This window comes from Esox lucius, chromosome 24 (genome assembly GCF_011004845.1).
Source record: "Esox lucius isolate fEsoLuc1 chromosome 24, fEsoLuc1.pri, whole genome shotgun sequence".
In the NCBI taxonomy this organism is placed as follows: domain Eukaryota; kingdom Metazoa; phylum Chordata; class Actinopteri; order Esociformes; family Esocidae; genus Esox; species Esox lucius.
Window position 1 is genome coordinate 23,435,801 of NC_047592.1, and position 288,358 is coordinate 23,724,158.

The window sequence follows — 288,358 nt, forward strand, 5'->3', positions numbered from 1 at the left end:
AATGCTATCGTATTATTTAGCTTTTTATAATTCAGGGATTTAAAGTTAATATTTAAATATATAAAAAGGATAATTAAGTAAAACATAGTGAACTCCAAAAGTATGGGCAGCCAGTCTGCTTTAATTTGAAGGTATGTTCATCTATATTGTATCAACTATTTAGAAATTACAGCACGTTAAGAACCGTCCTCCCATTTTATGGTAATAATAATATTTGGTCAGATTAGCATTACATACAATAAAGTAGTAAGATTTTGTACTTGGTTGTATATCCTTTACCTGCAATAATTGCCTGAAATGTGCGACCAATATACATCACAAGAGCTTCCCTGATGAGGCTCTGCCCGGTTTGTACTGCATATGTCTTCAGTTCTTGTTTCTGGTCATTTTTGCCTTCAGATTGGGTGACTGACTAGGCCAATCAATAACTTTTCACTCTTTGGTCCTGAAAAACTCCTTCGTAGCTTCGGCATTTGTGTATCATGTCCTTGTTCTGCTGCCTGAAAAAGCACAGTTTAAAGAGTTTAGAGGCATTAGGTTGTATGTGAGCACACAATACGTTTCCACACTACCATCCAGCTGCGGTCTAGTTCCAGTGGCAACCTTACATGCTCAAAACACAACAATCTGTCTTGCATATTTCACAGATGTTTTTATTATAAATGTTATAAAACATATTATAAAACATTTTAGTCTTTGTCTCATCCCTTCGCAATAGCTTATTCAGGAACGCCACAGGCTTTTTTTTAGGCCATCCTGTTTATGAGGTTAACTAATGTTTTTGCACTTTGTAGTCCAATTTTTTCTTCTGTGGTGGGTAGTGGCTGACACATCCACACCTACATCCTAGGAAATGGCCTTGAACTGTCAGACAGTTGTTTTGTTCTTCTTCATGATGGTGAGCATTACTTTGTCATCCACTGTAGAGGTCTACTAGGTCACTGCTGAACTTACAAGTGGATTTCTTTCTTCTTCTTAATGTACCAAACAGTTTGTTTTGTATTGTAAGTTGTGTATTGTTTCTGATCTATGTATTCTGATGTGTCTGCCTCATATTAGCAGCTGGTCTTGCATTGACAGTTCTTTTGTCCTGATGTTATCAGATATCAGCAACAGACTCCAAATGCAAATGCAAAGTCTAGAATCAAGAGTAAACATTGACAGATGTCTTGTGAAAGTAATAATGCTGCAAACACACCTGCCTAATAAGAATCAGCTGTGAAACCAACTGTCCAAATTGTGTTAGACTACGTCCAAAACGTGTCTGCATTTGTAGTCTGTTGTCAACATGGATGAAAATACAGTCAAATGAAATGAGTCTGCACTTTAACCCCATAGCCATTGTAATATTTCAAGGCCATAAAACAGTGTCACCGTCAAAATACCTCTGGAGTTTACTGTATTTCACATACTTACATGCATGCATGCATCCAGACAAGCAGGATGTGTAAACACGGGGACCTGCAGTAGGGAGTTGTGTGAATGTGCGCATGTTCACTCCCTCTCCATGTCTCTCAACAGTTCCTGTCAAAGAAGCCACCCTTCATTGCCAGGCCCAGATCTCTGCTGATAGCGGGTTTGCGTGTTTGAGAGAATGTGTGTTTGAGAGTGTGTGTGTTTTTGATAGTTTGTGTCTGTCTGAGACATTGTATGTGTCTGAGTGTGTATTTGAGAGAGAAAGAGAATGTGTGTGTGTGTGTGTTTCAGGCCTATCTGCAAGCCTACCGCAAATGGTGTTTATTGCTGGTTGTTTAGCAGCACTTTAGCTAATTTGTAGAACTCATGAACGATAATGCAAGACTATACGTCTGGCTCCGACTTGTATTGAAACTTCTCCAGCAGCACCATCGGAACTTCAAATGGCTTCACACTCATAGCCAAGAAGAATGAGATGAATGATTAGCCACCCGCAAACATCTTTTTGTTTTGCATGTAAATATAAAACCGTAGATATGAACGTGACGAAATCTGGTAGCAACCACCATGCAAAAAACCCACCTGTTATGTGTGTGGTTTGAGATATCGCTTGGAATCAAACAAAACACACAAATACCAACTGAATCACCAAATCATGTTTGATTTTTTATTTGACTCATTCATCTTATGTATGTTTTGATAGTCAGATGTTTTTCAGTGTTTGCAAACACCCTGCCATGATGTGGGGTCCTATTAACCTTAAGACAACAGGAGAGGTGTTCAGTCACACAAAGGTAATTCAGATTTTTGTCAGAACTGGAGGTGAAGTGATAAGATTACACATCGGATACCTGACTCTGACCCAGAAAACCATGTTCCCTATCCTTAATCATTACCTTGACGTCATAACTTATATGCCTAAACTTAACCTAACCCTAACCCTAACCTAACCCTAACCAAAACTTAACCTAACCTAACTTCAATGTCGAACTTCATTTAACTTGTAATGACTGAAACTACAAGTAACGCCAATTTTTTCTTTTTTTCGGTAACCCCAATTCTAACACTATAATCGGGACCAGCCCCCCAAATATGTGGGGCCTATATGTCTGTTTTTAATACCTATGTGGGGTCCTCAGGTCCCATGATGTTCACATAGACCTGGCTCACGCACATGCATAAAGACCAAGCCAGCTGTGCAGCTATGACAGATGGGCGATATTAGACTACACAATAATGCCGCTAATAGAGGAACTATTTGCCAACCTCTGAGTGAGGGAGTGACAGGTAGCCCTAATGAGCAAGCAGAGACACACCCTGAGCTAGACAAGCGAGGGAGAGAAAATGAGAGTGAACGAGAGAAATGAGGGAAAGAATGACTGTCTTAGATGAGTGTGTGTTCTTTGTGTGTAGGTGAACTAGTTTTTCCTCACAAGTATAGAAAAAAACTGTAAAATCTAGCAAATTGAAGACATATGGCCCGTTACAGCTTACAAAGTTGAGGTTATGGTTAGGTTAAGGGTTTTAGGATAGGGAACGGGTTCGTTTTAAGGTTACTTTTCTCATGGTACTCAATTGGTGGTCCTCACGAAGATAGTAAAACAATCCTCATTGTGTGTGGGAATATTAAACACTTGTAACAGAACCACTGGAGGAGATGGGCTGTCACCCTTGTCAGGCAGCTGAGACATTCATTAAAACACCCCCGCTGAGGTGGGGCAATGGCATTTTCCGCCAGGTTATGAAAGAGCAGGGGTGTTCCACAGATGGACCAGATAGGGGGAGATAGGAAATGCAGGCCTAGTGATCAGCAGGTAGATAAGCATTGGCACCCACACATTAAAAAGATTAAGAGAGCATGTTTTGGCTGATTAAAGGAGCGATGTGAGTGTTTGTGTTTGGTATATGTGTGTGTGGCATGTGTGCGCGTGTGCGTGTGAATTGCAGACAAGTCTCAAGCGCAGTGGAACGAAACTGGCCATTTCAAGCACAGTCAGACCTCCCAAGATGAATGTATCTCACAGGTGATCGCCTGCTCCGCCATTCGGTTGCACAGTCCCCATCAGATACGCAGCCCGGGGCCCTCTTGTCTTTCAATGAAAGATAACTTTTTTTTCCTCCAAACTCTCAGTCTTAACCGCCTCTGTCGATCACCCTCCAGGATCTGCTATACACCTCTTCCTTCTCTGACCAGCATCTTTCTCTCCGTTTCCCGAAGAAGAAAAAAATATTCTCGGCTCTCGGGTTCCCTCTTATGTGGTTAGCCCCCCCCCCTTCATTCCTGTCATAGAAAGACAGAACAAAGGTCAGAGAGTTAGTGACTGAGTGATACACAAAGCATGAGGCAAACTGATAAGACAAAACTGAACGAAAACAGCGAGGCAGCGATGTCTGAAAAGTATTTGGATCGTGGAACTTGTTTTGCACTGCTACAATTCCCATGAAGTTAAAGTTCAGACCGTCAGCTTTAATGGTATTTCCATCCAAATAAATTTTGGTTCCCTAAAATGGATCCCCATTCTAGGGAATCAAAAGAATTTAGACTAATTCACGTGTATTAAATAATTCTTAGTAGTAATTTTCATGTATACAAAAGTTTAGTATTTTGTCCCATAGTTATGTCCCAGATCATGTTGTATCGGATAGAATAATGCAAATAATGTAGTCATCTTATAACTCAGTCATTATTCAAGACATGATTACACATAATTGTGGTGGCATCCAGAAAGCATCTCGAAACACATTCAGTATTCATTTGCAATTAAAGCGACTCCAAAATGACAGAATGCACAATTTACCATTAATTCCAATTGGACAAAAAAAATAAAAAATAACGCATGTATCTCCAGCACAACATTTCTGTCAAGTTGAATATACTTTCAGAGTTTGGAGCTAACATTTTGTTTTAAGTTGTGATTAAAAAAAAAACATTTGATTTACTAAATTCACTTGGAGTTCTGGGACATTCTTGGTCGCCGGGGGTGTTGATGATGTCAGCGAGATGCAGTGGCAGGGTGCCGTTGAAACGACACACACACGGGGGGGTGAAAACAAAAGAGTGAAAACAAAAGAAATCAACGATTGATGGACAGACGTAGTAAAAAATAATGTTATGTAAAACAGGGCGTGAGAGTAAGGATGACATCTCAAAGGAGGGTAAAATTAAATAATTACTAAGCCAATTCCACAAACGTTACTGGAGGATAAAAGCAGAGTCTAAAATGATATATTACACAGTGATTACATAGTGGAAAACTAAGCAGGGGCTTAGAGAAGTTATTTATTACAGATAGAGTATACCTCCGCTTAGAACTGAAAACGTGTGATTACAACAGACTGGAAGATTGTCTCCCTCTGGTGGCCTGAAAGTGAAGCACACACCTCATCTCAATGAGGTTGTAACGCTGAAGCTCTCCAGATCCAGTTAGCTGACAAGTGATTAAGCTATTCTAGCTCTGGAATACATCAAATAGTTCCTGGAATGGCGGGGTTTGAGAACCACTGACCTAACTGTGAGCTATTTGTGTTTGCAGATCTAGCTAATCAGACTAAACAGCGCTCTAAACCAGGTCTGTGATTATAGCTCAAGTATAAAAACTACTAAACTCTCCAAATGATGGCAATGAGTGACAATGAAAGAACCTTGAGGGCAGCCCAATGAAATCAAAACATTTTATTTCCATTTTCAGATTTTGAATAAAAATAACCATCTTCCCATTACCCCACAGCCACGCCCTCCACAGAGCAACAGGAACAAAAACAACAGACACATTCTGTTTTATCATCACTAATATAACTGACCCCACATTCATGTGGCCACCTTTCATCTGAAATATTGAGAACAAACTCATTTTAACAAAAATAATACCATGGAAAAATGGGCAACTTCAGGTTGGATCAACACTAACAGTTAGGTTAATTTACCTAGGGGTGAGGTTTCCTCTGGGTACAGGTCCGGGATCAGTTTCCCCTCCCCAATCCTAACCTTAGCCATTAGTAGGTAAATGCTAAACTGACCCCAAATCAGCATCTAGGGACAATTTCACTGTACCTATAGTTTAGAAAGTTCCGTTATCAAACTTGAAAGAAAATTAAACATTTACCTTAAACATACAGACAGAATTTACATTTAACTACTTGATTACTCTTCATTACAGCCAGAAAACAATTTCCTGGTTGTGTTCAAAATGTTTATCATTCTAAATCATGTTCCGGGAACCACTGATATTATATAACAGGAACAATCCAATGTGTTGTTGGGGAGGTATAATGATTTCAGAGAATGATTAAACAGCAGGTTGCAGTGTGTTAGCACTTTCTAGTAGAATTGGTGTCTTAGGTCAAGATTCAGCTGAAACGCAACGACTTAGAAGCTTGGCCTTCCCTGAGCTCAAACATGGATACATAACCAAACATTTCTCTGTGAACTGCTCAAACTGGAAAAGGGCCACATTATTACTAAATAGCGGAAGCTCGCTAGCGTAGCTCCGAGAGTAGACTGTCAATTTGGTCCGGGGCAAGGCAAGGCAACAGCAGAGGATTGTGGGAATGTTTGTATGAGGTACATCTCAAACGTCGCCCTGTGGTCCCTTGGGGAATGCGGCATATCTGTTCAGAACCGAGCCCCGGGTCTGAATTTAGCCCGCGGCCCTCAACTCTTTTTCTACCCCCAATATTTCATCTCTTCAATAAAACCAGTGAAAATAAACACCTAAAGACAGCCTGAAACACCTTTCAATGCTTGGGGAAAAAAGTGGCACCCTGTTACTCAATAAAGTGCACTAAAAGAGTACTGGGGCAAAGGGGGAATGAGGTGCTGCGGTTCCCCCGAGGGAATGCCTCTGGTCAAAAGTAGTGCGTTACACATTAATAGGCTACTAAATTAGACAGACGTCATATTACCTCCATCACTGTCTGTCTCAAATTACAGTCTATTAAGTCTATTTTAGGTCTTCCAACTAGCTCAATGTCCACCAGTCTGTCTTTCTATTCACCTGTCTACCTTTCTCTCTGTCTGTCTGTCTGTCTGTCTCCGGGTCCGCTGGTCAGTCCGCCTACTCCGTCTTCTTTTTGAGCGCCGGGCGGCAGTTCCAATAGTAGATGAGCTGGGCGGCGATGAGGCCGTTACACGACGAGGATATGACGTAGGTCAGGGCCATCAGGGAGTCACCAGTTTCCTGTCCGACAGCGAGAAAGAAGCAAAGGCCGCGGTGAGGGGACGATCGGAAAAACACGGCTCTAAACACGCCGGCTCTGGCTCACACCCGTCTTTACCTGTATGGAGGTGAATATCCGGGCCAGGGACCCGGCGAACAGCATCAGCACAGTGATGGCAGACAGCTGACCCGTGTGTCCGTTGTGGTAGTTTGTCAACACCTGGATCAGCTGCAACGGCAGAAAGGGATACGATTAGCCACCGGGATTCAAAGCCATGTCACCACACAACGCAACACACCGCTCAGGATGGGTTACTCTTGCATTTAGAATCTGAGGTAATAACTCTAGGTAAGATTGTATGTTTGGACTCTCTTGGACTGTCAGTCTCTCCCTCAGCCCACGAGGGTCATTAAATACAGGTTTAAGGGTCCCTGCGTTGAGATCCTCTAAAGGAGACAGTACACATGCAAGCAATTTAACCAAATGCTAAGGTGAATTTACACGCGCTCTTATCCAGCTTGACCGACAGGAGCAAGTAGGTCAAACTGTTTCGCTCAGGGACCGAAAGAGAGATGTTCCATCATGTCAGCCCGGGCTGGGTTATACAAAGAAAATATATAATCAAGATAACTTGCCTGAAATTCCTCAAAACAGACTGTAGGCCACTGAACTCACTTGGTACGACTGATAATATTATCGCTCATCTCATCGCTCATTTTTCCTTACTATTCAACGGATATGGCGAACGACCCACACATTGGCAGAATAACTTAAGGAGAGCAATGTGAAGGGGCACTGTAACAAGAGAGGCTCCGATTGGCTGCTGCATTAAGGATGGAAAGACGCATTTAAATCTGATCGCTTATATGCCCTTGCTTAGTTCCTAAATAGATGTGAAGGAATGTATTAACAATGTCATTACCAAAATCACCAACGTTTACCAAATAGCCAGGACATGACTGAAAGAACGGCGTCTGTGCTGATTTCAGGTGCCTTTCGGTTACCAGCCCGAGGCTCTAAACTGCCGCCTAAACATCAGATTCCACTGGTTGCAATGAGATACGTACATATTCATGTTCCACGTACCCTGCCGATGATGATGGCAGGCATGTTGAAGGCCTGCATGGCCATGACTACAGCCATGGGAGTGACTGGGGAAAGCAGAAGAGCCACCAGACCAGAGTAGACCCCCAGGAACAGCACACCTGTGGGGCGAAGGGGGCAGACAGAAGTTAACCTCCCGTGGACAGACTACATAAACCGTACTGGAAACGGGGTTAACACACATGGAGCGCCAATTCAGGTAGAGCGTGAGACCAACCGCGCAGGAATATAGTCCTGGTTTAACCCGGCCTGGACGCCTGTCGGCTTGCGAACGCGTCTAATCGTTCGCCAACTCTAATGCCGTACATTGTGGCGTTCAGTGTTACGCATCGATCACTGCGTCAATGTACAAAATGGCGTCCATCATCTGGGTGCGTGCGGGACACAGCATTCGCCACCTTGCTATGATTTTCATTGTAAACACAGGTTGCACACATACGCCACTGAGGATATTCTCCAACTGCCTCAGCAACGACTACGGCCCGTATATTGGCGTCAGCTGGGTGTTTGCGTGTCTCTTGCCTTTGGCGGTGCTGCCTCCATAATGCATAATGAGGAACCCGATGGTCACCGTCTGCAGCATGAGGAACAGGGCTTCACCCCAGGAACTGAGGAGGAGACACACAGCAAGTCTTTACCAGTACCTGGATGTCATTGGACGGTGGTGGTGAGTGCAAAAAAAAAAAGCATCTGCTAAACAATATATATAAATGTCATAACATCCCAATACTGTCGCTCGATCTCCAGGGAGTGTGTGTGTTGTTAGTACCTGAAGGGAAAGCTGTTAGCGATACTATAGGCCATGGTTCCTGTGATAGCCAGTAGCTCCAGCAGGACCGAGTTGAAGCTGAGACCCTCTGCACTCTTAGCCCCCATCAGCTTCAGAATCTGGGGCAGCTTCACTGTAAGTGTGTGTGGGGGGGGGGGGGGTTATTCTACGCATTATCTATATGTTTTCAAACTATATTGAATGTCCCACCATCCACAGTTATGTGACAGACATAGGGGGAGTTGCTTAGCATAGGCACAAATGGTGTGAGAAAAGAAGACAGTCAGAAAAGCAATGGAGATGGGAGAGAGAGAAGGAATGGAGGAAAGGAGGGATAGAGAGAAGGAATGGAGGGAGAGAGAGACCTACAGTAAGGTAATCTTAGACTTACCCATCACAGACCCTAGGATGATTCCAATGCCCAGTCCTTTGCTGAGCACAATCTTCAGACACGGAACTACGAACACAAACAACCAATCATTGAACTAGTCCTGTCAATGAGAATGGGCAATGTCCTCCTACACTTAACATAATTATAAACTCAACACTTTTGTTTTTGCCCCCATTTATCATGAGCAGAACTCAAAGACCTAACACTTTCTCTATGTACACAAAAGGCCTATTTCTCTAAAGTATTGTTCACCAATCTGTCTAAATTTGTGTTAGTGAGCACTTCTTTGCCGAGATAATCTATCCACCTCACAAGTGTGGCATATCAAGATGCTGATTAAACAGCATGATTATTGTACAGGTGTGCCTTAGGCTGGCCACAATAAAAGGCCACTAAAATTTGCAGTTCTATCACACAGCACAATGCCACAGATGTCTCAAGTTTTGAGGGAGTGTGCAATTGGCATGCTGACTGCAGGAATTTCCACCAGAGCTGTTGCCTGTGAATTGAATGTTAATTTCTCTACCTTAAGCCGTCTCCAAAGGCATTTCAGAGAATTTGGCAGTACATCCTACCGGCCTCACAACTGCAGACCACGTGTAACCACACCAGCCCAGGACCTCCACATCCAGCATCTTCACCTCCAAGATTGTCTGAGACCAGCCACCTGGACAGCTGCTGCAACAATCGGTTTGCATAACCAAAGAATTTCTACACAAACTGTCAGAAACTGTCTCAGGGAAGCTCATCTGCATGCTCGTCATCCTCATCGGGGTCTCGACCTGACTGCAGTTCGTCGTCGTAACCGACTTGAGTGGGCAAATTCTCACATTCGATGGCGTCTGGCACTTTGGAGAGGTGTTCTCTTCACGGATGAATCCCAGGTTTCACTGTAAGAGATACCGTGACGAGATCCTGAGGCCCATTGTTGTGCCATTCATCCTTGACCATCACCTCATGTTGCAGCATGATAATGCATGGCCCCATGTTGCAAGGATCTGTACACAATTCCTGGAAGCTGAAAACTTCCCAGTTCTTGCATGGTCATCATGCTCTGGATCGGCGTATACAACCGTGTTCCAGGTCCTGCCAATATCCAGCAACTTCACACAGCCATTTAAGAGGAGTGGATTCCACAGACCACAATCTACAACCTGATCAACTCTATGCAAATGAGTTGTGTTGCATTGCGTAAGGCAAATGGTGGTCACACCAGATACTGACTGGTTTTCAGATCCCCCCAATACAGTGAAACTGCACATTTTAGAGTTGCCTTTTATTGTGGCCAGCCCAAGGCACACCTGTGCAATAATCATGCTGTCTAATCAGCATCTTGATATGCCGCACCTGTGAGGTGGATGGATTATCTCGGCAAAGGAAAAGTGCTCACTAACACAGATTTAGACTGATTTGTGAACAATATTTGAGAGAAATAGGCCTTTTGTGTACATAGAGAAAGTATTAGATCTTTGAGTTCAGCTCATGATAAATGGGGACAAAAAAAAAAAGTGTTGCGTTTATTTTGTTCAGTGATTTTGAAGTTATTGAGGAACAAATACTGATTGATGAGCAGTGGCGATAACCAACGAGGAACTTCAATCAGAGAGGAATTTGATACAACCAATCATGTGATGCCCTGTGGATAGCGCACACCTCTAAACTAGTTCCTGTTGTCTTTTTAGCGGGTTAGATTCCTAAATGTGATCGGTGTAAAATATTTAATTACATACTGTCCTCAAAAATAATACGACTTCTTAATTGCAAGATAACAAGAAAATAACTACAATCGTCTTGAAAAGCTAGCTAGCTCTTCATTCAACGATAAATTCCCGTTAGCAAAAACATTACACTTACCGTCCAAAAAATTAAAATTAAGAAAAAACTCATCGTAACATGATTCTGGCATGAAATAGGTCAAAAGGAGCCCTTTCAGGGGGTCCAACACAGAAGTCTTTGGACCTTCCATCATCACAGGGGTCGCCATTGTGGAGTTGTGGCGTGACGTAGAAGTGTGCCCTTAATACCGCTTCCCCCACGCTAAACAGAAACATAAAGCAATGCCAATGGTTCCGGTTCCTTATCGACGTAGTCGCTGTTGCTGTCACTTTTGAAGTTGCTATATTTTATATTTTATCCTTATGGTCAAATGTATGTGGCTTACAGTACAAAAAAGAAACAGTACGTTTTACTTTTCTCTTTATTAAGTTTCAGTATTCTTTCACAAAAGGGTAATTGGAAAAAGAAAACTGCTTATCAGTCATTTGATACAATACATTTTGTATTTGCATTGTCTGTCTGATAAAAACACATCAATCATCACACAGCAGCTTTGTCTAACAACAATGGGGGTAACAACATCATCTAATACCGGATGCTGATCTTTGTGTCCCCATCATGACACCCGAATACAGGAACCACTCTCCCCTTAAACTTGTCAGAGAACGTATAGATGTGAACCCTGTTTTCTACATCATAGAAGGAAACCTGTCCCTCCTCAAAGTCCAGATACACCCCGACAATGCGTAGAAGGGCACGGACAGTAATCTTGGTCTGGGGTTTTCCGCAGGCCCAAATAATATTCTGGGTGCCTTTCCACAAGGTCCAGAAGCCGTTTGCTGGGGTCATGGAGAACAATCCTTTTCGTGGTGCGTTCACATCCGTCACCCCCAGTCTCCAGCCGCCTTCGGCTGATAACTCCACCTCCCAATAATGCCTTCCTGTGCTGATGGTCTGGTAGAGCCATAAATAGTTCAACACAGTTATTTTGAGGCTTGCTAGGGCAATATTAGATAATATTATTACATTATATAATATATACAATAATAGATATTTTTTGTTTTTTCTACCAAATGTAGTAAGATAAGTGCATGCTGGAAATATACTTAAGGTGGGGAAGAAAAGCTGCAGATAAGGATAAGCAATGCTAAGTGTCATTTTTTACTTAAACTGTCTGGTAAGGAAAGAACATTTCTTCCTTGGTTTTATTTCTGAAATACTGACGGTTTCAATAACGGATTCATCACCCATCCCTACCGGACTTCCTAGAACACAGGACCATCTGTCGAAGCGTTGGGGATGGTTTACGGTGTCTGTCCTCTGGGGACCCTCCCAAACCTGGCGGTTGTCATCTGAGATGGCCAGCCAGGGGTGGCTGCTGAAAGGGTCCAGGCTCACTGAATCTGTGGACATGGAGGGAGGGATGGATGGGGAGCAGTGACTGGCATGAGAGGTTACCAGTGACCTGGGGTTTTCTTTCCCCCTTTCAAAATCATTATGTCTGTTGATTCAATCATCTGACACTGATTGAAAAATGAAAATCAGAAGTAGTTGTGCATGCATGAACTTGGTGTAATTATGAAACATTGTCAATTCTTTCTTCTTACCCGAAGCACTGCAAATCCAATTCCATACTGAAATAGGAATGTATTTTGGCTTTCCTATGAGCAATCAGAAGAAGGGAGAGAATTAGAGAGAGACAACGAAACCAGCAAGGGCAATTCAACATCTGAGCACTTACTCAATGCTCTCTGTTTGGTCGACAACCACAGCTTCAAAACGTCCTCCTGACATGAAAGACAGATTTTTAAATGTCTAAGAACCAGACTGAGAGTGAAACATACTGACAGAGTGAAATTGAGAAACATACTGAGAGAGAAAGACAATTCTCTTGCACCTCATTGTCCTGCGACAGGAGGGACCAGGCAAAGAACTCCAGCAATGGCAGAACACTGGCCAGCCTGGGCTCCTTAATCGCCCCAGGACAAAGCAGCCGGTTGATGTCCTTATCTGAGAGCCCACTAATCTGAGAACCAACACATACGAATAAAGGGATTTGACATTTCCATTTCAGCCTATCCAGATGGACTGACAGTTAGGGCAGCGATTTTAAGACAGCTAGGTGAGACAGCCACATTACCCTGCCTTAGCCAGGACACATTACTCACAGTGTAAGGGGGTGGGGCTAACAGGCTACACCAGTGGGGTGACAGAAGAGAGAACAGCTATAATGTAACCACTTCCTTTTGTGGTCATGATTATATTGTTTTAGTGTGGTGTTCTTTTTTTGATACCCACACACTTATTCTACAGACACACACACCTATTCTACACACACACACACACACACACACACCCACAACTATTCTACACACACACACAACTATTCTACACACAACTATTCTACAGACACACACATCTATTCTACAGACACACACAACTATTCTACACACACACACACACAACTATTCTACAGACACACACAACTATTCTACAGACACACACACAACTATTCTACAGACACACACACACCTATTCTACACACACACACACACACACACACACAACTATTCTACACACACACACACAACTATTCTACAGACACACACATCTATTCTACAGACACACACAACTATTCTACACACACACACACAACTATTCTACAGACACACACATCTATTCTACAGACACACACAACTATTCTACACACACACACACACACAACTATTCTACAGACACACACAACTATTATACAGACACACACATCTATTCTACAGATGCACACAACTATTCTACACACACACACACACACAACTATTCTACAGACACACACAACTATTATACAGACACACACACAACTATTCTACAGACACACACACCTATTCTACACACACACACACACACACACACACACACACAACTATTCTACAGACACACACAACTATTCTACAGACACACACACCTATTCTACAGACACACACAACTATTCTACACACACACAACTATTCTACAGACACATACACCTATTCTACACACACACACAAGTATTCGACAGATACACACACCTATTCACACACACACACACACACACACACAACTATTCTACAGACACACACATTTATTCTACAGACACACACAACTATTCTACAGACACACACAACTATTCTACAGACACACACAACTATTCTACAGACACACACAACTATTCGACAGACACACACAACTATTTGACAGACACACACACCTCTGAGACACTTTTCAGCTCCTTTGCCCATTCTATAACCAACTGATTCTCTCTCTCCAAACTTCTGTTTTTCCTTTCTCTGTCTTTCCCTCCATCCAGATCCCTCCTAACTCTCATGCTTTGAACATGGGTTGCTGATGCGGAGGTCTTCTGGAGCTGTGACAATACAGTTTGATAAAAAAAAAAAGATTATCTGTGATATACTATACCAGGACATCCATATGGTCAAGAAATGTAATTTACATCCCAATAAATCACAGATTGGTTCGAAAACTAGAGGGGAAATAGTATTCTGGTAGCCTGCTCACAGGTGCTAGCTGATTGAGCTCCTCCGCCCACACGAAAATGAGACTCTTGCTGCTCTCCAGGCTCAGAGGCGCAATGGGACCTCCACCATCCATCACCCCCCTTCTTCTGGCAAGCTGCAAGCAATAAGGAAAATGATGCGCAGGTTAGGTCTTGATCGTTGTGTTGAAATTTGAGTTTGGACAGATTGTGTGATTGAATGTTTTGTGAAAACCATGCATTGATGTTGTTGGGAGGTCTGCGTGACAGAGGTCTGAGTTTCGGAGGTTGGAGCTACAAATGGTGATGATCACACCTGACTGATGTTCTTGACATCCTCAGCTAGCTGCCTGATGAGCTTCAGGCACTCCTGGTACGTCTGCATCTGTTCTAGGCCATGCTGTTAGAAAACACACACACAAACCAAGTAGTCTACCGTTGTTCTCAGTGACATCTGCCCTAAGCGCACACAAGGTGTGGTGGAACTCTGAGCCACATTGGTCCAATCAATAGCCAATAAGGAAGTTGTGAGAAATTTCTGGTATTATATGCAATGCCTAACTGGCTTTGTTTACCCAACCAGTCATCTGGCTTTACCTTTCCTAAGCATCCAAGTGCCAAATGCTACATGGTAACAGCTGAGCTTATTTCAGCTGCCTCAAAGCAGCATGCCCTGACTGTAGGCAGAAAAAAATAAATGTACTACAATATCAAGCTAATTTAAGAAACATTGCTTTTAGCATAGAATGAAGTATTGAAGGATGATAACTGCAATGCCTCTCTGGATGTAATATATTTACAAGACAACATTTCTGAAATACTGTTCTGTTCTTTTAGTGGTTGTCATTCCAGGCTGTGCACAAAAGGGGACACGGTTACTATAACACGGAATTCACATGTAGCTGTACCTTAGAGCTGCTCAGTGGTTTGGTCCATGGTCCTGAATGGGCCCATGTTTCCGATTGGCCCTCCTGAACCGCAATGAAACATGGATAATGTAATGCACTGATCAATAAGGTTTCACAGAGACATCATAAAAATCTTGTGTACAATAAAGACCATTATATTCCTGATTAAAACCCACATTGTTGTTGCTCAAAGTGGGTTTATTCCATGGTTCTGAGTGTGTCACCTCCACTGTCTCCAGACGCTTGTCCTGCATGGGTACAGACAGATTAACAAAATGTTAGAAACGACAAAAAAAGGGTCATAGGGTGTCATTTGATACTAATTCACCTGTTTTTTACGGAGGGTGTTAAAGTGTTTGACACCAGTGTCCACCATCATCCACTGGCAAGGCTCTCTCTCATTCACTTGAGAGGACTAGTTAGACCCAGTGAGGTTGTTAGGTTGCTGTCTGGACAACGACACAGACAGACAGACAGATGGACAGACAGATAGACAGACAGATGGACAGTCAGACAGATAAATGGACAGTCAGACAGATAAATGGACAGTCAGACAGACAAAGGTATTCTATTTTACAAGTAAGACAACAGTAGAACGATGCAAGACTACATAGCCAGCCTTGACAAAATAGCCAGCCTTGTAAAGCTATAATACCATTGGAATAATGCAGTAACGCCGTAGCACTTTAATACTCTTTCATGTTTTGTTTTGACACAATTTTGTCTTTCACACAATATTGCTCAATATCTGAAATGTATGTGTAAGGGCAATTTATTAAATGAAGAAATATCTTTGGATTTCAAATTGTTCAACATGTTGGTTTTAGACGATGTTTGACACGTAGGTCAGCTTGATTCTTTATCATATTAATAAAAATCTATATTATAGCGTGTATATATGACAACACAACTGTATCTCTTAAAAAGTGAAAATGTACTTACCTGTATGTGAACAATAGCCTTCCCTTGCTTTTGTGTAACTCTTCAAAAGTGTTGTTTAGTATTGTTTGGACTTTGACCAAAGAATGTCGTCAAACATTTAACTGGAAGCTAAGTTTATAACCCCCAATTGGGATATACAGTACTGTAATATAGTCCAGACAGATACTAAAACATGGTGCAAAGTTTGAAAACATTTGTTTGGCAAATACAAAGAACACTTTCCTCTGGCAGATGTCGCCAACGAACAATCTCCGACTCCCTCCAACCCCAGTCTATTTGTCCATTCTTCCCATGGCAGATCCTACTCCCAGTCCACATACTGAGGTAAAGTTGGTTTTATATTCAGAGATTCAACAGAGATTCAACAGAGATTCAACAGACATTCGAAGGAAACATTTAAATGTTAAAAACTACTGCATTCTTCACTGATAACTCTAACTGACTCGTCAAAACATTCTATATTATGTTGGATAACATTCACAAGCCTTTATTTGATCAAACAATCAAACACAGATTTTATGCACATTCTCTGACATTGAAAAACGCTATTATATCGCAATAACTTTTTCAAAAAGAATCACAGAAACTTAATTCCAAGTTCAAAACATTCTGCAGTAGGCTGGACAACTTTTACAACCCTTTAATTTATCAAAATGATGTAAATACATTTTATATAAAAATAAAAAAAGTTTAAAAGGACTGATATATCGCAATCACTTTTTAAAATGTCATCATATAAACTTCATTACAAGATCAAAATATTCTACCCTAGGGTGGACAACTTGTACAACCTTTGATTTGATCCAGAATTCACAACTAGAATCTTTGAAATTTAGCAAATTCGGAACACAGTTTTATTGCAACTTTTTCAAAAAGATTCATAGAAACTTTATTCCAAGTAATTGTTTACAACCTGATTAAATTGATTGAAATAGTACACTTACATTTTATACACGCCTCCTCAACATTGTGTGGGAGTCGGGGAAAGTGCCTAAGGAGTGGCGGACCGGGGTGGTGGTTCCCCTGTTCATAAAGGGGCACCAGAGGGTGGGTACCAATTACAGGGGTATCACACTTCTCAGCCTCCCTGGGAAAGTCTAAAAGGTACTGGAAAGGAGGGTTCGGCAGATAGTCGAACCTCAGATTGAAGAGGAACAATGCGGATTCCGTCCTGCTCTTTACTCTTGCAAGGATCCTGGAGGGGGCCTGGGAATATGCCCATCCAGTCTACATGTGTTTTGTGGATCTGGAGAAGGTGTATGACCGGGTCCCCTGGGCGATACTGTGGGAGGTGCTGCGGGAGTATGGGGTGAGGAGGTCCCTTCTGAGGGCTATCCAATCCCTGTACGTCCAAAGTGAGAGCTGTGTTCGGGTTCTTGGTAGTAAGTCGGACTCGTTCCAGGTGGGGGTTGGCCTCCGCCAGGGCTGCGTTTTGTCACCAATCCTGTTTGTAACTTTTATGGACAGGATATCGAGGCGTAGTCGGGGTGGGGAGGGGAGGGGTTGCAGTTCGGTGGGCTGGGGATCTCATCGCTGCTTTTTGCGGATGATGTGGTCCTGATGGCATCAACAGTCTGTGACTCAGCCCTCACTGGACCGGTTCGCAGAGTGCGAAGTGGTTGGGATGAGGATTAGCACCTCTAAATCTGAGGCTATGCTTCTCAGCAGGAAACCGATGGAGTGCCTCCTCCAGGTAGGGAATGAGGCGTTACCCCAAGAAAGGAGTTCAAGTATCTCAGGGTCTTGTTCGCGAGTGAGGGGACAATGGAGCGGGAGATTGGCCGGAGAATCGGAGCAGCGGGGGAGGTATTGCATTCGCTTTACCGCCCCGTTGTGACGAAAAGAGAGCTGAGCCGGAAGGCAAAGCTCTCGATATACCGGTCAATTTTCGTTCCTACCCTCACCTCTGGTCATGAAGGCTGGGTCTTGACCGAAAGAAGGGTGGCTGGCTTCTCCCTTAGGGATAAGGTGAGAAGCTCCGCCATCCGTGAGGAACTTGGAGTAGAGCCGCTGCTCCTTTGCGTCGAAAGGAGCCAGTTGAGGTGGTTCGGGCATCTGGTAAGGATGCCCCCAGGACGTCTCCCTAGAGAGGTGTTCCAGGCACGTCCAGCTGGGAGGAGACCTCGGGGTAGGCCCAGGACTAGGTGGAGAGATTATATTTCGACACTGGCCTGGGAACACCTCGGGATCCTCCAATCAGAGCTGGCAAATGTGGCTCGGGAAAGGGAAGTTTGGGGTCCCCTGCTGGAGCTGCTGCCCCGCGACCCGATACCAGATAAGCGGATGAAGATGAGATGAGACATTTGATACACATTTTCAAACATTGCAAATTACAATTATATCGCCATAACTTTTTCAAAAAGATTCATAGAAACTTAATTCCAAGTTTGTAATTGTGATTGCGTAAAAGTTGTCCACCCTAGTGTAGAATATTGTGAACTTGGAATTAAGTTTATATGATACTTTTTGAAGACGTTATTGCGATATAACAGTAATTTTCAATGTTTGAATATGTGTTGAAAATCTTAGTGGACTTTTTCGATCAATTTAAAGGTTGTAAAAGTTGTCTAGGGTAGAATATTTTGAACATGGAATGAAGTTTCTATGAAAATTATTCGAAAGGTTATTACAATATAATAGAGTTTTTCAATGTTAGAGAATGTGCAAGAAATCCATGTTTGATTGTTTGATCAAATAAAGGCTTGTGAAAGTTATCCAACCTAATATAGAATATTTTGATAAATCAGTCTTAGTTATCAGTGAGGAATGCAATTAGTTTTTAACGTTTAAATGTGTGCTTCAAATGTCTGTTGAATCTCTGTTGAATGCCTTTTGAATGTCTGTTGAATCTCTGAATATAAAACCAACTTTACCTCGGTTCCACCGATCCCCATCACACACACTTGACAGTGACAGGAAAGTTGATGTAAGCAATGAGCAGTATGGAGTAGAATTGTTTAGCACAAAAAAGGTGGGTCTGAGAATTAGAGTTGAATCATAGAGTTGGATATAAAGACACATTTAAACAAACCGACTTATTCTGTAGTGGTGTCACTGCCCCAGCTCCTAGGTCAGTACGGAGACCAGGATGCCACGACACCTGGCCCGGGTCAAACACTAGCATAAGGTCACAGCAGAACCGAGCCAGCTAATGAACTGGTAGCTAGCTACCATAGTGCCTGCCAGCCAGTTAATGAAGCTAGAGTATGCATCAGCTAGTCATAGTAATTTCAAGCGCTATTCCTAAACTTTTAGATTGTTTAACTTGTGTTCTCAAAAGATATTACATCGCCACAATTTGTTTGAGATCTTTCTTGAGTTGTGTAGCATTACGTTGTTTATGGCCCTTGTGATAAATTAATTTTTGAGTTTGTTAATGCAAATGATCATTTTCCTGCTCTGCTAAAAATCTTTCCATGCTAGCTGCATATTTGCTCCGTACATAAATACAACGTAATTTACCAAACAGCACATCATCATTTGCTATTATTGTAAGTTTGGAAATAAGCGATCTGAGAAGAAGCAGTGAAGATTTCAACAACAAGTCACAGGCTATGTTGGTAATTTGACAAACTGTATAAACTGCTTTGTGCTCTGTAACCAAATTATGCAAACTCCACTCCAGGTCCACTCCAGCTCCACAGTGCCTTGTGGGTAATTGACATGCTGCAGCATTTTTTCATTCCAATATGTCAACATGCATATGTTACTTTAATTTGGGAAAACTATTTTCTATTGTGAGAGGAAAGTATGTGGACAATATTTTCTATTAGCCAAAAGTATCTGGAAACACATTCAAATTAGTGGAGTTGGCTATTTCATCCACACCCATTGCTGTAATGTGAATTAAATCACAGTCATGCAATCGCCATAGACAAACATTGGCAGTAGAATGGCACGTACTGAAGATCTTTCAACTTTGGACTGTCATAGCATGCTGCCTTTCCACAATGTCAGGGTGTCAAATGTAGCTGATGCCACGAGAACAATAACTTCCCAAATACATAGTGCCAACTGTTAAGTTTGGTGCAGGAGGAATCACTTTTCTTGGGCTGTTTCTCAGGATTCAGCCTTAGCCCTTATGTTCAAGTGTAAGGAAATCTTAATGCTGAGAAATGATGATTCTTCCAACTTTGTAGGAGCAGTTTAAGGAAGGCCATTTCCTCTTTCAGTGTGACAATGCCCCTGTACAGAAAGTAAATTCCATACAGGAATAGTTTTACAACACTGGTGCAGAAGACTTGACTGGCCTGCCCAGAGTCCTGACCTCATTAAACACCCTTGGGATAAATTGGAACGTGCCTAGGACAGGGATTGACCTTGTGTGGTGTTGTGTGATGGGAGGATTGTAAGTAAGAACAAAGGAAAATGAATATGTATAACGTTATTACCACACGCATTCCATTCAGCAAGTGTTTCGAGGAGCGATTCCGGCTTCAGCAAAAGGTGTTTTTAACATACTTATTTGACAAGTATGATTGAAAAAAAAAAAACATCTTAATGATACTTCCGGATAATTTTTTATTGAACTCAAGTGACACGGCTGTGCATACCCTGTAAATGTTTTAGAAATACAGTATTAGATTAGAAAATTAAATAGAATATAGAAGTTGTGAACGCTCCCACACAGTAGGTGGCGGTGTAGGCACCTTTAGGTTTGCTGCTAAATCGTCACGTTTGTCCATCTGGACGTAAAACCATAAACAAGAGCATGTGTTGTTAACTTCTTTTGGCTAGTTTGGGCAAGGTTAATAAGTAAATACTGTCAACGTACATTTGTGATAGTGTACTAATAAAAATAAAACAATGTGCTTTTTGTGACACTGTACTAATCACATTTTTGAGCGAGAAGAGATGGAATGTAAAGGGAAATCAGACGCATGTAAAGTCAAAAGAAGCGAGTTTTCGGACAAGGAACTCGATATTGAGGGGCAACCGTACAGACTGTCGGTGCTCAAAGTAGGCTACTGTATTCCCCAACCTGACGGGTCTTTTCGAGCCGACGGAACTATTTCTCTTCTAACTGGACCTAAAACTATTCTAGTAGACACCGGAGGACCGTGGGACAGGGACTTCCTGGTGAAAAGTCTCAGGGACAAAGGTTTGGAACCTGGCGATGTCAGCGTGGTTGTGGGCACCCACGGACACTCTGATCATGTGGGAAATCTAGGGCTGTTTCCAGGGGCAACTGTAGTTGTGGGATGTGACATCAGTGTGGGGGATAGGTACCTTCCAAACAGGCTGGCTGAGGGGCGACCATATCCCATTGATGAACATGTAAGTCCAAAACGTTATTTTGGTCAACCCAACGTATTCCACTTAAACCCCAACTTCCACTTAAGGCTCAAGCCGTTCCATTAACCCAATTCGGCCGTTTCTTGACAACTTTAACTAAAACCAGGCTTGAACAAGTTTACATTGTGCACGCGCACGGAGTACATAAGCAGCCCAGAACAAGCGATCATCGAAATGAAGATATGTCGCAAAAAAAAGCAGTGCGGTGGTCTTCTCAACAACAAACCCTGCTGATGGGACTTTATCAAGAATTTAAATGAGTTATCACTAAAAAGGGCAATACTGCCGCAATTGACAAGGCGAAGGAGATAGCTTTGCAAAAAATGACTGACAGATTGAATGCGTAAGTCATAATTGATTATTGTATAATTTTTTTTATTAATGAACATTCAGAGCACTAGCCTGGCCATATTATTAGGCTAGATTATATCAGATTTATGATCAATCAAAATTATTAGGCTAACTTACAGCTCAAAAAAGTTGAAAAGGAATGTTTTGTTTGAGGAAAAGAAGCGTTCAATTTGCCGAGGTCTCTTAATTTTAACCCTTCTGTTCCTCACTCAAATGTCGAACGTTGTTGTGCCCTGAAATGAAATTGCTTTGGCAGTGTAAGGTTCGGCTTCAGGTTCGGCTGTCGTCTAAGCCCCGAATGTACTGTGATCCTATGACGCCTCTGGTGTCAAGCAAAATACTCAAACTTAGCGTGATGTTAATGCGCGACAAAATGTAGCCTAATGTTAAGACACCATATTTGTGGAGACACCATAATTCAACAAATGTTTAGACACCATAATTCATGCTTGGTCACAACACGGACAGGACAAAAGTGATGCGAGCGAGAAATACACGGGATGTTTTTTGGCGATTCTGTTTCCGCCTGTTGGACATTCTTTGAAACATAGCTAAATTAAGCTTGACATGTAGCCTGCGAGGAAGCAGCTTAATTCAGATATAAATTACCTTAGTTACTGAGCAGGGTCTCCTATAAAACAGATTAATGGAACGGAAATCCCACTTAAATTAACCAGATTTATCAAAATAAACCTGGATTTTCCTTTATCTTCCTTGATGGAGTACCCCCCAGACGTCCAATTATGTACAGGTTAGTGTTTGTTTACCTACAACCAATATGCTTGACTAAAATCTTTCAAACATTATGTCTATTTAGCCAATTATCTAGTTATATTCTGATATTAGAAAGTAGCTTGACTGACTCACGTTTGCTTTTATTATTTCTTTTTGGTAAAATTCACCATTTGAATAAGTCTGAATCCTAGACATATAAATAACCTCTAATTATAATGTAGCCCAAATAAATCGCAGTTCATACGTCAGTTGATTTTAATATTCAGCCTAAAACACTAGCCTATATTTAAAATAACGTTTACGGGGAGTGGGGAGAATCCTATTGCATGGGGAATTTCTCAAAAAAGAAAATCTCAAATCGACTATAATCTCTACACCATCTGAATACAAACGCTCTGAAAACCATGCACATTTAATAATGGCAGTTAAACAATCCACGCTAAATACATAAATATATTTCAATGCACAAACCTACTGCTCATTTAAATACCGTTTGCCGCGTAATTCGTGAGAAAAACGGACTTGTAATCCAAAGTCAATGTCACCCTCAGGGCGGGTTTTTCCTTCATAAGCGAGTATTTTAGATCCAGCAAGAGAACATGCCTGTGTGCGAGTACTAGAGTCCCGGGTTCAGCCTTTAGAATATTATATCATTCGTTGTTTAACTGTGTCTGTGTGTTACACTCCGATTCAACTGTTTCCTATCCATATCTCAAGCAATGAAATGAGCATCAATTGGAGACTGCGCTCTAAACATTTCTGCAATACCTCCATCTCTCCACCAGGTGTCAGTAGTACCCACTCCTGGCCACACAGGACGAGACGTGAGCGTTCTGGTGAAGGGAACTACAATGGGCACGGTGCTGGTTGCCGGAGACCTATTTGAGCGATGCGCCGACGACGACAGCTGGAGGGATCTAAGTGAGAACCCTGTTGTGCAGGAGGCCAGCCGGCAGCTGGCGCTACGTACCTCTGATGTCATCATTCCAGGACATGGATTGCCATTCCGAGTCCACCGGGAAGAGGTGCATTGGCGTTCTGAGCCGACTGATACCGTGGACATCTGATCAGCATCTGCATGCCTTGTGTATTGGGACATATTGTCTAGCTGTGGCAACAGACCCAAATGAAAGGGTGTGGCAGATAGAGAAAGAACCAGTCTCTTCTGGGTTGCAGTGGACTGTCCGGGACAGATGGAACAGTTGTTCGTTTTTTGGGGATAATATTCTGTATCACCCGTCACCTGTCTTTTTCTGGATACAGACACGCAGCACGGACACCCACACACACACACACACACACAACCACACACACAAGAGGCATGTCTGTGTTTCAGTGACTGACCCCTGATCACGCTGAATCACTTCTGACCCTCAAAATCATCCTGCAAGAAAAACAACTGTGTGGATCCATGTCTACCATGTAATTACATGACATTCAGGATGATGGAAAAATAATATGTTGCTACATTTTCATGTTCAAGAGGAAAGTGTCAGAATGCTGATGGCTATATTTGCTGGTTGTATTCATGAATGTTTATCATGATATACCTTTTGCTTTGTTCAAGCGTTTGTGTGTTTCGTTTCACAGATCCAATTAGGATCAGAAGTTTTCACAAGTATAGTAAAACATGAAAAATCTGCCATTGTTTAGACCTTTTGCCTGTATCAACAAGGTCAATTTCCATTTCAAGGCCAAAATAAAAATTGCAGTTAGTGTTAAAATTGGTGTTTACGGTTAGGATTCAAGTTAATGTTGGGTGTAGTGTTGTGTTTCGGTTACATTGATTTTTGGATTTCTAGACTCGATAAGTATAGAAATACAAGGCTTTGTGTGAGAAAGCAGAATGATCCAGGTTGTTTTACTGTGGTGAGTGTGTGCGTGCGTGCGTGGGTGCGTGCATGCACGGCAGGACCTGTACCAGGCACAGGCTGGTTGATATGGAGAAACTCAGTTTATGCAACAGCAGCCATAAAACCTTATTGGCATCCTTGTCATACTGAAACCTGTTTTATTGGTTCTTTTACAACACCCTGTTCCCCTTATAGTGCACTACTTTTCACCAGGGCCGATAGGGGATTGGCTGTCATTTTCAGACACAGGGTTATGCTGTGTCTATCTGTCCTTCAGTCAACACTCAATAATAAACGTAATTTTTTTTTTGTCTTTCTCTGTATCTACTTAATGCATCATTATGAGGAAATGCCACTTCTGCAAATTAGTTTAGTGTGCAGAAGTAGATGGTAAACCAACATGACGCCATGTCATGTTTCTCTCTTGCCGAAGATTTTTGTGATGTAATGGATTCAGACGTTGGATTGTAATCTTACCATACTAAGTCTTGTGTAGAATGTCTGTCTAATCTAATTTGTACATAGAATGTAAGCTGGTTCAAAACATTATGACCTCCTGCCTAATATGCTGTTGGTCCTCTGTTTGCTGCCAAAACAGTGTTCACCTTCCAAGGCGTGGACTCCTGAAGACCCCTGAAGGTGTGCTGTGGTATCTGTATATATGTATCTGTGTGTGTGTGTGAGAGTGTTTTTGTGTGTGTGTGTGTATGTATGTATGTATGTATGTATATATATATATATATATATATATACACACTCATCTAAAGGATTATTAGGAACACCTGTTCAATTTCTCATTAATGCAATTATCTAATCAACCAATCACATGGCAGTTGCTTCAATGCATTTAGGGGTGTGGTCCTGGTCAAGACAATCTCCTGAACTCCAAACTGAATGTCAGAATGGGAAAGAAAGGTGATTTAAGCAATTTTGAGCGTGGCATGGTTGTTGGTGCCAGACGGGCCGGTCTGAGTATTTCACAATCTGCTCAGTTACTGTGATTTTCACACACAACCATTTCTAGGGTTTACAAAGAATGGTGTGAAAATGGAAAAACATCCAGTGTATATATACACTCACCTAAAGGATTATTAGGAACACCATACTAATACTGTGTTTGACCCCCTTTCGCCTTCAGACCTGCCTTAATTCTACGTGGTATTGATTCTACACGGTGCTGAAAGCATTCTTTAGAAATGTTGGCCCATATTGATAGGATAGCATCTGGCAGTTGATGGAGATTTGTGGGATGCACCTCTAGGACACGAAGCTCCTGTTCCACCACATCCCAAAGATGCTCTATTGGGTTGAGATCTGGTGACTGTGGGGGCCATTTTAGTACAGTGAACTCATTGTCATGTTCAAGAAACCAATTTGAAATGATTCGAGCTTTGTGACATGGTGCATTATTCTGCTGGAAGTAGCCATCAGAGGATGGGTACATGGTGGTCATAGAGGGATGGACATGGTCAGAAACAATGCTCAGGTAGGCCGTGGCATTTAAACCATGCCCAATTGGCACTAAGGGGCCTGAAGTGTGCCAAGAAAACATCACCCACACCATTACACCACCACCACCAGCCTGCACAGTGGTAACAAGGCATGATGGATCCATGTTCTCATTCTGTTTCTCAACAGAAATCGAGACTCATCAGACCAGGCAACATGCTTCCAGTCTTCAACTGTCCAATTTTGGTGAGCTCGTGCAAATTGTAGCCTCTTTTCCCTATTTGTAGTGGAGATGAGTGGTACCCGGTAGGGTCTTCTGCTGTTGTAGCCCATCCACCTCAAGGTTGTGCGTGTTGTGGGTTCACAAATTCTTTGCTGAATACCTCGGTTGTAACGAGTAGTTATTTCAGTCAAAGTTGCTCTTCTATCAGCTTGAATCAGTCGGCCCATTCTCCTCTGACCTCTAGCATCAACGAGGCATTTTTGCCCACAGGACTGCTGCATACTGGATGTTTTCCCTTTTCACACCATTCTTTGTAAACCCTAGACATGGTTGTGCGTGAAAATCCCAGTAACTGAGCAGATTGTCACCAACAACCATGCCACCCTCAAAATTGCTTAAATCACCTTTCTTTCCCATTCTGACATTCAGTTTGGAGTTCATGAGATTGTCTTGACCAGGACCACACCTCTAAATGCATTGAAGCAACTGCCATGTGATTGGTTGATTAGATAATTGCATTAATGAGAAATTGAACAGGTGTTCCTAATAATCCTTTAGGTGAGTGTATATATAATGTATATATATACACATACACATTATCTCACAAAAGTGAGTACACCCCTCACATTTTTGCAAATATTTGATTGTCTTTTCATGTGACAACACTGAAGAAATGACACTTTGCTACAATGTAAAGTAGTGAGTGTACAGCTTGTAGAACTCACTTTTGTGAGTACACCCCTAAGTGAGTTATTTTGAGGGGACAGCAAATTTACACTGTTATACAAGCTGTACACTCACTACTTTACATTGTATCAAAGTGTCACATGAAAATATATAATCAAATATTTACAAAAATGTGAGGGGTGTACTCACTTTTGTGAGATACTGTATATATACACAGGTGCTGGTCATAAAATTTGAAAATCATCAAAAAGTTGAATTATGTAAGTAATTCCATTCAAAAAGTGAAACTTGTATAATGTATACATTCATTCCACACAGACTGATATATTTAGAGTGTTTATTTCTTTTAATTTCGATGATTATAACTGACAACTAATGAAAACCCCAAATTCAGTATCTCAAAAAATTAGAATATTACTTAAGACCAAAACAAAAAAAATATTTTTAGAAATGTTGGCCAACTGAGTATGAAAGTATGAAAATATGAAAAGTATGAAAATGAAAAGTATGAGCATTTACAGCACTCAATACTTAGTTGGGGCTCCTTTTATAATTATTTTAATCTGTTATGGAGAAACACTTTAATGAGCCCCCTTTCCGTTGGGTGTGGGATAGCAGGGAGGCTGGTATCTTGCCTGGGGGAGTCCCTAAGTGAGAGATAAGTCTTCCACTGCCATCAGCCCATTGGCCGGCTGGGTCATGCCTCACAATCACACCAAGATCATCAAAGCTGAGATTGAAATCTGGAGCTGTGAGGCATAATTCTTCAATCCACAACTTTTTGTATTTCACTAAACCTAATCCAGAAGTTGCAATTTACCTAGAAGTTACGACCAAAATGTTGTGTGGACCTATTTTTCAGGTTTTACATTTGTGGGGACATCACGTCACATGTACTCATATAGCGGTGGCTCATACTCGTATGTGAACTACTAACGTGGTTTCATCATGTTTTACCTTAGATAGGCTACTCAGCGGCCTGTTACATCCAAATAAAGACCTGCCATTTTACAGTGCCACAGGAATAAAACGAATTATTAAATAAAGACGTTTTCCTCCTGGTTTTTTCACCCACATGATTCAAGACGCTATTCTTAGAAGTGAAATGGAAAAAAACGATATGGTCCGTGCTATTATAGGATGCAATGGGCCTTGGTTTTATGGCCCTCATTTGCTTGTGTGTGTTTGTCTGATATGGTTGTCTCAGAGATTTATGGTCACCTTGCCTGGAGAACAGCCGTGCAGTGGGAGTTAGAGTCCAGGGTTCACCTGGGATGTTTCATCCCAACTGGCACCCTAATTCTACTGTAGGGCACCTCGTTTGACCGGGGCCTGTAGAGTTCTAGCGCATGTAGTGTGCTGTTTTGGCTACACCTACATCCATTATGCACACCCTGTGTTTAATTTCATTAAAACCCATTTTGGTACATCAACAGGTCAACAAAAAAAAATAACTAGAAAAAACTCCTTTTAGGTGCCAAATACAGTGGCAGGGTTGGGTGGACTACAACAGGGTTAATGGTTTCCTTTGGCATCAGTTATCAAATACTGTGTGACTGGGGAATAGACAACAAGGAATAATGAAAAATGTGAATTAGTAAAACATTTCTAGCAAGTCAGTGTATGAATAACATTGTTAGCATGTTATCTAACAGCTCACCTGCCTTTACACTACAGTTTGTCCATTACATGTTGAATGTTCTTTTTAGAAACATTGGCAAAAATACTTACTAAAATAATTTTGATTCTAAAAGACAGTGAGCTAAATGTTAGGGTTATATTTATGTACCTCAGCTGAAAAAAGCTGATGTTAATGAAACAATGGGACTTTGGTGCCATGCTTTAAAAAGCATCCCCAAATCCTTTACAGGTAATTTTATGTGCTGTAAAATATCAGGCTTTAAAAACATCTCAATTTGCAGAACAACCTGCATGCGGGCGTAACCAAATTGATTCCCCGAACTGTGTCACTAGATTATCTCTTATCGGTAGCCATGGTGATCCACCATAGTGTTCTGATGAAAACACAGATAATGCATTAGCTAACCTGGAGATAAAGTTTGAACATTAAGCCAATGGAATACATCTTAAAGTATAAGTGACCCATTCATTAGCCAAATGTATGTCCTATTAGGTCAGATAAACTAAGTATGTTTATGAGTTTTTGAGTGTATGTTACAAAATACTGAATTGCTAACAGTGATGTGTCACTCTAGAGACAAGTAAAAATTGAATATTAGGAGCATTACATTGACAAGGTAGAAATAAAGCTAGTTGGACAGATTTTGTTCAAAGTGATTTTGATGGGTGCTTCAAAATTTACTTTAATTAGATGTATTATAACCTTGGAACAGTTTACACCTTAATCACAAATCTTCAAGCATTAAACAACAACAGACGTTTTCATTGTCATGCCTTGTTTCATTGTCATGCCTTGTTGTGTATAGGTTCCTCAGAGCCATAGATATCAACAATATCTTTCTCATCTACGATCAGTAGAACAAAGGGCCTTTGACTATTAGCAAGTAAATTTTTATCAGGCATATACAACCGTATCCACCCCAACCACTTTTATCAGGGGCTCTATCGTCATTTATGACCGTGAACGTGTCAAGCGCCAACCCAAGAAGTATGGAAAGAAGGACGTTGTCGAACTCTGCCTGAGATAAGCCTACATCCAATTGAGGGACTCTCCCAACCCAAAGATACTGACTACAGGTGGTACAGCGATGCAGTCAATAGGTTGTGGAGTCCATGAGGGGGCGGTGCATCGTTTAGTCATATCATCAAACCAAACCCTCCCCTGGCGTAACAAGCTGACCTCCACCCTTGAAACTACATAAGGATTTAAGTAGCTTCACATCAGCGTCCAGAGTCATAGTGAATCAAGTTGGTCAGTGCAGGAGTAGACCCTGGCATTTTCTTCTCATTGAGGGGCGGGGTGCTGTAGAGAGAACGCAAAGGTCAACCGTATCCCCTTTCACTGGGAAACCCAATAGGGTCATTTGTTCTCCATTGACGTTGAAGGGACCGGTAAGATGTGTACTGGAAAGTGCTCCAAGGTCATCGCGATCTCGCTCTACGTCCTAGCGGGAGTCTCAATCATCTGTAACATCATGGCGTTCTTCCCCGGCTGGAGTACGGAGTACACCAAAACGGATGGAGAAGGAAACGGAGCCCGGATCACTGATGAGGTCAAATACATGGGTGGCCTCATCGGCGGAGGACTTATGGTGAATAGAATTTTTTGGACGTTTTCTGATTTGAAGACTAGCATAGAGTTCAGTTCCATATCAAACCAGCCCAATGAAAATATATTTTTTATTTATTGAAATGTGTCCAATTTGAAAGAGAAATAGCACATTGCTTCACTAAATTAAATTCACCCCAATCAGTCAGACAGATTCTATGGAAAACGACAGATACAACTTTGCTGTGATCGACAGTTTATGCTTCGCTAAATGAAATTCACCTGATTTTGCTGTTACAGTATATAACCTGTCTGCAATATTCCACACCAAAACAGTTGCGAGGAAATTATTTTGATGTGTTTTATTTATACAACTCTCCTCTCCTGCGCCCCCTCACTCACACTATCCTCCCTCGCTTTTTACCTGTTGCTTTCTCTCTCTTCCTCCCTCTCCTTCTCCAGTGCCTTGTTCCAGCCATCCATATCCACTTGACCAGCAGTAACGGTTGCTGTGCCAACCGCTGTGGGGTAAGTCAACGGGTCCGGTTCAGACCACTCCTCCCCCAACCCAGAACTCAACCATTAGAAGACCAGTTCTTCTGACTCTATTTATATCTGCTGTTTAATACAATTTCCACCTACTTTAAGCCCATACAGTATATACAACACAAGAGTGGGGGGATTTGACAGTTTGACAGGAATTTATTCGCCGGGTGCCTGTGGTCAATGGCAAACATTTATATTATGGTTTGTCTAAACTGACAACGGTTTGAAAAATTATTTTGTCAAAAGCATTAAATTACAAGATAAACATGCTACTGGCTCTTAAGCTCTGATTTGCATCTTTTAATTATTCACTCTGTATTTAAACCAAGTTTGCAGAAACCTAGAGATTTTTTAAAAATTATTTACTACAGAATAATGCAGCCCTGGTTTGTATTGATCATATATGGCTTGTCCAGTCTGACTGTAATTTAAGTAGTAAATACACAAGCAAGACCAAATGAACCATATACTCATTTCCCTTCTGACCTGTGATATTACTTCCCTTTAGATGTTCCTGTCAATTGGGTTCGCTGCGGCAGGTGTGGTTGGAGCTCTTTATAGCCTGGCTACTTCGGCCCTGGGCCTGGCCAATGGACCTGTGTGCCTTTATGCAGATACAACTTCTGTTCTAGTGTGGGGGAGACCCTTCCTAAACAAGTATGCTTATTTTACTTACTTTTATTTGGTTCATTTGTGTCTATAAGTGCTTTTTTTTTTAAGTTAGTGCCTTTCAGGTCAAACATGACTTTAACAAGGACAATGTATACTATTACGACTATTCTGACAAAAGATCTACAGAAATTAAGTTATTCTCTTTTATTGCAGCAACGGGAGTTACCTGGGTAACTCAGATCTGTGGAAGACATGTCTGGAGCCTGAAGATGTTGTTCAGTTTAATTTAGGATTGTTCGCCACATTGGTGGTGGCTGCAAGTCTGGAGCTGGTGCTTTGCGCAATACAGATGGTCAATGGACTGTTTGGGTGCCTTTGTGGTACATGTGGAGGCAAGGAGGTGAGATAGCAGGGCAGGGGGTTGTTCAAACAAGGGGATCAGGAAAGACAAAGATGTTGGATTGGTGTTCACCTAACCTTTGAACTTTATTTCCTGCCTCTAGGAAGCATGATGATACATGATGACTGTAGACTGTGACCATTTTTCTACCAGGACCACTTGATGATGACAAGAAAAGAAATTGTCAAGAGGAATGAATGGTTATTCAAGAACGGTTATTCAAGAACGGTTATTCATAAAATGGCTTAGCTAGTAGACTGTTTAAAATACCCAAGTGAGTTTAATAATATACTCAGCAGTTATCTTTATTGATATGACATTATGCATTTTTTGTAAATGTTATATTTGTATTATTTTAATTAAATTATATAGATATGTTGTTGTTTTATTTTTTTAATACATGATGGAAAAATATAGTAATCATGTTTTTTCTTTATTTTCTGACATTTCTGGTAAATTTTCTAATAAAGGTACTTTATTTGTAAATACGCTCACAGATTGAACAAAAACACATGATTTATTACAATGTTACAGTAATACACTTAAGTAAATCGACATAGAAAAACGTTTGCACCAGAAAGCACTGACCCCGACGTGATTTGAACACGCAACCTTCTGATCTGGAGTCAGACGCGCTACCGTTGCGCCACGAGGTCTACTGTAGAAATGCGATCTTTTAGAATGATCTCGTCCTCTCTTAAAATAACGGATTTTAATTCCGTTTTAATATTTAAAATGTACACTAAATAATTACACGTTCAAACAAAAGAAAACATGTAATACAGATAGCATATTCTTAATTACACATTACGGTATTCAAGGGATTATAACGATTTATTGATTCTGAATGCCAAATCTGTCGATCAGCAGCGTACATTTTCAAGTGAATTAACGTCAAAGATCTCCTTCACTTTCAAGTCACGTAAAAGTTAGTTGCTTTTTCTGACAGTGGTCAGGCCTTTATTGAAACTGTAACAGTGAGGCTGTGTGTGTATTTGTGAAAGCAATGAGTGTTTTCTCCTTATATACTTAGAAAAGGAACACTGTCAGTAAACTCGGAGAGGCCTGCCAAGTAAAACAGATATGGATATAGTGACACGAAATACGACAGACAGAGAGATGGATAGAGAAAACGAGAAGAGAGGCTGAGAAAGTGGGCTGCTTTGCGGATGGATGATTCGTATTTCCTGAAAAGAACAGAGAACAAGACACAGGCCTTTTATGTGGTTCAGGGAGGTGAGAAGAGAACAACCAAGGGATCTCTTTACTCCTTAGCATTCAAAATCTACTCAGAATCAACAATCAGGTGAGTTCCACTCCGTGCAATTCAGTTTAGGAACGTAGTGCACTAACGTAATATTCACACCACAGTGTGTGCTTGCGATCATCAATTATTCTTTAGAACAACTTAAATAATTAAAAATGTATCTATGCTTGTTTTTGTGCTAATATGCTGCTGTCCTGTGTCTGCCTTTGTTACATACGATTTCAAAGCAGATGTATCAAACACTGAATTTTGATGTCATGAAAACAAAATCATGAAAACATACGTACTAGGTCCATATCATGCATATCAACAGGGTTACTCAACATTTCTCAACAGTTCAGTAATTTACATAGCAGTATAGCTGCAGATGCATTTACTGCAGAGGAAATTCACCCATGATTCTCTGAAAAAGCAATTGAGCTTTGACTTTAGAAAGAATTTAAACAAACAAAAAGATAAATTCTCAAGGTTCCTCTTTAGTGAAGACAAGAACTATAACTGTCAGGTGGATTCTGTGGGGGGGTTAACTTCCTTCTGCATTGTTGCTGTTCCAGCGTCCTTATTTCATCATCATGGCTTAATATACTACATGATAGGGTAAAGGTGAGGTTGCTGACAACAGAAACATTTAGGCCTTTAGACTAAAACCCCAGTGAATATTCACTATTGAAATACTTGATTTGTATACAAGACAACAACAGTGAAAGCAGGTTTGTCCCAAATGGCATTCTTTTCCTTATAATTCATACATTTTGTTCCAGATAATGCACTACGAAGGGAATAGAATGCCATTTGGAACAAGGTCTTTGTCTAGTGTGGCCTGGGGATACAACGGAGACAGGCTAAATTTACACTGGCTCTTTCACAACTTTTGGTGAAAGGCTGACATATTCCGCTTATAAAACAGAAAGATGAAGATAGAGATGTGATAACGGAGAGAAAAACATTGAGACAGAAAAGGAAGAGAGATAGCACGGCAGACTTCTCTGTGGGGTGAAAGCGCAGCTTTTCTTGGTTGTGACCTCTTCCTCCTCACGCACATTCAACCAACACACCAACACATCTTTACATTTTAGAAATCTTGAACTTATTGAGAGACATAAGCGTTGGTGTCATTCATCCTACGATAGCCAATGCTGGACAACAACACAAGCCAGTAATAAATAGAGAGTAAACTTTACTCAATTAAGTAGTTGGTCAATGTTAAAGGACAGGGCATAACACAGGTAGAGGTACTTTGGATAAATCTATTTAATCTCCCTCTTTCTATTTCACCTAATTTTCCAATTGTCAGTGAGTGAACACAACGAACCAACCAGCCATGACCATTAACATCCAACATGTTTGCCGTTCTGTTTTTCCCAGTCTACTTTTCCCTCTCTGGAACAGACGAGGTGGACGGGACCATGAACACCACCAGTAACTGCACTCAACATGACCTGATTTTCGTGGGGGTCTATGCCACCGTCTTCACTGTTGGACTCCTCCTTAACACCACGGGTACAATACTGAAAATCTGTGCTGAATCTGTTATTGCCGAGGTTGAAATATGTGTGTTTCTGTACCCTGGGGTGTACTGTTTCTGTACCCTGGGGTGTACTGTTTCTGTACCCTGGGGTGTACTGTTTCTGTACCCTGGGATGTACTGTTTCTGTACCCTGGGGTGTACTGTTTCTATACCCTGGGGTGTACTGTTTCTGTACCCTGGGGTGTACTGTTTCTGTACCCTGGGGTGTACTGTTTCTGTACCCTGGGATGTACTGTTTCTGTACCATGGGGTGTACTGTTTCTATACCCTGGGGTGTACTGTTTCTGTACCCTGGGGTGTACTGTTTCTATACCCTGGGGTGTACTGTTTCTGTACCCTGGTGTGTACTGTTTCTGTACCCTGGGGTGTACTGTTTCTGTACCCTGGGGTGTACTGTTTCTGGACCCTGGGGTGTACTGTTTCTGTACTCTGAGAGATTTCACTAGCCCACGTCCATCGTTTTTTCATTAGAGGAGAGATAGCCACGCATCGTAGTAACATAGATGGAAGAGAGGGAGGGTGCAGGTTATTTCCTGGCCAACAGAAGCCTTCAACAGAAATTCTACATTTCAGGATTACTTTTTTTGCACCCAAAATAATTTCTGGCGAGTGAAAACATTCTGCTATTACTGCAGATACAGTGAGGGAAAAAAGTATTTGATCCCCTGGTGATTTTCTACATTTGCCCACTGACAAATATATTATAAGTCTATAATTTTAATGGTTGGTTTATTTGAACAGTGGGAGACAGAATAATAACAAAGAAATCCAGAAAAATTTTACAAATTGATTTGCGTTTTAATGAGTGAAATAAGTATTCAACCCCTATTTAAAACATAATTTAGTACTTGGTGGCAAAACCCTTGTTGGCAATCACAGAGGTCAGACGTTTCTTCTAGTTGGCCACCAGGTTTGCACACATCTCAGGAGGGATTTTGTCCCACTCCTCTTTGCAGATTTTCTCCAAGTCATTAAGGTTTCGAGGCTGATGTTTGGCAACTAGAACCTTCAGCTCCCTCCACAGATTTTCTATGGTATTAAGGTCTGGAGACTGGCTAGGCCACTCCAGGATCTTAATGTGCTTCTTCTAGTGCCACTCCTTTGTTGCCTTGGCTGTGTGTTTTGGGTCATTGTCATGCTGGAATACCCATCCACGACCCATTTTCAATGCCCTGGCTGAGGGAAGGAGGTTCTCACCCAAGATTTGAAGGTACATGGCTCATCCATCATCCCTTTGATGCGGTGAAGTTGTCCTGTCCCCTTATCAGAAAAACAGCACCAAAGCATAATGTTTCCACCTCCATGTTTGACGGTGGGGATGGTATTCTGGGGGTCATAGGCAGCATTGAGTTGATGCCAAAGAGCTTGATTTTGGTCTCATCTGACCACAACTCTTTCACTCAGTTCTCCTCCCAATCATTTAAATGTTCATTGGCAAACTTCAGACGGGCCTGTACATGTGCTTTCTTGAGCAGGGGGACCTTGTGGGTGCTGCATGATTTCAGTCCTTCACAGCATAGTGAGTTTCCAATTGTTTTCTTGGTGACTATGGTCCCAGCTGCCTTGAGATCATTGACAAGATCCTCCCATGTAGTTCTGGTCTGATTCCTCACCGTTCTCATGATCATTGCAAATCCACATGGTGAGATCTAGCATGGAGCCCCAGACCGAGGGAGATTGACAGTTCTTTTGTGTTTCTTCCATTTGCGAATAATTGCACAAACTGTTGTCACCTTCTCACCAAGCTGCTTGGCGATCGTCTTGTAGCCCATTCCAGCCTTGTGTTGGTCTACAATCTTGTCCCTGACATCCTTGTACAGCTCTTTGGTCTTGGCCATGGTGGAGAGTTTGGAATCTGATTGATTGATTGATTCTGTGGACAGCTAACAAGCTGAGATTAGGAGCACTCCATTTAGAGTGTGCTCCTAATTTCAGCTTGTTACCTGTATAAAATACACCTGGGAGCCAGAAATCTTTATGATTGAGTGGGGATCAAATACTTATTTGACTTATTAAAATGCAAATAAATGTATAACATTTGTGAAATGCGTTATTCTGGATTTTTGTTGTTGTTATTCAGTCTCTCACTGTTCACTTAAAGCTACCATTAAAAGTATAGACTCATTTCTTTGTCTGTGGGCAAACGTACAAAATCAGCAGGTGGTCAAATACTTTTTTCCCTTGTGGTATATTATGGACATTTTCTTGAATTACAATGCAATAGTTCTTCATAATGCCCTTTAAGTTTTGGTTAAATCTACAAATTATAGGCTGTTTGAAGGCAACATTTTGCAGTAGTAATGGGAGTGACTGCAAAAATGCATTGGCAATATACAATTGTGCTCATAAGTTTGCATACCCTGGCATAAATTGTGAAATTTGGGCATTGATTTTGAAAATATGACTGATCATGCAAAACAAAATAGTTTTTTATTTAATGATAGGGATCATATGAAGCCATTTATTATCACATAGTTGTTTGGCTCCTTTTTAAATCATAATGATAACAGAAATCAGCCAAATGGCCCCGATCAAAAGTTTACATATCCTTGAATGTTTGGCCTTGTTACAGACACACAAGGTGACACACACAGGTGGAAATGGCAATTAAAGGTGAATTTCCAACATCTGTGGCTTTTTAAATTGCAATTAGTGTCTGTATATAAATAATCAATGACTTTGTTAGCTCTCACATGGATGCACTGAGCAGGCTAGATAATAAAAAAATAAATAACTGTCAAAAGACATGCATAGCAAGGTAATGGAACTTTATAAAGATGGAAAAGTATTGAAAAAGATATCCAAAGCCTTGCAAAAGCAGTCAGTACTGTTCAATCACTTATTAACAAGTGGAAAATTCAGGGATCTCTTGATACCAAGCCAAGGTCAGGTAGACCATGAAAGATTTCTGCCAAAACTCCCAGAAGAATTGTTCGGGATGCAAAGAAAAACCCACAGGAAACCTCAGGATAAATATAGGGTGCTCTGGTAAAAGACAGTGTGGTTGTTTCAAGGAGCACAATACGAAGATACTTGAAGAAAAAGTTGCCAGAAAGAAGCCTTTACTGCGCTCATGCCACAAAAAAGCCTGGTTACAATATGCCCGACAACACCTTGACACGGCTCACAGCTTCTGGCACACTGTAATTTGGAGTGACAAGACCAAAATAGAGCTTTATGGTCACAACCGTAGGCGGTATGTTTGGAGAGGGGTCCACACGGCCTATAGTGAACAGAATACCATCCCCACTGTGAAGCATGGTGTTGACTCACTGAAGTTATGGGGGTGTGTGAGCCCTTAAGGCACAGGGAATCTTGTGAAAATTGATGGTGAAAATTGATGGCAAGAAGAATTTGTGCAGATGAATGGAAATTGTCTGCCAGCATTTTCTGAAAACATACTGCATTCATCTGCACATAAGCGGTGCATGGGACGCTCTTGGACTTTCCAGCACGACAATGACCCTAAGCACAAGGCCAAGTTGACCCTCCAGTGGTTACAGCACAAAAAGGAGAAGATTCTGGAGTGGCCATCACAGTCTCCTGACCTTAATATCATCAAGCCACTCTGGAGATATCAAACGTGTGGTTCATTTAAGACGAATTTTGCCAAGACGAATGGGCAGCTATACCACCTGCAAGAATTCAGGGCCTCATAGACAACTATTACAAAAGACTACACGCTGTCATTGATGCTAAAGGGGGAAATACACAGTATTAAGAACTAAGGGTACGCAGACTTTTGAACTGGGGTCAGTTAGTTTTTCTCTTTGTTGTCATGTTTTGTTTTAAGATTGTGCCATTCTGTTATGACCTAATGTGAATCCCATAAGAAATAAAATGTGTTTTGCCTGCTCACTCATGTTTTCTTTACAAATGGTACATATATTACCTATTTTCCAAGGGAATGCAGACTTTTGAGCACATCTGTATGCAGCCTACAATAAAACAGTACTATTGTTTTAACATTTGTAACTCTGCAAAGAAAAGAAAATCTCTCTATTCAGTTGTGGTTGATCTGAGGAGTGTTTCTTTTAAACCTGCATCCAGTCCCTTATGTTACTGGACCAATGATATGACTCAGTGAGCCACAGTTCATGGTGCTGTGGCAGTTTGTCCATGTATGTACCTGAAGTGAATTGTTAGTCACTTAATTAAAATGAATGAGTTAGACAATTAAGTCTACCTACACTACTGTTCAAAAGTTAGGGGTTACTTTGAAATGTCCTTGTTTTTCATGAAAACTTACATGATATATGTTTGAATAGGAAATATAACCAAATTATTAGGAAATAGAGTCATTGACAAGGTAAGAAATAATTATTTTAAATTGAAATAATAACTGTGTCTTTCAAACTTGGTTTTCACTGAGGAATCCTCCATCTGCAGCAATTACAGCCTTGTTGACCTTTCACAATTCTAGTTTTCAATTTGTTGAGGTAATCTGAAGAGATTTGACCCCATGCTTTGTGAAGCACCTCCCACAAGTTGGATTGGCTTGATGGGCACTTCTTACATACCATACTGTTAAGCTGATCCCATAACAGCTCAATTCGGTTGAGATCCGATGACTGTGCTGGCCGCTTCATTATAGTTTCTTCCCTAAATAGTTCTTGCATAGTTTGGAGCTGTGCTTTGGGTCATTGTCCTGCTGTAGGAGGAAACTGGTTCCAATCAAGCGCCATCCACAGGGTGTGGCATGGCCCTTTTACCCTGTACAAATCTCCCACTTTTCCAACACCAAAGCACCCCCAGACCATCACATTGCCTCCACCATGCTTGACAGATGGCGTCAAGCACTCCTCCAGCATCTTTTCATTTGGTCTGTGTCTCATTAATTTTCTTCTTTCTAAACCGAACTCCTCAAACTTAGATTTGTCTGTCCATAACACATTTTTCTAATCTTCCGCTGCCCAGTGTCCGTATTATCTTAATCTTTTCTTTTTATTGGCCATTCTGAGATATGGCTTTTTCTTTGCAACACCCTTCATTTCTCAGAACAAGAATAGAGTGATGAGTTTCAGAAGAAAGTTCTTGGTTTCTGGCCCTTTTAAACTTGTAATTGAGCCCACAAACGCTGATGTTCCAGATCCTGAACTAGTCTAAAGAAAGACAGTTTTATTGCTTCTTTAATCAGCACAACAGTTTTCACCTGTGCTAACATAATTGCAAAAGTGTTTTCTAATGATCAATTAGCCTTTTAAAATGATAGACTTGAGCTAAGGTCAGAATAGAGAATACCATGTTGATATAGGTAACCATTACTAGACTGTTGAATCATTCCGAGGCCCGATCATTAAGTATTTATGTAAAATTTTACATTTCCCAGCTGCAGATGCATGGTATAGCTGATAATGTGTTTCTGTACGCTTATCTAGATATTCCATTAAAAATCACATTTCCAGTACAATAGTCATTTACATAATTAACAGTGTCTACACTGTTTTTCTGATCAATTTGATGTTATTTTTTTTTTTTTATCAACAAAGCATTTTCTTTTCTTTTGAAAACAAGTACATTTCTAAGTAACCCCAAACTTTTAAATGGTAGCGTAAATTACCTTAATATAGCACATGTAGCTTAGAGCAAACCGTGAGTGATTAGAATAGTACACATTTAATAAATGTACTGTGTTCCTTAACCTGGAGATCCAATGCATTGAAAACAAATTAATTATTAAAATGAAATTATTAAAATGCCTTTAATATTATTGTGCATAAAAGCAGAAATGTGTTATGCACTGTTTACTTACCTTACTTTGTTTGTGGCTATTTTAGCATAATTTTCCATTTTTCAAAAGCTTACTTTGCTCACCTTTATTTTTCTAGATTGGCATGTGGGCATTGTGGAGCAAAATAATTTCCACATATCAGTGTGTTCCTGATGTGAATTGGGTAACTTAAAGTTTGTAGCTCCAAACGTTTGTTCATGGCAATTGTTTATATGACAAGACAACCGCCATTGATGCATTCAGCGATATAGACAAATGAATCTGGAGGTCCACCTGTGAACATATGTCTACCAGCATGTTGCCCTGGCTCTTTCCTTTTAATTGATTTACACCACTCATTTGTAGCACTCATTTGTCTCTTCTGATACTCTACCTCAGCAAAAAGACAACAAATGACCATTTTCTGGCTTACAAAATGGCACAGTTAGCCCAAACACAAAGGGAACTAAGGGTAATTAAATGACATGACCTAACTCTGCCACACCGGCAAGTCATTGGACCTCAGCAACCAACCTCTCTTGCATGAAGTGATTATTACATCAAAAGAAACATGTGGTGTTATGTATCAAGGCCCTAGAGTATAAGGACTGATCTAGGGAACTTTGGAATTTATGCTTTCCTTTTGACCTCATAGCCCTGGTAATCTTCTGCTGCTCCAAGTCTCGGTCTCACACTACAGTCTACATGACCCACCTGGCCATCGCAGACCTCCTCCTGGTCCTCACTCTACCTCTGAGGATCTACCATCATCTGGGCTTCAAAGATCTACCGCAGATCCTGTGTGACGGTAAAGGCTGGCTATGTGCTGCTATCTTCGTTGGGCAGTTTCATTTCAATGAATCAAGTCAGTACTATTTTGTTGTTCTTCATCTTTCATCTTCTTCATCATTGTTCCCAGGCGTGGCACAGTTTTTGCTGATCAACATGTATGGCAGCATCTTTCTCCTCACCTGCATATGTTTTGACCGCTGCATGGCTGTGTGTTTCCCCATGTCATCCCGGGTCCGAGAGGGACGTAAGAAAGCCCCGCTGGTCTGCCTTGGAGTTTGGGTGCTCACTATCGGCGCTAGCCTCCCAGGTTACCTTTTAAGAAAAAAGTATGTAGAAAATAAGTAGGGCTCTGAGTTTTTCCTGATCATGTTTACTTGAGGTTTGAACTTACGGCTGAACAATACCATATCAGCCCTAATCTTGTTTCAGTTTCTATGGCCCTTTCTTTCTCTTGCTCTTTGTTTCTTTCTTTAGAAATGCACAATTGGAGGGAAACTGTTTTGGGAAATTTCCACTTTATGCCAAACAGCCCTTGGTGGTCGCCTCGATTTTAATCGTGGGCTTCGGAGTCCCCTTGGTGGTTATGTTTGCCTGTTCCTGGGCATTGAACCGGGCCATCACCAGGAGCTCTGTGGCCCAGACGGACCTCATCGACTCAGGGAAGATCCAGAGGATGATTGCAATAAGCCTGTTGATATTCCTCACCTGTTTCCTGCCCTACCATGTGACTCTGACAGTCCTCTATGTCCACGGAGAGGCAGAGTCTTGCCCCCTGCTATTGACATTCCGCTATAGGTAGGTTTATCTACTAGTATGTCTTTAGTACATTTATTGTCCTTGTGTTTAGATTTTTATCATTTTTATATGCTCTTTTCTTTATATACGTTACATTTTCTTTTTAATTAACTTCTATTATCGTAATTAATGTTGTAATTGTTGTACTTGAAGCCTGATGGTGGCGTGTCTTAATGCCATGTTGGACCCACTGGCTTATTACTTCACCAAGGAGACGTTCAGAAATAAGGTTGATTTGGATGTGTTCAGGAGGATGTTCCCACTCAACAGTCAGACCAGCTCTACGGGAAACAACCGAGGATCCAAGGCTGCAGTCAACACTTAAAGATTATATTTTACTTTCTTTTTCTTTTTCAGCTGGAATCAAATGTTTTATTATTTGCATAATCTATAAGTAGAATCACTGTCATAACTTATATAGCCATGAAATTTCAAGTTTCAGAACAAATGGTTTTGATGACATGTGGTACATATAAGGAACATATACACTGCATGAACAATTATTAGACAAGTGAGTATTCTGATTATATTATAATTTCTATGCACATTTTCAAATTCCAAACCATATTAACTTAAATACTCATTGGACTGAATCATTTTCAGGTGATATGTATTTGTGTAATGAGGGAGGGTGTGGCAACAGTGAATAACACCTTATATCAAGGTGTGCAGAATTATTAGGCAGCTTCATGACCTCAGGTGTAATGGGCCAAAAAAGAGATTTAACTGAAAAGTCATAAATTGTCAAATGCCTTTCAGATGGATCCAAAACTCTTGAAATAGCTAAACTATCGAGGCGTGACCACCAGACACTCAAACGTTTTGTTGCAAATAGTCAACCGGGGTGCAAAAAACGCATGGAGAAGAAAAGACCCAAATTAACTCCAAAAGACTTGAGAAGGTCAATTAAACGTCAAGCTACCAGGAAATGGTGTCAAGTGCTCAGAGACATGGCCACGGTCAAGAAGGCCATGTCTAATTTAGTTGCCTAATAATTGTACACACTTATGTATTCCCCTGAGAAAGATGAAAACACATTTTTCCTTTGCTAAACATTCAGGTTTGAGGTTCAATTATATTTTGGATTGACTGAGAGCATTGTGTTTGTTCAACAGTAAAATAAATCTTGATTTGCCTAATAATTGTGCATGCAGTGTACATGACACAATGTTTGGTTCCTGTTTTGGCTCAGCAGCTCCACTTGTATGTGTTGTAAATTGGTTATTAAATGCAGCTAAAATGTATACTTTGAACGATAGTGACGTATTCATTTAACTGACATACCATTCAGCTTGTTCAAATACTGTAATCCGAAGACACCTCATCTGCAGGATCTCATTACTAACAGTAAAGACCTTTCCAGGAACACTTGAGACTAAATGATGCAGCATTAGGTTTCCCCAAATGGTGTCTGGGGATATATTAATTCCTGCTGGATCATTGCCTTTTGTAAACCAATTTTGGTAACTTCTTGACATTTCCTTTATATATGTTGTGGGTTGATGTGCAAGGTGAGAAATGACACTGGTAGTGATGGTGTAAGATGTGTAGGCCACCAAACAGTCATTGTTAGCTAGTATGAGCCTAAGCAATGGAAACCACATTTCTGTGCAAGTTAGTGACAGGAAATACAAGATGATGAGATGGGTTCTGTACTAGGTGTGAAAAAAAATATTTCACTTGAGACCACGAGTGACAGCGATTCTTCTAGTGGCCTTGAAAAACTAGAGAAGGTTTTGCTAATACATTGTCAAATGCGGTTGAAGATGAGATGAGATGTCAAACCAAATTTCGCTAAAGCTAATTTCTTGCAATGTGTTTTAGATTAGCAACAGAATGGCAGCTAAAAGATATATTGATATAAGGACATTCTTCACCAAATCCAGAGCGTAAGTAGCCACAGCACTGTACAGTTGTAGAATTGTCACAAATGTACCTAAACCACACTGCAGTGTGCCATGTCCATTGTGGAACAACTGGACCTCATTGATCTCAAAGGGATTTGCCAACAATTTGTTTCAGTCAGTGACAGACATAGACATGTGTCTGGGTCTTTCATAGATCAAGAGGTAGAAGGTTGCAATGTAATGACAAAATGAGGAGAAAAAATCCAGAAAATCACATTGTAGGATTTTTAATGAATTCATTGGTAAATTCCTCATAAAATAAGTATTTGGTCACCTACAAACAAGCAAGATTTCTGGGAAGACTGAATCTGCAATAGGTAAGCAGCTTGGTGTGAAGAAATCAACTGTGGGAGCCCCAAAACATCACTGCTCTAGAGGAGATCTGCATGGAAGAATGGGCCAAAATACCAGCAACAGTGTGTGAAAACCTTGTGAAAACTTTGACCTCTGTCATTGCCAACAAAGGGTATATAACAAAGTATTGAGATTAACTTTTGTTATTGACCAAATACTTATTTTCCACCATAATTTACCAATAAATCTATTACAAATCCTACAATGTGATTTTCTGGATATTTTTTTCTCATTTTGTCTCTTATAGTTGAAGTGTACCTATGATGAAAATTATAGGCCTCTCTCATCTTTTTAAGTTGGAGAACTTGCACAATTGGTGGCTGACTAAATACTTTTTTGCACCACTGTATATATACACTCACCCAAAGGATTATTAGGAACACCATACTAATACTGTGTTTGACCCCCTTTCGCCTTCAAAACTGCCTTAATTCTACGTGGCATTGATTCAACAAGGTACTGAAAGTATTCTTTAGAAATGTTGGCCCATATTGATAGGATAGCATCTTGCAGTTGATGGAGATTTGTGGGATGCACATCCAGGGCACGAAGCTCCAGTTCCACCACATCCCAAAGATGCTCGATTGGGTTGAGATCTGGTGAATGTGGGGGCCATTTTAGTACAGTGAACTCATTGTCATGTTCAAGAAACCAATTTGAAATGATTCGAGCTTTGTGACATGGTGCATTATCCTGCTGGAAGTAGCCATCAGAAGATGGGTACAAGGTGGTCATAAAGGGATGGACATGGTCAGAAACAATGCTCAGGTAGGCCGTGGCATTTAAACCATGCCCAATTGGCACTAAGGGGCCTAAAGTGTGCCAAGAAAACATCCCCCACACCATTACGCCACCATCACCAGCCTGCACAGTGGTAACAAGGCATGATGGATCCATGTTCTCATTCTGTTTACGCCAAATTCTGACTCTACCATCTGAATGTCACAACAGAAATCGAGACTCATCAGACCAGGCAACATTCTTCCAGTCTTCAACTGTCCAATTTTGGTGAGCTTGTGCAAATTGTAGCCTCTTTTTCCTATTTGTAGTGGAGATGAGTGGTACCCGGTACTCTGCTGTTGTAGCCCATCCGCCTCAAGGTTGTGCGTGTTGTGGCTTCACAAATGCTTTGCTGCATACCTCGGTTATAACGAGTGGTTATTTCAGTCAAAGTTGCTCTTCTATCAGCTTTAATCAGTCGGCCCATTCTCCTCTGACCTCTAGCATCAACAAGGCATTTTCGCCCACAGGACTGCCGCATACTGGATGTTTTTCCCTTTTCACACCATTCTTTGTAAACCCTAGAAATGGTTGTGCGTGAAAATCCCAGTAACTGAGCAGATTGTGAAATACTCAGACCGGCTCGTCTGGCACCAACAACCATGCCACGCTCAAAATTGCTTAAATCACCTTTCTTTCCCATTCTGACATTCAGTTTGAAGTTCAGGAGATTGTCTTGACCAGGACCACACCCCTAAATGCATTGAAGCAACTGCCATGTGATTGGTTGATTAGATAATTGCTTTAATGAGAAATTGAACAGGTGTTCCTAATAATCCTTTAGGTGAGTGTATATGCTGAATCAACCATAACATTATGACCACCTGAGTAATATTGTGTAGGTCCCACTTTGGCCACCAAAACAGCCCTGACCCATCGAGGCATGGACTCCACTAGACCTCTGAAGGTGTGCTGTGGTATCTGGCACCAAGACGTTAGGAGCATATTCTTTAAGTCCTGTAAGATGCGAGGTGGAGCTGCCATGGATAGGACCTGTTTGTCCAGCACATCCCACAGATGCTCAATTGGATTGAGATCTGGGGAATTTGTAGGCCATATTAATTGTTGTGTTCCTCAAACCATTCCTGAACCATTTTTGCTTTGTGGCAGGGAGTATTATCCTCCTGAAAGAGACCAATGCCATCAGGGAATTCCATGGACTGCAACAATGCTCAGGTAGGTGGTATGTGTCAACATAACATCCACATAAATGGCAGGACCCAAGGTTTCCCAGCAGAACATTGCCCAAAGCATCACACTGCCTCCACCGGATTGCCTTCTTCCCATAGTGCATCCTGGTGCCATGTGTTCTCCAGGAAGCGTCGCACACGCACCCAGCCATCCACGTAATGTAAAAGAAAACGTGATTCATCAGACCAGGCCACCTTCTTCCACTGCTCTGTGGTCCAGTTCTGATGCTCACATGCCCATTGTAAGCGCTTTCGGCAGTGGACAGGGGTCAGCATGGGCACCCTGACTGGTCTTTGGCTATGCAGCCCCATACGCAACAAAATGCAATGCATTGTGTGTTCTGACACCTTTCTATCAGTACCAGCATTCACTTTTTCAGCAATTTGAGCTACAATAGCTCGTCTCTTGGATGGGATTACACGGGCAAGCCTTCACTCCCCACGTGCATCAATGACCCTGTTTCTAACACATCAACTTTGAGGACAGAATGTTCACTTGCTGCCTAATCTATCCCACCCACTGACAGGTGCCATGATAACGAGATAATCAGTTTTATTAACTTCACCAGTTAGTGGTCATAATGTTATCACTGATCGGTGTATATATTTTAACACTAACAGTAAACCAAGTTTTTGGTTGTGTGTAGATTGTATGTGTTTGACTGTTCTTTTTTGTTTCTCTTTGAAATGTCTTCTCTCTTAAATTGCAATATATATGCAGTATATACAGCTCTGGAAAAAAGTATATATAGACCACTGCAAGATTATCAGTTTTTCTGGTTTTACTATTCATAGGTATGTGTTTGAGTAAAATGAACATATTTGTTTTATTCTATGAACTACTGACAACATTACTCCCAAATAAAATATTGTCATTTAGAGTATTTATTTGTAGCAACAGGTCAAAATAACCCAAAAAATATGCATTGTTTTAAGACTTCAAATAATGCAAAGAAAACAAATTCATTGTAATTTTTCAACCACAAAATACTGATGTTTTAAATTAGGAAGAGTTCAGAAATCAATATTTGGTGGAATAACCCTGATTTTTAATCTCAGCTTTCATGCGTCTTGACATACTCTCCACCAGTCTGTCACGTTGCTGTTGGGTGACTTTATGCCACTCCTGGCACAAAAATTCAAGTAGCTTGGATTTGTTTAATGGCTTGTGACCATCCATTTTCCTCTTGATCAAATCCAGAGGTTTTCAATGGGGTTCAGGTCTGGATATTGGGTTGGCCATGACACGGTCTTGATCTGGTAGTCCCCCATCCACACCTTGATTGACCTGGCTGTGTGGCATGTAGCATTGTCCTGCTGGAGAAACCAATTCTCAATTGAGGAACATTGTCAGAGCAGAAGGAAGCAGGTGTTCTTCCAGGATAACCTTGTACTTGGCTTGATTCATGTGTCTTTCACAAAGACAAATCTGCCCGATTCTAGCTTTGCTGAAGCATCCCCAGATCATCACCGATCCTCCACCAAATTTCACAGTGGGTGCGAGACACTGTGGCTTGTAGGCCTCTCCAGGTCTCCGTCTAACCATTAGACGACCAGGTGTTGGGCAACGCTGAAAATCTGACTTGTCAGAGATTACCTTATTCCATTCCTCTACGGTCCAATCCTTATGTTCTTTTGCAAACTTCTGCCTGGCTCTTCTTTGCTTCTCATTGATGAAGGGCTTTTTTCTAGCTTTGCACAACTTCAGCCCTGCCCCTAGGAGCCTGTTTCGAACCGTCCTCGCCATGCACTTCACCCCAGCTGTTGTTTGCCATTCTTTTTGTAGGTCACTTGATGTCATCCTACGGTTGTTGAGTGACATTCAAATGAGTTGACGGTCATCTCGGTCAGTGGACAGTTGTTTTTGCCCTCTACCAGTAGCTTTGTTTTCCCCAATGTCATTTGCTTGACCTTGTTCTTATGAACCCCCGTCTTTGAAATGTTTAGGATGGAAGCAACCAGACACTCACTGTATCCCTCTGCCAGTAAAGCCAGAATTGAAGCGTTCTTTTCCTCACTCAAAGCTTTTCTTTTCAAATCTTTTGTCATGCAGAATAGTTATTTTTTTATTCAAATTTCCTTTGAGGTACTACTTGCACTGTTTTTGCCATCCAGCTGGTCCTATTGCAAGAGGATAGTGATGACTACAGCAGTGGTTTTTATACTTTTCCTCGTTAAATTAGATTTGGTTAAAGTAATCACCTAGTCAGTACCTCATTAAGTAAAATGAGGTGTGCCTGTGTTGGAACTTCACAGACACTGGAATGGAATGGCACACATATACAGGTGCTGGTCATAAAATTAGAATATCATCAAAAAGTTGTTTTATTTCAGTAATTCCATTCAAAAAGTTAAACTTGTATATTATATTCATTCATTACACACAGACTGATATATTTCAAATGTTTATTTCTTTTAATTGTGATGATTATAACTGACAACTAATGAAAATCCCAAATTTAGTATCTCTGAAAATTAGAATCTTATTTAGGAATATTAGAATTTATTTTTAGAAATGTTGGCCAACTGAAAAGTTTGAACTTGAAAAGTATGAGCATGTACAGCACTCAATACTTTGTCGGAGCTCCTTTTGCCTGAATTACTGCAACAATGCGGCGTGGCATGGAGTCGATCAGTCTGTGGCACTGCTCAGGTGTTATGAGAGCCCAGGTTGCTCTGATAGTGGCCTTCAGCTTTTCTGCATTGTTGGGTCTGGCGTATCGCATCTTCCTTTTCACAATACCCCATAGATGTTCTATAGGGTTAAGGTCAGGCAAGTTTGCTGGCCAATTAAGAACAGGGATACCATGGTCCTTAAACCAGGTACTGGTAGCTTTGGCACTGTGTGCAGATGCCAAGTCCTGTTGGAAAATGAAATCTGCATCTCCATAAAGTTGGTCAGCAGCAGGAAGCATGAAGTGCTCTAAAACTGCGTTGACCTTGGACCTCAGAAAACACAGTGGACCAACACCAGCAGATGACATGGCACCCCGAACCATCCCTGACTGTGGAAACTTTACACTGGACTTTAAGCAACGTGGATTCTGTGCATCTCCTCTCTTCCTCCAGACTCTGGGACCTTGATTTCCAAAGGAAATGCAAAATTTACTTTCATCAGAGAACATAACTCAGCAGCAGTCCAGTCTTTTTTGTCCTTAGCCCGGCGAGACGCTTCTGACGCTGTGTCTTGTTCAAGAGTGGCTTGACACAAGGAATGCGACAGCTGAAACCCATGTCTTGTATACGTTTGTGCGTGGTGGTTCTTGAAGCACTGACTCCAGCTGCAGTCCACTGTTTGTGAATCTCCCCCACATTTTTGAATGGGTTTTGTTTCACAATCCTCCCCAGGGTGTGGTTATCCCTATTGCTTGTACACTTTTTTCCACCAAATCTTTTCCTACCCTTCGCCTTTCTATTTAATGTGCTTGGACACAGAGCTCTGTGAACAGCCAGCCTCTTTAGCTATGACCTTTTGTGTCTTGCCCTCCTTGTGCAAGGTGTCAATGGTCGTTTTTTGGACAGCTGTCAAGTCAGCAGTCTTCCCCATGATTGTGTTGCCTACAGAACTAGACTGAGAGACCATTTAAAGGCCTTTGAAGGTGTTTTGGGTTAATTAGCTGATTAGAGTGTGGCACCAGGTGTCTTCAATATTGAACCTTTTCACAATGTTCAAATTTTCTGAGATACTGAATTTGGGGTTTTCATTAGTCAGTTATAATCATCAAAATATAAAAAAATAAACACTTGAAATATATCAGTCTGTGTGGAATGAATGTATACATTATACAAGTTTCCCTTTTTGAATGGAATTACTGAAATAAATCAACTTTTTGTTGATATTCTAATAGTATGACCAGCACTTGTATGTAGAGATGCTGATTTAAGTAAAATTAAGAGTGGTCTCTTAATTTTTTCCAGAGCTGTACATTGAAATATCATGAAATTCAGTAATTTTTGGTTTGTAAATCTTTAACAAGCTGGCGAATGTGGCTCGGGAAAGGGACGTTTGGGGTCCCCTGCTGGAGCTGCTGCCCCCACGACCCGATACCGATAAGCAGATGAAGATGAGAAGATGAGACTCTAAAATGTTTTATAATTTGGTAGGTTATCACTATAGGCCATTTGTAATTTGTCCTGATAGAATGGTAGAGATTGGTTGATGGGTGGCACAGTAATGTGTTTGAAGCAGGCAAATCGGCTTGCTAGCTAGATTTGGCTCAAAGAACTTAGTTTGCTCATTCCTAATCTGGACATGTAACATGTAACAGTCCAGCATCTTTGGGTCTACTAGGCTATCAAACAAACTGTCCTAGGGACAATTCACACAGCTTGCTGTTCTTGTTTCATAAAGTTGCAAATATACTGTAGTAAATTTGGATATCAGACAGGAAGTAACAGCCTATTCGTTGCTAGGTTACATCAATAGCTGGCTAGCTTTTGGTGGAAGGTGTTATATTTGCTCGACTTGTTACCTTCATATCTTTTTCATTTGATATGAAAGTTCACTGGCCAATTCAGTCTTGCATAGCTGATGTCAAGGCCATAATTATAATATATATCTGGGGGGTACATCGCCCCGAATATTCAAATATGCTCAAAATGCCTCCCCCCAATATATTTATTTATATAAAAAATATTAATAAAATAAAAATGTGCAATGCTATAGGCAACCACGCATCCCCATCCAAAAATAATAATTAGCAAATGTAATCATAATCATAACTAAACTCAACAAATTGCCATTATTGGGGGTATTTCAGAAAGTAGGGTTAACATTCAAACCTCTACTCTGGGTTGACTGACTCGGAGCTGTCCAACTCAGAGTTGATGGTTTGAGACCAGGTGGTGATAATTAATTCAGTCAACTCTGAGTTAAGTAAACCCTGAGTAAAGTACGTGCACGAGGAGATAAAAAGCCCTCATCAATGAGACGCAGAGAACGTGATTCATCCTGGCAACAGGAAAAAAAGGCCTCGGACCCAGTACTTCTCTCCAGTGGAGTTAGATATATTAATGAATGCACATGCAGAATATGAGTATATTCAAGGAAATAAGCAATACATTAGCAGCAGCAAAAGAGTGAGCTGGCGTGGCAGAAAATGCAGAGTCAATTCATGAAAAAAAGAAAGATTACATCTCGAGTGTTCCACTCAATAAGCATTTATATAATGTATGTGTGTGTGTGTGTGTGTGTGGGGGGGGGGGGTGTGTATGTGTGTGTGTGGGTGTAATATTTATGCAAGTGCAACCCAACAGGCACAAAACATACTTAGCAGCAACTGAAGATGAAATAAAAAAAAATTCAAACAGGAAAATTATCATTTCAGTACAAGCAATTATGATGTTGTTTAGTCTCCCCTACCAAACATTCTTCAGTGGCTACATTCAACATGTGATATATTTAAATAGTAAGTTACATTTTCTAAGCAAAAAACATTTCAGCCATTTCACTGCCAGTATTTAATATTGTCTATTCAAAAGTAATACCTAAATGCCTTTATGCATTCAAGTCTCCAAATGTGTGTTTACTGGACATATTGAAATTGGACCAACAGAGGCTGTAGAGATGCCTTCAGTAAAAACAGGTGGGGGTCAACCACCACCACTCACAGAGGCTTTAGAGATGAACTCAGGCAAAAAAGTGGGCAAATTATTGCTGAAAGCATCTCTGGGGGAAGCCCATCAGACCCAACCACCCCCCAGGAAACAAGTGCCTACATAAGGTTAGTCATTCAAAATAATGATACATGTACATTCATCCTTTTGCCAATGTAGTGTCAGCTCAGTGACACCAACCCATTCATCATAGACACCAACTTTCACACTGATTTTCTTGTAGCGGTACAATTCTTTGTTGGCCTATCTGCACATTAAAGCTGTGGAAAGACTTCCTGTTCACATAATCTCCATTTACTGAAGGAGCTGTGATAGGCGTATGAGTGCCATCTATGCAGCCAATCACCCCTGGAAACCCTAAAATATTAACTGATTAGTGCTCAAAGTTTCATACTAAATAGACTGATGCCTTCAATATCAAACTTATCTTTAGCCAACAGTGTATCAGGAAGGCCCTCAAGCAGCATGAAATCAACAACTGGCAAAGAGACCATCTGCAATAGAGGCATAGATCTGTCTACACGATGAACACCCCGCTGGGGTAGGGCAGCCCAATAGAATGGAACACACCAAACATGCAATGTGGGCTAGAATTCAGAACCATATTTCATGGTAATCCAATCATTCACGCCCAGCACAGTTTCCAGCCAGGGGCCAGCATCCTCCAGGTTAACCTGATCTGACTTCGCTGTTGAAATGTGGGGTATCCTATCAGTAAAGTTAAACAATGATTGGTTGGCTTGTTAACTGGACCACTAATACACGGTGATCTGGTCCTATATACACATTCCTGCATATCACAGTCTCAGACCCTGGTTTGACTAGCCATTTCTTCTCATAGTTTAAGTCCCTAACCACTGGGGAGAAATGAGAAGTACAATGCAATCCCGCTTCAGGCATGACCGAACCATTTTATTCCCAGAAAGAGCGCACAATGGAGTAGATTTCACCAAGGCATGTAAGGTCTACATCTGGTCATAAATCCCATGCATAATGCCAATATGGACCTGCCTGAATGTCAGACAGCATCAATCTCTGACAGTCCTCCTGTGGCTGTGTAATCACAAGACCATCCAGTCCACAGTTAACTTTCATGCCCCATTTACACATGAGGTCTCTGCCAACCAAATTGGAGGGACAAAATGTAAATAAAATGAATTGGTGCCGATTTGGAATACTATCTACAGATAAAGGCATAGTTAAAGACTCAATCACCTCTACACCAGAAGCACCTACAATGTGCACAGTTTAATTTGACATGGGAAAATGATAACATGCAATGACTGTATTACCTCGCATCTCAAAATGGGACTCCTAAACGTTAGACCCCTTGCTCTAAAGGCAGTTGCAGTAAATTAATTAATCTCTGATCATAAACTACATGTTATTGGCTTGTGTGAAACGTGGCTAAAGCTTGATGATTTCATTGCCCTAAATGAGGCCTCTCCTCCTGGTTATACTAGTAATCATATCCCTCGTGCGTCCCGAAAAGGAGGGGGTGTTGCTAATATTTATGACAGTAAATATTAATTTACTCTCAAACACATCACTGGTTTTGATTCTTTTGAAGTTTTACTCATGAAAGTTAACCAGGCTGATAAATCGTTTTACATAGCTACCGTTAAAATAAGAAATCCACTTGCTTCGCAAACAATGAGTTTCAAAAGCTGTACTATAAATTCTCAATCTACAAATAGATCAATGACAGAGTAAATAAATCCACAAACGATCAAATCGAGGATCTAAACTCAACACTGTGAAATACTTTAGATATAGTTGCACCACTAAAAACAAAAGAAATACGCAACAAGAAACTTGCTCCCTGGTACACAGACAATACTAGAGCACTTAAGCAAGCCTCCAGAAAATTGGCGCTCCACCAAGTTGGAAGTATTTAGACTAGCCTGGATAGACAGTACACTACAATACCGAAAAGCACTCTGCTCGATCAGCTTATTTCTCCAACCTGATTGAGGTGAACAAAAACAATCAAAAATGTCCCTTCGATACAGTTGCAAAGTTTACATAAAAGCAACGCTCAACAAGTGAAGTGGGTCTTCATTTTAGCTGTAATGAATACATGAACTACTTTGATGAAAAGATCATCACCATTAAAAAACGAATAACTGACTCCTCCTTAAATAGTAATAGTCCCCAAAATCTCAGTTGTCCTGAGAATGTCCTGAACCTCCCTGACCAAGTGTCAATGGGGATGCTTTGTAATAAGTTCTAAACCCACAAATTGTCAGCTAGACCCGATTCCAACAAAATTACTTAAGGAGCGACTTCTTGTGCTAGGTCAGCCAATGTTGAGCATAATAAATTGCTCCCTTTCCTCCGGGTGTGTACCAAACTCACAAAAAATGGCTTAGAGAGACTGGAAACCCACGTTGGGTTATGTGGAAATGTTCTGGCCTTATTTATCTGAAAGATATTAGTTTGTATGTGTGGATGGCATATCCTCTGACAAATCAAAGGTATGTTTTGGTGATCCTCAAAGCTTAGTTCTGGGCCCATTATTGTTCTCACTATATATGCTGCCTCTGGGTGTTTTAATCTGGAGACATTTTCACTGTTATGCTGATGACACAGTTCTATATTTAAATGAAGCATGGAGAAGCCCAAAAATTTGCTACTTTGGAAGCATGCGTTTAAGATATTAGGAAGTGGATGACAGAGAACTTCTTGCTTTTAAACTCAAGAAAAACAGAAATGCTCATTTTAGGATTAAAGAGACAAAGAGCGTTGTTAGCAGATCTGCATGGTCGTATCCCAAAAAACTGTAAGAAACCTCTGCGTTACCCTTGACCCTGACCTATCCTTTGATGAACATATAAAATATTTATCAAGACCTGCTTATTTTCATCTTCGAAACATTGCAAAAATCAGAAACTTTCTATTAAAAACTGATGCATAAAAACGAATCCATGCTTTTGTTACTTCTAGATTAGATTACTGCAATGCTCTTCTTTCCGGTTACCCTGACAAATCAATAAATAAACTTCAATTAGTGCTGCACACGGCTGCTAGAATCCTAACTAGAACAAAAAAAATGTAACACTTTACTCCAGTACTATAGCCTCTTTACGCTGGCTGCCTGTTAGGGTTAGGGCTGATTTTAAGATTTTATTGTTAACCTATAAATCAATACATGGACTTGCTACTACATACCTCGCTGAAATGATCCAGCCATACATACCTACACGTAACCTTAAATCGCAAGATGCAGGCCTTTTAAATGTACCTAGAATTTCTAAACAAACAGCCGGAGGCAGGGCCTTTTCTCTTAGAGCTCCACTACTGTGGAATGATTGGCCAATTAAGGTTAGAAATGCAAACTCAGTGCAAACTTTCAAGTGTCAGCTAAAGACTCATCTCTAGAGCACAGTCTATGATTAAGTGTAGTCTGGCCCAGGGGTGTGAAGGTGACCAGAAAGGCTTGATACTGTCCACCCTTGCTGTCTTGCCAGGTGGGCTCTCATCGCCACTGGGATGCCCTCTTTCCAGGCTTGTTGTTGTCTCTCTATTGTGCACTTGTGCAATTGGGCTGTACTCTGCTGGAAATAGGCTCTGTGCACAAGTGTATGGACGAACTTCCGCTTTAGCCAGATGTCGGCATATCATTTTCCGGTTTACTTAAGGTGATCACCCGCGTCGCCCACTATTTCAGTTTTTAGTAGATGTCTCCAAGACCTGCCTAAAATAAACATTAGTGATGTCCATTGAATTGTTGATGCCTTGTCCCCTGCTCCAACAAGCAAGCGGAAAAAGGGATTCAAACTCTACGTATCGAGGTATCTGCACAACTACGAGGGTAAGTAGTTTACTGTGGTGTGCCGGCCGGCTATCGGCTAAGCTAGTTAGCGACGTGTTCCTTTTTAGTGTAGTATTAGGCAGGACAATAGAACGCATTAAAAATTCACCCTAGCCTCAAAAACGGCAAAAGAACGCTGGCTGAGCTGGAACGCTAGCGTATCCCCAAAGCAAGTGAATTGAAACAAACCTTCTTTCAGCCTCTTCTAACCTGAATGAAGCTTAAAATTCCATAGCCTCAAAAAAGCACCAAAACAGGTCTCCTCTTTTATTTTACTACTGTAACCTCATTTCACAACAAAACTGAAAAATAACAACTGGCATAGGAAGTAAACATCTGGTCCTATATGGTATTAATTGTGCTTAAAACTGCGTTACGTGGAAGTATATAAAAAATTGCCTTTTCTGACTATTTCTAGTCTAGCGTTTGTAGTCATTGAATGGCGCAGGCCATATTTTATTACAAAGAGGACATTCTCCTGATTAAAATGATGCCCCACTTGTACCTTGAAACTTAAATGAGTCACGTACTTATATATATTTTTTCTTCTGTAAAACAGCATCACTCATCTTGTTGGGAGTTTAGGTGTTTACTAATGAGGATGAGTATTAGTAAGTAAACCGGAAACTGCAATACCGACTTCTAGACAAAAGTGGAAGTTCGTCACTACGCTGGTGCACAGAGTCTATACTCTGCCCTCATTCAGGGCAACCTGGTCTCAGGAACCTACATAGACTATTTTACGAAAATCCATGGCACCCGATTACGTATGATATGTGACGTTACGTTAGGTTACATTACAATGCGCCACCAAAACGTATGATACATTAAGAAATTATTTAAACGTAACATATCTTACGAACGCTATTACAACGTATGAAATGTTACGACCACTATTAAAACATAAAATAGAATATGAACGCCAGACAAACGTATGATATTTTACGAATGCTATGAAAGACGATTTTTGGACAAAATGTAAGGTGTGTTTCAAACCGGCAACATTTGAATTACAAGGCAGTCACCACTGCCCCACATTAGACATGGGTATGTAGTATGAGTAACAGCAGTAGCAAGGTCACTAGTATATGTTATAAAAGCATTTTATCGTCAATGTTACGTTGACGTTAGGCATCACAGCTCTGGGGTTAGGTTTAAGGTTAGATCTCACAGCACCAGGGTTAAGGTTAGGGTTATGGTTTGGGTTAAGATTACAAAGAAAATCACTTCAAACACTTCAAACATATGTTGTGACAACACCACTCGCCAGGACTGGTTACTGGATCCCCAGTGGAGCAGTGGGTAGCATGCCTGTGTATGATGTGGAAGGTTGCTGGTTTGAACCACAGTTTCTCATTTTTTTGTTTCATTCCGACTCTAACGTTATTTTACTGCACATAATATATCTTACGAAATCCCCAGTCTAAAATTTCTGTAAAATAGTCTACGTAATCATTCTGAGACCAGGTTGTTCAGGGAGGTTGCTGTAGATGGGTGTCCCTTTGGTTGATGCTTGGCAATGTGGGTGGATTGATTTCCTACCTGTTGGGCCCTGTCTGAGGCCTCCCCCAGATAGGGCCACAGTGTCGCCGGACCCCCCTGTCTCAGCCCCAAGGTCTTACGCTGCTATATTATTGTGCTGGGGGAGTAGAGTCAGTTCTCCTTCTCCATTATAAATCCCTGTAGATCTAAGGAATGCATTTTCAAAACAATGAATGTTTTAAACTTAGGAGGACCTGAGGTCCTGGCCCACACCTGAGGAGTACCAGACACATGCATTTATTAATTATTACAATTTGTACGCTTAATACATTCACCCGGCACAGCCAGAAGAGGTATGGTCACCCCTCTGAGCCTGGGTCCTTTTTAGGTTTCTTCTTAAATCTTGGCCTTCTTAGGGAGTTTTTCCTAGCCACTGAAATTCAACACTACTGTTGTTTGCTCCTTGGGGTTTAAGGCCGGGTGTTTTGTAAAAGCACTTTGTGACATCTGCTGATGTAAAAAAGGCTTTATAAATACATTTGATTGATCGAACAGCATCAGTATCTACTAGAAAGCTTAGGTACTTAACTTCGATCAGAAGGGTAACACAAAGGGTCTCTTTGGACTTGGTAAATCTCTTAAGGAAATGCTTCCATGAAGATTTGTCAGCTGTCTCTGCTACACTTCAGTCATCCTTAGGTTTATTGAGTGTGACATTGTGTGGTAGTCCCGTCTGCCATCCGCCACCCACAACTTCCTGTCTCTCCGGTTTAGGGCACCTTCTATAAAAGTGATCATATATACCTCAATACTCTTTTGATTTCTTCCTCTCTTCTGAAAACCACCAGTTCCTCCCCCCTTTCTGCCGAATTGCTGACCTTGTCCCTGATAATACATGAGCTGAGTAGCCTGGAGCTTGGTGTTTTCCCTGTCACTTATCTGATGTTCCACGCACAGCAAATTGGTTTTCCGTTATCGATTTAGCTAACGTATTTGTCAGTATTCCTGTTGCAAAGGAATCTCCATTTTGGTTTGCTTTTAACTTCCCAGGGAAGCAATGGACCTGGTCCGTCCTCCCTCAAGGGTACGCAGAATCTCTGGCTGTCTTCTTTGCAGTGCTTGCTCATAATTTGCAAGGGTTCGTACCTCCAGCTGGCAGTAAGCTCATACAATATGTTGATGATTTATTCTTGTGCTCTGAGACTCAGAAGGATTGCGAAACTGATACCCGAGCATTGTTGGAATTCTTAGCTGAGAATGGCCACAAAATTTGCAAAACAAAATTGCAACTTGTCCAACAATCTGTTAGGTACCTAGGCCATGACATCACGCCTAACGGTAGATCTTTGGGTCCAGAACGTGTTAAAGCAGTGCTGGAACTCCCCAAACCAATATCCAAAGTCCAAATGATGAGCCTTTCGGGTGTGGCCGGCTACTGCAGAGCCTGGCTTCCAGACTTTGCTGAAATCAAACCGCCTTTGTCTGATCTAATCCACAAAATGGCCATGAAGGACAAAACTGTTTGGACCACTGATGGACTGATTTCCCTGGATCATCTCAAACACTCTCTGTCTACCTCTCCCTGTTTAGGTTTACCAGGTGATGCTAAGCTGTTTAACCTCTTTGTCTGTGAAAAAAATGGGTTCATGTCTTCTGTTTTGACCCAGGACAGCGGTGGGAAGCAGCGGCCGGTGGCGTACTACTCCAAGCGATTGGATCTAGTCTCTCTGGCTCTGGTCTGCTGCCTACGGGCAATTGCCGCAACTACTGAGGCTGTACTGCAGACATTGTTGCCATGTGCCCTCTCACTTTTCATGTTCCACGTGTTGTTCATTCTCTCATTTCACAGGCTAAGACAGCACATTTTCACCCTGCTAGGTTACTGCACTACCAAAACATTCTCCTGACAATGTTACGCTAAAGAGATGCACTGTTCTGAATCCTGCTACTCTTATGCCTACAGATGATGACGGTGACCCTCACGACTGTGCTGCCATAGTGGAAGAAGACAGTAAGCCACGACCTGACCTCTCAGACACACACACTGATAATGCTTTTTTATGGATACCCTCAAACCTGCTCAAGCAGCTGAACTGTTTGTGCTCACTAGAGCCTATATTCTAGCCCAACATCAGTCTGTTAATATCTACACAGACAGCAGATATGCTGCAGATATGCAGATATGCTGATAACCCATTTATGGAAAAGGCTAATGGATGTACACCTTTAAAAGCTGAAGATGGAAAAGCTTTAAATCACGTAAATAACGTTGTAAAGGATTGCATATTCTGTAATGGAGCTCATGCCTTGAAAAATTGCTAAAGGATTAGGGTAACACCCAATACAGACAGAGTTATGTTTCTGAAGGCCAAGGGACTTGGTTTTGGATGTCTTTGTAAAGGGCATATGAGTTGTACATGTAACAAATGTATGATTTGTGAAACCTGCAAATTAAAACATCCAAGTATTTCGCACAATGATAAGGATGGCTCCAATGATGCCTGCAGCACCCCACCTTTAAGTACAGCTTTGGTGTCGTTGAGCCCACATAAGACAACTGGGGCTGGTCACATGGAGTGTGCTCTGGCCGTAGTTCCAGTTAAGGTGAAGATGCAAAATGGCCAAAAAACAGTAACTACTTATGTCTATGGATAGACCCATCACCAAGCTGTGTCTCATCCTTGAGGCAGATGAAGAGGACGCAGCAGACATCATGCCTGCTCTGTTAGGGAGCTCTGCCAGCAACCTGCCATCTTACACTGAGAGACAGTTATTGACTGAATTGCAGATCGTTACAAACTTCCACCCAGAGCATCAAGTTTGCACGAGAAGACATTGAAGATGGCTAAATGTGTTTTTATCTAGAATTGTTATGTAGGCAGTTAATTTGTAATTAATTTGTAATTTCTCATTATTGACTTTCACAATTAGGGGCTGGTATGTTGGAGCCATTTATAGTTTTCATTGTAGTTTGGTTGTTTGGATTGTTTTGTGTTGTTTTTCTACTCATTTTTATGACTACTAAAATATTATACAATTGTGTTTAAATGTATTGTTATTTTTGTTTTGATAAATAATTTGTGTAACTGACTGTCATGTGATCACTTTGGATACATGGTAATTTAAGGTGTGTCAGGGAATGAGAGGGAGAAGAGGTAAGAAAGCACACAGTTTTTCCACCATAGGACCACTGGACCATAGGATTACTTGACCATAGGATTACTGGACCATAGGATTACTGGACCATAGGACCACTGGACCATAGGATTAATGAAAGAACACAGGACACATTGGAATATTGGAGTTGTGACTAAAATGTTTTATTTTCGATTTTTCTCTGTTAAATAAATTAAAAACCTTTTGCATACAACACAATCGTTTGGGAACACAATTATGTGGAACAACCTATGTGTCTGAACTAGTCTTACCTCTTCCTGGAAGTGGCTTGAGTTAATTGAATGGGACAAAAAATGACAGGGAATCAATGAGGCCAAATTTTACTCAGCCACCATTCAGGCCTTTCTTTTATCTTGAAACTCCATTCCACCCATTGACTGTTCAAGCATTTTAATGTTTTTTCTTTGATTCAATGCATACCTTTGGCTGCAGAATGGCAGAAAATAAATGAATGGCCATCAATGGAGGAATGAGTGTTTAATGAAGGAAACCCGCTCTTTACCATGCAGCCAGAGACCCAATCAGAGGCAGGTGTATAGGGCCGGAGCTGGCCCCTGGAAAATTCCAGCTTTCTCACTTGGGGGCGTTGGTGTAACACTGATTCAAAGGGTGTGGGCACATTCGCACCACACATTAAATTCCTCTGGCTATAAATCTTCATTAAAAGACATATCAACACATTGTACTTTTGGAATCCAGACCCATACCATAAATTGCTAACATAACTGCGGCTAAATATATGACTGTGAGTCTATTAGAGGGATTTCAGTTAGTCAGCGTTCTACACTTGACCATGGTCAGCATAGTTCCAGCCATTTTGACCTTTTTCACTATGTAAACTGTTTATTCAATCTTTTATTCAAGCATTTAAACATTTTGCTTTTAGAGAGCGCACACATTTTCTTTAAAACATTCAACCTTTGTTTTCATTTGTTGGGGTGGAGTTCCACTATCTGCTAAGTTCTCGTCCATGTCATGGTGTGTGTTGTGACTATTGCCAAGCAATGTCAGCCGGGTACGTTTATGTTGCGAATGCGAATAGAAAGGTGTATCTACATATTATGTTATGTAGGCAGCAGAGGAATGTCGTCCTGGTAATTCTCGATAATGTAAATAGACACTTAGGTCTACTTCTACTGTACTATGATGAAGGCCTATATGTTCGCAATACTCAACTCCATTTTAAAACATACTCAGGACCCCCATGAGAAAAGGTCATAAATAAACATAGAACAGTTAAAGATTTATCAGATGAGCAAAGTTTAATTATTTCTGAACCAAATATGTGACAGTAACAATACATAATTGTCAATAGCCTACTGTACACCTACATTCCTGGGTGTTCACATCTCTGCGGACCTCTCCGGGACCCTCAACACCTCCAAGGTGGAGCAGTGCCTGAAGAAGGCCTGTCCTCCAAGATCCTTTTCACCGCTGCACAATCGAGAGCATTCTGACTAACTGTGCCAAAGTGTGGTTTAGCAGTTGCTCTGTAGTCGACCAGAAGTCCCTGCAACGGGTGGTGAAACCACCCAGCACATCACTGGTGCCCAGCTTCCTGCCATTGCAGACTTCCAGAGGAAGTGGTGTCTTCTCAGGGCGCGTGGCATCATCAGAGACCCTTTACACACACACCACACACTATTTGCCCTCCTACCATCAGGCAGGTGGTACAGGTCTCATCGTTCCCACACCAATTGGCTCAGGAACAGTTTCTTCCCATCTACTGTAACCCTGCTGAACTAACCATACTAACCATAGTAACCATAGTAACCATAGTAACTTTACTAACCATACTTACCATACTAACCATAGTAACCTTACTAACCATAGTAACCATAGTAACCATACTGAGCATACTAACCATAGTAACCTTACTAACCATAGTAACCATAGTAACCATACTGAGCATACTAACCATAGTCTGATATTAGGTTTTCAGTTGTTACAAGTACGTTTCTACATCTGGAACCTCACTGCTGCTATCCATGCATTTCAGTTTCAGATGTCACCTCGCACCTTCAACTTATCTTCAATGCACACTCAGAAATGCCATCATGCTTGCATTTTTCAGTTGTTACGTATGCATGTCTACCCTGAGAACCTCATTGCTGCTATCTCTGCATCCTGTTGCACATGCTACCTTACTCCTTCAATATGCCTCGATTGTACATCCAGAAAGCCATATAGAATTTGTACCCACACAACTATTCATCCCACTTGTAACATACACTATAATTAATACTTGTACATGTTCTGCCCTCCTCTGTTTGCCTCAATTGCACATTTAGTATTGCCATTTGTACTGCATTAGCCTTTTTTGCACATCCATACATTCCACTTGTAATATACATATTCTATTTGCACTTCTGGTTAGATGCTAACTGCGTTTCATTGTACTGTGCTTGTACTTGTTCACTGACAATATAGTGGAATCTAATCGCCTAAACCTAAATTACAGACGTCACGCCATTCTCTCCCCCAGCACATAAAAAAGATCAGGTGAAGTACTATAAGGTGTGTGTGGGGTGGGGGTGGGGGGGGTGTGTAAGGTCTTAAGAAAGCCATTAAAGCTATTGCGCCCGGACCATTCTTCTTCTAACTGGGGGTCATTACGGCCGGACTATACGGTGGAAAAGAAAGAGGGAAACTAACGCGCTCCACTGGAGTGTGTCGGAGAGAGGCTGGTAAAGAAGTGCAAGAGGAGGGGAGGGGGGAGATTAGAAAATAGTGGTGACAGGGAGGAGGGATGGAGATAATGGGTTGAGGATTCCTCCTTTGTGATACTGAAAAGAAAGGTTGCGGGGAGATCTATTTTAGCTGCTGCTATTGTTGTGCTACTTTTTCCACCCCGTTCGACTTCCTTTTGTGTTCCTGAGAAGTCTGAAGGGGTGCTGTGGAGACTTTCATCCGTGCCGTTTTTTATTAGGCCTTAATGTTATTCATGTTGAATTAACGCTACATTTTCTCAACGGTCTATTTTCTTGTTAAAAACACATTTTAATTATTGGATTCAATTATCTAAGTAGTAATTATGGTGAAATGTTCGGGGGATTCATTTAACAACTGCGACTGTCATCATGTAAATCGTATTAAGATAACAAAGTGTAAGTAGCACCCAACGAGTAATGTTATGTAGCCACCATTTAGACTAATTTCTAAACACCGTCCGATTAATAACGTTCTACTCCAGTCATCTATTTATTTGACCATCACCTTTTTGAACTCCGGATCCTGTCCGTACTCTTCAAGTCTCCCCGGCACTCAGCGCGCCCTGCTCCTCCCCTCCCCATTCTCCCGCTTGACAACAGCGGAGAGAATCGGACCTTGTGCCATGAAACGTGCCCACGGCAGGGCTGTGGGAAAGTTCGGGGGAGAGAGCACCCACACATTGTCATGGTAATACTAGTGGGTGGAGGTATGGGGGTCGCGAAGCTGTGGTGCGTAAAGGCCATATATAGATCTGAGTAGTGGACTTTACAGCTTCTACTAGGACCCTTTCTCGCTCATAATCAATTCGTATAGTAGACACCACAACAGTGCAAACAAAATATTTTGAGGGAGTGTAGCTCTAGAAAAGAAGACGGTTGATCTGATAGCTGGTGCTTGCACATTGCAGCTAAAAGAACACAACCTCCAAGATGGGACACGGAGGCAATAGGCCGGAGAGGAATTTCAACGCAAAAGAAGAACGGAAGGTAGGCGTGCAAATATTGTCGCAGATTGGCAAAACATCTATTTGAGTAAATTGTGTCGGCATACAGTATGCCTCGTTTATTAAACTGTGAAAAACATGAAGCAAATGCTGTTCTCGGAAAGGGTTGTAAAGGTATTGAGCATTCGTGTTTTATTGCGTTTACGCATGGTGTAAACAACCCGTGATCTGAACTACTACAGAGGATCAGATGCATGCATTGATTGATTCAGTGTGCAGAGAGTTGGTTGAGTTTGCAGGCTCTGGATCAACAGGTGGGGGGTGGGGTGGCTTATGTTGTTGTATCAAGTCTAAATGGTCTGTGGCACACTTTGTAAAATCAGACGTTTCCCCTCATGCTTCATGATATCACAACGACAATTTACATCCATTAAAGTAATTTCCAATCGCAGCTGAACAGAATTTTGATCCACTGCGAAACTATGTTTAAACACCCATCAAGGCATCAGTTCTTTAATATAACAACAAATGCATTGATTGGACTCTTGATTTGATTGAAAGCTGCGGAAGCCTCTCATTGAGAAGAGGAGGCGAGAGCGCATCAACTGTAGTCTGGAACAACTGAAAGGGATCATGGTAGATGCTTACAACCTTGATGTAAGTATGCACACGCACCCACACACACCCACACATTACAACTTTTGTTCTTCTAATGTTCTTCAGATCAGGCATTTCCTTTTTTCTGATGCCTCTCTCTCTCTGCTCCCATAGCAATCTAAACTGGAGAAGGCTGATGTCCTGGAAGTTACAGTCCAACATATGGAGGGTCTGCAGAAGAGTCACGGGTCAGGTAAGTGCCTGGTAAACACACACACAACTGCTGTCACCTTGGAAGATCGTAGTCCACTTGCCAGTTCATGAAGAAAGGGTTCCAAGTTCTACCAGAACACAAAGTTATTTCAGAGCCTGTTTTAAATTCAAACAGCAATGAATTTGGAAGCCTCTGGGACCTCCCGTAATGGGCGGGATTATCGTGCGTTCTTCAATCATTGACTAATGTTGCCCAGTAGGGGTCCTTCCCTCTACATATCAATGAACTCATGTTGGGTCAAATCAGTCAAATGATTGACAGCTCATGACAAACTAGGATTCAAAGAAAGTCAGTGAATTGGGATGAAAAACTACTTCTCTACCCAGGTCATGCCTTTCAAGAGTTTATCTAATTTATTTTATATCTTGTATATGATAATCTTATTGAGAAATATAACTTGTGTTCACTCAGCTTACTGCTTAATAATTAGTGCATGATAACATAAGTATTTGACAGCCTGTGTCAAGTAACTTCAGTAAATATAAATATTTACAATATTTTTCCAATAACTAACCTAGTTGTTTAACTACAGATAATATTTTCAAAACATGTTGTTGGTCCCATAGTTGTAAGCATGCAGCCTGAACTGAAGGGAGTTTCTGCTGTCAATGTGTGTGCAGAAAGAAAAAAATCAAACATGAATTTAGAACGTTTTCATCAGACAATACACTAATTATGCATGGTTGGCCTGCAACGCTAGTGAGATATCATTGCAACCTGACTCTCTGCATCCCCCTTGTGTTTTGGGTATCTTTTTAGGTTCCCCTCCTGGTTCTAATTCAGGGTTCGAGTCCCGGCAACGTTACAGCAGCGGTTACATCCAGTGTATGCACGAGGTCCACAATCTGCTGCTGAGCTGCCCAGGCATGGACAAACCCCTGGGGGCTCGCCTTCTCAATCACCTTCTCAAATCTCTCCCCCACATCAGCCCCGAGGGGGGTGCTGGGAGCCCTGGTGGCAGTGTCATCGATGGGACCCCGGCTAGGGCCATGGGTGTTAGCAACGGCAACAGCGGGAGTGTTGGTGGTGGCAGTAGCAACGGGGGTAGTCCAATGTCTGGATCCGGAACTTTCTCCCCTCCCCAGTCCCCGCCTTCTCTGCCATCCGGAGGTGGAGCCACCTCGTTCCGGCCTCGGCGTTTACAAATGCATCACCCCTCAAAGCCATCGCCCCCGCACGCAGGAAGTCCCCAACTCAGCGCTCCCCACGGCCAGGTGCATTCTGGTAGAGATGGTAGAGCACGGCAACAGGCTTTGGGCTTCCCCTCTCCTCCTACTTCCCCCACTACCCCCTCCAATCTCACCCAGCCAGGGGTGTCGTACCCTGGATCCCAGCCCCCTGTCTTCCCTCCTGGGGCTGACCCTTCAATGTGGAGGCCTTGGTGAAGACCTCAGGGAATAGACACAACCACTCACTATCGCCGACTCTTCAACCAACACACACACACACACTCCGACATACTCACTACAGTGCACACAATCCTTTTTGCCTGACACCCAGGGATGACAAGAAAAAAGTCTGGGGTTGTTTCCATCCAGGTGAATGCTGAGGTAAATACCTTAATGCTGTTTTATGCTTCATTAATCCCAGTTCATGTGATCGCCGAATTATGTTGTTTTTAAGAGAAGCAGAGGAGGTGCATATGTATCTGCAATTTCACTCATGTTAAGTTAAAAACGTTATAGTGCGACTGGGGGCCACCCCATATTCTTAGGAACATGGCTCAAGAGTACTCAGAATTTTCCATAGCTCCAAAAATAAATGGCCCAATTTTCTTTTTTAAATATTTGATCATTCAAACCTTTTAGCTAGACATAAGGATTTCTATGAGGTTGGGCAATAGTTAGCTTTGACAGCAACTACTGTAGCTATTCTGTCCAATCTTTAGTTGTGAAAGGTGTGATAGCAGAAAAGTTAATTACATTGAATGTTGTTTCTCATCAACAAAAAAAATCGAGCTAGGAACATATACAAACCCACGGAGGGTGTAGGGTCCATAGAGGTTATACACATGCCTTTTTTGAAGAGAAACCTGTTTTGTAGAGAAACTATCCAATCTTTCCCAACTACCAATAAGATAGAATAGCAACTGTATTTGCGTTTGAAGCTAGGCAATAGTAAGCAGAATAGGTACTTCACAGTTTTTTAAACATTTTTATAGTATTTTCTTCCTATGTTGTTAACTACACAAATAGTTAACATTTTGTTGAATTTGTCACGGATCATTCATTAAATAGTTCGGCCAAATGATACAACATATTTGGTATTGATTCTGACCTATGTTTATTAATTAAAACTCAACTGTTTTGGGAATGTCTTCATCCTTGTATATTAAAATAAGTTGCTATGTTATTTCATATTGAAACAGCTAAATAAAAATTATGTTGACGGTCAGACAGTTGAAGCGTTGTATTGTATCAAAAAGTAATAAAACATTTAAAGCAGTTATAGCCTAAATGTGTTTCTTTATAATCCCCTGCAAACAGCGAAAATTAAGTGTGATCTTGTTTGAATAACAAATCATATAAAGCAAAGTACGTTCCTAAAATAAATTATCAGTTTAAAAAAGGACGATAGTACACGTAGTCTAGAAGTTCGCAGTTCAGCAATTAGACGAATCTCAGCAGATCGCACTTTCAGACGATAGCGTGGCCGAGCGGTCTAAGGCGCTGGATTAAGGCTCCAGTCTCTTCGGGGGCGTGGGTTCGAATCCCACCGCTGTCAGGAACTGTTTTGACTTACTTGTTCGTCAATGGACAAGTAGCTCTTGTTGACTAGTCGCCATTGTAAACTTTAACCAAATTCACGTAGTTGAAATCATAGTGGCTATCATGAATTATTTATTTTTTTACCCAGTAGTGCCTATTGAGAAGCCATTTAAGACCACTAGATGGCACTGTTACATTGCAAATTGCATTTTCGGCAACCCAGGTGGTCTGTTTTTCAATGCAATTTCCACCATGTTTGATATTTGCTAAAAGGTTAGAGATTCTTCTCTGGCTAAAAGAAGCTCGCTTTTTTAAAACTTTTTTTTTTCAACGCATAGATAGATCTCTGATCTAAATAAAATAGAACGTCTACAAAATTCTATAAATTACAACTAAATAGCAACAATAGTGTGTGTTGCTGCAAATTCCTTTTAGACTTGGGGACTGTGAAAGGACCTCTAGTGATATTTCTTGTAGGGTATGTTCTGATATCTGAAGGGATCTCTAGTGATATTTCTTGCAGGGTATATTCTGTTACCCGAAGTGTGTGATTTGATTGTCAACAATTTGTACTTTTTATTACAGAAATATTTAATATAAAAACTGAAAGCAATCTCTTGTGAACCCTCAACCATGAAAAATGAGTATGCATGTCGCTGATTGTTGTTACAGTATGAGCATGAAGTTGATGGCAATACAGGTTGTTCTGTTTAGGTGACCCAGCAAGTTCTTTCTTTCCACACAAGACTACACAACCAGAGACGATATAACACAGGTCTGTGAATGACTTGTACCATTTACTGTTGTGGTGAAAAAACAGAAGTAAAGCAATTCTCCCCTTTTTCAAAACAAACTTGTCAATTTGACATGACTATGACAATTGTACATACAATGTTAGGCCTAGCAATCCTTTGAAACAATGTATTCAAGGTCATATTTTCGGGGTTCATCTCAAATTCTGACACTGACTGTAACTCCCTGTTTAGAATCTTGGTGAGCTCACTAGCATTTGGTGCTAACAGATGGAGTCTGGAATTATACGTGCGCAAGGGAATTTTTGCCTTTCTTGTTAGACTTAGTAATAAATCACTTTTAAATTACAAATGCAAAGGAGTACACATTTACGGATACCTTTACAAATCTCTTACATCTCCTGTAACAAACTACCATTGTGGGTGGATGTGTATCTGCATATTTACGGACCCCACAAGTGTGAATTGTACAGGACATGTACAGAGATTTTTGGACCTGTGCTCTGTAGTATTTGACCCGTAAATGTAGCTTTTTCATGCATCGTTGATATCACAGGGACACAAGTTAGCTGGCCTGCGGCGCACTGCATCGCACACTGACATTTGAAAGCTTCCCTTAGAGTACAGTAGGTTAGTACGTGCAAAGAAATACTATGCTAGGGAGAGGGTGGAGAAGGAAAGATTCGACTGAGAGAGGCAGGGAGAGAGAGAGGGAGGCACAGAGAGAGAGGGAGGCACAGAGAGAGAGGGAGGCACAGAGAGAGACGGAGGCGCAGAGAGAGAGGGAGGCACAGAGAGAGAGGGAGGCACAGAGAGAGAGGGAGGCGCAGAGAGAGAGGGAGGCACAGAGAGAGAGGGAGGCGCAGAGAGAGAGGGAGGCGCAGAGAGAGAGGGAGGCGCAGAGAGAGAGGGAGGCACAGAGAGAGAGCAATGGAACCAGATACAGAAGAAGAGGGAGGTGGACAGGGCGGAGTGGGGAGGGGTGAATGAGAATCGTATGTGAAATGCTGCTGCTGTTTAGCTGGGTTTAGCTAGGGAGGCCCCTGCCTGACTCAGTAATGGTCTACAAACTCAGAGGGCCACTTTCAGCTGTCACACACAGACCTACACACGTGCACACATGCACACACAGCCCCACACATGTGCACGCACACACACACACAAGCCCTACACACAGGCATTATGATGATGATCACAATCATCGTATGACCGTGAAAAAGAGGCACTTAGCAAATTCTTTGCAACAATAACAATAGCAGCAGTGGGAGAATACATTTCTTGTTAATTCTGAGTAAACCAATCGATTACACATGAAAATTAGAAGTGACTCAAAGAACCCTTCAATTTAACATGCAACTTCTATTAGTTGAAGGGTTGTTGAAGTTACTTGATCAATTTTAGTCTGTTCAATCTGTTCTTTTTTTGTCATCACATGTTAAGGTTGAACACAGACATTTTTAAAGCATCAATAAGACTGATAGAGGGGTATCAAGAGTTTATACAAATCCAAGAGTTGAAATAGTTACCAGTTTATTACTAAAGGAAATCAGAAACATGAATATCAATAGTACTATATTCAGGAAAATGTAATGCATTAATATTTACAAATATGTTAATATATGAAAGCCATGCTTCCAGTCTGATCAGCTGCCATCTGTACAATATATTATTAAAATGGTTCCATATGTTCCACCTCTGATCACAACATGGTTCTGCTTTTAAGTGTAAACAAGTGATCCCTCAAGCAACTTTTGGAATGGTTCTGCTGGTGTAACAACCCAAAGGCTTCTTTCAGACATCTTTACTTAGTAAAGTTGCCTGAATTACATAAGCTCTTAAAAAATGGTGAAACCTTAAACCACTCTCTTTCACCAACAGACTGGTCAGCTGTCTAAACTACTCCGTTTTATCCGTCACAACACACCAGAAAGTCTTTTTTCTCGTGAAGGGCTTGTGATCACTGGATCCCACCAAAATGCTCCAGATACATTCTCCTCTGCCGGCTGCGCGAGAAGAGAGTGTAATGTATGAATGGAACGTTTGTTTTCTGCGGGAATATTGTTATGCTTGTGAACAGATGGGGGTTGGAGAGAAAAAGGAAAAGGGACAGACTAGAACACCAGACAAGCTTCTATGGTGTTAAGTTTAATTATTTTGTCTAATAACGTGATTTAAAAAACTTTTTTATCAGGCTTTATAAAAACGATTGCCAAAACACGAGCATATTAGAATAAAACGTATATAATTAATGATTATATTTATTTTATTTAATCACTGTGATTATCTATAGATAACAGCGTCTGCTAAATGACCTCAGTGTAAATATTTGTTTACACTACTGAATTGTAAATAAAAATGTATAACTTATTCCAAAAGTTGTAGATGAGTAAAAAGTCCCACATTCACCTCCTCCACCTTCTCTTAAATAATTTGCCTCTTGAAAAACCACCACGCGAGTTTGCGATTACACCCCCCCCCCCAACACAAACACACACACACACACACACACACACACACACACACACACACACACACACACACACACACACACACACACACACACACACACACACACACACACACACACACACACACACACACACGCAGCGTTATGTGGGTGCTGTTGAAGTAGATAGGAGCTAGCTTTTAAAGGTAGGCACGAGAGGCAGACTGGTCTGGGATATTGTGAGGGAGGGACTGGATAAGAGGAGAATAGCGGAAAGAATTGATTGTTCGAGCAAGTAGGCTGTAGGTGATTGAGGACTTCAGGATTCAACAAGAGGATGCTGGCGGGTTAACATCTATTGGAATGGATTTTCAGATAGGCTACATGATTAGCGAACTTTAGCATGTGACTGAGTACATTTGAAACTATTTTTTGCAGCTTGGAAGTGCTGAGCTCGAACTCGCTGGACTGGAGATGAGTTAGCGTTAGGCTACTCTCCGTTAGCTAGTTTGTCCAGGAAGATTTCTTAAGTAGAAACGGTTGGCTGTATAGAAGAAACCCCTCGTATTCCACGTATCAGGTGAGACATACATTTTTTTATTTGGAACAATCTTGATTAAACCCCTTACACATATTTGTAGACTAACATCTTAAGGCTAAAGCAATAGGAAAAGAAAAAACATACTGAAGTTATGGGATTTTTAGTTAGTTAGTTCAGCAAAATGACATTGAAGTCGAAAATAGGTAGAACATCGCATAGATTGTAAAGCTACGTAGACTACCAGCTGCTGAAGGATTGTGAGTCTGTTTAACATTCGACATAATTGAGCCTCATAGCTACATTCTTTGTAACGTTCACTGTTTACAGTTTTAGATTCAGTGAGTGAACATGCAATTTAGCTTAAGAATGTATTATACTTCATGCATATTTTCCAGTGTAAATTATAGTGTTAATTACTATATGCCTTCATTACATGTATAATAATTTATTTGCAGCCATACACCCGAAAACATTGGTCTGAAACTCCTGGTTTACCTGCCACATCTAGTCTGAAAACATATCTAGGCATGCAAAGTGATGAGTAATTCCTCACTTTGAGACCGTGAGAATATTCATCAATCGCTGGCAACCTCCATTCAGAATTACTTCCAGTGTAGGGATTAATGAGATCATATAAACTGGAACAGCTCAGTAATGGGGTACAAAAATATCTAACAGATAGGATCTGTTTAGAAAATGTATGTTTGTTCTATAGCATTACATTCATCAACCAATCCAAGTGTATATAAAACAGGTCCTGAAAAAAATGATTCAGACAATCCACTTTCAATAAAGCATTCTGGGATATATGATAATAATGTGTGTGGTTTTGAGTAAACCTACCTCTCACTAATGCTACTCAACAATAAACTCTGCTCATTTCGAGCAAAGTTGATTGAGTATTCAAATCTGAACAAATGAGCTAAAATGTCGGTCCATTTGAGGTCCACTAACTGCTAATGAAACAATCAGTTAAGTGTTCTTATTTACAATGTAGCCATTAGCTAGTTGATCTGACCTTTTAGCTACAAGAGCAACATGTAAAATCACCTTCTAATAATACTTTTTGGGATGAAAAGTTTACATAACCACAACCTTTAGAGGGTGAGCTACTTTGCGCACAAATAACCTAGTTGTGATAAATAAACAACATCAATCTTCCTATTTGCTGACATGGTCCTAGCTTTTCTGCCTCCCTAGATGAGGCAAAGAAAATGGTCTGCCCTCATCCTATCGCCACAACACCTGAACAGGCTGATGTTTAGGGTTTGCCAACGGAGCAAAACTCACTGAAATACTTCATATTGTCAGTTTTATTCAGACCGTTCCAGTTTTTACGAAACTGTTTCTCGTGTGTTTCTCATGACCCTTTTCACATTTTGTCTGTAGGCCAAAAGAGATTAGACTAAATAAAACTACAATTTACTACATGATTAGTTTGATTTGTGTTACGGGATGTGGTTAGAGGGCCACAGCACTGCATCTCTTCAACAACACTCTGGAAAAGGCACAGGCAAGCTAAATATTAAGCACCTCTGCCCTTTGGAAAATGGGCATTGCTCTCCTAAATAGCCTATATGCCCCTGAGTGAGAGACATTTTCATTGTTTTTTTCATTGAGTTATGTGGGATTTTATTTGTGGCTGGGGTTTTCAGTTTAGCTTAGAAAATGCCACCCTGGTCAGCCATCTAATCCTGCCTAACTGGTGAGCTGGCCTTCTTGTCCTGTGTTGTCGGATTTACTCATGATCAATATGGTTCTTTAGGCTCATACTGTCTCTCATGAGTCTGCTGATTAAAACACATTAGATGAACAATGAACACTTGTGAATCGATCAGTCATTGGTTAGGCTACCCCATAAGGGGCCTGTGGGTCTTGATAAACTCCTGGGCATTTGACTGCCTATGGATGGGCATTTTGTCAGCTGGGGATAATCTAGTTTAGGCTGATCCTATGGGCTCAGTGTAACTAGGTATGCGTGTTGTTGTGGTTGCTGGTGAAGGCCTCAGTCACATTCCTAAGTGAGAATTTTTGTGCATGTTTACATTCAGCCTTCCTGGGATAGGATTGAAAGATTAAAATACAACTCAGTTCTTCCTCCGTGTCCTGGCAGACAAGGATGGATAAAACATTATCTGGGATCCTTCCTCTTGGAGTACTGATTTAATTTTTGCCGTTTAAACAAAATAACTGCCTTTCAGTGCATAGGCCAGCATAGGCCTGTATGGAACTAAGTTGAAGTGTGAACTGTCTTAATGGAAATTGCAGTCCTTTCACAATAGCAATGTTTTTACTAGTTTATTAAACCTTGATAAACACACAGAAGAAGGCTATTGCGCCAAAAATATAAACTCGTCTATAAACTTGTCAAATGATCACGTTGAGGCTGCACGCCACAGTGTTGACATTTGCTAACAGGAAAAAGCATCAATATCTTTGTGAGGTATCTGACTGCATTTGATTAGCTCACGAGGGACTATGTCATGTGCTTTGCATTACGTAATGTTCATATTGGGGTGTGGGCCCACTACACAGTCTAATCAATGGCTGTGGCACAGCCCACCAGCGGCTTTCAACAGCGCTCTGATGTTACTCCTGTTACGGCCATAGACATATAATGACATTCAAGTCAATGAGTGGATGAATATTATTTCTATAGCCATAAATATCAATATTATGGACCAGATATAAGCGTGTACTTCCTAGAATAAACATCTCCATTAAGTGTCCGTGAGTGGGTGTGCTGCTATGCTTTGCCTGGATCAACATAGAGAATGAAAAGACTAAAAGCACTGTATATATACAATATGGTGCCCTCTGGGATGTCACTTTAGTGTTTAGCTGTATGTACAATATTATACCCATGACCATCTCTCCACTACGACTCCCCTGGTTCCAGTGCAGACTACTTCAGCTCTGTGGTAGGAAAGATATGGAGACTTCAGCACTGACACATGGGTTTTGGATCCGAACACATCATAGCCCCTGCTGCCCCTAGACTAATACAACACATTAAAGTCATCAAGAGCTTTCTGATGATAAGGTGATGAGGGGCTGTACTTTAATCCTTAGTGCTTAAGTTCGCTGTTGCAGCGTGATTGAAATTTAAAGGCTACATTCCGACATTTAGCCCTTCAGCGGGGAACACTGTGCATGTCGGGGTGTGAATCCCTGAAACGCTTAGATTGGGTCACCTGTGACAGCTCCGCATCGGTTTACTGTTGGAGATGGAACGACAGCTTGGGTTTAGAATGTATTTCGACGGGAAGGTTGTCTTTTGGTCTCTCTCTGTCTCTCTTCCAAACCCTCTGTAACGCTTCGGCGTATTCCTTTTACATGGAACTAGAACGCTTGTTTAAAATAGAATGACAGAAGTCTCTCTCTCTTTTGGTCTCTTTTTCTCATTCTGTCTCTCTCTCTATCATCCTCCCCTCCTACTGGACTGCTCCTCGGAGTCTCGTCTTAGCCCGCAGACTACACTCCAGTCAACACAAACACAGCTGAATAATAGAAAGTCCTAGGCCCCCAAACAGTGAAATATTCATGCGTATAGAAAACTGGGCCATGGGATAATGACATGTTTGTCATTTAGCAGCAACAGATCTACTCGTTGTCAGTGTATTTGCCTTAAGATAGCCAGGTGGGACAATTGCAGTGTGTCCCCCTCCTGAAACAACCTGTTGCACGGTGGAACCTCATTTTGATTGGGATTCGGATTAGTGCTGATATGTCCAAGGCAGGTTGAGGTCACTTCTAGACAAAGGCTGATAGATTTTGTTTAACAGTGTGAAGGACCTTGGCAATTTCAATGTGTGATCATGTGATCTGAGTGCAGCATTGTAAAGGACGACAAGTTCCTGAGGACTGTTGCCACCTTTAGAAAGCTTAAGAACTCTAATCAAGGAACAATGGACTATATACTTATCTTACAGCACCCATTCAAGCCTGTCCAACAACAGGTCTCATGACTCTTATCACAAAGACAATCAATGACAGATAGGGAGAGATCCTAAACAATGCAGACAGCAGGAAAGGAGGAGGGAGGGATGTCTTGGTTGCATCCCAAATGGAACCCTATTGGTGTGCTCCTTTTCACCAGAGCTCTACAGCCCCTAGTCAGGGGTAGTGTACTATTTTGGGAATAGGGTGCTGTTTGTGAAGCATTGTTGAGCAGCTGGTGTGCTAGGGCTTAAAGCCTGAGGACCATGCCCCGCCAAGGACCGGCTGCAGTTAAACGATTAGTGGCTTTAAAGCTAAATATATCTCCAGCCTCAGGACCGAGCGTCTTCCTTCCCTAAGTCCCATCAGATGGGTTCATGTACTGTTTGAAAGACTGAAGAAATCTGCACTTGTTTGAGCTTGCCTGGCCCAAATGGAACTAACGGAATTTTTCATAAATGTTAAATAATGCAAAGATTCTGGTTGATTTCACACCCCAGGTATAGATCAGAATAACTTTTGAAGTCATTTGAAAGGTTTTGGAATCCGAATCAGAAAGAGTTTAATTGCCAAGTAAGTTTCACAGCAATTGGTCTCAAACCTGTACAAGCATTTTTTGGAACTGTTGTTCAAAGTACATATAGCAGAATAACAATAATGAATTTCTTAAAGGGTTTGTGCAGTGAAAATTGTGATATATATATATATATATATATATATATATATATATATATATATAGAATGTCATTAACATTTGAGCTACAGCAGATGTAGTTAGTATCATATAAGTAAAAAAAAAATCTAAATTATTGGTCTATACATTGAATAGGATTAGAAAATTTAATCACATGACTTGAATCTGAATCACTGATACATTTTTCATCATCCACAATTACATATGGCTTTCCTCATCATTAATGTGTCCATAAATCTGATTTGTTTAAACTTCCTTTTACATTTTCAGTTATTTAGCTGACACCCTTTTCCAGAGCAACTTACAGTAGTGACTGCATGCTATTCTAATCTGGTCCGCCGTGGGAATCAAACCCATGACCTGTGGAATTCCAAGTGCCCTGCTCCACCAACTGAGCTCCCGTGTACTTTATTTGTCCTCATCTGTTTACCACCCATGTCAGTTGCTGCACCATCTTTGGAAATCAGCAACAGGCAGCTAGCTGGCTAGTTACCAGTAAATGGCTTGTCGTTATTGTTGTAGACTGTAAAAGCAATTTACATTAGTTTATCTTAGACCTTAGTCCAAACATACTTTTTGAAACAGGTTTTTGTCTCTTTCATTCTTAAAAAAAAATTGCATCCATACAAACAATGTTTAAAAAAATCTCTGTCCACATGAAAACACGCTTTCAAACACAGTCAAGAGCATGCCATACCAACAGGTGACGATAAACCTAACCTTAAACCATGTTGGCCAATCAGAATCCTGAAAAAAGTTACTACCGGTTCCGGTAGGCTAACAACAATGTTGGATGTAGCAATGATCTCTGTAGCGCATTCTGACACCCTGGTTCCTCTATATAGTGGGAGAGTAACTGTACATTTGTGTCAACATGTAAAAAGTCCTGTAAGCAAGATTAAAACCAGCACTATTTTGGCTACGTTCACCATTGTACAAAATCGCCTCATGGAAACAAAGGAGATAACGGTGCAAACTCAGATGTTACAAGCCAACAACCCAGTTTTCCCTGTTTACATGTCAACACTGAAGACAGAGTTTCTGAATATAGTCACCCTGGATGGTGTTTTTCAAAAGGTCAGTTTTCTTTGACCTAAAACGCAGTTTGCGTGTGGACGAAGGGTCAAAACCCATAGAAAAACCTGTTTTAAAAGGTACACGTGTATGTGTGTCATAGTGGGTGCAGAAGGAACCGACTCAAGACACAGTCTCAGGTCTAGGTGGTGTATTGATCACACAGGCTGAACAAAAGGCTACAGAGGGCAGGGGCCAAAACAACAACCTAGCCAAAAGAAATGGCAAAACAGGATGAGGCTAAAGCACCCTAACAACACTGAATGTTACAAACAAAAAAGGCTGGAAAACAGAACTCACCTAATACACTATTAGGGAATAAGTAACAGACACCACCTAATACATAATCAGGCTAGAAGACTAAGAACTAACTAACTAACTAACTAACTAACTAACTAACTAGACTGTAGTGCTTACGTTGACCTGAAGCACACAGCTGACTGCAAAACAATACTGCTCGATGAACCAAAGAAATGCAAGGACAGAAATAACAATCATACTTACCAAAACACAAACACCTGTGAGAACTGGCACACCTGTGTGCAGGGTTCGTGGGCTGTGGGGAACTGTCCAAATAGGGGACACTAGGGTGATAGAGCATCACAGGACTGTTGGTGAACCTAGTAACTGGGAGTACTACGGGAGGTGACAGTGTGGACTAGGCCTTAATTACTACTTGATGGTGAAAAGAATTTGGGTGTTGCATGATATAGCTTTTTTGGCATGTAGACGTACTATTGTGTTTGTGTCTCAAATATCTCCTGAGTTTTCACTGGCGGATTTCCTCGGTTTCAGGGACAAGGGTAGTTCATGAGAGGCTGTACGCACATTATTGAAAGATTCACATTACAATTGGCTGATACCCTTTGATCACAGTTTATTGGTTGTTTATTGGAATTAAAACGTCTGGACTGGTTCTTTAAATACATTTTAAAAGCTGCAATTGTTTTTGCCTTTGTGCTTTGCTTATTGTAGACCCACTGTATTAAACGTTTAATACAATTGTCACCAATTTATACAAAATTAAAATGCTGTGTTGGTGTTTTTACAGAACAACAGCTCATTGTTTCCATCCTTAGAGAATACTTGGCCAAGTCTTCACTGCTGAAGCATTATGTTTTGAACCACTCACACCCTCCCTTACATCTACAAGCCTTGGAGCAGACCAGCCTTTGTATTCCGTAGCAGGAATTGGATTTATACTGAATTCTGCCCAATTCTGATTTGAACATTAAAAAAACCTAGTGACTTGGTGACTACAAAGAAAGTCTGTTGATCTATGGGACTAACTTTCTGTCTTGTCTGCTTGGACAAAGTTTTACTTTGCGATAGTTTGTAATGTATTTCTAGTGTGCCTTTTATAATATAATTTTGTATTTGTATTGAATTTCTTTTGAAAACATTTACTGTCATGCGAACACAGTTATGTGTCTTGAATACACAGTTTTGAAAATAAACATAATTGTTTCAAGGAATGCTCCTGTATAAAAGGAAAACATTTAAATACTGCTTGAACCCCTAAGCTTCCACTGATGCCCTATTAGAGGATGGCTCAGACACTGTCCATCGACCTTAACTAGTAAGTCGCTGTGAGTAAAACCTGTTGACAGTGTGAACTAGTTCATTACACATACGCAAGCAAAGATGCAGACTCAGCCGAGACTTGTTCATGTCTCTGCTATCACTCATTCAGTCTATGAGACATCCAGGGTCAATGGTGAGTCAATGCATTTGGGTTGTTTGAAATGTGCCTTGGGCTGTTGATTCATTGTAAGTCTACAACTGCTATTTTTCCATTTAACTATAAAAATGCTATTACACTGTCAGGTCCAATATTGTACTATTATTATATTATAGTATTTTCCACTATTGGCTTTTCATAACAGAGTGCAGGCCTGAGGAATCACAAGGATCTGGGCTGTGGTCTAAATAATGGCTCCAAATGAACTCTATGAAACAAATGAACCCTGTATGACAGTACCTTGTCCAACTGAACCCTAGTACCCTGTCTCACAGGCATGCCAATGGATCACTTGAGGAAATAGTGTAATGCTATCACAAAGTGGCAGGGAGTCAATGTATGCTCTGAAATGGAGAGAGGTTGTGTTATTGTAGTGGACCAAACACACACATATAACAGTTTTCTCTCTTTCCAAAAATGCCCATGTTTTCTGTAACTTGGGAGGATTCTGGAATTCTCTTCTTATTTCTTCCTGACATTGCTTCTAATTTGCTTCTGGTTTTATATTTGTTGTTAAGTCTCTCTCTCAGATAAAATGTGCTTACTAAGATATTCCCCTGTAGTAAGTGAGAACCCATCCCTACAGCCCTGTATTTGTAAATTACAAGATGAAAAGACTAATGGTCTGGGCAGCAGCTAGTGCAGATACAGAAGGGAATGGGTACATGTTGCTGACATAGCACCAGTATACGATTACTGAACAGCACCAGAAGGAAATCAGACCCCAGGTCGGCCTTCCTGCTGATTGAAATGCATCTTATTAAAGTTAACCTTTTAGATGGCCTCGCTATCCATTTGATTCACCCTGAAATGTATCCTTTAATCCGTATCTAATCAGTAACACAAGAGCCCTTTCATCAGGTTGCAACTGTTACACAATGTGTAGAGTGAAATGTACGCTGAAAAACAAATAAGATTGCCTGTCGTGTGAAGAAGGGAATTGGGCCTGCTCTATTCATTGCAAATTCAATAATCTTTTGCAGTGTGTGCATGTGTTTGTGGGAGGGGAGGGGTGTGTGTTTGTTAATAGGAGAAAGCGAGAGACAGAGACTGTGTGGGAGAGGGAGAAGGACAGTGTTTCTGTTTCTATCTGCTAGTTTGTCTATGTATGTGGTAACTAAGGAGTAAAGGTTTCAGGCCAATCATTAGGCATGTACTGTCAGTGCTCGATTTGGGTGGTAACTGGCTGCAGTGCTGTACTGGCATCTCTTTCTATGAGAAAGTTCCACAAATGATGCATTGTAACCACTGCATGAATAACCGGAACCATGGCCAGAAAGCATTACACAACGTTATGGTTACAGCGAAAATATTGGCTCCAAACTGTAAGTGAATATGGAATTAGTAGAAGTAGGCTTAGAAGAATGGATGTGTCCCAGGTTTTCACTTCAGAAATTTAATCTGGTCACATTATCTTCATTTTGTGGAGGGGAGGGGCTCCCTTGAAGATCAGGTGTTCACAAGTTGATACTATAAAATAAGATATTGGCATATCAGTTCTTTGATACATTTCAGAAAATATGTAATCATGTAAAAAGGCCTGTAGCCACTTTATTTTTTCAATGTAATGTTGCAGTTCACCAGGGAAGCTACTGGGTGTGCAGGCCTCTGACCTAGCTTCACTCTAACCTCTCAGGGTTAAGGCAAAAGTCAATTTCCGCCTAAAATGGTATACCCAAATCTAAATGCTTGTAACTCATGACCTGAATATAGTAGAAACATATATAAAACAAACCAAAAACAGGCGTTTTTTGTATAATAAACTAAATTCCTCCTCATGTTTGAATTGCAGTGAGGAAGGCCAAACATGGATTATGAACCTGGAGGAACTTTCCACTTCATTCAATAGATGTCGGCAGGATCTGGGTAAAGTTTCATGGCCATTTTATATAAAATTCAGTGATCTACTTACTCATGTGTAAAGCAAGGCCAAAGTATCCTTTACAGATTGGCCACTTTGGGCCAAATTGGACACTTTGGACACATTATGAATTTTCAAGTTCATACTTACCCAGAACAAACAACAGTGCAAATGTGATTAAAATAAGGGTTACACACTCCCAGGAATGTTATACATGATGGAAAATTTGCTTCCCTTCCTAAAGGTACTAACAGGAGGCGTGACAAGCAAGCAGATCCAATGATCTAACATGTGTGGTGTTTGCATCATATGTGGTGATCTTACATATGTGGTTTTTGCATCATATGTTAGATCACCACATATGATGTTAGATCATATCTGGTATCTATTCCTCCTTACACACATAGATAGTAAGCAAACAGTTGGCAGGAATAGAAAGGAAAAGAGTAGAAGGGAATAGGAGAAAGAAGGGGGAGACTTATCGACTTCTGGGAAATCTCTGAAATGGCCAGTCAGATGATGGCGTCACAGTGGGAGTCAAAAGCCAGAGGGACCTCCTGAATCACTGTTGGTTATTCAGGGAGATATTTGGGGATGAATAGGCCATAAGAAACAGCCAAAACATGTCATAGCCAAATTACATATACAATTAGTTACATATTAGGACATTATGAACTGAAATCTACTATAATGACGTGACCCAATTGTTAGTAAGACGCTCAGAAACTATATGACATAGCCTAACATAGCATAACATAGCCTAACATAGACTAATATGCTAATGCTTATATACTCTATGTCGGGGGTAATCTATCTTATTGTACTCACCAAGTTGCTTGACTCACCGTCCATGATTTCTTCAAAAGATCTAGTCCAAATTGGTCTCCTATGTTGCTTTTCCACTTAGGAGTAGCCATTTAAACTTTAAATGCAGAGTATAGTTTCGAGAGCAGTGACAGCTATGCGTCTTACGCAATAGTCAAGTTTGGTTGAAGATTTGTGGGGGTGGAGCGCACGGTTGGTGTGTCCTGTGTGTGCGTCTGACGGTGATCGTTCAACAATTGCCGTAAAGTGTGGCTCTTGTGCTCTCAACCTAGTGAGTTTCAAATCCATTGTTAGTCGTTTGAGGTGGATCGTTTTCGATTATAAAAACGGATTTTATCATACAAAACAATGCTTTGCTATATCTCTGGGACCATCAAGATAAAAAATCAGAAGAAGATGGCTCATTCTAATTACAAAATGTACCATCAGATCCAAAACCAGTGTTAGAAATCAGCCGTTTCATATAGTGGTTGTAATAATTAGCATACCTGTTTGTCAAGGGAGAGAGAAATCATATTATTTATTGCAGCATTAGAAAGTCTTGTTCATGAGGTTACGGACCTGGTCTTCCTTACACAACCTCAATCTCATCTCACTCAATCACTTCTCACTAATGTTGGTTCCAATCTGATATATACATTGAAGGGTGTGTCTACCTAGCAAAGATCAGGTTTCCAAGACAGTAACCCCCATGCCAAATAGTCAATGTAAGCATTCCTGGGGTTAGTAGAGCGCAACCTACAGAGAGATAATCTAAACAGAGAGGTTTCTGTTGTTCTCATTATCAAGGTACATTCACCTACAATGAAACGCACATTCACATTGTAACTGTTAATGCTCAGATTCCACACCAGCGACCCTGGTGCCTGTTGTGTGGATGTTGACTATACTCAAACACTTGCATAGGAGTTAGTCGCTGTAATAGGTACGTTAAATTGTATACTGCAGTTAGATTAACGAGATTCTAAGCTTTCTGCACATATATAAAATGCCTATAACAAAAAAAAAAAAATTCAACACTTCGCACACTTTGTGGCATAAAGGTTTTGGTGTCCCGGCTGCGGTACGCCTATTGAGAACAGGTTCTAACCATGTTGTAGTCTAAACATCAGCTATTGGACTATACCTTGAAAAGTTATAAATGTCTGCCCACCTAATAGATCAATCAAGATGTGTGTTATACTGTAGCTTAACAGTGGACAAGGAGAGGAGGGGGTCTATGACAATACTTGGAAAAATACCTTTTTCATCCCATGTCAACGTCTGTGTATTCTGTATAATCCTTTCTCCCATTACTACAGATGCATTAAAGGTCAGTCTTTGCAAATCAGCTATTCTATATCCATCAAACGTTTACACTATCCGTCAAAAGTTTGAGAACACCTCAATTTTGAAATTTTTTATTGAAATTCACACACTTTAATGTCTTAATGTACTCTGACATTAAAGCATTGAACAAATAAACAATTGTAGAAGAAAGGATATCATGGAATCATTTTAACACAGTTTTATCTAAATGTTTGACTCGTCAAAGTAGCCACCTTTTGCAAATATAACAGTTCATGGCATTCTTTCTGCAATTGAAATCAAATATTGTTCAGACAAATATTGTTGTGGGATGAACCCCTGATCAACTAAGCATGCAATAGAGGGTATTGCTGTGATAGCCGTTTTGGTTCGGGATGCCACCCTATGCAAGTCACCTACTCTAGATCAAGCAAACGAGCCCCAGACCATTACACTTCCTCCATGTTTGACAGTCACACACTAAAGAATCATCCTTTCACCTACTTGACGGCATACAAAAACCCTGCGTGATGAACTGATGAACCAAATATTTTAAGATTTTGATGAATCGGTCCTTTAGACCTTCCAGTCTTCAGTAGTCCACCAGGAGTGCTTCATGGCACTGGCATGCATCTTTTTCTTATTTTGCAATCTGAGCTATAGCTTTCTTACTGCCACTCGATCTGTCAAACATGCAGCTTGATGTCTGCTCTTCACAGTTTAATCTGAAACTTGATTACTTCGACCAGTGTTTAGCTGTGCTTGAAGCTGTAGTCCTGTTAGCCACCTATCACACAAGCTGTTGACTTTTCTTCTGAATATTTTATGGCTTTGGGTCGGCCATACCTCTTTCTGTCAAGAGTTTCCTCTAGTTTACAAATGCTTTTTGATAGTGTAGGAAACTGTAGTCACTGACTCCTTGGCTTTCTTTGCAATATCTCTAAATGAAAGACCTACACTTTTGTGGGTTTTAATGGTCTGTCTGTCTTTCTTAATTGCCTTTTTCTTGCCATTATGATAGCAATATACTGCTTCCAACAGTACAATACTGTCCTAATAAGGCTTAATAGGGTGTATTAACACAGACTGTTCCAACACTGCTTTTATACAGACAGAGGATTTGTAAGTAATCAACTAAAGTGGGGCCACCTTTAAGAATTGTTAGCAACAACTTTCAAAGTATAATTACTTCCATTGCTGCTTTACTTTACTCATGCATGTGATTTCCCTGAAAAATGCCTTTTTATAATCTGAAATGTACACAATTATTTTAAATATAGTTTTTGGTATCTGTCAAGCTGTCAAGCTTCTGTTCATCATGGTACATGAAACATACGTGCATTTTTGGGAGAATAGTATTACATATATTATCTGCCTGTCTTTTAGTTGGGAAATCAGGTGGCAAGACTCAGGTGGCGATGAGGTGGTGGAGGTGGTGGTGGGGGCCCTCCATGGCTTATGTTTGCACCCATTGTAAAGAAAGCTAAGCACTGCCACTGGGTTAACCTACATAGTGTGGACGGTTCTGAACAACCTATATAGTTTCTGTTGGTATACAGTGGACCAAAAAAGTCTACACACTGCTGTTAAAATGCCAGGTTTTTGTGATGTAAAAGAATGAGAAAAGGATAAATCATGTCAGAACTTTTTCCACTTTTAACGTGACCTATAATGTGAATAACTCAATTGAAATTAAACATTGTTGAAAGATATCAGTCCAGAGAAGGGTACAAAATAATTTCCAAAGCATAGATATACCATGGAACACAGTGAAGACAGTCATCATCAAGTGGAGAAAATATGGCACAACAGAGACATTACCAAGAACTGGACGTCCCTCCAAAATTGATGAAAAGACAAGAAGAAAACTGGTCTCTGAGGCTTCCAAGAGGCCTACAGCAACATTAAAGGAACCACTGGCTGTGTGCTACATGTGACAACAATCTCCTGTATTCTTCATATAAATGGGGTATGGGGTAGGGTGGCAAGACTGATGCCTTTTCTTAGAAAGAAAAACATCCAAACATTTTGCAAAAACAAACATCAAGTCCCCCAAAAGCACGTGGGAAAATGTGTTATGGTCTGATGAAACCAAGGTTGAAATGTTTGGCCATAATTCCAAAAGGTATGTTTGGCGCAAAAACAACACTGCACATCACCCAAAGAACCCCATACTCACAGCAACATGCTTTAGGGCAGTTTTTCTTCAGCTGGAACCTGGGCCTTAGTCAGGGTGGAGGGAATTATGAACAGTTCCAAATACCAGGCAATTTTAGCACAAAACCTTCAGGTGTCCATTAGAAAGCTGAAGCTGAAGAGGAAGTTCACCTTTCAGCACGACAATGACACAAAGCACACATCCAAATCCACAAAAGCGTGGCTTCACCAGAAGAAGATTAATGTTTTTGAAATGGCCCAGCCAGAGCCCAGACCTGAATCCAATTGAACATCTGTGGGGTGATCTGAAGAGTGGGCAAATATTGCAAAGAAGAGTGGGCAAATATTGTCACGTCAAGATGTTCCATGACTCCTACCCAAAAGGACTGTGCTGTAAGAGTGCTGTTATAAAATCTAAAGGTCCTTCAACAAAGTATTAGTTTAATGGTGTGCACACTTATGCAACCAGGTTATTGTGAGTTTTTATTTTTCCCCCTCAAAGATTTCAGTTTGTTTTTCAATTGAATTGTTCATGTTATAGGTCACATTGAAGGTGGAAAAAGTTCTGACATGATTCATCTTTGTCTCATTCTTTTACACCACAAGAACCAGGCATTTTAACAGTGTAGACTTTTTATATCCACTGTATCTAGATTCAGAGAGATGATGAGTTTTGATTGCAGCTAATTAGTTTAGAGCTAAAAGAGGCATGAGCATAATTATATGACTCTGCGGGGCATATGTAAGCTTAACGGTGTTGTAGGATAGCGTTGATCCAATGATGGATCTTTAGTGGAGGAGCATGATCTTCTGACTGACTCCATTGACTCTCAGTCAGCACAGTAAGTGCAAGCACAGAATTCACTCTCTGCAACTGCACTGCTGTGTACAATAGCTCTTAACATTACACCCCAGGTCAGCCGGGACAGGTACAGCCTTTACTAAAAATGTCTTCTCTATTCAGTATATACTAGCATGTGCATCGCTCTGAAGGATTCACCCTAGGCCTTGTTAGACAGACGCCTGCCACAGTGAGAGAATAAACAGGCTTCACGGAGGGCGATAACGTCCTGCTCTAGCCTTCTCATCCATTATCACACTCCACTGCGTCCTGTTGAACTCAGCAGTTGCTAATTAGAGGCTAGTTCACGCTCTACTGCTAATGCTTGCTGGGAGTCCCAAATGCGCCTGTACTTCTTGTGTAGTGCACTACTTCTGGCCCATAGGGCTCTAGTCAACATAGTGCACTACTTCTGGCCCATAGGGCTCTAGTCAACGTAGTGCACTACTTCTGGCCCATAGGGCTCTAGTCAACATAGTGCACTACTTCTGGCCCATAGGGCTCTAGTCAACGTAGTGCACTACTTCTGGCCCATAGGGCTCTAGTCAACGTAGTCCACGGTGCAGGATGGGCTGGTCTCAGGGGGTTATTGAAGAAAGTATACGTAAATCTTTCACAGACAAATTAGTAAAATATGTTAGGGTACAGACCGGCTGCTGGAGGCAGTGGTAAGGACATTTAGAGTAAAAGTGCAAACACCAAGAACCTTCCTTTCAATGGTTGCAGTTTTAATCTACGGAGAGGCAATTTTACTTGATATTGTTGTTTCTAATCTTATCAGTGCCTGATAACTAACCATAACCCTAACCAAACCTTTTTTGTTTTGGAGCCTTAACCCAAATCTTAATCCCAGTACTGTGATGCCTAACCCTAACCTTACATTTGTAATATATCATACATTTTTGTGAATGTGTAGTAACATGATACATTTTTGCAAATTCATGACATACTGTGTTTTTACAGTGCATTGTAATGTACACAAACATAACATTGCATATTATATGAATTCAACTGTTGCATATTTACATATACTAAGTTATGACCAGGTTGTGCAGGGCGTAATTTGGTTGTTTAGTGTTCAAATTTAGTAACAGAGACCTCTTGACTTCAATGTCATGTGCATAAAAGATCCAATGTGCATATTAAAAGATATTTGTACATTGTACTGAATGGATTGAAGGACTAAATATGATTCAGCGTCTGAATAATGTAATTATTATGCTGTGCATTTTGTGCACTTACTAATGCATACGATTTCTTTGTCTAACATAACACAGAATGCACTGAATGCAGCATATGGTTATCTGGTTATGGGTTACTGTACCACCGCTTGCGTTTGGCTCAGTACAGTGTACCCCTGTACTACCCTCTCATGTTCATTTTACCTGTAAGCCTGTGCTCTCACGGTTCTTCCCAAGTACCCCCTTGTGGATTGGTCTTGGTTGGTAACCGCTGCAGTAATAGATGATTTATTAATAATGGATGATAAATACTGTCGACGGTGGCGGTCTGGCGCAGCCTCCAGGGCATGGGTACTGCAGCAGCATGGATGCCCACCACTCTTTCAGCAAGGAACACTTCCTCTGTGTTTCTCCACTTTCCTATACAATAAAGAATGAACAATGTCTGTGGAAACTAAATTGACATATAGTTCCAGTAAAATGTTTCTTTAGACTTATTATTTTCCATATTGTAGAATAATAGGGAAGACATCAAAACTTTGAAATAACAAATACGGAGTTATGTACTAACCAAAAAAGTGTTAAGCAGATAAAAATACTTTTTGTATTGTAGATTGTTCCAACTAGCCACTGTAGAGGTTAATGTTAAGACGAGAACAGCTAAAATAAGCTAAGAGAATTGGCAGACATTAATGTCAGTCAGTCTGGAAAATGTCAATAGCTTGAAAGTTTCTTCAAGTGGAGTCTCATAAACCATCAAGGGCTGATGATGAAACCGGCTCTCATGAGGACCGCTGGAGGACAGGAAAATCGTTCTGCTGCAGAGGAAAAGTCCATTGGAGTCACCAGCCTCAGAAGAGGCAACTCCGGGATGCTGGCCTTCTAGGCAGAGTTGCAAAGAAAAAGCCATATCTCAGACTGGCCAGTAAAAACAAACAAGATTAAGACGAGTAAGAGAACACAGACACTGGACAGAAGATTGGAAAAAAGTGTTATGGACAGACTTTTTACGGATCACAAAGAAGAACATTTGTGAGACACAGACCAAATGAAAAGATGTTGGAGGATGTTCTAGAGGTGCTACGGTGGTGGTGAAGTGGGAGATTTGTACAGGGTAAAAGGGATCTTGAGGAAAGAAGGCTATCACTCCATTTTTGCGTTTATGGCGCTTGATTGGAGCCATTTTCCTCCTACAACAGGACAATGACACAAAGCACAGCTCCAAACTATGCATGAACTATTTAGGGAAGAAGCAGTCAGCTGGTATTCTGTCTATAATGGAGTGGCCAGCACATTCACTGGATCTCATCCCAACTGAGCTGTTGTGGGAGCAGCTTGATCGTATGGTAAGTAAGAAGTGCCCATCAAGCCAATCCAACTTGTGGGAGGTGCTTCAGGATGCATGGGGTGAAATCTCTTCAGATTACCCAAAAAACAACAAGAATGCCAAAGGTCTGCAAGGCTGTAATTGCTGCTAATGGAGGATTATTTGATGAAAGCAAAGTTTGAAGGACACATTACTTCAGTTACAAATATTTGTAACCTTGTCAGTGCCTATATTTCCTATACATTTGCTATATTTCCTATTCAAATTAATTTATTGTATGTTGTCATGGAAAACAAAGAAATGACTATGTGGCCCCAAACTTTTAAACGTTAATGTAAACAAATGTATTTCATTTGTTTAACACTTTTTCAGTTACTATATGATTACATATGTGTTATTTCATAGTTTTGTGGTCTTCAGTATTATTCTACAATGTTGAAAATAGCAAACCTAAAGATATGCCCTGGTATGAGTAGTCTCTGTGTTTACAAACTTTTGACTGGTACTGTATATAGATGACATAGGTAGATGATAGATTTTATAGTATATATGTGCATATTATTCATGAACCATGTATGTTCTGAAACAGACTTTTCGTATACTGCTTCTATTTGGCGGGTGTGGTGAAGTTTATGTTGACGAATGCATGAGTTTGCTGTACAAGGGGACGGTGCCCCGGGTTGGTGGAGATTTCATGTATCGACAGATGCGCACATTAGCCATGTACAACGAATCCGCCCATGTAGTGACGTTTTAGTAGGGAGGGGTCGTGCTGAAAGCCTTACTTAACCCACAACCCCTCCCCGTTTTTCAACGTCTACTGATCTTTCGGTGCAGGTTTTAGTTCAAGATCCATATCGCCAAAATATTGAACGCAGCCATGTCCCAAGAAGAGTCTCCGGAAATTGAATATTGTTTAGTTTTTTTTTTATTTATCCGATATATTAATTGGATGAGGGATCTAATTTGTGCAAATGTATTTTCCACAGAGTATCATGGCACCTCTGATTCCAAAAAGCGTCCCGTTCCCCCCAAAAACAGACACTATAGTAAGCTGTTTGGGTTATATTACCGGTATTCTAATGCAGTTGAGTATCCGTTTGAGTATCAGGTGGTGGTAGTGTTTATCCTGTCACCTCAAGTGAAGTTCAGACAGGGTCAGCCCCGCGTTCTGTCGGGTCTCTGCTCTGCGCCTGGATGCATTCTGTCAGCATCATCAGAGCAACGAACCGAGCCTAGATTCATGACGTCAGAGCGCGACCGACTCTCAAGACACAGCAGTCTGTGTTTGTGTCTCCTCTCATCTCGTACTGACTCCCCCTGCAGTGCACAGAGGCTACACACACAAAACCAACCCCTCCTTCTGTCCAAATATGTTGTATTCTGTCCGGATCCCTGAAGGAGCAGCCAGCAAACAAGGAGACGGGATAAATAATAAAAACGAATGCCGCTTGACCAGCAACACAAAGAGGGCGTCACTTATCAACCTACAATCGTGAAGCAAATCTCCGCTTTATATAGAAGACAGTAGTACTCGTCCGACTATCTCGCAGTGGCTTGATTATAGTCACCTTCGTCGTTGGATTTTTCGGTAAAGGTACGGTCAAGGCTCGAGCCTCCGAGATGCACGGTGGCTGCTGCTGTCGCCAAGCGCTGCACCACACCACGGACACCGATACCAGCCCGGTTCTATCATGGTTTTCAAACGGAGAGCAAGGTAAGAACAGTCGGGACCAGGACGTGTTGCGTTTGAATCAGCGCCGGGGACTGGGTCTTTCTGATATAAGCAGAAGCTGAGATTGATAGCGACAGACAACGGTTGTTTTGACACTCTGCATAGCTCTTAAAAGGGGCGACCTAACAAAGGCCTCATCGTTCGGTCGATTATGTCTTTTTCTACGGCCTGGTTTTAATTGAACATTACCTTATGGAATTTGTATGCTTGCTTCTCCCAAACTTTACGTAGGAATTCTCTTGCCTTCCTTTCGCTACTTATTATCTTGGGTTGTGTGAGAATTGCTTTGTCTCTGCCTGTGAATGCTATGTTCTGGATAGTAAGATACATTTTCAGTCAGCGCTGTTTTGATCTTATTGGTGTTATTGCGTCTTCGCAACATATACGCCCGAACATTTAATCAGCCTTTGCTTGATTAAACATCTGAGAACATTTCCGTAAAGTAGGTTACACGCCCCCAAATCTTCGTTTTATTATTGTTGTATTATAGCGATAAATCAATGCAGAGCAGAAAAGGTGCGGTTGGTTATTTGGCTACTTTGCCTAAACATTGTAGGCTACAATTGTATCATGCTATCTCGCAGGACAATGCAAATTATTTTGGTAACAGGAAGAGTATTTAATTTGTTTAAATTCTCCATGCAAAACGTATGCGAACCAACGATTCTGTCCATGACGACATTGTTCGTGCAGTGAAATCATTACAGTAACACTCAAGCAAGGCGGTAGCCAAGGAGTCAACATTGGGGGCGACCAAATCAGCCTGGGGTCTGTGGTCCCCCAAGAAAAACATTCAAACATGTTTTAAATGTTTATACAATATTCAGACAATCTGATATGACTGTGTTGGTATTGTTCCAAAAACATCATAATTAATGTTTCTCCAGGACCATCATTGCAACTGACCTATAGTTAGTTGGTTACCCCAGTCCAAAGACAGAATATTCCCCCACCCCCCTTCCTTTGATCTAACCCCTAATCTCAGAGACACCTGTGCCTAAACCTAACCTTAGTGGTACCTGTGCCTAAACCTAACCTTAGTGGTACCTGTGCCTAAACCTAACCTTAGTGGTACCTGTGCCAACATTAACATGGCAATATCAGGTCGGTCATCAATATTCGCTCCTTTTCTCACTCACCTCCATGTCACCTGCTCTCCCTGCCCTGTTGGCATCCTCATAACATCTCTCCCTCTCTTTCTTTACTCTGAACGCACCAGAGTGAACAAGAAAGAAATATCAGTAAACAAGTTTCTTGCCATGATGTTCAGGAATGGATTACTAACAATTAAAATTATCACAATCGACAGGAAGATATACATAACATTCATATTACATTTTAGTTTTCCACTTTATAATACATTTGAAAGTAATAAGAGAATACAGTGTTTCTCATAGATTGTACCTACAAACAGCAATCGACCGAAGGCTTCTGCTGTGGTACGGCAACAACACTTGAACAAACTACACGCAGAACTGCAGTAAACCGCAAAACTAGAACCAGTAGTAATAACATTATTATTTTTGCCTGTCGTAGCATAGCACATTTTTATTTTATTTATAATTTATACATCAATATATTGGGGGGGACATTTTGAGCATATCTGAATATTGGGGGGGATGTATTGTAATTATGGCCTTGCACTCAAGCAGTTCCTGCTAATGTTGATGGGTGATACTTTAAGACGTCTGACACATGATACCCTGATTTTAAACGTAGTTAGCCTACTTTTGCAATAGTGGGAGAACTGTTCTCGTGTCAAATAGAGTAGAGTTGTGGTATGTAATAAATGAATCTGTAGACTTGTGGTATGTAATATATGAATCTGTAGACTTGTGGTATGTAATATATGAATCTGTAGACTTGTGGTATGTAATTCCTTGCTCTGTTTACACACTGTGCTTGCTGACCTCAGAGGACGACCCATCCTGTGTGTCTTCTGTACATGCTGACTGACACTGGTGCTTTTCACTGGTCATCATAACCCTAAGGTCTTCTCTTTGTGCCCCATGTAGCTCAGCCTCCCTTGCTTTATACCTCGCTCTGTCTCTGTCTGTCTGTCTCTCTTTCACTTCTCCCTGTTTTCCCTCCCTTGCTCTTTCTCTCGTCTTCTCTTTCTCCCTCCCCAATTTAGGAGGATGTGACAGGGCCCTAAGTTGCTCTGAGCCTAACCCTCATATTAATTTGATGTGATATATTTACGCGGTGACTCATTCTCTCACACACACACAGGAGATGTCAACCACAATAATAACGCCCCCCCTTTTCCTTTCAGGAGGATGCGGTTGGGGTGCTTTCGGGTGGGGCCCATGTGGCTCTGGAAGGCCCTGCTGGTGTTTGTGGCTATTGCATTTGCTGGACAGCTGCTTGGGGTCATCTTCAACAAAAGGTCTGGTTCTACACCTTAACCTACCCTGAGCCCAGATTAGTCAAGTCTGTAGTTTGCCAGCTTCTGGTTGACATTGAGCATTGGAGCAAGATAGCACAAACAAATGTGAGATCAGTATGTGTTTGTTTAGTGATGCTTCATTTTCCCTATGTGGGCGCGTACAAGCTACTGGTTAATCTAGATTACTATTGTCTTGCAGGCTTATAAGGCTTACATTTAAAATGCTTGATTACAATGGATTCACTTTCAGCTGTACTTATTGCAGAATGACTTTACTTTTTTAGTGTTTTCTCTCACTAAAGCTTAATCACACTGATGTGTTTCAAATCACGTCTACTCTAGAATTCGATCACTTCTAAAAAGTGTTTTTATGGTGAACATGAATATATGCATTTGATTATTTGCCATCTTAACCCCGTTTGCCGCCAGTGTTGAGCACATTGCTCAATCTTTTTGTCTCTACCAAAGTTGTAAATCTAGGATTTAACATCATTTTGCCTGAAGGTTTCAAAATGTATTTTCTGTGATTCATTACAACTCCTGGAACAACCAGCAGCTTAATACTAATATAGAAGTGTACTTTTCTGTGTAAAATAATTGAAATGTCTGAACATTTTAAATAATCCACAAAACAGAGATAGGAGTTGTCAAGATAGGAGGTGCAAAAAATACTTCCAAAGACTTAATGAATTTTTTGTTTTTTACAGTGGATATAAAAAGTCTACACACCCCTGATAAAATGCCAGGTTTTTGTGATGTAAAAGAGTGAGACAAATATAAATCAAAGATAAGTGAGAACCTTTCCACCTTTAATGTGACCTATAACGTGAAAAATTCAATTGAAAAACAAACTGAAATCTTTGATTTCACAATAACCTGGTTGCATAAAATAGCTACATTTTAGTTTCATCGGACTAGGAATGCAAGATTTGGATAAAATATTGAATCACAATTTCTTGACAAACATTGCAATTACAGTAATGATTTGCGATTTTCAAAAGTGTTTAAACAGTGTAGATAATCTCACTTAAAAATAGAGATAATAGCCTAAGTAGTGCTGTTAAACTGAATAAAACCTGAGTTTAAGTTCAGTGTTCTCTATTTTACACTTAGTACCAATTTGAAGGTGCATCCTGTGTCGATCTATTCGTTTAACTGCTCATTTAATGGCGTTTGCAATGCACATTTCTTCCATATTTTCTTCCATATTAAGTTTGTAGGCACTGACATTGAAGCCGATACTTTTAATAATGCTGTTGTGTATGTGGGACAATATGGTGCCACTCGCTAACTTGAAGTAGACGCCTTCGCTAGCAGTTGCTGTGTTACCTCAAACTAACATAGTATTTAAACAAATTTAGTCTAGGTATTTAAGTAATCTACAAAAATACCTACAGCACCCGCAAGAAAAACAATTAAGGACGTACGATGCATGCCCGTTGACTCGCGTGAAACGCGTATCATTCATCTTTTTTGGAGCTGAAAATCGCGTCAGTGTTTTTGAAATTGCACACGAGTATCGCAATACTTTTCAGCCAATTCTGTTCCAGCCAATTGCCTTCTGTGAAGTGGGCTTTCGTCCCGAGGCGCATTTTACCTGGAACATGCATTTTACCTGGATGATATATATAGCATAAGTACGCCATAGGGAGCTTACTGTAATAAACTATAATGGCAGCTATAGACTAGGATGACAAACTGTCAGTTCCTCCCTTGTCTACTACAGCATACACTACAAAAACGGTGAAAGTACACTACGAAAAAGTGAAAGAAGACTTAGACTAGCTCAAAAATAGCTAGCAGCCAAGAACCCCAAGATAACGTTATCAAGAATAACTATAACATTTAACTCTGAGTTAGCTCTTTTTCTGTAACAGGTAATTCTATTTTTCATATTATTTGGCACTTCGTTCTCTATCGGGCATTGTTGCAGAACCGCTTTCTGATAGGTGAGTAATTGTAAAATGCTGTAGTTGTTTTTTTAACTGAAAAACATCCTGCCTAGTGCAGCTTTGAATTCAGTGGCAATGGGCAAAGTTTATAACTTCATGATAAATTAAAAGCAATGTTATGTTTTGCGTGTCTTTTTTCCCTGTACCGAAATCGTACCGAACCGTGACATATAATTTTCAGTACGTACCGAACCATGACTTTTGCATATCGTAACACCCCTAGCAGCTATGCAGCCCCATATGCACCTGGATGCGATGCACTGTGTGTTGTGACACATCCCTCCCATAACCATCATTAACATTTTCTGTGACTTGTGCCTCAGTAGTCTTGTCGATTTGGACCAGACAGGACAGCCTTTGTTGCCCTTGTGCATCGATGAGCCTTGGGCGCCTAACACCTTGTCGCTGAATTGTGGTTTGCCCCTCCTCAAACCACTGTCTTTAGGTATTCACCACTGTAGACCAGGACCACCTCACAAGCCTTGCCATTTTAGAGATGCTCTGACCCAGTCGTCTGGCCAAAACAAGTCTTTACTCCTGCCCATTTCTCCTGCATCCAACACATTGACTATGAGAACTGATTCTTCACTTACCATCTGATCTACCCAGATCTTGACATGTGCTCTTGTTTGGAGGTGATCAACGTTATTTGCTTCACCCGTGAGTGGTCATAATGTTTTGGCTCATCAGTGTATATTTCTTTTAAACTATGGGAAAACTACATTCTTTTATGCCAATATATTTTGCTTAGAGAAACCTGTTTATTTTTTATGCTTATGTCAATGGAATTGAACTGAGATGGCCACTGCAGGTTCTGTTTGGATTTCGATGAATGTATTAAAACTTATAGGGTGTGTCTTTTTTATCAAGAAAGGAAATTGATGATTTACATTAGTACTGGTTGAGAGATGCATGGAATCTCAGTTGATAAAAACAAATCTTAGTTGAGGACAGTCCTAATGTCTTTTTACTAAATCGTTATCTTTTTAAACTAACTAATAGAAGCAAAGAAGCAGCATGTAAATTCCCAGTCTTTTGTACAATCCTTTGCAAATATAAAGTATATTTCGTGATTTGGAGAAATATGTGATTTTATTGATTCCCTTGAATCAGTAATGCGGTAAATATATTAACTAATTATAACTACTTTAAAATGACCAATTGTGTTTTTTAAGATACCATTTTTTGGGGTTGCTAATACATACTAAAATAAAAAGGCAGTGTTTTTTCCATTAATGGTGGCAGGGTTATCGTGGTTATGGACATTTCAAAGGCCTGCCTCTTGAACGCAAAGACAATATTTAGCTGTTTCAATGGGTCTTTCTTGTAATCATCACAGTACATCATACGTTTTTCATTGGAGCTGAGTGGCAGCCACCATTTCCCAGCAGAGACCTGGTGTTGCTAAATCAACATAGGGAAACACTAAACGATTCATCAGTTTCTTTAGAAAGGCTTGTGATTCTATGTGACTAGATAACACTGAGCAAACCTATTTAGCCATTCAATGATTCATTACTGTTAAGAAAATAGTTGTTTGGATTAATTATTGGTTCATTAGATTATTGTATGTTTGCTCACTGCTCTTTGTGTGAGTGACTGTCATTCCAGTTTAAATGTTGTGTTACACCATATGACTGGACAGTGATGGATTCCAGTCAATGAATTGTACAAATTAAGAATGGTTAAATAATTCATCCATTCTGTCATCCGCAAACCATACCTGACTAAACCTGTCAATTAACACAACACACAAGGATTTCAAGGAATTGTAATCTTGAACCCTCTTGGGTTAAATGGAGTACTTTCTGTTAAAAGCATACCACATGGGACATTTTATCACTTACATTTTTTTGTGTTCAATATGGGTCCTAGTCACAGCTACTCAAAGCGGGCTTATAAGACATGTGGATATGTCTTTCAAACATCTTACTATGCTCTGTTTGTCTTCACACTGCTTGTTAAAACACGAAATAGGTCTTAACCGACACACTTGGGATAGAGCACTCCTTAGGCTAATAGCCATAGTCAAGCTTGCAGCCAGCTGACTTACCACAAGGAGTTGCAAAAGCCTGATAAGACAAAGAAAACTTGTCAGACAATGCTGCCAATCTGGATGTTGCAGAGCCAATTTTTCACCTCTATTTGTTTGAATCCCAGACACAGTCAGTAATGCCGTGACCTGGATAAGAACATAAGCTGCAAGGACGCAGTTCAAAGACTGCAGTTGAGTGCCTGAGACCACTGTGCCCCTTTCAAGCCCTTCTTCACAGTTCTTTATTGAACCTTTGAAAAAAACTTTACCAGCCAAATAAACGTTGTTGTCAAACCTCTTGATAAAACATGTTTGTTTTGTGTGTGTAGGGCCCTGAGCCAAGTAGAATACATTGTGCATTTCGGCTTTGATAATAGGAATATAATTTTCTCATACCATGAAAAAAAATGTGAATAGACGAATTGGGATACACCTTAAAGGAAAAGAAGCTGCTGCTTTAGTAGGAACTAATGGGGATCCAAATAAACAAAAGTTTAAGGGGCCTTGGTGCTGGATACTGGGACTCTAATGTTGGCTACACACTAACACACAACTTCAGGGAGTACTTTTTCTCTGTGCTGTTACATTCTTTGTCTTGCTCTCTTATCCATATCTACAGATTGTCCATTGCTGCTAAAAGGAAAACTTGTTTAATGTCTTGCTGTTTGTTAAGCACTTGTGTAGGCCTTTACTGAAACATTTTATAAATCTAAAGCTTTCATTAAATTACGGACTGCCATTCCAAATGGAAAGCTTCTGCTACATGACTTCCCAGCAAACCAAAATTGATTTTCGTTTGGTTGTGGCGAATGCTGTCATTACACAGAAACTGTCCAGTGCTGATAATTCACCATGTTTGTAGAAAAGATTTGCCTGATCTTACACAGAATATTACAAGGATATTTAAATACAAATAAAAATCCCTATCAATAGCGTTATTCAGGGATGCACTGTTGATACCGTTTCTAAACTGCCAGTATCTGCTGATACCTTGTACCAATCTGATATTGACATTATTTTGTAGATGTGCCAATGATTGCCATAATTTGTCCTACAATGTTTTATTAACAACTTTCTCAATATTTAAGATTATAAAACTTACACCATTTTAACAATATCAAAACTTATTACAATATTTTCAAACACACTACAAATTTGTGGAAGCTTGTTAATGTAGAATGGGAAAGTGGATATGTATAGGACAAATAAGTAATTGCAATTAAAACTACTGGCCTAGGCCTTTTATACAGTTTATACAAGCATTTTCTTATTGGTATATGGTTAAAATCATAAAATGCCATGTGAATTGGCTCGTTTAACTTGTTGACATCCAATCACAGCTTGATCAAAGTGGTACTTTGAAAAATAAAATAAAAGGCAAGGCTTTACAACACCAAACAGGTAGGCTTGATACAGTGGGGAGAACAAGTATTTGATATACTGCCGATTTTGCAGGTTTTCCTACTTACAAAGCATGTAGAGGTCTGTAATTTTTTATCATAGGTACACTTCAACTGAGAAGTTGAAGTGTGTTGAAGTGTGTTGAAGTGTTGAAGTTGAAATCAAGAAAATCACATTGTATGATTTTTAAATAATTAATTAGCATTTTATTGCATGACATAAGTATTTGATCACCTACCAACCAGTAAGAATTCCGGCTCTCACAGACCTGTTAGTTTTTCTTGTTACCTATATAAAAGACACCTGTCCACACACTCAATCAAACAGACTCCAACCACTCCACAATGGCCAAGACCAGAGAGCTGTGTAAGGACATCAGGGATAAAATTGTAAACCTGCACAAGACTGGGGTGGGCTACAGGACAATAGGCAAGCAGCTTGGTGAGAAGGCAACAACTGTTGGCGCAATTATTCGAAAATGGAAGAAGTTAAAGATGACAGTCAATCTCCCTTGGTCTGGGGCTCCATGCAAGATATCACCTCGTGTGGCATCAATGATCATAAGGAAAGTGAGGGATCAGCCCAGAACTACACGGCAGGACCTGGTCAATGACCTGAAGAGAGCTGGGACCACAGTCTCAAAGAAAACCATTAGTAACACATTACGCCGTAATGGATTCAAATCCTGCAGCGCACGCTAGGTCCCCCTGCTCAAGCCAGCGCATGTCCAGGCCCGTCTGAAGTTTGCCAATGACCATCTGGATGATCCAGAGGAGGAATGGGAGAAGGTCATGTGGTCTGATGAGACAAAAATAGAGCTTTTTGGTCTAAACTCCACTCGCCGTGTTTGGAGGAAGAAGAAGGAGGAGGAGTACAACCCCAAGAACACCATCCCAACCGTGAAGCATGGAGGTGGAAACATAATTCTTTGGGGATGCTTTTCTGCAAAGGGGACAGGACGACTGCACCGTATTGAGGGGAGGATGGATGGGGCCATGTATCGCGAGATCTTGGCCAACAACCTCCTCCCCTTAGTAAGAGCATTGAAGATGGGTCGTGGCTGGGTCTTCCAGCATGACAACGACCCGAAACACACAGCCAGGGCAACTAATGAGTGGCTCCGTAAGAAGAATCTCAAGGTCCCAGAGTGGCCTAGCCAGTCTCCAGACCTGAGGGAGCTTAAAGTCCGTATTGCCCAGTGACAGCCCTGAAACCTGAAGGATCTGGATGGAGGAGTGCGCCAAAATCCCTGCTGCAGTGTGTGCAAACCTGGTCAAGAACTACAGGAAACGTATGATTTCTGTAATTGCAAACAAAGGTTTCTGTACCAAATATTAAGTTCTGCTTTTCTGATGTACCTATGTCATGCAATAAAATGCAAATTAATTACTTAAAAATCATACAATGTGATTTACTGGATTTTTGTTTTAGATTCCGTCTCTCACAGTTGAAGAGTACCTATGATAAGAATTACAGACTTCTACATGCTTTGTAAGTGGGAAAACCGGCAAAATCGGCAGTGTATCAAATACTTGTTCTCCCCACTATTAATAAGAACAGATGTATTTTCAGTTAGCCTGGTGTAAACTAGCTGGAGTTAGCTATCATCAGTCATCGTTAGCCAAATTAGCTAGTTTTAGCTGGCAATACTAAGCTTCTCCACTGTCATTCCTTGAAACACTTGCTTTCCAACATTTGCAACTACTAGTTTTACTACTAGTGGCTGTTTTAAGTTTTAAGCAATTCCAAACTGCGGACATAATTGTTTCCGCCATGTATCCACTCGGCCCATCAGCAACTTACGATGTGTTTTCTGTGAAAATCGTATAAGCACCTGAAAGTGAAAGCCATTTATTTGGTTAGTGTTTATTTGTGTATGAAAAGAAAAAGAGAAATCTCTTTAAAGTGGTCCAATGATTTTAGTATCGATACCATGTTGATTTTATTCATATTTAAATTAACCTGGTGGTTTGAATCCTGAATGCTGACTGGTTAAAAGCTGCGGTATATGAGTTATACCAAAGGTATTACATCACATTAATTTACTGCTTTACTGCTCATATTGCAAGGGCTGTATCCAGGCACTTCACAACATGTTGTGCCCAAGGACACCTCATAGCCATGGTATATTGGCCATAAACCACAACCCCCATACTTCATTCCCTAATTTTATCATCCTTTGTCTTGTACAGCCTCCAGCAGGACAGGTCGCGGTCACTGTTTTCGCCCGACGGCCAGGGCCCTTCTTTGGGCTCCTGTCGGCCCCATACCCATGTCATGTTCCTAAAGACCCACAAAACAGCCAGCAGCACAGTCCTTAACATGCTGTACCGATATGGAGAGGTAAGCTCGTCTCGGCTTCCAGAGACATTTCCATACTGTTAAAGAGCATTGATCTGTGACCAAAAGGAAAATACAGTAAACCTTATGTAGAGGTTTTGTTTCTTTGTCTAGGAGAGTGATCTGCACTTTGCCCTGCCTATGGGTTACCAGTTCGGCTACCCACTCCCCTTCAATGCTCACAGGGTCAAAGGTTACAGGGGCCCCCACGTGATAGAGTACGGCATCATGGGAAACCACATGAGGTTCTACAAACCAGAGGTATGTCACAATGTCCCCATTGGTCAAGTTGGATTACGTTTAAAGGATTTGTGTTAGTAAAGAAGTCAACACACACAGGACAGGACATGAGGTGAATTTGATTGTTGACTCCAACCCCAAATGTATGTGTTTAAATGTTTTTGAATGTGTTTGTGTTCAATATTTACATGTTGGACTATTATTTATAGCAGATTCCAAACAGTAGAGAACCAACTAAAGCAGAACAGAACTCAAGGGAGGAGAATCAAAGGGGATTCCTTTTAATGTTCTTGTGCATTAACATAACATTGATTCATTATTTGCATGGAACTGATGCTTTTGTAGGTTTGGAAGGTTTCCATATGTTTTGTTGACTCATTTCTGTTGTTTAATATGACAGAGAGTGAGTTTTAGGTGAGCTTTTCAAACAGATTGAGGAATTTCCCTGCATCTTTTTGGTTCTTAGCTGACAGTGATTTGTGGGCACGGTTGAATGAATTGACAGACAACAGGAGCAGCCAGAAGTCAAAGACTGAAACATTGAATGGCCAGAGGCTATAACTCAGTAGTGTAGATTGGTTTCATTTTTGTTTTCTCTGTTACTGTTGACAAGATTCAGTAAAATCTAAACAGTTTGACAACGGCGTCAATCGTTCTCTATACATTCCAACACTGACCTATTGTCCACCGTCCTCCAGGTTGAGAAGGTAATGCCGGCGGACACATTCTACTTCTCTATCGTGCGTGACCCCGTAGCGCTGGCTGAGTCGTCCTATGCCTACTACAAATCTGTCGCCCCTGCTTTTAAAAAGGCTAAAGGTAAATCCTGAAGCCAATCTATCAGCTCTGATTCTTTGTGGGCTGAAATCCTAGACACACTTTAAGTCTAGTCCAAGTCTTAAAAGAAACTTCTTGAGTATACATTTAGTTTAGGAGTTTAATGTGTCTCCTGAAAATCTGTACTTTATATACATCGACGCTGTTTCCAAAAATGAATTGCCTCATTTAGGACAATAATGTTTTCTTGGTGTTATTTCATATAATCTTAAACAAATTTAAAAGTAACTGTAATCTAATCTTATAGGCCTGGGTGACTTTGCGGACAACCCCAGGAAATACTACGACCCTCGTCTCCGTAACAACCACTATGCACGCAACCTGCTCTGGTTTGACTTCGGCCTCGACCACAATGCCAACTTTTCGACCCAGCTGGCCCGGCGCGGCGAGGAGTCCATTCGACACGCATTCAAACTCATCCTAGTCTCTGAGTACTTTGACCAGTCAATGGTATATACTATGATAACAATAATAACATCTTTTAGACAAAGTTTATACATTTTAGTTTAGTTTGGATCTGATCCTAGTTTAGTACTCTCACTTTGAAACCCCTTCCTAAAAACAGGCTCTGGGGACATTCAAAACAAGTATGTAATATAAAGTAATTTCTGTTCAGAAGGACTTACTGAGGGCATATATTTTTATACTTTCTTGCACTGGTAGGTTTCCTATCTCAGAGCAGGGTGCTGATCTAGGATCAGTTGTTCCTTTAACATACCAGGAATATGATTAAGCCCAGACCTGGTCTGGCCTGGTTCTAGGATAATTTCTAACATAGTGATTAGATTACCAGATCCTATATCAGCATTCTGACACATTATGAAGTTTTGCCTTTTCAGTACAACGAATATGATTTCTTTGACAAGGTGACCCTGTTTCTAGACCAGCCCACTTATCCACACTTTATGAACACAGGTCTTGCTTCGACACGCCCTCTGCTGGCCTCTGGACGCCGTCGTCTCCTTCAGCCTCAACGCTCGTCAGCAAAAGCCCAGCGGTGGCAGCTCCTGGGTGGGCAAAGCGGCAGCTCCCCAGCCCCCCACCCTGTCTCTCACGGACGCCCAGCGTCTAAAGCTCCGCGACTGGAACGCCTTGGACTGGCACCTCTACCAGGCCTTCAACCGCTCCTTCTGGGAAGAAGTGGACCGCTTTGGGAGAACCAGGATGGAACAGGAGGTGACCCTCCTTCGGACCCGACGAGAGGTAATGGCCCGGGTCTGCCTGAGGGACGGTGGGAGACCCGTTGAGGCTGCCCGCATTCGGGACAAGACCATCCGTCCCTTCCAGAGCGGCTTGGTGAAGATCCTGGGGTATGAGCTCCAGCCTGGGCTGGGAAACGCCACCCGCCAGGCCTGTCTACGGATGATCCGGCCGGAGATCCAGTATAAAGACCTGCTGGATAACAAGCAGTTCCCCAGGTCTGCACCCCAGGCAGCGGCTAACCCAGCTGGGGGGGGGCATGTGAGGAAAGACTCCTCGCAACTCAGGACAGGGGAGCTGGCGGTGGGGGGGAGGGGGGGAGTAGGGAGGACAGGGGAGGAGGAGAGGGACTGGGACGGAAGTCTGTTGTCTCGTAGTACTAGTAATAACCAAACATTGCTAGGAGGAGGTGGCAGAGGAGGAATAAGAAGAGGAGGAGGAGTTATGAGAGGAGGAGGAGGAGTGAGATAGTTTTCCATCTTGCATACTCTGATTAGAGAAGTTGTTGAGGATTTCTGACTCATCCACTAGTGAGTATAACTGACAAGACTAAAGAAGTGAAAAGACTCATTCCCCGTCCAGCCCGGCTGCACTTCCACTTTATTGTACATTCTTGTTCTTCTGGCTCTTATGAGCTTCATGACTAGATTAGGGACTGCTTATGTCATGTTCCTCTGGACGTTTTCAAATGCCACTTGACGCAGAGCTTCATTTCATTCAGTGCCACCAACTGTTGTACAAAATTGAGCTTTTCTGATTGAGAAGGTTACAGTGGGTGGTCCTGCATTCTAAATATTCTCCTGCACGATCACTTACTTATTTTATTTTCTTTTACTTTTCTTGAATGCTAAAAGGTGAATGAAATGACAGTAGCCAGAGAGGCAGCCAGCCGAAGCTACAAACTGACAATTTTTCCCACCCAATGTAAGTTACACGTTTTGAATGCAGCCTACGGTACCTAGACCAGGAATGAGACATTACCCTGTGACTGCAGTGTCCAAGTATAGAAACTGTAGCCCACATGAGGAGGTGATTGTGGGGAATAGTGTCTGGAATGCCCGGAAAGCAGTGATGTAAAACACGATCCGTTCCATTCACTCAAATCCAGCTATTAAAATGAGCCAGTCCTCCAATTTAGAGCAACACCACTCTCCAGTGATATGAGGCCAGCCATGGAGAGCTGCAAATCTCACAACAGGCCTAACTGTGATTTTTCCCAGATGGTTGTTAGGAGAGCGATAGACTAAACTCTTCAGTTCAAACACATGGTACTTTGATAAGGATCAAAGCGTACAGCAGAAATTTGTTATATCCGAGCTGAAACACTGTGGGGAAACGGATAGCATGTCTCGGAATCGTTTAGTGTTGCTTTTTCAGTCCGGCTTCCCACAGGTCCAGTAATACTGCTTACACAGTATTTTCCAATGTGAGCATTCGACTTGAGCCATGAATTCTGCAGCTTGTCTTGTCATGCACACATTACACGCATCGCCATCACACTTGTATGTGGGCATTTAACATGCAACTAACATGCTATACTTTATCATAGAAGCTAACTTGAAATTTAACTCTCGCACGTCTCGGCCTGCCAGTGCTAGTGGTGTCGGGTGACCATTTAGCCCAATCTAGAAAGAGACATTGCCTACTGCTCTGTAGGTGTAACACTAGCATGGGATCGTATGTGTGAAGGTGTTTTACCTTTTAAACCTTCCTAGGTCTGGGGATCTTAGGTCAAATTAAAGATTTTGGTGGCTCAACGTTATGTAGAACATTTGTCAGTTTGTTCAGATTGGGGGGGAAAGTTTCGGAAAAAATACAACATTTCGACTAACACACTTAAAAACACTCTTAAACAGAACTCATCCAGTCGTGTCTTAATGAAAAAATTATAAGTGGCTGAAAGAAGAATATGTCGATGCATGTGTTTTGACCAACACTAAGCTGATTGTTTGCAAAGAACATATTTAAACAGTAAACTCAACCGCTTCTATGTCTTATTGCAGAGTGTATGCAAAGTAAATGTTTTCTCTTTTGCAAAACATTTCACAACTAAAATGATTTGTTTGGTGGAATAAATATACCCCAGCACTCAAACTCAATAGACACTTAAGTAAAGCACCACCTGATCTGGGAACAGGCTAGAGCAATGCCACTGAATAAAAAGCTGCTAGCTGTAAAGAATCAGTATAAAACACACAAAGGTATTTGTGATCTTTTTTGTGATCTTTTTTTCTTTTGGTTTATTGTCCCAGTTCTTAACAAAATTACTGAAAGAAAATTGAAAAAGGAGAGGTACTGCTGGAATTTGTCCAATTAAAAACAGTGATTTCTGTTTGATATAGGGTTCTATTTTCATACCTACTGAACATGACCCAGAACTCGGCTGCAACTTTTAGAGGGAACAATTGGGTTGGTTTGTGAGCATGTTTAACATAGTCGGTGAATTCATTGTTCATAAACCTGAAACTATTGTTTTTCCCAGTCACAATGACACATACATACAATGACACTATACTCTTAGAGTTGTTTTTAAAAGGTGAATTTTGTTATGCCTTTCTGTTGTGAGGGGTGGCAGTCATTGAATTATTGCTTCTTAATTACACTACACTGTTGGTTTGATGTCATATTGCGAGTTGTAAAGATTTATTCAAGACATTCACTTAAAACATCCATAACTGAAAGGTAATTTTCTCATTTTTATCAAGTGTTTTGAAAATGCTTAGGGAACTTGGTAGTTACAATTGATTTGGCTGCATCTATCTGCCTTTATGTCTTACATTGAAATGAATTATGATTATGGCAGATGTCTTAACATTGAGCCCATTTTGCGACTGTATTTAAATTGTTCATCCTTCTATTCATTTTTTTTTTTACTTCTTGGTTTATGATGGTTTTAGGAGAAAAGGGAGACGTTGAATGTTCAAGAAAACGCTATTACAAATCATGCTATAAAATCTGATGCAAACATTCGATTCACTGTAAAATCCAGGAATGACAACCATTTCGATTAAAATATTTGTTTGCCTTAGAAAATAAAACACACAAATGTAATGGTACAAGACCTAAGTTACCATGCGCTTGTGAAGTATTAACACATGAAAAGAACGTCTGGAATTCACCAACACACACTCAGCACAAGAAAAGCAGTGGTGTAGCCCAGTGTACAAATGTACCTATTGAGAATACTGTAGGAAAGTTAAATTTTGTTCCTCAAAAAGTCTGACTGATATTTAACCGACTGTGGATGGATTTGATTCATTATAATTTTTGAAGGCTGCCTCAAAGGCTGGTTTCAAGGCATTCCTGTCACTTGTCTGGATTGCTATGGTACTGTGACAGTGGTACCTTTCTGAGGACCTCTCCACTATTGACTTGTTACACTATTCTCACCTGATGGGAACCATGTTATATATATTATGTCAATGTGAGAATGAATGGTACCACGCACTGCTAAAATAAATTATTCTCGTCTCATGTTGAGTCAAAGCACACTCACCTGGAATCATGAAACATTTTCTTTTCCTTTTTTTTCTCATTGCCATAAAAAATAAATGTGGATCATTCTTGAAAGTGGGTAATATGGTCTTTAAGCAATGAAATGGAACTTAAATTGTCCCTCCACCAAAGAGTATTAGAAATAGAATGGATAACATGATTGAATGAAATTGTTTGGATAAACAACAGAAATATGTCCTAGGGTAAAATGAGGGAATAGAGACTTGGGGGAAATTATAGACTTATATTATACTTGGGAGCTGTGCTTGTGCAGACACCGTAAGTAATATTTATTGTATCACTATCTCTTTGTTACTTGAAGTTGTTTATACTTGGTTTGAAACTTGTAATTGGTGTGCATTCATTCATTGGTTTCAGTTTGTTTTCAATTGTATGAAATAAAAGTAAATCTTTACTGCCAAAAACATGTGTATCCTAGTGGCTTTGAGTGTCTTATCTATTGAAATAAAAATTGCAATCTCTTGCAATTGTTGCAAATTGATCACATTATTATGTTTTACAATAGGATTAAAGGGGGTTTCAACTGATACGGTGTTACTTCATTTATTGCAGCTACAACACGTAGGGTTAAACAATTAGATCATTACATTTGGGCGTACCTGAATGATAAGAGATATGGGCCTCTTAACAGAATTTATCGGCAGTTGAATGCTCATGCCTAGTTTAAATCTTAAGCGCTTTGTCTCTGTGGTCAACTAGTTGTACTGGAGTGCACAGACAGCATCCCCCGCAGGTTCACCGTCTGGTGATGGACGCAATTAATCAATTTTAAATGTTCATTACTGAGCATTTCTTTTTTTAATAGGTCGGCTACTGACACTGGTCACACACGGATATTCTTCACTCCGTGAGGGTTGAATAGCTAGAATATTTGCTTTCTTGCCTGTATTAAGCTAAGCTAGCTGTTGTAGCTAGCCATGGTTCTGATAGAATCGCAGTGCGAGTATTTTATGTATTTTCCTGCGGTTCCCATCGCGGACCTGTCCGATCCGTCAAAATACCGAACTCTCCCCCGACGCAGTCACCTCTACCTCGGCGAAACGGTACAGTTCTTGCTGGTCCTGCGGTCCAGAGATGGAGCAACGGGCTCAGGCGGGACAAAGAGAAGCGAGTCCAGTGACAGTAGTACCCGGACTTGGAAGGAGCTGGTAAGGTCCCTCTCCGCTGTAGCAAGTGTCTGTCCTGGCGAGAGTCGACATCGTTCCCAACTTCACCCTCACGAGTTCCAGAGAAGCTACAGCGACGACGGTGTGGACGAGGATCCGGACGAGGTTGACTTTGCTGCGGGTACAGCCCACACTGTCAGGAAGGAATCTAAGAACCGAGGTTTCAGAGAATGCAAACCGCTTCTCATACATAATAACACGGGGAGTGATGGGAGGCAGTATCGGCGCGCACCGGTACAGGTAATATTTCATATTTTGAGGGAAATTTGTAACAATGTTCGGACTAACGAAACTGACAACGTGTTGTGAGACTACGTGTACACCTGCTGTGTTAAAAAGGAAGTGCAGACATATTAGCAGTAAAGTGCAGCGCTCAAGCAGCTATAAGTAACCTACTTCAAAACCACAAAAAACAGACCTTTTTTCGACTTCCGAAAACAGTTGCAACAAGCCAAAATGCTGACAGCATCCACTTTTTTCAAATAAGCTACTGTTTGAATAATTCCAAATAGCCAAGCATGTTTCATTTGTTTTGCAATGGAAGTTTTAAAAACTCCAGTCAGCCTTAACCTAAACTCCATGCACACTAAACCAAACGCTGGGAATTATGTGAGTGATGTCAAGTACTATTTGAACCCAGTTCAGTCTAACAGACAGCCTGTTATTGTGGAAAGGAACACAGATGTGGTCTAACTATGGTCAATGTGATGATATAAGTAGATGCCTCAGGTTTTTTCATGTCCTCTAACGCTTTTTTCCATTTCGTCCAATGTTGACATGGAGGCAGAGAAATAGAGAGCAAGAGAAAGAAACCTTGTGTAGGAATATCTGCTCACACATCTGTTATCCAGTCCAGGAGAAAATACACGTATTACCCAGTAATTTAGTCAGACTATTTGGCATAGAATACAAGAATACCTGCCACTTCAACCTCAGGCCATCTAATGAACTTGAGGTGCTGTCCATTCAAGGTAACACCCTACCACTATTGTCATCATTGAGCAAATAGAGATTCAATTTGGTTGTACTTGCACTCCTATTTGTCTTATCCTTGGTTACAGATCTGTCTTCTATTACATCTGACCATACTAGTGTCATAGAAAGTGGAATTACTCCCATGTGGATAATCTTCTGTGCAAATATGCATATAACTTAATGTTGTTAGTCCATCCATGCTTCTCTGTTGTTTACATAAACCTTTCTTTCTCTTTTTCTCTCTCACTCTTACAGCTCTCTTGCTCTCTCTTTAGTTCTCCACATCTCACTGGCACACTTTCATTGTAACTTTTACTGTCAACTAAACTCCTAAGCCTAAAATAACCCTTTTCCCTCATGTAAACTGGCTAAATGTCTCCACAAGGTCAAATTATCCTTGTTTTACAAACCATGCAGGCATCTTTAGTAGTCATAAACACATACACACACACAAACACAGACACCCTCTACTTTCCTTTTTATTTTTCATTGTTCAAGTATATCTGTCTCTCTTAGTCTCCCATGGATGAACCAGTGGTACTGAGCGATGAGGTAATCTTCCCTCTGACCGTCTCACTGGACAAACTCCCCGTGAACACACTCAAGGTCAAGGTGAGTTCAACACGCTCATGGCTTTCCTGTGTGCACGGGCATGTATGTGTGTGCATGTGAAAGATAGAGAAAAGGGAGACCATTGTTCTTCATAACCATTTATTCTGTACTATTACCACTCTGTTCCTGCTTGTGTCAGATCGTAGTGACAGTGTGGAAGCAGGAGGAGGAGAAAGCAGAGATCAAGGAACATGGCTACCTAACCATTTTACAGTTGAGGAGTCCCACACACACGTTCAGACAAGACCTCAACTCCTTCAAAGCCCAAGGTACACATACTCGCATAATTACATGTCGCCCGCCTACCCACCCACAAGCAAGCACAATTGAAAACATGAATAAAAACACGAATGATAGTTCTAACTAATGAACTGAAGAGGAAAACATAAATGAAAAACACATGATAATTCTAACTAATGATCTGAAATGCATAACCCAAATGAAAAACATGAATGATAATTCTAATTAGTTAACTGGAGGGAAACACAAAACCATCTATTTAATCAAATCTTTGATAAAAATGATATGCCAGTTATGCCATTTCCAATAGGCTTTTTAGTTTGTTTTGTCAAAGATGGCTATAACAGTATTTTTCTGAATATATACATTTTTTGGTAATTAAAACCAAAAGGTTTTCACCTTAGTGGTAGTGATAAGCGTACATTCTTAAAACACATTACTAAGGTGATTTGTGGAAAAACAAAATAATTGGAATTATTTGCACTAAAGGCAATTCATGTAATTTAATTCTTCCTTTTATTCAAATTATACTTCCTGTGTAGTGTGGCCAATTCAACTACTGAATTACCTGCAGCAATTAAAATTTTTATTTAGAATATAACCCAACACATGAGGTCTCTGTGTGTAAAGATTGCATCTACCTAATACACACAAAAAGTTTGACCATGGAATCAGAAATCCTTATTTTGTCAGTCTGTAGAGATTATTTCCATCATGTTTTAGCACAGAGCTGTTGCAATCACTTTTTCTCCTGGCAAGCAGTTGGGCACACACCAACACAAACACACAGAAACTGGGTGGGGATTGACAAGGACAATGGTTGTTTTAGATTGAAAAATACAAAATTAATCTCAATTCATTCTGAGGAATACAGATGAGTATATGCTGAGCAAAAACAATGCGTAATACATGATGATAAACAAAATACACAACAGTAAATATAATTGCTGTTTGTATCGTCTCTCTCCCCTGGTCCAGTCAGCACCACGTTAAGTGTACTCCCTCCCCCGGCGGTGAAATGTCAGCAGATGACCGTCTCCGGGAAGCACCTAACTTTCCTCAAAGGTGAGTGAAAACTTCTACTTTTACACACTGTTATTTTGTAGGTATGAGCCTGACATTTTAACAACCACTCTAAGGTGTGGGGAAAAGGAGGGGCTTAACTGTGTTATATTTAGTGAACTTTGTTTATTTACACTGATGCAGAAGAGTTACCCATATCCATGTGCAATTACAGTTTCCCTTATTTAATTATAAACCAGGTGGCACAAATCCTGAATGCTGATTGGCTGAAAGCTTTGTTATAAGTGAGCAATAAGGCACAGGGGTGTCTGGTATATGGACAATATATCAGGGCTAATTGTTTTATGAACGACACATTGCAATGTATCACAAATCACAGAGATTCCTTGTTGATCTTGTAAATCAACAAGGATTCAGATTCTTCTTTTTCTTTGTAGCTTTGCTTGTGTATTTTAGATCACTATCCTGTTGTAAAATCCATGTTTGGTTCAGCTTTTTGACAGTTGGCCTCACATTCTCAAATGTAGTGCAAATGTAGTTTTCGTGTTTGCCAAACATGGCATCTGGCATTGTAGTAAAACAACTCCACCTTTGATAAACTTGTCCAGAGCACATTCTTCCAGCTTTTTTCATCAAGTGTTGTCTGGCAAATGTCAGTTGTGTCTTGATAGGTTTCTTCCTTCCTGACCTTCTATGGAGGCAATGTTTGTGCAGTCTCTTTTTGAGTTTACTCTTTCATTTCAACATTGATTGTGGCAAGAGAGCCCTGTAAATCCCTTGACGTTACCCCAGATTTGTGTCATTCGGTCAGCTCTTGGGCTGAATTTGGTGGGATGAAATTTCCTATGAAGGTTGCCAGTGGTCAGAAATTTTCTAGATGACACATCAGACATTGGAATGATGTAATTCGAATTGCTTGGAAATGTTTCTGAAACCCCTCCAATACTCATGGGCATCAATAATCTTTCTTCTGAGCGGCCTCCAATATGTATCTTGTCATTTTGTGTTACCACCAGCCATTTGGTTAAGACCAAACCAGACCATGCTTCAAATTTTTAAAGAAGACAGTTCAAAGTTAGGATTTTCTAATAATTTGTACCTGTTCCGGTGGACTTTACTATCAAAGGTGCACCAATTGAAAGTTACAGTAGGGGTGTACTAACTTTCCACATAAGGAAATTGCATTTCTGTTGATTTTAATTGCATGAATGGTTTCAAAGTAGATTTATTTATTTTGTAATTTGATACATATGGTACATATCTTTATGTGGTTGGAACTTCAGATATCCATGAGTTCAAATATGTAAAAAAAATGTTCCAGTGGGTGTACTTTCTTTTTTACATGACTGCAACTTTTTACTTTACTTATTGTGTTGGTAACCCGTTTATAATATCATTAAGGCATCTCTGGTGTTTTAGGGTATATTGCATATATATATATATATATATGGCTGGGGGCTGTCCAGGCACTTGGCAATGTCATGCCTAAGAACCTCTTAGCTGTGATATATTGCCCATACACCACACATCCTCTTATTGCTTAAATACAACCTATATAACCTATCTACACCTGCTCATGGCCAGGAACAGGAGTATTTCCTAATCACCTGACATGGAACGTCTTTGGTCCCCGTAACTGTGGTAAGCGGTAGGGGCTAAGAATGTACGCGTCGGATGAAGCTACTTTGAAGTAGAGTCAATAGCTCCTCAGCCTCGGTGTGCAAAGTAAAGATTGAAACCAGGATTAGCCGTTTTAATGAAGAGCCTTAGCCTTTTAAGAAAGGGGTTTAGCCACAGAAGTCCACTTCCTTGTTTGTCCATACAGGGCTAAGCGCAGTAAAAACCCTGTGTAAAAAAACCCTAGTAACTCAGAAGGATAATTAGTGACTTTCCAGTAGTACAGTGTCTGACCTAGTGATAGTGGCAGCAGTGGCTTCTGGGTAATGCCCCAATGGAGCGATGCCAGGTGCAGGTTGAATCCTTTCAAAAACAAAGTCTGTCAGCTAGCAGTTACAATCCCATAGACCCAATCTATGTAGGTATTACGTTCTTAGATCTTATTTCCATGAAGTAGATTGACTCTAGATCAGCATTCCACCTTTCAGATGCTTTATAAATAAGGCCTCTGGACAGTAACAGCACTCCACCCATGGTTCAAAGAGCACAGGGAAATAACATAATGACAAATATCCTAGACTCGCCTTAATAGATAGCCAGGAAATACAGTTAGGTCCGGAATCATTGGGACACTGACACTGAACAACCAAGATGCAATTGAAGTGCAGACTTTCAGTTTTAATTCAAGGGATTTAACAAAATATTGTATGAAATGTTTAGGAATTGCAACCATTTTCATACACAGTCCCCTAGGGGCTCAAATGTAATTGGACAAATTAACGCAATCATAAATACAATTCTAATTTATAATACTTTGTCGAGAATCCTTTGCAGGCAATGACTTCTTGAGGTCTGGAAGGCAGGGACATCACCAAACATTGGGTTTCCCCCTTTGTGATGCTTTGCCAGGCCTTTATTGCAGTTGTTGTTTACTCAGTTGTTGTTTGTTCATGGGTCTTTCTGCGTTAAGTTTTGTCTTCAGCAAATGAAATGCATGGGTTGCTTTCGCAGTATGTTTTGGGTCATTGTTTATCTGTAATGTGAGGCGCCGTCCAATCATCTTCGCAGAATTTGGCTGAATCTGAGCAGACAATATCCCTATACACTTCAGAATTCATCCGGCTGCTTCTGTCTTCTGTCACATCATCAATAAACCCTAGTGACCCAGTGCCATTGGAAGCCATGCATGCCCATGCCATCACACTACAGATGATGTGGTATGCTTTAGACCATAAGCCGTTCCAAGCCTTCTCCATACATTTTCCTTCCCATCATTCAGGTACAGGTTGATCTTAGTTTCACCTGTCCAAAGAATGCTGTTCCAGAACTGGCCTGGCTTTTTTATAGGTTTTTTTGATAAAGTCTAATCTGGCCTTTCTATTCTTAAGGCTTATGAATGGTTTGCACCTTGTGGTGAATCCTCTATATTTGCTGTTGTGAAGTCTTCTCTTTATGGTAGACTTGGATAATGATATGCCTACCTTCTGGAGAGTGTTCTTCACTTGGCTGGATGTTGTGAAGGGGCTTTGTCTTTACCATGGAATGGATCCTATGATCATCCACCACTGTTGTCTTCCATGGATGTCTAGGACTTTTTGTGTTCACCAGTGTGTTCTCATTTTATCAGAATGTACCAAACTGTTGATTTGGCCACTCCTAATGTTCCTGCTATCTCTCAAGATGGCCTGTTTCACCTGCATTGAGAGCTCCTTTGACCACATGTTGTGGGTTCACAGCAACAGCTTCCAAATGTGAAAGCCACACCTGGAATCAACTCCAGACCTTTTACCTGCTTAATAGATAAAGAAATAATGAAGGAATAGCACACACCTGTCCATGAAACAGCTTTTGAGTCAATTGTCCAATTACTTTTGGTCCCTTGAAAAAGAGGGGGCTACATATTAAAGAGCTGTAAATCCTGAACCCTTCCTCCAGTTTAGATGTGAACACCCTCAAATTTAACCTGAGAGACTGTACTTGAACCCATATTCATTATTTAACTGTAACTTGAATATATTTTGGTAAACAGACAAAATAACAGATTCTTATGTCAGTATCCAATTATTTCCAGACCTAACTGTGTGTCCAAGTACTCCATTACACGGTCAACAGTCATCACATGCTTGTGAAATAACATGCCCACTCCTCCGCTTGATTCACGCCTAAATATCTTCATTCACAACTTCCACCTTTTTTAGTATGATGTCCTTTTTTCATATTATTTAACCTTCATTCATCTACTCTATTATTTCAATTGCTGCTGCACTGTCATAAGGGAACCGGCAAGTAAACATTTAGTTGGTCTGTACTTTATGGGTCCTTATGAGAAATACAACTTAAAAACTATATTAATAGTTAATTTATTGGCTCAAATAACTGGATGTACTGTATAGTTTATGACATATTCTGTACATGTTTATGACATTAGTTGACATTCCTTTGTTTATGTAACCGTAGTGGTGTACAATAGCCTCTGAATGGAAGTGACTATTGTTTTTAAGACAATGGTGACATGACATCACCATCAAACGTCTACAACTCATAATCTTTTCATGTCTCTGTCTTCCTTCCTCCCCTCTCCCTGCAGTATTAAACTCCAGTTCCCAAGAAGAGGTTTGTGTTAGGGACGTCAGGATCCTTCCCAACTTCAACGCATCCTACCTTCCCATGATGCCTGATGGCTCGGTGCTCCTAGTGGACAATGTCTGGTTAGTACAGGTCCAGAAATCAGATATATAGATCCCCAGTCCTACCTGTAACCATAAAAGGTGAAGCAGAAACTGACTTAGAATCAGTGCCGGGTGGCTTTTCCCTCTGGTGGACAATGTCTATTACGCCCCATTAACGTGACTGAGCAGAGTTTCCAGATTCTTTCCTAGTGTTTCTATGAGATATGACCTATGATTACATAACGTCAGCGTGAAATTATTTTCCTTCCAAATGTTTATCAACAAACATTTGAAAAAGCAGCTTTTCTGTGTAGGAAGTGTGTGGGCATACCCCAGCCACAGAATGGACTAGACTGCTGATTGGCTAGCTCATCCTTCTCTAGTTTGACAGAAGTTTGAGCTGTGTTTTTTGTTTTCTCCAACAGAAGATTGGGGTGTATTTTTTTTCTTGCTTTGGCAAGTCAGCAACCTTAATGGGTATGATTTAACAGTATATCAGTTACTTTTTATTCTCAGTGGACAGTTACTTTAACCATAGATTAAAGATCAGATTAGCCTACAGCTTAATACCAACAACTACCAACTAATACCAATTATAAGTGTTAAAACATTCTATATTTTATTCCAAAATGTTATACGATGGTGGTCTAGTGGTCTAAACTGCTGCATTTGGAACAAATGGTGTGAGCACTGGTTTGGAAAATTAAAAGGCCCACTTCTAATAATTTAAAATATGTATTGTTTGTTTTCAGTGTTTTTTTTAAAATAAATGTTGCCCAGAATATAAAAAGTTGTTCATTACTTCCTGTCTTCAGCCACCAATCAGCGGAGGTTGCCATGACATCCTTCAACAGAATGAACAGTAGCTCCTCCCACCTTCCCAGCATGCTGTCTGCCCTGGAGGAGCAGAACTTCCTGTTTCAGTTGCAGCTCAGAGACCAGCCAGAGGATGAAAGCAATGAGGTGAGAGCAGAGGAGAGAGGAATGGAATGGAGGGAGAGAGAGAAAACAGAGGTCAAATGAGAGGAAAAACGGTACCTAATTACAGTGTCTCTGTGGAGTCTGCCGCTAACAGTCATCTCAGGCACCATGACATCCAACGTTTGAGATCACCTCATTTCTCTTAGATGTTCACAAACCATCTGCTGAATGTTTCCTTATGTACATGGGGCGTGGGATCATTGGAGGAATGTAAATGTGTTTGGTTTTCTGCTTCAGGGTCTAGAGGTCCCCTTGGTAGCTGTTCTGCAGTGGTCCACCCCTAAACTTCCCTTTACCAGGTACGTAATCACTTATAGTAATCACTACTATATCTACTGGCCTCATCTTCCGAAGGCTTTCCAGTCCACTTTAGTCTGACTTTTCCCTAATATCTAACAGTTTTTCCTTCTCCTTTTACATTCATTTCACCTGTTCCTTAATAATTGTCTTATGTCCTTTTACACTATTTTACATTAAACTGATTGTTTATTTAAAAACCAGGATAACTCTAGAGATCTAACACTATTGATTTCTACAACTGTTTATAGTGTTATGTTGATGCAGCTCTAATTATGCAACAGATACTCTACAAGTTCACTGTTAGGTTGGTCCTAGTTTGGTCCAGTATGAAAACATCAGAATGGAGAAATTCCTTCCAAATCACTGAAAATGTTGCAATTCCAGTGTCAGTTACTTATTTTGTTACTTTATTACTAAAACATTTTATTACACAGAATGATCCGGAGAGGGCACTCCCACATTCAGACTGACGATGAGTGATGGAGAGATGAGATAGAAGGAACGAGGAAACTGCCCAGTGTTCTACTGACAGGCCACTGATTGGAGCTTGTTAACTTTCCACCGCCCCAGGTACATCTCCACCCACTATCAGCTGCCCAGCGTGAGACTGGACCGCCCCCGGCTGGTGATGACAGCTTCCTGTCCCAGCGCTGTGCGTCCTCAGGAGAACTTCCGGGTCAAATACACCCTCCTGAACAACCTGCAAGACTTCCTGGCTGTACGACTAGTCTGGACGCCTGAAGGTGAAATGGGATGAGAGAGGAACAGGAAAGAGAAGAGGGGAGATAATTATAATAATAGTAATAATTATGGCCGGAAATGGGGAGAGCTGAAGCAGGAGATGAATGATATACAAAGAGCTGGGTTAAGCAAACATAGTGATTTATTTACACTGCGTTTTAAACAAGCCTGTAATATATAGTATATACTCTGCAGGCCAAAGGTTGGGAATAATGTACAGATTTTGCGCTTATGGAAAGAAATTGGTACTTTTATTCACCAAAGTGGCATTCAACTGATCACAATGTATAGTCAGAACATTTATAACTTGAAAAATTACTATTACAATTTGAAAAAACAAACAAAGAGTTCCACGTGCAGCAATGACAGCTTAGCAGATCCTTGGCGTTCTAGTGGTCAGTTTGTCCAGAAACTCAGGTGACATTTCACCCCACTCTTCCTGCAGCACTTGCCATAGATGTGGTTGGCTTGTCAGGCACTTCTCACGCGCCTTACAGTCTAGCTGGTCCCACAAAACCTCAGTGGGGTTAAGATCAGGCGACCGGGCCAGCCAGTCCATCACCATCAGTACTCCTGAGGACTGCTTCATCCCAAACAGTTCACATAAATTAGGAGTGTGTTTAGAATCACTATCCTACTGCATCATGATATTTGCCCTTATTCATATCTGACCACGGGGGATGGCAAGGCGTTGGAGAATGGAATGATATCCTTCCTTGTTTAGGGTTCCTTAAACTCTGTATAAATCTCTATAAACTTTTCCAGCACCAAAGCACTGCCATACCATTACATTTCCTCCACCATGCTTGACTGATGGTGTTAAGCATTCCTTATCTCAACATCTTTTCATTCATCTTTCGTCTCAGACGACACTGTCCTGTTTGAGCCAACCACTTCAAACTTCGATTCAGTGGTCCATTACGCTCTTTTCCAATTATCTGTTGTCCATTGTCTGTGTTTCATTGCCCACTCTAACTTTTCTTTTAGTTTTTCTGTTTCAAAAGTGGCTTTTTCTTTGCAATTCTTCCCATAGGGCCTGTTCCTCTGAGTCTTCTCTTCACTGTGGTTTATAAACTGATGTTGAGCGGGTAGAGTTCAATGAAGCTGTCAGCTGAGGACATGTGAGGCATCTATTTCTCAAACTAGAGACTCTGATGTACTTATCCTCTTGTTTAGTTGTACATCTGGGCCTTCCACATCTCTTTCTGACCTTGTTTGGGTCAGTTGTCCTTTGTCTTTGAAGACTGTAATGTACACCTTTGGATGAAATCTTTAGTTTTTTACAGGCATTGTACAACTTTCATTCCTCAAAACAATGATTGACTGACAGGTTTTAGAGAAAGCTGTTTCTTTTTTCCCATTCTTGACCTAAGACATGCACAACAAACAAAAAGAAAATGTTAATCTTCATTTAATAAACCAAATAGCTTTCAGCTGTGTTTTATTTGGGAAGTGACTTTCAAGTACCAAATTAGAAATTCAGCATGATTACTCAAGGATAAGGTATTGGAGTGATGGTTGCTGGAAATGGGGCCTGTCTAGATTTGATCAAAAAAAAAAAATGTCCAATAGTGATGGGGCTGTTTCTTTACATCCATAATGTCTCGACTATACTTTGTTCAGTTGAATTCCACTTTGGTGAATAAAAGTACCAATTTCATTCCGAAATAGCAAAATCTGTACATTATTCCAATCGTTTGGCCCCCAGTGTACATGCTTATGTAATCTCATCTTACATGCATATGTATTAGGAAAATACATAAAGGACGTTTTGTGAGCCAAAAGCGATGATGGGTCCAGTGACAGCCGAAGAGGAGAGTGGATTCATCCCAGAGTGTGTTGACTCGGTCATATGCAGAAACAGAGGAGGCCGAACTGGAAATGTAGGGCCAGTTAATGTGACCATTAGGGAGGGATATGTTGTCAGACACAGCCCAGAGGGAAATTGGAGACTGCCAGATTGGGTGTGGTAGATGATAATGAAGTCAGATAGGATTGTTTGCATGAAGTCCACCCAGTCCGGAGAGTTTGGACTACGTTGCAAGATTTCAACACCACCTTGTGCTGTACTTGCTAAATTCTTTTGTCATTATTTTAGAGTTAAGTAGAAGTTGGCCAGACAACACTCTGGGTGAAAGTAAGGGAGTGAAATCAACTAAGCTGTTGGAGTGATATAAGATCCCAATTGTATGTCATGGAAGGGACCTGGGTGTGTGGAAGACATAGCTGATCCATGGGATTGCAAAACACCTCAGCGAGAGCAAGGAAGAGACTGAAAGAGAGAGGGAGAGTGAACAATGACCTAATATGTGATTGTAATTAAAACTCTGAAAGAGAGGCGAAGAGAGACTATCAGGGGGAAGGGCATTCACAAGGAACTTAATATGTCTTTGTTAAAAGAAAAAGGCTTTCGAATATAAGGAGAAAATGAGAGGGAGGGACGGATAAATGAGAGAGAGAGAAGAGTGTTGACTGAAGAGGTTTGGGAATCCTGTTTACAGTCCGGGATGATTCTTAAAAACACAAGCCACTACAAACCAGAAAGATAGAATCAATTTAGCCTGTTTATATTCAGCCCTGTCAGGATTTTGCAATTTCTGAGTGCATATCACCAATTCCTTGCGTATTTGAACTGTCACCACACTATTCACACACATACAACCGTTAAATCATTGCTTAGAAATGTACTTATAACTGCATTACAAAAGGAGTTCTTGCAAATTCAACCATTCACGGTCCATTTACCACATAATATTGTTCAATCAGTCCAGCTGTCTTTTTTTTCTTTTGCCAGCAGATTTTTATATAGAAAAACTGATGCTTATTGTTGCACGGAAGGACATAATAGCAGCAGAATAAAACAGCATTTTAGCCCACAGATAACGCGTCCAGTTTCTAGGGAGGGAATGTATATTGGTTTCGGGTTAAATGAAACGTAATGCCCGGTAACGTCCCCCCCAGGCCGTGGTCGTCAGGAGGACCCCTCAGTGACTTCCATAGTGTGCCACACCCCCCTCAACAACCTGGGCCAGTGCCGGAAAGGATCCACCCTCTCCTTCACCGTCGCCTTCCAGATTCTGAAAGCAGGACTCTTCGAGGTACCAGCACGGCAGAGTTTGCGCGCTGATCGTATCGGAGCAATGTAGAGCCAAAGAAAGATCAATAGGGTGTTTGGATTATTATATGAGTTAAAAGGTTTCAAAACTAAAAACAGCTTCTTCTCCGTTCCTCTTTAGTTAAGCCAGCACATGAAGCTGAAGCTCCAGTTCACGGCATCCTGTTCCACCGCCCCGGCTGAAGCTCTTTCCATGTCCCTCTCCCTGTCCAGGAAGAACTCCCCCTCCAGCCCGGCTGTCAGAGACCTGCTGGACAGACAAAGTCTGGGACGCTCACAGTCTTTCTCCCACCAACAGCCCTCCAGGTCCCATCTTATGAGGTGCATTTACCCCCAGACACACACACACTAGAGATGCAGCGGTACAGTGGGCCCACGGGTCGGGACTGATCACGGTTTTTGGGTCACGGTAACGGTACTGTTTCGGTATGAATGACATCATCATGTTAGAAGTTTTTCCACTTGAGTAGCCAACACTGGCAAAGCAATGGTTGCAGACTGTACATTGCTTATGGTCTTCTTACCCTCAACATCTTTTTGAAATCTGAATCCTAAATGTTCCCAACCAGTGTATTTGAAAAGATGGCGGTGCCTCTTCAAATTTGCTTCTCTCGGTCTTGCTAGCACTCGACATTGAGAGAATACAGTGAGGGAAAACATTTATTTGATCCCCTGCTGATTTTGTACGTTTGCCCACTGTCAAAAAATTCAGTCTATAATTTTTATGGTAGGGTTATTTGAACAGTAGGAGACAGAATAAGAACAAAGAAATCCAGATAAACACATTTTATAAATTGATTTGAATTTTAATGAGTGAAATAGGTGTTTGACCCCCTCTCAATCTGAAAGATTTCTGGATCCCAGGTGTCTTTTATACAGGTAACGAGTTGAGATTAGGAGCACACTCTTAAAGGGAGTGCTCCTAATCTAAGCTTGTTATCTTGTATAAAACACACCTGTCCACAGAAGCAATCAATCAGTCAGATTCCAAACTCTCCAAGACCAAAGAGCTGTCCAAGGATGTCAGCGACAAGATTGTACACCTACACAAGGCTGGAATGGGCTACAAGACCATCACCAAGCAGCTTGGTGAGAAGGTGAAAACGGTGCGATTATTTGCAAATGGAAGAAACACAAAAGAACTGTCAATCTCCCTCGGTCTGGGGCTCCATGCTAGATCTCACCTCGTGGAGTTGCACTGATCATGAGAACGGTGAGGAATCAGCCCAGAACTACACCAGAGTCTCTTGTCAATGATCTCAAGGCAGCTGAGACTATAGTCACCAATACAAAATTTGTAACACACTACGCCGCGAAGGACTGAAATCCTGCAGTACCCGCAAGGTCCCCTTGCTCAAGGAAGCACATGTACAGGCCCATCGGAAGTTTGCCAATGAACATCTGAATGATTCAGAGGAGAACTGGGTGGAAGTGTTGTGTTCAGAATCAACCACTCACATTCAAACTCATGTTAAATAGAAGTCATTACACACCTGCCATCATTTAAAGTGACTGATTAATCACAAATAAAGTTCAGCTGTTCTAGTTGGATTTTCTCAGAGCAAAAGCCATGGTCTGCAGAGAGCTTCCAAAGCATCAGAGGGATCTCATTGTTGAAAGATGTCAGTCAGGAGAAGGGTACAAAATAATTTCCAAAGCATTAGATATACCATGGAACACAGTGAAGACCGTCATCATCAAGTGGAGAAAATATGGCACAACAGAGACATTACCAAGAACTGGTCCCTCCAAAATGTATGAAAAGACTAGAAGAAAACTAGTCAGGTAGGCTTCCAAAAGGCCTACAGCAACATTAAAGGAACTGCAGCAATTTCTGGCAAGTACTGGCTGTGTGCTACATGTGACAACAATCTCCCGTATTCTTCATATGAATGGGCTATGGGGTAGGGTGGCAAGACTGAACCCTTTTCTTACAAAGAAAAACATCCAAGCCTGGCTGAAGTTTGTAAAAACAAACATCAAGTCCCCCAAAAGCATGTGGGAAAATGTGTTATGGTCTGATGAAACCAAGGTTGAACTTTTTGGCCATAATTCCGAAAGGTATGTTTGGCACAAAAACAACACTGCACATCACGCAAAGAACACCCATACCCACAGTTAAGCATGGTGGTGGCAGCATCATGCTTTGGGGCAGTTTTTCTTCAGCTGGAACAGGGGCCTTAGTCAGGGTGGAAGGAATTATGAACAGTTCCAAATACCAGGCAATCTTGGCACAGAACCTTCAGGCATCCGTTGGAAAGCTGATGAAGAGGAAGTTCACCATTCAGCATGACAATGACCCAAAGCACACATCCAAATCCACAAAAGCATGGCTTCAGCAGAAGAAGATTAACGTTTTGGAATGGCCCAGCCAGAGCCCAGACCTGAATCCAATTGAACATCTGTGGGGTGGTCTGAATAGGGCTGTGCACAGGAGATGTCCTCGCAATCTGACAGATTTGGAGCACTTTTGCAAAGAAGTGTGGGCAAATATTGTCACGTCAAGATGTGCCATGCTAATAGACTCCTACCCAAAAAGAGTGTTGTACTAAAATCAAAAGGTGCTTCAACAAAGTGTTAGTTTAAGGGTGTTCACACTTATGCAACCAGGTTATTGAGAGTTTATTTTTTATTTCCCCCCCCCCAAAGATTTCAGTTTGTTTTTTAATTGAATTGTTCACGTTATATGTCACTTTAAGGGTGGAAAAAGTTCTGACATGATTTATCTTTGTCTCTTTCTTTTACATCACAAGAACCTGGCATTTTAACAGGGGTGTGTATACTTTTTATACCCACTGTATAACATTTTTGACATGCGTTTTTCTGGATTTTTATTGTTGTTATTCTGTCTCTCACTGTTCAAATAAACGTACCATTATATACTGATAATTTCTTTGTCAGTGGGCAAACATACAAAATCAGCAGGGGATCAAATAATATTTTCCCTCACTGTATTTGTTTTTAGTTTCCCCTCTCTTCATGGGGCCAGGATGTTTGCAGGTCCTTAAAAAGTTGATAAAAAAACGTATTCCATATTTTTGAAGGTCTTAAAAAAAACGTATTCCATATTTTTGAAGGTCTTAAAAAAGTCTATCAAGTTCTGTTAGCTCTGGTCGCTCAGGGTGAGAGACCACGATTTCAGTCAGATTGTTAGCAAGACACATGACGATTCGCTGCTTACCTCCTAACACGGTTGTTCATGAGGTAGATAGCTAGCTAGTACCAAGCTAGGTAATTTAACTAGCTACGTAGTGGACATCGGCTTTTAAACTTCCCGCAGGTACCATGGGAAAGTGCAAATTAAATCAGAAGTTGTTGGACAACAGCAACTTTGCTTAATGGTTGAAATCTGTTGAAGGGAAAGGAAACGAAACCCACTGTGTTTTTTGCAAGAAATCTTTCAAACTTGGCACATTTATTACATTTGTGTAATCCCATATAACAAAATATATAAATAAATAACAAAAGCGCTGCAAAAAGCCTCCAAAAAAGCATTTCTCAGTATTGTTTGGTCATATCACTGACGACAGTCCTGCAAAGTACAGTCAGTAACGTTATTGTTAGCAGTAGGCATACTGCTTTAACAACAGTGTGTACTTCAGTCGAATTGGTGTCCTTATGTATTTTTTGCATGGGGTGTTATGAAATTTGTCTTAAATTGAATTTGTAGTGGCATTAAATAAAGTCATACATTTAACTTGGTGAAACCTGTAGATACTGTCTGGGCACATGTACTGTAGGGAGGTTTCATACTGAGTCATTGCAAATCATCCATTGCTGTTTTAAGGGGGAGGGATTTGTGGTCACTGCTGTTGCCACATTTTGAGACAGTGTTGTGGAGTGCAGTTTGTCAGCCCTCAGGAGCCCCCTAACAGCCTGGGGCCCCAAGCAGTTCCCTGCCTTATCTGTTCACAAGCTACGCCTCTTGTTCTGTGGGTCTGAATCTACAATGTGCGATTAATCTACAGCGCAATAAGCATGTTATGGAAACTATAGGAAAATGACCGGCATATGGTAACTCCACGATTCCTGTGTGTGTTGAACGGTAGGGGGCGTACCGAACGGCTCGATAACATACCGGGTACCGCTGAATCCCTAACACACACATGTAAAAAGTTGTCTCAGTCACAAACTGACGTCTTTCTGACCCTCTGACCTTTCTCTTAACCATTCCCATCTGGGTTTCTCTGCGCTTGTGTGTTCCAGGACAGGCAGCGTGATGGAGCGCCGGGCCATCACCCCTCCCGTGGGATCGCCAGTGGGTCGACCTCTCTACCTCCCCCCCGAGCGGCCCGTACTCTCACTGGACAAGATCGCCAAGAGAGAGTGTAAGGTGCTGGTTCTGGAAAGCGGAAGGGATCAGGAGACATGATGGACACAGAGAGATGGAGGAGGGAAATGTGGGATGCATGGAGGGACAGATGGTAGGAGAATGACGTCCCTCGCGTTAAATATTTCCAGCATCCCACAAAAAAAGCATGCATGAACAACAGCCTGTGACTGACAAACAGACCAGACTGACACCAGACTGACACCAGACTGACACCAGACTGACACCAGACTGACACCAGACTGACACCAGACTGACACCAGACTGACACCAGACTGACACCAGACTGACACCAGACTGACACCAGACTGACACCAGACTGACACCAGACTGACCTGCTGCATGTGAACCGTATCATTTCAAGACAAGTTGCTTTCGGCAACATCGTTTCATGTGTTTATCTGAGCATTTTTATTTGACTTTAAATAGTACTTTTTATGTACTATTGAAAGTGGGTTTAGTCCTTGTGTAATGCTGTAATTAAACATGTAAATAATCGGTTTTAAACCGGCTGAGGTCAGGCAGACTATTTATTGTGCTTACTTCAGTAAATACTGGCACTAAGGCACAAGCTGGTTTGGTTCATGGCCAGTAAACCTTGGCTAAGATCCAGCCCTTACCTGTGGTATGTTGACCATATACCACAAAGCCCTGAGGTGCCATACTGATAATATGAATTGCTTATCAGAATAGGGAAACATGTATTTTCACATACCTGTGACGCATGGTCTTCTATTCAAGGCTCAGTCCAACCAGTTTCTAAACTTTTGTGACACGTGATATATGTAAAACGTGTATTAATTATGTTTCTCCAGTTTGGTCTCAGATCTGTTCGTGCCAAGTAACTACTATTGTGAAAGCACCCACAGTATTCAACTTAGCCTGGTCTAAGATCTGATTGTGCTGTCTCGACCGGTCAGATGGCCATTGCCACAGCAACTGTCAAGACAGCGCTGACATATCTGATAAGAGGTTGAAGTTATTCTGCTTACGCTTACCAAGTGTCATCACTCAATGTTTGAGAGTGTTGTATTTTATTGGAGACACACAGTCTTTACACTGTATTTTTTTCGTTAAGTGGTCTACCAGAGAGGTTTTTGGTTCAGGCTAAATGTATTTATTGTCATAAGTTTATCCTTGTCTTTTTATTTACTATCTGCGTTTTCTGCAGCTTTAATGTCTTAAAGTGCTCATACACTTATTAATACACTCCTGAGTAAATAGACTGTATGTAGATGTATGCTGTTATATTCCACACTCCATGACAGGAAAAAAATGATTGTCTTCATAAGGTTGTTCACCCCATTCCCTGCTAATAGTCATCGTTTCAAAGTAGAGCACTAAATAGTGTTTAGTGTGCCATTTTGGATGGAGCTTTACATGGCTGTTGACCGATGTCAACAGCTGTGTTGATCATATGCTATTCATTCACAATTCAAACTTTGTAGGGATTTAGTATTTGGCAACAATCCAGAATAGTAGATTATTTAGAAGGAATGTCAGTCACGGGAGCTAGTTTTTTTTGTTTTGAACTGTTTACATTTCCATGAAGAACATTGAACAATGGTGCTTGTGTTTGTATGTGCGTGCACTTTTCCTTTCCTGATTTGTTGTATGTTTCTGAATGAGTCTTTAATAGTATGTTTTATTCATCAGTGTAGACGGCTTGTGGGTCTGAAGACCTGGTGTGACATGACAATGTGAAGCTGAGGACATTCCAAATAGTTGGACAAAATGTGTCTGATTTGAATATTTTAGACACTCTCTTAGACAGTTAGTACTTAGACAGTTTTTCCCTATGCCCATGTTTTACCCTATCATGTGTCTAGACACAACTACACCAGGCATTCTGCGTGACCAATTTGTACTATTGTTTATGTTAATGATATGTTCATATCACTTTCTGAAAGAGGTATTCTGGGATCGAGCATTCGAAACATTTCCATCCCTTTCCTCTTTCATTTTAAAATATTATTACTACTTGGACCAAAGTAGCTCACAATAAGATTGTTTATGTACATTTGGGACTTATTTTTAACAGTCATTGCTTTTTGCACTTTATTTGCTTTTCTTTTTTAATCTTCCTGTGTCTTTGGAGACATAAATACATGTACAGCTGTTGATTGTTTCACAATTGTATTATCCCACATACTGTGCCAGTGAGGGTCACTGGCCTGTGTGTTTCTGTCGGACCGTTAAGACAAACATGTTTGTAGACTGTACATGAAACCCACATGACAAGTGATGTTATGCTTGCAGCAGCATCATTTAATTAATTAAATTCAACGAATTACACCTCAGGTCCCTGGATCATTCATAACGACAGCTCATACATTCTCAAATTAAAACAATGATAGCATGAATAAGTTAACGCAGCTAGATAATATTGACTATAAAGATATTCAGATATTCAGAAATTCAACAAAAACAAACGAGACAACTGTTCACATTACAGACTGTGATCTATTCTGTGTGTATTTGTGACTGTGTGGTGTGTGTATGTACATCCATCCTCCAGTAAACTTGAAACTGTTGAATTCTCTCTTTTTCCCCTGTCTACATGGGAGTGGCATTGTGGCTTGTTTTCATATCCAGGTTGTCGTATTTGTGGTCGCCTTGGAGATGCATGTGATACTGGATACCTGGTTGAAATTAAACAAACAAAATTAGAAACAAGGGAGGGAAAGTAGGATAAAGACGGAGTGATGAGGTACGAGAAGAAAGTGAAGGGAGCCCAGTTTTATTATTCATTTGTTGTTTGACCAGTACTGTTAGGCCCAGGAGTTTCTGCTTGTCAGGACACCAAGGGGATCAAAGGTTTTGTTTTAGAAAAGATATCATGCTCTGAGTGGAAGAACGCCTTCATGAGAATCTGAACTTATGCCACGACTTAAAAGTGCAAGGATTGATTTGACAAACCCCGCCATCGCATAGTAGAATATTTAAACATTACACAGGGAGAATAAAAATGTATGTATAGGCATATGGGTTTAAATTAATTGCGTTTTTGGGCTTGGATCCATTCAATCCCACCAAAGGAATGTTTACACAGTTTCTTTATTTATGAGATTAATCCTGTGCCCAGACTCTGTTCGCTCGACCATTGAAAAAACTTTACTTCTTAAATACTGCAATGCAGGTTTGATTGAACTGAGCTCTTAGTTAAGGTTGAGAAACAAGGGTTAAGGTGATAACAGTTAGTGAAGTATCGTTGCGATTAGAGATAAATGGCACAGCAACTGAAGGTTCACTTGCCTCCGTAATATATCAGCTGAACTGGTGGGGCAGTTGTTTTCCCATATTCTGTGTCAAAATAATCAACTAGAAATAATTTGATGCTTCCATATTCTCTCCACTCAACCCATTACGGTATCACTGACCTGTTTGGGGAAACCTCAAAACAGACGTCCTACTCATTCAATCTGTTTAGTAAATCCTGCCCATCTGAACGCTTTGGTCTAATGTTTTGAGCGATGATATAATAGCCCGGTCGACACTCTTTTTGACTCATGTTCTGCTCCCTGTACTCAATGCAATGTGCCTATGAGTGTAATGGTAGCTAATGAGATTGGCACTTGAATAATGTTGGCTAAGAAGGTTAGAAATCTATGTAAATAGGTTAAGTGAGACCAAAACATTCACTTACTTGAATTTGAGCTGTCGGAGTCGTATGACTTTCTTCTCCTATAAAACAGTTTTTAGAGTTACTATTTGTTCACACTGTAGAATTACAGATCCTGTTAAGTTTTTCAAACTTTTTTTTTTGATCAGATAGTAAACAGTCATAATCAAGATTATTTAAAAAACAATGTTGTGTCATTGTCAATTTTATCTAGGATTGAGATGGTTTTCTGTTTCTGGGGTTGTGGTGGACTACTTACGATTTGCAGTATTTGTAGCACAGTACACAGATCAGTATAATGACGATGACGCCCAAAGGCACCAGGACGGCGATGAGAATGATCGTTGTCTCATCTATGGGACGACAGAGAAGACAGTGACGATGACACTGGTGTAACTGCATTGTCTCAACAAGGATTAACAGGCTACATTACAGTCCAGTACACTACAGGGTTGGGGACGTTCCAGGTGAACCAAACTACAGTTCACGTTTGCCCACTGAAACCGATTTCACTGAATTGAAATTTGAATTAGAATGTTTGTGGTATGTTGGTATAAAACACCTGCCTGGAAATACTTTTCATACACCACACAGTATTTTGGCCATATACCATATGTTTGGGCCATATTACTGAAGTAACTCAGTAGTTGTAGTGGAGATATGACAGTACAGAGAAGTATAATACAGTTGAGTGTAGCACTGGAAAGTAGAATAAGTTGCGTCTCGGGCATGAATCCCATACCAAGGCCACTGCTGGTCTCTGTTTTCTCCAGCTCACACCATGGTCCCTCAAAGCCCTCTTTACACTGGCAGGTGACTGAGTCTCCCTCTTCAGAACATATTCCTCCATTTTGACAAGGATCAGACAGACAGGGGCTCCCTGAGGAAGTGGAAGATGGAGGGGTGACTCTTATTAAAGACTTGCCCTCTATTTTGCTGTTTCAGAATTGTTCATACTGGAGTACAATTGCGTGGTCACACGAACCTCGCATTCACGGACACACACACACACACACACACACTCACTTCGGTAGCAGTCCCGTTTAAATTCGAAGACGGTGCAGACGTGTGTGTCGGGGCAGGCTTTGGGTTGACACACGGCCCCCAAGGGTGTACACACGCAGGACAGCGTGCAGTCCTCTGTCACAAAGTTCTCATTAAGCTGCATGGGGAAGGAAGGAAGTGGCAGAGTTACACTTGCCACGCTGTGCCATCCAGTGCAGTCGGTTGTATTAACAACCGGCTGCACTACATTGACCTTATAGTATGTGAAGTAACTTGTGATTAGACACATACTATACTATACTATACACTTACTATATATTATACACACATGTTATTGTATTTGACAGATTCCCACAGAATCTTTCCACATTCTACTGTATTTCTGTTCAATATTACATTGTATTCTTAAGTATTTTACTGTATTATACTGGATTTACAAAATTATCCAAAATGTACAATATTATATTCACATATTCTGCAGTATTTAATGACATTATAATTTTTTATATTCTGCTGTATTTATTTCACTGTATTTCGATTCTACTGTACTGTATTTAACCCACCAGGTAGTATCTATTCAAGTAGGTGCAGCCACACTCGGGGTAGGGCACACAGCTGCTGGTGCTCATGGCGAATCCGGGCGCACACTGGCATCCCTCAACACAGCTGGTGAGGTCACAGTTGGAGGGCGCGGCCAGGTTCCCACAGGACGCGGGGCAAGGGGACATGCATTCTGAATAGGTACTGTTGGCCATGCAGGTCAGGGCTAAAGGGAGGAGAGGAGGGGTGAAGAGAGGGCGAGGACGGAAAGAAAGGACGAGCAAGAGGGAATAGATGAGGGGAAGTGGGAATTAGCAACAAATACGTAAGAGAGTGTCGAGAGCAGGGCAGATAAGTATTGCCACCAAACTGACTTGGAAGAACAAGTTCAGGCAGTTTCCTAGTGATAACAAGAGGGGGTGGAAGCTCTTTATCAAGAACACAGCTGTGAGTGAGTTTATTATGTCTTCCATGGTCGTTGCATGTGCGCGTGTCCGTTTGTGTCAAAGTAGTGTCTCTATAGTAGTGTGGGCGTATAACATCACTACTGTAGACTGTGTGTATATAATGACATCTATAATAGTGTGTCTGTTTGTATAAAACGACATCTGTATAGTAGTGTGTGGGCGTATAACATTATAGACTGTGTGTATATAATGACATCTTTAGAGTAGTATGTTAGTGTGTGTCTTACCACAGTTGAGCTGTTGCCTCCACTTGCCCAACCTGACTCCGGCTTCCTGGCATGCCAGGGCATATACCTCATAGCTGGAACAACGCAGCGAGGCGGTCTCCCGGTCAGCACACAGGTCAAAAACACAGTCCCTATATCGCACACACAACCGACAGTGAGCGCAGGACCCCAAGCATATATACAGTGAGCGCAGGACCCCAAGCCTATATACAGTGAGGGCAGGACCCCAAGCATATATACAGTGAGCGCAGGACCCCAAGCCTATATACAGTGAGGGCAGGACCCCAAGCATATATACAGTGAGGGCAGGACCCCAAGCATATATACAGTGAGGGCAGGACCCCAAGCATATATACAGTGAGGGCAGGACCCCAAGCATATATACAGTGAGGGCAGGACCCCAAGCCTATATACAGTGACAATAGACTTCCACTGGCACACAGAAACACTCTGTACTCACTCCTGGAAGCTGACGGGTGACAGTAGCCCGTGACACGCGGCAAAGGGCCCCGACGGGTCGGAGAGCGCCCCGCACTGTTTGGTACTTTGGAACTCGGCCAGTTCAGCGTCAGTACAACCGGTCGTATCGAAGCCTGTATTTGGGTCGTTCTCCACTTCACGTCTGAGGAAAAGGAAACGGGAGGGAGAGAGGTTAAACAGGTAGAGCACAGGACAAGGACAACTATTTTCTGTTGGTTGTGTTTGTAAATACTACTGCAATTAATAATTTAAACATGAATTAAAAGCCTACTCTCAAACTGTTCTTTTTAGTTGTCGGGCATGGGCACAGGAATGAATGATAACATCCTGGTCTAAATGAAAAGTTTACAAGTCAACTTCTGGGATTTCCAAATAAATGACTGGTCTAAATGAATTTGTTTATGAGTCAATTTGTATAAAAACCAAATAAACGCCTGTTTTAATTAAAACCTTGGTCTAAATGAATTGTTTATGAGTCACCGTAAGTGAATACAAATTAAATGCCTATTTCAAATAAAAGCCTGTTCTAAATGAGTTGTTTATTAGTCAAGGCTGTCTGCATGAAGGAAATAAAAGCCTTTTGTTTGGGAATGAAGAACATACACATCAGGAAGAATAGAAATCAACTTGAAATAACTACATTAACAAAAGAACGGATGAGATCAGGGGGAATATTTTGCCTGTAAATAATGAAGCCGTTCTCTCTCACCTGTACCGTTGCACAGCGCTGGGGATGTCTGAGGTGGCTAGCTCCACCCCCTGCCTGTCATTCACCCGCCAGCTGTCTCCGAACTCGTCCAGTTTCTGGGTCACCGCCCCGTCAGGTTTCGTGTACTCATTCCTGGAGTTCCCGTCGTAGTTTCCACACAGACCCCTCACCCTGTCCTTGTAGGTGCTGGGTAGGATCACCTCTGTTGGGGAGGGGGTGGCGTTGGGAGTAAGGAGAAAGACAGAATGAGGAAAAGATTCCCTGAGTACTTGCACTATGTTCATGGTTTTGGTTGAGAGGTGGACCGTAATGCACAAGTCAGGTGTGTGCCTATGTGCGTGTGTCAGCGTGTGTGTTTCATACCTCCATGGATTTTGCCGTCAAAGCGGACGGTCATGCCAAAGTCAGTGACCAGCTGGACGCTCTTAGAGTTCATAGTGATGCTCAAGCCGTCTTTAGGACTGAAAGGAGGCGCAACGCGCTCACCATTCACCTGAGAAAGAGGACGCAAGAGGTTATAACCCTTCATAGAGATTGCATTTCATCTTACGAGACTGACAGATGAAATACAACGATTCAAAGTGATGACAAATGGCTCAGCACTCGACAGATGACATTATAGCGACGTGGTAAACACACAGGTGTTCCCCAGGACTTGACTCACACACACAGGTGTTCCCCAGGACTGGACTCACACACACAGGTGTTCCCCAGGACTGGACTCACACACACAGGTGTTCCCCAGGACTGGACTCACACACACAGGTGTTCCCCAGGACTGGACTCACACACACAGGTGTTCCCCAGGACTGGACTCACACACACAGGTGTTCCCCAGGACTGGACTCACACACACAGTTGTTCCCCAGGACTGGACTCACACACACACAGTTGTTCCCCAGGACTGGACTCACACACACAGGTGTTCCCCACGACTGGACTCACCAGCACCACGTTCTTCTGCAGGAAACGGACGCTGACCCCATAGACGTCCACGTACACCTCGTCCAGGTAGGAGATCTTTTTGAGGCCACCACGACGGACGTTCTTCCCCCTGACCTGCAGGGAGGCCTGGGTGCTGGGCAGGGAGTGGCTCTGGGTCAGGACGTAGGTGAACGGGCCCTGGTAGTGGTGGGACATCCCGTCGAACGTACGGTAGTGGGGGTCGCCCTGGATGATGCACTTGTCAAACTCTGGAGAGGGGGGAACACCGAGGGCAGGGGAGAGGAGAAAGGGTTTGAGGGAGTTGGGGGTGTAGACAAATGTTAACCATCGCCTATTCATATTTTTACACAGAAATTTTTTGGGGGGTGGGGGGATATTTAGAGAGTTTGTTTTGGGAAATGTACCCTCAGGTCTGCAGTAGAGCTCTCCGTATTTGTCCAGAGCGCAGACCGACTTGTCATCGCATTTGAAGTCCAAACAAGAAATGGAGCCTCCCAGGTTACAGGTACACTTCTGTATACAGTGGTCTGTCAACCAAGAGTCTCCCACCTGCAACGGACGCCGAAACACACGTTAACACACGTTACGTTATGAAACATGCCTATGGCTGGGCTTCTTTAACGTTTTGAAGACCCAAATGAGAAATTGTTCATCCACCAGAAGTTGTCCTCTAACAACTCAGATTTAGAAGAACAAGTTAGGGCTTGCATATTATGTGTTCATATGACTGGCAACCCACCTCTCAGGGTGTATTGTGTGTGCTGGCCCATAGTTTAAGAAACCCTGGTTTGGATGGTATTATTGAGCATGGGTTGTAGTTAATGGGCTGGGGTAGTTTTGTATTCAATTTGCTTTCTCTAAATATTTAGAAGCTTTAACAATCTTTATTACCCACTGTTTGAACAGTTACAACCTGACTACGCTCCATATTAACAGTTATAATCTAGCAGCAACCCCGTAATATCCACTTAATGAGCCCGTGAACACTTACAATCCCCAAATCCTCTCTTAGCCCAGTGATTATAACCCCTGATGTCCTCTCTATGAACAGTGACTATAACCCCTGATGTCCTCTCCATGAACAGTGACTATAACCCCTTATGTTCTCTCTATGAACAGCCAGTACTCACGTCATGGTACTCGTCCGTCAAGTCCACACAGCCACAATTGGCCAGAGGAACGCATTTCCCGTCACTGAGGACAAAGCCAGGGTCGCACTGGCACCCCTCAATACAGGCAGTGGAAGGCAAGTGGCAGAGGATGGGGAAGAGGTCCGAGCAGGTGGGGGGGCAGGGGGGTGTGCAGTCAGAGTAGTGGCTGTTGGGGGGGCACGGCAGGGCTGGGGGGCGGGGGAAAGAGAAAGGGTTATTAAACACTGTGATACTGTACAATGTTCTTACAACATCCTTTGTATATCTATGCATCCAGCTGTAAAAGACTGTCACCTCTCTCTTAAACCGCTGCCGCTAGAACATGGGATTAGATTGAATTTGTAATGTAAAGCTATTTTTCAAAATAAACCGTGTCATTATGCAGTAACAGAAGTGCTGACTCTGCTTCACTCTTTCCTCTGGTGTTCAGTGTGTAAATGGTGGACAGTAATCGCTTACGACAGAATGTGTTGTTCCTCCATTTGATGGTAACCCCGGCTGACTTGCAGGCCTGGGCGTAGGCGTCCACGTTGTCGCAGAGAGTGGCCTGCATGCCGTCGTATTCGCACATGTCGTACACGCAGTTCCCCAGGAAGGCCTCGGGGGGCAGCAGAGAGTGGCAGGGCTTGAACTTGTCTCCAAGGACGATGGAAGAACACAAGGACTCGAACTGCTTCTCTTCCTCCGCCGTGCAGTTAGGGTGGACGTCGGGACGCGTGTCGGGGGAGCAACTGGAGGGTTGGGTGGGAGAGGTGAAGAGTGGGATAAATAGGAGCGATTTACTCTAGTGAAACAAGATGGTTTATTTGAGCACAGGCTTGCTTCATGGTTTTATACATTATTAAAGATCCATGTACCTAAAATATTAACGACACAGACAGATGGCCGTGTTTCAGTACCACCCGTGGGTTTGGCAACACACGACCTGACTCACTATGAGATTTAGTTGGAAGCCAAAAGTGTGAGGTCAACAGTGAGGGGTTAAATGTAAGAGGGACTGACCCTGGGTCAGAGTCTCCTTCCGACTTCCAGCTGTTGCCCAGTTCGATCGCGTCCTTGGCGGGCTGACCGTCCGGCTTCAGTTTGTCGTCAGAGCTGTTCATGTTGAAGTTACCGCACATTCCACACACCTGAACAAAACCAAAGAGGTTTGAGTCGAAACTGGCTGTACAATCATTATTCAATCCTTCAACAGCATTGCTGCAGTCACACTTGGTCCTACCTTGTTAAAGTATTCTCCAGGAATGGTGATCTCCAAATGGTGGACTCCATCGAACTTGACCTTCAGGCCAAAGTCAGTGTCCAGAAGAATGTAGACACCACTACTCAGCACCTTGGCCTTGGCCACGGGGATGGACAGAGGAGTTCGCACCCTGCGTCCATCCAGCTAGGAGAGGAGGAGAGGGTGGACAGCCAAAGAGAGAAGGAGGAAAGGAGACGAGACAGCAAGAGAAAGAGAGTAAAGGTATTAGGGGAGATCTGTAACCAAAATACGGGTTATCCAACACACCTGGCCATTAAAGGTTTCAAGGTGGGACAAACCGAGGCCCAAGAATCAGGCCCAATGATTGTTTTACCAGCACACCACAGACTGGACCATATATGCCTTCACTACTACCAAGCCCTACCAACTTGGTTGGTGATTGGAAGATGAATACTGATCAATACTTACCATAACTGTAACTCTACCATTCGACTAAACACAACAAGAAAGCAGGGAATACTGTGCTCAAGATGGCACTCCGACAAATGTCATTTGCAGCGCACTTACCGAGGGGACCCCCCCCACCACACACACACACACACTTTCTTTTCTGTCAAAGCTGTGATATGGCCGTGACACGGCTGACCCCCAACAAAATGCTGATAAAGCTTTGAACTTTAACTCACCAGGACCCTGTGGCTCTTCTCAAGTGTGACATTAGCATTGGGGAGGTATACTGTGACGGAGCGCACATACGAAGCCTCCGGTTGGCCGCGCTCCTCGTTCTTCGCCACGATGGTGAACGGAGTGACCATGGTGGAGTTACACACCTGAGACGTCAACGGACGGAGAGAGGGACGGGCGAGAGGCAGGGAGAATAGACACATCAGTGGGAACGAGAGAGAGAGAGTGAACAGGAAGAGTGATGTGTTATTGACAGACGGAGATACTGTAGACAGAGGAAGAGAAATAGGACGGATATTCACCTCCACCAGGGTGTAGGTACAAGTGCCCATAAAGGTGTGCATGAGGCCATCAAATGTGTAGTAGTGAGGGTCTCCAGCCACGTGACAGACACCCAAACCTGGAATGAGACCAACAAGTTTTGGAATTAGTCATGTGCAGTAGGGATGCTTCTGTCTCTAAGAAACCAAAACATTTTCTGTCTTGGTGACAGTACTAAAATGGACAACAGAAACCGAAAAACTCCTTTAAGGGGGAGTGATCTTACCTGTGGAGACACACCCCAACTCTCCCTCCTCCACTTCACACTTTTGGGCGGGGCTACAAAGCCACGGTTCGCAGGTGATGTTGTTTCCAGTGTTACATTTACAGCGCTCTGAACAGTCCAGCTGTGTGAACCAACTATCTCCCACCTAGGACATGCAGAGACAGAGGCATAAAACAAAGCCATAAATCAGTGCCGGCTCAAGCCTTTTAGGGGCCCTAGGCAAAATTGGATTTGTGGCTAGGGGTTTAGGGCTCAATAGTGGCCTCGGGCACACAGTGGTCAGGGGCCCTAAGTGACTGCTTATGTCTAGAACCAGCACTGGCCATAATAATAATAAAATGTTAAAAAACAAAGGAGAATTTTACTTCTTTCTTTACTTAATGTTCTATGAACCAATATTTCAGATTTCCTAATATTTCAGATTTCCTAAAATTCCCTTAAAAATTGCAGCGAACACCGTTACCCTTAAAAATTCTAGCCAACACCTTTAAGTAACATAAAACCAAATACGTTGCTACTTGGCATATCTTTAACTAGATGTGTCGAAAATTTGTTGCAGTTTGTTTTGTTAAGACAAATTAAAAGGTAACTATTTTGTCCACTGAATTGAATCATTAAGTCAAACAGCCACAGTATTGAGTCATTAAGTCAGACATCCACAGTAACAAAATGTGCTAGCCTTAATGACATTTAATCAAAAACTATGTTTAGTTTAATTTCATTTCTTTTACCGATTCTCAAACCTGATTTTAGATCTGTTAACATGATTCTTAGGTCATAATTGTTGACAAAACTCTGTTTCTTACCGGTCTGTAATTGTTATCCTTGTCGGTGCAGCCACACTGGTTGGGTGGGACACACTTGTCCCCACTGAGAATGAGACCTGTGTCACACACACAGCCCTCCACACAAGGTTGGTTACAGGTGGAGTTGAAGTTAGGGTTCTGGCAACTGGATGGACAGGCGCTACCACAAGAATCGTAGTGGCTGCCTGGGGGGCACTTCAGAGCTGGAAAAAAGAGAGTAAATGTGGACTCCTTCAAGGTTACTGTGACTGAGAGAAATCAAATCATAGAATTGGCATTGACTACACACTGGAAGATGTGTGTGTGTGTCTTACGACAGAAGGTGTTGTTCCTCCAAGTGATATGTACTCCAGCTGAGGCACACAGGTCAGCGTAGCTCTCTATAGCTTGACACAGAGCCACAGTCTCTCCTCCTGTAGCACATTGATCATACACACAGTTCTCCTGGTAGATGTTGGGGGGAACCACTGCATAGCACGGCTTGAAGATACCTGAGAGTGAATGCAGAAAGGTTGATGAAGTTTTTAATTAATAAAATATTTAGTTTGTATAAAAGAGGATGTCTCTCTGTGTGTTTGTTTGTCTTTGCGTACATACATATATTTGTTTCTCTCTGTGTTACTCTCTGTGTGTTTGTCTGTGTGTGTGTCTCACCGTTGGGGTCACTAATCATGCCACAGCTGGTGGGTTTCTGAGCTTCTGCCTCCACCTTAGGATCACAATCCTCCTCTCCTCCACCGTGAGTACAGCTAAAAGAAGAGATGGAGGGATGAAGGGAATAATGAAGGAAAGAGAAGAAGTATATGTAAAGGAAACACAAATGTTTATAGATGTGTGTGTCATATGTGTCAGGTGTGTGACTCACTCCGGGCGGTTGTCAGGGACCTGCCAGCTCTCTCCCAGTTCATTGGTGTTGCCGGCTGGTTTACCGTCTGGTTTGATGTTGTCGTCACCGGGCTGGCCGTTAAAGTTTCCTACAACAACATAGGATAATTGAATTAGTTGATGCTGTATAACATGTTTTTATCAAAGATAATCAAGTTCCTATCACATTGAGTAATAATAGTAACATTGATAATGTCTTACCACAAAGTCCACAGAGCAGTCCGTTGTAGGAAGAGGGCAGAGTGACGTCAGCATGGTGATTACCATCATACCTCACCCTCAGGCCAAAGGTCGTCTCCAAGACAACAAACTTCCCGCTCAGGTAGATCTTCACCTCGTTGGCGAGAGTCACGGATGGGGTCACCCTTGTTCCGTTCACCTGGGAAGAAAACAGTGTGAAGTAAAACATTTTAGATTACGTATTATTTTCCACATCTTCTGGTGATTTATGTATTAACTGAGGTAGGAAGGGAAAACAGGAAATACTGAAAATATTTGGAGTAGGTCGGACATGAACTCCAATATTTGTGCTTGACTGGACCACATAGGCCATTTTAAGTTGGACTCCAGGACTGCAGTATAATTTTCACCAGAAGTGGTACTCATGAGTCAAAAGCGGTACAGTTTATTATTTACAATTTCATCAAATTTGTTGGCATGTCACTCATTTCATACGGGAATCTATTGAAGCCCTGAAGCCAAAGCAGTAAAAGAAATGTAGGGCCCAGAGAATAAGTTTATCTTGTTTGAACGACTTAGCATCTCATTTGAATGACCTATTATCTTGTTTGAACGACTTAGTAAAAAAAGGTATGGAGAAAGAAGATAATCCTTAGTATGTCTAATTAGGCCAAAGTAATTATGCAGCAGCATTACAAGGCCATGTAATGGTTGATACAGCCCATTGTTCTTTGGACTCAATTGGAAACCACAAAGTACAATTTATGATACATCAAAAATCCCATTTGTACAATATCATGAATATCACACTAATAAAGACCCCAGAGTCAATCTTTAAATGAATAGACTGTGTTGAGTATTGGTAAACAATTTTTACAAAATAATCTAAAAATGTGTTATTAGTTAGTTCTCATCTCATACCATAACATTAAACCATCCTGTATTAGATCTACCATATTGTTATGTCTAAACTTATCTTGAAGAAACTACCTGAAGGTGTGGTGTAGCTAACCTCTAACGCTCCTCACCTGTATTTTGCGTCCTTTTCCCAGGATGACGGTGATTCCGTACACCTTAACCACAACGGCTCGGACGTAAGACACAACTTTGTTAGCGCCTCGGTGCTCGTTCTGGGTGTCCACGGTGAAGTACGGCATCCCGGAGGTTTCATTGCAGGGCTTGGTGAGGGTGTAGGAGCAGGAACCCATGAAGTGATGAACTCTCTTATCAAAAGAGGTGTAGTGAGGGTCTCCCTGGACTGTGCAAATTCCCCTTTCTGTTGGTAAGTGAAGCAGGGATGGAAGACAGTGTTGTTCATGTTTACTTTTTACTGTAAAGGATACACTGAACATGTTGTTGAAGTGTATGAATGTATGCTTGTTATGTTTAAATAACAAAAGAATATCCGTACAAATGAAGTCACACTCATTCAAAGCGCAACAGTAAATGGCCAATGGGCTTACAGTACTGGGATGCGTATTCTGGTTAGGATGTCTATAGGTAGAGGAACGACTGGAATTTTCTTTGCGTTTCAGTGAGATGAGCTTGTGTTTGTAAGACAGAGTACCGAGTATGTAACATCATGAACAATAGACTATCAAATAATTTGTGTATCATCCCTAGTGGGTAACATCCTAACTCTCCACCCTGTTTGTGTGTGTGTGTGTGTGTTTGTATTGTGTATCATACCTAGTGGGTAACATCCTAACTCTCCACCCTGTTTGTGTGTGTGTGTGTGTGTGTGTGTGTTTGTATTGTGTATCATACCTAGTGGGTAACATCCTAACTCTCCTCCCTGCAGGCCACATTCTTCTGTTATGGAACAAGAGGTGTTGTGACACTGTATCACACCTCCACCCAGACACACACACTTCTCTTTACAGCCCTCCAGGTACCAGTTATGGCCCACCTGAAACAAAAAGATTAAGAAAGACGAAGACTTACTAACACTTTCAAGTGCTCTTTTTTTTCTGTATTTATCCGTATTCACAATATACTCAAAGTATATTACACCAACAGCATGAAGCTTGATATACATATCAATGTTTATATTGAGAAAAATAATAAAAATGTCTTTCAATGATTGACCACAAACAAGGTACTCACAGGGTATTGGGTAAATCACTGACAACAGCAAAATTAGTCTAACTAGTCAAAGGCAGGAAAAATAATTACCGGTCTGTAATTGTTATCTTTGTCGGTGCAGCCACACTGGTTGGGTGGGACACACTTGTCCCCACTGAGAATGAGACCTGTGTCACACACACAGCCCTCCACACAAGGTTGGTTACAGGTGGAGTTGGAACTTAGGTTTGAACAGGTGGATGGACAGGCGCTACCACAAGAATTGTAGTGGCTGCCTGGGGGGCACTTCAGTGCTGGAGGGGAACAGAGGTAATGGATTGGTTAGAAAAGGAATCATTATTGCCCAACAGTTTTATGATACTGAGGAGTGGACATGCAGAAGCAGACATGACAGAGTATGAAGACTGTTCCTTGTGGCACACCACTTTAGTTATACTGATTCTTCCCAAGAGAAGTTGCACTGTCTAAGCAGTCATTTAGCCAACTGTATAATACAATATTGGAACGCTGGATGTCACTGATGGATCTCAGGCAATGTATTCAACCATCAACACTATGTAATGAAAAGTGGACAGTTATGTTGGCCTGGGATTTCTGAGGAATTTGAGGGAAATCCATATTTGGGCTGTGCGTTTCAGTACATATTAATGACTTACGACAGAAGGTGTTGTTCCTCCAGGTGATATGTACTCCAGCTGAGGCACACAGGTCAGCGTAGCTCTCTATAGCTTGACACAGAGCCACAGTCCCTCCTGTAGCACATTGATCATACACACAGTTCTCCTGGTAGATGTTGGGGGGAACCACTGCATGGCACGGCTTGAAGATACCTGAGAGTGAATGCAGAAAGGTTGATGAAGTTTTTGATTAATAAAATATTTAGTTTGTATAAAAGAGGATGTCTTAGCATAGAATTTGCATGTAAATCACTGTGAGCATATGTATGTTTCTGTGTATCTCTGTGTGTTTGTTTGTCTTTGTGTACATACATATATTTGTTTCTCTCTGTGTGTTTGTCTGTGTGTGTGTCTCACCTTTGGGGTCACTAATCATGCCACAGCTGGTGGGTTTCTGAGCTTCTGCCTCCACCTTAGGATCACAATCCTCCTCTCCTCCACCGTGAGTACAGCTAAAAGAAGAGATGGAGGGATGAAGGGAATAATGAAGGAAAGAAAAGAATGAAGGGATGAACCTCAAAGATGTCTCAGTTGAGGACTGAAATTATATCTCCTTACTCCAGTCTGATGTATGGGTCATAATAAATGTAACATAGTCTGTGATCAAAATGAGGTTTCTAGTACCAATGGACAAGACTGGATAAATAAACACATTTCAGAGAAAGTGTGTTTGTGTGTCAGGTGTTTCAGGTGTGTGACTCACTCCGGGCGGTTGTCAGGGACCTGCCAGCTCTCTCCCAGTTCATTGGTGTTGCTGGCTGGTTTACCGTCTGGTTTGATGTTGTCGTCACCGGGCTGGCCGTTAAAGTTTCCTACAAGAACAGCCGTTAGAGTAACTCAGTTGATTTTGATTCCGTACATGTCAACAGTTATTGTCAGGGCCGGCCCTAGGTATAAGCAACATAGCTGGTTGCTTAAGGGTCCTGACAACTAGGGGGCCCCAAACCAATAGTGAGCACTGGACCACTAGGGGAGAGGGGGCCCCCAAATCCAGTTACAAGGCTAGGGCCGACACTGCATACAAACACACAACTGGGTTGACGAACCCAAAGATTCTAATTCAGTTAAATCAAGATGAATTTACATACTACATAACTACTCTCCCCAAGAGTGGATATGATAAATGTGAACTGAGGATGAGGACTTGCTTGCTGTGCCAGGTTACTTTCAATCAACTGATTACTGATCAATACTTTTCTATCATGTTGTGTAATAATAGTGACGTTGATTATGTCTTACCACAAAGTCCACAGAGCAGTCCGTTATAGGAAGAGGGCAGAGTGACGTCAGCGTGGTGGTCACCATCAAACCTCACCCTCAGGCCAAAGGTCGTCTCCAACACAACAAACTTGCCACTCAAAAAGACCTTCACTCCATTGGTCAGAGTCACAGGAGGTGTCAGAAGTGTTCCGTTCACCTGGGAAATGGGAAGAAGTGGTGATTAGGTGGGTTTCACATTAGCCATAGAATCACACAACAGCATTTGAAAATATATATTTTAGAAATGTCATGTTTTATTAATCTTTAAACCGTGTTGCAGCAGCAGACAAACAATAGTGTCCCAGACTGTTGCACAGGCGTGTCAACCAAGATAGCCCCACAACATCCAGAGACTTCAGGTACTCAGGGTGGATCTCATCCACCCCCGATGCCTTGCCACCGAGGAGTTTCTTGACTACCTCTGTGACTTCAGCCCGGGTGATGGATGAGTCCACCTCCGAGCCCTCATCCTCTGCTTCCTCAATGGAAGATGTGATGGCGGGATTGAGAAGATCCTCGAAGTATTCCTTCCACCACCCGACGACATCCCCAGTTGAGGTCAACAGCTTCCCACCTCTACTGTAAACAGCGTTGGTAGGGCACTGTTTCCCTCTCCTGAGGCGCCGGACGGTTTGCCAGAATCTCTTCGAGGCCAGAATCTCTTAAATCATATTTAATTAAAATATCTGTAAGTTTAACGTGTAAATTATACTCTTATCTTGAGATGAACATCAACGTTTTAAATCAACATTTAAACGTTTTTAACTGAAATTGTAACACTGTAGAGAACTCGTGGTTAAGAGAATCCAAAACGCTCCTCACCAGTATTTTGCGTCCCTGACCCAGGACGACGGTGATTCCGTACACCTTAACCACAACGGCTCGGACGTAAGACACAACTTTGTTAGCGCCTCGGTGCTCGTTCTGGGTGTCCACGGTGAAGTACGGCATCCCGGAGGTTTCATTGCAGGGCTTGGTGAGGGTGTAGGAGCAGGAACCCATGAAGTGATGAACTCTCTTATCAAAAGAGGTGTAGTGAGGGTCTCCCTGGACTGTGCAAATTCCTGTTTCTGTTGGTAGGGCAACGTAGTGTTTAGTTTTGGTTCATATTGTTTCATTTTCAATTAAGTTTGAATTGTTGAGGGAACACTAATAACCAATAGCAATATTCCTGAGAAAAAATACATCCACAATAGAAAAGTGCACAGACTGGAGTGTTCAAAATGGTGAAGTCTATTCGACATCCAAAAATGTTGTTTCCCAAATGGCCAGTAGAAAAATACACACACAATGAAATAAATGTTACTCTATCATACCCAGTGGATAGCATCCATAGTCTCCACCCTGCAGGCCACATCCTTCTGTTATGGAACAGGTGGTGTTTTGACACTGTATCACACCTTCACCCAGACACACACACTTCTCTTTACAGCCCTCCAGGTACCAGTTATCACCCACCTGAAACAAACAGATCATGGTGATGGATTATTAACTTTATTTTTTTTTTTACAGGGAAATCAACATGCATGACGTTGGCCCCCCAACCAACGCAAAAGCTTTATTGTTTTTGCTCCGTTTGTGCCATTACATTCTTTATTTGTGCTGCTGTCATTTTTAAGATATTAAATAATGTGCGAGGTGAAGGCCAATGACAAGTCTTATTTGGGTACACTGAGTGCTCCAAGGATGAAGATAATTCTAAAGCAAAGCGAGAATCAGACAAAGCATGGAGTAAAACGAGGATATATCTGGATTTTGAATTTATTTCATGGCCGACTGCTTAAGCTTGAAAAATGAATCAACAGTAATGCAGAGTTGTCTACCTTTCTACTGGACAGGTATGGTAACATTACATACCTCATTTAGCTAATTAGCTAGATAGATAAGGTAAACTATGTTTAAGTTACTGCTAGATTGATGATTACTGGGAAACAATACTTCAACAGAAAATAATTTGGTGTTCTTGTTTCTTATATTTCTAGAAGTGCAGATACATTTTAGGAATGTTTTTGGTCGAGACGATAAGCTAACGCTAGCTAGTTAAGTTACGTGTCTGGGCAGACACTCCTTGATTTCATCTCCTGCTTGAAAATAGTTTTAAAACCTAGCAAATATTTGTTGTGTTCTCTGCAAACGATAAAGAGAAAATGAAATGTATTGTGGGTTGTTTGATCAAACCTAACGCATAAACGATTACTGCTTGGAATAGGCTCTGTGCACAAGCGTATTGATGAACTTCCACTTTAGCCAGATGTCGGCATATCATTTTCCGGTTTACTTAAGGCGATCACCCGCATCGCCCAAAATGTCAGTTTTTAGTAGATGTCTCCAAGACCTGCCTAAAATATGCATTAGTGATGTCCATCGAATTGTTGATGCCTGGTCCCCTGCTCCAACAAGCAAGCTGAACAAGGGATTCAAACTCTACGTATCGAGGTATCTGCACAACTACGAGGGTAAGTAGTTTACTGTGGTGTGCCGGCCGGCTATCGGCTAAGCTAGTTAGCGACGTGTTCCTTTCCTTTTGAAGTCATTGAATGGCGCAAGTATATAAGTATATAAAAAAATCGCCTTTTCTGACTATTTCTAGTCTAGCGTTTGAAGTCATTGAATGGCGCAAGCCATATTTTATTAAAAAGAGGACATTCTCCTGATTAAAATGATGCCCCACTTGTACCTTGAAACTTAAATGAGTCACGTACAATATATATATATTTTTTTTCGTACAACAGCATCACTCATCTTGTTGTGAGTTTAAGTGTTTACTAATGTGGATGAGTATTAGTAAGTAAACCGGAAACTGCAATACCGACTTCTAGACAAAAGCAGAAGTTCCTCACTACGCTGGTGCAGAGTCTATTAGCAATTACATTGACTTTAAGCCCTGTACCAACTGGTCAGAACCGGCATATTATTGTTTCCTCAACAATGGTTTTATGGTCAGCTAGCAATGGCTCGATTATGCTTTCAAGTTTGCAGAATACGGCAATGCATCTAAGGCCATAGATAGCCCAGGTGACGTTTTGATTGGTATAGTTGTTTACAATCTGTGTTCTGTAGTTATGAGCTCATTAACATTGACACTAATTAAAAAACACATGTCAGTGTTTATTGCTCCAGCATTGATGACTGGAGGTGACACTGCTTCGGACCAGTCAGTACGCTCATAGTTAGTAGTGATCATGTCAGATCCTAATGGAGCTAAAGGAATGTCAACTGGTATATTTTACAAACGAGCCCTACTTACAATCCAAAACCTCTTAACACATACAAGAAACAGTACATGTAAACATTGAACTTGAAGATGTGAACAGTGTTTACAGTATCACGTTTTGAAGGTGTTTATTAATGTGCTAGTGCACTGATATTTTAGATATGCATTTTTTAATGAACAGTATCAGGCAAAAGTCAATTGAATGGGTTAGTGTCCAAACCTTTGACATGTACAGTATATTGTATTCAGGTGATATAATACTAAACCTTTACAACACCTTGGTGCTCCATGTCATATTCTTTGTGAACTCATGAGCAGTACTTACAGCGTGGTAATCTCCCGAGGTGTCAACACAGCCACAGTCTTTAACCGGAACACACTTGTCATCACTGAGGATGAAGCCGGGGTTACACTTACACCCCTCCACACACCCCTCGGAGCAGCCAGGGGGTCCGCTGACACCCAGACAGGTCTCTGGACAGGAGCTCACACACATGGAGTAGGAACTGTTGGGAGGGCAGGTCAGAGCTGGGGAGAGGGAAAGGTGACGGTCAGTATAATGAGATCTTCATGAATCAGAACTATGGAAGGAATAAATGACCTATTGGCTCAGACTAACACAAATATATTGTATTTGTTAGTATGTGATGTGTGACACACAGCTGTAACTTGGACAAATGCTTTCCAGACAAGAAAATGGATTTGAAGACTTTTTTCTCAAACATCAGTGTCTGACGTATGAAAATCAACTATTACCAAGTTGTGTGGTTGTCCCACCTTGTTGTGTTAAAGAGTCCCTTTTTTGTTTCTGTCACATTTCGAAGTGTAACCAAACAACAAAGCAGTGAGCGCCAAAGTTACCAACACGTATCTATAGGGAATCTGGCATCAGAGGTCTAGCTCCTTGTTGACAGAAACCTTGGCACCTTATCCCAGGCAGGCGCCTCAGAAAAGAATCACAGTGCATTCGGTTTCACACTATTTCAAAACACTTTTTGCAAACAAATTGCCCTACGTTTTATAGCATTTCTGTTGGTGTTTATCATGTCTGATGTTTATCTGTGCCTGAGACTCACGGCAGAAGTCTGGCTTCCTCCAGGGATGGACCTTGGCACCTGCTCCCAGGCAGGCATCAGTGTAGGCCTGAAGCTGGTCACACAGCATCTGCTGCTGGCCGTCAAAACGACACATGTCGTACACACAGCTCTGGAAGAAGGGTGTGGGGTCCACCAGCGCAATGCACTCCCTTTGTAGGCAGGATGGATGACAGAGAGAGAAAATGATAAGTGAAATGTGTGAGGAAGACAGGAAAAAGAGAAAGAAGGAGGCAAATTAAGTGCAAAAGCTCATGCATAACTTTCTCTTTCATTAAGCAATTTTAAGAATGTTGTGGTAAGTTATGATGATGTCAGGGCTTGTGCACTTCTCTAAGCCTGCCATTAGGACAAGACATGATGCAACATTCCTATCCCTATACCTCAATAGTCTGATTTAATCCTGGAATAGATCCCAAGATCCTTTATGTAAGCCTTATAAACGTGTAGGTTCACACATTTGGACAAATTGTTGGTTAGGGCTGTTTAGTCTGTTTGGATCCCCTTTAGAAAATGCTCCCACAAGCTATTAAGCTCTTATGGAAGTGCATTCCACATTATATTGTTGAATATACACAGTTTATGGAAAATGGGGAATATGCATTGTGAATGTAGGTATGTTTTGTATCTTGATGTTCCTGTTACTCTGTCCCTCACCTAAAAGGTCCTTTGGTGTCAGTTAATTTCCCACACTTCTCTGGTTTGGATACTTCCGCCTCCAGTGAAGGGTCACAGTCTGGGTCAGGGTTGATGTCGGGTTTACAACTGTGAAGACACATTAGTAGAAATGTAAGAGAAATAATGACCATGTTTATAAAGTCAGTTTAAGTGAACCTTGGATAAATCTCAAACTGTTGTCTACCACCAGTAAGAATAAATGTTTTACTTGCTCTTAATTGTGGCGTTTACCATACTATGGCATTGCATCAGTAGATTATAAGTGAACTTGTCTTCACTGGCCTACACACATGCATTATACCGGGATTAAACATTTGGTTTCTAAAACAAGATTCCCACATAATTCCCACTCACTTGGCATCCTCATCATCTTTGGTCTGCCAGCTGTTTGCAAAGTCCTTGGCGCTGGTGACCTGGGAACCGTCCGGCTTGGTGAAGTCGTTGTTAGGGTTACCGTCATAACCACCACACAGGCCACACATCTGGTCAGAGTAGGAGCTGAGGAAGACAACCAGTAGATTAGATTCACACCAAAACACAGTGGAAGGTCAAGATCCAAAAGCATTCAACCAGTGGATTACTAAATAGAACATACTACAAAAGTCCTAATACCAAGAGAAAAAACTGGATTAGGTACTGATATAAACAACAACCAATAAATGTATTCTGAGGATCACACAAAATATCCAGGAGTTTACTCCAGATGCTAAAATAACCATGAAAATGTAATGGGTTATAGAAAGAAAATGTTCCTCATGTTGTTCCACACTGCATCTAGGAGCCTGGGATATCAAAGATTCAAAGCGGGTCTTAGTGTAAAATAACATTCATTTGTATTACTTTCTGTATCAGTAGTACACACCTTGGCACTGAGATCTGGGCGTAGTGGTTTCCGTCCCAGCGCACCTTGAGGCCGAACGAAGTCTGCAGGGTGATGTACTCTCCCGCCAACGATAGAGAGATGAGAGGAGACGGGGAGTTGGGGAGGGACACGCGCTTTCCATTCACCTGTGGAAGCAGAATGAGAAAGAAAGAGGGTTTGACAGTTTTGTTTCTTTGTTTCAAACTACTTGCCTGCAGATCTCATTGCGTTTTAATGCTATAGAAATGTGGGTTGTACTGTTAGAGTTGTGTAACTTTTGTCCAGATCCACACGTAACTTACAAATAGTATTTAGTAGTTAAGTACATGTTCTTACTTCTGGGAGGGGAATCAAACCCACAACCCTATGACTACAACCATTAAGGTCTGTTAAGTGAACCACACCAGATCTGGGCGGATTCTGAAAGGCTTTGGCCATATTATTATTTGAGTGAAAAACTATGGAAGATATCATTGAAGAGATGCAAGCTACCCTGGAGTCTTTATACAGTGGGGCAAAAAAGTATTTAGTCAGCCACCAATTGTGCAAGTTCTCCCACTTAAAAATGAGAAAAAAATATCCAGAAAATCACACTGTAGGATTTCTAATGAATTTATTGGTAAATTCATTATTGATAAGTATTTGGTCAATAAAAAAGTGAATCTCAATACTTTGTTATATACCCTTTATTGTCAATGACTTCACAAGGTTTTCACACACTGTTGCTGGTATTTTGGCCCATTCCTCCATGCAGATCTCCTCTAGAGCAGTGATGTTTTGGGGCTGTCGCTGGGCAACACAGACTTTCAACTCCCTCCAAAGATTTTCTATGGGGTTGAGATCTGGTGACTGGCTAGGCCACTCCAGGACCTTGAAATGCTTCTTACGAAGCCACTCCTTCGTTGTCCGGGCGGTGTGTTTGGGATCATTGTCATGCTGAAAGACCCAGCCACATTTCATCTTCAATGCCCTTGCTGATGGAAGGAGGTTTTCACTCAAAATCTCACGATACATGGCCCCATTCATTCTTTCCTTTACAAAGGGACCAGTCGTCCTGGTCCCTTTGCAGAAAAAAAGCCCCAAAGCATGATGTTTCCACCCCATGCTTCACAGTAGGTATGGTGTTCTTTGGATGCAACTCAGTAGTTCTATTTTGGTTTCATCTGACCTTATGAAATTCTCCCAATCCTCTTCTGGATCATCCAAATGCTCTCTAGCAAACCTCAGACGGGCCTGGACATGTACTGGCTTAAGCATGGGGACACGTCTGGCACTGCAGGATTTGAGTCCCTGGTGGCGTAGTGTGTTACTGATGGTAGCCTTTGTTACTTTGGTCCCAGCTCTCTGCAGGTCATTCACTAGGTCCCCCCGTGTGGTTCTGGGATTTTTGCTCACCATTCTTGTGATCATTTTGACCCCACAGGGTGAGATCTTGCGTGGAGCCCCCGGATTGAGGGAGATTATCAGTGGTCTTGTATGTCTTCCATTTTCTTATAATTGCTCCCACAGTTGATTTCTTCACACCAAGCTGCTTATCTATTGCAGATTCAGTCTTCCCAGCCTGGTGCAGGTCTTTTGTTTCTGGTGTCCTTTGACAGCTCTTTGGACTTGGCCATAGTGAAGTTTGGAGTGTGACTGTTTGAGGTTGTGGACAGGTGTCTTTTATACTGATAACAAGTTCAAACAGGTGCCATTAATACAGATAACGAGTGGAGGACAGAGGAGCCTCTTAAAGAAGAAGTTACAGGCCTGTGAGAGCCAGAAATCTTGCTTGTTTGTAGGTGACCAAATATTTTACTGAGGAATTTACCAATACATTTACTAAAAACCCTACAATGTGATTTTCTGGATATTTTTCTCATTTTGGCTCTCATAGTTGAAGTGTACCTATGATGAAAATTACAGGCCTCTCTCATCTTTTTAAGTGGGAGAACTTGCACAATTGGTGGCTGACTAAATACTTTTTTGCCCCACTGTAAGTTCACTTGCTGTTCTACATGGAAGAACATATCGGTTAACCCAGCAACAATTTTGTTAGTTAACCAAGGGAAATTCTGTAGACAGATAATATATTGGCAATTTACTTTAAGGGATATTCACTGTCTTTTGAATACATTGCTAGAGGCATGTGGGTTAAATTAAAGCCTTGGTATAAAATGAATAATCAACTCTAGGGTCCATGCATTCCCTAAAAACATATGAAACTCCATGGAATGGTAATGCTGCTCTTTAGGGTCACCTCATTAATTAATGAACTCAGAATGAATTGATGGTTTAAGAATAACGTACCAAAGTCTTCCTGCTCTTCATCAGTGTGACGGTGATTCCGTCGACAGTAACATAAAGTTTCTTCAGATAGGACACTCCAGCCAGACCTCGCTCCTCGTTCTTACCCTCCACAGAGAACCACGGACCTAAAACACAACAAATCCAGTGCTAGAACTTCAGAACCCATAGCCCAGTTAGAACCCATAGCCCAGTTAGAACTCCAGAAGCCATAGCCCAGTTAGAACTCCAGAACAGCATCATCTTGAGTTTACCGGTGTGGTTCTTGCAGGCCCTGGCCAGGGTATAAGTGCAGGTCCCCATGAAGGTGTAGAACTTATCATCAAAGGTGTTATAGTGGGGGTCTCCAGAGATCACACAGTCTTCAGAACCTGGGGTAGACAGGACAGATGTGGTCAACCCCCCCAAACTTTCCTGACCTGAAGGGACCGTTTTGACTCTAGAAGACTCTTACCGATTGGGTAGCAGTCCAGCTCTCCTCCCTGCACCTTACACTCGTGCATGGGGGGGCAGTCAGATGGATTACAGCTGATGAAAGGAGCGTTACAGACACACTTCATTTGACAGTTCTCCACGTACCACTCTTCACCAGGCTAGAGGAAGGAGGGGAGGGTTGTGTCAGTGTGGAGTCAACAGTCATATCAGACATGTCAAAGTCACCAGAATATTGGCATCCTGATGATATAGCAGTGTCCAGTACCTCATAGTATTGTCCATCGGAGTGTTTGCAGCCACAGGAGCTTTCTTTGACACACTTCCCGGCGCTGAGGATGTACCCAGAGTCGCACACACATCCCTCTGAACAGGGCCTGTCACATCCCGTGGGAGGTTTGGAACAGGTGGGTTGGCACGGGGCGGCGCATGGTACATAGTGACTGTTGGCAGGGCATTTCAGAGCTGGAGAAATGGAGAGAATAGATGTTAGGACATCAGTCTTACAAAACATATCTACTTTTATTTAAATAGGATATTTTCTAGATGTTCATTTTTATATTAGGGATGCACTAGTACTAATATAAAACTGGTCAAAAATGTTGAAAACTAAAATATCAACCAAAGAGGGATCCTGGGCCATTTCTCCGACTACACGTTCTTCAACTATGCCAGGATGTGAAAGGTGTGGTCAATAAAAGTGAATCAATAAAAGCATCTATATCAGTAAGGGAGCATTTGGCTTGATAACTTCACTGTAAAGGGATAGTCAGAACTATTCTTCAAGTTAGTAACTGGTTTCCAAATTTTAGTTTGAGGCATTATAATGGCCTTATAAACCTTTGAGAGAAAAAACACTTCAGATTCTGGAATAGCTGAAGTATATTATTTCTCAGTAATAACTAGGTGTTATTGAACAGAATGATGCTAATAATAACAGTCTTTGGTGTTTAATCTTACATTATGGTCATTATCGTCATCTGTAACACATATTTCCACTCACGGCAGAAGGTGCTGTTCCTCCATGGTCCTAAGGAGACTCCTCGGTCCTGACATTCATTGACATACGACTCAATGGCTTCACACAGAATGGGCTTGGCACCTCCCAGTTCACACAGGTCAAACACACAGTCCTTGAAGAATTTCTGACACAGATCAAAACACAAGCATTTCAGACATGTTTCAAAAACATACGTTTAAGTACTGTATTCTTGTTCACAGCATATCCCTGCATTAGCGTAAATACTCACATTGGGGTTGACCTTGGGGTGACAGACAGCAAAAGGTCCATTCTTGTCCAGTAGCATGCCACAGTATCCAGAGCTCTCATACCGGTCCTGTTCTGCATAACTACAGTCTGGTGTGGTGACGTTGGGCGGCTTGTTACAACTGGAGGGAGATGAAGAGTGTATCAGTTGTGTTTGTGAGCGTGTGTGAATGTCTATGTGAATGACTGTGGTAGAATGACTCTTTACTTGGGATCTGTGACCCAGCTGTGTCCAAAGTCATTGGGGTTGGTGGTCAGAGAACCATCCGGTTTCCTAAAGTCATCGTTGGAGTTTCCATTGTAGTCTCCACACAGTCCACAAAGCTTGTCCTTGTAGCTGAAAACAGAAACACAGATTTTGTAATTTTTCTGTTTGTTTGGTGAGGTATTCTTCTGGATATTTTTTAGGGCATATGCTGTTGTGAACTTCTGTAAGGTCTCTGTGGTTTGGGAAGCTCTGACTCACTCTTTAATGACTTTGATGTCCATGTAGTGATTTCCATCGTATCTTACGGTGACACCAAAGTTCATGGCTACAGTATATAGAGTACCAGACAGTAGTACAGACACTCCTGGAGCTGGGGTCAGGGGGATGTTCACGTTGGTACTGTTCAACTAGAAGGAGAACATTGATATAGATTAGTGATTAGACATTTTAAACAAACAATAGACTTCCTAAAGATGTCAGAGGGGACAATGAAAACCTCCTGAAGTTTTGGGGAGGTCCTCAAAACACTTGTTTCTTTGTTCAGTTTATATCTGTGTTTTGAACGTACATTGTGTAATTTATGCGGCAAGATGCTCTGAATTAAAAGAGAATATTGTCATGTGTATTTTTATTCAAAAATGTCATCCTCATCTATTTCAGTCTCTCTGTCTGTCCACCAATCACTGTCGTTTACCTGCACGACGCCTCCCTTGAGAATGGAGATTTTCACCCCGCGCACGTACACGTGCACGGCCTTCAGGTAAGAGATGGTCGGCTGGTTGTAGCGGTTCTCGTTGTCGGCTTGCACCTCAAAGTGAGGCACTGACGTGTCATTACAAGGTTCAGATATCAGATAGCTGCAGTTCCCCATGAAGTTGTAGTTCTTTCTGTCGAAGGTGGTGTAGTGAGGGTCACCAGACACTATACAGGTGGAAGTGTCTGAGGGGAAAGAAATGAATGAACTAATATAGCAAATGAACAGTTGATTAAAATCAGATAGCTAGGAATCAATTGCAGTTGATTAAACTGTTTAATGTCTTAAGGCTGTGGAGAAAATTCAACGAGGTGGATAAGATTTGTAAGGTCTTAAAATGTTATACCTAGCTGCTTATGTTATTTAACTATTATAATACTGACTGATTGAGACCATCCTTAAGGGTTTCCCAAGCATTCTCATAATAATCAGTAATACTGATTCTGATAACCTTTCAGGGTTTCTACCAGCGTGATAACTAAACCGCACCTTTAGGATAACAGGCTCCACTGCGGCATTCCTCTGTGGGAGAGCAGGAGTTGTCCACACAGTCAAGGGTGTAGTTACCAGCACAACGACACAGTTTGGAGCAGCCATCACCAAAGATGACCTCTCCTGGCTACAACAACAGAGATGGGAAATAAAGGAAAAATTAACACTTACTAAGATGTATAACATGGTTTATTTGGGATTTCATCCAAGTGTTGTTTGCATTGTTGGTGATTGTCATGTATATTTCTGAATAGAGCATTGACAATTTCCCTGTCATTGGATATTAGATTAATGTTTCATATAACTAAAAAATACATGAATGTATTATATAATGTATCATACTGTATATCATTTTGTAGTGTTCTATCCGTTTGAACATCCACAGACTAATAAAGCCAGATCATGTCATACCTCATAGTAGTCGCCTCCTTCCAGACAACCACAAGTTTCAGTACGGACGCAGCGTCTCCCTTTGAACACAAAGCCTGGCTTACAGAAACAAGCGCTGATACAGGAACCACTGCAGTTAGTAGAGGGTTCCTTACAGCTGGGAATGCAGGCTGGGCCACACTCTATGTACTCAGCATTGGGAGGGCACTTCACTACAAGGGGAAGAGAAGGAGAGAATTATGAAAGACAGGAAAAATGAAAGAGTTAGGGGAAGAGTTTTACATGTACAGATAGGGACGGTAAATGGAAAGGAAAGAGGGGACGATAAGGCTGGTTTGCGGTACTTGGTAGGGATACAAAGCGTTAACATCAGGACTGATTAGGTAAATAACACTATTATTAACATGAACATAGAACATGCTTTCTGACTCCAACTGTGAGAATAAGAATGCATTTGTGTTCTGACCTGGTGGTTCTGGGGTCGTGGGTTTGGGAGTTGGGGGTTTAGGTGTAGTTGGTCCTGGAGTTGGGGGTGTAGATGTTCCTAGAGGTGAGAGTTTAGGTGGTGAGGTTGTGTTGTATTTGTTTCCCGGGGGAAAGTGTAGATACATGTAGCTCATAATGGTTTCTTCTCAAATAATATAGGGAGCCTCATTTACAGTAGTTCTTTTACAATAATATACATTTTCACATTTCACAACTTGTTGCACATTTAGTTATGAAACTGAGATCATACAATTGTAAAGCACTTCTCAACCAAAAATGCTTTAAGATCTTAACCCACAATAAATGCCCAGCAAAATAAATAGCATCCACTACAATTTTGTTATAACGGTACTGTAACCAGTGGTTGGCATTCTCATTAACCACCCTGTTTGTGTGTGTGTGTTTGTATTGTGTATCATACCTAGTGGGTAACATCCTAACTCTCCACCCTGTTTGTGTGTGTGTGTGTGTGTGTGTGTGTGTTTGTATTGTGTATCATACCTAGTGGGTAACATCCTAACTCTCCACCCTGTTTGTGTGTGTGTGTGTTTGTATTGTGTATCATACCTAGTGGGTAACATCCTAACTCTCCTCCCTGTGTGTGTGTGTGTGTGTGTGTGTGTGTGTGTTTGTATTGTGTATCATACCTAGTGGGTAACATCCTAACTCTCCTCCCTGTTTGTGTGTGTGTGTTTGTATTGTGTATCATACCTAGTGGGTAACATCCTAACTCTCCTCCCTGTTTGTGTGTGTGTGTTTGTATTGTGTATCATACCTAGTGGGTAACATCCTAACTCTCCTCCCTGTGTGTGTGTGTGTGTGTGTGTGTGTGTGTGTGTGTGTGTGTGTGTGTGTTTGTATTGTGTATCATACCTAGTGGGTAACATCCTAACTCTCCTCCCTGTTTGTGTGTGTGTGTGTGTGTGTTTGTATTGTGTATCATACCTTGTGGGTAACATCCTAACTCTCCTCCCTGTTTGTGTGTGTGTGTGTGTTTGTATTGTGTATCATACCTAGTGGGTAACATCCTAACTCTCCTCCCTGATTGTGTGTGTGTGTGTGTGTGTTTGTACTGTGTATCATACCTAGTGGGTAACATCCTAACTCTCCTCCCTGTGTGTGTGTGTGTGTGTGTGTGTGTGTGTGTGTGTGTGTGTGTGTTTGTATTGTGTATCATACCTAGTGGGTAACATCCTAACTCTCCTCCCTGCAGACCACATTCTTCTGTCATGGAACAAGAGGTGTTGTGACACTGTATCACACCTCCACCCAGACACACACACTTCTCTTTACAGCCCTCCAGGTACCAGTTATGGCCCACCTGAAACAAAAAGATTAAGAAAGACAAAGACTTACTAACACTTTCAAGTGCTCTTTTCTTTCTGTATTTATCCGTATTCACAATATACTCAAAGTATATTACACCAACAGCATGAAGCTTGATATACATATCAATGTTTATATTGAGAAAAATAATAAAAATGTCTTTCAATGATTGACCACAAACAAGGTACTCACAGGGTATTGGGTAAATCACTAATAACAGCAAAATTAGTCTAACTAGTCAAAGGCAGGAAAAATAATTACCGGTCTGTAATTGTTATCCTTGTCGGTGCAGCCACACTGGTTGGGTGGGACACACTTGTCCCCACTGAGAATGAGACCTGTGTCACACACACAGCCCTCCACACAAGGTTGGTTACAGGTGGAGTTGGAACTTAGGTTTGAACAGGTGGATGGACAGGCGCTACCACAAGAATTGTAGTGGCTGCCTGGGGGGCACTTCAGTGCTGGAGGGGAACAGAGGTAATGGATTGGTTAGAAAAGGAATCATTATTGCCCAACAGTTTTATGATACTGAGGAGTGGACATGCAGAAGCAGACATGACAGAGTATGAAGACTGTTCCTTGTGGCACACCACTTTAGTTATACTGATTCTTCCCAAGAGAAGTTGCACTGTCTAAGCAGTCATTTAGCCAACTGTATTATACAATAATGGATGAGACTGATGGATCTCAGGCAATGTATTCAACCATCAACACTATATAATGAAAGGTGGACAGTTATGTTGGTCTGGGATTTCTGAGGAATTTGAGGGAAATCCATATTTGGGCTGTGCGTTTCAGTACATATTAATGACTTACGACAGAAGGTGTTGTTCCTCCAGGTGATATGTACTCCAGCTGAGGCACACAGGTCAGCGTAGCTCTCTATAGCTTGACACAGAGCCACAGTCCCTCCTGTAGCACATTGATCATACACACAGTTCTCCTGGTAGATGTTGGGGGGAACCACTGCATGGCACGGCTTGAAGATACCTGAGAGTGAATGCAGAAAGGTTGATGAAGTTTTTAATTAATAAAATATTTAGTTTGTATAAAAGAGGACGTCTTAGCATAGAATTTGCATGTAAATCACTGTGAGCATATGTATGTTTCTGTGTATGTCTGTGTTTGTTTGTCTTTGCGTACATACATATATTTGTTTCTCTCTGTGTGTTTGTCTGTGTGTGTGTCTCACCTTTGGGGTCACTAATCATGCCACAGCTGGTGGGTTTCTGAGCTTCTGCCTCCACCTTAGGATCACAATCCTCCTCTCCTCCACCGTGAGTACAGCTAAAAGAAGAGATGGAGGGATGAAGGGAATAATGAAGGAAAGAAAAGAATGAAGGGATGAACCTCAAAGATGTCTCAGTTGAGGACTGAAATTATATCTCCTTACTCCAGTCAGACGTATGGGTCATAAGAAATGTAACATAGTCTGTGATCGAAATGAGGTTTCTAGTACCAATGGACAAGACTGGATAAATAAACACATTTCAGAGAAAATGTGTGTTTGTGTGTCAGGTGTTTCAGGTGTGTGACTCACTCCGGGCGGTTGTCAGGGACCTGCCAGCTCTCTCCCAGTTCATTGGTGTTGCCGGCTGGTTTACCGTCTGGTTTGATGTTGTCGTCACCGGGCTGGCCGTTAAAGTTTCCTACAAGAACAGTCGTTAGAGTAACTCAGTTGATTTTGATTCTGTACATTTCAACATTTATTGTCAGGGCCGGCCCTAGGTATAAGCAACATAGCTGGTTGCTTAAGGGTCCCGACCACTAGGGGGCCCCAAACCAATAGTGAGCCCTGGACCACTAGGGGAGAGGGGGCCCCCAAATCCAGTTACAAGGCTAGGGCCGGCACTGCATACAAACACACAACTGGGTTGACGAACCCAAAGATTCTAATTCAGTTAAATCAAGATAAATATACATACTACATAACTACTCTCCCCAAGAGTGGATATAATAAATGTGAACTGAGGATGAGGACTTGCTTGCTGTGCCTGGTTACTTTCAATCAACTGATTACTGATCAATACTTTTCTATCATGTTGTGTAATAATAGTGACGTTGATTATGTCTTACCACAAAGTCCACAGAGCAGTCCGTTGTAGGAAGAGGGCAGAGTGACGTCAGCGTGGTGGTCACCATCAAACCTCACCCTAAGGCCAAAGGTCGTCTCCAACACAACAAACTTGCCACTCAAAAAGACCTTCACCCCATTGGTCAGAGTCACAGGAGGTGTCAGAAGTGTTCCGTTCACCTGGGAAATGGGAAGAAGTGATGATTAGGTGGGTTTCACATTAGCCATAGAATCACACAACAGCATTTGAAATATCTTTGAACTGTGTTGCAGTAATAGACAAACAATTGTGTCCCAGACTGCTGTACCACCCCAGACACTCTTAAATGTTACTTTTTTTTAATATCTGATAGTTTACCGTGTCAAGTATACTCTTATCTTGGGAACATCAATGTTAACGTTTTTAACTGAAATTGTAACACTGTAGAGAACTCGTGGTTAAGAGAATCCAAAACGCTCCTCACCAGTATTTTGCGTCCCTGACCCAGGACGACGGTGATTCCGTACACCTTAACCACAACGGCTCGGACGTAAGACACAACTTTGTTAGCGCCTCGGTGCTCGTTCTGGGTGTCCACGGTGAAGTACGGCATCCCGGAGGTTTCATTGCAGGGCTTGGTGAGGGTGTAGGAGCAGGAACCCATGAAGTGATGAACTCTCTTATCAAAAGAGGTGTAGTGAGGGTCTCCCTGGACTGTGCAAATTCCTGTTTCTGTTGGTAGGGCAACGTAGTGTTTAGTTTTGGTTCATATTGTTTCATTTTCAATTAAGTTTGAATTGTTGAGGGAACACTAATAACCAATAGCAATATTCCTGAGAAAAAATATATCCACAATATAAAAGTGCACAAACTTGAGTGTTCAGAACGGTGAAGCCCCTTTCAATTCGATGCTTTGATATTTTGTCACAAAAATGTTGGTTCCCAAATGGCCAGTAGAAAAATACACACACAATGAAATAAATGTTACTCTATCATACCCAGTGGATAGCATCCGTAGTCTCCACCCTGCAGGCCACATCCTTCTGTTATGGAACAGGTGGTGCTGTGACACTGTATCACACCTTCACCCAGACACACACACTTCTCTTTACAGCCCTCCAGGTACCAGTTATCACCCACCTGAAACAAACAGATCATGGTGAAGGATTATTAACTTTTTTTTACAGGGAAATCAACAAAATGCGTGAGGTTGGCCCCCCACCCAAAACAAAACTTTGGCAAAATAGGCTTCATTATTTTTGCTCCATTTGTGCTGGTTTGTGCCATTACATTTTTCATTTATGCTGCTGTCATTTTTTAGATATTAAATAGTGTGCGAGGTGAAGGCCAAAGTCCAGTGACAAGCCTTATATGGATTCCTGTACACTGAGCGCTCCAAGTATGAAGATTATTTTTGGCAAAACGAGCATCAGACAAAGCATGGAATAAAACGAGGATTTTGAATTTATTTCATGGTCGACTGCTGAAGCTTGAAAAATGAATGAACAGTAATGCAGAGTTGTCTACCTTTCTACCCGACAGGTAAGGTAACATTACATACCTAATTTAGCTAATTAGCTAGATAGATAAGGTAAACTATGTTTAAGTTACTGGTAGATTGATGATTACTGGGAAACAATACTTCAACAGAAAATAATTTGGTGTTCTTGTTTCTTATATTTCTAGAAGTGCAGATACATTTTAGGAATGTTTTTGGTCGAGACGATAAGCTAACGCTAGCTAGTTAAGTTACGTGTCTGAGCAGACACTCCTTGATTTCATCTCCTGCTTGAAAATAGTTTTAAAACCTAGCAAATATTTGTTGTGTTCTCTGCAAACGATAAAGAGAAAATGAAATGTATTGTGGGTTGTTTGATCAAACCTAACGCATAAACGATTACTGCTTGGAATAGGCTCTGTGCACAAGCGTATTGATGAACTTCCACTTTAGCCAGATGTCGGCATATCATTTTCCGGTTTACTTAAGGCGATCACCCGCATCGCCCAAAATGTCAGTTTTTAGTAGATGTCTCCAAGACCTGCCTAAAATATGCATTAGTGATGTCCATCGAATTGTTGATGCCTGGTCCCCTGCTCCAACAAGCAAGCTGAACAAGGGATTCAAACTCTACGTATCGAGGTATCTGCACAACTACGAGGGTAAGTAGTTTACTGTGGTGTGCCGGCCGGCTATCGGCTAAGCTAGTTAGCGACGTGTTCCTTTCCTTTTGAAGTCATTGAATGGCGCAAGTATTTAAGTATATAAAAAATCACCTTTTCTGACTATTTCTAGTCTAGCGTTTGAAGTCATTGAATGGCGCAAGCCATATTTTATTAAAAAGAGGACATTCTCCTGATTAAAATGATGCCCCACTTGTACCTTGAAACTTAAATGAGTCACGTACAATATATATATTTTTTTTTCGTACAACAGCATCTCTCATCTTGTTGTGAGTTTAAGTGTTTACTAATGTGGATGAGTATTAGTAAGTAAACCGGAAACTGCAATACCGACTTCTAGACAAAAGCAGAAGTTCCTCACTACGCTGGTGCAGAGTCTATTAGCAATTACATTGACTTTAAGCCCTGTACCAACTGGTCAGAACCGGCATATTATTGTTTCCTCAACAATGGTTTTATGGTCAGCTAGCAATGGCTCGATTATGCTTTCAAGTTTGCAGAATACGGCAATGCATCGAAGGCCATAGATAGCCCAGGTGACGTTTTGATTGGTATAGTTGTTTACAATCTGTGTTCTGTAGTTATGAGCTCATTAACATTGACACTAATTAAAAAACACATGTCAGTGTTTATTGCTCCAGCATTGATGACTGGAGGTGACACTGCTTCGGACCAGTCAGTACGCTCATAGTTAGTAGTGATCATGTCAGATCCTAATGGAGCTAAAGGAATGTCAACTGGTATATTTTACAAACGAGCCCTACTTACAATCCAAAACCTCTTAACACATACAAGAAACAGTACATGTAAACATTGAACTTGAAGATGTGAACAGTGTTTACAGTATCACGTTTTGAAGGTGTTTATTAATGTGCTAGTGCACTGATATTTTAGATGTGCATTTTTTAATGAACAGTACCAGTCAAAAGTCAATTGAATGGGTTAGTGTCCAAACCTTTGAAATGTACAGTATATTGTATTAAGGTGATATAATACTAAACCTTTACAACACCTTGGTGCTCCATGTCATATTCTTTGTGAACTCATGAACAGTACTTACAGCGTGGTAATCTCCCGAGGTGTCAACACAGCCACAGTCTTTAACCGGAACACACTTGTCATCACTGAGGATGAAGCCGGGGTTACACTTACACCCCTCCACACACCCCTCGGAGCAGCCAGGGGGTCCGCTGACACCCAGACAGGTCTCTGGACAGGAGCTCACACACATGGAGTAGGAACTGTTGGGAGGGCAGGTCAGAGCTGGGGAGAGGGAAAGGTGACGGTCAGTATAATGAGATCTTCATGAATCAGAACTATGGAAGGAATAAATGACCTATTGGCTCAGACTAACACAAATATATTGTATTTGTTAGTATGTGATGTGTGACACACAGCTGTAACTTGGACAAATGCTTTCCAGACAAGAAGATGGATTTGAAGACTTTTTTCTCAAACATCAGTGTCTGATGTATGAAAATCAACTATTACCAAGTTGTGTGGTTGTCCCACCTTGTTGTGTTAAAGAGTCCCTTTTTTGTTTCTGTCACATTTCGAAGTGTAACTAAACAACAAAGCAGACTGAACCTGTCTCACTGAGTGACAAAGTTACCAACACGTTTCTATAGGGAATCTGGCATCAGAGGTCTAGCTCCTTGTTGACAGAAACCTTGGCACCTTATCCCAGGCAGGCGCCTCAGAAAAGAATCACAGTGCATTCGGTTTCACACTATTTCAAAACACTTTTTGCAAAAAAATTGCCCCACGTTTTATAGCATTTCTGTTGGTGTTTATCATGTCTGATGTTTATCTGTGCCTGAGACTCACGGCAGAAGTCTGGCTTCCTCCAGGGATGGACCTTGGCACCTGCTCCCAGGCAGGCATCAGTGTAGGCCTGAAGCTGGTCACACAGCATCTGCTGCTGGCCGTCAAAACGACACATGTCGTACACACAGCTCTGGAAGAAGGGTGTGGGGTCCACCAGCGCAATGCACTCCCTTTGTAGGCAGGATGGATGACAGAGAGAGAAAATGATGAGTGAAATGTGTGAGGAAGACAGGAAAAAGAGAGAGAAGGAGGCAAATTAAGTGCAAAAGCTACATGCATAACTTTCATTAAGCAATTTTAAGAATGTTGTGGTAAAAGTTATGATGATGTCAGGGCTTGTGCACTTCTCTAAGCCTGCCATTAGGACAAGACATGATGCAACATTCCTATCCCTATACCTCAATAGTCTGATTTAATCCTGGAATAGATCCCAAGATCCTTTATGTAAGCCTTATAAACGTGTAGGTTCACACATTTGGACAAATTGTTGGTTAGGGCTGTTTAGTCTGTTTGGATCCCCTTTAGAAAATGCTCCCACAAGCTATTAAGCTCTTATGGAAGTGCATTCCACATTATATTGTTGAATATACACAGTTTATGGAAAATGGGGAATATGCATTGTGAATGTAGGTATGTTTTGTATCTTGATGTTCCTGTTACTCTGTCCCTCACCTAAAAGGTCCTTTGGTGTCAGTTAATTTCCCACACTTCTCTGGTTTGGATACTTCCGCCTCCAGTGAAGGGTCACAGTCTGGGTCAGGGTTGATGTCGGGTTTACAACTGTGAAGACACATTAGTAGAAATGTAAGAGAAATAATGACCATGTTTATAAAGTCAGTTTAAGTGAACCTTGGATAAATCTCAAACTGTTGTCTACCACCAGTAAGAATAAATGTTTTACTTGCTCTTAATTGTGGCATTTACCATACTATGGCATTGCATCAGTAGATTATAAGTGAACTTGTCTTCACTGGCCTACACACATGCATTATACCGGGATTAAACATTTGGTTTCTAAAACAAGATTCCCACATAATTCCCACTCACTTGGCATCCTCATCATCTTTGGTCTGCCAGCTGTTTGCAAAGTCCTTGGCGCTGGTGACCTGGGAACCGTCCGGCTTGGTGAAGTCGTTGTTAGGGTTACCGTCATAACCACCACACAGGCCACACATCTGGTCAGAGTAGGAGCTGAGGAAGACAACCAGTAGATTAGATTCACACCAAAACACAGTGGAAGATCAAGATCCAAAAGCATTCAACCAGTGGATTACTAAATAGAACATACTACAAAAGTCCTAATACCAAAAGAAAAAACTGGATTAGGTACTGATATAAACAACAACCAATACATTTATTCTGAGGATCACACAAAATATCCAGGGGTTTACTTGAGACGCTAAAATAACCATGAAAATGTAATGGGTTATAGAAAGAAAATGTTCCTCATGTTGTTCCACACTGCATCTAGGAGCCTGGGATATCAAAGATTCAAAGCGGGTCTTAGTGTAAAATAACATTCATTTGTATTACTTTCTGTATCAGTAGTACACACCTTGGCACTGAGATCTGGGCGTAGTGGTTTCCGTCCCAGCGCACCTTGAGGCCGAACGAAGTCTGCAGGGTGATGTACTCTCCCGCCAGCGATAGAGAGATGAGAGGAGACGGGGAGTTGGGGAGGGACACGCGCTTTCCATTCACCTGTGGAAGCAGAATGAGAAAGAAAGAGGGTTTGACAGTTTTGTTTCTTTGTTTCAAACTACTTGCCTGCAGATCTCATTGCGTTTTAATGCTATAGAAATGTGGGTTGTACTGTTAGAGTTGTGTAACTTTTGTCCAGATCCACACGTAACTTACAAATAGTATTTAGTAGTTAAGTACATGTTCTTACTTCTGGGAGGGGAATCAAACCCACAACCCTATGACTACAACCATTAAGGTCTGTTAAGTGAACCACACCAGATCTGGGCGGATTCTGAAAGGCTTTGGCCATATTATTATTTGAGTGAAAAACTATGGAAGATATCATTGAAGAGATGCAAGCTACCCTGGAGTCTTTATACAGTGGGGCAAAAAAGTATTTAGTCAGCCACCAATTGTGCAAGTTCTCCCACTTAAAAATGTGAAAAAAATATCCAGAAAATCACACTGTAGGATTTCTAATGAATTTATTGGTAAATTCATTATTGATAAGTATTTGGTCAATAAAAAAGTGAATCTCAATACTTTGTTATATACCCTTTATTGTCAATGACTTCACAAGGTTTTCACACACTGTTGCTGGTATTTTGGCCCATTCCTCCATGCAGATCTCCTCTAGAGCAGTGATGTTTTGGGGCTGTCGCTGGGCAACATGGACTTTCAACTCCCTCCAAAGATTTTCGATGGGGTTGAGATCAGGTGACTGGCTAGGCCACTCCAGGACCTTGAAATGCTTCTTACGAAGCCACTCCTTTGTTGTCCGGGCGGTGTGTTTGGGATCATTGTCATGCTGAAAGACCCAGCCACATTTCATCTTCAATGCCCTTGCTGATGGAAGGAGGTTTTCACTTAAAATCTCACGATACATGGCCCCATTCATTCTTTCCTTTACACGGATCAGTCGTCCTGGTCCCTTTGCAGAAAAACAGCCCCAAAGCATGATGTTTCCACCCCATGCTTCACAGTAGGTATGGTGTTCTTTGGATGCAACTCAGCAGTTCTATTTTGGTTTCATCTGACCTTATGGAATTCTCCCAATCCCCTTCTGGATCATCCAAATGTTCTCTAGCAAACCTCAGACGGGCCTGGACATGTACTGGCTTAAGCATGGGGACACGTCTGGCACTGCAGGATTTGAGTCCCTGGTGGCGTAGTGTGTTACTGATGGTAGCCTTTGTTACTTTGGTCCCAGCTCTCTGCAGGTCATTCACTAGGTCCCCCCGTGTGGTTCTGGGATTTTTGCTCACCGTTCTTGTGATCATTTTGACCCCACAGGGTGAGATCTTGCGTGGATCCCCCGGATTGAGGGAGATTATCAGTGGTCTTGTATGTCTTCCATTTTCTTATAATTGCTCCCACAGTTGATTTCTTCACACCAAGCTGCTTATCTATTGCAGATTCAGTCTTCCCAGCCTGGTGCAGGTCTTTTGTTTCTGGTGTACTTTGACAGCTCTTGGCCATAGTGGAGTTTGGAGTGTGACTGTTTGAGGTTGTGGACAGGTGTCTTTTATACTGATAACAAGTTCAAACAGGTGCCATTAATACAGGTAACAAGTGGAGGACAGAGAAACCTCTTAAAGAAGAAGTTACAGGTCTGTGAGAGCCGGAAATCTTGCTTGTTTGTAGGTGACCAAATATTTTACTGAGGAATTTACCAATAAATTCATTAAAAACCCTACAATGTGATTTTCTGGATATTGTTTTTCTCATTTTGTCTCTCATATTTGAAGTGTACCTATGATGAAAATTACAGGCCTTTCTCATCTTTTTAAGTGGGAGAACTTGCACAATTGGTGGCTGACTAAATACTTTTTTGCCCCACTGTAAGTTCACTTGCTGTTCTATATGGAAGAACATATTGGTTAACCCAGCTAGCAATTTTGTTAGTTAACCAAGGGAAATTCTGTAGACAGATAATATATTGGCAATTTACTTTAAGGGATATTCACTGTCTTTTGAATACATTGCTAGAGGCATGTGGGTTAAATTAAAGCCTTGGTATAAAATGAATAATCAACTCTAGGGTCCATGCATTCCCTGAAAACATATGAAACTCCATGGAATGTAAATGCTGCTCTTTAGGGTCAACTCATTATTTAATGAACTCAGAATGAATTGATGGTTTAAGAATAACATACCAAAGTCTTCCTGCTCTTCATCAGTGTGACGGTGATTCCGTCGACAGTAACATAAAGTTTCTTCAGATAGGACACTCCAGCTAGACCTCGCTCCTCGTTCTTACCCTCCACAGAGAACCACGGACCTAAAACACAACAAATGTAGTGCTAGAACTTCAGAACCCATAGCCCAGCTAGAACCCATAGCCCAGTTAGAACTCCAGAACAGCATCATCTTGAGTTTACCGGTGTGGTTCTTGCAGGCCCTGGCCAGGGTATAAGTGCAGGTCCCCATGAAGGTGTAGAACTTATCATCAAAGGTGTTATAGTGGGGGTCTCCAGAGATCACACAGTCTTCAGAACCTGGGGTAGACAGGACAGATGTGGTCAACCCCCCCAAACTTTCCTGACCTGAAGGGACCGTTTTGACTTATTTCTAGAAGACTCTTACCGATTGGGTAGCAGTCCAGCTCTCCTCCCTGCACCTTACACTCGTGCATGGGGGGGCAGTCAGATGGATTACAGCTGATGAAAGGAGCGTTACAGACACACTTCATTTGACAGTTCTCCACGTACCACTCTTCACCAGGCTAGAGGAAGGAGGGGAGGGTTGTGTCAGTGTGGAGTCAACAGTCATATCAGACATGTCAAAGTCACCAGAATATTGGCATCCTGATGATATAGCAGTGTCCAGTACCTCATAGTATTGTCCATCGGAGTGTTTGCAGCCACAGGAGCTTTCTTTGACACACTTCCCGGCGCTGAGGATGTACCCAGAGTCGCACACACATCCCTCTGAACAGGGCCTGTCACATCCCGTGGGAGGTTTGGAACAGGTGGGTTGGCACGGGGCGGCGCATGGTACATAGTGACTGTTGGCAGGGCATTTCAGAGCTGGAGAAATGGAGAGAATAGATGTTAGGACATCAGTCTTAAAAAACATATCTACTTTTATTTTAATAGGATCTTTTATATTAGGGATGCACTAGTACTAATATAAAACTGGTCAAAAATGTTGAAAACTAAAATATCAACCAAAGAGGGATCCTGGGCCATTTCTCCGACTACACGTTCTTCAACTATGCCAGGATGTGAAAGGTGTGGTCTTTAAGTGAATCAATAAAAGCATCTATATCAGTAAGGGAGCATTTGGCTTGATAACTTCACTGTAAAGGGATAGTCAGAACTATTCTTCAAGTAAGTAACTGGTTTCCAAATTTTTGCAGGATTCCCTTTACAATTAAACAGCTTGCTTCATAGATGTCTGACCTGGCTTTTCTAATTCATGATGTACATAGATTCCTAGGTTGGCTAAATGACTGACCATCAACATCTGAGTTTGAGGCATTATAATGGCTTTATAAACCTTTGAGAAAAAAAACACTTCAGATTCTGAAATAGCTGAAGTATATTATTTCTCAGTAGTAACTAGGTTTTATTGAACAGAATGATGCTAATAATAACAGTCTTTGGTGTTTAATCTTACATTATGGTCATTATCGTCATCTGTAACACATTTTTCCACTCACGGCAGAAGGTGCTGTTCCTCCATGGTCCTAAGGAGACTCCTCGGTCCTGACATTCATTGACATACGACTCAATGGCTTCACACAGAATGGGCTTGGCACCTCCCAGTTCACACAGGTCAAACACACAGTCCTTGAAGAATTTCTGACACAGAACAAAAAACAAGCATTTCAGACGTTTCAAAAACATACGTTTAAGTACTGTAGTCTTGTTCACAGCATATCCCTGCATTAGCGTAAATACTCACATTGGGGTTGACCTTGGGGTGACAGACAGCAAAAGGTCCATTCTTGTCCAGTAGCATGCCACAGTATCCAGAGCTCTCATACCGGTCCTGTTCTGCATAACTACAGTCTGGTGTGGTGACGTTGGGCGGCTTGTTACAACTGGAGGGAGATGAAGAGTGTATCAGTTGTGTTTGTGAGCGTGTGTGAATGTCTATGTGAATGACTGTGGTAGAATGACTCTTTACTTGGGATCTGTGACCCAGCTGTGTCCAAAGTCATTGGGGTTGGTGGTCAGAGAACCATCCGGTTTCCTAAAGTCATCGTTGGAGTTTCCATTGTAGTCTCCACACAGTCCACAAAGCTTGTCCTTGTAGCTGAAAACAGAAACACAGATTTTGTAATTTTTCTGTTTGTTTGGTGAGGTATTCTTCTGGATATTTTTTAGGGCATATGCTGTTGTGAACTTCTGTAAGGTCTCTGTGGTTTGGGAAGCTCTGACTCACTCTTTAATGACTTTGATGTCCATGTAGTGATTTCCATCGTATCTTACGGTGACACCAAAGTTCATGGCTACAGTATACAGAGTACCAGACAGTAGTACAGACACTCCTGGAGCTGGGGTCAGGGGGATGTTCACGTTGGTACTGTTCAACTAGAAGGAGAACATTGATATAGATTAGTGATTAGTCATTTTAAACAAACAATAGACTTCCTAAAGATGTCAGAGGGGACAATGAAAACCTCCTGAAGTTTTGGGGAGGTCCTCAAAACACTTGTTTCTTTGTTCAGTTTATATCTGTGTTTTGAACGTACATTGTGTCATTTATGCGGCAAGATGCACTGAATTAAAAGAGAATATTTTCATGTGTATTCATATTCAAAAATGTCATCCTCATCTATTTCAGTCTATTACTGTCTGTCCACTAATCACTGTCTTTTACCTGCACGACGCCTCCCTTGAGAATGGAGATTTTCACCCCGTGCACGTACACGTGCACGGCCTTCAGGTAAGAGATGGTCGGCTGGTTGTAGCGGTTCTCGTTGTCGGCGTGCACCTCAAAGTGAGGCACTGACGTGTCATTACAAGGTTCAGATATCAGATAGCTGCAGTTCCCCATGAAGTTGTAGTTCTTTCTGTCGAAGGTGGTGTAGTGAGGGTCACCAGACACTATACAGGTGGAAGTGTCTGAGGGGAAAGAAATGAATAAACTAATAAAGCAAATGAACATTTGATTAAAATCAGATAGCTAGGAATCAATTGCAGTTGATAAAACTGTTTAATGTCTTAAGGCTGTGGAGAAAATTCAACTAGGTGGATAAGATTTGAAAGGTCCTAGCTGCTTATGGGTGAATAGTAATTTAACTATTATAATACAGACTGATTATCAGTATTCAAATGTATTCCTTGAGGCATTTGATTTTTCCAGGGCGATACCAGAACTAATGTAAATAGTGTTTACACATACATTTAGACACAATATGCTTTCTATTTTACAGCTAGTAATCAAACTAGAGACCATCCTTAAGGGTTTCCCAAGCATTCTCATCATAATAACCAGTAATACTGATTCAGATAACCTTTCAGTGTTTCTACCAGCGTGATAACTAAACCGCACCTTTAGGATAACAGGCTCCACTGCGGCATTCCTCTGTGGGAGAGCAGGAGTTGTCCACACAGTCAAGGGTGTAGTTACCAGCACAACGACACAGTTTGGAGCAGCCATCACCAAAGATGACCTCTCCTGGCTACAACAACAGAGATGGGAAATAAAGGAAAAATTAACACTTACTAAGATGTATAACATGGTTTATTTGGGATTTCATCCAAGTGTTGTTTGCATTGTTGGTGATTGTCATGTATATTTCTGAATAGAGCATTGACAATTTCCCTGTCATTGGATATTCAAACTTTGCAATATTTCATATATCTAAAAAATACATTATTGATGAACATGACAAAAAATTTACTGATCCATTAGAGATTAATAATAGGTTTAGGGAGTATTATTCGCAATTATATACATCTGAATCCAGTAGAAATGAAGCACTGTTTGACTCATTTTTTAGCAAATTCACTCTGCCCACTTTTGATGAACACTATGCCTCAGATTTGGAAAAAACATTTTCAAAGGCTGAAATATTGAAAGCAATTGCCACCATGCAAAGTGGAAAATCGCCGGGTCCGGATGGCTTCCCGAGCGACTTTTTTAAAGAATTCTCTTTAGAACTTCCCCTATCTTACTCGCTGTATACGATGAGTCTTTCATCTCAGGGTCATTACCAGAAACCATGAGACAAGCCGTTATTTCTTTAATTCATAAAAAGGGTAAAAGTAAATTAGATTGTAGCTCATATCGACCCATTTCATTATTAAACGTTGACAGTAAAATATTTGCCAAACTTTAAGCATGTCGATTAGAAACTGTTATACCTTCAATAATGTCTGATGATCAGACTGGCTTCATCAAAAATTGATATTCATTCTATAATATACGCAGACTTTTGAATATCCTTCATCATCCTGCTCCACCCGATATACCTGAGTTGCTTCTGTCACTTGATGCTGAAAAAGCATTTGATCGGGTGGAGTGGGACTACCTCCTCTATAGCTTGAAGAAATTTGGCTTTGTTGCCAAATTCATTTCATGGATTAATGTTTTCTATTCTTCTCCTGTGGCAGCAATTCGGACAAACAATAACATATCATCTTTTTTCCAATTAGGCTGCGGGACTAGGCAGGGTTGCCCATTGTCCCCCTCCTTATTTGCACTGATGATTGAACCACTGGCAGTGGCAATACGGTCCGATAATGCTATTACAGGCATACTGAGGGGTGTATCCGAACATAAAGTATCCCTCTATGCGGACGATACCCTCCTGTATGTGTCTGAACCGCTTAAGACCCTGCCTCGTCTACTGTCATTACTTAGTAGCTTTGGGAAAATATCAGGATATAAAGTAAACATGCAAAAAAGTGAACTTATGCTGATTAACGCTGCAGCCTGACCTATCACATTTAACTCCTTACCATTTAAATTGAGTAAAGATACATTTATGTACTTAGGTATATGGATTACTAATAATTACAAGAACCTCTATAAAACAAATTTTGTTCCATTGATAGATACTATAAAACAAGATTTTGAGCGTTGGGGTACACTACCGCTATCACTGGGAGGCAGGATAAACACTGTCAAGATGAATATCCTACCTAGATTTCTATATCTGTTCCAGTGTATCCCGATATTTTTAACCAAATAGTTTTTTCCTACTGATAGACAAGCTGATATCAGCTTTTATATGGAATGGGGAAAATGCATGCATCTGTAAAAGTGTTCTGCAGCGGCACCGAGAGCATGGAGGACTATCATTACCCAATTTTCGGCACTATTATTGGGCAGCCAATGCTCGTTCTGTGTTATATTGGTTTAATTCGCATGCTGGTGGGCCTATGTGGCTATCCCTTGAGAATTTGTCATGCCATTCTGCTACTTTACATGCATTGCTCTGCTTAACATTGCCATCACCTCATCCAATATACAAATACTCTTTGAATCCAGTGGTTAAGCACTCCTTTAAAATATGGTGACAGTTTAGAAGACATTTTTCACTTAATGATCTATCATCTGTATATGATCTATGCTCCCATAGTAAGAAATCACATGTTTACTCCTTCTGTTATAGATGATTCTTTTGGTGCCTGGTCTGTAAATGGCCTTAGGGCACTAAAGGATATGTACATTGATGGCACTTTTGCAACCTTTCAGCAAGTGAAAACTAAATTCCAAATTCCCAACGCTCACTTCTTTAAATATCTTCAAGTTCGCAGTTTTGTTGCATCTTCTGTTAGTCACTTTCCCTCACTACTGCCTGAGTCACTTCTTGAGTCTGTTCTAAAAGTGAATCCATACTCTAAGGGGGCCGTTGGTGAAATCTATAATGCATTGAATACTCATAATATGGAACCTCTGGCTCACGTGAAAAGATTATGGGAAGAGGAACTGGTTATAGGAATCTCTGAGGATTTATGGGAATTTATATTGAGAAACATTCATTCATCTTCAATATGTCAAAGACACAGAGTGGTTCAATTTAAAGCTGTTCATAGATTGCATTGGTCTAAAGTAAAGCTGGCAACATTTAAATCAGACATAGATCCTCACTGTGATAGATGTGAAGCCGAACCAGGCACTCTGTCTCACATGGTTCTGTCCAAAACTTGAAGATTTTTGGAAGTCTATATTTCAGTTAATTTCCGACACATTGGGGACAGACATAGAGCCTGATGCCATGATCTCTGTATTCGGCGTTATGCCACAGCATTTTTACTTAAATCAAAACAACAAAAGCCTCATAGCTCGACTCTTAACTCTTTTAGCTCGACGGCAGATACTGCTTAAATGGAAAGACAAGTCCCTTCCAACTTTTAAAATGTGGCTCATTGATCTTTTGTATAATCTATCCATGGAAAAAATAAGGTATGCTACAGCAGGCTGTGCCTATACATTTTTTGTTATCTGGCAACTGGTTTTGGATCAAATTAGAAAGGTGGATCAATTTCAGAGGAGTGGTATACTATACTTGTGTTTTCTTTTCTAAAACATGTTAAAGATTGTTTTTATTTTATTTTTATTGATGTGTATTGGTGCAAATGGTGGGGATTGTTCCTGGATTGGTGGGTTAATATAAAAAGAAAATGTATTTTAAAGTGTATATCTTATGTTTGATGAGATGTTGAGAAAAAAATAATAATACATGAATGTATTGTATAATGTATCATACTGTATATCATTTTGTAGTGTTCTATCCGTTTGAACATCCACAGACTAATAAAGCCAGATCATGTCATACCTCATAGTAGTCGCCTCCTTCCAGACAACCACAAGTTTCAGTACGGACGCAGCGTCTCCCTTTGAACACAAAGCCTGGCTTACAGAAACAAGCGCTGATACAGGAACCACTGCAGTTAGTAGAGGGTTCCTTACAGCTGGGAATGCAGGCTGGGCCACACTCTATGTACTCAGCATTGGGAGGGCACTTCACTACAAGGGGAAGAGAAGGAGAGAATTATGAAAGACAGGAAAAATGAGAGAGTTAGGGGAAGAGTTTTACATGTACAGATAAGGACGGTAAATGGAAAGGACGATAAGGCTGGTTTGCGGTACTTGGTAGGGATACAAAGCGTTAACATCAGGACTGATTAGGTAAATAACACTATTATTAAAATGAACATAGAACATGCTTTCTGACTCCAACTGTGAGAATAAGAATGCATTTGTGTTCTGACCTGGTGGTTCTGGGGTCGTGGGTTTGGGAGTTGGGGGTTTAGGTGTAGTTGGTCCTGGAGTTGGGGGTTTAGGTGTAGTTGGTCCTGGAGTTGGGGGTTTAGGTGTAGTTGGTCCTGGAGTTGGGGGTTTAGGTGTAGTTGGTCCTGGAGTTGGGGGTTTAGGTGTAGTTGGTCCTGGAGTTGGAGGTGTAGATGTTCCTAGAGGTGAGAGTTTAGGTGGTGAGGTTGTGTTGTATTTGTTTCCCGGGGGAAAGTGTGGATATATGTAGCTCATAATGGTTTCTTCTCAAATGATATAGGGAGCCTCATTTACAGTAGTTCTTTTACAATAATATACATTTTCACATTTAAAACTTTTTGCACATTTAGGCATGAAACTGAGATCATACAATTGTAAAGCACTTCTCAACCAAAAATGCTTTAAGATCTTAACCCACAATAAATGCCCAGCAAAATAAATAGCATCCACTACAATTTTGTTATAACGGTACTGTAACCAGTGGTTGGCATTCTCATTAACCACCCTGTTTGTGTGTGTGTGTTTGTATTGTGTATCATACCTAGTGGGTAACATCCTAACTCTCCTCCCTGTTTGTGTGTGTGTGTGTGTGTGTGTGTGTGTGTTTGTATTGTGTATCATACCTAGTGGGTAACATCCTAACTCTCCTCCCTGTTTGTGTGTGTGTGTGTGTGTGTGTGTTTGTATTGTGTATCATACCTTGTGGGTAACATCCTAACTCTCCTCCCTGTTTGTGTGTGTGTGTGTTTGTATTGTGTATCATACCTAGTGGGTAACATCCTAACTCTCCTCCCTGTTTGTGTGTGTGTGTGTGTTTGTATTGTGTATCATACCTAGTGGGTAACATCCTAACTCTCCACCCTGTTTGTGTGTGTGTGTGTGTGTTTGTATTGTGTATCATACCTAGTGGGTAACATCCTAACTCTCCACCCTGTTTGTGTGTGTGTGTGTTTGTATTGTGTATCATACCTAGTGGGTAACATCCTAACTCTCCTCCCTGATTGTGTGTGTGTGTGTGTGTGTTTGTATTGTGTATCATACCTAGTGGGTAACATCCTAACTCTCCACCCTGTTTGTGTGTGTGTGTGTTTGTATTGTGTATCATACCTAGTGGGTAACATCCTAACTCTCCTCCCTGTTTGTGTGTGTGTGTGTGTGTGTGTGTGTTTGTATTGTGTATCATACCTAGTGGGTAACATCCTAACTCTCCTCCCTGTTTGTGTGTGTGTGTGTGTGTGTGTGTGTGTGTGTGTGTGTGTTTGTATTGTGTATCATACCTAGTGGGTAACATCCTAACTCTCCTCCCTGTTTGTGTGTGTGTGTGTGTGTGTGTGTGTGTTTGTATTGTGTATCATACCTAGTGGGTAACATCCTAACTCTCCTCCCTGTTTGTGTGTGTGTGTGTGTGTGTGTGTGTTTGTATTGTGTATCATACCTAGTGGGTAACATCCTAACTCTCCTCCCTGTTTGTGTGTGTGTGTGTGTGTGTTTGTATTGTGTATCATACCTAGTGGGTAACATCCTAACTCTCCTCCCTGATTGTGTGTGTGTGTGTGTGTGTGTTTGTATTGTGTATCATACCTAGTGGGTAACATCCTAACTCTCCTCCCTGTTTGTGTGTGTGTGTGTGTGTGTGTGTGTGTGTGTTTGTATTGTGTATCATTCCTAGTGGGTAACATCCTAACTCTCCTCCCTGTTTGTGTGTGTGTGTGTGTGTGTGTGTGTTTGTATTGTGTATCATACCTAGTGGGTAACATCCTAACTCTCCTCCCTGTTTGTGTGTGTGTGTGTGTGTGTGTGTGTTTGTATTGTGTATCATACCTAGTGGGTAACATCCTAACTCTCCTCCCTGTTTGTGTGTGTGTGTGTGTGTGTGTTTGTATTGTGTATCATACCTAGTGGGTAACATCCTAACTCTCCTCCCTGCAGGCCACATTCTTCTGTTATGGAACAAGAGGTGTTGTGACACTGTATCACACCTCCACCCAGACACACACACTTCTCTTTACAGCCCTCCAGGTACCAGTTATGGCCCACCTGAAACAAAAAGATTAAGAAAGACGAAGACTTACTAACACTTTCAAGTGCTCTTTTCTTTCTGTATTTATCCGTATTCACAATATACTCAAAGTATATTACACCAACAGCATGAAGCTTGATATACATATCAATGTTTATATTGAGAAAAATAATAAAAATGTCTTTCAATGATTGAACACAAACAAGGTACTCACAAGGTATTGGGTAAATCACTGACGACAGCAAAATTAGTCTAACTAGTCAAAGGCAGGAAAAAGAATTACCGGTCTGTAATTGTTATCCTTGTCGGTGCAGCCACACTGGTTGGGTGGGACACACTTGTCCCCACTGAGAATGAGACCTGTGTCACACACACAGCCCTCCACACAAGGTTGGTTACAGGTGGAGTTGGAACTTAGGTTTGAACAGGTGGATGGACAGGCGCTACCACAAGAATTGTAGTGGCTGCCTGGGGGGCACTTCAGTGCTGGAGGGGAACAGAGGTAATGGATTGGTTAGAAAAGGAATCATTATTGCCCAACAGTTTTATGATACTGAGGAGTGGACATGCAGAGGCAGACATGACAGTATGAAGACTGTTCCTTGTGGCACACCACTTTAGTTATACTGATTCTTCCCAAGAGAAGTTGCACTGTCTAAGCAGTCATTTAGCCAAATGTATTATACAATATTGGAACGCTGGATGTCACTGATGGATCTCAGGCAATGTATTCAACCATCAACACTATGTAATGAAAAGTGGACAGTTATGTTGGCCTGGGATTTCTGAGGAATTTGAGGGAAATCCATATTTGGGCTGTGCGTTTCAGTACATATTAATGACTTACGACAGAAGGTGTTGTTCCTCCAGGTGATATGTACTCCAGCTGAGGCACACAGGTCAGCGTAGCTCTCTATAGCTTGACACAGAGCCACAGTCCCTCCTGTAGCACATTGATCATACACACAGTTCTCCTGGTAGATGTTGGGGGGAACCACTGCATGGCATGGCTTGAAGATACCTGAGAGTGAATGCAGAAAGGTTGATGACATTTTTAATTAAATAAAATATTTAGTTTGTATAAAAGAGGATGTCTTAGCATAGAATTTGCATGTAAATCACTGTGAGCATATGTATGTTTCTGTGTATGTCTGTGTGTTTGTTTGTCTTTGCGTACATACATATATTTGTTTCTCTCTGTGTGTTTGTCTGTGTGTGTGTCTCACCTTTGGGGTCACTAATCATGCCACAGCTGGTGGGTTTCTGAGCTTCTGCCTCCACCTTAGGATCACAATCCTCCTCTCCTCCACCGTGAGTACAGCTAAAAGAAGAGATGGAGGGATGAAGGGAATAATATAGGAAAGAAAAGAATGAAGGGATGAACCTCAAAGATGTCTCAGTTGAGGACTGAAATTATATCTCCTTACTCCAGTCTGATGTATGGGTCATAATAAATGTAACATAGTCTGTGATCGAAATTAGGTTTCTAGTACCAATGGACAAGACTGGATAAATAAACACATTTCAGAGAAAATGTGTGTTTGTGTGTCAGGTTTTTCAGGTGTGTGACTCACTCCGGGCGGTTGTCAGGGACCTGCCAGCTCTCTCCCAGTTCATTGGTGTTGCCGGCTGGTTTACCGTCTGGTTTGATGTTGTCGTCACCAGGCTGGCCGTTAAAGTTTCCTACAAGAACAGTCGTTAGACTAACTCAGTTGATTTTGATTCTGTACATATCAACAGTTATTGTCAGGGCCGGCCCTAAGTATAAGCAACATAGCTGGTTGCTTAAGGGTCCTGACAACTAGGCTGCCCCAAACCAATAGTGAGCCCTGGACCACTAGGGGAGAGGGGGCCCCCAAATCCAGTTACAAGGCTAGGGCCGACACTGCATACAAACACACAACTGGGTTGACGAACCCAAAGATTCTAATTCAGTTAAATCAAGATGAATTTACATATTACATAACTACTCTCCCCAAGAGTGGATATGATAAATGTGAACTGAGGATGAGGACTTGCTTGCTGTGCCTGGTTACTTTCAATCAACTGATTACTGATCAATACTTTTCTATCATGTTGTGTAATAATAGTGACGTTGATTATGTCTTACCACAAAGTCCACAGAGCAGTCCGTTGTAGGAAGAGGGCAGAGTGACGTCAGCGTGGTGGTCACCATCAAACCTCACCCTCAGGCCAAAGGTCGTCTCCAACACAACAAACTTGCCACTCAAAAAGACCTTCACCCCATTGGTCAGAGTCACAGGAGGTGTCAGAAGTGTTCCGTTCACCTGGGAAATGGGAAGAAGTGGTGATTAGGTGGGTTTCACATTAGCCATAGAATCAGACAACAGCATTTGAAAATATATATTTTAGAAATGTCATGTTTTATTAATCTTTAAACCATGTTGCAGCAGCAGACAAACAATAGTGTCCCAGACTGTTGCACAGGCGTGTCAACCAAGATAGCCCCACAACATCCAGAGACTTCAGGTACTCAGGGTGGATCTCATCCACCCCCGATGCCTTGCCACCGAGGAGTTTCTTGACTACCTCTGTGACTTCAGCCCGGGTGATGGATGAGTCCACCTCCGAGCCCTCATCCTCTGCTTCCTCAATGGAAGATGTGATGGCGGGATTGAGAAGATCCTCGAAGTATTCCTTCCACCGCCCGACGACATCCCCAGTTGAGGTCAACAGCTTCCCACCTCTACTGTAAACAGCGTTGGTAGGGCACTGTTTCCCTCTCCTGAGGCGCCGGACGGTTTGCCAGAATCTCTTCGAGGCCAGAATCTCTTAAATCATATTTAATTAAAATATCTGTAAGTTTAACGTGTAAATTATACTCTTATCTTGAGATGAACATCAACGTTTTAAATCAACATTTAAAAGTTTTTAACTGAAATTGTAACACTGTAGAGAACTCGTGGTTAAGAGAATCCAAAACGCTCCTCACCAGTATTTTGCGTCCCTGACCCAGGACGACGGTGATTCCGTACACCTTAACCACAACGGCTCGGACGTAAGACACAACTTTGTTAGCGCCTCGGTGCTCGTTCTGGGTGTCCACGGTGAAGTACGGCATCCCGGAGGTTTCATTGCAGGGCTTGGTGAGGGTGTAGGAGCAGGAACCCATGAAGTGATGAACTCTCTTATCAAAAGAGGTGTAGTGAGGGTCTCCCTGGACTGTGCAAATTCCTGTTTCTGTTGGTAGGGCAACGTAGTGTTTAGTTTTGGTTCATATTGTTTCATTTTCAATTAAGTTTGAATTGTTGAGGGAACACTAATAACCAATAGCAATATTCCTGAGAAAAAATACATCCACAATAGAAAAGTGCACAGACTGGAGTGTTCAAAATGGTGAAGTCTATTCGACATCCAAAAATGTTGTTTCCCAAATGGCCAGTAGAAAAATACACACACAATAAAAATAAATGTTACTCTATCATACCCAGTGGATAGCATCCATAGTCTCCACCCTGCAGGCCACATCCTTCTGTTATGGAACAGGTGGTGTTTTGACACTGTATCACACCTTCACCCAGACACACACACTTCTCTTTACAGCCCTCCAGGTACCAGTTATCACCCACCTGAAACAAACAGATCATGGTGATGGATTATTAACTTTATTTTTTTTTTTACAGGGAAATCAACATGCATGACGTTGGCCCCCCAACCAACGCAAAAGCTTTATTGTTTTTGCTCCGTTTGTGCCATTACATTCTTTATTTGTGCTGCTGTCATTTTTAAGATATTAAATAATGTGCGAGGTGAAGGCCAATGACAAGTCTTATTTGGGTACACTGAGTGCTCCAAGGATGAAGATAATTCTAAAGCAAAGCGAGAATCAGACAAAGCATGGAGTAAAACGAGGATATATCTGGATTTTGAATTTATTTCATGGCCGACTGCTTAAGCTTGAAAAATGAATCAACAGTAATGCAGAGTTGTCTACCTTTCTACTGGACAGGTATGGTAACATTACATACCTCATTTAGCTAATTAGCTAGATAGATAAGGTAAACTATGTTTAAGTTACTGCTAGATTGATGATTACTGGGAAACAATACTTCAACAGAAAATAATTTGGTGTTCTTGTTTCTTATATTTCTAGAAGTGCAGATACATTTTAGGAATGTTTTTGGTCGAGACGATAAGCTAACGCTAGCTAGTTAAGTTACGTGTCTGGGCAGACACTCCTTGATTTCATCTCCTGCTTGAAAATAGTTTTAAAACCTGGCAAATATTTGTTGTGTTCTCTGCAAACGATAAAGAGAAAATGAAATGTATTGTGGGTTGTTTGATCAAACCTAACGCATAAACGATTACTGCTTGGAATAGGCTCTGTGCACAAGCGTATTGATGAACTTCCACTTTAGCCAGATGTCGGCATATCATTTTCCGGTTTACTTAAGGCGATCACCCGCATCGCCCAAAATGTCAGTTTTTAGTAGATGTCTCCAAGACCTGCCTAAAATATGCATTAGTGATGTCCATCGAATTGTTGATGCCTGGTCCCCTGCTCCAACAAGCAAGCGGAACAAGGGATTCAAACTCTACGTATCGAGGTATCTGCACAACTACGAGGGTAAGTAGTTTACTGTGGTGTGCCGGCCGACTATCGGCTAAGCTAGTTAGCGACGTGTTCCTTTCCTTTTGAAGTCATTGAATGGCGCAAGTATATAAGTATATAAAAAAATCGCCTTTTCTGACTATTTCTAGTCTAGCGTTTGAAGTCATTGAATGGCGCAAGCCATATTTTATTAAAAAGAGGACATTCTCCTGATTAAAATGATGCCCCACTTGTACCTTGAAACTTAAATGAGTCACGTACAATATATATATATATTTTTTTCGTACAACAGCATCACTCATCTTGTTGTGAGTTTAAGTGTTTACTAATGTGGATGAGTATTAGTAAGTAAACCGGAAACTGCAATACCGACTTCTAGACAAAAGCAGAAGTTCCTCACTACGCTGGTGCAGAGTCTATTAGCAATTACATTGACTTTAAGCCCTGTACCAACTGGTCAGAACCGGCATATTATTGTTTCCTCAACAATGGTTTTATGGTCAGCTAGCAATGGCTCGATTATGCTTTCAAGTTTGCAGAATACGGCAATGCATCTAAGGCCATAGATAGCCCAGGTGACGTTTTGATTGGTATAGTTGTTTACAATCTGTGTTCTGTAGTTATGAGCTCATTAACATTGACACTAATTAAAAAACACATGTCAGTGTTTATTGCTCCAGCATTGATGACTGGAGGTGACACTGCTTCGGACCAGTCAGTACGCTCATAGTTAGTAGTGATCATGTCAGATCCTAATGGAGCTAAAGGAATGTCAACTGGTATATTTTACAAACGAGCCCTACTTACAATCCAAAACCTCTTAACACATACAAGAAACAGTACATGTAAACATTGAACTTGAAGATGTGAACAGTGTTTACAGTATCACGTTTTGAAGGTGTTTATTAATGTGCTAGTGCACTGATATTTTAGATATGCATTTTTTAATGAACAGTATCAGTCAAAAGTCAATTGAATGGGTTAGTGTCCAAACCTTTGACATGTACAGTATATTGTATTCAGGTGATATAATACTAAACCTTTACAACACCTTGGTGCTCCATGTCATATTCTTTGTGAACTCATGAGCAGTACTTACAGCGTGGTAATCTCCCGAGGTGTCAACACAGCCACAGTCTTTAACCGGAACACACTTGTCATCACTGAGGATGAAGCCGGGGTTACACTTACACCCCTCCACACACCCCTCGGAGCAGCCAGGGGGTCCGCTGACACCCAGACAGGTCTCTGGACAGGAGCTCACACACATGGAGTAGGAACTGTTGGGAGGGCAGGTCAGAGCTGGGGAGAGGGAAAGGTGACGGTCAGTATAATGAGATCTTCATGAATCAGAACTATGGAAGGAATAAATGACCTATTGGCTCAGACTAACACAAATATATTGTATTTGTTAGTATGTGATGTGTGACACACAGCTGTAACTTGGACAAATGCTTTCCAGACAAGAAGATGGATTTGAAGACTTTTTTCTCAAACATCAGTGTCTGACGTATGAAAATCAACTATTACCAAGTTGTGTGGTTGTCCCACCTTGTTGTGTTAAAGAGTCCCTTTTTTGTTTCTGTCACATTTCGAAGTGTAACCAAACAACAAAGCAGTGAGCGCCAAAGTTACCAACACGTTTCTATAGGGAATCTGGCATCAGAGGTCTAGCTCCTTGTTGACAGAAACCTTGGCACCTTATCCCAGGCAGGCGCCTCAGAAAAGAATCACAGTGCATTCGGTTTCACACTATTTCAAAACACTTTTTGCAAACAAATTGCCCTACGTTTTATAGCATTTCTGTTGGTGTTTATCATGTCTGATGTTTATCTGTGCCTGAGACTCACGGCAGAAGTCTGGCTTCCTCCAGGGATGGACCTTGGCACCTGCTCCCAGGCAGGCATCAGTGTAGGCCTGAAGCTGGTCACACAGCATCTGCTGCTGGCCGTCAAAACGACACATGTCGTACACACAGCTCTGGAAGAAGGGTGTGGGGTCCACCAGCGCAATGCACTCCCTTTGTAGGCAGGATGGATGACAGAGAGAGAAAATGATGAGTGAAATGTGTGAGGAAGACAGGAAAAAGAGAGAGAAGGAGGCAAATTAAGTGCAAAAGTTACATGCATAACTTTCTCTTTCATTAAGCAATTTTAAGAATGTTGTGGTAAAAGTTATGATGATGTCAGGGCTTGTGCACTTCTCTAAGCCTGCCATTAGGACAAAACATGATGCAACATTCCTATCCCTATACCTTAATAGTCTGATTTAATCCTGGAATAGATCCCAAGATCCTTTATGTAAGCCTTATAAACGTGTAGGTTCACACATTTGGACAAATTGTTGGTTAGGGCTGTTTAGTCTGTTTGGATCCCCTTTAGAAAATGCTCCCACAAGCTATTAAGCTCTTATGGAAGTGCATTCCACATTATATTGTTGAATATACACAGTTTATGGAAAATGGGGAATATGCATTGTGAATGTAGGTATGTTTTGTATCTTGATGTTCCTGTTACTCTGTCCCTCACCTAAAAGGTCCTTTGGTGTCAGTTAATTTCCCACACTTCTCTGGTTTGGATACTTCCGCCTCCAGTGAAGGGTCACAGTCTGGGTCAGGGTTGATGTCGGGTTTACAACTGTGAAGACACATTAGTAGAAATGTAAGAGAAATAATGACCATGTTTATAAAGTCAGTTTAAGTGAACCTTGGATAAATCTCAAACTGTTGTCTACCACCAGTAAGAATAAATGTTTACTTGCTCTTAATTGTGGCGTTTACCATACTATGGCATTGCATCAGTAGATTATAAGTGAACTTGTCTTCACTGGCCTACACACATGCATTATACAGGGATTAAACATTTGGTTTCTAAAACAAGATTCCCACATAATTCCCACTCACTTGGCATCCTCATCATCTTTGGTCTGCCAGCTGTTTGCAAAGTCCTTGGCGCTGGTGACCTGGGATCCGTCCGGCTTGGTGAAGTCGTTGTTAGGGTTACCGTCATAACCACCACACAGGCCACACATCTGGTCAGAGTAGGAGCTGAGGAAGACAACCAGTAGATTAGATTCACACCAAAACACAGTGGAAGATCAAGATCCAAAAGCATTCAACCAGTGGATTACTAAATAGAACATACTACAAAAGTCCTAATACCAAGAGAAAAAACTGGATTAGGTACTGATATAAACAACAACCAATACATTTATTCTGAGGATCACACAAAATATCCAGGAGTTTACTTGAGACGCTAAAATAACCATGAAAATGTAATGGGTTTTAGAAAGAAAATGTTCCTCATGTTGTTCCACACTGCATCTAGGAGCCTGGGATATCAAAGATTCAAAGCGGGTCTTAGTGTAAAATAACATTCATTTGTATTACTTTCTGTATCAGTAGTACACACCTTGGCACTGAGATCTGGGCGTAGTGGTTTCCGTCCCAGCGCACCTTGAGGCCGAACGAAGTCTGCAGGGTGATGTACTCTCCCGCCAGCGATAGAGAGATGAGAGGAGACGGGGAGTTGGGGAGGGACACGCGCTTTCCATTCACCTGTGGAAGCAGAATGAGAAAGAAAGAGGGTTTGACAGTTTTGTTTCTTTGTTTCAAACTACTTGCCTGCAGATCTCATTGTGTTTTCATGCTATAGAAATGTGGGTTGTACTGTTAGAGTTGTGTAGCTTTTGTCCAGATCCACACGTTACTTACAAATAGTATTTAGTAGTTAAGTACATGCTCTTACTTTTGGGAGGGGAATCAAACCCACAACCCTATGACTACAACCATTAAGGTCTGTTAAGTGAACCACACCAGATCTGGGCGGATCCTGAAGGGATTTGGCCATATTATTATTTGAGTGAAAAACTATGGAAGATATCATTGAAGAGATGCAAGCTACCCTGGAGTCTTTATACAGTGGGGCAAAAAAGTATTTTGTCAGCCACCAATTGTGCAAGTTCTCCCACTTAAAAAGATGAGAGAGGCCTGTAATTTTCATCATAGGTACACTTCAACTATGAGAGACAAAATAAGAAAAGAATATCCAGAAAATCACACTGTAGGATTTCTAATGAATTTTTTGGTAAATTATGGTGGAAAATAAGTATTTGGTCAATAAAAAAGTGAATCTCAATACTTTGTTATATACCCTTTATTGTCAATGACTTCACAAGGTTTTCACACACTGTTGCTGGTATTTTGGCCCATTCCTCCATGCAGATCTCCTCTAGAGCAGTGATGTTTTGGGGCTGTCGCTGGGCAACACAGACTTTCAACTCCCTCCAAAGATTTTCTATGGGGTTGAGATCTGGTGACTGGCTAGGCCACTCCAGGACCTTGAAATGCTTCTTACGAAGCCACTCCTTCGTTGTCCGGGCGGTGTGTTTGGGATCATTGTCATGGTGAAAGACCCAGCCACATTTCATCTTCAATGCCCTTGCTGATGGAAAGAGGTTTTCACTCAAAATCTCACGATACATGGCCCCATTCATTCTTTCCTTTACACGGATCAGTCGTCCTGGTCCCTTTGCAGAAAAAAAGCCCCAAAGCATGATGTTTCCACCCCATGCTTCACAGTAGGTATGGTGTTCTTTGGATGCAACTCAGTAGTTCTATTTTGGTTTCATCTGACCTTATGAAATTCTCCCAATCCTCTTCTGGATCATCCAAATGCTCTCTAGCAAACCTCAGACGGGCCTGGACATGTACTGGCTTAAGCAGGGGGACACGTCTGGCACTGCAGGATTTGAGTCCCTGGTGGCGTAGTGTGTTACTGATGGTAGCCTTTGTTACTTTGGTCCCAGCTCTCTGCAGGTCATTCACTAGGTCCCCCCGTGTGGTTCTGGGATTTTTGCTCACCGTTTTTTGTTTCTGGTGTCCTTTGACAGCTCTTTGGACTTGGCCATAGTGGAGTTTGGAGTGTGACTGTTTGAGGTTGTGGACAGGTGTCTTTTATACTGATAACAAGTTCAAACAGGTGCCATTAATACAGGTAAAGGGTGGAGGACAGAGGAGCCTCTTAAAAAAGAAGTTACAGGCCTGTGAGAGCCAGAAATCTTGCTTGTTTGTAGGTGACCAAATATTTTACTGAGGAATTTACCAATACATTTATTAAAAACCCTACAATGTGATTTTCTGGATATTTTTCTCATTTTGGCTCTCATAGTTGAAGTGTACCTATGATGAAAATTACAGGCCTCTCTCATCTTTTTAAGTGGGAGAACTTGCACAATTGGTGGCTGACTAAATACTTTTTTGCCCCACTGTAAGTTCACTTGCTGTTCTACATGGAAGAACATATCGGTTAGCCCAGCAACAATTTTGTTAGTTAACCAAGGGAAATTCTGTAGACAGATAATATATTGGCAATTTACTTTAAGGGATATTCACTGTCTTTTGAATACATTGCTAGAGGCATGTGGGTTAAATTAAAGCCTTGGTATAAAATGAATAATCAACTCTAGGGTCCATGCATTCCCTAAAAACATAAGAAACTCCATGGAATGTAAATGCTGCTCTTTAGGGTCAACTCATTATTTAATGAACTCAGAATGAATTGATGGTTTAAGAATAACGTACCAAAGTCTTCCTGCTCTTCATCAGTGTGACGGTGATTCCGTCGACAGTAACATAAAGTTTCTTCAGATAGGACACTCCAGCCAGACCTCGCTCCTCGTTCTTACCCTCCACAGAGAACCACGGACCTAAAACACAACAAATCCAGTGCTAGAACTTCAGAACCCATAGCCCAGTTAGAACCCATAGCCCAGTTAGAACTCCAGAAGCCATAGCCCAGTTAGAACTCCAGAACAGCATCATCTTGAGTTTACCGGTGTGGTTCTTGCAGGCCCTGGCCAGGGTATAAGTGCAGGTCCCCATGAAGGTGTAGAACTTATCATCAAAGGTGTTATAGTGGGGGTCTCCAGAGATCACACAGTCTTCAGAACCTGGGGTAGACAGGACAGATGTGGTCAACCCCCCCAAACTTTCCTGACCTGAAGGGACCGTTTTGACTTATTTCTAGAAGACTCTTACCGATTGGGTAGCAGTCCAGCTCTCCTCCCTGCACCTTACACTCGTGCATGGGGGGGCAGTCAGATGGATTACAGCTGATGAAAGGAGCGTTACAGACACACTTCATTTGACAGTTCTCCACGTACCACTCTTCACCAGGCTAGAGGAAGGAGGGGAGGGTTGTGTCAGTGTGGAGTCAACAGTCATATCAGACATGTCAAAGTCACCAGAATATTGGCATCCTGATGATATAGCAGTGTCCAGTACCTCATAGTATTGTCCATTGGAGTGTTTGCAGCCACAGGAGCTTTCTTTGACACACTTCCCAGCGCTGAGGATGTACCCAGAGTCGCACACGCATCCCTCTGAACAGGGCCTGTCACATCCCGTGGGAGGTTTGGTACAGGTGGGTTGGCACGGGGCGGCGCATGGTACATAGTGACTGTTGGCAGGGCATTTCAGAGCTGGAGAAATGGAGAGAATAGATGTTAGGACATCAGTTGCAAAAAACATATCTACTTTTATTTTAATAGGATCTTTTATATTAGGGATGCACTAGTACTAATATAAAACTGGTCAAAAATGTTGAAAACTAAAATATCAACCAAAGAGGGATCCTGGGCCATTTCTCCGACTACACGTTCTTCAACTATGCCAGGATGTGAAAGGTGTGGTCTTTAAGTGAATCAATAAAAGCATCTATATCAGTAAGGGAGCATTTGGCTTGATAACTTCACTGTAAAGGGATAGTCAGAACTATTCTTCAAGTAAGTAACTGGTTTCCAAATTTTTGCAGGATTCCCTTTACAATTAAACAGCTTGCTTCATAGATGTCTGACCTGGCTTTTCTAATTCATGATGTACATAGATTCCTAGGTTGGCTAAATGACTGACCATCAACATCTGAGTTTGAGGCATTATAATGGCCTTATAAACCTTTGAGAAAAAAACCACTTCAGATTCTGAAATAGCTGAAGTATATTATTTCTCAGTAGTAACTAGGTTTTATTGAACAGAATGATGCTAATAATAACAGTCTTTGGTGTTTAATCTTACATTATGGTCATTATCGTCATCTGTAACACATATTTCCACTCACGGCAGAAGGTGCTGTTCCTCCATGGTCCTAAGGAGACTCCTCGGTCCTGACATTCATTGACATACGACTCAATGGCTTCACACAGAATGGGCTTGGCACCTCCCAGTTCACACAGGTCAAACACACAGTCCTTGAAGAATTTCTGACACAGAACAAAACACAAACATTTCAGACATGTTTCAAAAACATACGTTTAAGTACTGTATTCTTGTTCACAGCATATCCCTGCATTAGCGTAAATACTCACATTGGGGTTGACCTTGGGGTGACAGACAGCAAAAGGTCCATTCTTGTCCAGTAGCATACCACAGTATCCAGAGCTCTCATACCGGTCCTGTTCTGCATAACTACAGTCTGGTGTGGTGACGTTGGGCGGCTTGTTACAACTGGAGGGAGATGAAGAGTGTATCAGTTGTGTTTGTGAGCGTGTGTGAATGTCTATGTGAATGACTGTAGTAGAATGACTCTTTACTTGGGATCTGTGACCCAGCTGTGTCCAAAGTCATTGGGGTTGGTGGTCAGAGAACCATCCGGTTTCCTAAAGTCATCGTTGGAGTTTCCATTGTAGTCTCCACACAGTCCACAAAGCTTGTCCTTGTAGCTGAAAACAGAAACACAGATTTTGTAATTTTTCTGTTTGTTTGGTGAGGTATTCTTCTGGATATTTTTTAGGGCATATGCTGTTGTGAACTTCTGTAAGGTCTCTGTGGTTTGGGAAGCTCTGACTCACTCTTTAATGACTTTGATGTCCATGTAGTGATTTCCATCGTATCTTACGGTGACACCAAAGTTCATGGCTACAGTATACAGAGTACCAGACAGTAGTACAGACACTCCTGGAGCTGGGGTCAGGGGGATGTTCACGTTGGTACTGTTCAACTAGAAGGAGAACATTGATATAGATTAGTGATTAGTCATTTTAAACAAACAATAGACTTCCTAAAGATGTCAGAGGGGACAATGAAAACCTCCTGAAGTTTTGGGGAGGTCCTCAAAACACTTGTTTCTTTGTTCAGTTTATATCTGTGTTTTGAACGTACATTGTGTAATTTATGCGGCAAGATGCACTGAATTAAAAGAGAATATTTTCATGTGTATTTTTATTCAAAAATGTCATCCTCATCTATTTCAGTCTCTCTGTCTGTCCACCAATCACTGTATTTTACCTGCACGACGCCTCCCTTGAGAATGGAGATTTTCACCCCGCGCACGTACACGTGCACGGCCTTCAGGTAAGAGATGGTCGGCTGGTTGTAGCGGTTCTCGTTGTCGGCGTGCACCTCAAAGTGAGGCACTGACGTGTCATTACAAGGTTCAGATATCAGATAGCTGCAGTTCCCCATGAAGTTGTAGTTCTTTCTGTCGAAGGTGGTGTAGTGAGGGTCACCAGACACTATACAGGTGGAAGTGTCTGAGGGGAAAGAAATGAATAAACTAATAAAGCAAATGAACATTTGATTAAAATCAGATAGCTAGGAATCAATTGCAGTTGATAAAACTGTTTAATGTCTTAAGGCTGTGGAGAAATTCAACGAGGTGGATAAGATTTGTAAGGTCCTAAAAAGTTATACCTAGCTGCTTATGGGTGAATAGTTATTTAACTATTATAATACTGACTGATTGAGACCATCCTTAAGGGTTTCCCAAGCATTCTCATAATAATAACCAGTAATACTGATTCTGATAACCTTTCAGTGTTTCTACCAGCGTGATAACTAAACCGCACCTTTAGGATAACAGGCTCCACTGCGGCATTCCTCTGTGGGAGAGCAGGAGTTGTCCACACAGTCAAGGGTGTAGTTACCAGCACAACGACACAGTTTGGAGCAGCCATCACCAAAGATGACCTCTCCTGGCTACAACAACAGAGATGGGAAATAAAGGAATAATTAACACTTACTAAGATGTATAACATGGTTTATTTGGGTAACGGTGTTTATGTAGTTTGTGCCAGTAATAGTTTTTTGTACATATATGTGACTAATGCAATGTCATTTTCCCTGTAATTGGATATTCTATTATCGCAGTGTGTCATTTATCACTTCAATTATCATAGTGTGTTGCATCTTGTATCGTACTAGCTATATTCAATTGGATATGCTGTATGTTTTAATAGGGAGAGACAGGGAACGGAAACAGGGGGTCTTTAGGGCCCTGGTGGGCATTTTATTAACAGTGATGAGGGGAGGTGGTGAGGGACAATTCCAACTCTAAAGCCCCTGTCATGGGAAGGCAGCTCCAGCACCCGTCATCTCCAGGCCATCTTCTTTCCTCCTTCTCCATCCTGCTACCTTCTCCAGCTCTTCTGTTCTTTTGGCCTTCGCCCCGAGCTGCTCCCTGGGAGCCCTTGAGTATTTCACCTGATGAGATCCTAAGGGGAGGCAGGTTGTAGGTGCGGGGCTGGCCCAGCTGGTAGCTTCTGGGAGCTACCAGCATTTTCTCTTGGGGGCGTTGGTGTGACTCTGATTTGTGGGGTGGGGGCGCATTTGTGCCAAAATAAGAACTGTATAATTCTGTATGTTTCATATGGTGTTTTATCATCACAAACATTCTAAACCGTACACTAATATAGCCAGATCATGTCATACCTCATAGTAGTCGCCTCCTTCCAGACAACCACAAGTTTCAGTACGGACGCAGCGTCTCCCTTTGAACACAAAGCCTGGCTTACAGAAACAAGCGCTGATACAGGAACCACTGCAGTTAGTAGAGGGTTCCTTACAGCTGGGAATGCAGGCTGGGCCACACTCTATGTACTCAGCATTGGGAGGGCACTTCACTGGAAGGGGACAAGAAGGGGAGAAAAATGAATGACAGGAAACATTTACGAATTAGGTTTCGTGAAAAAGAAGGGGAATGGAAAGCAGCAAGAGGAAGATGAGGGAGATTCAGGACAAATGTCCGAAGGTGGTTACTGATTCCAGTTGGGAGAACACAACCCTTAATTAGTGTTCTCACCTGGTGGTTCTGGGGTCGTGGGTTTGGGGGTTGGGGGTTTGGGTGTAGTTGGTCTTGATGTTGTCGGTTTGGGTGTAGTTGGGATTGGAGCTGAAATAACCAACGAAAGCATGGGCAAAATGTAATTCCAATTCCAGCCGTTCAGATAAACTCTTGAGCCTGTCGGTTTCCTCCAAATCACAGGATTTCAATGATTAAATCACGCGCTGCGTTAGCCCAGAGGACAGCATGTTCCTTACCAGTGCAGGCTTTGATGCAGACAGCATCTATAGCAATGTCCGTCGCAGGGGTCTCACCATAAAAGCCCACAATCACAAACTGAAACACAGACACACACACAAGAAACACACGCTCACCTAAACAACGAAAACATTAGCTCGTCATGTGTGTTTGTTGGAAGAGGAATACCTGCTACCTGTATGTTAGATGAACCAAGGTAGCGGATCTCTGCAGGCTTCCAGCCCTGTCCCTGGTTCCCTGTCAGGGAGAAGATGGGGGCTCCGAGACTTCCTCCTGGGGGCAGAAGTGATGTTAAGAGTTAGACCGGAGACAGGCTGGTTAACGCGTAAAGATACCCCCCCCCCCCACCCCACACTTAGCTCTTGTGTTTTACCTGCCGTCACAGCGTGAACTTCAAGCTTCATTCTGGTGGCTGTTCCCCACATGTAGTAATGGAAGCTGAGCTCCAGACATCCGGTCGAGGCAACGGAGGGGCTCCACAGCTGAACATTCTCTTCAGGGACAGTGTACTCAGAGTCCATCAGCAGATAGGAGCCCACTGTAGAGAGAAGGAACCGGAAATGACATGGTCGGCCAACATCTACAGTGGATTCACAACCAGACCTGACACCGCCCAGTAGTACTCACGCCCTGGTGTGGAGAAATCATCATTAGGACCAGTGTCAGGGGTGTTAGTTGGTCCATTGTTTTGCTCCCAGCCAAAAAGATCAGGATTCGCAGGTACTTTGGCATCCCACCCACATAGGTTGCCAATGGTGTCAAAGTCGCAACCAGTTAGACAGGCTGTAGAAAGACATGAGATTCATCAATTAAAATGTATTGACAGAGAAAGACTGGGAGGAGAGAGGTTTTCCAAAGTGTTTACTAAAATCAGGCAAGTCAATTCATGAGAACAGTTACTTATGACTAGAGAGATGGAAAGGGGGAGAGACAAATGGGGGGGTGGGGGGGGGCAACCTGGAAAACTGAGTGAAGACATTCGTACCTGGACAAGCTCCGTCACTGATGACAATGTTATCCAGGGCTGTGTCACATGACCCGCTGGTTCCTCGCTGTGCCTCAAATACAATCTGTTGACAGAGTTAACGTGTCAGCAACATAATTCCAATTGAGAATACAGAACTAAACCCCAGTGTTGTAGCCGACCGATGAAACGCTCAGCAGAGAGGGGAAGAACAACAAAACCAAGGCCAGTACGGATTAGATGCACTGGCTGATCTTGTTGGTCTTTTTTCAATAACACACTCACGGTTAGGGTCTGTTCCGTGGGTTTGGCCACAGTGATGGAGGCTCCAAGCCAGGAAGGGCTCTGTATTCCCCTTTTCTCCCAGACTTTCTCTTCAGAGCTGGGCCGCTTGGCTAGCACACGCAAGTAGTTGTTGCTGTCATAGCCGTACATGTAGTAGCGGAACTGGACACAGATCTGGGATGAGGTGGATGTGAGGGCGGGGCTGAGGAGACGAGCCTTCTGCCCGTTGGATACGTTGTCACCTTCATGGTAGATGTAGTAACCCTCTGGGGGAAGAGAGAGTCAGACGCAGTCGGAGACAGAGAGAGATGGAGAGACAGAGTAGAGACAGTGAGAGAGAGAAAGAGAGACAGAGAGCGTGACAGAGAAAATGAGAGTATTAAATATATATTGACAGAGCAAGGAGCAAGAAAGAGAGAATAAAGAGAGTTAAAGAGAGAGAGGCAAAGACTGAGAGGTTACGCAAATCAGAATCAGATAAGAAGTGCGGGGTGTGGAGAATTGATGTACATTGCGGTGGCGTCCCAAAACTCACCCTATTCCCTAAATAGGAGGAAACGCTACTCACTTCCATTGGGGTAGTCACCATCGGGCCCCGTTCCTTCTGAAGGGGTGGCGCCTTTATTTCTCGTCCAATCACTGTAATCCGTGCTGCTATCCTGCTTGAACTGACAGAATGGCGAGCTGTCCTGGTTGAAGTCACAGGAGGTCAGTACAGCTGTGAGACGGAGAGGAACGAAAGAGGGGCAGGAAAGGAAGAGTGTGTGAGGACACGAAAGACGATCTCTGACACCTTCGAACACAAAATAACAAAGGCGTAATCTCAACTGCGCATAAAATGTGAATACGTGTAGAATGTATGTTGAAGTATGTTGACATAACCAATAAGGCATTTAGAATATGTTGATGCTCGCTTAGTGATTCCTATTATTGCACTTATATAACCCTTTAATCAGTCACTATATGGCCGGCCATGTTTTTATAGGAAGGGTGTGGGTTCATGTATGTGTGTGTAGAATTTATGGTGATGTGTAAGTGGTTTGTGTGGTGACTGTTTTGAGTTGTACAGGGAAGGCGATGTACAGGTGTAGGATGATAAGACTAAATGGCGGAAAGTCCTTCACCTTAAGGACATCGTAAAAACTGGCGTCGGTCTCAAATAGCACCCTTTTACCTCATAGTGCACTTCTTCTGACTAGGGTTCATTTGCTGTTGTTGAAAGTAGTGCATAACATGGGCTAGCGGAGTGTGCCACTTTGGGACTGGATCACATGGCTGGGTGGTACTGACTGAGCCTTTTGACCGACTGAGCTGCTGATAAAGTAACCTCTGTGTTGTTGATAATATCAGCGTTGTGTACGACATTAGGATTGTCTATTAATATGGAAAGCTTACCAGCATCATTCACTTCTCTTTTGTAGCTGTGTAAAAAAAAAAAAAATTAAAAGTGAATACAGTTAACGATGAATCAAGATCTGTCTGCTATAATAATCTTTTGTTCTATTTAAACAGTAGCACTTCACATAGTATTAGATTATTCGTTTATTTCCTAAATGCTACATACAAATTGTTTTACAAAATTACAAAATTTGGAGTTAATCCTCCATAATTCTCCCTGAATTTATATCAAATTAAAGATTTCAAAGAAATCCCTGAACAAAACCATGCCACGATGAAACTGTGTCAAAATACAAAAAGTTTTTCTAAACAATGAAAATGTATTTACCAAAATAGTGGAAATAAATAAACAGTGTTTTTTAAAAAAAAACATTTGATTCTATATGAAAAATAAAACAATAACTTCATATAAGCCATAGATACCAGAATACAAACCATTGACAGAAACTTGAAATTCTGTTAAAAATTCAACTATTCACAAACCCTATCCTCAATCCCCAAGAAAATTACACACACGTAAAGTATACAGTGAAGTTCCTACTTTGTTGGTCAAATATTAAAAGCACTGTCTGAGTGATACCTAATGATTTATCAGTGAAAAATATAACATGATGAAAAAGTAAAATTCAAAGCCAAAAATCCATTGATTAACAAACATAATACTAGGATTTTTCAATTAAACCTTAGCACTTGTTTCTGGACCAATATTCACGTCTGTGTTTAACTCACCCTTCTGTGCTATCCACTGCACTGTACCCACATATCCACAGGAGCAGACCTATACTTTTTAATTTCCCCATGGCTAACTCAAGTTAGCAGGCTAACGCACAGCGTTAGCAGGGAACAAGAACAAACCAAGGGATAACAGCCCTTTTATAGACCTGCCAATGGAATGGGGGGTTAAAGAGGGTGAAAAGGGAAGGAGAATGTACAGGTGGGGAGGAGATAGGCATGTGAGGAGTGTTGGAGGGTGGAGGAAAGGTAACCCAGCTGTATTGGAAATCACCAGGCCATGTCTCATGGTACGGAGGATCTTGCATTGTACATTGCAAAACAACCAACCAAGGCAGTGAATGAGTAACAGCCAATGATATGGCATGGGTGCGTTTGGTAGTTTGCCATTTTTGGAGAAAAGTAGTATATACACGGATAGATTTTGCCAAGAGGACAATTCAGATAAGCAGATACTGTAGACAACAACCTGTTATTGTAGACCTGACGATTAATCTTCCATGAATTTGTTGTGTTCAACTAAAATGCAGGAGAATAATAACAAGTAATCGGATAACAACAGAACAAATCTGTTCTGTCTACCACAACGTTTTTCATTGGTTCACAAATCTGTTCTGTCAACAATGCAGTTTTTCACTGGTCTACTTCATTACTGGCGTGTAATGCTTTGTAAAACATTCAGATTTTCTTCTTCGTGTTTCATTTCCACAGTAGATACCTAAAACTAAATTTAAATCCTGTAGACATCCTAAACCCTTATTTTTTGTGGTAGGCATGTAATGATTTTTTTAATGCCAGCCAGAGGGGTTCCAGGCCTACCCCTCCTCCTGAGGGGTAGGCCTGCTTTTTTGGGAACTTCATTCTGAGTTCAGACTGGGAATCACTGCTCCGTCACTACAGAACAGTTTCACCCAGAAGGCCGCTGATAAGAGGTTTTACAAGAGGTCATAAAGAGGTGCTGCCGAATGTCAAGATCAGTAAGACATTTATGTCATGTTCCATCTCTGTCCATTTGTCTATGTTTTTACATTGCTTCCTGGCTGCGTTAACACAGGCAGCCCAATTCTGATTGGTTTTCAGATCAGTTACATCAGATTTGTTTCAGGACTTGTTTGATTGGCAAAAAGATCTGAATAAATGTAGATAAATTATTTTTGTCTTTGGGATCTGCCAAGCGATTAGTTACATCTCCAATTGCTTCTCCTTATTTTTATCTTTTAATATCCTGTCTCCCTCTCTTTCTCAGGAAGCACATTACCCACTATGCCAATAGTCTCGTTTATGCTCTTGTCATTTTCTCAATTTCTCTCTCTGTGCGACTCCATCATAATGCCAGTCGGCTACTCGTCTCTCAATATTGTTTTTATCTCTCTTTAAATCTTAGTTTCTCTCCATGCTGTCTGTAATCTACTGAACTGCTACCCACCTTAAAGTATCTGTTGTTCAAACACCGCTTCGAAGCTCTCTGGCTGCCTTTAAAACACCATGTCCATCATCACCCCCTTTTAAAAAAAGTTTAATCTACCACACTATTCATCTAGAAAAGCCTGATCTTTTAGGCCTTCATACATTTTATTTATGCTCTAAAGGAAACGTCAGCTATCATTTTGACTCTAGGTCCATATAAATTCAGCTAATTTATTGTTTTTTTAAACAGTTTCTTTCTCCAAACACTGAAATATGTAAGTTTCCTTTAATTAGCCATTTTAGAAAATTTCAGCAAGATGTACCCACTGCTAACTAGGTATCACGGCATTTATTTTAAATGCTTGTGACATTAAGACTACAAGACACAAGTGACAACCCATACACGGTAAGTTATGCATTTTTACAATGATATACTTTGTGTAAAAACATTCATATCTTAACTTGTATCTAAGCTATTCAAAAAGGTAGCGTAGGAGTATCCTGACAAACTATTAATACATAATCTAATGGGCATCCACACCCTGTCTATCTCTTGTACATACATATACACCTATAACTAAAACTGTCTAAAGCAAGCATGTGCTATGGCATGCACTCATGCAAGGTAGATAAGGGATTTAAACAAAATAAAGTAACACATTCTATTTTCTTTTGCTCTTTTTTGTTGTTGTTGATGGTTTTGTATAATTATTGGCCACATTTCTAACTTTGGTCAAGGACGTACATTCAGTAATAATTAATAAAAGGGTACATCTTGAATATCTGCTGAGTTTCAAAATTTAGATAGTATTTACTTAATGCTCAATTGCCTCTTCAAATATTGTTTAATCTTTAATGGCTAAGTGCTTAGCCATTGATGGTTTTTCATCAGAATGGCTGAATACTGTATGTCAGCCACTATAGCTGGCATGTGTGTTACCATAGCAATATCAAACTGAAATGGTTTTATGTCAATCTTTATAGCCAGTTATAAACGCCTTGTATATCCTCATGTTTACATCATTGACCAGCATCTCAATCATACCTGGGTTCAAAAACTATATGAAATCTTTTAAATTCACTTACTGTTATTAGCTCCGGCCTTGGGGAAAGCTGGATGGGATAGTTAGTTGTTTTTATATATTTTGGCTGACTTTTGTATTTCTCACCGCACACTAAGTTCCCTCCCAGGATATCAAGTCTATTTGAATTGAATAAAGCCAAGGAAGCTCAATCGCAGATTGCATATTTCATATTTCAAATAGCATTTAAGCCCAGGTCTGAATTATGTACTATAAGAATGGTATCTTAGCAACACAAAGGAAAAGATTTGTGTCAAAGGTCATTCTCAGTTTGGAACAGTGATCTTTGTACATCAAGATATCCTAGATTGGAGAGGGACTGGGTGTGGTTCAGTTTGGACATAACAATGTCATGGCAAAGAGCACACCATCATTAACCATTTTTAGGTGAAAATGCAGTCTGAATATCATGAATGCCCAGACACACACAGTGCACGTATCTTAATCAACTTGTGTACCCCCCCACCCCCACCACCCGAAAAGAAAATGCACTTCACTTTGATTTCTCTGGCACTGACTTTGCCATCTAATGGCTTCGGTGAAGGAAAGGGTATTTATTATGATTGTCAGATGTTGTTTTTCCAAGACAACTTAAGAAGCTGAGGCCATGGTCCTCAGTCGGAAAAGGGTGGCTTGCCCACTTCAGGTTGGTGGAGAGTGCCTGCCTCAAGTGGAGGAGTTTAAGTATCTAGGGGTCTTGTTCACGAGTGAGGGAAGGATGGAACGGGAGATTGACAGACGGATCGGTGCAGCTTCTGCAGTAATGCAGTCGATGTATCGGTCTGTCGTGGTGAAGAAAGAGCTGAGCCGCAAGGCGAAGCTCTCGATTTACCAGTCAATCTACGTTCCTACTCTCACCTATGGTCATGAGCTTTGGGTCATGACCGAAAGGACAAGATCCCGGATACAGGCGGCCGAAATGAGCTTTCTCCGCAGGGTGGCCGGGCGATCCCTTAGAGATAGGGTGAGAAGCTCGGTCACCCGGGAGGAGCTCAGAGTAGAGCCGCTGCTCCTCCACATCGAGAGGGGTCAGCTGAGGTGGCTTGGGCATCTTTTTCGGATGCCTCCGGAACGCCTTCCTGGGAAGGTGTTCCGGTCCCGTCCCACCGGGAAGAGACCCCGGGGAAGACCTAGGACACGCTGGAGGGACTATGTCTCCCGGCTGGCCTGGGAACGCCTCGGTGTCCCCCCGGAAGAGCTAGAGGAAGTGTCTGGGGAGAGGGAAGTCTGGGCATCCCTGCTTAGACTGCTGCCCCCGCGACCCGGCCCCGGATAAAGCGGGAGAAGATGGATGGATGGATGGAACTTAAGAAGAATGCACTTATTTTAAGTCCCTCTGGATAAGAGCGTCTGCTGAATTACAAAAATGGAAATGTAACTTCCTGAATTGATTGACTGATATATTGAATGATGTTGGAAATTGTTTGGACATCAGAATGTGTGTTTGATTTTGCCAAGCCCTTTGTCATAATCGGCTGTGTTTGTGTGTTGATGATTTCAGAAGCATTTAACCACACAGTTAAAGAGGCAGTGGGTGGAATTCTGCCGTTACTGAATTTGAACAATAGCACGACTTGATGTCCTCTACCAAATGAGGTACACGTCAGTACCAACTTATAGATGGACTGTCAGGAACATTTCACTGGTGAATATATCAGGTACTACAAACCATTTTGTAGGACAAAAATATTTTTAACATTTGCTTAAAACAATAACTGTAGATATCTTCTGGTCAATTATGCTTGAACGTATGCTAGTAGTACAGTACAAATTGTACATATGCCCCCTTTAATTCATTTTATTCTTCCAGTAGAATTCAAATGTAATAATTCTATAGTTTTCCTCCAGACTGAATTAATCACAGTTGTTTCATCGAGTTGACCTCAATCTTGCCACCTTGATATATGATATAAGTAGATATAGTGGACGTAGATGATTGGGAACTCCATTGCTTTACATTGACTGTAGTGAATCGATACCTTTCCTAATTCAATGGTATATACTATAAAGCTGTGTTTTTTATATATATATATATATATATATATTTTTTTTTATTTTTTATTTTTTTTATATATATTAAGACTATATGTTGCTTTGGGTATCAGAGTCTGCTAAATGGCACACAGTATGTCAATGTAACTGATATGGAATGAACACTGTATGGCAGTGATGAAATAGAAATACTATTCTATACCATTAATGTGCAATTACCGATAAAGGAAGGGACATTGATGAGATTGATGTTGAAGAGAAAGGACAAGGGTAGCAACAAATAAAAAAAAGAATTGAATGTGAGTCACTTTATGGACTGTTTAGAAATGGGTCTGTTAGGATTTCTTCATAGTTCTAATCAGGTTTGGATTCATAAACAGGTCTATAAAAAGTGTGCTTATTTTGGGCTCTAGCCAATACTGTTCCTTAGTTCAGATGCCATACAAGATAACAGCGCAATTCCAGAAGGCGGAATTAGAATCACAATTGCATTGATTCGCAAATGAAATGTACATATACTCAGACATTTCCTTGGTTTAATGGTACTGCATGAAAGTGGAGCTTTTAGTTTATAAATCTCTGAATGGTTTAGGACCCGAATACATTTCTAATATTTTTGAAGAATATAAACCGAGCCGGGCTCTTAGATCCATGAACACAGGACAGCTAGTAGAGCCCAGAGTCCAAACTAAACATGGAGAAGCTGCGTTTAGCAGTTATGCTGCACACAACTGGAATAAACTACCAAAAGATCTTAGACGTGCCCCAAACGTATACATTTTTAAATCCAGGTTAAAAACACTTCTCTTTTCACATGCCTATGACTGAGCACTTAAACTTAACCACACTGTTTAGCCTTATAGCTTCCTATGTTTGTATCCCGATTTTATTCATTTTATATTTTCTTATTCTATTTTTCTGATGTTTTCATTTGAGTATTTGTTTTTATGTTATTGTATTGTAATATTTTTTCTTTTTCTTTGTAAAGCACATTGAATTGCTTCGATGTATGAATTGTGCTATATAAATAAACTTGCTTGCTTGCTTACAGATCCGTTGCCCTGACCTCTGTGGTTATGAAGTCATTTGAGTGCTGTCCCACCTCAAGACCTTCACTGACCCTCTACTAGACCCACTGCAGTTTGCCTACAGTTCCAACAGGTCTGTGGACGACGTGGTCAACATTGCTCTTCACTTCATCCTCCAGCATCTGGTTTCCCCTGGAATCTATGCCAGAATCCTGTTTGTGGACTTCAGTTCTGCATTCAGCACCATAATTCCCGCTTTGCTCCAGGATAAGCTATTTCAAATGGGAGTGCCCGAGTCCACATGCAGGTGAATAAACAGCCTTCCTGTCCAACAGGAGGCAGCATGTGAGGCTGGGGAAGCACCGATCCGACCCCCTGACAATCAGCACCGGCTCCCCTCCAAGGCTGTGTCCTGTCCCCCCTATTCTTCTCACTATATACCAACAGCTGCACCTCCAGTCACCCCTCTGTCAAACTCATCAAGTTTGCGGATGTCACCACCCTCATCTGACTTATTTCAGATGGAGACGAGTTCACCTACAGGCAAGAGATCCTGGTATCCTGGTGCAGTCAGAACATTTTGGAGCTCAAAACCCTAAAGACAGTGGAGATGACAGTGGACTTTAGGAGGAACCCAGCTGTCCTTCCCCCCCATTGCCCTGGATGGCTCCCCAATCGTTTGGATGGCTCCTTTTGCTTGAACATGAACATGCACCCGGAGGCAAACTGAGTATAGCCTGCTCCCCACATACACACACAACCATCAAATAGACAAATCTATGATCCCTCCCCACATACACAGACACACACACACACATACACACACAACCATCAAATAGACAAATCTATGACCCCTCCCCACATACACACACAACCATAAAATAGACATATCTATAACCCCTCCCACAAACACACACAACCCTCAACTGGACAAATGTATAACCCCTCCCACATACACACACAACCCTCAACTGGACAAATGTATAACCCCTCCCACATACACACACAACCCTCAACTGGGCAATTCTTGCACCTTACGTATTTCTTTTAGTATATTTTTGGTAATTTATTAATTAATAAATTTAAACTATAAAAATAAACAGACCATAACAAATTCCTAGTTTGTTGTGAAACTTACTTGGCAATAAAACTCTTCCTGATTCCCATTCTGACTACACAAGTGCAGTGAGGGTGGATTTTATGCATTCATTTACAGTGACTTGCATTTTTGTACACATTTACAGCTCAACAGTTCAATATAGATTCAACATAGGCTCGAGAAGCTGGTCAGGAAGGCTAGTGTCGTTACTGGAGCATGACTTGACAGTATGGAGGCAGTGCTAGAGACGAGGATGAGGGGAAAGATTAACTCCATCTTAGACAACCCATCCCATCCCTCACTACGATGAGCTGAGGAGCGCCTTCTGCCACTAGCTGACCACCCCCAGGTGCAGAAAGGAGCGCATTATGACTTCCAGAAGGAGTGTATTGACATTATTGAATTTAAAGTTTACAGTGAGTAGTGGTCTTGACATGGCTAGTCTTGTTGGTCTTTGTGGGGTACGATGCTGGGTTGAAGAGGGTCACAGTATGGGGACGGAAAATGTCTGGTGGCTGTGTTTACTGGTCCTAAAGGTTGCAGTTAACCTCTTCAATGGGCAGCTGCAGACTCGAACCTGATGGTGATGCAGGAGGTAAGAATTCTATCTGGTAGTGTGTCATGTGAGATATTGTCCACTTCTGATCCGTGGACAAAATCATGAAACTGCAAAGATGCTACTTTCTGTACATTTTACTGCTTTCTCAATGGGAAAATGGTTAACACAGTCTTTTGTGGTAAGCTTCAGAGGAGGCGGGCAAGAAAATGATTAACAGCCTACCATTGGTCTTCCCAACCCAAAACAGTCTGTACATCTTCCAATCAAATGTGTGTATTCTATATTTTATCCTTTTATGGTGCTGTATAGTGTCCACTCAGTCTAACCATGGGTCTTATGACAGTCACATGCAGGTTTAGAGTTCTTAACTCTGCACACACACACACACACACACACACACACACACATACCGTACAAATGAGACTTTTAGTGGGCCCCATCAGTGATGGCAACCAGATGTTGTACCTCTTTTCCCTTGAGCAGTTTCAGTCAATACTCTTATGCATTGTATAAAGATTTCTTTCATTACTTTTCATTACCATAATATGACAGGCATAAGGAGATGAGCACATTTGTTGAAGTTAGACATACATATTTCTCTTCTAGCATTGTATACCCCCCCACGACTGGTGTGTAATGTGTGAAAAGAAACCGCAACAGAACCTAGAGGCACTACTGAAATAATGTACAGCTTGACCTCTAGTTACTGTTTTAGTAATGTACCTAAATACATGTTACAGGCACCCAAAATAAGCACTGGCACCTTTAGTCCAACTCTAGCACTGAACCAGATATATGTCAAACTTTGATGAATAAGGTAAACCTTTAACTTTGGTTTATTTAAAGGGACACTGTAGAATCCTGCTCCTAATGTTTACAAGTCTGAACTTTAACAGTAACTTGACTTGTCTCTTCTTCCAATACCGAACGAGACTTGAATAGTATTACCTAGTTCTGGGTGGTTTAGGGTGGGGGATAGTACTGAGAGTGTTTAAAGTGACTACGAGGAGACCACAGGTCAATGCAAACTGATAGGCTTACCAGTGAGGAAATATAACTGGGGAATATCACAAGCACAAGAAAAACATTTTTGAAAGATTAACTTAAAACATGAACATTCTTCCGGTAATTTATGTTTGTATGCTCATAGTAGTACAGTAAAAATCTTACATATGACCTCTGACTATGGGGATATCAAACGCCACTGTATCACCAAAGAACACTAGTTTGCATCATAGACTGTATATAAAAGGTTTGCATGCATAATTCAGCTCAGCAGTGCCATCTAGAGACATGAAGAGGTCTTACCGGAAGTTTCACTCTAGTTTTAGTTGTTCAAAAATGACAAACCGTTTTATTCAGTGAATAAAAGTAAGTTGATATTTTAATCACATATGCCAGTTTAGGGTTCAAACAACAATTTGAAATGTACTGAGAAGGCCCAAATAAAGTTTTGGGAAACCCTGAAATAAATTTGATGAAAGGAATTTTGACAAGCAATTACAACTAGTAGCCTACTGTACATCGGAAACACGTTTAAGTATACATTGTCGAAGTATTCCTTTATACATTATTATTAGGCACGTTTTAAATGCTATTGTAATCAGCTATCGAAAATGATAGCAAACGATCATAATAACGACAATTACACAAATTAACTAGATCACACGGATCATACATTTCAATTTATAAATATACTGATATACATAATGTGATATATCAGTACATCATGGGTAATATCACAGCTGCGATGGCCGAGTGGTTAAGGCGTTGGACTTGAAATCCAATGGGATCTTCCCGCGCAGGTTCGAACCCTGCTCGCAGCGTGTGCTTGGATGCTTTTTGCGGAAGACAAAATACTTCATGAATGTTGTTTCTATCCACCACATTCTACGTACGCTTCGTTATATACTGAATAACCTTGAGTGGAAGTCAGTAATCTCAGTTTATGTGATCTATTTTCACCAAAACTACGTGATAGAGAATAATGAGACCATTGTCTCCAAAATCGAAGAGGAATCCCGCTGGATACCATGACATAACTCACGTTGCGCAATTTTACAAGAAAGTAAAGACGTTTCTATTTAGGGTATAGAATAGCAGCATATATGGAGCCAATTGCAAAAGGCACCGCTGGGATTCGAACCCAGGATCTCCTGTTTACTAGACAGGCGCTTTAACCAACTAAGCCACGGCGCCTCAGCGTGGCGCGAATAGTGTACGACAATAAAAGCGTAAATTACACATTCATTTTCTTTGCAATGTAATCAATACATATTAGTAATTAAATACGATAAAAAAATTTTTTTTTAAAGTAATCAGTGCTTTTTCTAAAGAAGCTTTCAGGTCTGTCGCACCTGCCTCGATTCTTCGTTCCCCACTGCCTCGACCTAATTACTATCTTGTAAATTAAATCAAATTTCTTCCAGATGGGGGCAGTGTAGTAATTTAAAACGTTCATTCTACTCGTGAGTTGTAACTATCCCTGTCTCCGTAATTTATATCTGACTCTATCTGTCTCACACAGACCAACACACGCATACGTTTGTTTTTCTATCCTTGCAGGGACAAGAATATCAGAAATTCCCTTCCCCTTAACTCTGAACCAAACCATAATCCCTAAACCCTAAATTCAGCTGATCAAGCGTTAGGGATGCTGGAGTCAGATTTAAAAATTCGACAGATCTCTTTTACAGTTTAAACTTGCAAAGAATGCAAAGAAAACAAATGTTATGTTTTTTTTCTAGTTAGAAACACATTTGTACTCACTAGCTTGGATGATACGGAAATATCAAACAGGCCGCTGCATACAAATACACCTATGCTTAGATGATAGGCTTTCTTTTAAAAAACATGTTACTAAACTGGGGAAAAAGCTAGGGTTCCTTTATAGAAATTGGGCTGTTCAGTACTCTGTTAATAGAAAAAAAATTGTTCAGGCTACTTTTATGTCCTTCTTCGATTATGCTGATATTGTCTACAGTTGTTCTCAAAAGTTTGCATACCCTAGGAGAATTGTTGAAATATGTACCATTTGTAAAGAAACCACGAGTGAGCAGGCAAAACACATGTCTTTTATTTCTTATGGGATTCACATTCAACTGTAGGTCATAACAAAATGGCACAATCATAAAACAAAACATGGCAACAAAGAAAATAATGAACTGACCCGTGTTCAAAAGTCTGCATACCCTTAGTTCTTAATACTGTGTATTTCCCCCTTCAGCATCAATGATAGTGTGCAGTCTTTTGTAATAGTTTACATTTTCTGCTGTAACCACTGGAGGGTCAACTTGGCCTTGTGCTTAGGGTCACTGTCGTGCTGGAAAGTCCAAGAGCTTCCCATGCGCACCTTTTGTGCAGAATAATTCAAATTGTCTACCAGTATTTACTGATAACATGCTGCATTCTTCTTGCCATCAATTTTCACAAGATTCCTTGTGCCTTCAGAGCTCACACACCCCCAAAACATCATTGAGCCATCTCCATGCTTCACAGTGGGGATGGTATTCTGTTCACTATAGGCCTTGTTGACCCCTCTACCATCATAGTGCTTATGATTGTGACCGTAAAGCTCTGTTTTGGTCTCGTCACTCCAAATTACAGTGTGCCAGAAGCTTTTTCTTTGTATCCCGAACAATTCGTCTGGCAGTTTAGGCTGAAATCTTTCTTGGTCTTCCTGACCATGGCTTGGTATCAATAGATCCCTGAATCTTCCACTGGTTCATAAGTGATTGAACAGTACTGACTGGTATTTGCAAGGCTTTTGGATAGTTTTATTTTATATTCTCCATTTTTATAAAGTTCCATTACCTTGCTTTGCAGGTCTTTTGACAGTTATTTTCTGCTCGCCATGGCTCAGCATCTAGCCTGCTCAGTGCATCCACGTGAGAACTAACAAACTCAGTGTCTGTGTATAAATAGACAATAATAGCAATTAAAAAAGACACAGGTTTGGGAAATTCACCTTTAATTGCCATTTTCACCTGTGTGTGTGTAACAAGGTCAAGCATTCAAGGGCATGTAAACTTTTGATCAGGGCCATTTGGGTGATTTCTGTTAGAATTATGATTTAAAAAGGAGCCAAAGAACTACACTCACCAAAAGGATTATTAGGAACACCTGTTCAATTTCTCATTTATGCAATTATCTAATCAACAAATCACATGGCAGTTGCGTCAATGCATTTAGGGGTGTGGTCCTGGTCAAGACAATCTCCTGAACTCCAAACTGAATGTCAGAATGGGAAAGAAAGGTGATTTAAGCAATTTTGAGCGTGACATAGTTGTTGGTGCCAGACGGGCCGGTCTGAGTATTTCACAATCTGCTCAGTTACTGGGATTTTCACGCACAACCATTTCTAGGGTTTACAAAGAATGGTGTGAAAAGGGAAAAACATCCAGTATGCGGCAGTCCTGTGGGCGAAAATGCCTTGTTGATGCTAGAGGTCAGAGGAGAATTGGCTGACTGATTCAAGCTGATAGAAGAGCAACTTTGACTGAAATAACCACTCGTTACAACCGAGGTATGCAGCAAAGCATTTGTGAAGCCACAACACGCACAACCTTGAGGCGGATGGGCTACAACAGCAGAAGACCCCACCGGGTACCACTCATCTCCACTACAAATAGGAAAAAGAGGCTAGAATTTGCACGAGCTCACCAAAATTGGACAGTTGAAGACTGGAAGAATGTTGCCTGGTCTTATGAGTCTCGATTTCTGTTGAGACATTCAGAAGGTAGAGTCAGAATTTGGCGTAAACAGAATGAGAACATGGATCCATCATGCCTTGTTACCACTGTGCAGGCTGGTTGTGGTGGTGTAATGGTGTGGGGGAAGTTTTCTTGGCACACTTTAGGCCCCTTGGGCATCGTTTAAATGCCACGGCCTACCTGAGCATTGTTTCTGACCATGTCCATCCCTTTATGACCATCATGTACCCATCCTCTGATGGCTACTTCCAGCAGGATAATGCACCATGTCACAAAGCTCGAATCATTTCAAATTGGTTTCTTGAACATGACAATGAGTTCACTGTACTGAAATGGCCCCCACAGTCACCAGATCCCAACCCAATAGAGCATCTTTGGGATGTGGTGGAACGGGAGCTTCGTGCCCTGGATGTGCATCCCACAAATCTCCATCAACTGCAAGATGCTATCCTATCAATATAGGCCAACATTTCTAAAGAATGCTTTCATCACCTTGTTGAATCAATGCCACGTAGAATTAAGGCAGTTCTGAAGGCGAAAGGGGGTCAAACACAGTATTAGTATGGTGCTCCTAATAATCCTTTAGGTGAGTGTATGTGATAACTATCCTTAAATTAAAGTTGTTTTGCACGATCAGTCATATTTTCAAAATCAATGCCATCATTTCACAATTTTTCTGCCAGGGTATGCAAACTTATAAGCATGCTTTGGCAACCCAACTACAACCCCTGGATGCTATTTACCATTGTGCACTCAGGTTTATCACTGGTGAAATAAACACTGTACACTGTATTCACTATCAACATCTGGGTTGGCATGACAAAATATGCTCTCGTTTATTTACCGAGCACTTCTTTTAAAATTACCTCCATATGAATCATCTTTTCCACTAGACTAATACATTTCAAAACCAGATCAGAGATGTGGATTACATTAAGGACTCCGGCGATCTCCACAGAGTTGGATACCACTGCTTTCAGTTCCTTCACTCTTTATCTATGGAACAAACTCCAGATAAACTTAAAAGCTCTGGTGTCCCTTGCTCATTTTCTAAATCAAATGTAGGATCAAGATGTTGCCTGTGATTTTTTATTTTTTAATGTATGTGTCTGTTTTGTATGTTTTAATTTTTTATTTTGTTTGTGTACCTAACAATACATGCAAACGTCTTCACAGGGCACAGCCTCAAAGGAGATCCAGGTCTCTGTTTTTCCTGTCAAAATAAAGCTAAAAATAAACAAATAAATAAATAGATACATTTAAGATTAATAATCTAACCTTTATGCCTAAACTTAACCTAGCCCTAATGCGTAACCTGGGAGTTGATCATTTCCAATGTTTTCCTTGTTTAACTGTCCTTGTTGGGACATTTGGTCTTCACCAGTGTAGTGAATTGTGAACGTGCACAAATGCAAACACACACATCCTAAAATAGTTTTGCAAAACCACAGATCATGCCCTATGCCAGCTGGCCGCATATTTCGACACATTTCCACGCATTCCAATTCTTTCCAAACACTTTCCCTTGAGGTCTCTTACTAATCCAGATCAAATTTTGCTACTAGAAATCCCCCTTCCACACGACCACCACAGTCTGTAGAAGCAGAATCACTTTTATTGAAGCATTAACATTAGTCATTCTGGATTTTCCACTATGTTCATGTTGCATACTAGCAAAACCTAAAATAGGAACCTAGCCCATATAATCACCCTGACAATACGGTAAATTACTGTTCCTATTCTCATTCCATTTGAAGAACATCAGATATCTCTGTCCGTGTTGTAATAAAGATTAGGGATAAAGTTAATTTTAGGGTTGTCACATTCCAGAAACTTTCATTTTTTGGTTCCTTGAAATCCTGGTTGGAGGATTTTACACAGTCCCTGATTTTGTGAATTGTTTCTATATTTTAGTGGGGCAGTCCACTCCTTGTTATTTTATATTTGATTTAAAGCCATGCCTTTTCTCATAAGAATTTTCCCAACAGAATGGAACAGTGTTGGGGAGGGAGTAAAACAGCAGTGGGACGTATTTGAACCCATTCCAACCCACCAACTTGTGCCGGGCTCAGCAGTTACGCCTGGTAACTTATTTTTTGTATATCCCACAGAAAAAAAATAAAACACATTCTCCCCTTTTATGTACAGCCATCGCTAATGGCAATTCCACACGGCTGTTCCCCTGGGAAGCCAAATCATGGGTTTCTTACCGAAACTTCCCAGAATTGAACAAACCTAGCCTTGTGCATTTGTGTAACTAAAGACTAATTCAGTGCATGCTTTACAGTCACAGTTAGATTATTGTAAATGCACACATTTTTCAACAGAGGTAGTCTATTACACTATTTAGAGGCCTTGGAGAAAAAACACATTATTTCCATGTGTCACATCCATGTACAATCTATGATCGTGTGGTTCTGTATTGTTCCGTTTTGTCATTTCCTTTGTTCTTGAATGTAGCCTGTCCTTTTTGTTCTTCACAGGTTTGTTTTTAACCTTTCTTAGCTCCCTATTTAATTTGCCCAGTTCTGTCAGTCCTTTGTTGAGTTATTGTGTGTGTCTTGCCTGCCATTCTCTGTTTCTGCTTGCCTGTGTTCTTACCTGTCTCAGTTTAATTATTAAACACTTCTGTTGTCTTTTAACTCGGCGCCTGGTGTCCTGCTTGGCCAAAACGTTACAATGATGTTGTTCCAAAAATGATTGTAATGAGTATGGAATCAATGAAATCTCCAACAAATGACAATTCCAATTGCACATTACTTAAAACAATGATCTTTGTGGTATGCTTTTGGTTACTCTAACTATTGCTGTGTATTAGTCTTTTAGACTCATACTGTGTTTTGATAAAACCAAAAACAGTATCTTCAACTGTAACAGCAGAGAAGTCTTATTGGTTTTTACAGATTATGTATGTGTGAACATTTTGGGTAGCCCACATTTCATATAGAATGAATACTTATATATATATATAAAAATATATATAAAAATATAAATAACAAATTATTTGTCACATGATTTAATGACAATCAATCAATTAAATGTATTTATAAATCCCTTTTTACATCAGCAGTTGTCACAAAGTGCTTTTACAAAACACCCAGCCTTAAACCCCAAGGAGAATACCACATTAGGGTTGAATTTCAGTAGCTAGGAAAAACTACCTAAGAAGGCTGAAATTTAGGAAGAAACCTAGAGAGGACCCAGGCTCAGAGGGGTGACCAGTCCTCTTCTGGTTGTGCCGGGTGAACAGGAGACAGGGACAATTTAGAAAATGCATTCCTTAGATCTACAAGGATTTATAGTGGAGAAGGAGAACTTAGTGGGGAAGGAGAACTGACCCTACTCCCCCAGCACAATAATATAGCAGCATAAGACCTTGGGGCTGAGACAGGGGGGTCCAGTGACAGCAGGTTGAAATGCATAATTGAGTGTTCTTTTATAAAAAATGCTACAAAATTAAACACAAAAAACATGTGTGTATGATAGCATCACCAGGAATAGACCTCTAACATTATTGGCACCCTTGATAAAGAAAACACTTCATAAAATATACAATAATGGATTCTATAATATGCTCAGACATATGGAAAAACATTACTCGATAATACTACTAAAATCCAGAGGTCACTGCATACATATACAAAGTTATACAAATAACCATAAAATGAAGAAAATACAAAATAATATGCTTAACAGTAGTGGATATTTGGAAGGAGTACCAATACTGTTTTGATGTCCTGGGATTTAGGCATTCTGTGAAACTATGTATAATTGACTGGGATCAATCCAGACATATTGCTAGGAACAGTGTTGAAATTCCAGATCTGTGTGTCTTTCTACTTGCATACATGAAGATGCTTTTGGTCTGGTTTCAGGACTTGTGGTTCTTATCTGTTGTATCCATGCTCTTCTCATTCCAGAACCGTTGTGAGATCATTTCCTGTGTGTTTTGTCTTTCTGACCCTAGGAGAATCCCAAAGATAGGACATGCGTGGGTGATTGTGTCCATGCTCATGCGTGTGTTTGTCACTGTCATATGATTACAGACTCCATGTACAATTATATTTGGGATACCCCATGCTTTTCTTTTGGTCTATATTTAGCACCATGACTCATGAATAAACAATAAAATCCCTTTGGAATTAAAATTATAAATAAAATGTGTCCATGGGAAATACACTAATCCCTTGGTCGCTGAGTCAATAGACCTGAATAACCTTGACCAAAAACCCCCAATTTTTTTTCTTTGACTCCATTTTATAACGCTTCAGCCTACATAACAAGCATCTGTGGATGTCTTTAGTCACTATAGGTCACCACAACTCTTTATCTGCTTAAATAAAAACTAACACACAAAATCACTTCTATAGCAGTAGGGTGACTAGCCTGGATTCAGTCTAATATTAGGCCCCCTTGGACTATTAGCAGTTTTGTTGGGTTTCGGATTTAGAGTTAAATGGATTTGTGATTTTACTAACAAAATAATCTATAAGGTCAAAGTTAAAATACAAATATTACAAGTCAACAAAAATGTATAACTAAATCACAGTTGTGGCAGCAGTGTTCTTGGTTTTGGCAAGCCTAATTTGTTCCAGAATCCCATTATCAAGTCACAAAATAAATAACATGTATTTGTGTTGCGTGAAGTAATATGGATTTACATGTTTACTATTCTTAAATTACTACTCCTTCCTCTAGCTCCCAAACATGCAACACCCATAATGCCCCTCAGTCAAGTATTGAATGTAAAGAACAGATTTCATTATGGAGGCAAGGAAGCTTTTTTTATTACTATCCTTATTCTTGTGCTTTACTAACATTGATCATAAGCAACAACATAAATGGCTTTACAAATTAGGGGTAACCAAATGATGAGACCATGCTAGTTATGGAACTGAAACAGGCAAATTTTTTTTTGTGGTCCCTCCTCCTCCAAGAAAGTTGAGACAGTGTAAAATGTAAAGAAAACAGAATATAATGATGTGCAAATTATTTAAACCCTATATTTAATAGAAAATAGTACAAAGACAACATATCAAATGTTGAAACTGAGAAATATTATTGTTTCTTGAAAAATGTATGTCCACTTTGAATTTGAGGTCAGCTACAAATTTTAAAATGCTGGGAGAGAGGCAACAAAAGACTGGAAAAGTTGTATAATGCTAAAAATAAAAACCTGACAGAATATCTCACAACCAATTATTGGCAACAAGTCAGTAACATGATTAGGTATAAAAAGAGCATCCCAGAAAGGATGAGTAAAGATGGGGAGGGGTTCACTCTGTGAAAGACTGCACAGCCAAACAGTGCAACAACATGAGAATGATGTTTCTCAATGTAAAATTGCAAAGAGTTTGGGATCTCATCATCTACAGTACATAAAACCTTATGAATAATAATTGTGACAGACTGTGAACAGTTAAATACTATTCAAGTAGTCTTGGTTTCCTAAGTTGACATCATCATTTTAAAGTTACAATTCCAAGCTGGAAATACTTATCCCATTTGTGCTTTTGCTTTAGAAATTATGAAAGGCGTGTGCTTGTTCATGTGTGAGTCAGCGAGTGTCTTTATTTGTGTGTTTACAGAGGAAACAATCATATAATTTCATTTTATTTCAAAATTACATTTTGAATTTAACTCACAAAATATCATCATACATAACCCTCATTTGAAATGATACAGAACTGTTCATGATAATATGATGGAGAAATACAGAAAGAGTGGAGAGAGAAATTGTAGGGAGCAAGAAAGAGGGGAGAGGCCGAAAGAGAGACAAAGTGTAAACAATAGTGCTCATAAGTAACAGAAATTGTGAAATTATGGCATTGATTTAGAAAATATGACTGATCATTGAAAATATGACTGATCACTATACTTTTATTTAAGGATAGTGATCATATGAAGCCATTTATTATTACATAGTTGTTTGGCTCCTTTTTAAATCATAATTATAACAGAAATCACCCAAATGGCCCTGATCAAAAGTTTACATACCCTTGAATGTTTGGCCTTGTTACAGACACACAAGGTGACACACACATGTGAAGATGGCAATCAAAGGTGAATTTCCCACACCTGTGTCTTTTTAAATTGCAATTAGTGTCTCTGTATAAATAGTCAATGGGTTTGTTAGCGGTCATGTGGATGCACTGAGCAGGCTAGACACTGAGCCATGGGGAGCAGAAAAGAACTGTCAAAAGACCAGTGTAACAAGGTAATGGAACTTTATAAAGATGGAGAAGGATATAAAAAGTCAGGTAGACCAAGAAACATTTCAGCCAAAACTTCAGGATACAAAGAAAGACCCACAGGTAACCTCAGGAGAAATACAGGCTGCTCTGGAAAAAGACAGTGTGGTTGTTTCAAGGAGAACAATACGACGATACTTAAATAAAAATTAGTTACATGGTCGAGTTGCCAGGAAGAAGCCTTTACTGCACCAATGCCACAAAAAAGCCTGGTTATAATATGCCTGACAACAACTTGACACGCCTCACAGCTTCTGGCGCACTGTAATTTGGAGTGACGAGACCAAAATAGAGCTTTATGGTCGCGACCATAAGCGCTATGTTTGGAGAGGGGTCAACAAGGCCTATAGTGAAAAGAATACCATCCCCACTGTGAAGCATGGTGGTGGCTCACTGATGTTTTAGGAGTGTGTGAGCTCTAAAGGCATGGGGAATCTTGTGAAAATTGATGGTAAGATGAATGCAGCATATTATCAGGAAGTAATGGCAGACAATTTGCATTCTTCCCCACGAAAGCTGTGCACGGGACACTCTTGGACTTTCCAGCACGACAATGACCCTAAGGTTCTGGAGTGGCTATCACAGTCTCCAGACCTTAATATCATTGAGCCACTCAGATCTCAAACATGCAGGACGACCAAAGACTTTGCATGACCTGGAGGCATTTTGCCAAGACGAATTGGCAGCTATACCACCTGCAAGAATTTGGGGCCTTATTGACAACTACAAAAAACTGCACGCTGTCATTGATGCTAAATGGAGCAATACACAGTATTAAGAACTAAGGGTATGCAGACTTTTGAACAGGGATCAGTTCATTTTGTTTTATGATTGGGCCATTCTGCTTTAACCTACAGTTGAATATGGTTCCCATAAGAAATAAACTACATTTTCTTTACAAATGGCACACACATTTATGGAAAAAATTTAGACTGCAAAATTCTCAGTTTCTCTGGTTTTACTATTCATTGGTATGTATTTAAGTAAAATTAACAGTTTTGTTTTATTCTATAAACACTTCTCTCAAATTCCAAATAAGAATATAGTCATTGATAGTATTTATTTGAAGAAAATAATAACTGGTCAAACTAACCAAAAAAATATCCATTGTTTTAAGACATCAAATAAAGCAGAGAAAACAAATTAATTTATATTTTTCAACAAAAAAATACAAATGTTTTAAGTTAATTTGAATTCAGAAATCAATATTTTGTGGATTTACCCTGATTTTTTATCACAGCTTTCCTGCGACTTGGCATGCTCTCCATCAGTCTGTCACATTGCTGTTGGGTGACCTTATGCCACTCTAGGCACAAAAATTAAAGTAGCTTTGTTTGATGGCTTGTGACCATCCATCTTCCTCTTGATCAAATTCCAGAGGTTTTCAATGGGGTTCAGGTCTGGAGATTGGGCTGGCCATGACAGGATCTTGATCTGGTGGTCCTCCATCCACACCTTGATTGACCTGGCTGTGTGGCATGGAGCATTGCCCTGCTGGAAAAACCAATTCTCAGTTGGGGAACACTGTCAGAGCAGAAGGAAGCAGGTGTTCTTCCAGGATAACCTTATTTTTGGCTTGATTCACGCCCCCTTCACAATGACAAATCTGCCCGATTCTAGGTTTGCTGAAGCATATCCAGATCATCACAGATCCTCCACCATATTTTACAGTGGGTATGAGACACTGTGGCTTGTAAGCCTCTCCAGGTCTCTGTCTAACCATTAGATGACCAGGTGTTGGGCAAAGCTGAAAATTTGACTCGTCAGAGAAGATGACCTTACTCCATTCCTCTACAGTCCCATCCTTATGGTCTTTTGCTAACTTCAGCCTGGCTCTTCTTTGCTTCTCATTGATGAAGGGCTTTTTTCTAGCTTTGTACAACTTCAGCCCTGCCTTAAGGGAGCTGGTTTGGAACCGTCCTCGCCGTGCACTTCACCCCAGCTGTTGTTTGCGATTCTTTTTGTAGGTCACTTGATGTCATCCTACGGTTGTTGAGTGACATTCGAATGAGTTGATGGTTATCTTGGTCAGTGGACCGTCGTTTTCACCATGTGCCAATCTGTAGCTTTGTTGTCCCTAATGTCTGTTGCTTGACCTTATGAACCGCTGTTTTTGAAATTTTCAGGATGGAAGCAACCTCACTGTATCCCTCTGCCAGTTAAGCCAGAATTGGACCTTTCTTTTCCTCACTCAAAGCTTTTCTTTTTAACTCTTTTGACATGCTAAATAGTTGTTTTTTTAAAATTCAAATTACCTTTGAGATACTACTTGCACTGTTTTTGCCATCCAGCTGGTCCTATTGCAAGAGGATAATAATGACCACAGCAGTGGTTTTTATACTTTTCCTTGTTCAATTAGATTTGGTTCAAGTAATCACCTAATCAGTACCTACTGCAGAAAAAAGTGATTAACATTATTAGATTCTGAAAATTTGGTTGCAACTTTCAAGCACACACAAATACAACACCCATACGCACAAAGTGAGTAATCGTGTACCAATTCCAGAACTACTCACTTTCCTTTGAACATATGACTTGACAAAACGGCTAAAATATAAGTCTGTTCATAAAAGTGTATGTGCGTAAGTGAGTATGTGCGTAAGTAAGGGTAACTTCTAGGTCATCTACAGTATGTCCTCATTCCAGTGGTTGGTGAACACACACACGCACGCACACGCACGCACGCACATGCATGCACGCACACAAGCTAAGACACTTTAAGGCACTTTCTGACAGTCGTACACTAAACTATGTTACACAAGTGCTAAACAAAATAATAATATTTATATAAATACCTCAGAACTCAGGTTTACAAAATTGACACGCGTACACACACACACAATTGTTTCAATTTAAAATGTAATTCCTTTCCAAACCCTATCATTTTAATGTTCCCTATCCCCTAACCCTAAAACAAACCCCTCATCCTCACAATTATCCTAAAAACATTATCATAATCCAAAATCTACACCTATTGTATTGTATCTTTAACTCTGAATCCTGAACCTTACCCCAAGCCTAGTTTTAACCCTAAACTAGCCTTTATATTGCTAAAGGAAAGTGTCTTCGCTTTGCCAGATATTGTCCCCCAATGCTACCACCACTGTGCACAGATGGAATCCTCTTTGGACTATGAAATAGGCAGAAGAGTTGGAGATACGGTTATAAAGCAGACTTAGTCATGTGTTTGTTATTGACTCAGAAAACAAATGTACTAAGGATTTTTGAAATTCTTTACAAAGAAAAAGAACCAGGCAATAGAGGTAGAAAGTGTAAAAAATGGGAGAGATAAAGAGGGTGAGAGAGAAGAAAGACAGAGAGAAAAAGAAAGAGAAATAGAAGTGAGGGGGAAGTGGGATATACTGTACAGTCAAGCCCTTAGTGAGAGTTTGAATCAGGTCCAGAGAATCTGTGTACTCTGAGGTTAAAGGTGAACGGTTTCACCAGCATATTAGGTTACTCCCAAGGCCTGTTCTGATACACACCCAAACCCACACTAAACTGAATCATGCCCACACGCATACACATGCACAAGGGATCACAAGGTCTTCCCCTGGGAGCCCTCAGAAAGTATGTAAAATACAGATGCAGCACTTCAGATTAAATGAACAATGGAGGTCTCCTTTAAGTAAAAGCATTAGTACAATCATTTTCCCCGACTGATCTAATAGGACTGGAATTATCTGTCACAGTTGAATTGCAGTTTGGTAGGGTGGGATAGTGTGGTGTTTTCACAGCACAATAACATGCAGTGTGAAAAAAAAGATGCGTTGTCTAGGCTGAAGCTGGGATCGTTATTTGTTTTGTCCAGTTCAACCTCAAATGTTTACAGAGTTTGTTTTGTCTAGATCAACCTCAAATGGTTACAGAGATATTTTGGGACCAAATTTTCCAGCTGGTCCTATTGCAAGAGGATAATAATGACCACAGCAGGGGTTTTTATACTTTTCCTTGTTAAATTAGATTTGGTTCAAGTAATCACCTAATCAGTACCTACTGCAGAAAAAAGTGATAAACATTATTAGATTCTGAAAATTTGGTTGCAACTTTCAAGCACACACAAATACAACACCCATACGCACAAAGTGAGTAATCGTGTACCAATTCCAGAACTACTCACTTTCCTTTGAACATATGACTTGACAAAATGGCTAAAATATAAGTCCGTTCATAAAAGTGTATGTGCGTAAGTGAGTATGTGCGTAAGTAAGGGTAACTTCTAGGTCATCTACAGTATGTCCTCATTCCAGTGGTTGGTGAACACACACGCACATGCACGCACACGCACACACAAAATCTAAGACACTTTAAGGCCCTTTCTGACAGTCGTACACTAAACTACATTACACAAGTGCTAAACAAAATAATAATATTTATATAAATATCTCAGAACTCAGGTTTACAAAATTGACACGCGTACGCGTACGCGTACGCGTACACACACACACACACACACACAATTGTTTCAATTTAAAATGTAATTCCTTTCCAAACCCTATCCTTTCAATGTTCCCTATCCCCTAACCCTAAAACAAACCCCTCATCCTCACCATTATCCTAAAAACATGATCATAATCCAAAATCTACACCTATTGTATTGTATCTTTAACTCTGAATCCTGAACCTTACCCCAAGCCTCGTTTTAACCCTAAACTAGCCTTTATATTGCTAAAGGAAAGTGTCTTCGCTTTGCCAGATATTGTCCCCCAATGCTACCACCACTGTGCACAGATGGAATCCTCTTTGGACTATGAAATAGGCAGAAGAGTTGGAGATACGGTTATAAAGCAGACTTAGTCATGCGTTTGTTATTGACTCAGAAAACAAATGTACTAAGGATTTTTGAAATTCTTTACAAAGAAAAAGGACCAGGCAATAGAGGTAGAAAGTGTAAAAAATGGGAGAGATAAAGAGGGTGAGAGAGAAGAAAGACAGAGAGAAAAAGAAAGAGAAATAGAAGTGAGGGGGAAGTGGGATATACTGTACAGTCAAGCCCTTAGTGAGAGTTTGAGTCAGGTCCAGAGAATCTGTGTACTCTGAGGTTAAAGGTGAACGGTTTCACCAGCATATTAGGTAACTCCCAAGGCCTGTTCTGATACACACCCAAACCCACACTAAACTGAATCATGCCCACACGCATACACATGCACAAGGGATCACAAGGTCTTCCCCTGGGAGCCCTCAGAAAGTATGTAAAATACAGATGCAGCACTTCAGAGTAAATGAACAATGGAGGTCTCCTTTAAGTAAAAGCATTAGTACAATCATTTTCCCCGACTGATCTAATAGGACTGGAATTATCTGTCACAGTTGAATTGCAGTTTGGTAGGGTGGGATAGTGTGGTGTTTTCACAGCACAATAACATGCAGTGTGAAAAAAAAGATGCGTTGTCTGGGCTGAAGCTGGGATCGTTATTTGTTTGGTCCAGTTCAACCTCAAATGTTTACAGAGTTTGTTTTGTCTAGATCAACCTCAAATGGTTACAGAGATTTTTTGGGACCAAATTGTCGCAAGTGGGAAGTCTCAGCAGATGGTAAAGCAAGGGAGTCTTTTTTCTCATTAGTTGTTTAATGTAAGCTAATTAAAGCTTCCACTGTAGAACCAATAAAAAGCCAGAGGATCAAAAGGGTTTTCAGTTGCCATAACCAATGAAGGGGGTATTTTAAAATAAACATTGCATGACAGAATGCCTGCCAGGAAATGTGGAAACATGCAAGTGAGAGAGTTCTACAGAGAAACGTAATTTACACCGAGGTGTGAAGAATGAGCCAACGGGATGTGAGAATGTTTCTGTTTTGTCACTACTGGATATGGACAAGGGATTTAAAACAGACAAAAACAGACATAAACACAGACAAACATAAAGACAGGAAGTCAGACTTACGGTGTTGTCTGAGAGAGTAATTGTTTATCCGCAGATCATTTCACTGGCAGATCCAGTCTCAAACATGGCGAGTCATTGGCACTGCTGCCATTAGATGATGGGGGTGTCATGTCAAAGGATAATGGGAAGACTGGAAGGGGTCACCAGTTGGATGTCCGATGTTTTGTTTCCCAGTATTTGGAGAAGTCATTGTAATGGTCCAGACAGACAGTTGTTTTCCTCCTAAATACAGACATAGGACTGGCTGATCCCTGTGTGATGTGCTGACAGGAAAGGGGTGTTACGAACACAACACATGGAAAGACACGCATACACACATGTGTTTTGGGTGACACATACACACATACACACAAACACTCACACCTAATCACTCTGTGACTCAACAGTTCTGCTGGGTCGTACAAAGTCAGGGGACATTGACTCAGACCCGCAGTACCCAAAAACACTCCTGAATCAGTGAGAGAGATGGAGAGATAGTAAAAGAGAATGAGAGAGAGACAGAAAGAAAGGGAAAATAAAGAGTACAAATATGCATGAAGAAATATCTAACATACTGGATTTTCCAAACTTTTCAAGTTTTCACTCAGGCAACTATAAAGCACACAGATTCCCTGAACTATTCACTCCCACTTTTATTTCAGAAGCATGTGGGGAAACATTTCTTCATTTCCCAGGAAAAAACTAAATGTGCTGACACCAGAGGTGTTTTATCTCTGGAATCTCAACAGGGCTAGTCTAGCCGAGCTGGCTGTTTGGCAGAGGAGTGAGTACAGGTATGATGTGGCCATAACCTAGGGCCAAGACTGTATCGGATTTCCTGTCCTAGACTTTTAAGGTCCAGTGTTGCTCCCACCCAGGTGTGTCGTGTCCGACTTAACCTAGACAGGTTATGTAACAGTCTGGGTGTGTTTCCTCCTGTTTGTGTGTCTGTGCGCCTGTGTTTATACACTATCAGAATGCGCTGTGGGTGTAAGATTCTGTACCAGTCCCCTGTCAGAACATGTTGAGGTTGTAACCACTGCAACCTTTTCCAGTCACTCAATGAAACCTCACCACACACAGGCTTATGCAGGCAGAGTAGGGAGGGCAACATCAAGAACATTTCCCTCCGGCATTTAACCAAATAAAACCCAGATTTGTAGCTGGCAGTTGTGGTGAATGAAGAAACGCTTACCCACAGGGGTGGTCTCAACAGATTCTCCAGAAGTAGACGGCAGAGTTACGTCATGTTGAAACTGGTACGCATTTAAAGATCTGACAAACCTTTTGTATAACTGACCACAGAAGCAAAATGCAGCTAAGTTTTAACTGTGAATTCCGGGGGTTGAAAATCATGATGTAGGCCAAACTAGTCATTTTCTTAGGGTTAATTTTAATCAGTCTCACATCTCAGTTCATAAACTGGTCTTTTACCACATCTCTGCTCAGAGGTATTTTTTGTTTTGGAAGTTTGTGGGCACTAAATTAATACTGTAAATAAACAGTCAGCATAAACATTTCTGTAAATCCTGGTGCTATTTGTGTTTATTTATTTTATAATGCTCCCCATTAGTTGTTACACAGGCAAAAGCCACTCAATCTGTGGTGTCTAGATTTTTCTTCTGATGAGATCTTATAGTCAGGGAAAAACCTAAGGCCTTGGTATTAGTCCTCTTCCTTAAATGTTGCAAGTCCATTCAAACATGTTCCAGTCATTTGCCCAGTACTTTCTTTGATAGTGTGTGTGTCTTGCTGGATTCTTCATACATTAGATTTTGTCTGCCATCCATTCTTATCATTGTCAAAACAATGGCTTCCAGCCTCTACTCTTTATCATCATTGGCTGCATTCCAAACATGATCCAGGTCCAAATGACAGAGCTACGGTGTACGAGGAATGAGAAGTGACTGATGAGAAAAAAATCCACGTCATTAACGGACAATGGTATCCAAGTGGAGGGGTGTACCAGACATACTTTGTTGACCCCAACTGGCCCCACCGCGAGCTTGTGAGCCTGCGTAATAATGTCCTTAGTAACATAAGTAGTGTTCAGGAAATGTTATTTTCCCCTTGACCATTTCTCCTTATTCATTTCCTCTTTTTGAGTAGGGTATGTTGGGTAATCAACCATCATTATCAGAAAATTAAGAAATATAAATGTCATATATGTCATATTGTTATTGCCAAATGATCGTAGTAAGAAGGTAACTTTTTAGCAACATACATTCAGAATTTCTTTATGTACTGTAGTACATTTAAACATACAGATATACAGTCCCTAGAGAAACTCAACACACCAAATTACTTAATTTAATATGAAATAAAAACATTTACATCGATCTACAGAACCTACTCAAAGTGAAATTATAAAACAATCCTCTAATTACTGAATAAAACACATCGATCAGCCATAACATTATGGCCCCTGACAGGTGAAAGTGAATAACACTGATAATCTCGATATCATGGCACCTGTCAGTGGGTGGGATATATTAGGCAGCAAGTGAACATTCTCTCCTCAACGTTGTTGAGTAGGAAGCAGGAAAAATGGGCACTCGTAAGGTTCTGAGCTTTGACAAGGGCCAAATTGTGATGGCTAGATGACTGGGTCAGAGCATCTCCAATACTGCCGCCATTGTGGGGTGTTCCCGGTCTGCAGTGGTCAGTACCTATCAAAAGTGGTCCAAGGAAGGAAAAGCGGTGAACCGGTGACAGGGTCATGGCCAAGGCTCATTGATGCACGTCGGGAGTGAAGGCTGACCTGTGTGGTCCGAACCAAATTGCTGAAAAAGTTAATGCTGGTACTGATAAAAGGTGTCAGAACACAGTGATTTGCAGGGTTTTTTTGCGTATGGGACTGCATAGCCGCAGACCAGTCAGAGTGCCCATTCTGACCCCTGTCCACTGCCGGAAGCACCTACAACGGGCACGTGAGCATCAGAACTGGTCCACGGAGCAATGGAAGAAGGTGGCCTAGTCTGATGAATCATATTTCCTTTTATATCACGTGGATGGCCGGGTGCGTGTGCGTCGCTTACGTGGAAAACACATGGCACCAGGATGCACTATGGGAAGAAGGCAAGCCGGTAGAGTAAGTGTGATGGTTTGGGCAATGTCCTGCTGGGAAACCTTTGGTCCTGCCATTCAGCATTGTTGCAGACCATGGAATTCCCTGATGGCATTGGTCTCTTTCAGCAGGATAATACTCCCTGCCAAAAAGCAAAAATGATTCAGGAATGGAACACAACGAGTTCAAGGTGTTGATATGGCCTCCAAATTCCCCAGATCTCAATCCAGTCCAGCATCTTTGGGATGTGCTGGACAAACAAGTCCGATCCATGGAGGCCCCACCTCATAACATAGGATTGGACTGAAAGGATCTGCTGCTATTGTCTTGGTGCCAGATACCACAGTACACCTTCAGAGGTTTTAGTGGAATCCATGCCTCAACAGGTCAGGGCTGTTTTGTCGGTAAAATGTAGACCCACACAACAGTAGGCAGGTGGTCATAATGTTATGGCTGATCGGTGTATAAAACAGTAAGGATAAATGGTTGAGTATTGATGCTTTATTTTAAATCATAAAATTATTTGATTATTACACTACCAACCTTGATTACATTTTAAGGAATGTTTATTGTTTTTCATTAACAAGGCAAGGCAAGTTTATATGTATATCACATTTCCTATACAGGGCAATTCAAAGTGCTTTACATGAGGAAAAACAAATAAGGCATACTAGAAGTAAATGTTGCATAAAAGACAAAGCATAAAAATAAAAACATCCTATTTAAGATGGCTAAAATATGATTAGGTAACACTTTCCGATAAGGGTACATGAACTACCATTAACGAATGCAGTAGTTAACATGAACGAATGATAAACAAACACATTCTTTTTTTTAAATAATGATAACCCCTACTTTATTAATGATTTTAAATGCATTAACTGTGTGTAGTGTCATTTGTTCATGTTGACACAGGACATAAACTCATAGTTTTTTGTGAGAACACAGTACTCAGTTTGTTAATGTTGATACAAAACATCAATTCATGAAGCTCGTTGTTTGCATGAACAAAATAGCCTACGTAATATGAACTATTCATAATTTTTTACTGTAATATTATAAAGATTTTCTTGCAGTTTGTTCCAGCTCTGCACAGAATAATGATACAACGCTGTCTAACCAACATTTGTCCTTACTCTTGGAACGGTAAGTAGACCAGACCCTGATGATCGGAGGGGTCTGGAGTGTTTATACTGACAGAATAGATCTGACATGTGACTTGGCCCTGAACCAACCAGCGAATAGCAATATTTTGACATCAATTCTATGAGATACAGTGAGCCAGTGCAGAGATCTAAGAGCTGGTTTAAAGTGTTGAGTTTTTTTTAGAGATTGAGCAGCAGCATTCTGAATGAGCAGCAATTTTCAAACTGCTTTCTTAAGAGAGCCTTGAAAACAGGCGATTGCAGTAGTCCAACTTTTGCAAGATGGAAGTGTGGGAAAGTTTATCTAGATCTTGTCTTGACATGAAATCTATGTTTTTAAGGTGATAATAGGCTGATTTTATATTTTGTTAATATAATATTGAAATGGAGATCCGAATCCATGATTATGCTTAGATTTCTAGCTTGGCTTTTAGACTTAAGGAAAAATGTGTCAAGATAATTACTGACTGTCAATCTCTCGCCTTTAGCACAATGACAATTATTTCAGTTATATCTTTATTTCTTTGAAGAATGTTCTGGCACATACAAACATTGATGTATTCAAGCACTGACGAAGTGAGTCTATAGGACCATAGTAACTACACTGAACAAAATTATAATTGCAACACTTTTGTTTTTGCCCCCATTTATCATGAGCTGAACTCAAAGATTTCAGACTTTCTCTATGTACACAAAAGGCCTATTTATCTCAAATATTGTTCATAAATCTGTCTAAATCTGTGTTAGTGAGCACTTTTCCTTTGCCAAGACAATCCTCCCACCTCACAGGTGTGGCATATCAAGATGCTTACTAGGCTGGCCACAATAAAAGGCGAGAGAGCTATATAAATTTGGGTGCCATCTGCATAATTATGACAAGCAGTGTTGTTGCTTTACATGACCTTGGCTAATGGTAACCTATAAATGTTGAATAAAAGAGGCCCCAGCATAGAGCCTTGTGGAACTCCACATGTCAAGCAAATTCTCTCTAATACATAGTTTGAATGGAGACTCATGTACATTGCTCATACATTTAGTTGGGCACAGCCTGTCATATAATTGTCAAACCCTGTCATATTATTTTTGTCAGATTTAAGTTAGGACTGAGACCATTTAACATAAACACGTCTTGGAAAGATATTCTGGTGTCTTTGACAGTCCAATTTATGTAATTGTCTCGCCTTGATTGTCTGTAACACCAATTCCCTGACTTGGGAAAAGTGGTAAGTCCTTCGTCTTTCAAGGTCAGTAAGGGCTTGAGGCTGACTGAATACCCTGTCTTCCAGGTGATATAATTCTAGCTTTATGCTCAGTTCAAGGTCAATGTACTGCACCAAAATGACATGGAGCTAGTGATGTTTCTTTCTTCAAACCATTCTTCTGGGAACTGATGTGTCACGTCCTGGCTATGCCCCTAGCCATCTATGGACTGGGCTGGGGCAATAGTCAGGACAGGTGGTGCCTTTAGCCACCTCTGATCCTTTTGGTCTCCCCAACTGGAGGCAGGTGTAGATTGTTGCCTCCAATTAGGGACCCTATTTATGTTCTATGTGTGGCCACATGTGGTTCATTTTGGTTTTATTTCGTGTTGAATGCCCTACGTCACTGGTTGCTGCTATTGTTTTGGTTTCATTAAAAACCAGGGATTACTTCCACCATTTTGACTCTGCGCCAGTGTCCTACCACAACCATGACATTGTTATATTCTGTTTTGGTTGTTCATTTTGGTATGTGGGGGAAGAATATTGGATAGCTAACCTCTGTTGGTCATTGGCTGAAGAAATATGAAGTCTTAAGTTACATAGAATGTAGATGGGATTTTTTGGCACGAATGCTATGCTTGGGTAAGGTATCATTTTGGAATCACTATTTGCAAATTCATTTCTGGGTGGCTTTCATGGGTAGCATGCAGAAATTAAAATCTTGCTAAACCGAGACTACAGCCATGATCTGGGTTGTTTTTTGAAAGAGGATCCTAAGATTCCCTACAATGCGCCAATAATGTGCCCCTGGGGTTCTGGCATTAATTCCCACATGAGGGATGACATTGCAGCAGTTGTACATTTACGGTAGGATGGTCCAGCTCCCAGGGCTCTTAGGTGCCCACCTTTTAACTCTTCCAACATCAGTTTTCCTGGACTACTGGCAATATAGCTGGCTAACTTCCCCACTGTCCATCTAAGCAGCTAGCTAGCCTCCTCATTATTTAGCTCTAAGGAATAAGCATACCCACTAACTTAGCAGTGGGAGGGCACAATCAGCTAGCCAAGGGCTCTTCCATAAAGAGTGGAAAATGAGGAGGCCAGCCCAGCCAAATAACCTATAACAACATTTCAGGCTATATTAACCCGAGATTTTGTTAACCCAATTAATTAAAGGATAGACCTTATTAGCTACGAAAGATGTGATTCAAAGCAGGGCTCGACAATAACGATGGCGCGGGGCCAATAAAAAGTCCAGATCAAAGTAGCAAGTCACTCTTCCAATCGGGCCAAATTTGAGATTTTAAAATAATAATCGCATTATAAACTCGACATCCTCCAGTTGTTTCGTAATCTGGCACTCGCACAAAACTACCTTGCAGCTCCTTTTGCACGCTGTTGACCAGTCAAGAGTTGAGCAGTGATGTGACGCGTGGTTGTATGGTATTGTTTTTCAATAAAGCATTTAAAAACTTGGGTGAATCACTTAATTAAAGGATAACTACAAGCTCAAACGAAAGCGAACATTTTTACCTCAGTGCAAAAAATAATGTACCTGTTTCGACGTCAATGGAACGGTGTCGTCTGTCTTAAGTTCCCGGCAAGAGCTGACAAATGTCTTTTTACAAAGGCACTGACAACTTTCATAAACAATCCCCGACCCGCCATGCCATGCCAATAGCAAACAGCACCTGGTCAGCATGACAGCCAATTGCGTGGCTGACAATCCATCTTCAGGGTCCTTGGTTGTATCAGGAATTTAAATGCTGATGCACATTGGGTGATTGCACGACATAACAACCGCATACCTAGTAACTGATGGACCATCCGGTCGCCTTGTTCCCTGAGGTGAATGAGTTAGTGTATTCATTTTTATAATTAGAAATGTTATGAAAGAAACATTTTTGTTTTATATATCCAGAATGCATTTCACAAATGATTAATCATGTTAAGTAACAAAAGTATTTGGTTCTGTGTTGTAACACTGATAAATTACAACTTTTGGAACGAGGGACAGTAAAAAAAAAAATTGGCCCAGTAAGTTTCAAACCCAGTGGCCCCACTGGGCCAGTGGCCAAACATTTTAACGTTGAGCCCTGGATTGTATACTGAGTTCTCGTGTGCACAGAGTGAAAGCTCATTCACCTGTAATATGTCTGATCAAAACTACAGACCAAGGACTGGAGGGTCCCCCACAGCGGGACAGCTAACTGGGTGGGAAGAGATGGCAGACTAGAGTGGCCCGGTCTGAACCCAATGATGATGATGCTATTTCTGTTCAGTCTCGGTTCATGTACTGCGTTGCTGATGGTGGACATCTTTTAGTCTGAGGCTGAGTATGTGTGAAGGAGATGGGGTCAGCATTGAATTGATTTATTTTTCTCAAAGTTCCCAGTTCTCCCTCTCACCATAATTCCACCTTGCATCACTCTTTCATTGTAACTTCCCCTCTTTTTTTCATCCAGTAAGTATTTCCCCCACACTAAATTCCTCCATATTACCCATCATCCTTCTCTCCCACACTTCCCTCTGTCAGTAGACCTTTGCCCTTTTCTTCTCTCGGTTCCTGTTGTCTTTTCCTAATTGTTTATAGTATTTTCCATTATGGTTACAATAATATTAGTTGCCAAATTTCCTTTTGGTTAAATAATAGTGTAGGCTACTTTAAGTGTGTATGTTTTATCTTGACAACTAGCCTAAATAAGCACAGCTCAATAGTCTTGCATTGTCTTGACTTGGATGAACTTGTCTTGAGTCAAAGATGTTTTCTCATACATTAAAAGCAAAGCCAGTTCAGACATTAGAATGAGTGTGCATACTGTATGGCTTCTGGGGATGACATCACCTGGTGTAGCACCAATAAGTACATTCATCACTCAAAACCAGCCTATTTAAATTGACCATTTCCGCACAGACTCATGGTTGGCGCAAACATGCAAGGCCATGCTGGGCTTGACTACTAACATGCTCATTTCGAAATAAGCCCTTGAAGTGGCATGCTTGTTGACTTTTGCTATCTCACAAACTCCGATTTAAGATTTTGCTTTAGATAACGTGAACAGACCTTTTCGGTTCCATTTTCATTTGCTTTTCTTTTATTCATTCGGTTGTCTCACTTCAGCTTAGGTTTCAATTGTTTTTACAAAATAATAATATTACAACCCCATTTCCAAAAAAGTTGAAAATGTAAATATAAACATAATGCAAAGATGTGCAAATAATTTAAAACCCATTTCATTAAAAAAATAGTGCAAAAACAACAGGTCAAATGTTGAAATTGATAATTGTAATTGTTTCTTGGAAAATACATTCTCACTTTGAATTTGATGCCAGCAACACGTTTCAAAAAGCCTGGGACACCAAAAGACTGGAAAGCTGTACTGCTAAACAAGAAATTGAACCAGACAAGCCTAGTTCTGACAGCCCACCAATAGAAGGGATAAATGTTGTTGCCCAAACTGGATTCGATCCAGTCTACTATGTGACAGACTGTGTACACTATGTAAACGGGTGTGAGGGTGCATGTGATACGTGTGTAGAGATGTGGTGTCTGTTTACTTGCATTGTCAAACCAAATAGTCGGAACTCCCCGGTTTCCTACATTAGTTAACATCCAAACCAATAACTGGATCGCTACACTACATTCAACACCTTAAATTATAAAGAGATTACTGTAGATGGCAAGCTAATAGCTATACAGTAACTATAATGAAAACAATGACTTGAATCACTCCATGGCTGGTTCGTTTTTTTAGAAAAAGAATAGACAGTTGAACAGCCTACCACTACGTCAAGTGAACTACGCTATGTAAACTGAAAACAAGAGCAACATGAACTAATCCTAAAGCCTAATTTGATTGGTCCATGGCAAAGATCAAACCCTGGTTTTCTAATATGACAGTCCGTGTTACTAACCACAACACTGTTGGGGACAGATAACTAATAGTTATGTTCAGAAAATGATTTGACAGTAGATTATGTAGGTTATGTTTTAAAGGCACTAATCTTTCTGGTCTGATCTTCTGCAGTCAAGACATTTTGGACTTCTCATACCTCTACGTTGTGAATTTGATCCTAGTCTAAAAGAATGACGCCAACCATATTCCAGTATAAATGATAAAATCAAATGATACTTGTGTTTAGAAATGCTTGGGCGTTTTCTTGTGAATGCTTGTCCGAGTTTATATTTTTGTCTGTGTGTGATACTGATTTTACTGCATGTGGGGAACCAGAAGTTCTCACAAAGGCAGTAAAATATTACATCCTTCTAGAAAAAAGGGTATTTCCCATTTATGGGTCAGATTTATATGTACTAAACATTTCTCAATGCCAGATGTAAAATACGTGTGATAGCTTTGTCTTTCATCTCTTTCCATGACTAGGCACATGACATACCAGCAGATGCTTTCTATATGATATTGGAAAAATGCCTTAAACTATGGTAGTGCAAAACTTTAACCTTCAACCATTTTAGACCTAAGTAGCCATAGGCTTGGAAAGCCTGAGTAAATAGTTGTAGGAGGAGTGCTGATGTTAAATAAAAGTTGTTGTCTTTCATTCACAATGTGTTTTGGCATAATGCATTTCCCAGAGTTCCCCTGGTCTGTCGCCCATAGTAACATAGCAGTGAGTGACTATACCACCATTCCAAAGTGAGTTCCCATTCCCATGCTCATCTCATCCCCCTGAAAGTAAAAATGGAGTGGGCAGTAAAACCAGATTTCCTCTGACAACCTAATAAGGAATTGCCCAAAAGAAGGGGTCTGGGGCTGTGTGGTTTCTTCAATTTCTATTAGATAGAGATGACAATTTTAGCTACTGTACATTAAATAAATAGGAATGACAATAACATGGGTGTGTGCTCCCGTGTGAAAGAGAGATAAAGACCAAAATAAGTTATTACTATAAGGAGGTCTTGTGTGTTCCAATGATTTGTGTGTTCCAATTATTCCTCCTCAGTGGGATACAAAAGCATTCTCCCCCTCTGACAATCTAGCATTTTATTGTGTTACAATATGAAATGCTATATTAATTTAATTAGGTGTTTTTGCCACTACTCAACAACAAATTCCATAATCTCAAAGTGAAATATAAAATCTGCACATTGTTCAAATGTATTTACTACTATGAGACAGAAAATAGTTGATTAACTGAGTAGGCAATCAAGAGTCCTATGGCAAATGACCTTTATGGGAGAGTGGCAAAAAGAAACTTGAATCAAACCTTGCCTAGATTGACCAAGATTGAGCAATTTTGCAAAGAAGGAAGGGCAAAAATGTAAGTCGAGACTTATTCAAATAGACTTATTCTTGTAATTGCTGCTAAAAGTGCCTCTACCAGATACTGAATAAAGGGTGTGAATACTTATTTATTAAATCAAGAATTTTCTGTTTTGCATTTGTATTTTATTTAGAATAATTTGTAGATTAAATTGTTCACTTACACATTATGTGCTTTGTTTGTGGTGATCGATGACAAATGAGCTCATAAACACACACAAACACACAGCAATACAAGTGTAGGTAAAAAAACTAATTTAAAGAAAATAATTGAATTGCCTAAGACAATGTAACTGCTTATGATACTCAAAGGTGCCCCAATGTATTACCATGTTGTCTTTTTTGCCTCATAATTCTGTTGATCCCCCAGAAACCCTGTTTTCCTGTTTGCTGTGGAAAAAAATAAGATGTTTGTGGAGAAAGAAAGAGGAAGAATTCTGTGAGGTCATCCAGCAATCTGGGTTTAATCAAACAAAAAATTGTGTTTTGGCCTCAGGGTTTCAAATGTTGTAGTGGGTCAATTGAATCTTAAACATACAATGCTGTTGTACAGTTGTGATTGTAGCATTTGGGTTAGGTTATTTTATGTTACGTGGACAGGGAAAATAGGGCATATAGTTTTACCCACAAGGGTAAAAAATACTGTGTGTCTGTGAAGAAAAGAACTGCATTACTTTTCGATTTGTCACTGTCCCTTTTTGCTTGTAACGTTGGAACACTCCTCATTTGGAACACATTTACCTGCCTCACTTTCCCTGTTATGGCTTACTCTTAGTATGGAAAGTGTGAGTGCTTTGTGAGCCCAGTGCCATGGAATGCTGGCAACTACAAAACCAAATTTGGAATTTTGATGTGTCAGAACTGTGTGTGTGTGTGTGTTTGATTTTGTTTGAGTGTATGTTTCATCAGTCTGTGAGGGAAGAGACAGGCCAATTCACCGAAAAGTGTGGATGGATGAGCTGACACAGTGGAAGTGATTAGGTATTACTGGAACCATCTAAGCAGAACATTTTAATGAGCTTTTTTTCTTACTCGATTTATTTTTTACTCTCTCTCCGTCTCGCTCTCTGTAAAATTATATTTTATTCACTGGTGACATTGGTTTAGTAATTATGAAATGCTATTTTTGTCAGATTTTGCCAGACAGAACCTACTCACCTAAGTAAATAGCAAGACTGGACCTTCTCTGAGTGAAAAAAGAAACAGAATCAAATGTGTGTTGAGGGGCTGCGTGAGGCTAATAGAGAATGAGAGCAAGGAGAAGGTCTGGGTATAAAAGAGTGAGTGTGTGCAGTGTGCGTGTGCGTGTGCGTGTGCGTGTGTGTATGTGTGAAAGAGTGTGCATGCATGCGCGCGTGTCTTTTATTCTCGCTAGGGAGCAGCATCCCGGTCTGAAGGATGATGATCTCATAGTCAATAATAACTTCCTTTCAATGTGTGTTTACCGAGTGTTGCTACTGAGGGTGTGGCCTAGATGGGGAGCAGGAGGGGCCTTAGGGCAGTCATTCCGCTATATTAGCTGCAGAAAGCTCACCCCCATTCACAGGTTGTTTCACTTTTAACCCTGGCGAAAGGCTGAACTACAACTACAACCTACAACTATTACACTCAAGTAACCACGCAGCTACTTTCTCAGGATCAAGCTAATCTTCATCTGAATCTCTCAACACTTCACAACTTTAAGGTATGAGGATGTTTGTTGTTATTCATTATACAAAAATTGTTAGTGTCCCTGGAAGTATTTTTCCCCCAGGCAAACTTCATCGCGTTTTTTCATATGATGCTATTAGGTAACAAATCACTACATGGAAGCACATATTGAACGTCTGCATGTGTCCCGACCGTAACTCCGAGGTTGTTCCCCAATCTGTACAACAAGTTGGATACAGACATGGTCAATGTGTGATATGAGTACATTTTAACCCCGAACCTAAATGTCTCAAACGTATTGGTTGCTGACTAGTCACTAGGACAACAAAGATAAATGACTTCTGAAATTAGAGCAGAAGTGAGTAAAGTTGGATGGCTATACGTGTTTTTAACTGGGGGAGGCTGAATGCACAGCATCAGTCTGATTCTATGGCCTGCAAGGACACTGAGAAGACCTCTCTTTTTTACTATTATTCAACTGTTATTTACCTAAGTCTGGGGGTTGCTGTTGTTTATTTTCTGCCTCTTAAACAAAGCATGACTAAGTCTGGCATTCAGGGTTCTTGTCTTGTTTTGTCTCATTCCAACAGCTGTATCCACAGGAAGAGCTAATACCAAGGCCAGTGTGTCAAGATATGACACTGTCTGGGATGTATTTATAAAGGCACACCACACAGCCAAGTGCTTTGTAATTTATGTTTTTTATTGGATGATTTGCTCTATAGTCCCTCACGGTTTTAGTCTGTTTCCTGTTTGGTGCCCTGTTATTTAATCAGAAACAGAGACTTTTCTGATTTACTGCTCTTTGTCCAGAACTGTTTTTACAAACAATTGTTCTCTGGTGGAATGTTGTGGAATCTATCATTCCTTTTTATTATTTTGTAAAATGTTCTTAGTTGTGATTGCTATTAGAGCAAGAATTGTGTGAAGTTAGATTTATCCAACATCTATAGTTGTATGGTACTGTACCTTTTGGGGAATAATGTATTCTACAGCAGTCCTTAATCCCACCATCATTTGATCTAAAATCGATATCCTTTCCTGATTTCCCTGTACACAGCCTTGTCAATCATACGTCAGTCATTTCAATCAGTTATATAAGCCCTATTTATATTAGTTATCACAATTGCTTATAAAGAGGCCCTGCCTGTAACCCAAGAGGGCCAGCAATAATGTGTAAAGGCTAGGAAATAACCTAGCAGTAACAAAGGCAGTAACCTATGACCTTGATAGGAAGCAGGCTCTTTCCATTCCCCTAATCGATCCCTTCTTACCTTGGGTTCATTATCGTTGTTCTTGAATACATTTCCCTCCGTCCTTAACAGGATTTACTTGTACAGTGTGACATGGTATTGTTGAATACTTCACTGAATTCCCTCCAACATCTACATTATTTCCTAAGCGTGTCTCTCAACAACTTCCCTCACCCTTTCCTCCTCCCTCTCTACCCAGAATGCTGTCTCTGTTCGTGTGCTTCTTTCTCTACGCCTCTGGAGCTGCCCTCTCTAAACTCCAGGAGAAACAGACAGACTTTGGAATGCAGGTCTTCTCCCAGATGGCCCTGACCACCCGAGACTCTAACCTAGCCCTTTCCCCCTTCGGAGTGGCCTCCGTTCTGGGCATGGCTCAGTTGGGTGCCGCAGGCGAAACCCTGAAAACACTGAATTCCAAAATGGGCTTCACTCTAGAAGGTAAGGGTGGACTGTAGTTCAAGTCACGTTTAAAAGCTTTATCTACATGTGGTTGCATGAGTTTCGCAACGTAAACACGGCTACAAGGCATCGGTTTACAACCGATGACTCCTTGCCAACATGGCAATAACAAAAACGGAAGTGCTGTAGTCTAGCTGGTGACCCACGCCGGAACACAATGCTCTAGTCATTTCCCGAATCCTCTTCATTCTTCCTCTATATCATCTTGATCTTCAGCCTCCGTTGTGCTTTTGAATTCACACTTTAAATCCACAAACCCGACGGTTAACCACTTCCTTTTCCTCCAGAGCACGGGATGGCCCGTCAGCAGCGCCTGCTCCAGCGGGACATTGCTAGCACGGAGGGAGTGGAGCTGGCCAGCGGGGTGATGGTGGAGAGGAAGATGGTCCTGGAGAAAGGTTTCAGGAAAGGTCTGCGGAAAGCATTCCAGGCCTTCCCTCACCAGCTGGACTTTTCCAAGCCCTACCAGGCCTTGGACATCATCAATGCCTGGGTCTCCGACCACACCGCAGGTGAGAGGCAAGGAGGCAGGCAAACCAAATATATGTCCTTCTCTGGGATGTTGGGAGATTGGGTCCCCTGTCTGCAGGATAAATGTTAATTATTCAATGGAGGGACAAAGTGGAAAAAGGTTACGCATCATAAACGGGATGATTCGAACACTGAAGGCTGATAGACAAAGAATCTGCGTGAGACCATACCTCACTGCTGCTATTTTAAAATATTATGTTATACTGCTGTTATTGCTTTGATATCTGGTTTTTAATAGTTAAAAGGCATTCCCGGGTATTGTGGTATATGGACATATGTCCACAGCCAATGGCTGTATCTGTGCACGTGAAAACAGCCCTTGGACATAGTATTTTGGCCATATAACACACAACAACATGAGTTACTATAGAGCCACCATTGTCCCAACAAACTTTCAATCCCTCCTCTTTTCTCTCACTCCTTCAGGTAACATCCCTTCATTCCTGTCATCGGATGCACTGACTGACGAAACACGCATGGTCCTGCTGAGTGCTCTGCACTTCCAGGGGTTATGGAAGGTGCCCTTTGACCCCAAGATGACACAGGAGAGGCTGTTCCAGTGTGCCAACGGCAGCTCAGTGACCGTTCCAATGATGAGGCAGACAAACCGCTTCAAATATGGTGGGCACCTCCTCAGGCCTTTTTTGATGTGGAGTTAAACAGTCCGCCATCTCTGTTATTAATATCTGATCACTGCATACTTCTTCTCTATAAAGATGTTAAGTTAACTTTAGAAGCTCTCACTTGGTGCCAAATCCAAACATCAGATCCGTGCATGAGCAAATGTTTTCACATCCTGAAACCAATTCAACTTGACCCCCTTCCGCTCCACAGGTGAGTTCGTGACCCCTGACGGTGTGGACTACGACGTTATCAGCGTTCCTTACGAGGGCGATGCCCTGAGCATGCTGCTAGTCGTCCCGTTTGAGCGCGACACGCCGGTGAGCGCGCTCGTCGGCGAGCTGACCAGCCGGCGCCTGCAGCAGTGGAGGGAGGAGATGAGGAGTGTCAAGCGTCAACTGGCCCTGCCCAGGTTCACCCTCGACTCCGAGGTGGATCTCAAAACCCCCCTGACCAGTATGGGATTGGGGAACATGTTCAACCTGGCTAAGGCAGACTTTACCCGTATCACCAGTGAGTACCTTCCACTACTAAGGCTTGTTTGAGTTCAATTTTAAGAAAGCTGTTCCCATAGCCACACTGGTATTCCACAGAACAAAGTAATTCATTTGACATACATTCTAACTGGTATATAATTTGGGAGGTGACAGATTTCCTTTCTTGATTTATACCATGACTAGTGTGTGTATTTAGCAAATCTACATTGTTGTTTTTTTAAATCATTTTTAAAATATCATTAAATATCCCTATATTTCTTTCCTTTCTTTTCATCCAGCTGAGGAAAGGCTCAGTGTGTCCAAGGTTCTGCAGAAGGTCAAGATAGAGTTGAATGAAGAGGGGACCAAAGGATCATCAGTCACAAGTACATAACATGACAATTAAGATACTATTAATCAATCAATAACATTTCATAAAGTCCTTTATACATTAGCAGTTGTTAAAAAGTGTTTATACTGATACCAAGCCAAAAAACACGTAAGAACCATAACATGAAGCACAGTAGCTTGAAAGAATGCTCTAGAAAGATAACAGAATTGTGTTTTGACTGTTGTTTCTATCTTCGCCCATTGCAGGTGCTATCATGTTCTCTCGTATGGCTGTAGAAGAAATCACCCTGGACAGGCCATTTCTTTTCCTCATCCAACACAACTCCACAGGTGAGGTCCCCTTATTCTGCCAGCATAACCATCTACATGTTAAAAACAAGATATTAGCATAAACAATTTATTGTCTTACCTCACCACAAATCTAAGTAGCTGTGCTATTATTATACAAGTACATTATACATGTATTATTATACATGTATACACTTTATAAATCAAAGGATAGCAGGTATTTTTGTCCCTGTATATGAAGTTATATTTTTTATGGAGATCACTTCCTCCCTCAGACATTTTGACATATTTCCTACTTTGGTCATCCTCTAATATGAATGGTATCTGTTTCTCCCTCCCAGGTGCTGTTCTGTTCATGGGTCAAGTCAACCAACCCAATCAAAGCTAATCAAATGTAAGGAAACCCTGAAAAACCAACTGATACACAATGACCATGAAACACTCCTATCATTCCACTGGCAGGGGTAACTGTCAATCTACATGCTACTGAGATCACCCCTGAATAATGAAATAATTTATATGACCTGAACAATAACTACTCCTAAAAATCATACATAACCACATATTACCAAAAAGATGAGAATGCCTTCATTTTTATGAGATGTGAAAGTTGATATCTGTTAATTGCTCTGGTGGGATGTATTTTGTATTATATTTATTTAATGTGAGCAATGGTATGACTGAATGACTGAAATGTTCAAGGGAGAGATTTTGAATTAGATCTGAACGGATTTATGTATTTTTATTATGCTGTTCAATTTTGTTTACACTCTGTAATGGTCTGTTTGCTCAAACAGTTGTATTTTTGTAGCATTTCAAATATATATTTATTAAAATTATAGCTTTTTTAAAAAAAAATATTAAAAGGGTCAGTCATGTTTCAAGTGTTTGTTGATCTATCTGTAACATGCAATGTAACAAGCAATAATTTATTTTAAGAAGTTGGAGGTCAAAATATTGATTTCTAATTCAAATGAATTTACTTCAAAAAGAAATCATCCCCACAGTCTGAGACAAGCTTTCCTTACTTTACTTACTTTTGTAGCGATACCCGTGTACACCTTTCATGTAATATTGGCCACAATACAGCGTACAAAAACCTGGCAAGCTAAATTGACATAATCGATTGGGGGAAAAATGAATCTTGGCACTGAATGCACACATGTTGGCCATCACCTAAGAATTCAGTTTCCATGGGAACCACATTACCGACCGTCTTGTTTGTCATGGCAACAACATCCAACATGCTGACTGTACTGGCGCGAGACACCACATAGAATCCTCGCACACACCGAATCCAATTTATAACGTTTAGTTTAGTCATACACGCAAATTAAATAAGTTAATGTTCACTTTTAGTTATTAAACCTTTTGAAGTAGACCTACAGTTGATTAAACGAGTGGCCTCGGTGGGTTTGCCTACAAAACTGGCTTCACCTCTTGCCACAAAATGCGCAATGCGCATGTTCACTGAGGAGGGGAACAGCTGACGTCTGTCACCGGATTCAGTCCTTGTTCCTACCAACTAGGCTGAATGGGTTGGTTGCCCGCTCGAGCCGTAGTATTCTGAAACCGACATGGAATGTTGACATTTGCTGGTTTTAAAACCAAAAGGAAAATTAATTAATTAATCAACGAAGACCATTTGCACTGGGAACCCGATAAAAATGGTATGTAATCTCGTCATAAAAATAGTTCAATAGCTAAAGCTATCCGGCTACCTCTTTAGCTACAGTAAGGTGTATGGTTTCAGGAAGCAGAGTACCTCCTCACCTGTATGTTAGCCATAAAGTGGCTAATGCTAACGTACAGGTAGCATACCAATGTGGACAGGCCGCATGTTCGAATTGTATTTATAATTTCTAACTTCGCTAGTAACATATGGCGTTATCAGTTATGTTGCTAACGCTAGCAAGTTATCTTCGAATCTAACCTCACTTAACATCATACGTTCTTAGTATATATATATTTTTCTTAGCCATCCAAATAGTGATTAGACAAATGGCTAACTTGCGAGCTAGGTTTCTAACGTTAGGGAGTTTTTTTGTCAGGTTGACGGTGAAACCTACTCTTGAGATCTTGCCTGGACATGCTCCTGTTTGTACACCATTGGTTTTAACAGCTGTAATTGCAACCTGATCTGCTTGACTGCCCTAGAAACTGCTTGTTACTGATGATCAATATGTATAGATAAAATGGTTTTCAACTATTGCCAAGTGATTCCACTTTCACTGTTGCTGACATGGTGATCACAGTAAGTCAATTAGCCTGCCTCTTGCATATTGCTGTTGTCTGGTTTTGTATCTATACAGTGGACCGGATGGGAAACTGTTGACTATTTGACAATCTTCACCTTTTGTCAACTTAATATTGGAAATACTCCCTTCACCAGTTCATTCCTAAACAGGGAAATACTCTCCTCATCACCTTACATGAATCCCTTCCGTCTTTCCTTCTCTCTGTCAGATGAATACTAGAGAAAAGGCACTGAGTGGGGTCATCTGTAAGTAAAGTGGAGCTAGCATAGTTGTTATTTATTGGTGTGAGTAGAGTTTGTATGACATGTCTAGTTCTGAATCTGCTATTTAACCAGTGGTTCCTGAAAAAGCATTTAGCTCAGCTTTGCATATTAATGTATCATGGTAACCAGCTAACTAACTAGCAGGAGGGACTGTTTGGACCATAATGCCAATTCCCTATTTGGTGTGAAAATGCATGACAAGGAGTTGGAATGATGTTGCAAACAGACTCTCCCTCAGGCTGTGACTGTGTAGCTTTCAGTCTAACGTTGTGTTTGCTATATCCTAAGCCTGACTTAACATTTCACTACAGTTTGCTATCATTAGTGTTTCATAAGACCTAGTATACTAATATTTGTGATCTGCTAGCGTTGCTGTTTGAATTGTGACCTGTTTAAGTTGTACTAATGTTTGTGTTGGATTTACTTTGGAGTATACTGTGCACAGAAGAGGGTTGGCTCAGTTGAGTACTGTTGGCTTGGTCTCAGATCCTCCTCTGCTGTCTTGCCAACTTGTATATGACCTTTTTCTGTTTGGTGTGATAATCACCATGGCAGTTGAAAAGACTGCACAAACAGATCTGAGCCCAGGCGAGAGTACTGCAATTCCTTTGATAATTGGATTGGCAAGATGGCACAAACTGAACTGAAGCCAGGCTAGAATACGGTTGGTCCTTTGATGATTGGGTTGGCAATATGGCACAAACAGTACTGAACCCAGGCTGGAATAGTGCAGGTCCTTTGGTGGCTTTAACTGAGTCGGACTGCTCACATCGTTGTATCTGACACAGATGAGCCTAAGAATAATCTCCCAAAAGGAATCCAGTCTATTCTTAAGCACATCATGGCCTTCTCTGCTTTACCCTCCCTGATCACATGCCTCTGTGTGAAGTGTTTCACAGCTTCTCACGTGTTCACTTTCTTTTTTTGTCTTTAACACTGACACTTTTCCCCTCCCTCTCACACGCACCGACAGTCATTTCAGAAGGTGTCTTTTACGGACTGTTTAGGCTACGTTACAAAGGCAATGTTAATGACGATAGCTATTGATAAGTGCAGATGCCAACAGGCTTGGCTACCTTATTACATTTGTGTGTAGATGTGCTGCATTAGTGGGCAAAAGAGTCCTTCAGGAGTGCCATAGCACCACGCAGTGTGCGTTCATTTCAAAGCAGAGATTGTGGTCCAGGGAGAGCATGAACGCAGCAGTGTCCAATAACTAGGACAACTCCGTCGGGAGATGCTGAGCAGAGTTTCTCCCCCCAGTCAATATTAATTGGGTTGAAATGCAGTCATAGACCCATGTGCAGTACATGGCTCTCAAAAGTATTCCTTCCCTTGGACCTTTCCACATTTTGTGGTACAACATGAAATAGCAATGGACATAATTAGATTTTGCCACAGATCCACAAAAGAAGTCCCTAATGTCAAAGTAAAAAATAGAATTTAGAAACAGCTCTGAAGTAATTAGATATCGAACAGAAAATAATTGATTGCATAAGTATTTACTGCCTTTTGTCAATATTTGGTGTAGCCACCTATGGCAGCAATTACAGCCGTATGTCTGTTTGGAAAGGTGTCTACCAAAGCAACCCCAGCATTGTCTTGGCCGTGTACTTGGGGTCAAACAACCTTTTTCATGATGTACTTTACATTTCTCTTCATAATGTAGTTTTTTTTTAGGAATTGTACTAACCAAATGTGGGACCTCCGAGAGACGGGTTTATTTAACCCGAAACCATGAGCGATGCCTTAATTGCACACAGGTAGACTCCATTCAACTAATTATGTGACTTAAATGACTTGTGAATGAACGACATTTGGTTGCACCACAGTTTATTCAGGTGTGTCGTAGCAAAGGGCGTGAATACTTATGCTGTCAATTGTTCTGGTTTTATATTTGTAATTCATTGTGAACTATTTGCAAATTGTGTTATTTTTCTTTTTTTTACTTTGACATAACAGACTTTATTGATCAGTGGAAAAGAAACTCCAAACAAGATTGTGACACTACAATGCGGAGATGTCCAAGGGGTTGAATACTTTTCAGAGTATCGCCCTCTCTCTCCCTCCCTCCAACCCTCATCCATCTCTCACTCCTCATACAAAGTTCATCTTTTTCGTCTGTGTACATATTGTTCTGTCTCAGTCCTTGTCATCCTACTGATAATCCCCCTTTCTAGAGTTTGACCCCAATCCCAGTCCAGGTTTGCTGAGATTTGTGACAGTGTGTGTTTGCAGCTTAGCTACGGCCTTTTTGTTTTATGTTTAACTGTGTGCTTTTCCCATTGTCAGGTCTCACTGATTTCTATCTCTGGGTGGCTTTTATTATGTGTGCTCAGTTTTCCACCCACATCGCCCCCCTCCCTCCCCGTCTCTAGAGTTGTTTCATGGTAGGCACTACAACTGGGTGTTTTGAGCCTTCAGACGTTTCACTCTTATGTCAACTCGTTTTCATCAGTCATGGGAATAAAATTGGCTCCCTATTTAACAAAAACTTGGAGGACTAGCTATGAAGGGAAAATAGAGTAGCCGGGTTTTTGTGGCAGCATAGCCAACTAAGGCCGACGACTGCGTTACTGTCAAGTCGATACGTCTCAAATATATTCTGTGTATGTATTCAATTCATTCCCATCGCTGCTGTTCTGGCAGGGAATGTAGGAAGTTCATCCCTCCCTCCCAGTCCGTTTTAATCTGGTTGTTGTAGTACGCTGTAGTTCATCCTGTCCTTATCTAATACTCCGGCTGGCCCTACTCGGTCTTCCACCCGTGTAGATGCATTTCAAGGAGAATTCAGTGACTTTTCAATGTGATGTTAGATGGGTCCTCGCCCTGTAAATAGTCTATGGGCCACAAGAAACGAATGCACTGTTCAGTTTTCTTTACAAGCCATCAGAAATGTCAGCTGCCTATAAACACTAAAAAGAAGTTGATGTAAGTAATCAAGTGTGGGATTGTTTTTTTTAATGGCCAATATCACCTTTAAGTAACATCAGATGAAATATGATTTGGTGATAATTGTTCTTTTAATATGACTCAAGTTTCCTGACTGCAGTTTCTCTTGGCCCATAGACAGGTTGAGAAACCATCTGATACCAATCGGAACAAATATGGAACTTCTCCTTTAATGCCTTTTGTATGACTGCGTGTCTGTAGTATTAGGCTTAACTCTCCCCTCCTGGTCCCCCCCCCCCCGACCAGATGCGTTTCATGCTGCTGTTCAGTCGGCAGGGGAAGCTGCGTCTCCAGAAGTGGTACACTGCCACGGCCGAGCGGGACAAGAAGAAGATGGTCCGGGAGCTCATGCAGGTGGTGCTGGCTCGCAAGCCCAAGATGTGCAGCTTCCTGGAGTGGCGGGACCTCAAGATTGTCTACAAGAGGTACCGGATAAAGCTCACAAATGCGTTACAGTGTGTAGGTCTATAGACGGCTGTATACTGTTTTTAACATGACATTCACAGACTGCATTTCCTTGAGTTGTGTAACACACAGCATAGACTGACATCATAAACTGCGGCTTAACCAGCTTGCCTTTCGACAATAAATCAAAAACTTTCCTGTGTTCATTGAAATGCCTGTAAACTCGACATCAAATTTTAGTAATGTAATGTTTATATTTCACAATGTTAAAGTATCATATTAATCACCCACCAAGATGTGAATCGCAATAACAGCCAAGGATTGAAAATGCTCGTTCTTTTTTAGCTTTATTGCCTCCTCAGACATTTTTGCCAAAGTCACGCATGTGCACTTTATCCTCATTAACATTTATGGCACTTCAATGTCACAATATCTCACATGGCTTCTTCTAAAAAATAACTTGTCATCACAGACGTTACCAACAGTAGACACAACGTTAACTAGCCTTTTTCACACATCAAAGCTGTAAGAGAGAACACATTTTCATCACACAAGTGTCGTGTTAAACCTATTTTTGTCGGACTGTGTAAGCCAAGAAGAGCGAATGTGTCTTAGTGACTGACTGACTGTGACTGACTGACTGTATGACTGACTGACTGACTACCCCTTGTTAAATAGTGTAGTGGTTCGAGATGTGGACTCCCACGCAGGGGGGCGGTGTTTGAGCCTCAAAGCAAATTATGCATTAGGATTTGTTCAGGATAGACAAAAACTTTGCTGGCTACAACCTTCAGAAGCTACTTTATAGTACGGCCAAAAAAATAATAATACAGATATATTACGACTTTCTGGTGGAGCATCCGTGTATGCTTTTTGGGGTAATATACAGTACATCACAACACCAGTTGAGGGCATTCATCCCTTCTAATCGGCCGGCCGAACTAGACTTGCCTGATTCCTTTTATTGTTTCATTGGCTACTGGCAAAACTTTAACTGACTAAATATATCCAACGTTTTTTTGAGTGGTGTTTTTTTAATCCTTTGTGGCAATTAGAAGCTACACCGCAGTAAAGCCTTTTGCTGGCCTGTGCTGATGGATCTATTTGGTACATTGAAAGTTTCTCATTCAGCAAGTGGCTCTCTTCTGTCCAAGTCTGCTTGAGGAAATTGAGCCTGGTACGGGGATGAGATTAGAGGTCTTCTATTTACATTGTTGTATTATTGATTTCACTTGGTCGTTTTTGTGGGATTGTTGCAATTAAAAAGTTGTGCTCACTTAGGCTCCTTGGCTACCGGCCAAAGTGTTGCCCCGCTAATAGCTAACTTTTAGCTATTAGCTAATATGCTTGCCATGGCTCTCTACAAACTCCTGGATTTTTTTGTAGTAATAAGGGCATAAAATAAATGTCACTTTAATGTGTTGCTTGATGCACAGGGAGAAAACATTTTAATTGGGTGTAGTATCCAATTAGTAAACCATCTTAATTAGTGAGCAAAACAGATATATTTAGAGGTACCCTATATGTTTTGATGCTTGGATCATCTTTTCTCAAAATAGCAAAGCATGTTTATAATAAATGCGTATCTATTTCTTTGTCCTGTTGACTGGCATTGACAACAGACCACTCCAGGCTGTTATTGATAGAAGTTTGTCAATGGTTTACTGAATAAAAATCTCTTGCAGACAGCTTTAAACATTTTCTCTTTTGGTATTTTACTTTACAAATCACTTGGAGCTGTAACACAGTGTACTTTACTCTCTCCTTAGTATTTCTGTTTAATTATGCCATAGTCAGGACATTTACAAGCGTTTTAGGTCAACACCAGTTTGTACCTTTCTAACTTCTGTAAATTACCAGGGGCATGGCTTTGGTACTCAGGGGCAGGTCGGTCAGAGCCACGGTCAAGTGACATTGGTGCCTGCCCATGTATTTGATTACGGAAATCTGAGCCTTTAGAGTAATACACTGAGGTTTATATCTGATGCCAACTCTGTAATAGTTCTCAAAGGAGGTTTGTGCAGTACCTGTTTTTGGCCAGGTCAGGGAGCCATTGCACTAATGGACATCTCCAATGCTCTCAAGGTTGTGTCTTTCTCACAGACACACACAGTATGGTCTAGGGATCTACAGACCGTTTGACATGAGGGGGGGGTCTGTTGGCTATAGGTGGTTTCAGACAGGAAGGGGTGGACGGGGCGGCGCATTTATTTTCAATGGAGTTTGGCGGTGAGGGGTATTGTACCTAGGCGGAGTTGTCCGTGCTGGCCGTGTCCCCCACACCAAGCAGGGATATCGAAAAATGTCCTGGTGGAGAAGCTAATCCCGGTGTTGTTAGCTAGCTTTTATCAGTGGGGGACAACATGGACAATGTGCTCCACATGGGCTTGCACTTCATCCTACAACACCTTGATAATGCACAACTCAATTTAATAGCTTAACAGCTTAGTATTTAAATATGTTGTTGTTGTCATCCAACAAAGGTGAGGGTTACTACTACAATCGTTTCTTAAGATGAAACTGAAAAAATAAAAAGGTATTAGAAAGTGAACATCCAGCCCTCTATGCTAACAATTGCACTTAACTACTATTGAAGTATTGAAAGGAGTTGGGAGACTTTCCCGTTGCCCTAACTCTAACCTGCTGTTCCTGAGTGAGTGAGCAACATTTCACGACCGAGTCAAAAACTTCAAGTGATTTATGGTGTTAGACATGTTGGTTGCAGTTTGTCCATTGCGACAACCGTAAGCAGTTTTACTTTAGTTTTAGTTTATCCTGAACTAATCCTATTTTGTTTTGTCCCAGTCCAGATTTGATACCTGGTCTCCTGTGTGGCAGACGCGTCTCCAACCATTACTCTATATAACAATGGGTAGTCAGTCACTCAGAGACATTGGATCTTCATCGTTGCTAATTTTCCACGGTCTGGGAAAAAGAGATTCTCTTCCACTAGTTAGTGGATGTCCAGGGAGAGTGACTGACTGGAGTTATAGGCATTACCCAGAACTTCGCCCGTAAAAGAAATGCCTGGGTTCATTCATACCTCTGCATGATCCTGGTGCTAAAGGCAGTGTATGTTTGTGTGTTTTTCAGGTATGCCAGTTTGTATTTCTGCTGTGCGGTGGAGGAGCAGGATAATGAACTAATCACTCTGGAGGTCATCCACCGCTTCGTAGAGCTTCTGGATAAATACTTTGGCAGCGTGAGTCTTCTCCCCCTCCTAAAGGGACTACTGTAGCCAAATATTTCCCTCTGCACCCTCCGTCTCTCCGTCTCCCTTGGACCCCTCCGTCTCTCCGTCTCCCTCGGACCCCTCGGACCCCTCCGTCTCTCCGTCTCCCTCGGCCCCCTCCGCCTCCCTCGGCCCCCTCCGCCTCCCTCGGCCCCCTCCGCCTCCCTCGGCCCCCTCCGCCTCCCTCGGCCCCCTCCGCCTCCCTCGGCCCCCTCCGCCTCCCTCTGCCCGCTCCACCTCCCTCTGCCCGGTCCGTAATTCTGTTTTTCCATCTACTACTTTCTGACCTACGCACTTTCAATGGCTTTATTGCTCCACGCGCCCATGTCTTCTGTACCGCACAGTGGATCGGTTTTCCCGTCCATCAGTGACTCACATCCTCTGCTTGTTATTGTCCCTCACCGTCCCTCTTCATCTGTTTAACAGTTGCTCTCTTGCTTTCCCTTTGGCTTTACCACTTGTTCAGTCATCTCAAATATTTGCACCCTTGATAAAGATGAGCGAAGAGGGCTGAATAAAAATAAGACAAGTATTGAGCATAAGTGTATGTACAAACAATATAAGAGAAACTATAATATGTAATACTAATACATTTGCTAAGGGACAATGTTTTATTTATTAAAATATGTTGTTGAATATGTTCATAAATAAAATCTAACATTTGAATCTGGATTTATATCCTACCTGTAAGTACATATTAGTCTTAAGTAGCTCTGTTGTGTCAAATCTATTTCTCACATATCACCTTGGGAATGGGCAAATTACTTACAAATGAACAGACCAATATTCTTTGATAAGTCTAACAATGGGTGGAAAGAATACTTTAATATTCCACTATTCAGGGAACAATTAAGAATGTGAACTAGTTGCATGCTCAACATTCCTGGTAGCAGCCATGAGTGTATCCTGTCTCCACGCTCAGTGTGGAAGCTGTCCATGGATAGTCCAAGGCCCACATTTGGGCATTTACAGAGCTTTATTGCATTTTGGGGTCTCCAAATCTCCCTTTTGATTCCACCTTCATTCCAATTGCCTATATGGAAATGTTGCTAGAAAAAGCCTTTGTTGAGAATAGCCAAACAAATGTAAGTGCCTCTGATTTGCTAAAAAGCTTTCACATTTGTATTTGAACCTGGTGCTACGGTCAGATTAAACCAATATAAAGCTGTTTTGGTATGCTGAAAATAATACTAATACCTATTGTGTGTAGTCGGTTGATCTTATATGAACTCAACCAAGTTCCAGGGTATTGTTCCTTGGTACCTGGTGGAACCTAAGCACACACATCTACAAATAAATGGTTAATTGACTACAAAAGTTTTTGTGATGTAAAAGAATGAGACAAAGAAATCAATGTCAGAACTTTTTCCACTTTTAATGTGACCTATAATGTGAACAATTCAATTGAAAAAAACCTGATATCTTCGAGGTGGAAAAATAAAAAATGAAAACCTTACAATAACCTGGTTAAATAAATGTGCACACCCGCTTATAACTGGGGATGTGGCTGTGTCCAGAATTAACCAATGAAGATGAAAAGGAAGTTCACCTTTGAGCACAACAACGACCCAAATCACACATCCAAACCCACAAAAGCATGGCTTCACCAGAAGATGATTAATGTTTTGGAATGGCCCAGCCGGAGACAAGACCTGAATCCAATTGAATATCTGTGGGATGATCTGAAGAAAGCTGTGCACAGGAGACTCCTACCCAAAAATAAAATCATAAGGTGCTTCAACAAAGTATTAGTTTAAGGGTGTGCACACTTATGCAACCAGGTTATTGTGAGTTTTTAATTTTTCCCCCTCAAAGATTTGTTTGCTTTTCAGTTGAATTGTTGATGGTATAGGTGACATTAAAGGTGGAAAAAGTTCTGACATGATTTATCTTTGTCTCATTCTTTTACATCACAAGAACCTGTGTAGACTTTTTCTATCCACTGTATAATATTTGGCTAAGTGCAGTTCTCCTTGTAAGGGGAGGGTGCACAAATGACAATCTAAAATCCATGGTGCCACTCAGTAAATGTACTTGCCAAATAAACCTAATTCTAATGCGTTTGTGTGGCAGGTTTGTGAGCTGGATATAATTTTTAACTTTGAGAAGGCCTACTTCATCCTGGATGAGTTTCTGATGGGAGGGGAAATCCAGGACACGTCGAAGAAGAGTGTTCTGAAGGCCATCGAACAGGCAGACTTATTACAGGAGGTATGCACACACACACACACACACGCAATCTACTGGAAGTATGATTCATAGATTTTTGGGTCGTCAATGAGGCAATTCATTTTGCAACATGTTGGTCCAGTGTATAGTTGATTGTTCAGCGCAGAGGGAATTATAAATCTTTTTTTCTATATACAAATAAGAAATTATATGAAGCTATTCAATGTTACGTTTGGCAAACTTAGTCGGCTAATTGTCTAAACGTCAATGAGCCTGCTCAGGAAGCTAGTGTGTTTTTTTTTTTTGCAATTTCAGTAAATGCCTCATTTAAAGTGACAGGCTTAAATAATCTCATGATTAGCATTATACACCTAAATAATGGCTTAGATCTATGCTAGAATGTAGGTTTATTAACTACAGGTGCATCTGCCTATTATTAAACATCATATAGGCTATATGGCATAGCCTACAGATATAGATTACATTTCATTACAATGTACTCCAGAACACCTGGGGACATAGTTCTATGTAATAACTTTCTGGAGTTTCTAAACCAGATGAGTTCTCAAAAATCATAAACCCCTCAATAAAAATAAAATGTACAGCGCTATTCATTACATAAAATATTTTTGTAGAGCTATAATGAAGACAATAACTTTTTTTACAAAGCCCTTTTTACATCCGCTGTTATCAGAATGTGCTTCTCCCAATACATAGCCTAAAATCCAAAAAGGTCAAGCAACAACAAGAAATTGTTGCACAGTTGCTTTTTGTGTACATTTCGTGCTTATCCAGTACTTGTGAAGAAATAATGCTACCACAATTAGTGTTTAACCATTATTTTTCTCAAATAACAAATGTCTCAGGCAGTTGATAGAGGCTCTAAATATAGTCTAAGCTACCTATCAATGTCTGTAGAGAGAAAAGTAACATGGAGGTGAGTCCAATCATACCATGTTGCTGTCCAGGATTTAGATATTTACATGATATGCATTAAACCTTGCACACTGCCAAGGGCCCCGTACAGCAGCAATCCCCATCTAGTATATGGTGATATTCTCTCTTGGAGGATCCTTTAGTTCTGCGTCGATGCTTTGGGTTAACCACAAGTTATTTTAAGATCCCTTTTAAACATCCAATTGGCCTTTGGGGTTGATTTGACCCTTTTGAACAATCTTCAAATGGTTCATCGAAATACAATTAGAAGACATCTTCCTGAAATTCCTTTCAACATTTTCTGTTAAATGAGCAATATGTATGGTTTTTACTGTTGGGCTAGCATAAACACAAGTAAAATGGCTGTAATGTTTAAATCTGGATTTAATGTTTTAAGTCAATGTTTCAAATAATATTTAATTACAAAATTGATGAGAGTGCCTGTGATATTCCGCGTTTAATCATTCTTGCCAGTCCGTCTATTCATTTTTATTGTGATCTGCTTAGACCAGGGTTTTTTCTGGATCAAAAAGGGGCTTAGGTGGTGGGTGTGGTCAGGGCTGTGTCACGTGCCGTGGCAATGCGCACAGCGATGGGCGACATTGGCCCCCTTGTAAATATTCCTATCTGAATATTTTAATACAATTTCTTGAAATTCTACACATTTTACAAGGATGTTTATCATTAATTCCTGAAATTCAAAACAATGTCCCATGAAGCTGAGAGCAATGGCCCTGCAAACACTGCATACACATTCAGCCTTTTAGATGTATGTAATCCATTGCATTTATTTTACAACGGCATCCAGCTATGGCAAAATCTTTCCCGCCACATCAAGACAAAAAAAAGAACTATTTTCTTACAGAACACAGTGAGAAAATGAGAACACAATACAACATAAATTGTGCAGGCCAAAATAACATGGTAGTTATTCTGCATGATTTCCACAATACCTGATGCGCACAACAAGACAGAAGAGGTCTTACAATTTGTTTTTATGTAAATGTGAAGTCAACACATCAAATATCGTTAGCTCATTAGTCTTATACAAAATGCACCAACAAGCACTTATGCCCACAGGTTAGTACCGCTAATAATTTAAGGTAGCTTTCCTAACTGTTGGCCTAAAGAAGGAGGTAAAGGGGTTACTCATAGGAAAACTTGTATTGTAATGTAAAAATATTGAATACATACCTTATAAAGCCACTGTCTATTAAAGGCTTTATAACTACCTACACTCAATTTCAGAATGGATACATGCTCATGGGTCAGGTTTCTATGCCTATAATTCCTAAAACAAAACCTTGCTCATTGCTGTTGGTTTAGTCGCTGTCTCAGTACTCTCTGGGCCACTTTGTTTTCCAACTTCGCTCCTTAGTATCATATTCCTTCAAAAATGCCTGTGTATTTTCTAACTAAAGTAATGGGTGGATTTCACCTATTACCTTTCGAATTTAGACATCTGCAGTACAATCCTTCCCATCCTAAACCACCCTGGACTAGCTAATACTATACTGGTCCCTTTAAAAACACTTTTCCAACTTTCAATGATAAAGATCCTCAAAGAACCTTAGATTTTTAGTGTAGGCCTGTGCAAAGGATCGTACCTTGGTCACCAATGTTGCAATTGTCAGTTTTAATGAATCAAGTGGGTACAGTCTTCAGCTGTATTTTCTTTCAACTTCATGTCCTATAGGCTTTAGTAGCATTCACATTTTATTTGGAATAAACTGATTGCTTATGCTTGGAGTAAACTGAAGGTTCCTGTCCTGGAATAACATGCTAGTGATGAAACTCGGCTTTTGGTAGTGCTACTGATAAACTCCACTCTAATTAAACTAGCAAGCTCACTGCGTTTATTCCAAGATTTGCAATAATTAACATTTCCTTTAAAAAGCAGTGTGTTCAAAAGAAATAAATGCACACAATATAAAATCCTACTACCTCAACAGAGGTTAATATCTTGAAAAAGTAAGCATGTCGGATCATTTGGCCCAGAGCCTAATACCAACCATCACATTTAGTAATTGCAAATAATTTTTAAGCCTAAATGCATTTAAATTTTTCAAGAAAAACATTTTTAAAACACTGCAGTTCTTAGTCTTTCCAACTCCATGATAAATATGTTCCCTACAAATGCTTGTCAACCTCTGTCTCTTATTCAGACTTGAGGTTAGATGTCCTAGTTTGTGGGAGTGGTCCATATTTGATTAAGTCTGGGTTGAGTGTTCTTTACCTAAACTCAGTATGAATTATTTAATTAGATTTATCTGACGCTGATGGTCACTGTGTTTCTGAGCCATCCTTTATTTCCTCCTTTTCAGGAGGACGAGTCTCCCAGAAGTGTTCTCGAGGAGATGGGTCTGGCATAATGACGGCACGGGACTCTGATCGCTGCACTTTTTACCCAACAGCTAACAGAGATGGAGAGAGGATTTTGGGTTCCAGGTGCAACCGGGAGGAGTTCGATATGTCTGTTGCGAGGGGTTTTAGGTGTGGGGGAGGACTGCGTCTCTATTGGCTCCCTATTCAATATGAAGTACTCTGGGGCTAGAAAGTGCCCTTTATATTAAAAAGAAAATACAAACAAAAGGTGAAATAGGGTGCCCGTTGACATTCCCACTTTGAGTAGTACTGCTGAGTTTTGACGTCTGACATTGTTGTATATTATCTATGATGTGGATCCTCGCCCTATGTAAATCAACTGTGTGTAATCAATGCCACTTTTGGCCAGAAGATTTAGCTACTGTCGTTATGTGACCGAGAATTTGGGTTCAAATTCTATCATGGAAACCATTCACTTCTAGAGTTTGCTTTACCCTGCAAGGAGACAATTCTGTTGGCACCCTCCTTCTAGGAAGTTCTGCTTTTAGTGTTTAGTCTGATAGAAATGGTATTTGAACCCAGCTCTGATTGGACCTTTCCTTGAAGAGGGGAGATGGGTCCAAAAACATTTGAACCATTATTATTTTTTTTTTATTAGCGTCACAAATTTTGAGACGCATGTAGAGTTGCTTTTAAATGAATGGCTTTTAAAAGGTTTTCCATATGGGCTATATGCTATGAGATTAATAATTGAATCCGTTTGCTGTTTTTATTGTTTTTAAGGGACCACATTGATTGTCTGCCTTGGTGAGTTCAGTTGAACCTGTAGTAGAATCAGTTCTATGGATAGAAAGAGTTAACAACATATTGTGTACAGTGCCCATTGTTTATCTGAAGATGGTTTCTTCTCAAAATTCCAGTTCCATATCATTTAAAATTATATTTCTGCATTCTATTCTGGAACACACACAAACACTCTTGTTCTCCTTCTCACTCTTTTGCTCTCTCTCTATGCTAACATGAATGTCTATGTTTAAAGGGCTTAATCTGATAGTATGCAATGTGATAATGATTGAAATTAGTCCAAACTAACCATGGGCAAGAAAAAGGCAGCAGACAGAGAATGGAAGGTAGAGTTTAGGGTAGTTTTTGAGCTGCAATGCAAAACAAAAGGTAAAACAAACAATTTAATATACATGTGAATTTTTTAGTTCAAATAATGGACCTACCATTCTTATAACAACTCACTTTAAATTCAGTACTGTACAACATGGCTGACATACTCCTATGAAATACATACTTTCCAAAGAATACAATTTTTTGTTTGTTTGCAACAAAAGGGAAGGAACCAATAGGAATGAACTACTGCTAATTGACTGCAGAAATGTTTTCTTCTCATCTGTCTTTAGCCTTTGCTTTTAATAACCTAGTTTCTCATGGTTCGCGCTAGCATAGTACTTGCTATTGTGCGTTCCCAATGAATTGCTTCCCTCCAAGTATCAATACATAGGCTACGTTCCGATATCCACACTAGCATATCATTTAGGTGTTGTTCCAAAGAAACCCATTTCTTATTTAGTACCTATAGACCCTGATTGTCAGTAATGCACTAAATAGGAAATTGGGTCATTGGGGCATTGTCTTTGAATGCATGGCCTATATATCCCTTCAATCAAAGTCACATAGCTGTATGGTCAGAGGGGCAAGAGTTAGTGCTTCAGTTTTGCTAGTGTGAATTATTGGATCTCAACCAAAACAAAGAATCAGAAGATATTTTGGATAACTTTTTCAGGGACTGTGTGTCTGTGTGTGTGTGGGGGGTGGTTATTCATTTAGGATCTAGCATGAGGGGTGGGTGGCATGGAATAAATAACTGCTGAACTTCGTTCCAGTTATGGCATCCATATTGCATTTCTAGTACACTGACTTTGAAGGGGATCTGATCCAAAGCGGTGCGCTCTAATAGGGAAAGTGTCATTTTGGATGCAGACAGGTTATCAAACGGATTTGTGTGAATGTAACTTTATAATGAAAATAAAATGCAATTTTAAAGTACTTTTGCATTGTTGTGATTTTGGCTTTTTTCACTCTACGAGTACAATGACAGTCGCTTGCTATGAACGTCTTTTTGTCAGCTAAAATGTGCCCGTTTTTACATTTTATTTATTCTAGCTAGTTTTGTGTTCAGGATCCACTGTGATTTCAGAGAATAGTTGTGACAGTATAGCTTATATTGTTTTTTGTAGTGTGCCATCTATTGTGTATTGCCACCCTTTTGTTTCATATGTATCTGCAATTGTTTTGTGTTTGTTTTACTTTTAATGCTCCTCCATGAACTGCCACCTTAACGTGGTGGAGGGGTTTGAGTACCCGAGTGACCCTAGGAGCTATGTTGTCTGGGGCTATATGCCCCTGGTAGGGTCTCCCAAGGCAAACAGGTCCTAGGCGACGGGTCAGACTAAGAGCGGTTCAAAACACCCCTTAATGATGAAAAATTATTTGAGTTCCGTGACGTCGCCCGGTATGGCGCAGCCGGGGCCCCACCCTGGAGCCAGGCCCGGGGTTGGGGCTCGCACGCGAGCGCCTGGTGGCCGGGCCTTTCCCCATGGGGCCCGGCCGGGCATAGCCCGAAGGAGCGACGTGGGGCCGCCTTCCCGTGGGCTCACCACCCACAGGAGGGACCATAAGGGGTCGGTGCGTAGAGGATCGGGCGGCAGTCGAAGGCAGGGGCCTAGGCAACCCGATCCCTGGACACAGAAACTAGCTCTAGGGACGTGGAACGTCACCTCGCTGGCGGGGAAGGAGCCTGAGATAGTGCGTGAGGTCGAGAGGTTCCGACTGGAGGTAGTCGGAATCACCTCTACGCACGGCTTGGGCTCTGGAACCACACTCCTTGAGAGAGGATGGACTCTTCACCACTCTGGAGTTGCCCATGGTGAGAGGCGGCGGGCTGGTGTGGGTTTGCTTATAGCTCCCCAGCTCTGCCGCCATGTGTTGGAGTTTACCCCGGTGAACGAGAGGGTCGTTTCCCTGCGCCTTCGGGTCGGGGATAGGGCTCTCACTGTTGTTTGTGCCTATGGGCCGAACGGCAGTGCAGAGTACCCGACCTTCTTGGGAGTCTCTGGGAGGGGTGCTGGAAAGTGCTCCAACTGGGGACTCTATCGTTCTACTGGGGGACTTCAACGCCCACGTGGGCAACGACAGTGACACCTGGAGGGGTGTGATTGGGAGGAACGGCCCCCCTGATCTGAACCCGAGTGGTGTTCAGTTATTGGACTTCTGTGCTAGTCACAGTTTGTCCATAACGAACACCATGTTCAAGCATAAGGGTGTCCATCAGTGCACATGGCACCAGGACACCCTAGGCCGCAGGTCGATGATCGACTTTGTTGTCGTTTCATCTGACCTGCGGCCGTATGTCTTGGACACTCGGGTGAAGAGAGGGGCGGAGCTGTCAACTGATCACCACCTGGTGGTGAGTTGGATCCGATGGCGGGGGAGGAAGCTGGACAGACTCGGCAGGCCCAAGCGTACTGTAAGGGTCTGCTGGGAACGTCTGGCCGAGTCTCCTGTCAGAGAGATCTTTAACTCCCACCTCCGACAGAGCTTCGACTGGATCCCGAGGGAGGCTGGAGATATTGAGTCCGAGTGGACCATGTTCTCCACCGCCATTGTCGAAGCGGCCGTTCGGAGCTGTGGACGTAAGGTCTCCAGTGCCTGTCGAGGCGGCAATCCCCGAACCCGGTGGTGGACACCGGAAGTAAGGGATGCCGTCAAGCTGAAGAAGGAGTCCTATCAGGCCTGGTTGGCTTGTGGGACTCCTGAGGCAGCTGACGGGTACCGACTGGCCAAGCGGACTGCAGCCCGGGTGGTTGTGGAGGCAAAAACTCGGGCCTGGGAGGAGTTCGGTGAGGCCATGGAGAAGGACTATCGGCTGGCCTCGAAGAGATTCTGGCAAACCGTCCGGCGCCTCAGGTGAGGGAAACAGTGCCCAACCAACGCTGTTTACAGTAGAGGTGGGCAGCTGTTGACCTCAACTGGGGATGTCGTTGGGCGGTGGAAGGAGTACTTCGAGGATCTCCTCAATCCCGCCGTCACATCTTCCATTGAGGAAGCAGAGGATGAGGGCTCAGAGGTGGACTCGTCCATCACCCGGGCTGAAGTCACTGAGGTGGTCAAGAAACTCCTCGGTGGCAAGGCACCGGGGGTGGATGAGATCCGCCCTGAGTACCTCAAGTCTCTGGATGTTGTGGGGCTGTCTTGGTTGACACGCCTGTGCAACATCGCGTGGCGGTCGGGGACAGTGCCTTTGGGATGGCAGACCGGGGTGGTGGTCCCTCTTTTTAAGAAGGGGGACCGGAGGGTGTGTTCCAACTACAGGGGGATCACACTTCTCAGCCTCCCCGGGAAAGTCTATGCCAGGGTTCTGGAGAGGAGAATACGGCCGATAGTAGAACCTCGGATTCAGGAGGAACAGTCTGGTTTTCGTCCGGGCCGTGGAACACTGGACCAGCTCTATACCCTCTACGGGGTGTTGGAGGGTTCATGGGAGTTTGCCCAACCAATCCACATGTGTTTTGTGGATTTGGAGAAGGCATTCGACTGTGTCCCTCGCGGCATCCTGTGGAGAGTGCTTCGGGAATATGGGGTCCTGGGTCCTTTGCTAAGGGCTGTCAGGTCCCTGTACAACCGAAGCAGGAGCTTGGTCCGCATTGCCGGCAGTAAGTCAGACTTGTTCCCAGTGCATGTTGGACTCCGGCAGGGCTGCCCTTTGTCACCGGTTCTGTTCATAATTTTTATGGACAGAATTTCTAGGCGCAGCCAGGGGCCGGAGGGTGTTTCACACGATTTCGTCTCTGCTCTTTGCGGATGATGTTGTCGTGTTGGCTTCTTCAAACCAGGACCTTCAGCATGCGCTGGGACGGTTTGCAGCCGAGTGTGAAGCGGTGGGGATGAGAATCAGTACCTCCAAATCCGAGGCCATGGTCCTCAGTCGGAGAAGGGTGGCCTGCTCACTTCAGGTTGGTGGAGAGTGCCTGCCTCAAGTGGAGGAGTTTAAGTATCTAGGGGTCTTGTTCACGAGTGAGGGAAGGATGGAACGGGAGATTGACAGACGGATCGGTGCAGCTTCTGCAGTAATGCGGTCGATGTATCGGTCTGTCGTGGTGAAGAAAGAGCTGAGCCGCAAGGCGAAGCTCTCGATTTACCGGTCAATCTACGTTCCTACTCTCACCTATGGTCATGAGCTTTGGGTCATGACCGAAAGGACAAGATCCCGGATACAGGCGGCCGAAATGAGCTTTCTCCGCAGGGTGGCTGGGCGTTCCCTTAGAGATAGGGTGAGAAGCTCGGTCACCCGGGAGGAGCTCAGAGTAGAGCCGCTGCTCCTCCACATCGAGAGGGGTCAGCTGAGGTGGCTTGGGCATCTGTCCCGTCCCACCGGGAGGAGACCCCGGGGAAGACCTAGGACACGCTGGAGGGACTATGTCTCCCGGCTGGCCTGGGAACGCCTCGGTGTCCCCCTGGAAGAGCTGGAGGAAGTGTCTGGGGAGAGGGAAGTCTGGGCATCCCTGCTTAGACTGCTGCCCCCGCGACCCGGCCCCGGATGAAGCGGAAGAAGATGTATGTATGTATGTATGTTTTACTTTTAATGGAATCAGCCAAAAACTGACAGATTTCAAATTACAAATCCATCTTTCAAAACAAAATCTGTTTGAAAACACTCGTTTTTAGAACCCCTCAAAAATCGTGTTTGCTTTCAGTTAGTCAGATGGGAAACATTTGCTTTAAAGAGAAAATCATATTTTACTGTAGTTTCCCAGGTACATGCATTGTCTGGGAAAATGTTCATTTCTAGAGTTCTGACCAGGAGGGTTTTTTGCCTTCTTATGAGCATGAGCTCCCTCTTATTCCAACAAATAGACCAAGTAATGCATAACTGGAGTAGTAGTTTGGAGTTAAAATACACAAGTGAATGTAATCCACGTGTAAGATAGATTGTGTTGGTACATGGGACCGAGCCAAAGGCTCAATGGCCAGAGCAAAATGCTTCTGCCGAAGTGCATTACCTTTTCTCATCCCTTTATGTAGGTTAAATCAGGGTAACGGATTGGTTGGTATTTTAGCACTGGGACTCCCTGAGTCGATCTCCTGGGCAGAACATTATAATAAAGAGACACCTGCTGAAGTTTCTGCTCGGGATGACGCCAGTCTGATCTGAGTGGATTTGTTTATCAACCTCTGTACTAAGCCTGTGTGGAGGAAAGAAATGTCCTCAAATGTATGCAGTCGTTTCCAAATGTTATAACTGTAATAACTTCATAGCAGAGCAGGTGGGCCCAAATTATTGGACTGGGAAAATATTTTATACCAGTAGGGTTATTAAAGGTCTCTGAATGTTAATAGAATTCTGAGGGTTTAACAATTTTTGCCTTAGATTCTGGTTTATAGGAAATCGTAATCTTGTTGCTTCAGGGAGGGGAGTTGCAGTCCAGGAAGTTCCGGGTGTGTAGATCATTTCAGCACTCTTGATTTTATGAGGCTAATAGTTAGTGGCCAATTCCATTGCTCCTCTTACCACATCCTCCAGAAATTCATAAAATGGGGGGAAAAAAAACAGCAGTTGAAATCACTTCCAAAGATAAGCATGGGACAATTTCATCTAGACAGTGGGATGAACAAAAATAGTTTAGATTTATCTCCGAGACCTTGTCTTCACCATAAGGGCTGAGATAGTGCCCATGTGTCAACTGTGAATCTAATACAAAAACTAAAACAAAACTTCCCTGGTATCAACAGTGAAAGGTCAAGGCAGTGGTATACTATGAGATTTTTTGGGTCTCTTGATACCAAGTGAGCAATGTTTGAATGTCACTGTTTATCTGAACATTGTTTCTGGGCAGATACATCTTATTATGGAGTTCACGCTTTGTCATATACAGTGCATTCAGAAAGTATTCAGACCCCTTCACTTTCCAGAGATTCTTAGTGAATGGATATAAAAAGAAATTGCCAAAGCATTGAAAGTTCACAGGGGCACAGTGGGCCCCATCACTGTGAAATGGATGAAGTGTGGTAACACCAAGACTTCATAGAGGTGGGAGTTCAACCAGACTAAGTAACCAGGCAAGAAGGGCCTTGGTCAGGGAGGTGATCAAGAACCTAATGGCCATTTTAACAGAGCTTCAGAGTTTATCTGCAGAGATGGGAGAATATTCCTGTAGAACAACCATTTCTGCAGGGCTCCTTCATACAGGCCTTTATGGGAGCATCAGTTGTGGGATGGTTCTTGGTGACAGGGAGTGGGACACTGGTCAGGATTGAAGGAAGGGTGAATGCAACTGCGCCCAGACAGCTCCTTGAAAACCTGATCCAGAGTGTGAATATTCGTCTTTCAGCACGACAACAACCCGGAGAACACAGCCAAGACAACGCTAGAGTGGCTTTGGGACAAGTCTGTAAAAGTGTTTGAGTAGTCCGGCCAAAGCCTGGACTTGGACCAAAATGAACAGATTTGGGGAGACCTAAAGATCGCGGTTCACCAATTCTCCCAATCCGATCTGACAGAGCTTTAGAGGATCTACACGGAAGAATGGGAGGAACTGGTGTGTAAAGCTGGTCGAGGCATACCAAAAGATCCCACTGTTTGTGAGAGGTGAATGAGTGTTCGTGTGTGTTTGCAAAATGCACACTAATTCTATGAGAATGTAACAAAGTGAAATCTGTAATGAACTTACTTCATTTGCTGTATGTTTTCAAACCTAAAGAAGCTTTTTCACCTCGATTTTTTTTTGTATTTTTCACTGTATAGCCTTAAGACATTGTTAAAAATGTAAACTCAAAACAGTGGCGTGGTGACTGCATTGTTGTTGTTAGACCTGGATGTCACCCAGTAACCCATGACATCTGACAGGCCTGTCCTCATGTTGAACACTGGATGTGTTCTTTAATAAGCAGTCCAACTAAGTTAATGTAGCAGAAGTTGACAATGCTGTTGGAACTACATAGAGAACCCAAAGCTGCAGCTGTTTTTGTAAGATAGGGCGGGAGAGAAAGAAGGGTGGGGGGAGATGGAGCATGTAAGTGAATGAGTCACCGTTCCTTTGTGACGCTGTTGCAGTGAAGCTCGGCCTTGCAAAGCAAGATGGAAGGATGAGATAAAGTAGCATACGGCACTCTTGTCAGTTTGTGAGGGCGGAGAACATTGGCAGTGACAAGATGGAGAGTAGCATAAGAAAGTATTCAACCGGTGAATAATGCACTACACGTTATGCAAATGTAACATTTGACCAGACAGAGGCAGCATACAGGAGCTTTACAAAACGTGACTTCATTCAAAACAGGCAACCACAATCTCAATTATCTCACTTGACTTGCGCCAATTTATAGACGCTCGCCAGGCATTACAATAATCAATGACATCTAAATGTAAGCATTAACCAATGGTTTTTGATCTGAACAAATTATTTTAAGAGAATGAATTGGTCACTTTTGGTCAAATTATGGCACCATAACCAAACTGACCTGGTCAGAGTTCCTGTGGGGATACATCCACCCTGTGTGTTATTCAACCAATTAAATTCTATTCAGCATTTTGTAATTCATGCCAGACTACTTCATTCCATTTCATTCTTCACATGTATCTAGATGGTGGATGTCGCTTGTTTACCTAATGTTATCTCTAGTACCATCAAATTCAACTCTGAACCTGGAGGACAGTTCCATTTAGATTTTTTCAATGCAACCCTTTGAAGGACCTGTTTAGACAAGGATACAGCATCCAGCAGCAGACCCACCTCTCGCAAAAAAAAACAACTCAAAATAAACCCACCGCTGGCTTAAACGTATACTTCTGTTCCCTCATTTTCCACCTCTAGCCAAAACCAGAGGTGTTTACTAATATGGTAAAACCAATTATGTTTAATAATGGCTGAATTCCACCTCTTATTAATGAAGAAATGTAAACATCTCAGGTTAAATCTCATACTTCTGTTTAGTAATCCAGTGTTTTTTACACTGAATAATAAACAAGGTAAAAGTACATGTAAAATCGACATCTAAATAGTTGTATACAATAACTTGTGTATTGTATACATTTGCATTGTACATTTCACATTAATTAACACACAAACAATATATCTTGAAGCTTTGTTTCACATAGCTATCCAACTTAACATTTTTCTTGAACTGTTTAAGCTGGAGACACAAAACAAATGTTGTTTCACATGTTTAGGCTACCTCAACTGAAAATTCTTACTTTCATTGTCAATGACCACATATTTCCAAAATTGACAAACAGACAAACAATACCTTCAAACCTGTTCAAGCTAGGCACCAAACTGTATTTGCCATGCACTGTCCAGCCTCACCCTTGCCCTAAAATTGGCCTTCTGGGCACTGCAGGAAAGGATGCATTTTTAAAATATCCCCATACAATCTTTATAGAAAACATTGCACTTTAATTAATGCAATTAAAGATTTCAAATGGCACCCAGATCTCTTCCTTTACAGCCTAGGGCATCTTCAAGTTCACCACACCTAAATCAAGATCTGGGGAAGAATCATTAGAATGAGTATGCTTATTTACAGTACTACCTAAGACAACATAACAAATGACACAAGCGAAAACATAAAACCTGATAGATTCCTGTCATGTATCAATCATATGTGGTGAACATTTCTATGGAGCTATACAGGTGCTGGTCATAAAATTAGAATATCAAAAAGTTGATTTATTTCAGTAATTCTATTCAAAAAGTGAAACTTGTATTATGTATACATTAATTACACACAGACTGATATATTTCAAGTGTTTATTTCTTTTCATTTTGATGATTATAACTGACAACTAATGAAAACCCCAAATTCAGTATCTCAGAAAATTTGAATATTGTGAAAAGGTTCAATATTGAAGACACCTGGTGCCACACTCTAATCAGCTAATTAACCCAAACACCTACAAAGGCCTTTAAATTGTCTCTAGTTCTAGTTCTGTAGGCAACACAATCATGGGGAAGACTGCTGACTTGACAGCTGTCCAAAAGACGACCATTGATACCTTGCACAAGGAGGGCAAGACACAAAGGGTCATAGCTTAAGAGGCTGGCTGTTCACAGAGCTCTGTGTCCAAGCACATTAATAGAGAAGTGAAGGGAAGGAAAAGATGTGGTAGAAAAAAGTGTACAAGCAATAGGGATAACAGCACCCTGGAGAGGATTGTGAAACAAAACACTTTCAAAAATGTGGGGGAGATTCACAAAGAGTGGACTGCAGCTGGAGTCAGTGCTTCAAGAACCACCACGCACAGAAGCATGCAAGACATGGGTTTCAGCTGTCGCATTCCTTGTGTCAAGCCACTCTTGAACAAGACACAGCGTCAGAATTGTCTCGCCTGGGCTAAAGACAAAAAGGACTGGACTGCTGCTGAGTTATGTTCTCTGATGAAAGTAAATTTTGCATTTCCTTTGGAAATCAAGGTCCCAGAGTCTGGAGGAAGAGAGGAGATGCACAGATTACATGTTGCTTGAAGTCCAGTGTAAAGTGTCCACAGTCAGTGATGGTTCGGGGTGCCATGGCATCTGCTGGTGTTGGTCCACTGTGTTTTCTGAGGTCCAAGGTCAACGCAGCCGCCTACCAGGAAGTTTTAGAGCACTTCATGCTTCCTGGTGCTGACCAACTTTATGGAGATGCAGATTTCATTTTCCAACAGGACTTGGCATCTGCACACAGTGCCAAAGCTACCAGTACCTGGTTTATGGACCATGGTATCCCTGTTCTTAATTGGCCAGCAAACTTGCCTGACCTTAACCCTATAGAACATCTATGGGGTATTGTGAAGAGGAAGGTGCGATACGCCAGACCCAACAATGCAGAAGAGCTGAAGGCTACTATCAGAGCAACCTGGGCTCTCATAACACCTGAGCAGTGCCACAGACTGATCAACTCCATGCCACGCCGCATTGTTGCAGTAATTCAGGCAAAAGGAGCCCCAACTAAGTATTGAGTGCTGTACATGCTCATAGTTTTCATGTTCATACTTTTTAGTTGGCCAACATTTCTAAAAATATTTTTTTTGTATTAGTCTTAAGTAATATTCTAATTTTCTGAGATACTGAATTTGGGATTTTCATTAGTTGTCATCACAATTAAAAGAAATAAACATTTGAAATATATCAGTCTGTGTGTAATGAATAGATATAATATAATATAAAGTTTCACTTTTTGAATGGAATTACTGAAATAAATCAACTTTTTGATGATATTCAAATTTTCTGACCAGCACCTGTATATGCTGCCTTGAACACAAGTTGATGTAAAGTGAACATAAGAAGGTTTCTGTTCTAAATATTCTTACTAATATTTAAAGTTGTCCAGAACGTTAAATAATGCAGTTAAATATGGAGTTTAATAAACAGTATACTAAGATAAGTGTTGATTGGTACCTACATATTAAATAATTAATTTTTTTACTAATTGCTTTGGCTACTTACTCTACTTACTGTCCAGTCAGGCAGAGACGGACCCACATTCTGAACTCCTACATGGTCATAATGTTTACAACGAAAACATCAATGCCTTTCAATGTGGTGAGTTGATCATCAATTTGATCACATTTAAGTTCTTTACTATCAAATTTCTGTCTAGTTTAATGTTTATATCTGTTTTAACATAGTCTGTTGACTGAGTGCACCTGACTCGTCCTTGCATGGAGACTCTTTCAATAGAGCAAAATATTATAATATCACGGGCCATCAGGAAAAGAGGTGAGTAAAATTCACAACCATCTTGATTTTGTTCATCATAACTGTGGGGACATTAATATTTTGCTACAAAACCGAGTCATTGTCGTATAATTGATAACACGGTGTGGAGAGATTTGTTTTTAGGACAATCTGTCTGACTAATTAAAATGTGCAATCGCTAGGACAATAATCTTGCCCCAAGTAAACATACACCTGTAGCTAACTACCTAGCTAACATGATAGGGCAGCAAGTACCTAGATAGCAAACTGTGGCCGGCTTTTGTGATGACAGCTAACGAGATATCTTTTGAACTAAGTGTTAACAAATACCCATAACCAACTGTATTGACTGCTGGAAACTGATCAATCTAAATCATTTTCTTACCAGTGACATCTGCTATTAAATATTACATTCTTACTACACTGCAAAAAATATCTGTCTTATCAAGGATATTTAACTTGTTTTCAGTAAAAACATTTTTTAACAATCCTTAAAATAAGATAAATGTTTCTTAACAAGCTAGAAAATACTGCCTGGTTTTGGAAAATATGCCTTGAATATTGTGTAATTTGTCTTGTTCCATTGGCAGATTATTTCACTTATTTGAAGCAAATATCTCCAAATGCCCATTATCTTCCGCTTATCCGGGGCCGGGTCGCGGGGGCAGCAGTCTAAGCAGAGATGCCCAGACTTCCCTCTCCCTAGACACTTCCTCTAGTTCGAAACAGATGCCAAAGCCACCTCAGCTGACCCCTCTCGATGTGGAGGAGCAGCGGCTCTACTCTGAGCTTCTCACCCTCTAAGGGATCGCCCAGCCACCCTGCAGAGAAAGCTCAAAATGGCTAATTGGGCCCAATTTGGACATTTTCACTTAGAGGTGTACTCACTTTTGTTGCCAGTGGTTTAGACATTAATGGCTGTGTGTTCAGTTATTTTGAGGAGACAGCAAATTTACACTGTTATACAAGCTGTACACTCACTACTTTACATTGTAGCAAAGTGTAATTTCTTCAATGTTGTCACATGAAAAGATATAATCAAATATTAGCAAAAATTTGAGGGGTGTACTCACGTTTGTGAGATACTGTATGTATAAACGCAAGCCAAAAACAACACATTGTTGTTGAGAAGCAACTAAAACAGGCACTGCAAACATTTAACTATCACCAGCAACAACAAAGGGGGAGAGCTGTGTTAGTTACTGGGTAAGCAACACACTGAGTCAATAGGCCTTCCAGGACAGGAGGGAAAACACTGAGTCCATGTTCTGAACCTTACCTCATACCTCTGGCCCAGCAAGAGTTTCTTGTCATATAGTGTGAATAGAAAATAGCATTTACATATTATGCAGATTTTCTTTCAGTGAAGAAAAGTTGTAGTCTAAACGTGCTCTTTGCTAATTGAAAGGCATGGAACTCTTCACTGAGACAACACTGAAATGTCAATCCATTGGCAGGTCGGGTTGCTGCATAATTTACATTTTAGCAAAAATCACCATGAAGGAAAACCTATCTTACAAATTCAGTAGGCTTCGCTGTGAAATAAGCTATTAGGGCTGTCTTTGATGTGCTTTGCACAAGCCCCTTCCAAAGATAAATAATTGAATAATGTAATTCAAATGTTTACTGTGGGGGAACGTTCAAATACATCCTGCCATTACTAAAAATATTTGAATGTAACAATTTTGTTTACACAAAACATACAAATAATTTATTCAGTCTTAAATTTAAAGCGATGAAGATGCAATCCTCTCAGCCCCAACTTTTTATGCTGCTATATTAATGTGCCGGGGTCAGTTCTCATTCTCCCCTTTAAAACCTTGTAAACCTGAGGAATGCACTCTCTAAATTTTCTTGTCTCCTACTCTGTTCAAACTTAGGAGGACATGAGGTCTTGGCCCACACCTCCCAAGTACCAGGCTCTAATGATTCATTACTGCCACTGTCCAAATTCTTCCTGGCTGTGTTGCAGATCAAGACGATACCTGACGATTCCAACTGCCAGTCTGATAACCAGTCCCCTCTCCACCCGGTTGTCCCTGTCCTTGTCCATCTGGTCATGCTTCTGACCAGGATTAGGTTTTATAGACTCTGGACACAACCCAAATGCATTTAAAAACTTGAACACTTAAAATGTTCACTCGGCACAGCCAAAAGAGGACTGGTCACACCTCAGAGCATGGTTCCACTCTAGGTTTCTTCCTAAATTTCGGCCCCTCTTAGGGAGTTTTTCCTAGCCACTGTGCTTCAACATTGTTGTTGCTTGCTTCTTGGGGTTTCAGGCTGGGTGTTTTGTAAAAGCACTTTGTGACAACTGCTGAACTCCATGCCCAAGAGGGTTAAGGCAGTGCTGGAAAAGAATGGTGGCCACACAAAATATTGACACTTTGGGCCAAATTTGGAAATTTTGTGTACTCACAAAATTTGTACTCACTTTTGTCTGTTCACAAGCTTTTGTAATTCACTCATCATTCAGCGAAGTAAATGTGACCATATTTTTATATATTGCATATAATTCTCATTTAATAATTTCCTTTTTGTTATTTGTAGTTTTTTTTAAATGTATTTATGTTAGTGAAATGTCTAAACCAGCTCCAAAGGGATATCTAAAGTCAAATGAAATGGAGCATGGTCATTGCAATCAGGTTGGTGGCAGCTGCATTTGTAATGTATGATTACTCCGGTGCTGCTAGCTGAAATGTGTGATTACTTGGTGCTGCTAGCTGAAATGTGTGATTACTTGGTGCTGCTAGCTGAAATGTGTGGTTACTTGGTGCTGCTAGCTGAAATGTTTGATTACTTGGTGCTGCTAGCTGAAATGTTTGATTACTTGGTGCCCACCTACAGTAGGCCATTTTCAACCGGAGACGCTGATTTTCTGATTCAGTTGAGGTCGCATGACCCCCATCTCGCACATATCACCACATATAAAAAGCCCAATCACAGTGATGTTCACGTGACCAGCCAGTCATTGTGGGAGCAGATGTACTGACACTGGTTCAATTGGCTGGAATTGGTTGGGCTTTTTGAGATGGAAGGATATTTCAGGTAGATGATCATGTGACTGTTATTCCCCTTTAAATAAACATTAGATGCTTTCTGAAATAGTGCATCTGGAGAAGGCGTATGACTGGGTCCCCCAGGAGATACTGTGGGAGGTGCTGCGGGAGTATGGGGTGAGGAGGTCCCTTCTGAGGGCTATCCAATCCCTGTACGTCCAAAAAGAGAGCTGTGTTCGGGTTCTCGGTAGTAAGTAGGACTCGTTCCAGGTGGGGGTTGGCCTCTGCCAGGGCTGCGCTTTGTCACCAATCCTGTTTGTAACTTTTATGGACAGGATATCGAGGCGTAGTCGGGGTGGGGAGGGGTTGCAGTTCGGTGGGCTGGGGATCTCATCGCTGCTTTTTGCGGATGATGTGGTCCTGATGGCATCATCGGTCTGTGACCTTCAGCACTCACTGGACCGGTTTGCAGCCGAGTGCGAAGCGGTTGGGATGAGGATTAGCACCTCTAAATCTGAGGCTCAGCAGGAAACCGATGGAGTGCCTCCTCCGAGTAGGGAATGAGGCGTTACCCCAAGTAAAGGAGTTCAAGTATCTCAGGGTCTTGTTCGCGAGTGAGGGGACAATGGAGCCGGAGAATCGGAGCAGCGGGTGCGGTATTGCATTCGCTTTACCGCACCGTTGTGACGAAAAAAGAGAGCTGAGCCGGAAGGCAAAGCTCTCAATATACCAGTCAATTTTCGTTCCTACCCTCACCTATGGTCATGAAGGCTGGATCATGACCGAAAGAACAAGATCGTGAGTACAAGCGGCGGAAATGGGTTTTCTCAGAAGGGTGGCTGGCTTCTCCCTTAGGGATAGGGTGAGAAGCTCAGCCATCCGTGAGGAACTCGGAGTAGAGCCGCTGCTCCTTTGCGTCGAAAGGAGCCAGTTGAGGTGGTTCGGGCATCTGGTAAGGATGCCCCCAGGACGTCTCCCTAGGGAGGTGTTCCAGGCACGTCCAGCTGGGAGGAGACCTCGGGGTAGGCCCAGGACTAGGTGGAGAGATTATATTTCGACCCGATACCGGATAAGCGGATGAAGATGAGATGAAATAGTGCAATATTTACCGAATATAAAGGACAGTCTCTGGCCTAGTCCTTCCACACACATGGCCTCATCTATCTTTCCCTCAGCCAGAGAACCTTCTCTGAACCTCTGCGTCGTGCGTTTTTAATGCTGTGTTATTTCAGCAAGCCCACATTACAATTACTGACCAGGACGTGAAGGGGGTGGGGTGGGGGGTGGTGTGTGTGTAGAGAAAGAGTGGGAGGTTAAGAGGACTGGGTGAGAAAGAGTTTGTGTTAGTGACTGAGTGTTACAGTGTGTTTCTGGGAGAGCAGCCGCTCCAAAGGTGTGGGTGGCTTAATAAGGGAGGAGGCTGCGATGGACTGTGAGGTTTACAATGGAACCGTAGTACAGTACAAACACAAACAGTACACAGATGTCATATTGCTTTCAGAAACGAGGCCTAAAAACAGCTGCTTGTGTCTGCTGATGTGTTGAGGATAGAAAGCCTTCCCTCCTCCACTCCATCTTACCTTTATCCTCCCTCCCTCAAATGCCTTTCTCCTCAAACCTGTCCTTCACTCTCTCCTCTCCCCGCTTTCTCTTTCTCCTCTTTCCTCACCTCCTCCCTTGGCTTCTATTTCCCTTCCTCCATTTCCTTCTCTATCTTCTCCTCCCTCTGCCTTCCCCCTCTTGCATCCTTCCCCTCTCTCCCCTTCTCTCCCCCTCTTCTTAAATTGCAGTGACTGGCTAATGGCTTTTCTGAGGAAACAACTTTCTTTGGTGTGAGGCGTGTTTTTGTGGGGGCCGGCATGCTTGTATGTGCATTATGTGTCTCTGTTCCGGTGGTATTGTGGTTTGGGGTCATGCATCAGCCACAATCAATACTTTTTTTTACCATGACACAAAGTGCACTTAGAATGTTAGAACTCTGTGCCCTTCTGTTTTCCACTGCATCTCAAATGTCCCCTTATTCCCTACAGAGTGCACTACTTTTTCCTCTGGTCTGTGGTCAAAAGGAGTGCACTTTAAGGGATAGGGTTCTACATAGGACGCCAGTCGCATTATATATGGCAGACAATCGAACAGGCAATTTAAAATGGCTAACTACGGGCAAGGCAATATAAAATGGTAAACAGTGGCAATTTTAACGTGCTTGGCATGTTGTCCTACAGTGCAGCACTGGTCTGAGACACTGCCTCGGGTGCACATGTACCAGCATGGGTTCGAATGCAGCTCACTGATATTTCAGTAAAATACTCTCATCTGCATTATTAACAGATGATGGACCAAATCTTTTAACTTGGAGGATGATGGATCAAGTCTTTTAACTTGGAGGATGATGGATCAAGTCATTTAACATGGAGGATGATGTACCAGATCTTCTTGGTAGATGATGGACCAAGTATTTTAACTTGGAGGATGATGGAGCAGATCTTCTAACAGGGAGGATGAAGGACCACATTTTTTAACATGGAGGATGATGGCACATTGCAGAATATTGCAGCGCTGTCTGGCTGCCTGTGTTTAGACCAAATGTACTATATATAGTATTTTAAACTGGACGGGGCATACTCTGAGGTGTGTGTGTGATCTGTGTACCATTTTGTAGGGTTAAGTGTAGCAATGGCTTGTTGACTGTGTGCAAACATGATGTGGGAGCTGATAGATATAGTGACTGGGGGGGTTTCAGTGAATGTACACACTAAGAGACATCCCAACATGTGTGTTTTTGTTTATGTTGACAGTGTGTGAGTGAATATGGGCACGTGTCCCTGCAATATGGACGTGTCTCCTCTGTGTGTGTGTGTGTAGGCTGGGCTGGCTGCCTGGGGGTTCTGCAGTGGTTCTGCATGTAGATGGTGGAGCGAAGGATGAGTCACCCGGTGGAGGAGAGGAGGGAGGTAGGGATGGGGGGGTCACATGACCAATGAATCACTGCTGCTCCAACTCCGTGGGCTGGCTGAGTTGCACTCATCAACCTCTCCTCTCCTCCTCATCCTGTTCCTTCTTCCCTCTCCTCTCCTTTCATCCCTCTCTCCGCCCCGTCGCCCCTATACCTTCACCCCCCCATACCTCTTCTCTCCGTGTGTCATCCCTCCATCCCTAACTTCTCTCACCCTGGTCATTCTCTCCCTCCACCCAACCCCTCCTTGTCCTATCTCTCCATTCCTCCCACCTTCATCTATCCTCTCTTAATGTTCATCACCTCATTTATTTTTCATCTCTCTTTATATAGACTCTATTTAAACAGAGCCACGTAGCTTCGTGTTGTTAGTTGTTCCTTATTCTCGCAGTCTCATTCTCTCTTACGCACACACACACTCACACACACACAACAGACCTTCAGTTACCTCCTTGCTTTCCAAGCAAAAGGACTGAGTAACCTCAGACTGAGTGACTCTCTTTGGTCAGATTTCCCTGATCCCCAGCGGGCTTCAGTGTTGGCGGGCCCACCTGTTCTGAAGGGAAATTGGGCACTCATTAATGGGATCAAAGCTTGCGGCTGACCCCCTGTGCTCTGGATCTCAGCGTGGTAGTGATGCTTGTTTGATTCTCCCCAGTAACAGTGTTAGGTCTGTGACACTGTGGCACAGCACACACACACACACAAACACGCACAGCGGTTGGTTCATGACACCGGAGCACCGCGGGACCTTATCAGTACATCTAGTCTGACATGACTTCGCTCCTCTTTTGTTTCAATTCTTCCGTTCCCCTTCCCCTCTATTTTCCTCTCTCTCTTTCCTCTTTTTTGTTCCCATGTTGGATACCTGGGTGGGTGGGTGTGTCCATTCCTCCAGTGATCAGTGATCACCCTGTCCTCTGATCACCCATTAACCCCTAACAATACAAACCATCCAATCAACACCACCTCAGTTCTCTCTCTGTATCTGCCTTTCATTAGTCGCGGCTCTGCCCTCGGAGCGACGGGTAAGCCCACAGGCCACTCAAAGTCCGCCGAAGTAAGCCGTCTAGCTCGGGAGACCGCTCCATCATCCTCCCTGTTCCTTCCTCATCCCTCTCATCCTCTCCTCCCACCTTCTGCTCTCTTTCAACACTTCCCTCCCTCATCCCCCTCTTTTATCCATCTCTCCCTCAGTCCTCCACTCTGTAGAATGTATGAGTGATTAGTTGGCATTGATTGGCTTGTAAGTCTCCAAAAGGTTGCGAAAGTAGCACTTTATTATGATGAAATGAATGGAACAACAGCCAAGTGAGTCTTTATTGTGAAGAAATGAATGGAACAACAGCCAAGTGAGTATTGTGAAGTGAGTCCACCTGGCTGCTAAAATGCAATCCTCCCACGGAGAGGGTGACAATAAGGATGCCTTTCCCCAAATTGGTTTTCTTATACGTATTCCCTACAGAGTCACTAACTCCGTAGGGAATAAGCTATGAATCCATAATCCTCCAATCAGGGTTTGAAAACCTTGGGACTTGGGGAAATTACCTGAATTGTTTTAACTACTTCTAAAACCCTGTTGTTTTAGAAGTAGTCATGAGGCATGATTTCATCTGAGTTCTTGTTAAGGCACCCTTTCTGACTGAGACAGAAGAGATTTAAAGATTTGTCTCTGAACAATACCTGTTGGTCGATACAGAACTCAGGGTGTCAGGCATGGTGTGATGTTTCCATAATGGTCTTTTTTGGAGTTACTGCTAGTGATAAGTGGGTAAAGGAATTCCAGGTCAGTTAAGCAAGTTAAGCAAGTAGACATAAGGCATTTCAGTTTCATAATAAAAAATAGTTTATTTTACTGATTTCTCTCTGTGTAGCAAAACTAGTCGTCATGGATACATGCGTTATTTACAATCAGCAATACACATGTTTATTACGATATAGGTACAAGGTGCATCTAGAAATAAAGCACACAGATCAGAATAACATCCTTGTACAAGACTCCAAGTAGCTTTTTTTCTGGTACGTCTACAAAGTTATCTTTAACTTCTTTTAGGTTTTGTTTTTTTATACGTTTTTTAATGCTTGTTCAGTTCATCAAAGAGAAGCAACACATTTTAGATGCAGGTACACAGAAACGTGCAGTAGACAGTCTTGTCTCTCTCTCCCCCCTTTCATTCAATCCCTTTCTTTTTCCCTCCCTCTCCCTTGATAAAATATGTTTCTAAAAAACACAATAACAAAAAGCTAATCTGTTTAAAGGTTGAAGTGATGTTTTAGGTATACCCTCCCCCTTTCATGATCTTCTGTACCATCTTTCTCTTGCTCTCTGTCTCTTTCAGTCTGTCTCTCTTACCTACAGAATGTATATCACTTTAGTATTGAGTATTAAAGGAGGTTTAAAGAAGTGATTCTGTCCCCTTTGATCAGTGTTAATTGTATCTAGTGGACACGCTTTAATGTCAAATGCAATGAGCTCAGCTTAGTGAACTAAAACTGTCCTAAGGTTACATTTTTAAATGTCACATTATTCCTGATATAGTGCACTCAGTTTGACCACGGGCCAAGGGAAGAACCCTAGACAGGCAATAGGGGGCCTATTTTGAGAAAATGACACAGAGATTTTCTCTGATGTGTTTAATTGAACAGGTGCTTTCCAAATTGCACTCTTCATCATAGGTTGTCATTTGGGAAGCAATGACCTGTCTCGGCTTTGAGACTGCCTCATGGTTAGTTAAAGACATGAGGGGGACAAAATGGGAATTTTGTTATGGTTTCATTTACAAGGAAATATTGAAAGAGTTACGTTTTGTAAATGATTAGATATTAATCCCCTCGCAAATCCCTTCGCCTTAGCAAATCCTAGTCCTTTGCTGCCTTTAAAGGCAAAAGCTCAGACACATTGGTTTCTTTACAGCAGCACAGAGTGAAAATCCTTAAACAATTTTAGTTTTTACCCTATTCTCATCTCATATTGTATATATCACTAGTTCATCGGTAGCAAGTGAGATTCCATTCCAACTCAATTCCGTTTCACTGAAAAAGACCACAATGTTTCAATTTATGAAGAACTCTGTATAATTCCCCTGAATGGATTTGAGATCAAATGGAATTTAGATTACAATGCCATGTTACATTCTTCAAGGGCTTCACTCAATTCAGTTCCCTTTACAAAGTCAAAAGCGTTCTTAGCAAGATGAGGGAAAAATTAGTAATAAGGCAATATAAAACAGTATTTTGAGTATCTTTTCTTTAAAACCTCATTGTCTTACAAATATTTGGAATGTATGAATGTGTACATTTTAGCACTGCTTTGTAGTAAAAAAAAAAAAGTATATCACAAGTACATCACAAATAATACAAAGGTCATTAAGTAAACAACATTGAGTAAAAATTAAAAAAACAAAGTGGCAGGAAATAATGGTAGAATGACAGAAAATAAAGTTACACAGTTGATAAATAAATAGTGACAGCCCTGGCTGCATCTGTGTAAGGTTTGGAACATTCTCATCAATGATATCAATGCAATACGATGAGTCGTTCTCAGTCTTTGAGAATAACTGCTTGTATATGTGAGTTCTGGAAAAAGTGCAATTCCATATTTTTTGCAAGTTTCATTTTCTACAATGACACAACAGAAATTATAAAGTAAATGCAATGAAACAAACACTGATTGGTAAGGCTTTGTGTCCATTAGGGCCTCTTATCCAATAGCGACGGCTTGTTTTTTAAAAATAGAAGCGCTTTTGACAGCACACTTTGCTTCCAAACTCGAACATCTGTGTATTTGTTGACAACTACAAGTCTCTTGTTTGATTTCCAGATTGTGAACATGAATGTCTGTCTGTTCCATTTGGCAGCCTAATCACTATGTAGCGCACTACTTATGACCAAAGCCCAATTACCACACTACATAGAGAACTGGGTGCCATTTAATAATCACCTTCAATGTTTACTGTCCTCTGAATGATGAAAATGCACCGTCATGTTCCAGTATTCCAGAATGACGTGGTGACACTACATAGAACATACTTAGGGAGATCCAGGGAAGAGTTCTGTATATTCTGTAGTTCTATGTGCGGTTGGTTTTGTGCCCCGCCTCCTGTCATTTTGGAAAACATGCCTACTTTTCTCACGACACTTTCCTACGGGGAGGGGGAATGAATGGATGTGTGCGTCAATCATTTCCCTTTTACTTGATACAGACAAAAAGAATAAAGGCAACTGTAATTTTTCTGTTTCTCTTCCTGTTACACTGTACATTAAAAAGAGTCCGATCAAGACGAAAAAAGAAAACCAAAAGTAAACGATGGGGGGGGGGGGAAATCCATAGTTCCCTCCTTTTTTTTCTTCCTCCCTCCCTCCCTGTTACCTCTTTTACTCTCTTTCCTCTCCCTTCACTGAAACATTCTTGGCCTGGGTTTCATGACAACCTGCTGAATGTAGTTCTCCAGGTCTTCGTTGCTGTCCTGCTGCTGCTGCCCCATACCATAATAATCTTGGTCCCGGGTCACCAGAGGCGCTGCGGGCGCTTGGTAATAGTAGCCGTGCCGGTGGCGAGGCTGTATCTGAATGGGAGGCCTGAGAGGAGAAGAGCGAGGTTTGGGCACGGGAACAGGGACGGGTAGGGGGTTGTATGTCCGGTGGCGTGGGGGGAGGAGGTAGTTGGGGTAGAGCAGGTTACGCCTGAGTGCCGCTGGTGGATTCCTCAGGCGGGGCTGCACCCAGGGACGATACCTCCTCTTGGGAGGAAAGTCAAAGTCATAGTACAGGGAATTGGACAGGAGGTTGTTGAATGAGACGGAAGGTTTCGCATAGAAGCGGGTTTTGGGCTTGGGTAGGGTGAAGTAAATGGGGTAGTAGCCTTGGTAGGGCTTCTGTTGGTAGAAGGGATAGGTAGGGTAACTGTAGGAAGATGAGGTCCGTGGAGACATCTGCTGAGGTTTGATCCAAAGGTTTTGGTCTTGTTTCGCAGGTTTGATTGAAGATTTGTCCTTGAACCAAGCTTTTAGGGGGTTGATGGCTGTCGGAGGCTGCTTCAGAGTGGGGTAACGGGGAGCCGAAGGCTGGGTGTCAACGGCTGGGGTTTCCAGGGAAACAAGAGGTCGTTGCTGGAATCGTTGCCAGGGAATTGTTTCGGGAGCGTCCTTTTTCTTCTTCTTCTCTACATCGCTGATGATGTCGACGACGTCATCCGCAGGGAGGTGAAGCTTACTGGAGATCTCAATCAATTTATCGATGGTCTGAGGATCAATGTCATCGTCCTCGCTGACCTCATCCTCATCTGACCGCTTGTCCTCGGCAGCGTTGGACAGCAGGGGCTTCTTCTGATCCGAATACTTCCCTTTGTCTTGTTTGACCATGTATTGCAGGAGCATGTCCGAGGCAATGTCCGCCAACTTCTCTTCCTCAACTTTGGCTCTTTGCGCCTCTGCCGCTTGCCTCCTCACCTCCTCTTGTTCCTCCTTTGCTCTCCTCTCTTCTTCCTGGGGGCTCAGCACCTCATCCTCATCTTCCACTGGGAGATCCAGATTATTGTTGAAATCGTCCATGAAGTTACCTCCTCGGTAGGTGGGCATGCTCAGAGCTTTCTGAGTCTCCTCCTGCCATTTGAGCTTCTTCTTGGACATGGCTAGTGGGTATCCCTTTGCTTTAGGTTCATCTTGGCTGTAGCCCCTGCTCTCTCTATCTCTCTGTTCCTGAGCTTGTGAATCCCTCTCTCTCTTATTGGCTGTATTGTAGTTTTGGAGTTCTTCAAGCATGGATTGAAGGTTCTGCACTTCTTCTGGGCTAAGCTGCTCCTCTTCCTCTGCTTGCTGGGTCTGTTGTGAAATTGGAGGTCCCTTTTGTGCCTCCTCCCTGGCCCCCACCTCCTTACCGACTCCCACCTCCACTGCTCCTTCTGCCGGAGGTTGTTTCTCCTTTACAGGAACCATCTGGCTGGTGGTACGACTAGACACCTTCTCTGTTAGTCTGTCCTCCTCCTCCTGTGCTCTCTTCCTCTCCTCTTCCTCCTCCCTCTCTTGCTCCTCCTTTCCCTTCACCGCAGCGGCTGCCATCGCCAGCTCAAGTTCCTCGCGACCATCCCTGTCTCGGTCCGCTCCTTCCTCATCCAGTGCAGCTCTCACCTCCTCTCCCTTCGTCTCCTCGTCCTCTTGTACTTCTCCCCCATTCTCTTCCTCTCCTCTCTCCTCCTTCCTCCCATCCCCCACAGTTCCGGGCATCCTCTCCATGTGCGGCTTATTCATTGCTTCCAGCAGAACGGCAGCCAACATTTTGGGGTCCATATTTCCGAAAAGCTCATCGTCCTCGTCCGCCCTTCCCTCTGCTCTCTCTCTCCGTGGAGGTCCGCCCTCCCTCCCTTCCCTCTGGTCTCTCTCTCCCTCGGGCAGCTTAAGCTCAGGAGGGGGAGGGGAAGAGCTCTCACTGAGGCCTGGTGACTCGGTTGCCACTGGAATGGAGGTGGCCAGTGGGAGGGTTATTGTGAGTCCTAACAGGACGACCAGTAGAATAAGGGCACTTGCGGTGAAGCGGCACTGCGTCATGACCACACAGGACCGACAGGGTTCCGGGGATTGGAGGGGGATTACTGTGATGCACCTAGAGAGAATGACAGAGGGAGGGAGGGAGAGGGAGAGGGAGAGGGAGAGGGAGAGGGAGAGAGGTGGGAGGGAGAGAGAGAGAGAGGGAGATGGGAGGGAGGGAGATGGGAGAGAGGGAGGGAGGGAGAGAGGGAGGGAGGGAGAGAGATGGGAGAGAGGGAGGGAGGGAGGGAGAGAGAGAGATGGGAGGGAGGGAGGGAGGGAGAGAGAGAGATGGATATAGACAAAGTGAGATACAAGGAAAGAAATGAAAGGGAGAACGATGGGAACAGTGACAGAAAGAGACAAAATAGATTTTAGAAAGGATAAAACAAATGGCTGAAGATGTACATCATTTTTATGATGTGGAACCTAAAATGTCATGGTTTTTTTAAATGTAGTGTCACATTTCACATGTTGATTTTCTGAGTTTATTCTGAATATACAGTTCAGTTAAGGTGAACATTTTGAAGTATAGTGTTATCACTGCCAAGAAAGTCATTAGCTCGCAGAATTTGTAAAGGGAAGTGAATGAATTGAATTGGCCTGAGTAAAGGAATAAGGGATTTGCAAAACAGCTAAGAGAAACCGTGGATGGTTCCTTTTACAACAGATGGCATTAAGTAGGCCTAGCAGTAACCACTTCGTTTCAGTACTGCAAAGTTTTATTAATGTAAAAGGTTGTGTGAAATGTCTCAAATGTCTCCATTCAGCATGTAAAAAACAATCCTAAGTATCAAAACTTAACGAATCTTCCAATACAACGCATCTTCAAAAACAACATCACATTAATTGCTTTCACAACAATTTTCTTTAACATACATTTTCATCTCACTGGACTTATACATGAAATACATGAAGGCTATTTATTGCAAGGTGTCAAGATATTATGTTTCTATTTGGATTTAATCGTTGGATTAGGCATATCATGCCACAGCATTTTATATTTCCTCTTGCGTCCATTGAGCTGAATTAAAGGTTAATTGTCAGAGTTCTTTGAGCTGGTGCTGCCTGGCAGAGTCAATGTGTTTGTCGAATGTGAGTATGTCAGGCACACAACTGCAAGGTAGGTGGCAACTGGCAAAAAAGCATTTCAAGCCAATAAAAAGATCTATAGGACTTCAGAGTCCTATGAACTGAATGAGCATAGCTGGTCATAATCATTTCTGTCAGTGACCATGGCAACAACATGTTGTACATTGATCATAGAGACCAATACATCATCAAAATAGAAAAAAAAAACATATTTATACACCTTTATTAATAAAGAATGTAACTGCTCAAGGTTTTAGGATTTGTTTTCCCTCTATGAAAGGCAACAAGTAACGTTAACAGATGGATCAAATAATGGGACACAAAATGGATAATCTCCTACCGACACAGCAACATCAAACCAACGGATCCCAATTATTATTTTTTGCAGATATAATCATAGAATAGAGCTGGATTTAAAAAATGAGCCTACGAGAAGAGCACAATGCCGCATTGAGGTAGCCTTCAAAATGACCCCCTATTCCCTTCAGAGTGCACTATATTGGACCCGATTCCTCTGGGTCCCCATGAATGGGGAATAGGGATCCATTGGACAGGGGAATAGGATGTGGGATTGAGGTTTGACCTCTCCTCATTATAACCCAGATGGATCAGTGTAATCCAGAGTGACAGAAAAAGAGAGATTAGAAAATAACCTACTATGTCCTGGCCTCAAAGATGCACTCATTGTATGTGTTTGTGTGTGTAAACTATATAACAAGAATCTATATAATCTTCCAAATATTGAAATGCAAGGACCTTTTGTTCACTTTATTAGTCTCATTTTGATAGTCCCATATTCATACTTAGTTCATTTTCCAGCTACATAATGTATACTCTTTGTAGAGTCATCAAAAAGCATCGGTAACCGCATCTCTCCCTCTTTCTCCCTCGTCATTCTATCCACTAATGCCCCTACATAAAGCCAATATACTCAGGGCGCAGTCTTACCGCGAAAGCATTAGTAATCTGCTTTTAAGAAGCCCTATCCCGCCGTACTCTTCTCTGTAGGGAGCTCTCTCTGAAGCCTCAAGATTAAAAGTGCAAGAACTGTAAAACCACAGAACCTCCATAATACTTAAAAGTATAAAGGCCAAACAATTCGCAGTTACATACACAGAATGAATGCATAATAAATGTAAGATTGTCAACTATCTCTATTTCAAAAGCTGCGTCGAAGTTCGTTTGACGCACACAAACACTATTTCACGCAATTTGATGCACCATTTGAAGTATGCTTTTCACGATTTGTCTTTATTTGGGCTTCCTGGGTTTATTTTTGGCAGTTGGTGATGCCATGGTGATGGCGAAGATGATGGTAGATTGGGAAGAGGCGTGGCTATGATGATGTTTATGATGATGATGATAAGACAATTATCACGATCTCCGGTAATCATGGTAAACATGATTAAACATGATTACCACAGTTTTCGCGAACCTCATTAAAGGAATGCCATGATCTGCTTTCTCATAATCAACACCCCATTTCTCATATGCTTCTCATACTGAGAACTATCATGCCTTAACATATTTGCATTAAAAATATATTTTGTTGTTAACCTTTGTGATCATACATTCACTCCATGATAAAAAAAAATGTGGGGGGTGTTTGAGGTACTATTTCTTTCAGCTACAGAGTATGTCAATTAAAAAGCAAGATGGAAGACCCAAACAAACTACAAAAACAAATTCAGTCAGGCCTATTATTCATTTTAATTATTTCATACTGTAGATTATTCAATTTGATAACTTCATACAGAAAATAAAGTACTTCGTTCTTACCTGGAGTTGTGTTTAAAAACCAGCAGCGCAGTCTGGTAGCTAAACTTTATGCTCTCACTCCACAAATCTCTTTGTCATTTAGCGTCTTACTAGATTACGCATCAATCTCTTTCTAACGCAAATGTAGGTCGGTATTTTAAAGCGTGTTTATGAAGTACTTGCGGATATTTCTCCCTTTAGGTTTCCCCCTACTCTGGCTTTGTCAGTTACAGTGAGTATTTTCAGCACCGCGGACAGCGCCGCGTCTTTATACGCCCGTCCTCCCTTTCCACGTGACCCGACGTCACCGTTTCCCCCATTGACGTAGGCAAGCTTTCATTGATAAGAATTTTCTCTTCGATCGGACGAACTACAAGTGTTCTGCCTTACTGCCACACTGCAGTAACATGATGAATGAATGGAAGCGGGGTGAATGAAGTAGTATTTCTCCTGCAGGAGGGGGGAGACCGGGAAAGGAACCGAACACAGACAACAGTTCATCTCTGAGGGAGAAAGCACATTACACATTACCGAGAAGGAGACGAAGTAGAGAGAGAGAGGAGGGAAAAAAAGAGGTTTCGCCCCGTAAAATGGGAAGTCTGTGTAAAACTATTACCAGAAAGGGGAACAGAATTGGAATATGTGATGTATGCGTTCAAAGCGCGTGCAGTAGGCTACATTGCGAGAATTATGTTACATTTATAATAATAGCCTACTCAACCATGATACTACTAAACCGGAATAAACTATTGCATGATTTTTCGTAATAATGAGAACGCATAGGAATTTATTTCTCTGTTTCTTGATGTGAGTTAAAGTCTAAGACAAAGCTGTTTACTGTGACGTGTTCGGGCATTTTGCCACCACAGTGCAGTGTGCAGAAGGTCTCCAGCGGAGCCCTGCCTTGCCTGGCTTGCAGATGCATCGCTTACGGTCTCACGTACACCCGCCAACCTTTCACTGCTGATTTCGGTCCAGTTTGTATACATTTAAGGAATGCCAGTGCGAGGGAATTTGCTATGTATTTTATATATCAATTTGAATTGCAAGATGACATCTGGGTTAGTTCTAAAACTTGGATGTTATCTGATAGGCCAGTGTTTAAATGCCTTGAAATAGAATGTACATAACAGGTGTTATCCACATGGATAAAGCTGAAGATAACTACTGCTTAATTCACGTTGCGGTAGTTATCTACAGCTTAATCCTGTTTTATTTCTGTGCGTTGTTTTATTTCTGTGCATTCAGACCCTGACTGATAGGCGAGATCCAGGTGGATGTATTTTTGATAAATTGGCTCCTTACAACATAGAATTCTTTATTTGTATGTAGCTGGCTCAATAGTTCCTTCAATAATAAAACAAGGTAAACCATGCCGGTTTGACTAAATAACTCAATGGAGTTGCACACTAGTAAAATCTTCACCACACACTGGAATGCTCTCACCCAACTGCGTTCCCTTCCATTCAAATGTTTTGTCTAGCTCATGCCTGGAGCCATTCGTCTTGGTATGGGCTATTGGGCTATGTTGTGTAATATGTTGTTCAAATGTGCATGGTCTATAAGTATAATCCTTATCATAGCTCATTTAGTCATTACATTAAAAGTTTGAAAACAAGTAGGCTACTTTCATGATGTGACACATATCCACATATACTGTACCGTAAATACATAGTGTAGAGCCGTTTGTGCTCGACAGCGCCACTTTTACAACCAGAGGCCAAAAATATCCGAATGCATCTAAAAAAAAAAGCAAGAGTAAAAGCAGTGCCTTCAGTTGATCTGCGGTGGCTCACTTTTAACTACTTTTAGTAGGACTAGTTCAGCTCCTGTCCTGGAGGGACAAAACACTGTTTTTATAATCACGGACGGATTCAGTCACCAGGTAAATGCAATTAACAATTGATTCATTTCTTTCGCCCCTTCAAGACCTGAGTTGAGCATTTCAAATGAGCATATTCTTAATGAGCATATTCAGTATGCAAAATAAGCGTGTATTCTTTATATCACAGATTATCAGCGTTGGACTAATTTACCTACTTTCGCACTTTCGGGTCTTTGTTCATTTGCAAACATTGCCCATGTCCTCCATCAAATGTCAAGTCTGCTGTTTTGAGAGGAAAATGCAATCCAATTAAAATAGAATTGAATGTGATGGTGGGGCTGGCTGCAATGAGCGGAGTTAGGTGATTGGACACGGAAGAGTTTGTGGGCAACGCGAGGGACAGAAAGGATCGACAGTGCGCTAATGCGTGCAGCGACACTGTGTTTGTGTGACACTGTTGCCTACGTGTTTCTATGTGAGACAATTTTGTATGTGTTGGCGCGCATGTGTGACAGTATTCCATGTTATTGTATTTGGTTGTGATAGAGTTAGTATTTAAGTAGATGCGTCTGTGTGTGTGGGTGCGTGGGTGCGCGCGCGCGTGTATCAGGAGTCCATGTGTTTCTATCAGTGACAGACGAAGCAGGTAATCGGGTGCCAATGGAGCGAATTCTGCTATACACGTTCTTCATTAAAGTCTGCCACTCAACATTAGAGCGCGCGGGTTTGTTATTTTGCAGCGTCCTCTTTTCCTTACAGTGACTCAACTCCTCTAATACTGACGAAATGCACACTTTGGGACATGGGCTAGTTAATATTAGAAAGTGGGGTGAAAACGAATATTCTCAACAACGATTATATAGCTATAGGCATGCGAACTCTGGCATACCCTATTAATGTAAAGGGAACAATAGCTATGCAAGGTCTAATATTTATGAAATAAATATATACATTATTAGTCTATTAACCTATTATTTAGCTGTTAAATTTGGACAATATTATAATTGTATTTCGCTGAAAGTCTTTTCACTAAAAGCGCCGCAATGTATCTTTAGTGTACATTGTCAACTCAGTTGCATGAGCTTATGATCTGCACCCACGGATTTTCCCTTTGCATCTGACAGGTGTTGGGGATGCACTTCCCTGCAGGAAACCGTTTTCTCCCAAGCTTGATTAGCTAATCTGTCCGGAAGAGAGTAACGGTTCCCTGGGGGGACGCAGGGAGAAATATTCCTCTATTGATATCTGACTATTCCGGATGAAATTACTCTTCAAAACTAAGATTTTCTTAATTGAAACATTATTGGACTGATGTTTCTTTAAAGCGGTATGATGATTTGGACTGATGTTTCTTTAAATCAGTATGATGAAGTGGTTGTCGTAACAAATTAACATATAGAACCCCTTCATTTTACGAGCACTGTCTAATTTTGCTAAAAAAATGTGGTACGATGTGTTTTTTGTCTGCTGCTTTTGATCAATGCTGTCTTGCTGTCCTGTTTGAATTGTGGCACCAGACAGCTGGTTCTGTATTCTGACACGGAGTTCCTTCATTGGATGGTGCATGCTTTCCATTCACAAAAACCTATCCTGGCAGGTGGACCAATGACATGTTGAAGAGGCATAGGCTAAGTATCCTTGGCCACACATTCACATATTTCACTCTCAGTCTACATATGTTTCCTGAATGAACCGTTTATCGTACATTGGGGAGAACAAGTATTTGATACACTGCCGATTTTGCCGGTTTCCCTACTTACTAAGCATGTAGAGGTCTGTAATATTTATCATAGGTACACTTCAACTGTGAGAGACGTAATCTAAAACAAAAATCCAGAAAATCACATTCTATGATTTTTAAATAATTAATTTGCATTTTATTGCATGACATAAGTATTTGATCACCTACCAACCAGTAAGATTTCCAGCTCTCACAGACCTGTTAGTTTTTCTTTAAGAAGCCCTCCTGTTCTCCACTCATTACCTGTATTAACTGCACCTGTTTGAACTCGTTACCTGTATAAAAGACACCTGTCCGCACACTCAATCAAACAGATTCCAACTTCTCCACAATGGCCAAGACCAGAGAGCTGTGTAAGGACATCAGGGATAAAACTGTAGACCTGCACAAGGCTGGGATGGGCGACAGGACAATAGGCAAGCAGCTTGGTGAGAAGGCAACAACTGTTGGCGCAATTATTCGAAAATGGAAGAAGTTAAAGATGATAGTCAATTTCCCTTGGTCTGGGGCTCCATGCAAGATCTCACCTTGTGGGGCATCAATGATCATGAGGAAGGTGAGGGATCAGCCCAGAACTACACGGCAGGACCTGGTCAATGACCTGAAGAGAGCTGGGACCACAGTCTCAAAGAAAACCATTAGTAACACATTACGCCGTAATGGATTCAAATCTTGCAGCGCACGCTAGGCCCCCCTGCTCAAGCCAGCGCATGTCCAAGCCTGTCTGAAGTTTGCCAATGACCATCTGGATGATCCAGAGGAGGAATGGGAGAAGGTCATGTGGTCTGATGAGACAAAAATAGAGCTTTTTGGTATAAACTCCACTTGCTGTGTTTGGAGGAAGAAGGAGGAGGAGTACAACCCCAAGAAAACACCATCCCAACCGTGAAGCATGGAGGTGGAAACATAATCCTTTGGGGATGCTTTTCTGCAAAGGGGACAGGACGACTGCACCGTATTGAGGGGAGGATGGATGGGGCCATGTATCGCGAGATCTTGGCCAACAACCTCCTTCCCTCAGTAAGAGCATTGAAGATGGGTCGTGGCTGGGTCTTCCAGCATGACAACGACCCGAAACACACAGCCAGGGCAACTAAGGAGTGGCTCCGTAGGAAGCATCTCAAGCTCCTGGAGTGGCCTAGCCAGTCACCAGACCTGAACCCAATAGAAAATCTTTGGAGGGAGCTGAAAGTCCATATTGCTCAGCAACAGCCACGAAACCTGAAGGATCTGAAGAATGTCTGTATGGAGGAGTGGGCCAAAATCCCTGCTGCAGTGTGTGCAAACCTGGTCAAGAACTACAGGAAACGTATGATCTCTGTAATTGCAAACAAAGGTTTCTGTACCAAATATTAAGTTCTGCTTTTGATGTATCAAATACTTATGTCATGCAATAAAATGCAAATTAATTACTTACAAATCAAACTATGTGATTTTCTGGATTTTTGTTTTAGATTCCGTCACTCACATTTGAAGAATGCACTTACAAAGCACTCTACATGCTTTGTAAGTGGGAACACCCGCAAAATCGGCAGTGTATCCAATAATTGTTCTCCCCATTGTATGCCTACATTTATGTCTGAACTAACGGCTGACTTTTATTGTTATATTTAGCCTATTTTTCGCTCATTATTTTCACAAGAAAGTCCTTGTTTGTGACCACAGGTGTCTTCTCGAATTATATTACATATATGAAAATATATAATGAGTACATGTCGAATGCATTTAAACAGATAATCTAATAATGCAGTTGAATATTGTATCCAATACGTACGAATGGTTTCTGCCTGTACAAAGGGGTTTTATTACTCTGGCTTATTGCATTTGGTTTGAATGATTCAATCGATTAATCAGTAGACGAACCTTTCTATAGCCAGTATTTAGGAAAATACAAAGAAAGCAGCCAAATGCATTTTCTTAACGGTGTTTAATTGTTCAAGGTGTTTTGTGGTCTGTTTCGCACAGAACACAGTCTCGATCTGTCATCATTGCGTCAGGGACAGAGTGTCGAACTCCAAACGGTTTCCTAATATCAAGGGCTGTTAATTACAAGCAGGCTTCGGTTGAACATATTGCCCATAATGACGCGTGGGTGGTTCTAGGCCGTAAAAACAACTCAACCCTGATAGTACGTCTCTTCACTTGCGCCATTTGCGACAATTGGCAAAGGCAAATAAAGACACGCGCCAGGTAGCCTAATGAGAAAGCCAGACATGCGCAGCAGCTGCTATCTCTTCGCACATGCCGCGAAGGTGGAGACTGATGATTGCCGCGGTCAACTTTGACGCGAAGTTAATGAGGTGGAAATCATTCGAGCAGTGGTGTCCCCCCTCTTGCCTTGATCGATATCTACATTGCGCAATGACATTCAAGCACGGCACCCCCAGCTCTGTGCGAGGTGAGACTGTCTGTTTTAAATGAATTAATTTATAACCATAAGCCAGGGATTGTGCATCCGCGTAACAATAAGACGTGGGAGGGAAGCCCTTATAGTTTTTGGGATGAGACGCGCTGAACCGGGAAGATACAGCGAGGCCACCCACGCGAATTGTGAAGGCAGTGTTTGTGGGTTCCCTCACTCAGCTTGAAATACATGGATATTTAGTTAAGCCTATGTCTCCTCCATAATAACACAGAACAAGAACTGCGTTTCAACATTCGTTCTGGAGTTAGTTTAAGTAGCCTAACTAGTGGACATGTAGTACAGGGTCCTTAACAAAACAGCAATATTCTTCGAAGGTTTCGCGTTTGAATAATAGAACATTAACTGCCAAATTATTTTAATTAAAGGAAGGAATTATGTGACACTTGCTTGTACCCTATTCTAACCAAACCAGGGTATAAACTCTAAGGGAGAAGGAGACAATGATAAGATATATTACCCATATACAAATAAGGAAACTGATTATATAATTGACGTTAGCTGAGTCTTCAGAAAACACCAACACACTTGAGATATTGACTTTTCAAAGCCTGACCACATTCAAAGTCCGAAAACATCTGACAAGAGTAAATTTGCATTTCAATTTCAAGCGACTTTATCCTAGGGAGCAAAATATTCTGACAGACGCGTTAGTCTGTCTGCCAACCTATTTCAGAGAGAACTATAACTTGAATTACTCAATCGAATTATGAAAAGAAAAAGAGAGCAGCCTAGTCAGTTACATCTGGTTGTTCTTAACTGAGTGACTAATTTGACATTGCCTTAGATTCTGGGCTTTCTAGACTGATTGGGATGTTAATGAACCATGCAGCTACTGATGATTAGACCTACATCAACCACAGTAATAGGCCCCTTGCCCTCCTGTGTGCGAGCGTCTCTGTGTGTTTTTCATCAATAAAAAGGAACTATACTTCCACAATATGTTTAAACCCAACGTTATTATCATACTGTTTGAATTGACTAATAAAGTAACTTTAAAAGAGTGTGTGTGTGTGTGTGTGTGTGTGTGTGCGCGTGTGTGTACGCGTGTGTTTGGATGTGTTACGGCAACCGCCAGGGGAGCAGAGCCATTTGAAAGCCTCTCAGAGTAGTTAATGTACCGGCATGAGTCATCCTGGCTGCGTTCCACATAGGGCACTATTTTTGACTAGAACACTATGAGGCAATGTCAAAAGTAGCGCACTAGACAGATTGCCATTTGGGACTTTGCCATCCTTATCACGGCAGAGCCGAGCTGCTGATCCACAGCAAGGTTAAAACAGAATGTGTGTGTGTTTTTCTGTTCGTAAGGACGGTGTGTGTGTATACGTGTGTGCACGTAAGTGTTTGCATGCGTTTGTGTGTGTGTGTGTTGGGTTGCAGTGACGGGGGCTTAGGCAGTGTGTGTGAGTTTGCTGGATGCAGGACTGAGAGAGCGGAAAGAGGGGGTAATGAGTTAATGACTGTGTGCCATCAAACTACTGGTAGTGTGCAATTTGCACTTAGTATTTGTTTACTCTACCTTGACCTGTTATCAAATGAAAAGCTCATATTGTAAAGCATTAGAGCCTCTGAAATGTTTCCCTCGTGGTTGGAGAGAGAAGACACATCTTGTCTCAGTGTGTTGGTGTAATCTCCCGTGGATAGGCTACGTGGTACCATAGATCTGTAATGTAACAATGTGAGGCATGAGATATGAAGGGCATTGTTTCCAGTGTTTTTGGACTGATTTTGCACGTGTTAACATCTTATACATTTGACCCATCGACTTACCCCTTACCTTCGAAGGATGTGGGGATGGCTGGAGCTATTTGCTCTTTCGATTTGATATCAAAGATACACTGCGACTTTCCTCTATTTGCGGAAACTCGTTGTAAAATTGGTGCTGTCGAGACAAAATGGGTCTGCTGTGTCTATGGCTGACCCAAATCGCATATTATGCATATATAGTAGGCTATGCCAGATTACTATGCCAGAAGCTGAGCAGGCCTATGTCCCAAACCACAGTATGCTGGAAATACTATGCCAAAAGTGTCCGGATGGTCTACTATTTCAGGGGAATTGCTGAAGTATGCAACCTTGCATGCTTTTTGGAGTAGGTCTACTACAGAGGTTCCCAAACTAGGGGTCGGGGAACAATTGACTCTCATGGCCTCAAATAAAAAAATAACAATTATATAAATTTTCTTTAAATGGTTGGGGTCGCGAGAATTCTTAGGTATTGAAATGGGGTTGTGGGGAAAAAAAGTTTGGGAACCCCTGGTCCACCATATAGACCACAACCACTTGTGCAGTGAAAGAGGGTTTTGCCAGTGGGGAACCGTCAGGGCCCTCAACCGGCCTACGGATAGATACAAATCTCTACTAAATATTTCTATCTATTATAACTTGGAATTTTGTTTTAATTGATTTAATCTTTTTTTGTCTTTATAGTAATGATCTTCTATTGAATTTCTCCAGTTTGTGTTTGAAAAAGAAGGATTAATATAAAAATAAATAAATATCCAATCTGAATTTTCTTTGGTAGTCTCTGGGTAGAAATAATGTAGCTGGGCTCAATGCACATTGGCTAGCCCCTCAGCCTTTGAATTGAAGGCATCAGCCGACTTCATTGACATTGCCTTCAATTAGGACAGCACTAAGGAATGACAGTAGAATCAACCAATCACAAATTGTCTTGTAATAGGTGGGGCAATTATATGATACATCAAGGCCCTCTAGAGGGCCTAAGTAAACGTCACTAATTCAGAGCCAAAAGCGAGCCTTATCTTGTTTTCTCATGCTTTGCTTAGCGAGCTTCTAGCTTTTTGCATTGAGTGTGTCGTTGGATGGGCTGTCAGCCGAGGCTTTGATCTCAATCGAAAAAATTACTTATTTCGGATTTAAAATCAAAAGAGAAGCTATATGAAAGCGTAATGGTGAGTGGACTTTCGTTTTCATCTACGGCTTTTTTTTTTTTGCAATCTCGTTCAGATAATTTTGAATGCAATGTGTAAAATATTATTTCAGCTTTAGATTGCTGTTTATGTGGGAAAAACAAAGGTATTGATGTTGCAACTGGAAGTACAGGTAGATGACATTTTGTGTTGTGGTGTATTTGTTATTGTTGCTTACTGGAGATAGAACATTGAATACAGCGCAACTTTTTTCTCTGACAGCATTTACTGTCTGTGGTCTTGAAACAATGTAAGTAATTGTGTGGTTGAACCGTTGTGTACATGTGCTGATGTGAGCCACAGCGGAGGCATGGCTTATTAGGACCGTTTGACTGTGCCATCAAAGAATTGCTTCTCCTACATAGGTCTGCAAAAGAAAGGTCTCAAGCAGGGGTGTCACCAGACTCTAGCCCAGGATGTTTTTTGGTCAGCCCAGAGTGTTATGCGAGCTGACATATACACTGATTGAATCAACATTTTCAAGGCGAGACGACTAGTGCTTCATGAATCGTGACTTCTGCATGTGCTGTGTATTGTCAAGAGAAAAAAGCAGCATGGGCTGTCAAAACAAGCATCTTGGAGCTGCAGACAAAGACCCCAAAACCAACACCTTTTTACACAGGTGTACCATTTAGTTTGAGATGGCTGCTCTAATGTGGCCGAGTACCAGACGTCAAAGTTACATAAAAAATCTTCAAATTTTGTGAACATACAAAAACATCCTCTATCCTGAAGGTGCAATTACATTTCAAGCCAAACTTTCTTTCACTAGCTTACTACATGCTAACTGAAATTTATTTGCCATTATTTGCAAGCAAAAGTGTATTTATTGAACGCACCTCTAGCCCCTGAACTAATTTTGGGCAGGGAAACAATCAGAGCTAGTACCCAGCAAGCAACACGTCAGCCAACACGCCATCGGTGGCCCACTAGCTTTTTGACGCTGTGGCCACCGAGCTGTTCTTGCCAAGCGTCTGTCCAGAGGACCTCCAGCTGCGGGACGCTTGTTTTTATAGGACGCGCCACGATGCACGTATGCACGTGTATATGCTGCCTTGCGAATGCGCGTGTATATGCTGTCTGGCTTATGCGCGTGTATATGCTGTCTGGCTTATGCGCGTGTATATGCTGTCTGGCTTATGCGCGTGTATATTCTGACAACAGAATGCATGGGAATGAATGACGGGCAGACGGGCCACGAATGTCAAGACCTCAACGACGTCAGTGCGCGTAGAATTAGAAACCAAGTCTATTTTTCTTGCGTCTACTTGCACATCTCTTGCTCAAACGAGCTGATATATAACACAGAAAATACTCAGGGTGCCCTACCAAGTAAGGAAATTGCTTTGCATGCATTTTCATCATGACTCCCCGGGTCATCTCGTTAGTATTTACTTTTGATTGAATATGTAGTTAGTAAATTTGAGCTAGCTTGTGTGCATGTATCAGCGAGCTTGATAGTAGCCATTTCAAGTAGAATGTATAAATGTATGAATCCAATCAGTACAATAGGCTGTAGTTGAGTTGTTAAATAAATACACTGAAGACAATTTAGTTAACATTATCCCTGTTGAAATCTAACTAATCATCAAGTTATATTTGTATCACAAATAGACACTCACCTTTACCCACAGCGCTTGACTTTGGATAAAATAAGAGTAGGGACGGACAAATCGCACATTGGACTATGTTAATGAAAATGTATGTGTTAATACCGCATACCCTAAAAAAAGGAACCAGAATGCTGTTTGCCCAAAATTAGAAGGCCCAACTAAACCATTGTTTAACCATGATAAATACTTTTCACCATGAATTCCAACAAGTTCCTAGCAAGGTGTCAATATAGCTAAATAAACAAAGAATGTTTGCAGTCGTGGCGTGTCTAATGTGAACTGACCATGTCAAAATTATGTGAGCAATAATGACACCGTTGACATTCGTCTGTCGTGTGATTTGGGCTTTATACAGCAAGCATACAAAATAAACATGAGCAAATGAACCTAATTAAATTTAAAAAATCTAAACATGTGCAATATACATCTTGACAGCAACAGATATAGAAAAATCCGTATTTGAATGTGAAAAAGTACTAAATAAACAAAATACAATAATTAGCTGGAATCCAAGTGTTGTGGCATTGTGGTGTTGTGCTGGAGCTGTGTCATTCATATTCACAGCAGGTCCCTTGTAAGTCTTCAATGTCTTCTCCCACCTGCACAGTCAGCTGGTGACCGGGTTCTGGACAGCCTCGTCAGTGGCATCCCAGTTGGAAGCATTCTTCCTTATGGCTCCTGTAAAACAGTAATCAGATATTGTACTTAAATGGTCTGAAATGTTCCACGGCCCGGACGAAGGGCTGTCAGGTCCCTGTACAACCGAAGCAGGAGCTTGGTCCGCATTGCCGGCAGGTCCCAGTGCATGTTGGACTCCGGCAGGGCTGCCCTTTGTCACCGGTTCTGTTCGTAATTTTTACGGACAGAATTTCTAGGTGCAGCCAGGGGCCGGAGGGTGTCAGGTTTGGGGACCACACAATTTCGTCTCTGCTCTTTGCAGATGATGTTGTTGTGTTGGCCCCTTCTAACCAGGACCTTCAGCATGCACTGGGACGGTTTGCAGCCGAGTGTGAAGCGGTGGGGATGAGAATCAGTACCTCCAAATCCGAGGCCATGGTCCTCAGTCGGAAAAAGGGTGGCTTGCCCACTTCAGGTTGGTGAAGAGTGCCTGCCTCAAGTGGAGGAGTTTAAGTATCTAGGGGTCTTGTTCACGAGTGAGGGAAGGATGGAACGGGAGATTGACAGACGGATCGGTGCAGCTTCTGCAGTAATGCGGTCGATGTATCGGTCTGTCGTGGTGAAGAAAGAGCTGAGCTGCAAGGCGAAGCTCTCGATTTACCAGTCAATCTACGTTCCTACTCTCACCTGTGGTCATGAGCTTTGGGTCATGACCGAAAGGACAAGATCCCGGATACAGGCGGCCGAAATGAGCTTTCTCCGCAGGGTGGCCGGGCAATCCCTTAGAGATAGGGTGAGAAGCTCGGTCACCCGAGAGGAGCTCAGAGTAGAGCCGCTGCTCCTCCACATCGAGAGGGGTCAGCTGAGGTGGCTTGGGCATCTGTTTCGGATGCCTCCGGAACGCCTTCCTGGGAAGGTGTTCCGGTCCCGTCCCACCGGGAGGAGACCCCGGGGAAGACCTAGGACACGCTGGAGGGACTATGTCTCCCGGCTGGCCTGGGAACGCCTCGGTGTGTCCCCCGGAAGAGCTGGAGGAAGTGTCTAGGGAGAGGGAAGTCTGGGCATCTCTGCTTAGACTGCTTTCCCCACGACCCGGCCCCGGATAAGCGGAAGAAGATGGATGGATGGTCTGAAATTATTTTGAGAAAAAGTCATAAATTAACCACAAGAATCTAATAGCCATTTTCAAAATAACTTACATTGAAAAGTATTCCTGAGAAAAAGATCCTTAAAGCTGGCCTTGTGCTTTCAGCTCGACATTCTCTTCAGTCAGCCGTTTATCAGAAGCTAAAAAACCCAAAGAAATAGTCTTAATAAAGATATAATAGTGAAATAAAGATAACTAACTTACCTTATACAATTATTTTCAGAAAGGCTGTACAGTGTTGCATTTTAGTAAAGGGCACATTCAGACAAATGCAGTTTCATGAAGACAAGATGGTAGCGTAACTATAGTCTTGTTTTTACCTGATTGTAGAGCCAGCTGTGCCCTCAGCTCGACCTTCTCTTCAGCCAGCTGCTTGATGTTCTCCAAATGTTCTGAAAGTAAAAACAAACAGTTAATTATTCAGTCCTAAATATCAGGTTATTTTACACTCCTCAGATCTCAATAAATTGCCGTGTCCACCAAAATGTTAATTCTTACCTTCATGTGCAAAGCTAAAACGTACCCCAACCTCTGCCTTCTTGCTCTTAAAAATAAATAGAAATTGACAAATAAAATTGAAAGCAACATGCTTTAATAACATAGGTTAAGCATCTGGGTTAAGTGAATGAACCCACACATACCTTTTTAGCAGTCCTCCACATGGTCCTCCACATGGTGCCGTGGAGTACCTCTCTGGTGCCGTGGAGTACCTCTCTGGTGCCGTGGAGTACCTCTCTGGTGCCGTGGAGTACCTCTCTGGTGCCGTGGAGTACCTCTCTGGTGCCGTGGAGTACCTCTCTGGTGCCGTACTTTGCTTACTCCATCCTAAAATTTAACATAAAAGTTGGTGAATAGGTAAATATGGTGAAACCAAGTAAACATTGCTAAAATGACCAGATCAACATATAATTCACATACCTCCAGGGCTGCAATCCACATGGTGTTGTGGTGTAGATGTGCGTCCTTGGGGTGGTAGGGGCCCAAGCTGGAACAATTTTCGTTACTCTGGCGATACACACGTGGTCTCCCACATATCTAGGAAAAATTCAGGTTTTTTAAGCATTTTACCCTGCAAAACACATTTTCATCCCAAGTTTCAATTTGTTATTACACTTAAAAATGTAATGAGCTTATAAGGGACAGCCTCCTAGGTGTCTTCAGGTGGTGAACAAGTTCTGGCAAACTTGTCATGGCTGAAGGACTTCCTGCTGTTGATGCTGTGTGGTGGCCAGTAGCAAAGTCCCCCTCTGAGCCAGAGGTGTGGAACTACTGCTACAGTCATCCTCATCCGGGAACAAAACTATTAAAAACGTCTTGATCTGAAAGCACTGTTTAGAAAAGATGTTTAGAAAACGTCCATTTGCAAGTGTTACAGCAGCATAAGACACACAGGCTAGCTAAGGATAACTGTGGATAAACAAAGACACACACACAAGACACCTCAGTAACAGATATGTAACAAGTGCAGGTTTAGCTAGTGTAGCTAACAACAATGTTTCTGCTAAGAGTTAGCTATCGAAACTGTGGATAACGTTACATAAAGAAACATGATTTAGCTAACGTTACGTACCAGTTGATATAAGTTAAGAGGAATAAGCAAAACACACTCTAACTCATTGATCCACTAAGAAACATGATTTAGCTACGTTAGCTAACATTACCGTACCTGTTCAACTGTTGATATTGCCTAGCAGGCTTGCTTCTCGAGATAACACCACTCTGTTATGAGATGGCCCCAGAACAAATCGGAATGTGTCCCTAATTGATAAGGGGTCTATTCTTCAGGACTAGTTTTGTTATCCTTAGGTCAGTAAACCAACCCCCACACCTTGGGTTAGTGGATATAAACCAGAGTGGAGTTTTGGGGAGCTCTCCTGCATATTCCTCCCTTCTCGCTACATCTTTGCTCTTTGCAAACATCTTGAATCTCCAGAGAACTTTTGCCTTTGATATGTGTACTGTAATTGTAATACTCTCTTTACATATTAAATACATTTTTTACATGAATTCATTGACTATTTGTAATCAATCTAAAACAGGTCAAAATCCAGTTCCTTCAAGCACAAAAAATTGGAACTTGAGGCTAAACGAAGAAACACATTTTTTTTAAGCGACTGTACTTCTGGACACACGAAGAGACAGCAGGGTATTTCATCTCAGGCCAACGCTGTTTTTTTGTACTTCATGTGCCGGCTGCTCCACGTGGCGCTGCGTGCTCTCGCCCTCTCCGGCGGTCCACCTCGCTGGTGTAATAACCCCCGGCTGGCACAGATGGCAGCAGTGCACCCGACACACCCTCACACCAGTTTTGAGTTGGTCATTGGGTTGTCTATTTAGGTTGCATATTTTCACCCGCACAGGTTATTGTGTTTGTCCTGTTGGAGATCGTGTGGTGGGTTTTTATCCATTAAAAGAAGAGACTAGCCATTTGTACTCTGTGTTGTTAGTTTTGTTTTTGACTCTCCATTATACGCCCCTCACACTTTATTCACCAAGCTCACTTTCTATAACTTGTTTAACCGCCTTTGGTTTAGAACGTCTGGTCAGCTACCAGTGACTTTGATTAATTAATTCAAATTTTTATAGTATATTGCAAATAGTCATTTTTTTAATACAAAACAGTCAAGACATTCTTATTCAGTAGCCTAACAACACTTAACGTTAGTTATTTGTAATAACACAGAAGATAACTCACCTGTAGCTTTGTATGTGACTTGGCGTTCAATCATTCAATCATCAGCTTATGAAAGGATGTTTATGGGTGTTTCTCCATGTAAGCTAGCCAAAATCAATAGATTTTTCAAAGTGAGTGTTTTTAGGCGTTTTTATCATGACTTATAGGTTAAAAATGCAGAGTCTACACCAAAACTGTGTTACTTCATTTTA

The 288,358-nt window shown here is 41.5% G+C and overlaps 12 protein-coding genes and 4 non-coding genes across 25 annotated transcripts; 10 read left to right on the forward strand and 6 right to left on the reverse strand.

Moving 5' to 3' along the window:
• Nucleotides 1-2,069: 2,069 nt before the first annotated feature.
• mpdu1b (mannose-P-dolichol utilization defect 1b) lies at nucleotides 2,070-10,849 on the reverse strand. 3 transcript variants are annotated; one of them, XR_002196113.2, is made up of 9 exons: nucleotides 10,692-10,849; nucleotides 8,838-8,903; nucleotides 8,447-8,579; nucleotides 8,200-8,285; nucleotides 7,660-7,778; nucleotides 6,691-6,801; nucleotides 6,419-6,593; nucleotides 4,357-4,383; nucleotides 2,070-3,697 (listed from the first exon to the last, which is right to left on the reverse strand). XR_002196113.2 is itself a non-coding variant. In XM_010899170.3 (7 exons), exons 1-7 carry the CDS (start codon nucleotides 10,819-10,821, stop codon nucleotides 6,471-6,473), a joined length of 768 nt encoding a protein of 255 aa, XP_010897472.1. In that variant the 5' UTR covers nucleotides 10,822-10,849; the 3' UTR covers nucleotides 5,075-6,470. The 3 variants fall into 3 exon arrangements, 1 of the variants encoding a protein (XP_010897472.1); XR_004575364.1 differs by lacking the exon at nucleotides 4,357-4,383; XM_010899170.3 differs by lacking the exons at nucleotides 2,070-3,697; nucleotides 4,357-4,383 and having other exon boundaries at nucleotides 5,075-6,593.
• A 167-nt stretch (nucleotides 10,850-11,016) lies between these two features.
• Nucleotides 11,017-23,207, reverse strand: LOC105027203 (E3 ubiquitin-protein ligase TRIM21). Of its 2 annotated transcripts, none has more exons than XM_010899174.4 (12): nucleotides 23,142-23,207; nucleotides 15,379-15,499; nucleotides 15,227-15,298; nucleotides 15,051-15,113; nucleotides 14,459-14,542; nucleotides 14,166-14,279; nucleotides 13,858-14,013; nucleotides 12,511-12,639; nucleotides 12,355-12,400; nucleotides 12,221-12,274; nucleotides 11,871-12,016; nucleotides 11,017-11,567 (listed from the first exon to the last, which is right to left on the reverse strand). In XM_010899174.4, the coding sequence occupies exons 2-12, from the start codon at nucleotides 15,427-15,429 to the stop codon at nucleotides 11,199-11,201; spliced, it is 1,284 nt and encodes a 427-aa protein (XP_010897476.2). In that variant the 5' UTR covers nucleotides 15,430-15,499; nucleotides 23,142-23,207; the 3' UTR covers nucleotides 11,017-11,198. The 2 variants fall into 2 exon arrangements, with proteins under 2 accessions (XP_010897476.2, XP_010897475.2); XM_010899173.5 differs by lacking the exon at nucleotides 23,142-23,207 and adding an exon at nucleotides 15,993-16,370.
• On the forward strand, nucleotides 19,267-24,535 carry mblac1 (metallo-beta-lactamase domain containing 1). Its single transcript, XM_010899172.4, has 2 exons — nucleotides 19,267-21,269; nucleotides 23,159-24,535. Exons 1-2 carry the CDS (start codon nucleotides 20,847-20,849, stop codon nucleotides 23,438-23,440), a joined length of 705 nt encoding a protein of 234 aa, XP_010897474.1. The 5' UTR covers nucleotides 19,267-20,846; the 3' UTR covers nucleotides 23,441-24,535.
• Nucleotides 24,536-29,430: 4,895 nt separating this feature from the next.
• zgc:172079 (L6_membrane domain-containing protein) lies at nucleotides 29,431-31,505 on the forward strand. The gene is made up of 5 exons (XM_010899176.4): nucleotides 29,431-29,818; nucleotides 30,238-30,303; nucleotides 30,830-30,978; nucleotides 31,147-31,333; nucleotides 31,437-31,505. Exons 1-5 carry the CDS (start codon nucleotides 29,624-29,626, stop codon nucleotides 31,443-31,445), a joined length of 606 nt encoding a protein of 201 aa, XP_010897478.1. The 5' UTR covers nucleotides 29,431-29,623; the 3' UTR covers nucleotides 31,446-31,505.
• Nucleotides 31,506-31,917: 412 nt separating this feature from the next.
• trnaw-cca lies at nucleotides 31,918-31,989 on the reverse strand. Its single transcript has one exon. It is a non-coding gene; the product is annotated as a tRNA-Trp (tRNA).
• A 263-nt stretch (nucleotides 31,990-32,252) lies between these two features.
• Nucleotides 32,253-42,426, forward strand: LOC105027205 (lysophosphatidic acid receptor 6). 2 transcript variants are annotated; one of them, XR_001198074.4, is made up of 7 exons: nucleotides 32,253-32,639; nucleotides 33,966-34,100; nucleotides 40,494-40,646; nucleotides 40,758-40,956; nucleotides 41,105-41,425; nucleotides 41,579-41,936; nucleotides 42,185-42,426. XR_001198074.4 is itself a non-coding variant. In XM_010899177.5 (6 exons), exons 2-6 carry the CDS (start codon nucleotides 34,007-34,009, stop codon nucleotides 41,748-41,750), a joined length of 939 nt encoding a protein of 312 aa, XP_010897479.1. In that variant the 5' UTR covers nucleotides 32,253-32,639; nucleotides 33,966-34,006; the 3' UTR covers nucleotides 41,751-42,074. The 2 variants fall into 2 exon arrangements, 1 of the variants encoding a protein (XP_010897479.1); XM_010899177.5 differs by lacking the exon at nucleotides 42,185-42,426 and having other exon boundaries at nucleotides 41,579-42,074.
• Nucleotides 42,427-62,882: 20,456 nt separating this feature from the next.
• Nucleotides 62,883-66,715, forward strand: her8a (hairy-related 8a). The gene is made up of 4 exons (XM_010899179.3): nucleotides 62,883-63,443; nucleotides 63,962-64,057; nucleotides 64,172-64,250; nucleotides 65,031-66,715. The coding sequence occupies exons 1-4, from the start codon at nucleotides 63,387-63,389 to the stop codon at nucleotides 65,654-65,656; spliced, it is 858 nt and encodes a 285-aa protein (XP_010897481.1). The 5' UTR covers nucleotides 62,883-63,386; the 3' UTR covers nucleotides 65,657-66,715.
• Nucleotides 66,716-66,913: 198 nt separating this feature from the next.
• Nucleotides 66,914-66,995, forward strand: trnal-aag. The gene has a single exon. It is a non-coding gene; the product is annotated as a tRNA-Leu (tRNA).
• Nucleotides 66,996-70,369: 3,374 nt separating this feature from the next.
• gal3st4 (galactose-3-O-sulfotransferase 4) lies at nucleotides 70,370-105,707 on the forward strand. Of its 4 annotated transcripts, XM_020043587.3 has the most exons (8): nucleotides 70,370-70,757; nucleotides 79,959-80,032; nucleotides 91,656-91,769; nucleotides 99,350-99,500; nucleotides 99,612-99,758; nucleotides 100,436-100,556; nucleotides 100,822-101,024; nucleotides 101,490-105,707. In XM_020043587.3, exons 2-8 carry the CDS (start codon nucleotides 80,016-80,018, stop codon nucleotides 102,243-102,245), a joined length of 1,509 nt encoding a protein of 502 aa, XP_019899146.1. In that variant the 5' UTR covers nucleotides 70,370-70,757; nucleotides 79,959-80,015; the 3' UTR covers nucleotides 102,246-105,707. The 4 variants fall into 4 exon arrangements, with proteins under 4 accessions (XP_019899146.1, XP_019899147.1, XP_034146575.1 ...); XM_020043588.3 differs by lacking the exon at nucleotides 79,959-80,032; XM_034290684.1 differs by lacking the exons at nucleotides 70,370-70,757; nucleotides 79,959-80,032 and adding an exon at nucleotides 77,931-78,142.
• Nucleotides 105,708-105,862: 155 nt separating this feature from the next.
• On the forward strand, nucleotides 105,863-124,813 carry map11 (microtubule associated protein 1). Its single transcript, XM_010899180.4, has 11 exons — nucleotides 105,863-106,696; nucleotides 107,948-108,043; nucleotides 108,183-108,312; nucleotides 109,262-109,348; nucleotides 113,511-113,631; nucleotides 114,408-114,555; nucleotides 114,811-114,872; nucleotides 115,444-115,616; nucleotides 118,576-118,712; nucleotides 118,851-119,050; nucleotides 122,936-124,813. Exons 1-11 carry the CDS (start codon nucleotides 106,208-106,210, stop codon nucleotides 123,099-123,101), a joined length of 1,809 nt encoding a protein of 602 aa, XP_010897482.2. The 5' UTR covers nucleotides 105,863-106,207; the 3' UTR covers nucleotides 123,102-124,813.
• Nucleotides 124,814-125,301: 488 nt separating this feature from the next.
• zanl (zonadhesin, like) lies at nucleotides 125,302-191,363 on the reverse strand. 2 transcript variants are annotated; one of them, XM_034290682.1, is made up of 109 exons: nucleotides 191,248-191,363; nucleotides 190,516-190,541; nucleotides 189,689-189,838; nucleotides 189,121-189,386; nucleotides 188,857-188,941; nucleotides 188,499-188,654; nucleotides 188,245-188,409; nucleotides 188,047-188,144; nucleotides 187,871-187,949; nucleotides 187,632-187,721; nucleotides 187,262-187,452; nucleotides 186,400-186,529; nucleotides 185,840-186,084; nucleotides 185,404-185,552; nucleotides 185,146-185,274; nucleotides 184,921-185,059; nucleotides 184,674-184,815; nucleotides 183,842-184,038; nucleotides 183,596-183,734; nucleotides 183,391-183,507; nucleotides 183,140-183,264; nucleotides 180,969-181,114; nucleotides 180,461-180,604; nucleotides 180,087-180,194; nucleotides 179,409-179,578; nucleotides 178,658-178,860; nucleotides 176,434-176,575; nucleotides 175,939-176,186; nucleotides 175,096-175,273; nucleotides 174,560-174,668; nucleotides 174,212-174,306; nucleotides 173,833-174,006; nucleotides 173,269-173,471; nucleotides 172,861-173,002; nucleotides 170,947-171,144; nucleotides 170,511-170,701; nucleotides 167,276-167,405; nucleotides 166,601-166,845; nucleotides 166,163-166,311; nucleotides 165,905-166,033; nucleotides 165,680-165,818; nucleotides 165,435-165,576; nucleotides 164,603-164,799; nucleotides 164,357-164,495; nucleotides 164,152-164,268; nucleotides 163,927-164,051; nucleotides 161,643-161,788; nucleotides 161,135-161,278; nucleotides 160,760-160,867; nucleotides 160,088-160,257; nucleotides 159,321-159,523; nucleotides 157,078-157,219; nucleotides 156,564-156,811; nucleotides 156,102-156,279; nucleotides 155,566-155,674; nucleotides 155,218-155,312; nucleotides 154,842-155,015; nucleotides 154,284-154,486; nucleotides 153,876-154,017; nucleotides 152,677-152,754; nucleotides 152,232-152,422; nucleotides 151,818-151,947; nucleotides 151,269-151,513; nucleotides 150,833-150,981; nucleotides 150,575-150,703; nucleotides 150,350-150,488; nucleotides 150,103-150,244; nucleotides 149,368-149,564; nucleotides 149,122-149,260; nucleotides 148,922-149,038; nucleotides 148,671-148,795; nucleotides 146,382-146,527; nucleotides 145,874-146,017; nucleotides 145,499-145,606; nucleotides 144,824-144,993; nucleotides 144,073-144,275; nucleotides 141,850-141,991; nucleotides 141,356-141,603; nucleotides 140,513-140,690; nucleotides 139,977-140,085; nucleotides 139,631-139,725; nucleotides 139,253-139,426; nucleotides 138,687-138,889; nucleotides 138,279-138,420; nucleotides 137,540-137,787; nucleotides 136,533-136,710; nucleotides 136,312-136,420; nucleotides 136,101-136,195; nucleotides 135,761-135,937; nucleotides 135,447-135,649; nucleotides 134,641-134,785; nucleotides 134,396-134,493; nucleotides 134,096-134,239; nucleotides 133,428-133,592; nucleotides 133,208-133,335; nucleotides 132,665-132,936; nucleotides 132,185-132,393; nucleotides 131,459-131,603; nucleotides 131,055-131,302; nucleotides 130,473-130,602; nucleotides 130,110-130,311; nucleotides 129,381-129,542; nucleotides 128,921-129,051; nucleotides 128,250-128,452; nucleotides 127,708-127,843; nucleotides 127,424-127,561; nucleotides 126,941-127,034; nucleotides 126,706-126,743; nucleotides 125,302-125,701 (listed from the first exon to the last, which is right to left on the reverse strand). In XM_034290682.1, the coding sequence occupies exons 1-109, from the start codon at nucleotides 191,316-191,318 to the stop codon at nucleotides 125,616-125,618; spliced, it is 16,641 nt and encodes a 5,546-aa protein (XP_034146573.1). In that variant the 5' UTR covers nucleotides 191,319-191,363; the 3' UTR covers nucleotides 125,302-125,615. The 2 variants fall into 2 exon arrangements, with proteins under 2 accessions (XP_034146573.1, XP_034146574.1); XM_034290683.1 differs by lacking the exons at nucleotides 153,876-154,017; nucleotides 154,284-154,486; nucleotides 154,842-155,015; ... (2 more) ...; nucleotides 156,102-156,279; nucleotides 156,564-156,811 and adding an exon at nucleotides 153,264-153,290 and having other exon boundaries at nucleotides 157,105-157,219.
• An 8,798-nt stretch (nucleotides 191,364-200,161) lies between these two features.
• trnas-uga lies at nucleotides 200,162-200,243 on the forward strand. The gene has a single exon. It is a non-coding gene; the product is annotated as a tRNA-Ser (tRNA).
• Nucleotides 200,244-200,542: 299 nt separating this feature from the next.
• Nucleotides 200,543-200,616, reverse strand: trnat-agu. The gene has a single exon. It is a non-coding gene; the product is annotated as a tRNA-Thr (tRNA).
• A 26,862-nt stretch (nucleotides 200,617-227,478) lies between these two features.
• Nucleotides 227,479-232,417, forward strand: serpine1 (serpin peptidase inhibitor, clade E (nexin, plasminogen activator inhibitor type 1), member 1). Its single transcript, XM_010905651.5, has 8 exons — nucleotides 227,479-227,621; nucleotides 229,040-229,278; nucleotides 229,587-229,811; nucleotides 230,257-230,451; nucleotides 230,665-230,964; nucleotides 231,227-231,313; nucleotides 231,525-231,608; nucleotides 231,908-232,417. The coding sequence occupies exons 2-8, from the start codon at nucleotides 229,041-229,043 to the stop codon at nucleotides 231,952-231,954; spliced, it is 1,176 nt and encodes a 391-aa protein (XP_010903953.2). The 5' UTR covers nucleotides 227,479-227,621; nucleotide 229,040; the 3' UTR covers nucleotides 231,955-232,417.
• A 623-nt stretch (nucleotides 232,418-233,040) lies between these two features.
• Nucleotides 233,041-248,162, forward strand: ap1s1 (adaptor related protein complex 1 subunit sigma 1). 2 transcript variants are annotated; one of them, XM_010905653.4, is made up of 6 exons: nucleotides 233,041-233,236; nucleotides 234,033-234,069; nucleotides 237,286-237,464; nucleotides 240,538-240,646; nucleotides 242,750-242,887; nucleotides 246,106-248,162. In XM_010905653.4, exons 3-6 carry the CDS (start codon nucleotides 237,286-237,288, stop codon nucleotides 246,151-246,153), a joined length of 474 nt encoding a protein of 157 aa, XP_010903955.1. In that variant the 5' UTR covers nucleotides 233,041-233,236; nucleotides 234,033-234,069; the 3' UTR covers nucleotides 246,154-248,162. The 2 variants fall into 2 exon arrangements, with proteins under 2 accessions (XP_010903955.1, XP_010903954.1); XM_010905652.4 differs by lacking the exon at nucleotides 234,033-234,069 and having other exon boundaries at nucleotides 233,043-233,236.
• Nucleotides 248,163-265,633: 17,471 nt separating this feature from the next.
• vgf (VGF nerve growth factor inducible) lies at nucleotides 265,634-273,396 on the reverse strand. The gene is made up of 2 exons (XM_010905654.3): nucleotides 273,192-273,396; nucleotides 265,634-270,396 (listed from the first exon to the last, which is right to left on the reverse strand). The coding sequence occupies exon 2, from the start codon at nucleotides 270,339-270,341 to the stop codon at nucleotides 268,194-268,196; it is 2,148 nt and encodes a 715-aa protein (XP_010903956.2). The 5' UTR covers nucleotides 270,342-270,396; nucleotides 273,192-273,396; the 3' UTR covers nucleotides 265,634-268,193.
• Nucleotides 273,397-288,358: the final 14,962 nt, after the last annotated feature.

Bases quoted from the DNA above. Each gene is read 5' to 3' on its own strand.
- serpine1 (XM_010905651.5), top strand. From the start codon at position 229,041: ATGCTGTCTCTGTTCGTGTGCTTCTTTCTCTACGCCTCTGGAGCTGCC. The intron at 229,812-230,256 runs GTGAGAGGCAAG...TCACTCCTTCAG, and splicing joins GGTCTCCGACCACACCGCAG to GTAACATCCCTTCATTCCTG. The intron at 231,314-231,524 runs GTACATAACATG...CGCCCATTGCAG, and splicing joins CAAAGGATCATCAGTCACAA to GTGCTATCATGTTCTCTCGT.
- her8a (XM_010899179.3), top strand. From the start codon at position 63,387: ATGGGACACGGAGGCAATAGGCCGGAGAGGAATTTCAACGCAAAAGAA. The intron at 63,444-63,961 runs GTAGGCGTGCAA...TTTGATTGAAAG, and splicing joins ACGCAAAAGAAGAACGGAAG to CTGCGGAAGCCTCTCATTGA. The intron at 64,058-64,171 runs GTAAGTATGCAC...CTGCTCCCATAG, and splicing joins TAGATGCTTACAACCTTGAT to CAATCTAAACTGGAGAAGGC.
- LOC105027203 (XM_010899174.4), bottom strand. From the start codon at position 15,429: ATGATGGTGGACACTGGTGTCAAACACTTTAACACCCTCCGTAAAAAA. The intron at 12,401-12,510 runs GTGCAAGAGAAT...CTTTCATGTCAG, and splicing joins TCCTGTCGCAGGACAATGAG to GAGGACGTTTTGAAGCTGTG. The intron at 11,568-11,870 runs GTAGGGATGGGT...TGGCTCTACCAG, and splicing joins CCTGTGTTCTAGGAAGTCCG to ACCATCAGCACAGGAAGGCA.
- zanl (XM_034290682.1), bottom strand. From the start codon at position 191,318: ATGGGGAAATTAAAAAGTATAGGTCTGCTCCTGTGGATATGTGGGTAC. The intron at 154,487-154,841 runs GTAAGTCATTAA...GTTCCCCTCCAG, and splicing joins GAGGAACAACACCTTCTGTC to CACTGAAGTGCCCCCCAGGC. The intron at 150,245-150,349 runs GTGAGTATTTAC...GATCTGTGTCAG, and splicing joins ACCCCAAGGTCAACCCCAAT to AAATTCTTCAAGGACTGTGT.
- mblac1 (XM_010899172.4), top strand. From the start codon at position 20,847: ATGGAATGTAAAGGGAAATCAGACGCATGTAAAGTCAAAAGAAGCGAG. The intron at 21,270-23,158 runs GTAAGTCCAAAA...TCTCTCCACCAG, and splicing joins CATATCCCATTGATGAACAT to GTGTCAGTAGTACCCACTCC.
- gal3st4 (XM_010899187.5), top strand. From the start codon at position 89,340: ATGGTTTTCAAACGGAGAGCAAG. The intron at 91,770-99,349 runs GTCTGGTTCTAC...TGTCTTGTACAG, and splicing joins GGGGTCATCTTCAACAAAAG to CCTCCAGCAGGACAGGTCGC. The intron at 101,025-101,489 runs GTATATACTATG...TTATGAACACAG, and splicing joins AGTACTTTGACCAGTCAATG to GTCTTGCTTCGACACGCCCT.
- LOC105027205 (XM_010899177.5), top strand. From the start codon at position 34,007: ATGAACACCACCAGTAACTGCACTCAACATGACCTGATTTTCGTGGGG. The intron at 34,101-40,493 runs GTACAATACTGA...TTGACCTCATAG, and splicing joins ACTCCTCCTTAACACCACGG to CCCTGGTAATCTTCTGCTGC. The intron at 40,957-41,104 runs GTATGTAGAAAA...TTCTTTCTTTAG, and splicing joins GGTTACCTTTTAAGAAAAAA to AAATGCACAATTGGAGGGAA.
- zgc:172079 (XM_010899176.4), top strand. From the start codon at position 29,624: ATGTGTACTGGAAAGTGCTCCAAGGTCATCGCGATCTCGCTCTACGTC. The intron at 29,819-30,237 runs GTGAATAGAATT...CTCCTTCTCCAG, and splicing joins TCATCGGCGGAGGACTTATG to TGCCTTGTTCCAGCCATCCA. The intron at 30,979-31,146 runs GTATGCTTATTT...CTTTTATTGCAG, and splicing joins GGGAGACCCTTCCTAAACAA to CAACGGGAGTTACCTGGGTA.
- ap1s1 (XM_010905652.4), top strand. The intron at 237,465-240,537 runs GTACCGGATAAA...TGTGTTTTTCAG, and splicing joins CTCAAGATTGTCTACAAGAG to GTATGCCAGTTTGTATTTCT. The intron at 242,888-246,105 runs GTATGCACACAC...CCTCCTTTTCAG, and splicing joins AGGCAGACTTATTACAGGAG to GAGGACGAGTCTCCCAGAAG.
- map11 (XM_010899180.4), top strand. From the start codon at position 106,208: ATGGTTCTGATAGAATCGCAGTGCGAGTATTTTATGTATTTTCCTGCG. The intron at 108,044-108,182 runs GTGAGTTCAACA...TGCTTGTGTCAG, and splicing joins TGAACACACTCAAGGTCAAG to ATCGTAGTGACAGTGTGGAA. The intron at 114,873-115,443 runs GTACGTAATCAC...CCACCGCCCCAG, and splicing joins CCTAAACTTCCCTTTACCAG to GTACATCTCCACCCACTATC.
- vgf (XM_010905654.3), bottom strand. From the start codon at position 270,341: ATGACGCAGTGCCGCTTCACCGCAAGTGCCCTTATTCTACTGGTCGTC.
- mpdu1b (XM_010899170.3), bottom strand. From the start codon at position 10,821: ATGGCGACCCCTGTGATGATGGAAGGTCCAAAGACTTCTGTGTTGGAC. The intron at 8,904-10,691 runs GTAAGTGTAATG...TTGTGTTCGTAG, and splicing joins TAATTTTAATTTTTTGGACG to TTCCGTGTCTGAAGATTGTG. The intron at 6,802-7,659 runs GTACGTGGAACA...CTGCCGTTGCAG, and splicing joins CTGCCATCATCATCGGCAGG to CTGATCCAGGTGTTGACAAA.